Here is a 288,358-nt window from a genome sequence, read left to right on the forward strand (position 1 = left end):
AGGCAAAGGGAGGGAAGACATTTTGTAGAGTATAGGGACTGTGCACCAGCCCTGTTTTGTGCCAAAGAAACACTGCCTAAAACCAGTGTTTAACCAAGAGGCTTGATTTCTTCCGTCCATCTGTCCGTCCATCCATCCATCTACGCATTCATGTATCCATCACCACGTAGGCCTCATGGAGATGAGAAATAAACCAGGTCCTACCATCCAGGGGTGTTCAGTCCGGTAGAGGAGGAAATGGAAGAGGCAGAAGCTGGCGTCCGCATTTACAGGACACCAACTATATGCAGGACACCGAGTCAGGCAGCTGACATGCAAGATCTTTTGGCCTCACAGTCATCTGGTGAAAGAGGTCCTTCCCATCTCATTTTATAGGCAAGAAAACTGAGACTCAGGGAGTGAAGCCACCTGCCCAAGGGCTTACAGAAGGCGCTGGCCCCAGGCAGAAGGGCTTGGAGAGTGATAGAGAGCAGCCAGAGGCACTTCAAGGGTCATTTCCGCCCTCATCTTCAGGCCCTGTGAGGCTCTGAAGTTCCCAGAAAGGATGAGACTCTGGAGGATTGGACCGACGGCCCAGCGCTGCCTCCCCCTCAGCTTGTGATTAATGCTTGACAGTCCTTCTACTCACAGGGAACTCATCAGACTAATATTTCCCGATGTGAATTCCGTGTTGCCCTAGAAGGAGAAATCCCAGCCCCCTCTCATTCTGTGCCCCAGAATGGGCTCCCGTCCTGAGGCCTGTGAGTGATGTGGCCCATATCTGCAGAGGGAGGTCGATAAAGGCTCCATCAGCAGAACTGCACCCTCTCCCGACTGGCCAGCAGGCCTTGGTTCCCCTCGCCATGCTGCTCCCTGGCTGGTCCTGGACTGTCCATTGGAAATGGGGAGGCAAGGTCAATGCCCAGCAGATGAGTGGGGAGGGCCCTGGGAAGGGAGGGCCAGGCCTTCTCCAGCCCTGCTGCAGAACTCAGGGTCCTTGGGGACCAGAAGGAAGGGATAGGGTCTGCTAACATTTCATGTAGCCCCAAGAGGGTATAGGCCTGTAGCCCAAGGCTGTGAGCAAATGTCTGTTTAAGGCAACAGAGGACCTCAAAACCTCTGTGAAGGATGCTGGAACCAAGTGATTCTAGGAATAGAAACACAAGGGTCATTGCCATAGTAAGAGAAACAAAGAAACAATAACCAGTACCATTTATTGAATGCTCACCAGGTGCTAGGCGTGGGTAATGCGTTATTTCAATCCTCAGAGAGTCATGTGGAATAAGGTGGCATTATCTCATTTTAGAGAGGGAAAATGTGAGGCCAAGAGCAGTTAAAGGATAATCTAAATAGAGGTGTCAGGATTCAACTCTAGATACTTATACCTTCAAACCTGTGCTTTTAGCCATTCATCATCAGACCCTTCCACTGATATTTGTAAAGGAGGGTGCTGAGAGTACATGAGCCAGGCACCATCCCTGTGCTCATGGGGCTTGTGGTCTCATGGGGAACCGACATCAAATAAGGTGACTCCAGTGCTTCAGTGAGAGTGCAGGCGGGGATAGGTGCTCAAGAGAGGGCTTGTCAAGGAGAAGGAGAGTGTCTTGTCTCGCCCTAATACAGAGAGAAGAAGCCAGTCCAACACTCCAGTTTGGGTGTTAAGGACATTTCCTCCTTGAAGTGGCCAAAGGTGGAAAGAATCTAGGGTTAAAGGTCAAAGCACTGAAGGCCAAAGCTGAGGCAAAGAGAGCTGTCCTCCTGTGGAGCCATGAGCAGGAGACAGGGGCAGGATGTGGATGTGGATGGAAAGGAAATAACCAAAAGGAAGTGAGGCGTCTCCCGTGTAAAGGAGGCAGCTATTGTGATCTGAGCTCTGTGGTCCCTGACTGTGTGGCATGTTGGATAGGCTTGAAGGTGGAGGTCAAGCAGGACAGTTGTCCATGCCTGAGAGATGTCTTTCAACAACAGGTAGACAGTAGCACCAGGACAATAGGTTCATGGGAGGTTTCCGGCCAGCAGCCAGAAGCTCCCAGAGTAGTTGTGACCTTTGGGGATGGTACCTGAGATGGATTATCCTGGAGGCTCAAGCCCCAGCCAAGCAAGGTGGGTTCAGGGCAGGGTTCAAAGTTCAACAGGAAAAAGGAGGCTGAGGGTGGTGGTAGCCAAATCTGAGCAGACAGAGCCAGAGTGCAGGGCAGTAAGAATAATGCCTGAGGCCACCTGCAGGAGGCACTATCACCACCAATCAACTCTTCACTCAGGATTCTGGGAGGAGGGCCACCCTTGGGAGGGGCAAGGAGGCAGAACCAGCCCACTCTGGGGCTGCCAGGGCCTGGGCTGATGGAGGGGCTATCAGCCCCAGTCCTGGCTGCAAAGAGCTGGTTCTCCCTGGGCCCTTCCTGCTCATAGCTCCACTCTGCTTCTGAACCTGACTCCCCAATTCGCCCTTGACCCTTCTTCTGTCCCTGACCCCCATTCCTGAGCCTTACCCCAATCCCGAGGTTTCTTCCATTTCTGAGCCTGAGCCCCTCCTGGACCCTCCACCCCCACTTCATCCCACCCCAGTGCTGAACCTCACTTAACGCTGTCTCTGACTCCTGCCCCACCCCTGCCATCTTACAAGCATCCCAGATCCTTCCCCCACTGTTCCCCCCACCCCTGCCCTGCCTCTGAATTGGGCTCAGGTTGCCTTACTCATATTCCTGTTAAGTTATTTTCAAGCTGAGAGGTTCTTGTTTTCTTTGGGGGCCAAAAGAAAAAAAAAAAGGGTGGGAATTTCAAAATGTCCTCATCAAAATGCCATGTACAAAATCAGTCCATCGCTTGAGACATCAGAATAGTGGTCTCTGTTTGTGGGAGGAGGGAGGACAGAGGATGGAAGAAGGGCACAGGGGCCCATCTGGGGGTTTCTGTAATGTTTCTTGATATGCTGTTGGGTGCACAGATGTATTCAGTTGGTGAAGATAAATCAAGTGATAGACTTGTGATTTGTGCACTTTTCTGTATCTATGTTATACTTCAATAGGAAGTTCTTTTTAAAAATGCCCTGTAGTCAGAGCAGTTAGGGCCCTCAGGGAAACAAAGATGGCCCGGGTCCCTGGGGCCCCAGCTGAGACACAGCCTGGGAGGCTGGTCAGGCTGGTTCTGCCTTAAACAGGCTCTTGGGAAAGCACTCTTGGGTGCTCGGTGTTCCCAGGACAAGCGTCCACCGCAGCAGGACGCTGACAGCAAGTCCCCTCCACCCGACCATACACCCCGCTGTCCCCTGGGACCCTGCCTTGGTGCCAGCTGCCTTCCTACCCTAACAGCTGTATTTTTCAGGTACAATATGACAGGCTCAATCTATTCCTGTTATATATTTCCCAGTAAATGGACAAGGTGAAAACAGTGTCAGTTCAAATCACTATCATGACACTTAATTCTGATTTACTGTACCTTTTGCTGCAATCTTGAAAGTGCCTGCGTCCGTGCCGAGCCAGATTGCCCAGCCAGGCCCCACGGGGTCGATGTTAAGATCAGCTTCAATAAAAGAATTTAGGGTAAGGCAGCCCCGGGTGGGCAGGGGGCAAGCTGGGGCCCAGACGACGAGCCAGCAGAGACGCTGAAGCCGCAGCTCTCTCACGCCTCCCTCCTACCGACTCTTTGTCCCCAGCCCTGTGTTTGCAGCAGCTGGGAAATTTATGGAGGCTCCATAAACGGGTTTTACAGACAGCTGTTAGAGCGTGTGGAGCAAGGCTTGGCTGTCGGGGGACCTAGTCGCAGGCTTACAGCCAAGACACTTAAATATTATGGCCCTACATATATAAAAAGTGTGCTGTGCACGTCCTCTGCTACCTCCCTCCTCCTGACCCAAGAGCGTGGGGTTGCAGGCTCGCTAGAGACAAAATGCCCACAAGCCCTGGCTCCAGCTTCTGCAACCCTGGCCAGGAGCCTCCAGCTGGGCTGACTGCATGGATGCGGGGAGATTCATCCAAGCAGCGGGGCCAGGCATGTGCTGGCTGCCTCCTCCTCCTCCCTGCCCTCCAGGCTTGCTGTGCCCAGGCTCAGCTAACCAGGCCCTTTTTGCCTCCAGGCCTGGCCCCAGCTGTTTTCTCTGTCTTGAAACCCACCCAGCACCCTGCCTTCATCTTCCCCAGTCCTGGCCAGTTCATACCTACCCTTCCAGAAACTCAGCTGAAATGCTGCTTTCTTAGAGGCATCACCCCCACCCTCTAGAGTCAGGTGTCCCCGGTTATAAATGCTCATACCCTCCCTGGACTTCTTCATAACATTTGTAACAATTGTAATTACATAATTATTGGCGTCATTATCTGCTTAATGTCTATCTTTCCCCCTGGACAATAAACTCTATGAAAGCAGGGACTCTTTGAATGTATCCCTAGTGCCTTGCACAGAGCCTGGCACTCAATAAATATTCAATGAAGAAACAAATGAAAGAACAAATGAAGATGCGGAGACGAAACCCACACAGCCCTGAGATATGGCACAAGGCAAACCACTCAGATCTTAAGAGCAGGAGAAAGGTTTGTTGTGGGTGTTCAGTAAAGAGAAGCCACTTCTGCAAGGGAGAATCCAGGAAGAGATGCTATGTGACCTCTTGGTATGGTAAAGCACTTTAATTCAGAAGCCCCAGCCTTGAAGGTTAAGATGTCTAGATGTCAGAAGTCTAGTCCCTTGGTTTCATTGAGCTTCAGCTTCTCTGTCTTTTAAATGGGACCAGGATGGTGTTTCCATCAGGTAGTTTTTATAAAGGTTAAATGTAGTTAGCATAGTGCCTGTGATCAGAATTGCTTAAGCTGCGTCACTACTGAATGTAGCCAGCACTTGGTGGTTCCAGGCAAAGGCAGCAGCATGTGTGAAGGTGTTTACGAGGGATGAAAATTCCACTTGATTCCCTGCTGCCTTGGAAGCCATGTTTTGTATCTCCTGACCTTAGCCTGACCTACTTGACCTGGGGAGAGGGTCTGACCCAGCAAGAGCCCATCATGGGCTGGCCAGCGACCTGTGACTGACGGCTGGGCCAATCGGATTTCCTCTCTGGGGTGTTTGATTGAAGAGACTTGGCAAGAATTGGCAAGAGAGCTGAGAGAACCATGATGGAAAAATAGTGCACAATGAAGTGGAAATTATAACTGAGCGCAAGGAATCAGAGAGATGCCTTCCTTGGGTGCCGCTGTGCCGAGCCCATCTGTAACCTTGTGATAGAGGTTTTAATTTTTTTTTTTTTTTAGGGAGGGAGTATAGCAATACAAGTACATCTGACTTCTCACTCAAAGATGTGTTAGCTGTGTGGCCTCGGAAGAGAACTTCACCTCTCTGAGCTTCACTTTTCTTGCCTGCAGAATAGAAATCACTAAAGCGTTTATCTCAGAAAGTCATGTAGATTGAATGAGATGTTAGAGTAGATTATATTACTGTTCGCTGATTACTTCCTCATTACGGAAAACGAGCCTCATTTAAAGGTTGTGACTGCTTAAGCCTTAACCTCACTCTTTGGGCATGAAAGGAAAAAAGGCTGAGAAATCTGTTCAACCCCCACACTGGGCATATTCTCCACTGCTCTCATCATGTGAGGAAGAAGATAGGTCGGACATTTGAAGTTGTCAATATTCAATTCAATGTTCTACATTTTGATCCATAAAAGTGTATTTCCTTGTGATCAAATCTTCTAAAAGAAGGATTCCCAAGAGTCACAGAGAGCACTAGACTGGGGCCCCTCTCACCACCACCACCACCACCACCACCACCACCACCACCACGAGATGAAACTGGGGCCTACTCAGAGAACATCCCCCATGCCTTGGAATAGACCCCTTGAAATGTGTGCCCACAGTGACTTCAAAATCTGCAGAGCTGTGACTGCCATGTGTCCCATCTTCTTGTCTTTCCCTCCTCAATGAAGTATTTAACTTCACAGTTAAATACTGAAATGCCCTGTCCCATTTCACCTACAGTGTATGAACCAGTGGGTGGGAGGCAGTTAGAATTTTTGGTTCATAGATCTCTGAACCAAAGTGAGCCAGTTCTCTTCTCTGTTTTGAAGGGTATTCTAGGCATCATGCAGAAATATTGGACTTTGAGTCGCAGCAGTGTTTGGATGGGACTTTGGATTCCTTGCTTAGAGGTGAGCAGGTTCTACATGTAGGTATAGAGGGCATTAAATACATGGTGGCCAAAAGGGCAGACCATGTCTATTATTTTATTGGTCACTAACATCCCAGCCCCTTGAAGTCAGTCTTGGCCATGTAACTTTCTTTGGCCTACGAGATAATGTGTAGAAGTGTCATGTTGCTCTAGGCAGAAACTCTTAAGAGCTTCTTTGTTATTCTCCATGCTCTTTCCTCCTGAAATAACCATAACCAGCCAAGTTCTAGACAGAAGATGCTCTAGCAGCCTACATCCTGGAGGAAAGAAAATGTATGGCCAGGTCACAGCCAGTGTGTCCTGGACAGGTAGTGTGAGTGGGAGACAGACTTTGGCAGTCATGAGACCCAGGAAGCTTAGAGTGGTTTCTTACTGCAACACGGCTGGCTTATTCCCGTCACTAGCATGGTATGCAGATAGCTTAGCACAGAGTCTGACTCCGAATAAGTGCCATTGTTGTCTCCTGTCTCTTAAGAGGCCAGGAGACACAAAGTACAATTGCGGTTTGGTAAATAATTTATTGTAACTGGTGGGAAGGCTACTTTTAACAATAAAAGTGAAAAGGGGGACTGTCTCATGGAGACCTTGAAATAGAAGCCATATGTCTGGCTGAACCAGCCTAGGGGGTACAAAATAAAGTCACCTTTTACTATTCTCTGTGACCCTCAGATCCCATCTCCCCGTAGAGGAAAGATGTCTCTCTTCTCTCTTCACAGCACCTGCCTCCCTCTGCCTTCTCCCCTCATGTGGAGTCTGTTGAAGTTACTGCTCACAGAGAGAATCAGAAAATCTAGTCTGTCCACCAGAGGGAGGGCCTGTGTTCCCGGCTGCTGACTTCTCTGCCTCATGGTGTCACTGCTGAAAACAGAATGGCCAAAAGCAAGCAGCATAAAAGGAACAATTGATAGATCTCACTACACTAAAATGTAAAACTTCTAAGTGACAACAGACACCATAAAACAAGTTAGAAACAAGCTATAGCCTGGGAGAAAATATTTGCAATTTATATAATAGATAAGGGATTAGCATCCAGAATATATAAAGAATTCTAACAAATCAATAAGAAAAAGACAAATGGCCTAATAGAGCACTCAGCAAATGATAAAAGACAGTCGATTTATGGAAAAGGAAATTCAAATGGCCAATAAACTTGAAGAATGTTCGATTTCACTAGTAATCAAGGAAATAAAACATTAAACTACCATGAACTATATTTCATTCATCAGATTGGTGAAAAAAATTAAATTTGATGCTAAATGTTGGTGAGGCTGTGTGGAAATAGGGGCTTTGCCTATTGTTGGTAACAGTGTAAATTGGCACAATTGCTTTGAAAGACAAGTCCGCTCGCTGGTATCACCCCTAGAGGAAATGCTTGTGCGTGTGTGTAAGGAGGTCTGTGGAGAGATGTTTACCGCAGTATTGTTCAGAAGAGTAAAAATTCAGAGAAAACCTAAGTGTCCATCAGCAGAGGACTAGCCAGATAAACCTTAGCACGACTGTGGTATGAAGTACTATACAGCTGTTCACAGGAATGAGATGAATCTATGGCACAACATCAAGAAATATCATTTGGTGAATAAAGAAAGTGGCAGAAAACACATCGAGCCGGACATCTTTTTGTGGAGACAGGAGAACCAGAAACATACACAATAATTTTAAAATTGTTTATAGGGCTAGAGGTATAAAAAACATTTGAAAGGATGACTCAAAGGAGAACAAGAGCAACAGCCTCTGAGACTGAGGGAAGGACCTCGTGTGGTGGCGCTGGCAGGAAGCTGGTAGGTAAGCGGGGGTAGTAGGAAGGAGTCAAAGGCGACTGAACTTTGTTGTATTTCCATACTGTCTTACAGAAGAGAAAAAAGGAGAAGGTATTTATGAATGTTTGTGTGATTGAAAAGGAATTGTTTATGTAAAGAAACAGGCAGTCTTATGTAGAGAAACAGGCAGTCTGGCTTGTGAACCTCTGTCCTCACTGGCAGAAAGATGGTGGGGAGCCAGGAACACCACTGATGGACAGTCATTCCTCAAGTTGTGTGTGTGTATGTGTGTGTAGAAACTAGACTAGTCAGGATCGGGTAGCTGCTATACTGACACCCGCAACATCTCAGTGCCTTAACACAACCAAAGTTTATTTCTCACTCACGTCACAGGTCAGTGTGTGTGGTGAGGAGGGGATGCTCTGCTCCACATAGTCACTCAGGGGCCTGGGCCCCTTCCATGTGATGGGTCTGTCATCTTGTGATACCTTGTCTTCCTCTGCCTCTGCTAAGTGGGACACAAGAGAGAGCATGGAGGACTGCTTAGGAGACTTCTGGTCATTCCAAACCTCGTGTTCCATTGGCCAGGACGTAGTCATATGGCCCCATCTAACTGCAAGGGAGGCTAGGAAATGTAGTCTGAGCATGTGCTCAGAAAGAGGAAACCAGCTCAGAGATCACATAGCAATCTCTGCTTCACTCAGCTGTGGTGCTCCAGCTCCATTTATACGGTGATTGCAGGACACACTGGCCCACCTTCTTGCAACACCTTTCCACACTTCTCTGCACCATGCCACGTTCCCCAAGGCAACCTCACCCTGTCAGCTTTGGAGAAGTTTACAGCTTTGACCATCCTCTGAGCTTAAACCCACCTTCTACCCCCATCTCAGAGCCATCTGTAGAGAGCAGAGGAAATCCTTCTCCACCCACCATTGTCCAATGATCCATCCATTCTATTTTTAGTTCCTGGGGCATTATTTTCCCTGGGTGAATGTTCACCTTGTTACCCAGAGCTCAGGAGTGCAGATTTCACTCAGAAGCAATGGAAAGCTCTGAGAAGTTTCTGAGTAGGGCACTGACGTAATAAAATACATGCTTGAGAAAGACAAGGAGGATAGACTGGGTGAGGGGGTCCTGCCATGGTCCCAGTGATGGGCAATGAGGTTTGTGCCATGGCAGGGCAGTAATGGGGCGTGGGGCAGAGGGGACAGGTCTTATAGAGGTAAACTCTGTAGGATGTGGAGGGTGCTGTTTAGAGCGGTCACAGGATGGCTCCCTGGTATCAGAACAGTAAACCCTAACACTGAGAGATGGGGAACAGGTTTGGGTTAGGAGATGGGTAAGTAACGCCAGGCCTGAGATGTCTGGAAACATTCAGATGGAAGCATCCTGCAGGCAGCTGGGTGCACAGAAGCAAGGCATGGGTTCCTGGTGAAGGTTTGGGGGTTACAAATGGTGCTTGAAGTAATTGGATCATAGTAAGTCGGCATCGTAAGAATAAGAAACACCCAGCTCCCCCTCAAAACAAAGGCAAAGAGCATGTCCTTGTGTTGTTGTTGTTTTTTAAATATTTATTTATCTATTCATGAGAGACCCACAGAGGCAGAGACACAGGCAGAGGGAGAAGCAGGCTCCCTGTGGGGAACCCGATGCGGGACTCAATCCCAAGACCCCAGGATCATACCTGAGCCGAGAGCAGACGTTCAACCACTGAGCCACCCAGGCGTCCCAAGAGCATATCCTTGTAATTCCAGCACCCTGAAATTAGATCAGCCGAAAAGGATAGACTTCCAGACACCGAGTGATTTCTAATAGGGGGCAGAGGAGCTGGACCGGTTTGAGGAAGCACCTGGTGGCAGAGGAAAGCTCTGCATGGGCCACAGTCTTTCTGAGAGGGAGCAGCTAGACCAAGGAAGGAGAAGCTGTGAGCTAAGGCTGTCCTGGCACATGGCCAGGGCAGGCAGAACTGGATGCAGTCGTACCCACGCTCAGGAGAACCCTGTGCTTAGTTTGATGCTCTCCTGTTGTCATTTTGACGTTCTGAATAATTGCATCTTTGTTTTTTGTGTTTTTTAAAATTTTATTTATTTATTCATGAGAGACACAGAGAGGTAGAGACCTAGGCAGAGGGAGAAGCAGGCTCCCTGCGGGGAGCCCGATGTGGGACCCGATCCCAAGACCCCAGGATCACACCTGAGCTGAAGGCACTCAACCACTGAGCCACCTAGGTGCCCCAATAATTGCGTCTTTGAACATGTATTTTGTAAGTGAGGTCCAATGGGACGATGGAGCATGCACATGAGCAGAGGAGACAACACGCACAATGTTTGTGTCCACCACTCCTTGGCTCCCTGTTGGTGTATGGTGTTTGCCGTGCTCCTGGAGCACAGAATTCCAGTGGGCCCACAACACGTGGGAGCCCAGTGAGACTCAGAAAAATTAGAAGGTAAACGTGACCCTTCTCCTACTAAGTGGCCATACTTGCCCTTCAGTTAAGGATTCAATTGGAGCAGTAAAAAGAAGGCAACATGAGCTACCAAGCAGCCCTTTCATACCGTTCCAGATTCATGCCATTTCCCTGTATTAGCCAACCACTTAAGTTGCAAACCGTGACACAGAAGGAAAAGACCAGAGCAACCCTGGTTCCTTTTCTTCTCAAGTCTTCTTACTCATCAGTAAGCTAATGGCAGATGGCATTAGTAGCATGTGCATATATCAAGAAGTGAAATAAAAACAGTTGAGTTCATTTTGTGTGGCATTCCTGCTCTTCTGGTGAGAAGGAATATATATGTTTATATATCTTATGTGAGCTACAAAATAGGTATGTAGTTTTGGTGATTCTTATACTTGCATTTAACACTGATATTGCCTAATATTAAATAAAATTCATGTTAATCATTTAAAATTATTTCTTAGAGTGGCATTAAATCTCAAAAAAAGTTATGATAAGTCAAAAAAAGAAAAACTTGGTATTTTAACATTTTTTATTCTGCCTTTTTTTTCTGCTTTTTGAACAGGGGGCCCATGTTTTCATTTTGCCCTGAACCCTGCCAATTACATTGCCAGCGCTGAATGCAAGGTTTGCCTAGGACATCAAGACCCAAGGAATGTCTGCTCTGGGGAAAATGTTTTGGGTCACTTATTTCTTGACCTAGTCTTTTGAGTTCCTCTGTAACTTGGCTCTGTCTCTGATCCTGGTGGCAAATTGGCCCATGGTTCAGAAATAGGCTTGAGCCCATCTGCCCAAACCCTAGCTCTGTTTTTGCCAGCTATGTGGTGTCAGGCAACTTACCTAAACTCTTTGTGTCCCACTTGAGCCATCTCTTGAATGGGGATTTTGATAACAGCACCTACCTCAAAGTATTGTGAAGGTTAGATGAGATTATACCTGCAGAGTATTTGGAACAGCCCTTGGAACCAGCAGTTGGGACTCACTCAGTATGGGTGAGTGTTTATCATTCTAGCATTTTCTACAATTTCAGTATCTGGTGGAGGAAGTCCCTGGCTGCCCTCCCCTCTTGTGTCTCGGTGATGCTGGAAGGTGGGACCAAACAAAGTCCCTGTGCTGAGGAAGGGGCTGTGGGGAGTGGGGCTCCCCAGCAGGACCTGGGCGTCAGGTTTGTGCATGTGGGGTGTGCTGACCTGGGGGTTCCGTGTGAGGCTGGGAAGGTGGCAGTGGGTCTTGGGGTGGAAGGATGTTGGAGATCTCTTGGTTTCCATGTCTGTATTCATTTTCAAGGGCTGCCAAACAAAATACCACAGACAGGATAGTTTAAGCAACAGAAATTTATTTTGTCACTGTCTGGAGGCTGAAAGTCTGAGATCAAGGTGTTGGCAGGGCTGGTTTCTTCTGAGGCCCCTCCATGGCTTTCAGATGGCCTCCTTCTTCCTGTGTCTTCCCAGGCTCTCCCTTTGTGTGGATCTGTATTCAAGTCTTCTCTTCTTAAAAGATCACCAGTCATTTTGGATTGGGGCCCACACAATGACCTCATGACCTTAATTACCAATTTAAGGTCCCTATCTCCAAATTCAGTCACATGCTAAGGTACTGGGAGTTGGGACTTCAACATGTAAATTTTGGGAGACACAGTTCAGTCCATAACAATGTCTGTGAATGCATGGCTGTTCTGTGGGTTCTGCTGACTGCTGGTTGCACACCTGTGAGTCTGTGTCAGTGACCGTGTGTATGTCCATCCTGGTGTCTGACATTCAAGGCTCCTGGGTCTTGGTGTACCTGTGTTTATGAGGCTTCCACAGTGTTTGGAGTCAGCCTGACCATGCTGTGAGGGTGTCCACAGCATGGTAGGTCCTCTAGGAGAGCAGAGGTCTGGGGGCCTCGGGGCCTGGGGGCGCAGGATCCGCCCGCCACTGGGCCCTATGCACGTGAGTCCCATCTCACATGTATCCGTAAATGTGAAATCTGATCAAGCATGTGGCTGCAAGGCAGGATTTGAAAGGAGAGGGGAAAGATCATATTAATTTGAGATTTGAAAGAAGACAGTATGTTTACAAAAGTGAAAGAACAGCGGGTTAAACATATGTTGGTGATGACGGCAAGCGGACAGCAGCTGAGCTGGGCTGGCTGCAGGGTGGGTGCGGTGGCATGTTGGTGTCTTTAAAACTGTCAGCAGAGGAGATACAGAAGGAAAACAATGGGACTGAATTGGATCCCAGTGGGGGTAGGGAGGAAGAAGCAGCAGTGTCTGGGTGGGGGGGTGTCCTCACGAAGGCCAGGGTCAACACACAGCCAGCACCCCTTCCACCCCCCAGCGTTGACCCTTTCTCACTCTCCACCCACAGTCTGCACCCTAAGCCCCAGAGCAGCAGGGCAGTAGCTAAGCCTCACTTTCTCTACGATACCCATCGGTCCTATGATAAATGGGATTGAGTGCTTTCTTTTTGGAAAATTGGTGGCAGTCCAGAGATGGTGGACGCTGGTGGCTTCTAACCCAGGGAGCAAATTTTGTGTTGGGAAACAAAGGGGAAGGAGATGGTCAGGACAGGGGTTCTTTCACTCTGCCCCCTCTCCTTCCCCAGTACACAGACCTTAAGTGGCAGCATCAGCTCAGCTGAGACCAGGGTTTGAATATCAGCCCTACTGCATGCAAGCCCATTCATTTCCCTTACTCCCCTTGCCTTCCATCCCTCATTCATATCATGGAACAGGCTTCAATGCACATGCTCTCAGGTCGTTCTTTCATCTCCAGGTCCTGAGGCAAGTGTTCCCCTCGGTTGTACCCACCAGACCTTTCTCTCAGGGGCTTGTTTCTTGTGTGCTTTGTAACTGATGTTTGCAAACTCGCACTCAGCAGGGCTTGTTGCCCCCGGGGGCCGGCATGCCCTGGGTTGCATCAACAGAGCAGTTTGAAGCTAGCCTCCGCTGGGGATCCAGTTTTTGTCTGGTCTCAGGTGAGGTTGCTTTATTAACTTCCCGGGCTGAGTGCCCGGGCTCCAGGCTTTATGCTGGAGCTCGGTGTGGCCCTGGGCCCTGCATTTACTTGTCTGTCTGTGCCCAGGTTGATGGCAAAGCCTTTTGTCTCTTTCACGGCTCAGCAGGCAGACATTTTCCCCCGTAATGTTGAAAGGTAGAGTTTCTTTCTTTCTTTCTTTCTTTCTTTCTTTCTTTCTTTCTTTCTTTCTTTCTTTCTTCCTTCCTTCCTTCCTTCCTTTCTTTCTTCTTTTTTCTAAATGAGAGACACAGAGGGACAGAGGCAGAGACACAGGCAGAGGGAGAAGCAGGCTCCACGCAGGGAGCCTGACGCAGGACTCGTCCCCAGGACTCCAGGCCCACGACCTGGGCTGAAGGCAGGCGCCAAAGCACTGAGCCACCCAGGATTCCCCAAAAGGTGGAGTTTCTGTCCTGGTCTGTTTATAAGTATGGCACTATCCCATTTCTGTGACAGTTTCTTCTGGGAGCCACCATAACCCAGAATTGTCTTTGGGACCAGCTGCTTTTCTCCCTTCCAGCCCCCTGCCCATCCTGCCCATCGTCTCACCTAGCGGTGCTCTGCAGCCTCAGCAGTGTTCCTGCGGGAAACTCGCAGCCTGGTGCTACCACCACAGATTTCTGGGAGGCCAAAAGGCCCCTCGTAACTGTGGCCTTGGCTCTATTAGTCTCCACCTTTTGATAACGAGTGTTTTCCAGCTCACGCATTCTAACGGCAATTGCAATTTCGGCTTTGATTTTTCTCGGATTTACGAGTGTTTTGTTTCCTTCCCAAGGTTCCCTTTTTCTTCTTTATCTTTTGTCAGTTCTAACAGACTTTTAGAGTGGATGTTAACTAGAAAGGACAACTAGAGAGGTGGCTGGAGATGGTTTATTAGGTTGAATGTTTAAATAAATTGACAGTGCCTGACGGTCAGCAACACAGGCAAGGAATCAGGTGGCCAGCTGGAACCCCTGCCCCAGGCTGGACTTGGCCAGGCTACTTGGGCACCCCGGCTCCATTAAAGGTCTCGTGGCTGCTCGCAGGAACAGGTGGCAGGAAGATCTGGGCAGCTTTGTCTCGGTGCCTCTTTCTCTTAGCAAGCAACCTCCTTGGGACTCCTGGCTCCCACCTGCCCCATCCCAGAGAGCCCCTCAACCTCAGATCCTGCTCACTGTCCTGACTTTTTTTTTTAAGATTTTTATTTATTTATGAGAGAGAGAGAGAGAGAGAGAGAGAGAGGCAGAGAAACAAGGCAGAGGGAGAAGCAGGCTCCATGCAGGGGGCCTGACGCGGGACTCCATCCCGGATCTCCAGGATCAGGCCCTGGACTGAATGCGGCACTAAACCTCTGAGCCACCAGGACTGCCCCTGTCTTTGTCTGATTCCTGAGGCTCCCTCTTTCTTGGCTTTGTACTCAGCTATACCTTTACATTTTTCGGTTGTATTTTATCTTGCATTTTATTGTATGTAAAGTAGGAGTAGGGATTTCCCATATTGACCCAATGCACTACATTAACTAGAAGTTTCTGGCACAATTAGCTGCATGCCTTTGAGCAAGACATTTAACATCTCTGAACTTCAGCTTCTTCATCTATAAAATAAGTTGGTTTTGTAATAGGAATATCTACAAATAGGTTGTTATAAGGATTCGGGAAAACAGGCATGCAGAGTTTAACATATATGGTGCTTGGAATATAATAGGTGTCAAATAAATAGTAGATGTTATTATCACTTCTCCTCCTATTTTCTATATAAAGATCATGGGCTCAAAGAGATTAAGTAATCTTAAAGTCCCACAGCTGGTCAGCGGAGTAAAACCCCAGATGTTTGAGTCTTCCCAGTCACAGAGCAGGATAAAGAGGTCTTTAAAATGAGCTGGGCCCCAGTCACTATCTGCCTATATCCTCATGAGAGACCCCAGGTGAGAATACCTAGCAGAACCCAGCCACCACCACCACCACCACCCCCCATTCATGAGCAAAGCAAATGATTGCTGTTGGTGTAAGCCACTGTTTTGGGAAGGTTTGTAGCACAGCAGTAGACAACAGGACCACCGTTCAGTTGCTTACTAGGCACAGTGAACTCTTTGAGCAGACACAGGGCAAGAGTATCAGGGGCATTTCTTTGTTCATCCATCTACAAAGCAAATACATGTAGAGCCCCGAATCTGCCCCAGGCTCTTTGCTAGGCACTGAGGAATCAGCTATAAACAAGACAAGAAGAGAAACAGACAAACAATTAAATAAACAAGAAAATAACCAGGGAGTGATAAATGCCAGGGTGAACATAAAATATGGTGACACAGAGTGACAAATGGAATCTCTTCAACTTAGATGATCAAGGAAGGCTTCTCTGCTACCTCGAGGGTGAGGTGAATGTCAAGAGAGAGTAAGAGCTGGCATCAGCATATTCCAAGCCAAAGAATTGCTAGTGAAAATGCTCTGTGGTGGGAATGGCTTGGCATGTTCTGACATCCTTTGAAGGCCGGTGTAGCTAGGGCACAGTGAATGTGGGAGCAGGGGTCAGGAGGGGGACATCAAGAGGTGTGCAGGGCACATGTTGGGCTTTGCAGGCCAAGGAAAAGATGGTGGGATTTTGTCCAAATGGAAGAGGAAGGCACTGGAGGGAATTTTAGCAAGATGGTATGTCAGAGTAGGATAGGTTATACATAAGGAAAAAATAAACTCTAAAATCTCAGTGGCTTTCCACCATGGGAGTTACTTTTCTCTTGAGTTGCAACTGTGTATTTGGAGAATTTCCTCTCCATGGCAGCTCCTCAGGCTGCCTCCATTTTATAGCTCCATCAACTTGTAGCTTCCAGTCACCATACGTCATCTAAGCAGGGACTGGTAGAAGGAGGTGAGAGGAGAGAAGGCACACCAGATCTTATCCACGCTAGCCTGAAGTGATGCAAATGGCTCTGCTCACATCCTATTGGCCAGCACTATTGGGGGCCAAGCTAACCACAGGGAGGCTGGCAACATAGAAGAGCTCACAGATACACCTGAGAGCTCCCAGCAGTCTCTACCACAGGTAGTAATAGACTTTGATTTGTCTTTGATTTCAAGGCTGCACTTCTGGCAACTGTAAGACACATGTGAACCATGAGTAGTGGGAGCCCCAGCTATGATTAGGTTCCAAAATTATAGCCCAGTTCTCCTTTTGGATTTCTCACTTGTGACCCTTAATACTGGGCAAATTTTGCCTCCTGGAACAACAACAATAAAAAAACCCAAAACCAAAAAAAAAAAAAAAAAAAAAAAAAAGAAAAGAAAAAGAAAAAAGAAAAACAAAACCCATGGAAAGTTGCATATTGAAAGGATGCTCTGGTCAAAGCTGGAGCCAAGATTTCAAAACCAAATGTTTAATCGGGGAGGCCCTGATTCCTAGATTTTGGGATCATGGATTTGTAAATTCCAAAACTAATTTGGAAGCCAATAAAAGTTATTTTGTCTCGTAAGTATGTACTGTCACTTTATTTCAGAAAATAAAGGGTATGTTAATATTTATAAGTCAGAAGAAAATAATAGCACAATAAAGAACATTCCTTTCACAGAAAAGACAGATCATACACATGCACACATGCACCATGCATGTGCATTGTCACACGAGCCCAACATGCACAGAAAATGTACATTTGTTGGCTTCCTGGAATTACCCGTGAGGACCTTTTATCATCATTAAATAAGTGAATCTGTGCCATGACCTACTGTGGAACTGTTTCAAGTTGCCTATATGAGAAGCTGCTTGAGGCAAACTACCACTTTTCATTCAAAGAATCACCCTCAAAACTTTCAATTTGCAAGTCAACATTTGAAATCACTATTTGTCTTCTTTTACTGTGATATCTTAGAGTTTACATCATGCCCCTCTCAACTGATAGCCAGACAGGCTTCTTATTGTAAAAACTCTTTACCTGTTGAAGAGCTCTTTCCCTTTCGGCTCCTAAGATGAATTTTGTGCTTACCCTGTAGCCTAAATTTTAAGCATTCTCAGTGTTGCGTTCATTCAGTATGTCCAGCTATTTTCCTGGGATGTCTGTAATTTACAGACAGAAATGCAGGTTTTTTTTTTCAATTTTTAAAAAGATTTATTTGAGAAAGAGAGAATGAGATAGAGAGAGAGAGAGAGAGAGAGAGAGAGAGAGAGCACCAAGCAGGGGAGAGGAGCAGAGGGAGAGGGAGAAACAGGATCCCCACTGAGTAGGGAGCCTAATGTGGGGCTCGATGCCAGGACCTAAGATCATGATCTGACCTGAAGGCGGATGCCTAACTGACTGAGCTACCCAGGTGCCTCCCAGAAATGCAGTTCTGCTTATATAATGCCACATTGTCTTTATTTTTCACATTTCCCTACTTGCATTTCCTGCCTCATTGATAAGCACTGGTCCATGAAGAAGTCTTGGAGGCTGCTAGGCTGAGTAAACAACAGTAGCCAAGGGCCAGAGCCAAACACAGAGGTTTAGGAATCAGGATGCCAAGAGCCAAGGGCCCACACAGGCAAAGGGCAGAAGTTTGGGTGAATGCATAGGGGGTAAGCACGTGTCCTGGTGACTGGGGACAGGGCAAAGGGACACTGACAACTGTACCAACTGGCTGGATCCCACCTGCTTGTCTAGTCTTACTTTACCCAGCCTCCTCCAGTCAGACTGATCCCCCCTTCCCCTGCACAAGACCTCTGTCTCCTCTTATGCCCTTTGTGTATATCCCTTCTGCCTAGAGCACCTCCTTCCTGTGCCCCCTGCTTTTTCTGCCTAGCCAGCTCATATGCACACTTCAAATGGAACATGCTCAGCTTTCTTACACACAGAGAAAAAGAAACTTGGCCTTCCAGTCGACACACCTCCTTTACTGCTCTGAGCCTTGAGGCTGAAATATTGTATGTGAGGTATATAAGAAAGAAAGGAGGCAGAGAGGGCTCCCAGGTTTTTGGCTGAGCACCTGGAAAGATGTAGTTTCTAACAGGTGAGATGGGGCAGATGGAGGGAGGAGCAGGTTTGGAAGGTGCCATCAGGTGCTGGGTTCTAGGGGTAGTGTTACATTGGAGATGCCCACTGGACATTCAGACGTGCATGTCTGGTAGGCTGTTGGAGAAAAAAAACTTCATAGTTCAGGGAAGAGGACCAGGCGAGAGACAGAGTTGGAAGTCTTCAGTACAGGCTGATATTTAAAACTGGTTTTTGGATATGAGATTTTGTGTGATGTATGTCTTTTATTTTTTATTTTTTTTTAAGATTTATTTATTTATGATAGACAGAGAGAGAGAGAGAGAGAGAGGCAGAGACACGGGCAGAGGGAGAAGCAGGCTCCTTGCACCAGGAGCCCGATGCAAGACTCGATCCCGGGTCTCCAGGATCGCGCCCTGGGCCAAAGGCAGGCGTCAAACCGCTAAGCCACCCAGGGATCCCCGATGTATGTCTTTTAACTACTGTCCTGGAGCCCGGTTTGGCTGGTCCTTCCACTTAACCTCACCCTCACCCCTCTGGCCACTTACCCTTCACGACAGCTCCCGTCATCCCTAACCGTCCTCCTTACTCTGCTTGTTGCCACAGCTTTCCTTCTTTGTCTACCTGGTGACTGCTCCTCATTCTTCACAAACCAGTGTCCATCCTTTTTCTCTGGAGCCTCTTCCTGGAAGAATGAGTATTTCTCTTTTCACTGTTACAACAGGACTTCGGCCTTATATATTGATGCCCTTGGGCAGGTTGCTTCATACTATAATATACCTGCATTGTTGATAAATATTTTAGAAGATTACTCGATGAGTTTTCTCCTTTGTAATTCCTTCTAGCACTTCAACCTGAGCCTCTTCCCTCCCTAAAACCTCCTTCCCAAGGCTTAGTTCTTCAGGGAAGAAATGATACAAAGTAAAACCAAAACCAAACAACAAAAATAAAGGTTAACTTCTTGGCTTCCAGTTTTCCAACTTCACTATTAAAAATCCACAGCATTGGGCACCTGAGTGGCTCAGTGGTTGCACATCTTCCCTCAGCTCAGGTCCTGATCATAGGATCCTGGGATAGAGTTCCACAGCAGGCTCCCCAGGGAGTCTGCTTCTCACTCTGCCTGTGTCTCTGCCTCTCTCTGTGTGTTCTTATGAGTAAATAAATAAAATCTGTAAAAAAAAAAAAATCCATAGCATCAAGAGAATAAGAAGACAAGCTACATTGGGAGAAATATTTGCAGACAACAGTGCCAGCACATGGGTAAATAGATGTGATCCTCCCCTGTGTCCAGTATATTTGGTCCAGGGTGGACCTAATCACTAGTGGGCTTTTCAGATTCTCTCCCCCTAAATCTGGAATTAGAATGTAGAGACACTTGTCCATGTCTTGGGTCACTGGAACTACATGATACATAGCCAACTGAGGGTACCATTATGGCAGCCACATTAGACTGTGGACAGGGAGAGGAGAAGAGAAGAGCCATCTGTTAGAAAGGGTGAAGAACAAAGGCAGACACATGAGGAGAAAGTGTAATAGGAGGATGTGTGACCCTGGAAAAGCCTCAGAACTTTCCTGCCTTGTGTCTGCTTCCATGAGAATCCCCATTTGTTCCACGAATTTTCTTTTTTGCCTAAGCTAGAGTGCATTTCTATTGCTGACGAGATAATCATTACCAACAAAATCTGAGTCTCCTCCAGATTGTGCCCATCTTTCTTTAAAAAAGATTTTATTTAATTAATTTGAGATAGAGAGAGAGAGAGAGAACACAAGCAAGCATGAGAGAGAGAGAGAGAGAGAGAGAGAGGAGAGAACACAAGCAAGCATGAGCAGCAGAGGGAGAAGAAGAAGCAGATTTCCTGCTGAGCAGGGAGCCTGATGTGGGACTCGTCCCAGGACCCTACTATCACAACCTGAATTGAAGGCAGATGCTTAACCAACTGAGCCACCATGGTGTCCCCAGATTATGCACATCTTGAGGGCCAAACCAACTTTCTAAATCCAGAAGCGTAGCCAGGACTCTCAGTGAGGGATTGAAGGAACAACCGCTGTCCATGAAAGAGTAGGACTCCATCCAACAGAATGTTCTCCAGGACTCTGGGAATCCTGTTCAAGAGTTTTGCATAGCAAAACTATAAGCATTCAGTGTGGGGTTTGACGCCTCTGGCCCCACTTACCACAATGTGCCTTAGGAAGCCCTGGTCTCCATAGTTGTCATAATCATAATCCCTATATCATGGGATCCATATCAGTATTGAGTGATATGAAAATGATTTATGCAGAGGGGCCGAGCCCAGTGCCTGGCACAGGGGAAATGCCTGTGAATGAAATTATCTGGATTTCTAACTGCCATTGAGAATGACACTATTGGGATCCCTGGGTGGCGCAGTGGTTTGGCACCTGCCTTTGGCCCAGGGCGTGATCCTGGAGACCTGGGATCGAGTCCCACATCGGGCTCCCGGTGCATGGAGCCTGCTTCTCCCTCTGCCTGTGTCTCTGCCTCTCTCTCTCTCTGTGTGTGACTATCATGAATAAATAAGTTTTTAAAAAAATTTAAAAAAACAGAGAATGACACTATTCATCCAAGAAATTTTTGTTGAGTACCTACTATGTCCTGGAGTGGTGAAAAGAGAGACAAGACTCCTGAGGTGCATGCCCTCCTGAAGCCTACAATCTAAATAAAAGAAAGCTGCCTTCTTTGTGCCAGGTCTCTGGAGCAAGCTCCTCCTGACTAGGAAAGGTATTGAAAGAATCACAACTTGGGTCTGTCATTATGTGGTACCTCTGTATAATAAAAGCAGTTCTGCACATGGTTATGATCTCTGAGTTTCAACAGCACTGTTTGTGGTTGTTCTGTATTTATTTTTCACATCCTTCTAGTCACTCTGTGAAAGAAAGCCAGCCACATTTGCACACCTGTCCCACAAGCACGTTTATCCCACCTGCCTACCTTCTACTCCTACAAGCATCTGTGTTCACTCTGAGAGCAGAGACCAGATCAAAAACTGTACAGTTTAGGGCAAAGTTCTGTTTTAGCCAGCAACACTGATAATCGATGAGATTTTACCCTCACTCTCTTAAGGCAGAATCATTCCATTCTAGCTCCCACAGATCAATACCAGAAACTAGCCTGAAGAGTAATGATGTATTTATTAATTGAGAGAGCTTTAAAGGAGGGCCAAAGAAGACAGAAGTGAGTGGTAGTGATCTCAGGTTCAGGAGGCTGACCAAGTTGGTGTTTGGCCTGCATGGGAAAGGCCTTCTAAGCAGCAAGGACCTGCTCTCCAAACTGTTAGCCATACTTCATTCAACACTCTCTGGGATCTCATTATGTCTTACATACATTGACTTTTTTCTTTCCTGATTATATTCATTATTAAAATTTTTAAAAATCTGAATTGCCTTAGTCCCTGATAAGGAAACTGATTGTTTTTTATTTTTATTTTTTATGTTTCCAGATTGAAAAAAAATATTTTATTTATTCATGAGAGACACAGAGAGAGAGGCAGAGACACAGGTAGAGGGAGAAGCAGGCTCCCCATGGGGAACCCAATGCAGAACTCCATCCCAGGACCTGAGCCAAAGGCAGACAGACGCTCAACCACTGAGCCACCCAGGTGTCCCTCTTTTTCCAGATCTGTTGAAATAGAATTGACATATAAGTTGTTTAAGTTTGAAGATATACAACATGATGATTTGATATACATATGTATTGTGAAATGATCGCCATAGGAAGGCTGGTTAACAACATACCCATCACCTCACATAGTAGCTTTTGTATGTTGAGTGAGAACTTTTAAGATCTAGTCTCTTAGCAGCTTTTCAGTATACAATACAGTATAGGTAACTGTAGTCACCATGCTGTATATTAGATCCCCAGGACTTGTTCATCTCATAACTGGAAGTTTGTACCGTTTGACCACTGTCATCTATCTCCCATCCCCGCAGTGATTCTGGCAACCACCAATCTACTCATTCTATCAGGTCCGTTTTTTTAGATTCCTCATATAGATGAGATTATACAATATTTGTCCCTCTCTGTCTTACTTATTTCACTTAGCATATTGTCCTCATGGTTTGCCTATGTTGTCACAAAGACAGGATTTCCTTCCTTTTAATGGCTGAATAATATTCCTCTGTGTGTGTGTGTGTGTGTGTGTGTATCTTGAACTTTCTTCATCCATTCATCCCTCAAAAGACACTTGTGTTGTTTCCATGTCTTCGCTATTTTATTTTCATTTCTTTTGGGTATATACCTAGAAGTGGGATTGCTGGATCACATGGTAGTTCTATTTTTTAATTTTCTGAGGAACTTCCACCCTATTTTCCAAGGAAACAGTGATTTTTAAATGGCATGTCAATATGACCAAACTCAGGAGGTGAGCATGATTACCAAAGCCAATTTCCTAGCTTCCCTTACAGTTAGGAGTGGCCACTTGACCCATTTCTGACCCTTGGGATCTTCAGATCTGCTGGGGAATTCCTGGGAAAGATTTTGCTCCCCACCTGATTTTGTGCTGTGAAAGAGGAAGCCATGACATTTGAAGCTGGAGGAGCCATTCTGTGCCCAGGAGGTCACAAGTAAAACATAAACGACAACCACCTAAGGATGTCAGCAAAGGATAGGACATGTGTTCTTAATGTCTTCATCCTCCTGTAACAGGAAGACTGAAGGTAGATGACTTCTGGCCAGCAAAATAATGCCTGTTGCTCAAGCTACTGTTGGTTGGGTGTTCTGTAATTTGTGTCCATATTCCTAAAATGCTAAAATATAGATACAGATATGCTAAAATAGAAAATGAAAATCTCTATCCTCTCCTACAGATAGCCACTGTTAAACTATTAATGTTTGGTATACATTTTCCAAGTATCTAATGCATTTTAATACATATAAATATGCATAAATACATATAAAATTAATAATTTTATATGTAGAATAAATGCATTCTGTTCTATATCCTGTTTTGGTTTATTTTCTTACTTAACAATATACCATGGTATATTTCTATGTCAATACAGCTTTTTTTAATGGCTCAATCTTCCATTGCTAGGCATTTAGGATATATCCAATATTTTCTCATTATAAGCAATGCTGAAATAATTATCCTTGAACATACATCTGTGTGCACTTGCCTGATTGTTTACTCTGGATAAGTATTAGACATGGACAGAGGGTATGCACATATTAAATGTTGACACATCTATATATTAAACAAATGTTTATTGAGGGGCTAGTACATGGGGCACATTTATGCTTGATGAACAGATACCATGGTGGAGCTTTTAGTCTGGTGGGGAGACTGAGAATTGAGCAGGTAAACAAATAGTAAATAGTTCATAATATGATGAGTGATAAGTGGGAAATGAACAGATGTGGGCAGCCTGGGTGGCTCAGCGGTTTAACCCCACCTTCAGCCCAGGGCATGATCCTGAGGACCTGGGATGGAGTCCCATGTCAGGCTTCCTGCATGGAGCCTGCTTCTCCCTCTGACTGTGTCTCTACCTCTCTCTCTCTGTTTCTCATGAATAAATAAATAAAATCTTTAAAAAAAGGCAAATGAACAGATGTCGTATGAATACAAAAAGAAGCTACTTAGATGACCAGTGAACACCTCCAAAGAGGTGATATTTAGCTGAAAATTTAAGGATGAGAAGGGCTCAGATGCTGTAAATATGGTGAGGAGGCATGCTGTAGGTGAAATCCTCTAGGGAAGAAAGAGCTTTCATATTTAAATATCTAAAAGGAAACCAGTATGGCTAGAGCAGCTAAGAAGATAGAGGGGCAGACAAGGTCCAGAGAGCATGAGATCTAGTCTGGAGCATTTGAGTTTATTTTATTTTTTGGAAAGTCACTGGAGGGCCTTTAGAAAGGAAGTGACTTGCCGTTTTATTGCTATTATTGTTATTTTAATGATCACTCTGGTTGCTGTTTTCCATTGTTTGAATGGAGGCAAAGCCAGGAGACCAGTAAGGATGTTATTGAAGTGATCTGGGCAAGATAATATGGTTTGGAGTGGAGCATTAGGAATATCCAAATGGATCAGTGGATGTAACAAAGCATTTATAAACAGGGAACTCAATATATGATAAAAGTTTATTCCTACACTGGTGGCCCACAATTTTATTTGCTAAAGTTGTATATTTTTTTTAAAGATTTTATTTATTTTTGGAGAGGGGAGCAGGGGGAGAAGGAGAGAGAGAATCTCAAGCAGACTCCCTACTGAGCTCAGAGCCCACCAAGGAACTTGATTCCAGGATCCTGAAATTATGACCTGAGCCAATATCAAGAGTCAGACCCTCAACCAACTGAGTCATTCAGTTCCCTTATGTTACATTTTAATATGTTAGATAACCAGTATTATTACTGCTCTAACAGATATTAAAATATAAGTTACTATATTAATGTATAAAATATATGACATATGAGTTATAATGTTTTGCATTATATTTTATATTCATTATTAATATTCTTATAATAAATTTACTATACTATTATCAGTTTCAAAATTTTCCTGTATATTTTCCCATATTTATCAAAATCAGTTTTAAAATAAATTTTTCAGGGATTCCTGGGTGTCTCAGAGGTTTGGCGCCTGCCTTTAGCCCAGGGCGTGATCCTGGAGTCCTGGGATTGAGTCCCATGTCAGGCTCCCTGCATGGAGCCTGTTTCTCCCTCTGCCTGTGTCTTTGCCTCTCTCTCCCTCTCTCTCTCTCTGTCTTTCATGAATAAATAAATAAAATATTAAAAAATAATAATTTTGTCATGTTCCATTACACCCCATCCCTCAAATCATATTGGTTCTTTAATTTAAATTCCACTAAATTTATAAATTGAGTTAGGGGGATAATGACATATTTGCAATATTGAGACTTCCACCCCAGGGATTTATTATTTTTCCTTTTATTAAGGACCTCTATGTTTTTCAGTAAAGTTTTATAGTTTTCTTTCTGTGGGCCTTGTCATTTCTTGTTAAAGGTAAAGGTTAAACCCAGGTATTTTATAGTATGAATTCCTAATGTGAATATAATGTTCTTAAAAAATATCATACTTTCTAAGTAGAAATCACTGGTTATTTAGTGCTGTACTTAGGGGATCTTATAAGTAATACCTCTCTCCCTCTTCTGAATTGGGAAGAAACTGAGGCATAGATACAGAAAAGAGACATAGGAGACAAGAATCCTGGAAATTGATAGGAAAGTTTAGCTTTTGATCTGTATCCAAGTCAACTTGCTATATTTCCCCCGAATTGGATAGATTTACCTCTATAGTAGCTGGACAATAGCATCTCTCTGCATTAGAAACAGGTGCACTTGCCACATGGAGAGAACACATAAAAATATTTGCTCTCTGCAATCAGCCAGAAGCCAAAAAGAACACAGAAGTTTCCTTCTATGGAAACAAAGTCTTTTTCCTTAATATTTAGGAAAGCCATTGATTTTGGTGTTTATATTATAACTAGCCATTTTGCCAAATTCTTTAAGATTTTTGGCTGATTCTCTTCAACTCTCGTTTTTAGGTACACACTTAAATCATGAACAGGTAATGACAATTTTGTCTCTTCCTTTCCAATATTTGTTTCTTATTTATTTTTCTTATCTTATTGCATTGGAAATAGTTTGTAGCAGCTATAGCAGATCCTTGTTGTGTTTCTGGCTTAAATGAGAATACCTTTAGTGTTTCACCATTAAAGATGTTTGTTGATGGCTTCTGACTTTACTTTATCATATTAAGTTTACATTTTCTTCCTAGATTACTAAGAGGTTTTTAAGAATTAATAAGTAATCAGTGTTGAAGTTTATCAAATACTTTTAAAGCATCCGTCTTGTTGAAGTATCCTGTGATTTATTTTTCTTTAACAATACACTGAATTTACAGGCTCCTTGATGTTGAATTATTCTTGCACTCCTGGAATAAACCTTGCTTAATCATAGTGGATTTTGAGTTGTTTTACAACAAGTTGGATTCAAATTGCTAAAATATTGTTTCATAGCTTTAAAACTATTATATACTTATGTAGGTTGGTCTATAGTAATGATTCACATATTAGAAATAATTGGTGAATTTTCAAAAAGGTTGTGCTGGCTCAGATGAGTTTGAGAAATGCCAGGTTAAATGTGTTTCTTTACTCCTAGGCTTCACAGAGACATTAATGTACAAATACTGTGATTCTCTAAAAAATAGGTTCTAAATAGCATGCAGTACTTTCTCAAATTATTTAACTGTACAGCCTCTTTTTTGAATAACCCATATTAAATTATCCAGAGGCCAGTGTTCTATTCTGATCTGTAGTTCTCCTTATTGGTGTAATCTCTGTCAGATTTTGGTATCAGAGTTATGCTAAATTTGGGAAGTGAAATGGAACATTTCCCCCCTTTTTTTTCTTCTTTTGTGTAACAGTTTAAATAACAGAAGGATTGTGTGTCCCCTAATGGTCTGAAAGAACTTGTCTATAAAACCATCTGAGCCAGTGGCATTTCTGAGTGAGACAGGCACTCAGAATGCATACACTTGCCTGGCTTTCCACAGGACATTTTCCCAACAGCCAATTCTGCTGAGAAAGGCTTAGAATGTGGGGATCCCTGGGTGGCTCAGCGGTTTACCGCCTGCCTTCAGCCCAGGGTGTGATCCTGGGGTCCTGGGATCCAGTCCCACATCAGGCTCCCTGCATGGAGCCTCCTTCTCCCTCTGCCTGTGTCCCTGCCTCTCTCTCTCTCTCTCATGAATAAATAAATATTTTTTTTAAAAAAGCTTAGAATGTGTGAAAATTAGACTTGATGTATTAGCAAATTGATGCCAATCACTCTTGCACGGTCCTCAACTCTAAAGGCTCTAGCCTTCGGACCACAATTCTTCCAAATAGCAGGCCAGCCTCTGTCTGGGGATGCCTTGCTGGGGCTGTGTAGGACATTTTTGGTTAAGGGTTCAGAGTCTTTTCTTGTCATTGGTACCAGCCAGTCTAGCTGAGAGTCAAGCTCTGGACCCCACTTCCCATCCAGCTTTATCTTATCCTCTGGCCTGTACTTTTTCCCAAGTACTGTAAGGCATCACTTCTATTAACCTCTCACTCTAGATGCTTCCCTGAGGGCAGTTCCATAACCGTGGATCTGGGTCTCTGAGGGTGGGTCATTTACCCAGCATAGAGGGGAGGCAGAGAATTGCTGGGAGATTGGGGTCATCCTGAGAGGGGACTGAGGCCTGGCTAAGCTTGTGTTGGGTCATTTGAGACAGTGGGGTCTCCTGAACAGGAGTGAGCGGAGTTGAAGGGATGGCCTGATGTTCACTAAAGCCGAGGAGGGTCTGGTGTCCCTGCAAGAGGCCAACGTGTGTGTGTGTGTGTGTGTGTGTGTGTGTGTGTGTGTGTGTGCGCGCGCGCGCGCGCCCCCGCGTGTGGTGTTCATCTAGGCGCCAAGAGGCCTGGGGGCGTCCGGGGTTCTTAGGCTGTGCTGAGGGGCTGATCCAGTGAGGCCTAGGAGAGCTGGGGGGCTGCGGGCCCTGCCCGAGAACAACGAACTGGTGCCCAGGCGCCAAGAGGCCTGCGGCTCCCGGGCTCCGAGGCCGGGCCGGGGGCCGCCTGCGCGCTCGGGGAGGGCGGGCCGGGGGCTCGCGGGCTCGCGGGCTGAGCCGTGGGGCAGGCCGGGTGGGGGAGGCGGGGTGCCGGTCGGGGCGGCGGCACAGGCGCCGCGGGCTCGGGACGCGGGGCTCCCGCCCCCTCCTCCCCCGGAGCCAGCGCCGGAGCCCGGAGGCCGGAGGCCGGCCCGGCGAGGGAGCCGCCGCCGCCAGGCCGCGCCCCGCCCCTGCCGCCGCCGCCGCCGCCGCCGCCGCCGCCGCTCCCCGGTGAGGCTCGCGCTCGAGCTGCGGCGCCGGCCCCGCCGCCTGGGCCCCGGGCCCGGCCCCTCCCGCGCCGCCCGGGCGATGAGAAGCTGCTTCTGCGTGAGACGGAGCCGGGACCCGCCGCCGCCGCAGCCGCCGCCGCCCCAACGGGGAACAGTTAAGTGAGGCCGGGCGGGCAGGGCGCCGCGGAGGCTCGGCCGAGCCGGCCCTGCTGCCCCGGCGGGCGGGCGGGCGCGGGCCCCGGGCCGAGGGGCGGGCGGGCGGAGCTGGGCCCGCGCCGAGGCCTGCGGGCCCCGTGCCCGGCCCGCCGTGGGGACAGGCCCGGCGGCCTCTGCCCGAGCCCGCCGCGCCGCGGCTCCCGAACACCGGCTTGGCCTCGCCGCGGGCAGGCGGGAGGGAGCTCGGGACCGGAGTGCCGGCAGTACCCTCCCCTCCTCCCTGGGTGCGGGACGGGTGAGGGGAGGCGGCCCACCTGTGCCCAGGCCGCTGCGGGCACCTGCACAGGCTGAGGACAGTCGTTTCGCTGGCCCGGCCTGGGGTCCAGCTCTCTGTGGTCACGTGGATGCAGACCAGCTTGCACCTGAGCCTTGAGCATCATCGGGGGGGCCGGCCTCATCTGTGACCTGGACGCAGCAGAGAGGACACCCAAATGCCAGGGCACCTGTATGAAGGTGTGGTGCCGGGCCTGAGCACCCGAGACCCAGAGTACCCATTCTGCAAGTGTGGTGCGTGTGTTGATGAGCACCCCGCAAGGACTTCAGCCTAATGAGGCTCAGGGGCAGGGGCTGGAACAAGAGCTATGGCTTAGCACCAGGGGACCTCAGATCCCCAGCGACAGGCTCTGGGTGAAGAGGGCAAAGCCATGAGCACCTTTTACCTTTGTTACCAGCAGACAACTTTTCCTAAATTATCAGCCTTTCTCACCACTAAAGATGTGACTCTTCTGTCCCCTGCCTCTCAGCAGCCTCTTCAGCAAGGCACAGAGGAAGGCCTCAGGAAGGCAAAAGACAAATGGCTGTTGCCTCTTCTCTGCTCCCTGCCCCCGACCAAGAACCAGGGCCCACTCAGGTTTCTGCCACAAATGCCACAACAGGCCAGCGACTCTTTAGGGGCCTTTGTCTCTGGTGGTTCCTTCTCAGCATAATCTCATTGTACATTTCTTGACAGCTGGCTGGATCTCATCTCATTTTATCAGCTGCACCAGATAAGCCTAGAAAAGAGGATAAGCTCTGCGGAAACCTAGACAAACCAAAAAGCTCAGGGTACTCTGAAGGTTAGTTACGGGACACAGGTGACACCTTTCTTGCTCACTGGAAATTGTTGTGGTCCTTTGAGATACTGGGCCATGCAGAGAATATTTAAATGGGGCCTCTGAGAGATGGGACCTCTGCTGGGATCTGGGCATCAAGCTCCATGTGAAGCAATTGACTGGTTCATTTGAGCCCAGAATCATCTTTTCTGATCAACATTTCTCCTTCCTTCCCTCTAGCTCTTAGGCCACACTCCTGATTTATGCTGAAGGCATCTTCCCTGCCTGCCTCCATCCCACTGGCAGGCATTCCCTACTTGCAGCTGGAACAGTACACCATGGTTAAATGCAAGGACTTTAGAATTAGACCTCGGCTTAATCCCTGGCTTTTCTACTTACTGTGTATTCTTGGGTAAATTAGTAGACTTTCCTGAGCCTCACTTTCCTCATCGGTAGAGTGAGGCTGATATCTATCTCATAGGATTATGGTGAGCAGTGAATGAAATATTACAAGAGAAGCATTTAGTTTTGTGCCTGCCATAAGGCAAGTGGGTCAGTAGAAGTTAGTGATTATTATTGTTAACTTATTAATCAGAAGAGTAGCTTCATTTTTTTTTTCTTTAGAGGGTCTTTCTGTTTGTGGTTATTATTTAGCTTTCCTTAGGGCAACTAGGAAAGAATGGTAAAGAACACAGGGCTTGGATTTAGGGGTTTGGATTTGAATCTCAGTCTTCTTTCTGTAGTCCTGATGACCCTAGGCAGGTCCTGGAATCTCACAGAACCTTTCTGAATCCTGATTTCCTTCAGTGTAAAAGTGGCTTAAGAATATAACCTACCCCATAAGGCTGAATGAGATGTATGTGAATGCATGTGGCACTACAGAGGGTGTGGGGGAGTCCTCACTAAATTTAGGTGGAATCCAGAGGCAGACCCTGGTTTTCTGGGTTAGACAGTTTGGAGTAGAGAGGGGTTATAAGAAAAGGAATACAAGAATATCTTGCTTTTGTACATCTTACAAAACCACATGACCATGTGAACACATTGCTGGGTCCCCTCTCAGGACCTTGGCAGGGGTAAAGGGGTGGCTGAAGGTTAATTGCTCTTAGTTTTGTGGCAGATCTGCTTTTGGGGGAGTCATAATCCAAAAGTTGTCGGCCCTGCTGCCTTAGCAGGTTACAAGTGCTCCATGCTTCATGCTCAGAGAGCAGCATCCTTGCTACACTAGAAAGTAATGATGGAGTTGGAGCCAAGCATGGGAAATGTCAAAGGTGCTATTATGATGATGAAGATAACAAATGACTACATGGCTGGATGTGGTGGACTGAGAACACTGTATTTAGTAGGTTGTGGTTGAATGAGCAGAGTCTCCTTTGCTATTTGGGTTGTGGGAGGGGAGGCCTGAGGTCCTTGAATGAGCTGCCTCTCTCAGGCTCTTCTTGCTCTCTCTGAGACTCTCCCAGTCCCATGTTTTACTGGCCCCACTCATGGCTATCCTTGGCCTTCTGCTTGCTGGGCTGCCCTTGAGAATTGTGGTTTCCCTGCGTTGTCTGCACTGTGTGCAGCGGGGTTGCCTGTGTTAGCTCTCCTCCGCTCTGCTGCTTGGGAGGTAGAGCCACTGCAGGGTGTACTTGACATTACCTCCCTTGTTGGGAACATCCTGTGGGCACAGGCTTGGTTTACCTGACACACTTCTGGTGAGATGTGGAGCTTGTGCAGGCTGAAATGTGAGAGGCCCATGGGCCTAGAGCCTAGAAGTCACATGCTGAAGCTTGGTAGCTCCGACTTCCCTGAGGACTGGAAGACCATCTTGTTGGGCTGTGGCTAGAATCAATATGAGATCTTTCTATACACACATACACACACAGAGAAGCATAGTGTGTGTGTATGTGTGTTTTAAACATAAACTGATCAACAAAGCAAAATATCCAAAAGAATGTCCCTTGGTCCTTTAGAACCAGAACAGAATAAATGAATTCTTAGTATGCTAAATATCCCTAAGATGTTTAAGAAAATGCAGATTCCAGGGCCTCACACCTACATCGTCTAATCAGAGTATCTGGGGAAGGGGCCCTGGGGACTCGGTGTTTACAGTAAGAACCTTGGGTTGTTGTTGTTGTTGTTGTTGTTCTTCTTCTTCTTTTCTTAAGATTTTACTTATTTATTTGATAGAGAAAGAGGCCCCAAGCAGGGAACAGGCAGAGGGAGAGGGAAAAGCAGGCTCCCCGCTGAACAGGGAGGCTAGCATGGGGCTCGATCCCAGGATCCTGAATCATGACCTGAGCCCAAGGAAGTCACTTAACCGACTGAACCACTCGGGCGCCCGTTGGGTTGTACTTCTGCTTACTGAAACTTGAAGACCACAATTACAAATGCCCTTTTTAAATTGTAAAAAACACAGAAAATAAAATGTACCATCCTAATCATTTTCAGGTATACAAATCAGTGGCGTTCAGTACATTCACATTGTCATGCGGCTAATCTCTGGAACTTTTTCATTTTATGAAACCCTATACTCATTTTTTTTTTTTTGAAACCCTATACTCATTAAACAGTTTCCACATCCCCTCCCCCAGGCTCTGGCAACCACCATTCTACTTTCTGTTTCTATGAATTTGACTAATCCAGGGGCCTTATATATGTGGTATTATATAGTATTTGTCTTTCTATGACTGGCTTATTTCACACTATACAATGTCTTCAAGATTCATTCATGTTGTAGCATGTGCCAGAATTTCTTTGCTTTTTAAGCTGAAATAATATCCTTCTGCATGTATATACCCATTTTGTTTATCCATATTTGTCTGTGGACACTTGGGTTACTTCTACCTTTTGGCTCTGGTGAATAATGCTATTGTGAACATGGATGTACAAGTATCTTTTGGAGACCCTGTTTCCAATTCTTTTGGCTACATACCCAGAAGTGGAATTGCCAGACCCTATAGTAATTTATTTTTCATTTTTTGACGACTCACCATACTGTTTTCTAGAGAGTGGCTACATTTCCGTTTCCACCAGCAGTGCAGCAGGGTTCCAGTTTTCAAATCCTTGTCAACACTAATTTTATGGCTCTTGTTAGTGGCCATCCCAGTGGGTATGAGGTGATAGCTCATGTGATTCTGGTTGGCATTTCCCTAATGATTAGTGATGTTGGACATCTTTTCATATGCTTGTCAGCCGTTTGTATATCATCTTTGGAGAAATGACTACTCAAGTCCTTTGCCCATTTTTTCATCAAGTAGTTGGGTTTTTGTTGTTGTTAAGTTGTAGAAGTTCTGTATAGATCTGGATTTTAACTCCTTATGGGATATGTGATTTGGAAATATTTTCTCCCCTTCCATAGGTTGTTCATTTCACTCTATCACTTGTTTCTTCTGATGCAAGTTCTACAAGTTCTTTATACACTATAACCCTGTAGAGAACAAATTATTATCTACTATTCCAGTTTTAGGGGGGTGAAAACCTGGGCCCAGTTTAGCTAATGTGGCTCTGGTCACACAGCTATATGTAGCATGAGAGTTGGGAGTCAAGCTCAGATCCCTGACTCCAGAGCTTGAGCCCTGTCTATTCTCTGCTTTACTTCCCATTCCCCTATGGAGCTAACAAGAAGGCCCATGGCAGTGTGCAGGAAGTGGCATCAGTTCGAGAAGCATTCAGTTACAGGAGAGGAAATATGAGGCTTGCAAATCCCTTCCTTCCTGAAGCTCTATGTCATTGCTTAGACCTTAGGAATAGCAGAGAAATGCAGACAGGTTTTTAACGGTTTTGTTTATTTGTTTGTTTGTTTAAGCATTTCATAAGCTTGCTTCAGAGCCCATCTGCCACCCACAGTTCCCCCAGTGGCCTGTGTTTGTTCACGCCACTGCTGATATGGCATCTCTTGCCTTCAGTACCTTCATTACTCTATACCCACTGTCTTTCCAGGAGGCCAGCTTCAGCACCTGCTCTTCCCTCACATCTCCCTGACTCACCAGGCCGAAGGAAGTGTCCCCTCACTTGCAGTCCCTTTCTTTTGGGACTCCAGTCTTTGAACTCCACAGGTGGTACCATGTCTTTTGTCGCCGTACTCACCCAGCACAGTAGCACTTCGCCTGGTCTGTGCACTATTCAGTCTTGGCCCAAGCCCAGACCAGTTAAATCACAACCTAGGGGTTGGAATGGGCAGCTGTGGTTTTTATAAATTCCTTACGGGAGTCTTCTATGCAACCAGCCTGGAGACCCCTTGGCCCCTGCCAAGCCCTCATCCAGTCTGCTTGGACCGAGTCATAATCACTTCTGGAGCCACTGGGAGTGCTGCAGTCCTGCCTCCCCTCCTCTGCAGCGCCTATTCCCAGAATTATGGTGATTGTCCTGGGCTCACTGATGCCCAGCCTGGCGCTGTCATTGGAAGGGGCCCATGGTTCTGCTCTGGCCCTTGCTGCTTTGTGTACCCTTCTTAATACAGTGAAAGATGGGCAGTTTTGAAAAGATGATGGTAACTTGATCCTTTCTTCCTTTTTTCTCCCTTCCTTCCATCTACCCACCCACCCACTAATCCCATAATGCATTTGTTGAGCATCCACTGTGAGCTAGGCACAGGGTAGACATAACGCCTTTGAACAACTACTGTTCTGCTAAGGAAAGTGTGCTATGACCTTCTGAGAGGCAAGGCTGTGTGTTTCTCTGTGTATTTACATGTGTACCTGTACACACGTGTGTGCTAAGGCCATGTCCCCATGAAGAGCAGGGTTCTCAGTGACAGCCGCTGTGAGGCTGGGTGGTCAGGGAAGGTTTAGGGAGAATGTGACCGAGATCTTGAATGGTAGGCTGGTGACAACCTGTTTGGGGGAGGGAGAGTCTGAGGGACTCATTCTGAGGCTATTCCCATGGATGATTACATCCAGTTATTTTTTTTTCCCCTGTTCATTCATTCATCAAACATCTAATGAGAACCTGCTGTCTTGTACTCAGAGTTCAGACCTGGAACTTGTTAGAAATGCAGCTTCTCAGAATCCACCCTGTACTTACTTAATCAGTATCTCTGGGAGTGGGTTCAAGAATCTCTTTTAATGGACTCTGCAGGTGACTCATACTGGCTAGAGTTGGAATCTGCTCCAGAATGTTGGATTGTCCATCGTCATCATCGCATACTCTCCCTCACTGCTTACACAAAGGCTCTCCATAAATGTTTGTGGACTTTCTGCTGTGTGCCAGGTCCTGCCAGGTACTGGGAATGTGGGAGATGGTTCAGGGGGAGGATGGCATGGTCAGCCAGGACATGCAGATGGCAAGAGCCAGCAGGAGACTAGATACATACCTCTGAGTCTCAGGAGAAAATTCGGGGTGAGGGAGGTATTTTGGAAGTCATCAGCATACAGGTAGAATGATTAGATGACCACACGTATGAAAAGAATCTCTCAAGATCCCTATGAAAGTCAGAGAGGAGAGTGTTGGTGATGAGACATGTATGGCTGACCTGAAGCCAGGTGTTCTGAGGATTTCCAGCCTTACAGCCCATTTGTGTGGCATTGAGGTGACATATTGGCCAGTGTGTAGACACTGGCCATCAGGGGAAGGATATGACTTACCTTATATCACTGAACATCAGGAGAGCATGTCTCTGTGTCCTCCTAAGATGGCTTCCATTTGGAGAGCATCTGCCTTTTGTTGGGGTTCTCCTCCTTCCTTCTCTCCAGGGGACAACATGGCAGCAAGACTTGATGGGAGTGGGCAGGGCTGACCCTGGTTTGTGGTGTTCGTAGGCAGGTTGGGATGAGGCTCAGAGTGTATTGGAGATTGCTCCTCATTCCCAGCACTAGGTTCCCTGATTTTGCAGTCAGGCCTGTAAGAGGCAGGGCTTTGGCTACAGGAGGGCTATAGAACTTGATCCTGAATTTATTTTTGGAGAGTGAATTCTAGGATCTAGCATGGCACTGTATGAGCTGCAATAACTTGATGCCTATATCACAGTTTATGTAAAATCTGTTTGGTATACAAATGGTTAATAGAAACCTAAGCATAGGTCAGATAGAATGGATGCATTTATACACCAGATTCTTTATTAGAAGTAACAGGCCTTTACTGGGGAAAAAGGAAGTGCTCACCATTGTTAGTTCCCTAGCTGGAAAATTCTTTGTGATCTAGGAGAGCTTAGAAAAATATTTGCTTTAGTTTCCTAATATCTTAGCAGCTCTCCCAGCAGCCTGTGGCCTGTTGCCACCTGACCATACTCAACTGTGTTTGTCAGAGTGATTTGGCTTCTGACTAGGTAAGTGGTCCAGACCAAGTGCAGGAGGCACCAGGCTGCCATTCCGAGGTTCCACGGTGGACGCCTCTCAGCCTGTGTGCTGTCCCCTATGAGTAGCCATTCGCTTGGGTGCTGCATGGACTCAGGCCTCAGCCTGCCATCTCCTGAGGAGGTAGGTCCCTGCACCTTAGCTGCATGGAGGTGGCCTAGTTTGTGTGTCTGTGTGCCTTGTGGTGTGTGTTGGTGAAACCTGGCCATGGGCTCCCTCCAACAGGAATGGGGCCATGTCCTTCTCTACCTGCTAAAGAGTTGTTGGCAAGAAGGTGCCAGTAACCATGGGGCAAAAGGGGGGAGTGGGTTCTTGCAGACCGCCGCTGCCACTGGCAAAGAGCTGCCCTATGACGGGCACAGGGGCAGCTTTCACTGGGGGACAGCCTGCTCTCAGCTCTGGACCCTGCTTTTAGTAAGGTTCCCATGGCAAGTGAAATATTTATCCTCTGCTCTTCCCTAGCCCTGCAAGCTTGGTGGATGTGGGTAGACAGTTTGTGTCTTTTGTGCCCTTGACTTTGCATTTCATACACGCTGATTGCAAGTTCATCCTTCTATAGGGACTTAATTAATCTACTGTTTTTGTCATTTCAATTATAGTAGTCCAATTTAACCTGCCCCCAACCCCATACTTTGAAATTTCTCTCCTCTAAAGTTGTGTGCGAGTCACGCCTTGGGTCCTCGGTGTGCAGCGCTGGTGCTGCTTCTGAGCTGGCCTTCCTCACCCTGCAGGGAGCCCGAGTTGGGGTTCCTGTTGCGCCTCCTTTGATGGCAGCGCCCCCTTCCCACCGCCCCCCTGCAGTTGTTGCATCCACCCCACCCCGCTGCTGGACGGGCCCCAGTGGAGAGAGGTCTGAGCTCTGTTAGTTGGGTTTTGATTTCAGTATAGGAGTTGATAAAACGAGATAAACCCCCGGCTCACAGGGCCGGGGAAATTAAACAGAGATGATATCAAAGTTCCCCTGAGTTTTCAACTGTGATACAGTAGCTTAGTTTTCTCCCAGACTGGGGCCGGGAGGCATGCCTTTGATTCTGAAACAATATTCAGCATCAGTTAAGCCCAGCACCGCTGACTTTTAGGGATTAAGCACAGTGTTGTAGTAATTCTTTGATCAGCTACAAGGGAGCAGTGTGCTGTCTGTATGAGAGGCTTTATAGTTAAAGTTCATTTCTCTGTGAACCTGGGATGACGGCATTGCCAAGGTGCTGCAGAGCTGGGGGCTGGGGCCTTCCCCAGGCACTGTTTGCAGTATTGCAGGCAGAAGCAGGAGACGGGTTTTCTCTGATTCAGCCTTGTTGCATAGCATTCAGCAGGCATGACAGGGAAAAAAATCCTCCTAACTGATCCCATGTAGCCCCAATATGTACATGGAACACACACACACCCCACAGCACATTCACACATATTCTCCTGCCTGGTGGAGAAATCTCTCCGGGCAGACTCAAATACCTGCCCAGAGTAAGGCTGTGTAGCCCCCAGCCTTGGAAATGATGGCCATGTGCCGTGGATGGAGATTGGGATGGAGATTGGGGCCAGGTGACCTATGGGGTTAAATTAGGACCAGCTCAAGGTCCGTGTTGCCACTGTGCTCTCCCCATGCCTGCGAGTAGATGAGACTCCCAGGTGCCATCACCACCTCTGTTCCTCACCTGGCATTTACTGAGAACTGACTGAATTTCAGGTTGGTTCAGTCTTAGAGTTCTGAGAAATCTCTGCCTCTGTTGTCTTATCTAAAATCCTGGGCAACTTTTGGCTTTCCCTGTAAAGACCTTCCCTGCAGCCCCAGCTGGGATGGTAGAAGTTTCCCTAAATTGCCCGCCCCTCCTCCTGGTCGGCCTCTTGACTTCCAGTTGGTAATGGAGCCCCTGTGTGCTGTCGATTGTGCTCACACAGTGCTATACATCAACCTATTCCCTCCTGTGCAGTGCTCGGATCTCCCTCATTAGGCCTAAATTTACCTCCGTCCTACACAAACATGGCCTTAGCTCATTTTTATTGTTGTAAATTATTTATGAGGGAAATGTTGAATCTTGAAACTGAGGTGTGAGGAAAATTAATCCCATGTTACTTTTATCTTTCTGTACTTGTCTCCCCTTTGCTTTACTTATTGGGCTATGGCTGGAGAAAGACGAGCTTTGGCATTTTTAAATATAATTAGTGTTGAAACTGCTTTCTCAGTCGGGTATCAGGTGGGATGTTGGTCTCTCTGCATAGTGTCATGGAAAGCAGATTAGACCTGGGGAGGAGGACGAGAGGTTCCGTTCCGTTCTGGCGGCTGCCAGTTACCTGGCTTCTGATCACCCTGCGCCTCAGTTTTGTCTTCTCTAAAATAGGGGTAATAAGACCCAGCCACCTCCCAGGTTTGGTATGATCATCCGTCAAGAAGGAACCTGGGAAAGCTTTCTGAGAATTGCAAAGCGTTGTACAAATGCAGGGGAGGTGTGTTAGTGTGTTTAGTGTGCAGTGAGGATTTTGAGACAAGGTGGGTCTCTCCCTATCTGCTGCGGAGCTGCTGAGGATGAAACGAGGGGCTGTTGCCAGCTGCCAGACAGGTTAATGTTGGTCTTCAACAGCCCGCTCCCCCCCCGCCCCCGCCCCCCTCGGCAGCTCCGCTCCGCAGGCTTGCGTTAATGGCCTCTTCTCCCCTCGCGGAGGCCTGGCCTGTGGCCCTGGGCGGCTGAGTCCTCGGCGGTGCCATCCCTCTGGCTCGAGGCTCCACGCAGCCCGGAAACGTGGAGTGCTAGTTAATAAATGGCCTTTTGTTAGGAAGGTCAATTGAAGTGACGGTAGAGACGCTGTTAAAAGTAATTTGCAGTCAGAAAATATGTAATTCAGGGCAAGCTGCTTTGAGTGATTGCCTCTGCCATGGATATCTTGGGCGTTTCTCATTAAAAGCTTCCTTCGCTGGTGGTGGGGCCTCCTCCACTGCCGAGCCAGCCGCGGCCCCGCGCCGCGAGGAGTCATTTGTCTGTATTTCACAAAGGCTGCCTTGATCCCCAGGGTACAGCAACTGGGGGGAAAGGGAGGAAGGAGGCGTGCATCCGAGATGCTCTGTGCTCATGCTCTGCTGTCGCGTCCTCCCGTCTGCAGGCTGGCTGGCCACCGTGCACGCTTGGGCGCAGGCCGCCGGCTCCTTTGTCTGCCTCAGCCGCAGGCAGCCCGCAGCCATCTTGGAGCGAGCGGCCCGGCGGCCTCCCCGGTGCATTGTGGGAGCGGGGTCGCCCGGGGGCGAGTCTCCCCAGGGCCGGGGACAGCCGTGGTCACCCGCACCGCGCGGGCGTCGTGACCCGGGGACCGGAGTCTGTCGGCGAATCAACGATTTCCTACTTCCTCCCACACTTGCCTCCTGTCTCCCTCTCACATAGTAGAGGCAGGACCACCATCATCATCATCATCATCATAAAAACTTACCTCGGATGTTCTTTATTAAATTCACAGCGTGATATTTTAGCACTGGCAGAATTTGTACATTCTGTTAATGAGTTGTTAATTGCAAAGCGTTTTGGTAACCAACAGCAGGTACCCATATTTTTCAAACTGCAGCGGTGTTATTTTCATGCTACCGATACTATGGGATTTTCCAAGTGATAATACTGTGATTAGTGTTTGGACTATCACTAGCTTTGGACTGGGCTGATGCAGATATTTAACCCTACGCCTTCTTTTTGGAGGCCGTGCATGCTTATTCATTCAGTAAATGCTTCCTGCCTACTGTGTGCAGGAAGCAGTGAGCCCTGTGCTTTACACAAACCTGCTTGGCAAATAAAATTAGAAAAAAGAGAATGATGCAGTGGTGTGGCATGGTATTATCCTACCCCCTGGCCTGGGCTTCTAGAAGTTCATTTTCAGTAGAATTAAGTAAAGCATCACTTAGTTTGGCTTTTGTCATAAACAGAAGTTGAGAGTGTGGCTGCTGCCAGGCGCTTCGTAGCCTTGATTGGATATTTGGCTCAATTTCATTGCTGAGTCCGTTTCCGGAGCCTTTTGTGGGCTTCAGGGGACATTGATTACATGGGTGACTTGCATATGGCATTCTGATTGTTCCCATGTAGAAGGCCGCAGTCATTTTTAATAGCCTCTGCCTTTTCTGATTCAAGGCTGAGAATTAAGAATATTTCTTCTCCTTGCCTAGTTAGGCATGGTGTTTGGTTTGCTTTAGAAGCAGTAACCAGCTTTGAGAGATCTGGTGGACCTACAGCTGGTGGAATTTAATTCCTGCAGAAGGAGGTGGAATTTAACTTGCTCTTTTTCACTGCTTGTCCTTTTAAAAGTACTAAAAGTCATTTACATAAGGTGTTACCTCTTTTATTTGCTTTCTGGTGCACTGCTACTCCAAGCTGCCCAGACCCAGTGCTCTCTATATTCTCCTTGTCTCCTCTAGTCACATCAAGAGGCAGTCAGCAGCAGAATAATAATTCCATTTCCCCTCCTTTTCTCCCAAAGTGCCCAGCAAGAATTATGGTCATTGTTAGTGTTTAGCTTTGAGTAAGTGCCCACATGACCTGTGGGATTAAACACAACAAAGGCGCCTGCCAGTCCTCCCAGAAAGGGCATGTACCACATTTCTGGCCATTTATGCTGGACCTGTGTGCCCCAAACCTGCCAGTCTCATCTGCATTTTGTTGGGTGCCTACTGTGTGCCAGGGACTGCTCCAGGCCCTTGCTTTATGTGATTCCCTTAGATCTCATGATGGCTCTCTTGACTGTCAGTATCATGACCTCTTGCTTACTCAAAGTCACCAGCCAGTAAGCCGTAGAGCCTGGACCTGAATGCCATCCCTTTGCCTCCATTTCCAGAACACTTTCCTCCATGTGTTTGCAAAGCTTTGCCTACTGAACAGTCCACACTCTGTTGTGCTATATAGAGGCTGTGGATTTGGAGGTCTACACCTCCACAAAGGAATACTGTAAGGGACAGAAGTGAAAAGTGGTATTAGATTTAGGTGTGCCTGATTTACTCTCAGAGAAGCTACTGGTATCTGTTCAGAAGTCAGGCAGCTTGTTGAGAGAGTTAAGAATGGGTTTGAGTCAAAGTTACCTCTCCGAGCAGGGACAGGCCTGCATTAACTACATGAGCCCAGTGTTCAGAGCCAACCTGAGAAGAGCAGGGGTCAGAGATGACTTGAATTCTTGATCTGAGGAAAGGGTCAGGTAAGGTCAGGGTTCCTTTAGCCAGTTCAGTATATGGAGCTTAGCTTAGGATATTTGTCCCAAGATTCTGGTTCTCTTTGAGACTGTATCATTTACTTTAAATGGTCAGTTTGAATTTTCTGCTTTCTTTTTCCTATTTGGAACTAGGACCAGTCCACCATGCCTGAAGTCAAAGACCTTTCAGAAGCTTTGCCAGAGACGTCGATGGATCCCATCACGGGAGTGGGGGTGGTGGCTTCTCGGAACCGAGCCCCAACAGGCTATGATGTAGTAAGTCAAGATCCTTGATTCAACCAGTATTTATCTCCTGTGTTCAAGACCCCCTGAGCCGTGTATATAAATGTGCTCCTTTCCTCTAGGAACTTAAACAGGGAGGGGAAGCATCACCAGTGGGAGGGGGTGGAGAGTGTCCTGGGTTGGGAGTCAGAGGACCTGAGTCCACTTGGGCTGTTTCCTGGCCTTGGCAGAGTCACTTGGCATCTGTGATGGCCATTTTCACCTTCTGTGAAACTAAAGGGTTGGTTCCCTTGATTTCTTTTTTTTTTATTTAATTTTTTAAAAAGATTTTATTTATTTATTCATGAGAGACAGAGAGAGTGCAGAGACGTAGGCAGAGGGAGAAGCAGGCTCCCTGTGGTGAGCCTGTGGTGATCCCAGGACCTTGGGATCACTCCCTGAGCCAAAGGCAGACACCCAACTGCTGAGCCACCCAGGCGTTCCTGGCTCCCTTGATTCTAAACTCACTTCTAGTTATGAAATTTCATGAAAAGGATCCAGGAGTCTGAAAGATCCTTGTCATAGGTTGTCCTGGATGTGTAAGTGTCATCAGCATATTGCCATACATTCTTATAGCTCTTTACAGTTTACAGAGCAGTTTCCTACCTGTGAACTCATTTGGCTCTCACAGTTCCCTGGAACTCTAGAAGGGCAAGTGTCTTTATCTCCACCTGGAACGTGAGAAGGGCAAGTATCTTATCCTCTCAATTTTGCTGATTAAGAGAATCCAAGCTCTGGCAAGTGAAGTGACAGAGTCCCAGTCCTGGGAAGTAGTGACTCAGGAGCAGACCCCCTTCCAAGTCCAGTGCCCTGACTGATCATACCACGACAGGTTAAGTTTAACAGAGAACTTGCTCTGCTTTTCAGCATGTGTCTCTGGTGGTGTTCAGTAGTACTGATGGCTGGCATTGGTTATTTTGTTGTTTCAGTAGATAAATTATGATTTGGATCAGGCTTAAAAAGTGCAGAATAACATTAGGAGGGTTTGATTACCGTTGACTATGGTCTGAGATTCTAAGGTGGTCTTATTTTCACTTTCCTCATTTTGTTTAAGACAGCATTTTATTCCATTTATTGAAAATGTGCACCAAGAATGCATACGAATAAAAGAATACAAGTCTCATTAGGCAGCACTGAAAACCTGCTGCTGTGATTAGATTAACATCTAATGTCCTGGGTGGGGGTGATATGACACCTGGTCCAGAAGAAGCCCTAAGGCATGGTTTCTCAGTCTTGACACTAGTGACATTTTGGACTAGACAATCAGGTAATTCTGTGTTGGGGGGCTATCCATTGCCACATATATAGGGTGCTTAGCAGCATCCCTGGCTTCTACCTACTAGATGCCAGTAGCGCAACTGCAGTTGTAACAGCAAAAAATGTGTCCAGGCATTGCCAGATGTCCCTAGGTGGAGGGAACAGAGGGGCAAAAGCAAACCCTTTCGAGAACACTGTAGTATGTATTGAGTCAGCCAGCGCTGGGTCCTGTGCAGAGAAGGAGAAGCCTGTTAAAATCCTTCACATCACTTTCCCAACTGTTTGAAAGCTTATAAACATTTTAAAAGTGAAAGGACAAGGGAATCTTTTTTGACAAAGATTTGAGTCTTACCTGCTGTCTGACTTCAAAGTGCTGTTTGAATGTATAACTTGCCGTAAAATAGAATCATTAGATATGGCTTTGTGCCATAAAACTCTTGGGGAAGCTAATAAAAATGTTCCTGATTTGAGAAACCAAAGTGTCTTTTGATGAATTAGATATGAAGCAGCAAGTCATGAATCAGGGCAGGGGCTCAATGCTCGTGATCTCTGGGAGGACTGGCTCTGGGGTTGCTCTCCTGGGAGGGCTCATGTGGGGGGCTCACACCCAGGGCATGGGTCTCCACATCTTCTTTCTGTTCTCTTTTGTTGATCTGTGTCTTTAACATTCTGCTTGTACCTTTGGGGTCATCTTGAAAGCTTGGCTAGTGGGTGGCAGATGGCCTTTGATAGTCTGGTTTTCTGAAAGTCTTGGTAAGTCTGACAGGAGCAGAATCTATCCCTATCATTTTCTCCTAACATCTAGCTCAGGGCAGAAGAGCGCAGCGTCAAATGAGTAAAATTAATAAGCACATTTCATGATTATGCTCTACCACGCATTATAGTGAAAGGTGAGCGGGGCAAGAGGCTCCAAGGGTCAGCCCGGCAATTACCCAGCCTCTGCACGCAGAGATAGAGAGTGTCCGAGCTCCCTCTGAAAGCCCTTTCAGGGGAGAGGGGTGCGAGACGTCTCTTGGTACTGACCACTGGATTGTTCTCAGATAGGATCTGGTTCCCTAGAGGTCTGACCCTGAGTTCCAGGGTAGGCTGGGAGGCCAGGGTGAAGAGAGGCACTTCTCATTCCTTTTATCTGGGGTTTCATGGAACGTCAACCTCCAAACCGAAATGTAAGGCGTTTTATAGTGGTGGGCTTCTGAGATGCTTAGACTGAACCGCAGTGGCAAGGAACCTGCTGTGGATTGTGGCGAGGCCCCCTCTGCCTGTCACATCTGCTGCAGGATTAATCCCTCCTGTGTACAGAGTATGTTCAGCACTGTGACCATACAGCCCCAAGAGTTTAGCATGGATGGACTGCTAACCCGGGGTAGCATGACCACAGGCCTTGTTGCTTGCTTGAAGTCAAAGATGTCACATGTGTGTTTATAAAAATTTAATTTTATAGCTTCTCTTCTCTCCAGTTCAGGGGAAGCTTCTTAGGTTGAGGGACTGGGGATTATTTGCTAAACTTCTCAATTTATTGTCTCATTGTCTGCAATCCTCTGTGAAATAGCCTGCCCTTTCTGTTCCACTGCCATACTCTCAGATCTTAGAGTGACTGGCGATGATCCTTCCTTTTGTCAGAGGGCGAGCAGTCGCCTGTGTCCTTGTGACGTCACAGCACCTGCATGCTGACTCTATTGTAGACGCCTGGCATTTGCTGAAGGTAGTACATGCTGTTTTATCATATGTGGATGGTCAGTTTTCAGTGAATCATAATGCCATAGAAGCACTTTATGCTAAAACTCTTCTGTGCAGAATTAATCTTTGATTTCCAAGTCACTCTGAGATACAGCAACATCTGAGGGCATCAGGCTGGCCATAGCTGACGACCACCGTGGGTGTATCTCTATGTATTTGGTGAAATACGTTCTAATACATTCTAACTTTTACATTCTTTTGCCTTTCTAACCAAGTGTTTGCAACTCAGACTAAAGCCTTGATGCTGTATTTATAACATGACTCTCCCCCCAAACGGAAGTAGATCCCTTTGATGTAATGCTTTTTGGTAATATATTTTCATATGATAATATGCTGTTTGGGCAAAAACTAACAAAAAGTCAACAATACAGAGAAAGAAGAATCAAATGCTCTATAGAGTTTTAACTTAAATTGTTTATTTATCCAGCCCCTTTTGTGAGTAAATAGTATGTGCCAACTAGATACTGGGGATTAAGTGGTGAGTGGAAACATCCAGGGTCCTTCCTTCACAAAGCTTACAGTCCAGAGGGAGAGGATGATAATTATATGATCACACAAAGAAATGTAAAATAAAATTGTGGTTAAGTGCTTGGACAGGAAATCCTAACACACTGTTTATCTGTCAGATCCAGCTTTCCAGACCTGTCCACCTTTCTTGCTAAATTCCAGGTTATGACAACATAAACTCACTCCAACTTACCTCTAGAAATCCCTCCCTCCCTTCTCTACCCTCAGACCTGCCAAGTGTCTATCCTGCATTTTCTGCACCTCTCCCAATGCACCACGTCAAGTGTGCTCTGGCTTTCTTCCCTGCTACTGGCTTTCTTCGGCTCTGGCTTTCTCCCCTGCTACTGTCCTGGGCCATTTTTGTTGGTGACATCTATGAGGTTGCCCTAGGCTGGGTGCAGCTCCCTGCTAACCTGGCAGTGGTTGCTCCCACCTTTCTGGCTTGAGTGGGGATCGACATTCCCTGCTACTCCCTTCTTCTGGGACCTGCCATGGTTTCCCATAGAACACCTGAGACAGGAATCACTTTTAATGAGATTATTTGGGAATCCTGAGGATGAGGGGAATGAGAGAATAAAACTCAGAGAATATGACAGTATGCTATTGAGGCCCCATGTCCTTTGACCTCCTACTTGCCCAGACTCTGCCTTCATTCTGCCTATCCCAGAACAGTGTTTAGAGTTGAATCCTGGCCTCAGAGAGAGCAGAAGACTTTTTTTTCCCTCTCTTCAGTCTAAGACCTCTTCCATTCTCTTCCAGAAAAACCTCACCCTCTACACAGGAGTCTTTATGGTGCAGTCACCCCAGAGTGACAAATTATCCCTTAGCTCAGTGACTATTTTCAGATGTCCAGGTGGGGGAATTTTCAAGCATTTTTAGACCTCACTATTCTGGAAGACCCCATACCCCAAATTCGTGCTGCAGTGGGTCTGGGGCAGGGCCTGAGGAGTTCATTCTAACCAGTCCCAGGTGATGTTGATGCTACTGGTCCAGGGGCCACACTTTGAGAACCACTGGTCTAATCAAGTCACTCTTAAATAATCTCTACATGTGGCCGCAGGTCTACCTCAGGGAGGACTGTGCTAGCTTTTTCTGCTATTTTCAGCCTCTCCTGATTTAGACTTCAAAAAGTCTCTGAGGATGTGTACATCTATCAGTTTTTAAAAATATATATATTTTAAAAATATAAATGGAATGGTACTATTCACACTCTCCTAACTTTTAAAATATAACACATTGAGGACATAGATAGCTCTATTATTAATTCATTCATCTCTTTCATTGAGTACACGTGATTTCAATGTATTTTCCGGTCTCACTTCCTTCTACTCACTTCTTCCCTGGCCTTGCTGAACTTCTCACTTTCTCATACCCAGAATAAGCAGAAACTTTGTACCATTGTCCTTCTGAGTCTGCTTTTTTCCAGAATGCCAGAATTCCTGTACCTCGCACCCAACCCCACTCTTTGGGTAAAATTTTACCTCTCCTTTAAAACCCCATTGGAGTAGCTCCTTGGTGACACTTTTTCCTGACATTACTCATTCTTTGACTTATTCATGCCTTGGTTTCACAAATATTTGTCAACCAGCTGCTTATTGTGTGAGGCCTTGGGAATCCGAGGTCTGGGAAGGTTGGGTTCCATCAGGTGGAAGGTTGGAGGTAAGGTTGGAGTTGAGGTCAGAGGTGAGGCTGGGAGAGTGGATGAGGCTGGATCACAGCACAAAGGAGTTTCTGTTATTCTGAGGATGGTGGGGGTGGTCAGAGGACTTTAGGAAGAAGAGATTCTTAGGTCTGTGTTTTTAGAAGTTCACATGGTATATGCAGTGAGGAGAAAAATTGGAAGATGCAAATACTGGAGTTGGGGAGTGGGTTTGGAGGCCCCCTGTGCGACCACTGGGTGTGAGAGTAGTGGCCTGACCAGTAACTGTGGAAACAGGAAGTACATGGATCTGAGGGACATGGGCATCCAAGTACATACTCTTCCACAGGAAAACACAGATTGAGCGTTGGGAGGTGGGCACAGAGGTGAGGAAAGGAAGGGCCCCAATGACACAAGTGTCTTATTGGACAGCTGGTGGATGCCCATGCTCTCTAGCTGAAAGGAATGCAGACAGCCGGGTGGGTTGTGGGTGGAGAAGGGCGATTGGCTCGGTTTGAGGCACCCTGAAGTGCTTGTGTGATGTACAGGTGGAGATGTTGGGTGACCTAGAGCTGAGGGTCCTGAGAGAAGTCTGGGTGTCATCAGCATCCGGCAGAGCCCCTGGTATAACTGAGGCATTCCTGGGAGGTGGTCCTGTCACAGCAGAGTCCCTGTCGGAGGCCCCTGGAGTGTCATGAGTACTGGGTGTAGAGGGAACCTAAAGCGGGGACCAGGGCTGAGCATCCAGAGAAGTGGGTGAAAATTAGTAAGAAACTGAAGGAAAATGAGTCTTTCTAGAAGGGGTGGTTGTTAACTTTCACGGTTGCCTAAAGGTTAAGTAAAATGAAACTGGAAGGTTTCTGTTGAGTTAATGCCAAGGAGGTGGTCATGGACTTGGTAGTGGGCTCAGAAGCAAGACAGGTGTGGCATTGGAGAGCCTCCCTGAAGTGGGAGGGGACCTTGCATGAGGGGAGGGAGAGGAGGTGGCAGCCAGAGGGTGACATGGGGTCAAAAGTCTTTTTTCCTTTGTTTCAACATGGGAGAGTGTTGAACACACTTAGCTGCCGATGGGAAGGAACCAGAGTAATGGAGGTTTGAGGATATGTGAGAGGAGGGGCCATCTGAGGAAGCAAGGTCCACAAGGGGCAGAGGACTTGGCATCCAGGACCCACCAGAGAAGAGCCTGGAAGGGGTGCTTGCGTGGCTCCTGCTCCCTCCTGGCCCCACGTGCTGGGAAGCCGGCAGCCTGGGTCACGGGGCTATGACCAGGGAGTGGGCCCTGTGGGCAGACACTGGCCAGTCATGCCTTAAGTCTGCACTTCCTGTCTCCTTTCTCTTAACACTGCTGCTTATTTCTGAAACTAATTAGACAATAAAACCTTTCTTAAAAACTATTGGACCTGAATAATTTACGTATGCTCTAAATGTGTTTGGGATTTTCTAAATAATTGGACATTTCAAATGCTTGAACTATCAAACATGAGGGGCACTGGGGGGACTACAAGAGACCAGCTCCCCTCTGGGCTAGTGGGCTGCATCTTGGGTACACAGAGGGGAAAGTTAAAAGTCCCAAGCCTGCAGATGAGGTCCTATGTAGCAAAACGGTGGAAAAAGAATAATCTGCTAAATGCTGGAGCAGGTTTCATCGAGCTGGTGTCTTTAGACAGCACTAGAAATTATTAAAAAGTCACAGAAGTATGTGAAGATGGTAACAATATCTTATTAAAAACATTTGGTGGAGGACGTGGAAGACTTCACCATGTGTCCGATCTGGTCCCAGCTGTCAGGTGGCCCTCTGGAAAGCTGAAGTGCTCCTCATGGCCAGAGGACAGCGAGAGCCCCTCCCCAGGCTCTGCCTCCAAGGAGCAAAAGCAGAAGCCAGGGGCCGTGGCTTCTTCCTGCTGCCTCCAGTCCCCTCCCCGCAGCTTCAGCTTCGCTGTCCAGAGCGGAAACCACCTCAGGCAGAGACCCACCCCCAAGTTTGTTTATTTTCATACCCAGAGCTTGTTTTGGAAAAAAAGCACCAGGTGTTCCCCCTTTTTGTTTTGTTAGAAAATACATTAAACTGAAAATTACTGAAAACAGGGACGGTGGTTTTGTGACCAGCCCTCAGGCCTGTGTTTCCTGTGGCCTGGATTAGCAAGCTTGGGGTGGCACTGGCCTCTCCCCACAGGTCCGCCTGTGCCTGCAGAGCCTAGGCCTCAGACATCCAGGAGGTGTATGAGAGGCATGTGTGGCCTGCTGTGAGGACAAGTGTACCAGAAAGAGTGGCTTCAATTGACCCTTCTAGGCTTCTGTCCTGCCAACTCTGCATTTAGCTTTTGACCCAAAGACTTTCTTGTCAGGAATGACTTGCTCCATGTTTGGTTCATCTGGAAAGTGGAGAGGACTTGAGACACAATGCAGTGCTCTGGGGTTCTGGTGCTTCCTCCTGTTTGCTAAACTTCCTGTCTACCCTTAGAAAGGCTTCTGACAAAGCAGCCCCAATGAGTTGGATTCAAGGGACTTGCTTTAATTTTGCTTTTTTCAGTTCAACTTTTTATCTGGAGATCACTGTAGATTCATATGCAGTTACAAGAAGTAATATGGAAAGATCTTGTTTTGACTCATGTTCTCTCAGTGTTAATTTCTTGCAGATTCTAATACATCACAATCAGGATATTAACACTGATACAGTCAAGATACAGAACATTTCTGTTTTAAACTGTCCCTGGGATTTTATTTTTATTCAGATATGATGAGGCCAACAGATCAGGAGACAAGTGCCATTGAAAAGGTAGTTTGTTACACTCCCAGCTCCCAGGAGGAGGGACATGCTGCCATGCCATGCAGGGCCGCACACAGAAATATCAGCATTGGGCAGGAGGCAGAGGGAATGAGGGGGAAGCCTGGCAGGGAACCTTTATTGTGGTTTCTATGGGAAAGGCAAGACAGGTCAGGTGAGCAGACTTAGGACAGTCTAGTTGAAATAATTTCAGCAGGCACTGGGCTCTAAGGGGTAGTCTAGTGGTCAGATACCTGGCCCTCAGGTGATTTAGGGTAGGGAGGACAGAAGGAGCCTGCTAAAAGGAGGTGGGTGGGGATACGGACTCAGGATTGGTTGTTTTGCATATAAACACTGCTTGTAGACAAGCTATTTACTATCTCTAGGAGTTAACTAACCTCTTTAACCACGGACAAGCACTAGTTTGTTCTTTAGTTCTACAATTTTGTCATTTCAGGAATGTTATAAATGGAATATACATTATATTTCAGGAATGTTATAAATGGAATCATACAGCATGTAACCTTTTGGGATTGGGCTTTTTTGCTGTTCTGTTTTTCAAAAACTCAGCGTAGGGCAGCCCCGGTGGCGCAGTGGTTTGGCGCTGCCTGCAGCCTGGGGTGTGATCCTGGAGACCCGGGATCGAGTCCCACGTCGGGCTCCCTGCATGGAGCCTGCTTCTCCCTCTGCCTGTGTCTCTGCCTCTCTCTCTCTCTCTGTGTCTATGAATAAATAAATAAAATCTTAAAAAAAAATAAAACAAAAACAAAAAACTCAGTGTAATTCTCTGGAGTTTTATCTATTGTATATTTTATTGCCAAATAGTATTAACTGGTATGGCTGCACCACAGTGTGCTTAACTGTTTACCTATTGAAAGACATCCTGGTTGTTTTCAATTTGGAGCTATTTTGAATAAAGCTGCTGTAAATACTTGTGTACACGTCTACGTGTGAACGTGTTTTCATCCCTCTGGGATAATTGTCCGAGTGCGGCTGTTGGTCACATAGTAGCTACATGTTTAGTTTTTTAAGAAAATGCCAAATTCTTTTCCTGCGTGGCTGTAACATTTTACATTTCTACTGGTAATATGGATAGGATCCAATTTCTCTACATTCTTTCCAGTATTTATTATTGTCACTGTTGTTGTTGTTGTTGTTTTAGCCATTCTGCTAGGTGTGTGGTGACAAGTTGTTTGGTTTTAATTTGTATTACTCTAGCAGCTAATGACGTCGTCAGATACACGTTTCCTGCTTGTATTTGCTATCTCTGTGTCTCCACTGAAATACCACCTTACCTCTTATTTGTTTTCTTTTTTTTTTTTTTTTTTTAATGGAAGTCTGCTGACTTCTTTTTTTTTTTTTTTTTTTTTAATTTTTATTTATTTATGATAGTCACAGAGAGAGAGAGAGAGAGAGAGGCAGAGACACAGGCGGAGGGAGAAGCAGGCTCCATGCACCGGGAGCCTGATGTGGGATTCGATCCCGGGTCTCCAGGATCGCGCCCTGGGCCAAAGGCAGGCGCCAAACCGCTGCGCCACCCAGGGATCCCTCTTATTTGTTTTCTAATTGGGTTGTTTGGGTTTTTTGTTTTTTTTTTACTGTTTAAAGTGTCCTTGTATACTGAAGGTGGGAGTCTTTTGTTGATTATGTGGTTTGAAAATATTTTCTTCTGGTCTATATTTGTCTTTTTATTGTATCAGGGTCTTATATGAGCAAAAGTTTTAAATTTTGACAAAGTCCAACTTCTCAATTTTTCCATTTTTTGGCATCATGTCTAGGAACTCTTAGCTTAGCCCTAGATCCTGAAGATTTTCTCCTTTTTTTTTTCCCTACAAGACTTATAATTTTGCGTTTAACATTTAAGTCTGTGGTACATTTTGACTTTTGTACAGGGTGTGGACTTAGTTCTCTCTTTTTTATACTACAGATGAACAACTATTCCAGTACCATTTGTTGGAAAGGTAACCTTTTCTTTTGAATTGCTTTTAAGCCTTTAGAAAAAAATCAATTGGGCATATTGGTGTGGCTCTCTCTTAGGTTCCATTTTGTGTGTCTAGCCTTCTGCCAATACCACACAGTATTGATTACTGCAGCTCTGTAGTAAGTCTTGAAATTGAGTAGAAAGATTCCACCCACTTTTTTCTTCTTTTTAAAAACTGTTTCAGCTATTCAAGTCCTTTGTCTTTCCATATAAATTTTAGAATAATATTGTCCATAGCTATAAAAAAATAGCATGCTGGAATTTAGATAGGAACTAACATTTAAAAGGGATTCTGACCCAAGTCCAGTGTGGGGGGTGATTCCTCACACTGGCAACAAGCAATTCTTAGACACCAGCTCTAGAAGTACTATAGTTAAACAATTCTGTCACTGTCTACCTGGAAATAGCATCAGATCCCACAGGTTAAAGTCTCAGTCCCACAAGACTATTCTCTCCCCACCTCAGATGACAATCACAAGGCTGGGTTGTTGCCTGTGCTTCTGACCTACCTTATAGATCAGAGGTTCCAACCACCTCTTCCTTGGGTTCAATCAATTTGCTAGAGTGGGTCACAGAGCTCACAGAAACATTTTACATACTAAATCACTGGTTTATTATAAAAGGATATAACCCAGGAGTAGCCAGATGGAAGAGATGTATAGGCCAAGGTGTGGGGAAAGGTCGTCGGGCTTTTACCATTCTCCCCACATCTCCATGTACTTGTCAACTTAGAAGCTCTCCAAACCCCATCCTTTTGGGATTTTGTGGAGGCACAATTGATTAAATCATAGGCAGTTGCTGATTGATTCAACCTCCACCACCTCTTCCCTTCCCAGAATACAAGGAGTGGAACTAAAAGTTCCAGTGCTTTATTCATGGTTGGTTCCCCTAGAGGCCCCCATCCTTAGGTGCTTTTCAGAAGTCACCTCATTAACATAAACCCAGTTGTGATGGAAAGGAGCTTGTTATGGACAATAAGACACCTCTTTGACCTTTATGGCTCTGAAACAGTTTCAGGAACTGAGGGCAAGAGACCAAATATTATAACAAAGGATGTTTCCATTACTCTTATTGCTCAGGAAATTCCAAGGGCCTTGGGCGGGAGCTGTGAGCCAGGAACCATGGGTGAAAAACAAATATATATTTCTTATTATAAATCACAGTGTCACAATATTAAATCTGTATATCAACTTGAGAAGAATTTACATCTTTACTGTGTTGAGTTTCCCAATTCATGAGCATAATATTCTCTCCATTTATTTAGTATTTTGATTATTTTCACCAGCATTCTGTATGTTTTACAGACAAGCTCCATACATGTTTTGGTATAATTAAACCTAACTGCTTCATTTTTTGAGTAATTGTAAATGAAATTGTAATTATAATTTTGATGTCTGTGTGTTCATTGCTATTATATAGAAATACAATAGATTTTTGTGTGTTTATTGTTGCTGAACTCACTTTTGTATGTTTATCTTTGCTGAACTTTGAGACCTTGCTGAACTCACTTAGTGTATGTTCCTTGGGATGTTCTGTGTAGACTATCACATCATCCTTTCTTCCTTTCTGACCTGTGTATGCCTTTTATTTCCTTTTCTTGCCTTATTTCAATGGCTAGAACTTCTAGTGATGTGTCGTATAAAAGTGGTAAGAGTGGAGATCCTTGCCTTATTCCTGATCATAGGGAGAAAGCATTCAGTCTTTCACCATGAAGTATAATATTAGCTGTAGGTTTCTTTGTAGATGATCTCTATCAAGTTGAAGAAGTTCCTTTCTATTACTGTTTTTCTGAGAATTTTCGTAGTGAATGGGTATCGAATACTGTCAGATGTCTTCTCTGCATTGATTGATGTGATCATGTGGTTCTTTCTTTAGCTTATTAATGTGTGTACTACATTGATTGATTTTTTTTTTTTTTTTTTAGTAATGAACCAGCCTTGCAACCTTAAATAGATTCTACTTGGTTGTAACGTATAATTCTTTTTATTTATTGACAAATTCTCTTTGTTAATATTTTGTTAAAATTTTATATTTGTATCTGTGAGAGATATTGATCTGTGGTTTTCTTTTTGTTTTTTGTTTTTTTTTAAATTTATTTACGATAGGCACACAGTGAGAGAGAGAGAGGCAGAGACATAGGCAGAGGGAGAAGCAGGCTCCATGCACCGGGAGCCTGACGTGGGATTCGATCCCGGGTCTCCAGGATCGCGCCCCGGGCCAAAGGCAGGCGCTAAACCGCTGCGCCACCCAGGGATCCCTGTGGTTTTCTTTTTGATACCATTTTTATCTGGTTTGTTAATACTAGATTCATAAAATTAATTGGAAAGTGTTTGCTCCTCTTCTGTTTTCTGGAAGGAATTGTGTAGAATTGTTATTAATAAAATATTAGGTAGGATTTTAATGTTAGATAGAATTCTTTAGTCTCTAAAGGGATAGACTGGACCTGGACATTTACTATTTTGGGAGTTTTAAAATGATGAATTCAATATCCTTACTAGCTATAGGGCTGTTCAAATAATTCATTTCAAATTGGGTAAGTTGTAGTAGTTTGCATTTTTGAGGAATTGACCCATTTCACCTAAGTTGTCAAATTAGTGGAATTATTCATAGCACTCCATTACCCTTTTGATGTCTGTAGAGTCTGTAATAGTATTCTCCACTTCTGATATTTTGTGTCCTCTTTTTGCCTTTGTTAGTTTTCCTCGAGGTTTACCAATTTTATGAATCTTTTAAAAAACCCAGCTCTTTGTTTCATTGACTTTTTTCTATTTTTCTCTTTTAAATTTCATTGATTTTTGTTTTTATTGTCATTATTTCCTTTGTTTACTTTGGGGTTATTTTGCTCTTTTTCTAGATTCCAGAGGAAGGAACTTAGATTGTTGATTTGAGACTTTTCTTCATTTCTGATGTATGCATTTAGTGCTATGAATTTCCCCCTTGATGTTTTAGCTATGTCCCACAAATTTTTGTATTTTTGAAACTTTTCATTCTGTTCATTGTATTTTTTAATTTCCCTTTAAACTTATTTTACCCATGGATTATTTAGAATTGTGTTGTTTAGTTTACAAGCATTTAGTGATTTTCCTGTAATTGATTTCTATTTTGATTTGATTGTGTTGGAGAACACAATCTATATGATTTCAATTATTTTAGATTTGTTGAGATTTGTTTTTATAGCCCATGAAATGGTCTATTTGGGCATATATTCCATGGTCACTCAAAAAGACTCTGTACTTTGCTGTTACTGAGAGAAATTTCCTTTAAATATTATTTATCCTCATGGCTGAGAGTGTTGTTGTATTCTACTGTGTGCTTGCTGATTTTCTGGTATTCTATCAATTTTTGAGATGGGGATGAAAGTCCTGGCTCCCTACTTGGCCTTCCCTGACATCATCTTGGCAGAGTTATTAGGATGCCCCATTATAACCTGGTGAGGGTGGAAGTCTAGGCTCCCTACTTTGGCTTTGCTGGTCGGAGGGGAGGGGGCAGAGTATTTTATATGGTGTTTGTCTAGAATCGCTCAATTAATGTCTAAAAGTCTCTATCTTGCTAGGATGCCCTTTTGGCTGGAGAAAGCAGCCTTTTGTTGGGGCTTTCTTTGGTTTATGTCTGTTGCTGTTTCTGCGTAGCTGGCTTCTTTAGCTCCAAGACTGGCATGTAGGGCAAAAAGAAATCCACAGAATTTACCACCACCATGGTATTCTTTGGGTCTTAAGGTCCATAGCTGTCTGCCTTCTTCTGTCATCTTTCAGGGATCACTTATTTTTGTTACATATAATGTCCAGGGTTTTTAGTTGTACTTAGCAGGAGGGATAGGGAAAAGTATATCCACCCTATATTCCTGGCTTGCTTTAATTTTATGTTAATTCAGGGTTAGCCACAAAATCTGTTTGTTTCTTTGCCTTTAGAAAGATTTTTCTAAAACGTTTATGTCTCAGCCTTATTATATTTATAGGCAAGAAATATGTTACTACATGCTTGTAAAATACTTGCCAGTTACTCCTTAATGTTTTCAAGACTCAAAATGCTTCAGGGCCACCTTTCTCAATTTTTGTGGTCCACACTTACAGTATTTAGAGACTGTTTGCATGAAGGATGGTACGTATTTGGAAGAGAAGATGTAGCTGGAGTTGAGAATTGTGGGTGGTGAGCTATATTATTGAAAGATTGAGGATCACTGGAACAGAAGAAAGTCCATGAAATGTCTCCAAATAGGGGAGGTGAGAGTAGAAGGCTCTATTATGTTTCCTGAAATAGACAAACATCCAGGGGTTCTAGCATCCAGTTATATTAATTAGTTAGTTATTTGTAAAGTGTTGCTTAGTTTTAATAGCAGGTAAATTGTTAATAGTTTGGTCTCTACCCTTCCAATCCCTTTTCTGTGAATTTGCAAATATAGTTGATCTTTGAACAACATGGGTGTGAACTGTGCACATCCATGAATATGTGGATTTTTCAGCACATACACTGCAGTACACTAAAAGTATTTTCTCATCCTTAATGATTTTCTTAGTAACATTTTCTTTTCTCTAGCTTATTTTATTGCAGGATTACAGTATATGATACATACAACATATAAAATATGTGTAAATCAACCGGTGATTTATCAGTAAGGTTTCTAGTTAATAGCAGACTATTGGTAGTTAAGGGTTTTGGGAAGAGTTGAAAATTATATTGGATTTTCCACTGCACAGAGGGGTATATTGGTGCTCCTAACCCCCACAATGCTCAAGGATCAACTCTTTATAAAGAGAGAGGGTGTATTGCTTAGTGGTTCAAATCTTGGTTCTGGGGGTGCCTAGGTGGCTCAGTCAGTTAAGCATCTGCCTTCAGCTCAGGTCATTATCCCAGGGTCCTGGGATACAGTCCCACATCAGGCTCTCTGCTCAGCAGGGAGACTGCTTCTCCCTCTGCCTCTCCCCACTCTCCCCCTGCTTGTGCTTTCTCTCTCTCTCAAATAAATAAAATCTTAAAAAAAAAGAAATCTTGGTTCTGCCACGTATTAGCTGCATGACCTTGGTCAAGGTACTTTATCTCTCAGTGCCTCGGTTTCCTTGACTCTAAAGTGTGGATAAATCACTTTCCTCATAAAATTGTGTGTGGGGGGGATTAAGTGAGCTAATGTTCATAAACTGATTAAAATAGTAACTTTGCATTATTCTAAGCTATGTAGCTGTTAGTATATTAATATTTATACATAAGCTCTATATACATAATATTCCTTGGCTTTTCTCTTTTCCTTAACAGTATTTGTAGGAAATCATTCCATGTCCTAACCTATATTATATATCAAGCTCATTCTTTTTTCATTGCTCTTTTTCTGCTGTATAGTAATTTATTTTTAGCCAGTGCCCTGCAGATGAAAATTTATTTTTTTTTTGTTTTGTTCTTTGAAAAGCAAAGCTGTGATAAGTACATACGTGCCTGGGTGTGGACTGATGAATCAAAGGATATGTACATTTTAAATTTTAGTAGTTAACTGCCAATAGCTTTTCAAAAATGTTTTACCAGTTTTTGTATACTCCCAGTGAATGACATATAGAAGTTTTATTTATCCTCATCCTTACTGTCACTCTTATGTCTTCTTATTTTTATTTTCCCAAACTAGGAGCTCACCATGTGACTGTATGTGCTGTTATTTATATTTAGATTGAGCATCTTTCCTGTTGATTGGCCACTTCTTTTTTTTCCTATTAATTTCCTGTTTTCGTAGTTGACTCATGTAGTTGGCTTATTCTTGCTGATTTGTAGGAGTCCCTCATTGATTCTGTTTATCAATTCTTTGCCTATTACATATGTCGCAGATATTTTTCTCTCAGACCATCATTGTCTTTTAGGTTTGTTCACAGTATCAAATTTAGTTGTTTGTTCATGTGGTCCATTTTTGGTTTTTATGTAAACACATATCAGGTTTTCAACACATGTCAGGTTTTCTTGTCCTAATGCTTTAAGAGATTTGTCTGGATGCTAAAACTCGTAGGTGAAAGTTTTATGAGAAACAGTACCTTTAAGTAGTCTCAAAGCATGGCTCACAAAATATTTATTAATTACAAAAGAACAAAAGTGAGGAAACCAAGCAGATATCATCTCAAGCAGGTGATTCAAGTTAACATTACCAGTAATGAGACAAACAGAACTCATGTGCCTCTTGATATGATACACTGTGAAAGACATAGCATATAAATAAAGATGGGAATGTATATGTGTTACATACATATATGTGAGAGAGATTGAGGAAGAGAGAGAAGAAACAAAGGTGAAATGTTAACATTTTAGGGAATCTGGGTGAAGGTTATATAGGAATTGCTTGTATTATGTTTGTAACATTCCTAAATCTTAAATTATTTCAAAACCTGGGTGGTTCAGTCAGTTGTCTGCCTTCAGCTCAGGTCATGATCATGGGGTCATGATCCACATGTCCTGGCTCAGCCTGGAGTCTGCTTCTCCTCCTGCCCCTCCTCCCAGCTTGTGTTCTGTCTCACATGCTCACTGTGTCTCTCTCTCAAATAAATAAAATCTTTAAAAAGAATAAAATAAGTTATTTCAAAACAAAGATAAAAAAATTAAAGAGCCACAAAAAAGCCTGCCTACCCCAGGATTATAGAAGTAGTATCCTATATTTTTGGCCAAAACTTCATGTTATTTTGTTTGTTGGGCATTTAGAGCATCCAGATTCTTGTTTTGGATTATAGTACGATATGGACTGTAAACGTGTAACCACTTTTTGAGCACCATCTTCTACCTATCGGTTTGATGCACTGCTCTCGTCATAAACCAGACTCCTGCATATATACAGGTTTGTGTTCTAGACTGGTCGAAGGCTCATTTCCTATCCCAAATGATAGGGGAATTGAACAGCTTCTTTTCCCTTAGGGATAGGGCTCTCATGCAGAGTGGGGGACATGAAGCAAACAAACATAAGCCCCATTGCTGCTGCCCTTCTGACTCCTACTGACTCCCAACCAGCCCCCTGAGATGGGGGGCGTGGGAGAGGAGAAGGGAGAGAGCTGATCCTAGGGATCTGCAAGGAATGCCGGGTAAGCCTTGCCTTCAGGGCTGGGATGCGAGGCCCCTGTGCATTGCCAGCAGATACAACAGCGGCTACGTGACAGCAGGCCCAGGCCCAGGGGTATTAAAAACCCTCCAATTAGGTCAGATTGTACCACTAACATCAAATCATGCCCTTAACATTCAACCTTAGCTTCTGTGAGTAAATCTAAAATTACTGTATTATGACCATGGTGCAGCATCTCACTGTTAATGTAAGGCCTCAGGCATCAGCTGATTTAGGAAGCAGTCTGGTGACCAGAGGTAGAAATCTTATTGCAGGGTGGCATTTGTTTGAGCCCCAAAGACAGGAATTTTCCAGGCTATTTCCAGGTTCTGTTCCTTACCATTTATTTATTTAACCTACTCTTCCACAACAACGCACTGTTTCTATCTTTGTAGTATGTGTGGTTTTTTCGAAGTTAGTAATTGATTTTCTAAAAACTGAGGTGAATAAAATCACTGAGTTTCACAAGTGAACAATTAAGTGACATTTAGTACACTCACAAAGTTGTGCAGCCATTACCTCACTCTAGTTCCAGAGCATTTCCATGACCCCAAAAGGAAACCCAGCTCTCATCAAGAAGTTGCTGGCTGTTCTCCCCAGCCCCTGCCAACCTGTCTGGGTTCTGTTTCTGTGGATTTACCTGTTCTGGATATTTTGTATAAATAGAATCATCTACTCTACGACCTTTTTTGTCTGGCTTCTTTCACTCAGCATGATGTTTTCAAGATTTCACAGCATGCTTTGATATCTGATAGATCCATTTCCTTCCTTTGTGTTCTTTTTTCAAAAAAGTTTTGGTTGTTACCACATCTTATCTTTTCTAAAGAACTTGAAAATCACCTTGTCAAATTCCACAAAATACTATGTTTTGATTCTCAGTACAATTGCACTGAGTTATTAATAAGCTGATTTGAGGGGAATCACCATGTTTACAATATTGAGTTTTCCCATCTAGGAACATGGTATGCATTTCTATGTATTTAGGTCTTATTTTATGTCCTAATGTGAAGTTTTAAGTGTTCTTTATACGTCTTGTCATTTCCCCATGTGCCTTTTTGTTTATTGTGCATAGGTTCCTTTTTTATATAGCTTTATTGAGGCACACTTGACCTATAATATACTGCATATATGTGAAGTATTCAGTTTGATGAGTCTTGACATGTAAATGTCTACACCTTTGAAACCACCACAGTCAACATGATGAGTGTGTCCATTACCCCCAGAAATTTTCTCATGCCCTTTAGTAACATATCCCTCACCATCCCAGCCCCATTCCTAGAAAGCCATTGGTCTACTTTTATTTTTCTTTTTTTAAGATTTTATTTCTTCATTTATTTGAGAGAGAGAGAGAGAGAGAGAGAGCACAGGTGGGAGGGGCAGAGGACAAGGGAGAGAGAATCTCAAGCAGACTCCAAGCTGAGTGTGGAGCCTGACTCAGGGCTTGATCCCAGGACCCTGAGATCATGACCTGAGCCCAAATCAAGAGTCAGATGTTTAACTGGCTAAACCACACAGGCACCCCACCACTGGTCTACTTTCTCTCACTATAGACTAGGTTGTGGTTTTTCTTTTTTTAATTTTACATAAATCTTTTTTTTTTTTTTTTGGTCTGGCTTTCTTTTCTCAGAATAATTATTTCAAGATTAATCCATACTGTTGACTGTAACAAGAGATTTTGTGTGATTGTTTAATGAGTAGTAATGTATTCAACCTCATTGAATACTTCTAGATAATTTACTTGATGATTATTTGGTTTGTTTCCAGTTTGGGCTGTTAATAATAAAGCTGCTATGAATGTTTGATACAAGTCTTTGTGTGAACATATGCTTTCATTTCTCTTGGGTAAACATGTAGGAGTGGACACCGGATTGAATGGTAGATATACGTTTACGTGTTTACATCAATCATTGCATATTCCTACCAGCAGGACCTTAGAGCTCTAGTTGTTCTGTACCTTTGTCAGTACTTGATTTGCTCAGTCTTTTGAATTTTAGCCATTCCAGTAGGTGTGCAGGGGCATTTGATTATAGTTTTAACTTGGATTTCTCTGGTAACTAATGTTTTTGAGTATCTTATCTTGTGCTTTTTTGTTGTTGTTGTTACCATTAGTATATATCTTCATTGGTGAAGTGTCTGTTCAGGTTTTTGCCCATTTTTTTTTTAAAGATTTTATCGATTTATTTGAGAGAGAGAGAGAGAGAGAGAGATTGAGAGGCAGAGACACAGGCAGAGGGAGAAGCAGGCTCCATGCAGGGGGCCCGACATGGGACTCGATCCTGGCTCTCCAGGATCAGACCCTGGGCTGAAGGCAGCACTAAACTGCTGAGCCACCTGGGCTGCCCTTTTGCCCATTTTTAGTGGGTTGTTTGTCTTACTACTCAGTTTGAAGAGTTTTTTTTAGATTTATTTATTTATTTATTTATTTATTTATTTATTTATTTTATTTATTTATTCATGAGAGAGACACACAGAGAAAAAGAGGCACAGACACAGGCAGAAGCAGGCTCCATGCAGGGAGCCCGATGTGGGACCTGATCCTGGGTCTCCAGGATCACACCCTGGGCTGAAGGCGGCACTAAATCGCTGAGCTGATTTATTAATGCTGCCCAGATTTATTTACTTTAGAAAGAGAGAGAGAGCTGGGGGAGGGTCAGGGAAAGAGGTAGAGAGAGTCTGATGCAGACTCTGTGCTGAGTGCAAAGCTTGATGTGGGCCCTGATCTCAAAACCCTTGGTTTCATGACTGAAACCAAGAGTTGAACACTTAACAGACTGTGTGCCACCCAGGTACCCCTAAAGAGTTCTTTGTATATTTTATATACAAGTCCTCTGTTGGATATATGTTTTACAAATATTTTCTCCCAGTTTGTAGCTTGCCTTTTGTTATCTTAACAGTATATTTGAAAAGGTGATGTCTGATGAAGCCAAGCTTATTAATTTTTTATTTTATAGCTGGTGCTTTTGATGTAACATTTAAGAAATCTTTGCCAAACTAAAGGTCAAGATTTTTCTCTATACTCTCTTCTGGTAATTTTATATTTTTAGCTCTTACATTTAGATCAAACTTATTTGAGATTAATTTTTATATATGGTATGATGTAAGGATCAAGGATCACCTTTACATATAGCTGTCAAATTATTCTAACATCTTTTCTTTAAAAGATTATCCTTTCTTCATTGAATTGCTTTGGCTCCTTTGTCAAATATCAAATGATCATATATGTATAGGTATTTTGCTAGACTCTGTATTCTATTCCATTGATCTTTATATCTGTCTGCATGCTAAAACTGCACCCTTTGATTACCTTAGCTTTATATTAATTCTTAAAATACATCAATTCTCTAACTTTATTCTTTTCCAGCTATTTTAAGTTATTCTAGATCCTTTGAATTTTAATGTAAATTTTAGAACCAGCAGATCAGTTTCTGTAGAAAAGGCCTGGTAGGATTTTTGATTGGAATTGTATTAAATGTATGGACCCATTTGCATAAAATGAACATCTTAACAATATTGAACCTTCAGATTTATTAAGCTAATATATCTCTTCATTTATTTAAGTCTTCTTTAGTTTCTCAGTCCTTTTTAGTTTTCTTTTTTTTTTTCCTTTTTAGTTTTCAATGTACAAGTCATACAGATCTTTTGCCAAATTTATCCTTTAATAATTTCATACTTTTGATGCTATTGTAAATGGCATTTATTTTCATTTTAATTCCACTTTAGTTAATAGAAATAAAATTGATTTTTGTATATCAACCTGGTATTCTGCAACTTTGATTAGTTCTGGTAGGTTTTTGAATATTCCTCACAACCTTTCTACATAAACAGTCATGTTGTCTGTGAAGAAAAGCAATTTTACTTCCTCCTGTCCAATCAGTATGTCTTTTTATTTGCTTATTTATTTCTGCCTTACTGAACTGGCCAGAATTTCCAGTACACAACTGAACCGACATGGTGAAGGCAGACATGGTTACCTCCTTCCGGATCTCAGGAGAGTAGCATTTAGCGTCTCATCACTCAACTATAGTGTTAGCTGTTGACTTTTTGTAGATACTGTTTGTAGGCTTAGGAAGTAGCCCTCCAGAAAGTTGTTACCATACATGGATGTTGAATTTTATCAAATGCTTTATCTATATATGTTGAGATGATCATATCATTTTTCCCTTTTTAAATCTTTTAATGTGATGAAATATACTGATTGATTTTTGGATGTTAAACCAAACTTGCATTTTTTGGAATAAACCTCACATGGACATAATATGTTGTCCTTTTAATATATTGTTAGATTCAATTTCCTGAATTGTGTTAGAACATGAGAAATATTGGTTGGTCTATAGTTTTCTTTTCTTAGAATGTCTTTGTCTGGTTTTGGTATTAGGGTAATGCTAGTGTCATATAATAAGTTAAGAAATGTTCCTTCCTCATATATTTTCTGGAATATTTAATGTAGGATTGGTATTATTTCTTCTTTAAGTGTTTATAGAATTTAGCAGTGAAGCTATCTGAGCTTGGTCAGGAGAAGGTTTTATAAGTTTAAGTTTGTTTTTTTTTTTTTAAGTTTAAGTTTTTAAATAGATATTACTGCTATTTAACTTATCTATTCTTGAATGAGCTTTGGTAATTTATGTGAAGAAATTTTTCCATTTAACTTAGATTTCCTGATGCCTAGCCATAAAATGGTTCAAGATCCAGTTTTTGGTTTTATTGATTTTCTCTATTATTTTTCTTTTTATTGTTTTCTCTTTATTATTTTCTTTCTTATGCTTACTTTGGATTTAGTGTTCAATTTTTTTAAGGTGAAAGTTATAGTCATTGATTTGAGACCTTTCATCATTTCTAATATAAGAATTTTAGTGCTACGAATTTCCCTCTAAATTCTCCATTAGCTACATCCCTCAAATTTTGACATTTTGTATTAAGTTTTAATTCTGTTCACGATACAGTCTAATTTACCTTTTGGTTTCTTTTTTGAACCATAGGTTATTTAGATATGTGTCACCTTGCTTCCATGTGTTTGTGAATTCTCTAGCTATATTTCTGTTATTGGTATCTTACTTAATTCTAAGTAATTAGAGAACAAACTCATTTTTTTGGCCTGGAACAGGAGTTGGCAAACTTTTTCTGTAAGTTTCATGGACCAAATATGGTCTCTATCATATATTTATTTATTTATTTTTTTAGCCCTTAAAAATGTAGAACCATTTGTAATTCATAGACTGTACACAAATAGGCTACTGGCTGGATTTGGCTTGTGGGCTGTAGTTCATCAACCCCAGTCAGGACTACAGTCTTGGTAAATGTTCCATGTTTACTTGAGAAGAATGTATATTCTGCTGTTGTTGCAGTTAGAAATTTTGGGGAATTATTCATATAGTTCTTCTTTACCTCTCCCTTTTCTGGGGGCTCTAATTACACATATATTGGACTACTTGGTATTGTCCCAAAGCTCAAGTAGCTGGACAAACACATGGAAGAGTATAACAAAAATAAGATCAGAAATTAGAAGTAAAAGGAGGGAGAGAATTGTTGAGAATTGATTCTTTATAAAACACATAATAAATAAACTTATGGCAAATAAAGTGGTAAACAGAAATAAAAATAAGCGGAATTTAGATTGAGAAAAGGAAAGCAAGAGTATAAAGAGATTTGAAAATTATAAGAGAATGTGGTGCATAGATGTTATATGCAGCTTTATGTGACTAAAATTGAAAATCTCGATGAAGTAGATCATTTCTGCTGTGATTTAAGAAGAAATCCTATAAAAAGTGTGTGTTGAAGGAAGAAATAAGAAAAGTCATTAGAGAATTATTTCTAACAAAAGTACCAGGCCCAGTTGTTTAAGGTAGCATTCCCTAAAATTGTCAAGAAACAAGTAATTCCAACATCCTGAAAACTATCTTAAAGCTATAAAATAGCAAGGGAACCTTTTCAGGTTGTTTATAGAGCTAATTTAATTGATAGCTGATACTGCTTTTGTGCATGGTACTGTTTTTTTTTCCTATCATTTTATTTAAATGATTATTAGGTTTGGTTTGCATATTTTGTATAAAGGAAAACTAGCTTTTAAAAAATACATTTATCTATGTCTAACAACCTCATTGAATTCTTTTGTTTCTGATTTCCTCTTCTGTCCCTTGGCCGTTCCCTTACCCTTTAGGACCATGGTTTAAACAGATGACAGGTTTGTACAGTTTATGCAGTAAAAAGTTACAAGATTGCAAATTCCACGGTGTGTGTGGAGCGGAGCACGTGAGGGAGGCAGAGTTTAAGGAGGGATTGGCCTGCAGACTAAGCAGATACCTACTAAGTGCATCTCCTCTGTCCTTTGCTAAGGCCTATCGAATTGTCTCTCACAAGTCTCCCTAGCTCGATTCTAACCTCCAGTCTTCCCTATGTGATTGCCGATAGAAGCTTTTTAAAAGATCAGATTACATTCCTGCTCAGAATTGTTCTCAGATCCCTGGGTGGCTCAGCGGTTTGGCGCCTGCCTTTGGCCCAGGGCGCAATCCTGGATCGAGTCCCACGACGGGCTCACTCCCGGCATGGAGCCTGCTTCTCTCTCCTCCTGTGTGTCTCTGCCTCTCTTTCTCTATCATAAATAAATAAAATAAATAAATCTTTAAAAAAAATAAAAAAAAAAGAATTGTTTTCCAGCAATCTGTGTCTAGATTCAGAGGCAAATTCATTGTTTTACTTAAATACCCAGGAACTAGTGCAGAGTAGGTGTTCATCCAATGGATGGACTTCACTGGAATCTAAGACCTTTTTTGATTTGTCCCTTCGTTACCTTTCCAGTGCCCCTGTTATCCCCTTCAGCTCTGTGTAGCTCTTCAGATGGGCTGTTTCCATTCTCACCTGTGTGCTCTTGGGTGTGCATGGCATTCCTTTTCTAGGGGAATTATGTTCCGGCTCTTTGTGTTTTGGTAACGCCTTTACTTTCCTCTCTTGCAGCTCCTACCACTCTAATTGCACAGGTCTACTACCACCCCAACCCTGCCTGGTCTGGCCCCTGGAGGCTGTAGAATGATGTCTTTCATGTGGCTGTACCCAAGAACCCCCCATAAAGTGCCTGAGTGTATACATACCCCATCAGGCGTGCAAAGAATAGTTATTGAATTGAATTACCTGGCTCCTTTGTTCTGCCTTTCTGTGCTGCGATATTGGATGCCAACATCCAGCTACATTATGTTTGTGTTAAACATGAATTGAAATGCAATTACAGCTGGCAGTGTGGTTTGAGAACCGAGTAACAGAGTAAATAAGAAGGGTGACTTAGTCACAAGTGCCAGTTCATCTCCTCTGCTTTCCTGCCTCCTGTCACGGAGTATGACACACGAGTGGTGTGAGTTCAAGTGTCCTCCCCTATGCTCCATTGCTTTAACTCTCCCCATCCTCCTGGTCTTGTCTGGTCTCTTCCAAGGGCCCCTTGGAAGACACCAGACTGTCCAGAAGCCCAGGGCCAGGCCTTGCAGTTAGAGGTGGTTGGCTCCAGCAGGAGGCTGTCCTGCCAGCTGCCGGTGGTCTCTGCTGAGAGCCAGGGCAGGGGAGCCTGGGCTAGTGTGCAGGCCAGCCTCCTCCCTCAAGGTCTAGGGAAGCCATGCGGAGCCCAAGGTTGCTAGTGTGTGCTGTTTTCTTTACCATATCCTGCGAGAGCCCTAGCTAAAGCAAAAACAGTGCCATTTATAAAAGACCTTGCCTGCTTATCTTAGACCTATTTTGTTTTTTGTGACTTTATTGAATTGTACTCAGAAATTGTGTCTTGTAGGGATGCCTGGGTGGCTCAGCGGTTAAACGCCTGCCTTCAGCCCACAGGGCATGATCCTGGAGTCCCAGGATCGAGTCCCACATCAGGCTCCCTGCATGGAGCCTGCTTCTCTCTCTGCCTGTGTCTCTGCCTCTCTCTCTGTGTCTCTCATAAATAAATAAATAAAATCTTAAAAAAAGAAATTGTGTCTTGTAACTGGACCTTCCTTGATGTCAGTTCAATTGGTTGAATAGAGAAACTTCTTTCTTGTTTTTAAGAAGGCACTTAGATGTCTTGGAGTCTCAAGGTCCAGAATCTTTCTGGACCTATGCAGTTGCTTGTTAATGAGTATTTTTATGGCTTCCCTAAGTCGACTGACTTGTAAGCCCTTTATGTAAGGGCTTCCTTTATAGGAGCCCATTCAGCTGGATTCAGAGGTTTTCTGAAACTTTAGAGATGGAGCAGAAGAGGATGGGAAGCGTTCACTGACTGGCATATACTAATTGAGTCCTCACCAATTGTAGGTCGTGTGCTGGGTACTGGGAATTGTGCATGTCAGATGTGGTCCCTGTCTGCATGCAATTTAGAGACCCAGGCAGAAGGGAAGAGATGTGCATCCTTGGGTAGCTGCCTCCTTCCCAAGAGTAATCCTCCCAGGGGAGTTCTCATTTCGTCGTCTTGCCTGGGTTCTTGCTTGAATATTCCTCTCCTCTTTCTTTCCTCTCCCCCTTTCCTTTCCACACAGACGTACTGCTGTCTCCTCTGCTCCTAGAAACAGGTGCACCACCCCCCCATTGCCTCCCTTTGCCTTACCAGCCCCTCTGGCTGCTGTCTTAATAGTCCTCACCTGCCCCCGCCCCCACCCGGTTGTTTCTGCTTGCCTCTCTTCTATCATTATCTCCACTCATCCCTTGCTTCCGAATTGTCTAATTCGATGGCTTTTTCCTAATTCTTATTCTTGATCTTGTCTCAACTTTGGATGCTGTTGGCCAGTTCCTTTCTTCTTGAAGATACCCATTTTCTAAATGCAGAACTAACACAAGCTCCCTGTAGATGATTTGAAAGATAGAAAACACAAGGAAGAAAAGAAGTGGCTCATAATTCTACCACTCAGAGAAACAGTGCTGGTAACATTTTGGCCTGTATCCTTTAGTTTTTTTCCTGTGTGGGCAGGCAGGTGTTTCAGCAATAATAGGATTCTGTTGCATATTCTTTTTCTACTGTCTATAATATATACTATGCTTATTACTACATTGTATGTTTTTTTCTATTGCACTATTAGTTCATCAAATATTCTTCCATAGCCCTTCTTTCTTGGAGCTCTCTTATCCCTGAAATGTGATTTCTCCTGCCTTGTCCTTTGATTTCCTCTTCCTGTGTTGCCTCTCCTGCAACCATGACATCCCCCGGTTGCATCACAGCCTCCTTCTCAGTGTGTTCTCCTCCAGCCTGGGTCCCAGCCACCTCAGGCTGGGCCGCATCCTCACACAAACAGCCCGTACTCAGACACACGTTTCCTTATGCCTGCCACACTAGTCCACGTATGACGGTTGTAACACTGACATCAAAGTGAACAGTCCTCCGTTTCCTTCCTACCGCTCACCCAGCCCCCGGACCCACAACCGCCCCTGCTCCCAACTGTTTCTACCAAGCAGAGGCCAGACTGTTCCTGGGTGCCACCTCCCCTCTCGCTGCCCCCTGCTGTCAGGGTCTTGGGATTTTCCCCAGGCGTCATCTTTCACACCATCCTTTTCTGTTTCTTTTTCTTTTTAAGATTTTATTTATTTATTCATGAGAGAGACAGAGAGAAGCAGAGACACAGGCAGAGGGAGAAGCAGGCTCCATGCAGGGAGCCCGAGGTGGGACTCGATCCTGCATCCCGGATCAAGTTGGACACAACCGCTGAGCCACCCAGGCATCCCTCCTTTTCTGTTTCTATTGTTACCAAGGCCTGCCCTCACTATTCATGTTCTGGGTGGCCTCTTCCAAGAAGACTCTGATCCCTTTTTTCTCAGCTCCAGGGTTTTCTCTTTGAAGCATCAGGCAGAGTCCTAACTCCTGTACCTACTCTGCTCCCCCAGATTCTGGCTCCTCCTACCTCCGTTCCTCGTGGCATCCCACCTGAAGCTGCCTTTGCTCTGCTCCTTCCATTTTCTATCTCATCCCCCGTCGCTGCACCCTGAAGTACTTTCTTGTTCTTCTGAACACTTATCTCTATTCTATTACTAAGGTAACTCTCCTTGCACTTCCGGTAACTCCAAGTGTCCCCACTAGGTCTGCACTTCCTGTAGCTCCAAGTAGCCCCACCAGGTGTGCACTTCTGGTAACGCCGAGTATCCCTGCTAGGTCTATCTCTGTGCTAGTTGTTTCCATAGACAGTGTTTATTTCACACAATGACCCTGTGGAGTTACAGTTATAATCTTATTTTACAATAGGAAAACAAAACCTCAGAGAGCTTGGGGGCTTTTCTTGAGATCACACAACATGTGTGGATGAGCAGAGATCACACCCAGGTCTCCTGCGTGCACACACTGCACCTTCACTGCTGATTCCACTCGTCTGTTGGCCCTCCTCTGAGGAAGAGACCATGTTTTACTCATATTTGTCTATGCTGAAGAGCATGGTGTATTGCCTTGTGAATCTAAGCACTTAGTAAATACTTGCTGAAAGAAAAGTAAAGACTTGTCGCCAGAAGAGATGAATTGCACATGGCAGGTAAAGGTCTCTGTTTAAGGTCAGGTCAGCCTGCATACCTGGGTGTGGGAAGGAGTGTTTCTGCTACATAAACATCAATATTTACCACTGATAAGGGATTACTGTGTTCCAGCTGATGGGTAAAGCACTTGGTTTGCATTCTCTTTTAATGATTACTACACCTGTATGAGGTTAAATCTACTGTTTCCATTTGCTGAGGCTCAGAGAAATTGAGGAACTCAGCCAAGGTCACACAGCTACCAAGTGGTGAAGCTAAGATTTGAACCCACATCTCTCTGTGCAGTATCAAAGCCCGTGTTCTAAAATACTGCCTTCTTCTGCTTTCCTGGCCCAGGAGAGTAAGGACTGGGTGGTGTGAAGCATAAGTTGTTATCCCAGAGTCCTGCCAGAAAAGAACTTTGAAATACTTTGCCATGGTTAGCAGAGACAGAGAGGATGGTCTTCAGGAATAGCCTTGTGAGCGTCTCTTCTTTTCTTCTCTCTTATAAACTTTGTTCAGCAGATGCATCCTCCATAATAATTCTCTCTTACTCATCAGATCCTGTGGTAGAGAGGGGATTAGTGAACCCTTTTTTTAAATTAAAAATATCTTCATGATATTTAAAAAATTATAAAGGCTCATTTCAGAAAATCCAAATCATATAGAATTATATGAACTGAAGAGTGAAAATATTACTACCTTTCCTTTCTTCTAATCCTATGCATATTATTAACAGTTTGGAAGTATCCTTCTAGACTTTTTTCTTTTTGCAAAAAAAATTTATTTATTTTTAATTAAATAAAGGATACAAGAATCTTATTTTAAAAAATCAAATAATACAGCCAAGGCTCAAGTAATTCTCTACCACACCCCTAATATCTATTAGCCACTGTCCTCAGTTTGCTCATTTTCTTCCTTTTGCTTCAGCACTTACGTGTTTAAATGACTTACAGAACAATGTCATTATAACTTGACTTTTTAATATAAATTAGATCATGCAGTAAGCTCTTACTTCGTTATTCCCAAACAATGCACATGCTGGTCAGATCTTTCTAGGTTAGTGTGTATAGGACTAACACGTTCTCGTTCCCTGGTATGTGATGTCCGTGTGGCATCCGCAGCATGCTGAATGTGCTACGGGAGCATTCTCCTGATGCTCAGTGTATGATTTTCTTATGGTTTTTCACTGGACAGAACTGCAGAGCATACCCTCTTGTTTGGGTTGCCAGATTTAGCAAATAAGAATAAGATGCCCAATTAAATATGAAAATCTTTAAAATACTTTTCTTTCTTTCTTTCTTTCTTTCTTTCTTTCTTTCTTTCTTTCTTTCTTTCTTTCTTTCTTTCTTTTTTTTGGTACAGTATGCTTTATTGATGGTACATGACAAGGTAGGGCTCCCCAAGCCCCTCCCCTTCCTCAGGGTCTGGGATGTAAATTGGAGGTCAGGAAATTCTCAGTGTGTTGGGGAATTAAGTTGGGGCAGGGACTCCCCAGCAGCTGAGGGCCTCTCTCTCCCTCTTATTCTTGCTGGGGCTGGTGGTCCAGGAGGCTCTTACTCCTTGGGGGCATGTGGACCATGAGGTCCACCACCTGGTTGCTATAGCTGAATTCATTGTCATACCAGGAAATGAGCTTGATGAAGTGGTCATTGAGGGCAATGCCAGCCCCGGCATCGAAGGTGGAAGAGTGGGTGTCACTGTTGAAGTCACAGGAGACAACCTGGTCCTCAGTGTAGCCCAGGATGCCCTTGAGGGGGCCGTCTGATGCCTGCTTCACCACCTTCTTGATGTCATCATATTTGATAGCTTTCTCCAGGTGGCAGGTCAGATCCACAACTGACACGTTGGGGGTGGGGACACGGAAGGCCATGCCAGTGAGCTTCCTGTTCAGTTCAGGGATGACCTTGCCCACAGCCTTGGTGGCGCCAGTGAAAGCGGGGATGATGTTCTGGCAGTCCCTCGGCCGTGATGCCATAGCTTCCCAGAGGGGCCGTCCACGGTCTTCTGGGTGGCAGTGATGTCATGGACGGGGGTCATGAGGCCCTCCACGATGCCGAAGTGGTCGTGGATGACTTTGCAGTTGGTGCTGCAGGAGGCATTGCTGACAATCTTGAGGGAGTTGTCATACTTCTCGTGGTTCACACCCATCACAAACATGGGGGCTTCAGCAGAAGGAGCAGAGATGATAACCCTCTCGGCCCTCCCCTTCAGGTGAGCCCCAGCCTTCTCCATGGTGGTGAAGACCCCAGTGTACTCCACAACATACTCAGCACCAACATCAATCACCCCATTTGATGTTGGCGGGATCTTGCTCCTGGAAGATGGAGATGGACTTCCCCTTGATGACAAGTTTCCCGTTCTCAGCCTTTACTGTGCCGTGAAATTTGCCGTGGGTAGAATCATACTGGAACGTGTACACCACGTAGTTGAGGTCAATGAAGGGGTCATTGATTGCGACAATATCCACTTTGCCAGAGTTAAAAGCAGTCCTGGTGACCAGGCGCCCAATACAGCCAAATGCCATTCACTCCGACCTTCACCATCGTGTCTTGGAGATGTGGCTGGCACTGCACTAGAAGATGAGGCTGTCTGTCGAGCAGGGAGGAGCAGAGAGCTGAAAATTCTTTAAATTTGAAAAAACTATTCACTGTTTCCTCTGCAATTCAAATTTAATCAGGTGTCTGTGTTTTTTTCTCTGGCAACTCTCTTCCTTGTGTACATTTACAAGTGTTTGAAGGCCCCACTCTTTTTCTTTTTCTTTTTAATATTTTTTTAAATTTTATTTATTTTTTCATGATAGTCACACACACAGAGAGAGAGAGAGAGAGAGAGAGAGAGAGAGGCAGAGACATAGACAGAGGGAGAAGCAGGCTCCATATAGGGAGCCTGACGTGGGATTCGATCCCGGGTCTCTCCCGGATCGCTCCCTGGGCCAAAGGCAGGCACTAAACCACTGTGCCACCCAGAGATCCCCTCTTTTGTTTCTTAAGGTATCTAAAATCTGATTTTTTTTATTTAAAAATTGTATTACTAGGGGTGCCAAGGTGGCTCAGTCAGTTAAGAATCTGACTCTTGATTTTTGCTCAGGTCTTGGGCTCCAGGCTTAGCATGGAGTCTACTTGAGATTCTCTCTCTCCTTCTCCCTCTGCCCCTCCCCCTGCTTATTCTCGCTTTCTCTCTCTAACTAAATAAGTAAAATCTTTAAAAAAAATAAATAAAAATTGTATTGCTAAACATTTCACATATGAATTGTCCTTGAATAAGAAGGATGGGGTGCTAAGCCTCCCCCAACTGTCTCAATTGAAAATCCATGTATAACTGTTGACTTCACAAAGATTTAACTACTAAAAGTCTACTATTGACCAGAAGCCTTATTGATACAACATAAACAGTCAACACTTATTTTTTGTTACATGTATTACATACTGTCTTCTTGAAATAAAGTAAGCTTGAGAAAAGAAAATGTTAGTAGGAAAACATAAGAAAAAGAAAATACATTTACAGTACCATACTATATTTATTGCCAAAAAATTCACAAAGAAGTAGACCCACACAAACCTGTGCTGTTCAAGGATCAACTGTATGTAAGAAACGTATAGGGAATAACAGAACAAATACCCACGTAACTACCATGCAGCTTTTTCGGTTATTAATGTCTCACTAAGTTTATATGAAGTTTATTTTCAGTGAGAGAGATAAACTATTACTGGTGCCTGCACACCCTCCAGGCCATGTGTCTTTACCCGGAGTAACTACTGAGTTTGGTGTTTATCATTCCTATATATTCTTCCTGTTTTCAAACTATATATAGATGATATTCATATGCAATCTACTATCATACTGTACTTATTTTTCAACCTGCTCTTTTGGCTGAGCATTGTTTTTGAGATTTATCCTTGGTGATCCTTACAGCTCCAGTTCATGTACTTTCAAGGCTATATCAAAATCTGTCACATGAATATACTATGATGTATTGATTCATCCTCCTGTTGATAAGGATGTGTGTTGTCTAATCATTTGCTATTATAAAAAGTGTTGCTGGGATCCCTGGGTGGCGCAGCGGTTTGGCGCCTGCCTTTGGCCCAGGGCGCGATCCTGGAGATCCGGGATCGAATCCCACGTCAGGCTCCCGGTGCATGGAGCCTGCTTCTCCCTCTGCCTGTGTCTCTGCCTCTCTCTCTCTCTCACTGTGTTCCTATCATAAATAAATAAAAATTAAAAAAATAATAATAATAAAATAAAATAAAATAAAAAATGTTGCAAATAATACCTTCATCTCTTTATGCTAAGAATTTCTCTAGGGAACAATTTAGGGGTGGGATTGCTGGGTCATTTTCACCTTACTGAAATTAGTAAATGTGTTCTCCAAACCAATAGTGCCAGGTTGCGCCCTGCTCATTTTTGTCAGATATTTACAGTTTAGCCCATGATTTGCCTTGCACAATGTAACATTGTCATTTTAAATTTACATTTCCTAGAGAGGTTGAACATTTTCTCCCAAGGCTGCTACATATTGTATATCATTTTTTCTTTTAGATTATTTTTTCTCATTGATATGTAGGAGTTCTTTATTTATTTGGGAAATTAATCCACTGCCGGTTATGCATTGCTCACAGTCGGAGGCTTGTCTTTTTACTGTTTTGAGTGTCCTTTATAGTACCGAAGTTTTAAATTTCAGGGTAGTAAAATTCATCAGTTTTCTCTTTTATGGATTTTTTTTCTACGCCTTTGTCTATTTCTTTAACAATTTCCTCAATTAAAACCATACATATTTTTAATGTTTTTTTCTGAAAAGTTTTCAAGTTTTGCTTTTCACCTTTAATCTTTAATCCATCCAGGATTTGTTTTTATTTAGATTTTTGTTTCACAGTGACCAGCATGTGTCCGAGTAGTATTGATTCAAAGGTTCGTGCTTGACCACTGCTCTGTTATCTACAGCCCTGCCCTAGATTGTCTGTGGTGGAGAGGAACCTGCCTCTGTGCATGGGTGCCAACCAGCCACTGTGTTTATCATTTTGCTACTCTTGGGATCTGTGGAGATCTGGGGCTGTGTCCCCAAGCCATCTTTCCTGATGACCAGGAATGGAAAGGATATTCCCTCTTTGATGTAGCCAAATGCCCTGCCTGCATTTACATCCCATTTTCCCAACTCATGGCCTCACAGTCTCCAGGAACTGATTTCCCTTTGTATCTGCCTTTCCCCATAAGCAGGTGCAGAAGCAGGGTCATTGATTTCTGGGAGTGTCGCCAGGGGCCTTTGTTTTCTTCCACCCTGTCCAGCCTCAGGAATGGGTCCTCTCTATGCCTGCTGGAGCGACAGCAGCTGTGCAGCAGGTAGAGTGAGGAAGGGTGTCTGTGTAACCCCTCGTGTGCCAGCTTTAGTCTTTGAGCATTTTCTCACTGGGTACTCTGTTCCTTATTCATTCAGCCAGTTAGGAAATATCTGATTGTGGACCACCAGTAGGGCCTTGGACAGGGTATTCTGAAAAAGACCCTACTGGATAAAATAGGATCCTATTTTAAGGAGCAGAAATAAAAATAAGGAGCTCAAATTTTTTAAGTGTACACTACATGCCAGATCTTAGGCAAAGAGCTTAAAAAATCATAGCTTTATGGAAATATCATTCACATAGCATAAAATTCATCCTTTAAAAGTGAACAGTTCACTAGTTCTCAGTGTTTTCACAGAGTTGTGCAACCTACACCAACCACTGTCTGGTTCTAGAATATTTACATTACCCCAGAAAGAAATCTTAAACCCATTAGTAGCCACTCCCCAATTCTCCTGCCCACCAGCCCCCGGCAACCACCAATGTGCTTTCTGACTCTGTGGATTTGCCTTTTCTGGATGTTTCATGTAAATGATGTGATACAGTATGTGCCTTTTGTGACCATCTTCTTTCATTTAGCATAATGCTGTCAAGGTTCATCCATGTTGTAGCAGGTGTTAGTATTTCATTTCCTTCTAACAGCTGAAAAATATCCCACTGTCTGGATGTACCACATTCTGTTTGTCAGTTGGTGGGCATTTGGGTTGTCACTTTTTGGCGATTATGAAGAATGCTGTTAGCAGCATTGTGAACAAGTTTTCGTGTAGATTATGTTTTCAGTTCTCTTGGGGTTATACCTAGGATTGGAATTGTCGGATCCTCTGATAACTCTGTGTTTATCATTTAGAGGAATTGCCAAACTGCTTCTAAAACAGCTGCACCCCAATACCATCTGTCCAGCAGTGGACAAGAGTTCAAATTCCACATCTTTGCCTAAATTCATTCTTGTCTGTCTTCTTGATTGTAGTCATCCTAGCAGTTATGAAGTGATATCTCATTATGGCTTAGTACTTTCTGTGCTTTCTCTCCTTTAATCCTCACAAATAATCCCATGAGTTAGGTATTACTATGATTTTCATTTTTTGATGAGGGCCAGAAAAGAAAAATATGACTTCTGGGAAACTGCAGTGTGGAAGTAGCAAAGCCAGGACTTGAACTCCAATCTACCTGACTCCAAAAATCTGAGTTCTTTTCTTTTGTCTATGGTTTTCTCCATCTTAGAGGTTTCATGCAAGAAGCCAAAGGAAGGGGTGCCTGGGTGGCTCAGTCTGTTAAGCATCTGCCTTCATCTCAGGTCAAGGTCTCAGGGTCCTGGGATTGAGCCCATGTCAGGCTCTCTGCTCAGCGTGGAACCTGCTTCTCCTTCTCCCTCTGCCCCCCACTCCCATTGCTCATGCTCTATCTCTCGCTTGTGCTCTATCTGAAATAAATAAATAAAATCTTAAAAAAAAAAAAAAAGAAGCTAAAGGAAAGGGAAGATCCTGGAAGAAGAGCATGTGCTTCTGGCTGGTATCCTCAAGGAGACTTTGCCGTCATAGGTTTCCTTCAGCCAGGCCCAAAGTGATAAGAACATTCCACACAATGAGGTTCCAGAGGGAACTCCATGAGTGAAGACAGGGAGGTAGGAAATCACAGGCTGAGGGAGATAGAGCAGTCTCAGGGACAGGGTTGTACATCCATTTCTTTTGCTAAGAAATATTAGACATTTCAGCCGAAAATCTGTGGTGGACTTGAGCTGTCCATTTAGGATACAGAATGAATAAAATAATGCAAATGAAATCAGAACCAAACAACAACCAAGAATTTCTGGACTCAGTCAGATGGCTCGTTTCCACTTCAGAGTTTTAGATAAAAGCATTTTGGGCACACCTTCTGTTAGGGATTCAGAAGAGAGGTTACTTAGGCTCCCTGTCTCCATGTGGTGCCTAAACTGCTCTGATTAAGAGTTGAAATGGCTTCACGGTTGGCCACTGTTTGACCTGGGCTAAGTGTCTGTGTTTCCACAGTGGATGATCTAACACATCGAGAGCCCTTTGAACTTCATTCTTACAGTGTCAGCCAGATATTTCCTTTGGAATGTCTGCAGAATTTCCTGGCCCCTTTGATTGCTTTGTGTCTGCCAGATACATCTTTGAATTGTGGGTGGGCTCCCTTAAAACACCAGGGTGTGAACGGGTTGACCAATCTGCTAGTTAGTCTGGTGATTAGCTGTGGTGTCTTTCAAGAACCTTTCATTGGGCAAGGAGTACTCAATGCTGACATTGAAGACATACTGCCAGTAGTAAGGATTTACTGCACAGCCCCTCTGGGCAGCTCATATGGGTAGCTGATTTACAAAGTGTTTCTCAGGTTTAAATCTGATAGATTATTTCTCACCCCATCAAATGAAGTCTTCTAGATTGTTGTTTTTCTTATTATAAAAAAAGCTATATAGAGTTAAAAGGAACACACTTCCAGTTATAAAATACAGCAGTCATGGGGAGTGGTGACTTAATTATAAGTGGTGGAATTAATGATACCGTGTTGCATATTTGAGAGTTTAGACCTCAGAAGAAAAAAATTTCTGTAACTCTCTGTGGCAAGAGATGTTAACTATGCTTATGGTGGTGATCATTTCACAGTATAGATAAATATCAAATCACTATATTGTACACCTGAAACTAATACAATGTTGTATGTCGATTATACCTTAATTAAGAAAGACAACACCAAAAAATACCCATAATCTCAACTGTTCAGAACCAAACAGTAGTTAATGCTTTGCTTTACATTTGTCTATATCTGTTTCCATATAGATTATTCCAAAGAAACAAATATAAAATTGTACTATGTAAACCATTTTGTAACTTGGTCTTTCCCCCTAAACTTCCTGTGTTCCTAGCTACATGTCCTCAAAATTGTTTCCTGCTGCTGAGTCTTCCACTGTAAAGGTGTTCTCTGATTGTTAGAAATTTATCACTCCCTGCTTTTGCCTTTAAACACTGTGCCCCAAGGGACATACAGATAACACTCTTCCCATGTGACCAGGCTCTGGTGACGGAGCTCCCCCCTTCCTGTCCCTTTACCTCATCAGCCTGGTTTCCACCCTCGCCCTGCAAGGCTGTGTCTCCAGATCTCACGTGACGGTTTCATCCTCAAAGCAAAACTTTCCAGACCTCCATGCTTCCAGAAGTCATCCACATATCAGACTGAGGCACATCCTCAGAGAGGGCCTCCCTGGTTACCCCACCTGAAGCAACCTCCTCTTCAGTCTCTGTTCCCATGACTCTATTTTATTTTATACAAGGCACTTACTCCTCCTTAAAATTATCTTCATATGTTTATGTGTTTACCGTGTGTCTTCCCCCATCAAGTTTATGACCCTGTGGGGTCAGTGCTGGGTCTAAAGTCTTATTCAGCTGTCTGTCATCTGCAATGTCATCAGAGCTGGGCCCCCAGAAACTCAATATGAATGAACAAATGGTCGCTGCACTCTTGTGTGCACATCCCATCATTTCCTTGGGCTCTCTGCCCAGGAGCAGAATTCCTTGGTCACAGTCTGGCTTTGCGCAGTGGCAGTATCATAGCCAATGAGGTTTATCCAAGGCGCAATTATTGCTAATTGAAAACCTTGGTCACAGTCATGTCTATTTTTTTTAAAGATTTATTTATTTATGTTAGAAAGAGAGATAGCACAAGTGCAGGGGGGTGGGATAGACAGAGGGAGGGAGGGAGGGAGGGAGAGAGGGAGAGAGAGAGACAGAGAGAGAGAGAGAGAGAGAGAGAAAGAGAGAGAGAACCTGAAGTAGACTCCCTGACGAGTTCAGAGCCTGATGGGGGGCTTGATCCCAGCACCCTGAGATCATGACCTGAGCTGAAACTAAGAGTTGGACACTTAACCAACTGAGCCACCCAGGCGCCCCAGGGCATGTCTATTTTTAAGGTATTTGATATGCAGCACCAAATTAATCTAAGTTAAGTTATACTACTTTCTTCTCATTCCAGCAGCAGTCAAGGTGCCTAATTCCCCCATAGCCTCTCTGCACTATTGCCATCTTTCCCCATTAAAATGTGTCTTTCTTTGACAAAGAAAGTGGCATCTTGTTGTTGGCACTTGAATTTAATTATTCAGGTGGAACATATTTTCATGTTCACTGGCCGTTGGTCTTGCTTCTGTGAACTTCTGGTTTGTGCCATTTGTTCTCTCATATGCTTCTTGGTAACATTCCCCCTTTCCACTTAATATCAGGGATATAATTATAAATATACTTCATCCTTTTTAAGAACTGAATAAATATTCTGTGGTATTGGCATACCGTAATTGATTGAGCCAAGACCCTTTCATTCCTCAGTTTCCTCACCTGTAAAATCAGATGGTAACTGATCATTGTTTATCATAACTCTTAGTGTTGCTGTGTAAATGCATTTATTAAACTTACTTGCAATGACTTAGGGCGAATACTTAGGCTCCTGGCATGCAGTGAGTGTTAGCTGTTATTATTACCCACAGTACATGGAAGACACAGTGGAGTGGCTGGACAGGAACTCTGTCTGCGAGGGTGGTGTGGCATTGGGTAAAAGTTCAGCAACCCCGCCCCTGCCCTGCCTCCAGGGAGCCAGCTGTTGACCTTCTAGTGAACCAGAAGCACTCTCTCTCAGGGAGGTCTGCTTGCTCTGCGTTTTTTGGTTTCTGGGCCCCTGTGTCCTATTTCTAGTTCTGTTTCCCCACCCTCCCTCTCACGCAGGTGAGCTCCAGTACTTCTGTGTCTCGCAGGCAGAGAAATGCAGTGAAATCATGGGTCCCTGCCTGGATGCAGAGGACGTTTTAAAAAAATTAGAGTTAATAGCTTAGGCTTAAGTCTCACAAAATGAGGAAGGCATTTCAGCGTTAATTTCACCGTTTTCCATAGTTTCATCCTCAAAGCAAAACTCTCCAGACCTCAATGCTTCCAGAAGTGTCTGCAAGTGTTACCTTTTCCATGGCATATGGCACTGAGATGCTGCGGTATGCTCCCAGTCTCCCTTCACAGTTGTGGTCCTGGTGGGTCTCTGAAGTGGCCCTGAGAGGCTCTGTTTGGGTCTTGTCCTTCTGGTATATTCCAGGTATGCCTGCATGTGGCTTCTCAGCTGCCCCAAAGTCAGGTCCTGGCAGGCCGACCATCCTTTCCTGGGTGGTGAAAGGCGACTGCTTCCTGAATGTTGATGTGGTAGAGGCAGGAGTGCACAGTCGGGGCTAGAGATCCAAGAGGCCCTCTTCTTCACTTAGCACTGAGTGACTTTGCCGAGTTTACCTCCATGCTCTGAGCCTCATTTCCTGATCTGTAATCTGCGGAGCAGATGGAACTTATGTTGTTGGATCATTGGGAGAATTCAATGAGAAATGCACATGACCTTCTTAGACCTATGCCAGGCAGACAGGAGTTCCTCAAAGCAAAGATTCCAGCCCAGCCACCTGCTCTGAAACCAGGAGGACTTCTCACATTTAACATCAGGTTTTCCTTACAGCGTCAATCCTCACAGGCTGGGATCCCTTGGTGGCTCAGCGCTTTGGTGCCTGCCTTTGGCCCAGGGCGTGGTCCCGGAGTCTCAGGATCGAGTCCCACGTCAGGTTCCTTGCATGGAGCCTGCTTCTCCCTCTGCCTGTGTCTCTGCCTCTCTCTTTCTCTCTCTCTCTGTCTCTCATGAATAAATAAATGAATCTTAAAAAAAAAAAATCCTCATAGGCTAGCTGCAGGTAACCAGACCCCTGCATACTAGGCTATTTGGCCTCCTGGGCACACATTTTCTTCTGTGATTGGTGCATAGTAGTCCAGAATAAGACTTCTGAACTTGGGCCAGAGAGGAAAACCAGAGGCCTGGGCTGGGAGACAGAGGCTGAGCCAGGATCCTGGTTAGACAGCTTCCTGAAAGGTCATTTGCAGTTGGTTCTACAGGGCCAGGGGCCACCACTCACAGGACTCTCCCAGGGAGTGACTCTTGGTGGACTCTAACAGTAGAGATGGCTGGAATCTTCTTGCACACAGCTTTGGACATTGTCACACTCTTGGGAACACACCAAGGGGGTAATTGGTATTGAGGTATTGCCCTAAAAGGAATAGAACCTTCCCATACGGTCTTCCATGATCTATTTTCCCAGCTCTCTGATTTTTTTTAAATTAAAATTCACTTTTAACTAAGTGAAAAAATGAGAGTACTTGGGCACCTAGGTGGCTCAATTGGTTAAGCGTCCAACTCTTGACCTCAGCTCAGGTCTTGATTTTAGGGTATGAGTTCAAGCTCCATGCTGGGCATCATTCTGGATGTGGAACCTACTTAAAAAGAAAATCAAAGAGTACCAAATGCAGGTAAGACCATGCAGCAGCCCCCCAGTTCCACTCTTCTTTTTTCACTCCCAGAGGTAGTCACTTTCAGATCTTACATTTCTTCACTTCTGGTGTTTTATCTCCATGTTTCTAAATAGTATGAGTATACTGCTTATTTCTTGATTTACCTATCCTACACATTCAGCTCTCTTATAATCTCCCCCATCAGACAACATCTCAATTTTTGGTAAATTGATTGTCAGTGTTTACATATTATGACAAGGCAAACATGAGGTACCACTCCATCAGGGTCATGTACAGGGGGGTAGCTTTTCTTATACAACTTTTTCATTTTCTTGGAATGTCATTAACTTACTTCTTTCATTTGCTTAATTGTGTAGGTATCTATTGATTTTTATATTTGAATTTTTAATTTTTCTAATTTTTTCCTATCTTTATTTTACTTTATTTTGTTTATTTCCAGTATAACATATACAGTGTTATATTAGTTTCAGGTGTATAATATATATGTCATTTAACACTTCCATACACCACTAGGTGCTCACTGCCAGTGTACTCCTTAATCCCCATCACCTATTTAATGCAAGCCTCTACCCACCTCCCTTCCGTCAGTTTGTTCTCTGTGGTTGAATCTGTTTCTTGGTTTATCTCTCTCTCTCTTTTTTCCTGTGCTCATTTGTTTTGTTTCTAAATTCCACATATGAGTGAAATCATATGGTACTTTTCTCTGACTGACATACTTTGCTTAGCATAATACTCTCTAGCTCCATCCATGTCATTGCAAATGGCAAGATTTCATTCTTTTTATGGCTGAATTATATTCCATTATATATATAATAATTGTTAACATATAATATACATATAATAATATATAATATATCACCTTTTCTTCATTCATCAGCCAGTGGACACTTGGGAAGCTTCTATATCTTGGCTGTTATAAATGTTCTATATCTTGGCTGTTGTATATAGAATATAGTGATACATCTATGCTGCTATAGGCATTGGGGGGCATCTATCCTTTTGAATTAGTGTTTTTATATTTTGGGGGTAACTACCACTGGGTAGTTAATGTGATTACTGGATCATAGGGTAGTTCTATTTCTAACTTTTTGAGGAACCTCCATACTAAGTTGATTGATTTGACCTATTGACCTATTGATTTTTTACATTCAAATTTTTTAATTAAAAAATTAATTTATTTAATAAATATGTTTTTAAAAAGCTTTATTCCTGTGTTTTTAGTTTTCTACATGCTCTAGTACATCGGTTCCACACCCATCCATATTTCTTCCCAGGGCTTAAGTACAGTTCCAAAAACTGTCATGTCCCCTCCTGCAGGTGGCCTGCCACGGCCTTCTCTTCTTTTCCTTGGGTCTAGGTCCGGGCACACTGGTCCAGGTACGCTGCCCCTCTCATCGCCATCCTGTGCAGGATCTGTTTTCTGGGATTCGTGGTTTCTTCTTCATTGATATCATCTCCAGTTTTGCTGATGCATCCTCTGGTAGGTTCCTAAGAAAGGGCTGGTGGGAGATTAACTTCTTAAGTCCCTGCACATCTGCAAAGGTCTTTATTCTGCCCTCACAGTTGGCATAGGTGGAGAATTCTAGAATTCCCCATAATTTTAAAGGCATTTTCTCATCTTATTTAGCGTTCTATGTTGCCATCAAGAAGTCTAATGCATTCTGATTCGCACTCCTTTGTATGTGACCTGTTACTTCCCTCTGGAAGTTTTCAGGATGGTTTATTTCTCCCAAATTTGGTGTGGTTCTCTCCTGTTTTGCTTTGGGTGGGACTTTCTCATTCCCTGTGCTGGAACACCGAGGGCCTCTTTAATATGGATCCTCACCTTCTCTTCCATTTTTTATGTCATTCATTGGATGTTGTCCTGACCCTTCAGCCCTCTTAGTTTTTTCTTCCCCATGGCTTATCTTGTCTTTGCATTTTACTTTCTGAAAGAGCTTCTCAATTTTATCTTCCAGTATTTTTTTTTAATTCTTAATTTTATTTATAACACTTTTATTTCTAAGCTCTTTATATTATTCTTAAATTGATCCTTTAGAATTGTTTTCACAATATTCCATTTTATTTGGTGGATGCAGTTATATAAATTATAGGTTTGATTATTTGCTCCCTAACTTTGTTTTCTCCTACTCTCTGTGCTACCCTCAAATGCCAGTTTTTCTAATTTGGAGCCTGTCTTTCGTATTTGAAACTTACCCCCAGCCCCTGGTGATCTTCTGTGGCCAGTTTCTATTTAAGAGCAAGGCACTGGTGAGTGAGGCTGGAACGCCAAGGGTAGGGGTGGGGCCTGTTGCTGGTGGGCGGCACACAGGGTGATTTAGCAGGGAAGTAGCTTTGTAGCAGGAGACCCCCAGAGTCTGGGTGTGCCAATCCATTCTCTGGCATTCTTTAGTGTCTCCAAAGACAAATTCTTTGACCTCCAGCATTTAGGTGATAAACCTGGCTGCCACAGTGCCAGAAGCAGAAAGGAGGATAAGACTGGTGGTAGCAGGGGAAGGGGCCCACCATTCAGTGTGCATGGTAACCCCCGTTTCCAGTCCGGAGTCTACTTCCTCCTGGTGTTCTGGAGTCCTGAGCCTTACTGATTCCATTTCTGCAGAAAATACATCTGAAATGGGGGTGGGGATCTGGGAGTATAATTGCTGTGTTCATAGACCTTGTTCCAGTCTTCCTCTTTCAGCTCTAAACTCACATGTACCCACCCCCACAACCCCACCTTCACCCCAGTGGAATCTGGTGGCTCTGGGGCCCAGGGCCTGTGGGTGGGGGCAGATCATTTGTCTCTCTAGGTCCTTAGACGTCCACTCCTCCATTCTGCTAAATCCCATCCTTTCACTCTCCACATCTCCAGACAGTTGTTGGCATCTCTCTTGCATCATACCCTTCTCTTGATCTTTATTTTAGTGGGTTCATATGTTCTCTCACATGGTTGTCATTTGAGAGGAATATTGGCAGAGTAGGGAGACAAACCCATGTGTTCAGTCTGTCGCTGCCCACCTACTCCTCCCCAGAGGCAGCTCCTGAACCCAGGGAGACACTGGAAAGACAGGGGAGGTGTGCAAAAGTGAGTGGCTATAAGACAGAAGAATGAGTGTATGTGAGTATGTAATAAGAGTGTGTGAGAGTGTATGTGTGTGGGTGTATGCATGTGAAGCCCCATGTCAGATACTCTGGAGGCATAGCAGCAGCATTGGACATCCTATAGTGATTTGGGAAACAGGACAGGGTACCAGCAAGATGACCAAAAGACTAAGGGACCTCATTGTTGAAATGGGTATGTGGCTTCACAGTGGGGATTCTGAAGGGGTTATACTCAGCTCAAGGGATTACATCCTGGAAACTTCATTTAAAAATGTTTGATTACCAGGGCTCTTGGGTGATTCAGTCGGATAAGTGTCTGACTCTTGGTTTTGGCTCAGGTCATAATCTCAGGGTTATGGGATTGAGCCCCATGTTGGGCTTTGTGCTCAGTGGGGAGTCTGCTTCTCCCTGTCCTCTGCTACTCCCCCCCATAAATTAATTAATTAATTAATTTTAAAAATCTTTAAAAATTTTTTTGAGATGACCTTACTTGGGTAGCTCTTTATGTTTTGCTCCTGATTGAATGGCTGATTCTTTCATTCCTTCCACAAGTTTTAGTTGAGCCCATACATATTGGGTATGCTTACTGCAGCAGGGAGATGAGGATCAGTGTTTTCCTTGTGAAACTTATGGTCCAGTGGCAGGATAGCAGGGTGGGCAGGTAAACATTAATTGCACATGTATATAATTGGTGTTTGGAGACCAAATCTAGTTCCAGAGATGGGGAAGGAATCCCAGAGGACCAGTTCAACCCCAGTGTGGCAATTGAGGACTTTTTGAATCTTGATGTAGCATGACATCACTTTAAAGGTTTGGTCCGATGTCAGACCAGATATCTTCATCTTTAGTTTAGATGTGTTACCCTTGCTTTGTGGGTGTTCCCTGGTGAGCACTGAGGCAGACGTTTTGCATGTATATCATCTCTAATCACAGTGTTCCCAGGAGGAGGTGGCTTGCTTAAGCCATCCGATGTCAAGTTCACGTCTGCCTCTGATTTCATGGGCTGTGCTCCACCTGGAGCACCTATTTCTGCAGCCCTCGGCCCACCTTCCCACAACCTCTCCTGTCCCGGGATTAGAGGCTGGCTGCTGGATCCTCATGGTCAGAGTTGAGACATGAATTTCTGCAGGGGTGCACATGCAGCTACCTGTCTCATACATCACTTATCTTGTAGGTCGTTAGCTCATCTAATTTGGGACGGGAAGAGTTAAGGTTAGTAAACACCTTTATGTGACCAGATTGGAAAGAAGCTTCTGGGTATATCTTATTGTTACGGGGAAGGCAAAGCTGGGAATGCCTGGCTTTGTGATGCCAGGGCCACTTCCCTTGTGCTCCTGATAAGCCAGGACCTCAGACATTCTCACTCCTTGCTCCAGTCCATCCCCTGTGTGGGTCCGAGCTTTGGGCACTTCTGCATTCTGCCCAGAAACACACACATACACACACACACACACACACACACACACACACACTCGTGCTTGTGCTTACTCACACTCTTCCTCTCTCACTATCCTCCTCACCTTCTCTTAGTTGAGGTTGGAAGGCATTGCACATATTTACTTCATTGTAAATGAGTTGTGGCCTCAGGGCAAAGCCTGGCCTTTTATTGTCCATTTTTAACGCTTCTTCAGTGAGGGCTGGAGAACTGCTGCTGCCTGGGCCTCTGAGGAAGGGGCAGGCCTGGCTGTGAGCCTTTGCTCTTTACATGCTTGCCCCGTCCTCTTTATTACAGTGAGGTGTCTTCTCACCCAGAAAAAAGAAAATTTAGACAGTGGGGCAAGCAGAGTGGGGTGAGGGGAGGGAAATCATTTTTAAGCCCTGGAAACAATAGCCTTGATTTAGGGTATACCCGCCCCCACAGTGGAATTCCCAAATATTCAGGAGAGCCCTTCTGAACTCTGTTCCTTTTCTGGTGGAAGGTTAAAGATAGCTCTGTCTTCTGAGGTCCCAGCGTGCGGTTCTGCAGCCTTCAAGTGTTCTGCAGACTATTTTTCTTTATTTATCCAAAATAATGTATTTAATATAGAGAAACCATATAAGTTCCCTTACTTCTTTATTCCTATAGCATCTTTTATTTTCACATCTAAATAGTTCTGAAATTGGAATGCATCTTTAAATAAACCTGTACCTTTTGACATTCTATTCTTTTTTTTTTTCTTAAAGTGTTATTCTTTAAATCCATGGGCGATTCCCAAATGACTACATCCTAGAATTGAGGAAGTACAGTAAAAGTAAAAGGACAGTTGGGGGAAAAAAATCTTTCAAAACATGGAATCCACAGGAGAAAATTGACAAAAGGGATCCTTGGTGGCAGAGAGTTAGTGCTGCTGCCTTAAATCTCATGTTTTCCAAGAAACTTGATGTAAGACCATTACAGGGAAAAGTCCTGATGAGGCCTGATGCCATTCTATTTCATGTCTTTCTATGGGGGTAACGTATTAGGAGCCAAAGATTCCTAAAATTATTCCCATACCATTTGTCCTCCAGGTTTCAGGTCAAATATATTTGCATATGCAGCATAAGGATCTTTCTTTTTCCTGTGTTGTATTTGTTAATTTACGATTGTTCCATTTGGGGGGAAAAAAGGCCTTTTTCTTTTGCCAGTTGGCCTTTGGGTCTTTCTGAGGCAGCCTCAGAGAGCATGGCTGTGGGGGGCCCTGGGGGTGTCCTGGCAGAGGGGGCCTGTGTGCCCCCACCCTGCGCATGTGACAGCCAGAGGCTGTGGGCATGCTCGTGGGATGTGTACTTGGGATGGGGCCCAGTCAAGGCAGTTTTTGTGCAAAGATCTCATTTCAGCAGTTTGTCAGATCAAGGACGGCATCCCAAAGTCTAAACCTCCACAGGACAGCCAGGGAGGTGGCAGAGAGCAGACTGCTCTGGAGCGCATCCCTAAATGAGGTGCTGCTCCCTCTGTCCTCCCAGATGTGCTCCCTCCGGGTGCCAGCCAAAGGCACTGTGCTGGAAATGCTGTCCTGTTGGGCTGCGATGTGAGAAGGCAAAACAAGTCCCGACAGTCGGTGAATGGAGCAGTCTGGAAAGACATGGGGAGCAGTGGGGGGAGGTGCTGTCCTTGTCTGGCCATTTCTCTCCTGCTCTCCAGTCTGGTTGTTGACTCTTTGCCCCAAAGTAGGGGCCTTAAGACCAGTGGCCTCCCCCACCCCCATCCCAGTACACAGGTCCTTTAAGACTCAAATCAAGGCTGGCTTCATGCTTGAGTGCTTCTGCTAGGAACACCTCTATAGCCACACACGGGAAAATGGCTTCTTAGTGAGACCATAAACAGGGAGCTGAATCTTTTTTATTTTTCCATCATGATACAGTTTCTAACCTTGAGTACCACTCGCAGAGCTTGTGCAGAGAAGTCACAGCGAGGAGCGAGTTTCTCTGGCACCTGCCCCCTACTCCCCACTGGGGTCCCACTGACAAGGCACCCTGGCTGGCCCTGGGGTCCTGGAGCAGGTGGCGTTTCACACTCCCCTGGACTTTTCTCTGTACCCTGTCCTGTTCCCCCCGAGTGAGTGATAATGAGCAACTCAATGTGCTGACTTCCCCAATCCCTGGGTCCATTGCGACAAAAGTTGCTCTTTTCTCATTAGAACCGTTTTTGTCAGGGCATCTTTAATCAATGGCTTCCCAGGGGACAGTATTTTTAGAAGTTGTATTTTTCACACTCTCCCTTTCCCCCTTTTGGAAAGCCCCTTCCTGGCACCTAGTGAAATGAACTAATGAGATGCCATGAGAGTTCGGGCCAGTGTTAATTGGCGCAGGTACGGAGAAGCTGCTCACACACACCTTGGGTTCCAGCCTGCCTTACCTGCGCACCTCTCTGTCTCTTTGGTACAGGTTGCACAGACAGCAGATGGTGTGGATGCTGACCTCTGGAAAGACGGCTTATTTAAATCCAAGGTTACCAGATACCTGTGTTTCACGAGATCATTTTCCAAAGAAAATGTAAGTCCAGGAGTGGTGTCCATTTGCTGAGCGAACACAAGGCATTTACGTGCCTGGTTGAAATTTCCTCATTTTCTTTGTTGTTGTTGTTGTGGTGGTGGTGGTGGTGGTTTATTTTCATTGCCATATTAATGTGTGGTTTTAGTGAACTGGGTAGAATCAGCAGCTAGCGCTGTGTTTCATTTATTAACAGTATTATTAACCATGTGCCCAAGGGTACAGTGAATTCCATTATAATGTGTTCTCCAAAGGGAACCAGGAAATTTCTCTCCCAACCCTAATTTGCCTAGCTTTCATGTAAGTCACAAGTCACACAGTGGTATGGATGTGAGTGTTTACGAGTGCGACTGGGCTTAACCAGCCAACACACAGAAGTGTAGCTGGAAAGATGCTCCATGATCATCTCTTTCCCCAGACATGGCCTTATTTCCAGAATGACTGCCTTTCTCCCTAAGTCTCTATAACATTTGACATTTCATTGTTTCTGCCGGTAGGTCTCTACCACATATGCAGATTTCTCTCAGAATGCTATCCTTAACTCTTGGGCCCATAAATCAGGAAATTTTAAAGCTATCTACTAAGGCTTTTCCAGCAGAATGTTCTAATGAGTGGCTTGGGAAAAAAGGGAAGTAGCTTTCACAAGGACCTGCACAAGTCTACCCTGAGCGAGGCATGTCCTAGGCACTCTGCAGATAAATCTCTCCCATCCAAAGACAGTCAGTCTCTTGAAGTATTAGCTCCTTTCCTGAAATGAGAGAGTTTTTGTGCTTGTCCGACAGTGTCCCTTGTCTTCCCTAGCCCCAAAGAGGGAGCAGTCAGATTTTCATTTTCAGAGGTGATGTTTTATTTGGGCCTAAATATTATTGTCTCTTTCTAAGGCACACCAAAAAAAAAAAATGGGGAGAGGAATGTTTTTATTAATTCATTTTCATAAATTTTCTTGTAATAGTAATTTATGCTCATGGTTTAAAAAACATTTTTTTTCAAACATCCTCATTCAGAAGTGTGAAAGGGAAACAATAAGTCTTTCTCCCCATCACATATGATACAGCCTGTGATCCTATCCTAGGGTTCTATGTGTCCCTTTGGTGTTGACTGGATGTAGACAGTCATGTGGTTCACTGGCTTGACACCCTTCCACCAGCCGTTCCTGTTGTTTATTGATAAGTCTTTGTTAGGGAAATCATTCCTAATGTATTTAGGACTAGGGGAGAAGTCATTGCTTTAATCCTCCCCTTCCCCCCCCCAATTATGAGAGTAATATATGCTTGTTGTGAAGTACAGAGTTTCTAATGGGGCGGGGACCACCGTCCCTGCGCTAAACACTAGAAATCCTTCTCATAAAGGCAGGAATGTGGCAGCTGAGCCTGTAATGAGTGTGCGCAGGTCCCTGGGGCTCACTTTGCAGCCCGAGGAGACCTTGAGGGGCCATCTGGAGGATGGGTTGCCTTTCAGGATGTGGCCTCATGTAGTTGAGGGTAGACTGCCTTTTGCCCCCAATGCTCCATTCCTCCATCCCTGTGCTCTCACGCCCCTTTGTCCCTGGAGTTGACCTAAACCTGTTTTTTAAACTTTATACTTTTAGCTTTTGTTACCTCTGTTCTGTGTGCTGCCTGCCCCTTCCTGCAGTGCATTCAGTGCTGCTCAGGGCACTGAGGATGAACTCCCGAGGACTGGAACAGCTAACTCACTGTGCCCAGTGGTCTCTAAGTGTTCATTCCTGACCTCTGCTTAGCTCCCAGCTTCCCTGACTGAAGCTACAGTTTGAAACTATGGCCTCAGAGGACAGCCACCATCGTTTTGATTGTTTTTTATTTCTGGTTGGGGTTTTTTGTGTTTATTAGTTTGTTTATTTTGCATTTCCCCTGAAGGTGGCGGGGTATTAGTAGTCTAGGCCAAAAGAGTCCTGGATCCCTTGGAGTTGGGGATGGTGACAAGTCTTAAAAATGACAGAGCAGTCACCAGTACTTGTGAATTTTGGGTGTCCTGGATAAATGTATCATAGAAACTGTACCAGGCTCATTGGCATTTGTTGAACATGAAAGAGAGATTATGGAGTGCCTGCTTGGTAAGCCTTACTCCATGCAGGCCAAGTGTGGTGGGGCAGGGTGTGAAGAAGGGCTCGGGGAGGAGGATGAGGGGTGGCGGGAAGAAGCACCTGTCTCTCCCTCTGAAGGAATATGGGAAATCGGTGCATCTTGTTTTCAGAAGAACTAAGTCCTTTAGTGAGATCCAAAGGGATCTACTTGGGGACTAGCAGGGATCTACTCACCAGCCCAGGAGCACAGTAGGAATGGGGTGTATTTCAGTCTACTCCAGCCAGTCTATCCTGGCCCTGCTGTCACAGCCAGGACTTTGCACAGTGTATATTTTCACAACTGTAGAGGAGGGATGTGGGATCTCAAGACTGGGCAGATTCTTAATTAGGCGGCTTGAGACTCCCAGGGTAGGAGTTTTGGGACACTCCTTTGGAACCGAAATTCCTTCCCCCCTTAATGCTATTAATAGAGAAACCTGGCTTTGGAATGACATTGCTTCCTGGGGAAGGATCGAGATTAATTGCACTTTTCATGCCCTGTACTTTCTGCATTACCTGTAATAATAATGTACATAGATTAGGTAGGGAGGATATTAAACAGAAGGATTTATGAACATTTGAATATTAAGTTGGTTATCTGTGGCTACCTTAAATGCAAGGTTGTCAAAAATAATTACAGTATACTAGCAAATACTGGCTACCAGAGACAGTATAAATACCCTTAGTCAGTGCATATTGGGCTTTTGGCATGAATCATTTGCTCAACAAGGATTGGGAATATGTTCTTCATATTTATGAGGAGGAAATGAAAGAGAGCACGGGATGGGGGAGGGGAGAGGAACAAGCAAAATTAATGGTGTCGCAGACCTACTGTATTAAACCCTGTACAGCAGCAGCCCTGTGCGCAGAGAGGGACCACACTTGGGCTGCGGGAAGCTTTGACAGTACAGCCTCCCATTTTGTATGCACGGGACGATTCTTGATGCTTTTTTTTTTCTTTTAATGGCCACACCACTGACGTTCTGGTTTTATGATCAGCGACATTTGTAGAGTGTGGAGGGTGAGGTCGCTAAGTGGTTTGCAGTTGACTTGTGTAAAACCCAACTTGTCAAGTAGAAGACATTTGAGAAGGATATTGATGAATGCCCATCCATCTCTGGGGCAGGAAAACATACCCAGTTGTTAATTTCGCAATGCAGAGAGCAGTGATGACACGGAAAAGCAACTGCCAGGAAAAAAGAAATTATGATAGATTAGATCAGGCAATTCTGAAAGCAGCTGATGTTTTCAAGTTAGGTTAACGGTTCAAACCTTTTCTACACAATCAGAGATTTATTCTGCATTAGTAACGTTCCAGTTTCCACATGCTGAGCCGGACTGCACTGTGCATTGTTTCCTCGAGACCCAGCTACCTGAAATTTAATAATAAAAAATAGTTGGCAAACACAATGGTTCTGAGAGAAAGAAATGGTTTTGTGACAATAGCGCCATAAAAGCCCTGGTCATAGTTGATACTTGACACATTGACCTTCATAGTGAAGTTTGAAGAATTTATTTCATTTGTGTGCTTTTGGTTTAGAATGTTTTTATTTAGTATACTTTTGTTTTTACTGATACAGCTTAGATTGTTTCATCCAAGCAAATCCAACTTGATTTCTGACTCTGGCTCACCCAGGTTAAAACGTACCCCAAAACATTATGTTATTCAGTAGGTAATAATTGAGCACCTATTATGTGCCAAGAAGTATGCTAAGCTTGGATATATAGCAGTAACAGATAGTTTTGGTCCTCGTGGCTCTGGAACTCTTGTGGTGAGACAGATGTTGAAGAAAGAACCTCCCAAAGTGCCATTATACACCAATAGGAAGGAAAATGGGGTGGCCACAAGAGATTATAGTGCAGAATTTGGATGATAAGAATTCCCTGATTGGCTCTGTGAGCTAGTGCTGGCACTGAGCATTTCAAAACCAGAGATGTGGGCTAAAAGTGCTGGAGTGTTTTCAAAGGATGCTCTCTTGCAATTACAGAATGGCGTGTGCTGTCTTCAGAAGATATTTTTGCACTGGTTACAGAAACTGCGCACTCTGGACCCCCTATGCTACCACTAAATAGAAACTTTAAGAGGCCCTTCTGCATGTCATTTTAACAGATGTGTAATATTGAGGCAGCAGCACTTTTTCAGTCTGTATCAGTTTATAATTCTTGGGATTTTACAGAACGTCTGGCAACCGAGATGTATGTCGATATGCAGACAGGCAATCTCAAGAGTGTGATTGGTTTCTCTGGTAGGTTTAGACGCAGCTCTCTCCTGCTGCAGTGACTGCCCCAGGAATGTGCTTTGTCTAAAGCCAGCTGGCCCCAGAGCCAAAGCTCCTGGCTGAGTGGCAGCCTGGTCCCAGGACGAGCGCACACAGCTGCCCTCTGCTGGGTGATGTCTTGAGCGTCTCCTGGGTCTCAGTCTTGCTAACCAAAGCAGGATCTGAGTGAATGGCTTTGAGGTGCCACAGAGAAGCTCCTTCCCGGGGGCCACCTAAGTCCCTGTGTTGCCACTGGGAAACATAGAGTGGTACCTACTCTAATTAACCTGCTGCCGTAAAGCTGCACGAGTCATTGTGTTAAATATGCATCTCAAAGCCAAAATGGCAAACCCACCACAGGGGTGTTCAGATTAATAGTCTGTATCTCTTTTCTTTCTTCCCAAGAGTCATTTAGGGAACGTGCTAGTGGATATGAAGCTCATTGACATCAAGGACACTCTGCCTGTAGGCTTCATCCCAATTCAGGAGACAGTGGACACACGTGAGTCTCCTTTTAGTACCACTCATCACAATGGGATTTTTTTCTTCCTCCAGGTGTATTTTTAGATGTTTTGTATGTGCATTTTTCTTTGGGAACATTTTAGGAGGTCTTGCTGCATGCCCATGAATAAACCCTGCTGCTTTTGATGCGTGTCTGACTTGGTTCTCCAAGGAGTTTGTGGTGTTCTGGGAAGCAGCATGAAAATGAGCAGAATGTCCTTTTCTCTTAGAATGGGCTCCCTGCTGAATCGGCTCGCCCAAGAACAGAACGGTGAAACTGGGTATAGTTTCTACTTAGTCCATCCTCTGGTGTCGTTGAAGCCAAGCTTGGCACAAAACCCAGAAGCAAAAGGAAAAAAAAATCAAAGACGCCAAAGGAATATAAGTGCAATAATGTCCTTATTTTTGGCTTTTGGAACACACAAGAAAAGCCAGAATCAGAAAGACTGCATGTTAGAGGACACAGGATCGAATTTCAGTAAATACTCTGACCCCGAGCCACACCCAGCAGAAGTAAGTCACTGACACACCGAAGCTTCTTCAGGATCCTGGAGGGTTTGAAGCTCTTGTCACACCTGTCAATTATTAAATTATGCTGGAAAATCCCTGGATAGTTGAACCTCCTCATTTTGATATAACTTAACTTGTTTTATTTTTAGTTACTGTCACCAACTTTAGGATATCACCAACAGTGAAGCAGTAAATGGAAAAATACAGAGCATCCTTTCCTTATTACACTTGATTCATTTATGAAATCCTATATCTCAGTCTTGGTCATCATGCACGCTTTAGTTTTCCATAGTTAGCCCCATTTTGTGTCCATAATCTTTTGCTATTTTCTCATTAGCATTTCATATAGACTAGACTTTGCATTTCTACATAGATGCCACACAGCCATTATTTTCATGAAACAACATGAAAACATATTGCATATTTCTAGTGCTCTCACTTTGGGACATTTTGCTTTTACTTGTTATTATATGGATTAGCTAATAATCATGATAGCTGATATGTAGTACAATACTTACCACATGCTAACTGCCAAGGTAAATGCTTTAAGTACCTGACATCACTGGATCTCTAGAAAACCCCTGTTTGAAGATGGGTATTGTTATACCTGTCCCATATGAGGAAAATGGGACACGGCAACTACTGAGTGTTTGAAGAACTAATCCACGATCACACTTCTGGAAGTGGGGAAGTAACTAGAAGACACGCCTAAGTCTGACTCCAGCCATACTGTTAATCACAGTGCCACCCTGTCCATCACATGTGGTTAAGTGCCTTTTACAGATAGATTTTATATATTTATGCATCAGATGTTGTTGATAACAGTTCTATTGAGATATAACTCATATACCATTAATTTATCCACTTGAAGTGCACAATTCAGTGGTTTTTAGGGTATTCACAGAATTGTGTGACTACTACCACAATTAATTTTAGAACATTTCTTCATACACACACCCCCAAAAAACTTGTACCCATTAGCAGTCACTCCCCATTTCTCTCTGACCCTCACCTGTCCACCAACAGTGCACAAGGCTTCCAGTGTCTCCACATGTCCACCAACACATGTTGTTATTACTCTGGCCAATTCAGAGGACATGAAGTCTCTCATGGTTTTGATCTGCATTTCCTGATGGTTAATGGTGTTGAGCATATTTTTGTGTGCTTGTTGGCCATTTTTATATCTCCTCTGGAGAAATGTCTTTTCTGATCCTTTGGCATTTTAAATTAGATTGTCTTTTTATTATTGAGTTATAAATATTTTAACATATTCTAGATAAAAGCCCTGTATCAATTATTCACAAAATTTTCTTTCTTTCTGTGGGTTTTCTTTTCCCTTTCTTGATGTCCTTTGAAATACATAAGGTTTTTATTTCGTTGGAGTTCCATTCATTTACTTTTTTCCTTTTGTTGCTTATGTTTTTGGTATCATACCTAAGAAAGCATTGCTTTATCCAAGGTCACTAAGATGTATACCTGCGTTTTTTTTCTGAGGATTTTATATTTTTCACTCTTACACTTATGCCTTTGATCCATTTTGAGTTAACATCTATGTATAGTATAAGATAGGGGTCTACCTTTATTCTTTTGCATGTTAATGTCATGTTGTTCCAGCACTATTTGTCGAAAAGGCTATTCTTTCCCCCATGGAATTGTTTCAGCATCCTTGTTGAAAATCAGTTGACCATAAATGTGAGTTTGTTTCTGGACTCTGAGCTCTCTTACATTGATCTGTATATGTCTTTCCTCATGCCAATACCACACAGTCTTTTTTTTTTAAATAATAAATTTATTTTTTATTGGTGTTCAATTTGCCAACATACAGAATAACACCCAGTGCTCATCCCGTCAGGTGCCCCCCTCAGTGCCCGTCACCCATTTATCCCCACCCCCCCACCCTCCCCCCCTTCCACTACCCCTGGTTCATTTCCCAGAGTTAGGAGTCTTCATGTTCTGTCTCCCTTTCTGATATTTCTTACCCATTTCTTCTCCCTTTTCTTCTATTCCCTTTCACTATTATTTATATTCCCCAAATGAATGAGACCATATGTTTGCCCTTCTCCGATTGACTTATTTCACTCAGCATAATACCCTCCAGTTCCACGTTGAAGCAAATGGTGGAATACCACACAGTCTTGATGACAGTGGCTTTGTGGCAAGTTTTGAAACCAGGAAGTATGACTCTTTCACCCTCGTTCTTCCTTTTCAAGATTATTCTGGCTATTCTGGCTATTTTGGCTATTCCTTTGAATTCCCATATGAATTTTTAGACTTAGTCTGTTTCTCCAAAGAAGCTACCTAGGATTTTGATAGAAGTGGTGTTGAATCTATAGCTCAGTTTGGGTACACATAGGTTCTGAATGATTTTCTTGTGATGAGTTTCCAAGTACTGGAGGCTCCTGGGTCTTGGGGACTCTACGATCTCCTCCCGCCTTTTTCCGCCTTCTTCTACAAGCGTTTTCCTCATCTTCAAGCACCCTATACTTTACGCAAACCAAGGCACACACTGTGCGCTCTTCACACTTGTTTCTTTCCTGATGCTACTTATTTGCTTGATCGAAATGCTTGAAGGAAAGCTTCCACTCTGAGTGTCCACACCCCAAATCTTTCAAGGGTGAGCTTTCATTCTGCACCCCCTGTGTGAAACTATCTCTGATCCCTAGATGCCAGTTTCAAGCAAGCTCTTCTGCACAGTCAGTGAAGATTGATAAATGCCTTATGTAAACACCACAGGCTTTGCAAGAGACATGGTGGCTGACTCACATACTGGCCTTTCCCTCCAGGCACTTAGTTTGGTGGGTGACCTGAAAACAGGAAGTTGCATTACAATGTAATCAGATGGAGCTCTCCTCAGAGATCAGGGACCCTCTGCCTTCTTTGCTGCTTTTCATCACACCTGGCACAGCACACATTCAGTAAAGGGAGGGAGGGAAGTAAGCACTGCAGGTTAGAGTGCCCAGAAGCCAAAGGAAGTCATAGATTCTGTTTCTCGCCTCATACTTCGACTTTGTCAGGACACACTGCGGCTCAGCAGAGGGTGAGTAGCACTTGGGCCCTGGAGTCAGACTCCCCTAATTCTGAGTCTGGCTTTGCCACTCACAGCTTTAGCACCCCAAGCAACTGACTTCATCTTTCTGGGTCTCAGTTTCCTTATCTGTAAAATGGGGGATTACCCATTTTAATGGTAATTTTAATTACCCTACCTTATAATGTTGCTTTTAGCTTGCATTATAGCATTTTACGTGTTTTCCACATATCTTCACTACTTAACCTTTTTCTTTGAGGGTGAGATCTGCATTTAATTCATTTTTGAGGCACCAGAGACACCTACTGTATGTAGTGCCTTGCTCAGAGGATGGGCTCCATAAAGATAAGCTTTATTAATCTCTGTTGCCAAATTAACTTCCAGAAGTACCAGTTCACAGTGCCACTAATGATACAGGCTTGTGCCTGTTTTCCACAGGCCTGCCAGCATAGGTTTTAAATTTTTATTCAGTTTTATTGTTCTAATTTTATTTAATTTTCATGTCATTTATTAGCAAGACTGAACATTTTCAAAAGTGTTTGCTTGCTGCTTTTGCTTATTCTTGTATGACTTGCCTGCTTAGGAACTAAAATTGCCTTGTAGACTTCTGTTAATTTCCCACTTCTCCTTCATGCTTTTCTTAGTTTCAAAATTTGCATTGGTGTTCATTTTTGACAACTAATTGACTTATAATGTCTTTATATTGATATACTCTAGAGCCACAAGGGATTTCCCATTCTGCATTTCCTCTTAATTTGTTGAACCAGTTAAGTGAGGAGGCCAGGGCTGCATCCTGCCTGGGCCTGTGGTCTAGTTGTGATGGGGCCCCAGTGATCCTAGGTAGGAAGCCTCTTCCCCATGACAGTTGCTGCTGGTGGACATTCTCAGGGCAGGACCTGGCATCATCAAGAAGTGTCTCATTAACAAGGAGAGTGGGTTTAGGGGAGCCTGTTTATTTGGGTTTTATGGTCATTTCCTGGAGCCTTTCCCCAGGGCACAGGTGAGCCCAGGCTGACCAGATTAACCTGTGGTCAGCTCTGTGCAGTTTCAGTGCATTTAAGGCCCTGATTTCATAAAGTCAGCCAAAGAGATGAGACTCCTGTAATGAATTTAAAATAGTTTGTGGCTATCCACACAGTACTTAAAAACTGGAAGACTGTTTGTTTTAGTAAAGTGCTGTATCCTTTCTCTGTGTTCATTAGCATGACTGAACACATTTCTATTGACTCTGTATAATATGTTTACTTAAAATTAGGCCTTGTTTAAGCATGTGTAATTAGTGGCTCCATCTCTTACCCCACATTGCTGTAGATGGAGGAATAGAGCAAAGAGCAGCATGGCAAAAGCAAGTAATATACCTGCATTTTCTCACCTTCACACTTTCCAAAGTCTGGAAAGTCTATTAGCTGGTCTTACCAGCTAATAGTTTTTGAAGGTGCAATGTTGGTCTGGGTGTTTTCCCCCGAATGCAATCCATGTCTCGTAGGGTTCAATGTCTGGGGTCTGGCTTCAGGACATTATTACTCATAGCTCATAGATCTGATCCCCTAGCCCTCAGTTTCCTTGCCTGGTTTGAAAAGAACCCACCAAGTTTCTGAGTTTCTGCCTGGCTCTTTAAAAAGCACCCTCCCCCCAGTCAACAATAAGATAACACCACAGATGGTCATCTCTCTTTGGTCAAGCCAAGACCAATGGCATGCCTGTCCTTCCCTGCCCCTTTGTTATCTGATTTGAGTGAACTTACTTCCTGCTCCAGAAGTGAAAGGTCTTGAAAGTCAGTGCCAAACACTGCCATTAATTGTGTACCGGAGGCTTACTGGTAATAATGATGATGAGAGCATTCATGGCTATGCTTTATTGAGCACTTACTATGTGCCAGGCACTGGTCTAAGTGAAGCATGTAATGTGTTATCACATTTCATCCGCCCAACATCCCTTTGGAATGGGGTTTCACTAACTTCCTTTTATAGATAATGAAACCTAGACTCAGAGAAATTAAGTCACTTGCCTTAGATCATAGAGCTGATGGCAGAGTTGGAATTTCAACCAGGCACATCTGACTCATGTATCTAGTGGCTGCAGTTGATTGAAATTCATACTTAAAAACCACAAATGAACAAACAAAAAACACCTGGTTGGTCACCATTGGAGATTGCTAGGTCACCATTGGAGATTGCTAGGGCCTTAAATGCACTTCTCTCATTGCTCTAAAACTTAATAAGAGCAAAGAATCACATATTTCTCTTTCCTATACCAAAGCTTTTTCAAGGAGACCAAGTAGTTGAAGAAGACAAGTTATTTTTTATGTAGAATTCCAGCTAATGAATACAGAAGGAATCCAGAACTAGAAATCACCATTTTGAAAACTTTGATGAGATTATGGATCTAGGCAACAGTCATCGGGATAAAAACACTGCTCAAAGAATGGTTGTTGGGGACTTTAATCCAAGTACTCGACCAACACCACCGAACCCATGCAGGGTGGCACAGCTGGACTCCATGCCTCGTGACAGGATGCCATTGGACACATATGCATCACTTGTGAAGAATTCCTACCTAACCAAAAAATAATCTAACCTGAATCTAATCAAGCCTTTTGCTCTAACTGCTACTTCACAGGAAATATAGGAGGATGACCCAATTTCACCAACTTAGCAGCAACCTAAAGGAAAGAGGAGGGTGGGGGAGCTTGTAACAATAAAAGGAGCTTAAGAGACCTAACAACCAGATCCAGTGCATAGACATCATTTGGATCTTGATCCAGGCAAAGCAATAGTTAAATGGTAATTTTGAGACAATGGAGAAAGCTTGAATATAGACTATCTACTGAGTGATACTAAGGAATCATTGTTCATTTTGTTAGATATGATAATAGCCTGCTGGTCATATTAAAACAAATTGTTTGCTATGGATGCCTACTGAGATATTGAGGGGTGACATGACATGGTGTTGGGATTTGTTTTAAATCCTCCAGCAAAACTACAAGGAAGTGGGGGAAGGTGACAAAAGCAGCTTGTCTATTGTTGACAGTGTTGAAACTGGTTGACGGGAACAAGTGGATTCCCTCTGTTGTCCTCCCCACTTTGGGGAATGTTTGAAAATTTCTATAATAAAAAGTAAAAAAGAAGAAAAGTCCACATGGCAAAAAGTGTTAATACTCAGGGGTCTGTGTGTATGTCCCTGATGGCCTTAGCAGCAAGCAGATGGTGGCTATGGCATTTAAAAACCAGCCCTATGGGTTTATTCCAAGCTGCTTCTCCTTACAGAGATGTGTGTACCCCTGGGAGCCCTTCCTGGCAGGGGTGCCTGGAGGTCAGGTCCCGGATGCAGGGCAGGGTGACTGGTGTCCACTCTGCAGTCATGGCCTCTGCACTCTGTGGAGAGCAGGAGGGGTACAGCCCAGCGACTCAGATGGCCAGTCGCTTCTGCCGCTAGGAAGGGAACGTGACAGGAGACACAGCATTCAGAATAGAGATGTTGGCATCTGTGGAAGATTCATACCTTTTCTTGTCCTTTTCTTCAGAGGAAGTGGCTTTTAGAAAAAAGAGGCTGTGCATTAAATTTATCCCACGGGATTCAACTGAAGCTGCAATTTGTGACATTCGGATCATGGGGCGGACCAAACAGGCCCCTCCTCAGTACACGTTTATTGGGTAAGTCTTAGTAACACAGATGTCATCTCTTCTCTCTGCTGAGAGAGCTCAGGTCGCTCCTGGGGATGAAGTCTTTAGACTGGGTGACCTACAAGGCTCTTGGCCACCTGCCTCTCATTGCTGCCCTTCTGCTATGGTGCTGCCAGTCCAGACACGGAGCTCTTGACCTCTCCATGCCTTTGTTCATGCTGCTTGCTCCACCTAACAATCTTTCCTTCCTTTGTCCTTTTCCGTGTTCATCCTTAGGCTCCTCGGGGGCCTTTCCACATACCCAAAGGCCTAGGTGTTCTCTCCTTTTTGACCACTCAGCCTCAACTCTCTGTATTGTTTATTCACCCCACTAGAATTTGAGGAGCACCCATTTGTACCTCTGGGCCAGAGACTCAGAATATGGTGGTGAATGAGCAAGCAAAGACTGGCTCTTGTGGAGTTAGATTCTAACAGGGGAGACAAGCAACAAACAAGAAACAAATGAGTGAGACCATTTCAGTCAGTGGCAAAAATGAAACAGCAATGAATGGAGGCTACTTCAGTAAGGGTGTCAGTGGAGGCAGGTGACATGTGGCAGAGATACAAATGTCAAGAAGAAACCAGCCATGTAGAGATTTGAAGGCAGAGCCTTCTAAGCTCAGGAGAAGAGCAAGTGTAAAGGTGGGATTGAGTGTGGTGTGTTCAGGAGCAGAAAGAAACTCAGTGTGGCTGACATGGGTGATCGAGGATGAGTTGGGCTTTGGAGTGAGCAGTTAGCAGGACTTCATACAACATGGCGGCAGTTTGGATTTTATTCCAAGCACACTGGAGAGCCACTGGAGGGTCTGAGTCAGGAAGAAACATGAATATCACATGACTAGATGATAATTCCTTGTGCATTTCATTGGTCTGAAATTCATCTTCCATAAGTAGAGGACAGCTGAGGGCTAGGCCCGCTGTGTCTTGTTCACAGAGGCCCAACTCTGTAGCTGTCTTATAAATACGAAGTACAGGGAATGTCAGGATTTCACTCTGGATTCTTGCTTGCAAGTGGCAGGAAATCCAAACCCAGGCTGGCTCAAACAAAAGGAAGAATTTGTTGGGTGGCATAACAGCAGAGTTCAGGGGCAAGATGGCTTCAGGTGTGGCTCAAAGTAAGTGCTCAGGAGACATCACTAGGTTCTAGTTTCCCCGTTTACCTCCTTGCTCTAATTCTATGTGGTGGATCCCATTCTTCCACATGTTCTCCCCTAGTGGACTAATGGTGGTGAAATTGCTCCACCTACTTTTCCTCCAAGTTCAATTTCTGAGGCAAAGAGCAAGTCTATGTTCTTCACAATTCAAACAGGTTCTAGAATTCAGTCTCACTGTTCTTGATTGATCTCACTGGGATCCTGTGGACCCTGAACCCATCACTGCTCCTTGGAAAGGTGTCATTACCTGAGAAACCAGGCCTGAGCTTGGAAATAGGATTGGCTCCATTGGAACCAAGGGGCTAAGACTGAGGCACTGATTGCCCCCCAAATATGGAAGGAAGGCAGAGAGTCAGAAAGAGAGCTAAATGATGCTGGATATCCAGAAGATAAAAGATATTCATTATATTCAGTCAACTGAAATTCAGATCTCTCAAGCTCATGAATCCCCTAGATGGTTTTCAGCATCCCTCTCTCTTTGGCCAGCCCTGCAGATATCCTGCTCCTCCTCATGGGTCCCCATGGGTGTGTTCTCCTGCTTGGCTTTTGCAGTGGCCTCTGGATCTGGGTTGTGCTGTTTTGTTTCTTGTTCACCTGATCCCAGGTCTTCACTCTACAAACTGAGCCTTTCTCCTTGGGTCTCTCCCCGTGGGTGATGGCCCAGAGGTGTGTTTGCATGAAGCACCTGGGGAGCAGGTGTCACATAAACAGATGATTTGCATCCTGGTGCTTGATAGTTTGTTTAGACTCTTTGGCTGTGAAATCTGAATGTCTCAGGATTCTGGGATCATCCCCTTCCTACACACTCCAAAGTCTTGCAACATGGTTTAAACTAATTATATAAACAGGATTACAGGAAGAGGAAATAGTTAAGAGAATGACTGTACTTCAGGTACCTAGAAGCAGCCATTTACATAGAAATAGTAGAAACCAACAATTTATTAATGAATTTTTAAAGTCTAATTTCAGTTACTATATGTATTTTTAATTACAAGCTATTGTGCTTTAAGACACTCCATTTTTAACAATTAACAATTCTGAAGAATAGATGGTTACCACATATGTCTTGATAGTCAATACTAGAATATTTTTTTTTATATCTTTTAAAAAGATTGCTAAATAAAGCACATTTTGCATCATCTTAGGGCAAAAATTCCTTTCCAGAAGAAGACGATTCCAGTGTTATTTTTAAGGAAGGAAAAAAGAACAGTCTCCAGAACTCTGAGTCACCTTTTTCTTAAGAATGAGCACATATAGGGACACCTTGGTGGCTCAGTGGTTGAGCATCTGTCTTTGGCTCAGGTTGTGATCCCAGGGTCCTGGAATCGAGTCTCGCATCAGGCTCCCTGCATGGAGTCTGCTTCTCCCTCTGCCTGAGTCTCTGCCTCTCTGTGTGTGTCTCATGAAAAAATAAATTTAAAAAATTGTTTTTAAATGAGCACATACATTACTCTGCAAGAGTTCAGGGTTGTCCACTGAAAGAGCCAAATCTGAGTCTGAGAGCAGCCTCTCCCAGGTTGAGACCCTGTGGCCATGCTGAGGTGTGATGGAACAGAGAGTGAGGGGAATCAGCCCTCTGATGAGACATGATCATGGTTTAGGATAGTTCCTGAGAAGCTACCAAAAGTCTCCACTGAATAAATATGTCCTCATCATTTGATGAGATGCAGTTCTATGGGGCAGTTGAGACATTTCAAGTTGGATGTGGCTACAATAATCCCATTCCAGTTCCTAAGACCAAACCTGTCTCATAAACACTCCTAATAGGGTGAGGTAAGTGTGCACATCAGGGAACAGGAGACCTGATGTGACATCTGTTAAGCCCTTTTGTGACCACTCTTGGTTTTAGTGGCCTGTGGGGCACATGCCTCAGGCTTTGTGGTTCAAAGAGGTCTCCTCAGCTTCCCCCAAGAATGAAGCCAACTGCAGTTGACATCCAGGCAGTAGGAGCTTTATCCAGAAGTTGGGACATGTCCTTGAGCAGGGTGCAGCTAATTCCCCAACAGGTAAAACAAAACAAAAACAAAAACAAAAACAGGCACATGGGGGTGCCTGGGGGGCTCAGTCAGTTAAGCATCTGCCTTCTGCTCAGGTCATGATCCTGGGGTCCTCGGATCAGCCCTGAGTTGGGCTCCCTGCTCAGCGAGGAGCCTTCTTCTCTTTCTCCCCCTGCCCCTTCCCTTCCCCACTCATGGGCTCTCATTCTCTCTCTCTCTCTCTCTCTCTCTCTCTCTCTCTCTCTCTCTCTCTCTCTCTCTCAAATCAATAAAATCTTAAAAAACAAAAACAAAAACAATACAGACACATGCATCCATTCACCCATTGTTTCCCTACCTGTCTCACCCTAAACATATAAAGTACTTGAAGTGGATTACTACATAATTACCTATAATGAAGTGGCAAAATAAAAAGAATTTTGAAGACTGAGTACCAAGGAAAATGTCCATAGTATACAGGAAGGCAGGCGCCAGGGTAGGTAAAGTGGCATATCAGAGAGCCTGCCTTGTTGGGGCAGCTGACTTCCCTTCAGGCTCTGAACCCTGATACCCAGAGCACCAAGGGAGGTGATGTAACTGATCTTGGTGGGCAAGAGTCGACTCCTTAGTGTTTGAGGCTCTGATTCTTTTGAATGAGTTGGTTTGCTTTATTGCTCAGGTAAATGCTTTGTGTTGAACCGCACCGTGAATATTTCTCTTTTCTCCTATAGGGAACTGAACAGCATGGGGATCTGGTATCGAATGGGCAAAGTACCAAGGAATCATGACTCATCTCAACCCACAACACCTTCCCAGTCATCAGCTGCTTCCACCCCAGCCCCCAACCTCCCCAGGTGAGGCCTCGTCAGTGGTGTCTTGTGCTGCTATGCATGTCACAGTGATGTGGTTTTGAGTCACACTGCAGAACATTTTAAAACACCCTCACCTCCTATCTACTGTAAACTGCAGAAGCAATACACCACTAGAGGAGATTTTTTAAAAATCCAATTAGAAATATTTGCATTACATGAATGTGAAGGCCATTCTGTATTCTGTCTTGTACGTATTCTGCAGGCTCCAAAGACAGCAGAATATGCAACTTTAAATTGGCTTGCAATTTATTCTAAAGAGTTCATAGCTGCACACAAATACATGATTTGTAGCCATGTGGTTGGGAACTCTGGCCATAAGAAGGTAGAGTTCCTTCTCTGCCTTGGTCAGCAGCTCATTGGAGGTCTGGTAAGTAATTTTGTTCATTTTCATATCAGTTTTTTTTTTCCCAGGGAGCCACAGACCAAGAAATGGGTAATTTGGGTTTGAGAGAATTGTGAGAAGGTTTTCAGGAGATGTTGGTTTCAGTAATTCCACAAAGAAATTGGGTGAGCAAACTGGTCACTCTGCATCTGATTTCAGTTTTAATAGAGGTAGTAATGGTCTCTGCAAAAAAGCAGGTATAAAAAGAATCTTTTCAAATAAAAAAGACCTCTTACCTCTCAGTACTTATCATGGTGAGCATTGCATAATGTCGGGAATTGTTGATTTCTTATGTTGTGCACCTGAAACTAATACAACATTATATGTCAACTATAGTTCAATAATAAAAAATATCCACTGCCTTACTAGTACTGAATTATTTGAGGGCAAGAAACAAACAACAATGAGGGATTAAATTTGAAAAATGGATTACAAAAGTAAATAAAACAAGAATTGGTAAGGCAGTGCTGTTTGGGGGCTGATACCACATACATGAGAATGAGTCTGAAAGCTTCCACGTGGATAAAGAAAGATGAACAGTGTCTGTCAGGAATAGACTGTGGAGCTCCTCCCGGGCACCAGGAAGTGTAGAGGAGAGGGTGGGAAAGCCACAGATTCTCTTCAGGCTGCTCCTCTAATTGAGGGTATGTCCCTCAATTAGAAGAGTGCCACTGTCGTGAGCCAGCAACTCAGAGGACTCTGTCCTTTGGGACATACCCCATAAAGACAGTCTGGTCTTTCTCGTGACAGTTTCCACCAACCCAGAATGATACTTCAACTTGACTACCCTGAGTCTCCTGAAACTTGACAAGTAGTTGTTAGTCTCACTTTGGTAGGAAGAGCCACTGAGCTCCCCAGAGTCAGACTGAGCAGTGGAGTGTCTCCAGTTTCAGAGTACAAGGCTTACCACTGCTCAACTCAGCATTTTCATGTTCCTTTCTCAATACCCAGGGCACCAGCACAGCTGCTGTCACTGTTAGCTGTGCTAGGGGTCAGCTCAGGCCTGTCACCTGTGCTTGGGCCAGCTCAAACCATAGCCCCAGAGTGGTCACAGCTGCTTCCCATTGACATCACATGGCCTGGAAGGGCCTAGATGTGGGCTCCACCTCCAGGCAGGTTATAACTTTGTGTTGGATAAAGAGCACTGATTCTCCCTGTTAAAGCAGGAAGAGCAACTTCCTCAGAAGCTTGCCAGTCAGCCAGAGGGCCCTAGAACACAAGCCACAGGGAGCTGAGCAGAATGGAAGGTAGTGTGTCAGAACAAGGGGTTTATAAGGTTTATATATTTTATGCAAAACTTATACAGTTTGTGGTTTACAATGGCTCCAAGGGAATTGGATCAGTTTTGCTTTACTTGCCAAATGAAACACATGTTAAAATTGTCCATATAAAATGTATTCCCACGTGACTGAGTTAAGTCCAACAGTATGCAGTAGGATCATCAAATGTCACACTAATGCTTCCCAGTAAACACCACTTGTCTGCCCCAAGCTCTCCTCTCCCATTACTGGGCAATAATTTCCAGGTGGCATGCACATCTCTGTGAGCCCTCCTAATGCCTTGGGGGAGGTTTGACGTCTTTGCTTTTTGTATTGTTTTCCTACTCAGTACCTTTGACTTTTAAAAATGAAGTGCTGATGTTTCACTCAATTTACACTGAAGGTTTATGAAATGATGAGCATCTTACTTCTTGAAGCTTGAGGTCTGCCTTCTTTCCAGCAGAAGAATCGGAGCGCTTTCTCTCTGGTGGTGAGCTGCTTGTTATCCTGTGTGGGGGTCTGCAGTGAGCCCATAGGGTATAGGCTTCCAAATCCAGCCCCCAAGACCTCTTCTCTCCCCCATTCCTAAGTTTCAGATTTTAAGCTCAACTGGTTGTCTCTTCTGCCCTTCCTTTTTCATGTTTCTGTGCCTTTGCTCATGTGGACACCTGTGGAACAGTGTGTCAAATCACCTGCCTTAGATGTCAGCTCAAATGCCTCCTCTTCCAGGAAGCCTTCCCTGAACACCTTGGGGCTGGGTTTTCCTCTCTGAGTGCTTCTTCCCAGCCATCATGCCTTCACCTTGGGTTTTGGTCACATCATGAACTCCTTGAGGTCAGGAACCGTGTCCAGTTCCTGTTACCTCCTAAGCGCTCCATCCAGATCCAGGCATGCATTCAGTCTTGCAGCAAATGCTTCTCCAACAGCCTAGGACCCTCTGCTGCAGCCTCCCTGCCCCTGATGACTCGTGAATCCCTAAGCACTCCTTGGGTCCTTCTCTGATTAGAGCATAAGCATTAGAAATACTTCCAAGTGTGGTCTTTTGTGTGGATGTAAGGATCCGGTGGCAAAGCAGGGGTTGGAGAGAGTGTGGTGATGCAGTGCCCTCTACTGACCAGATTTGGAGGTGGCCAGGAGGACTGGCCTGCTTGTTCCGAGCAAGGGACTACAGGCCCCTTTCCCAGCATATCCCTCTGCAGATTGCAAGGGACTAACAGAAGGGCCAGCAGCAGACCTTGTTGCCTGCTTGAACTCAAGCTTTTGTCTCAAAAGTTAAAAACGTGTTCTGCCTCCATTTCTCACGTTGTCACTCATATTTCAAAGAATTCCATGCCATTTTTTGGAGAGCTGTTATCCCCAGCTTATTTCAGGCAAAAGGCTCAGTAGGTGGACTTTTTCAGAGTAGATGAGTCCTAGCAGAACTGCCCTCTCCTTTCAGAGGCAAGTGTCAGCCCTGGGAACAAGTGCTTTCTGCCTGTTTCCTTCCTCTCTTGCTGTAGAGAATGCCAGCTCTGGGGTTGTCCTTTCAGAATGGCCGGGCCCCTAGAGAGGTGAGGGAGCCCCTTTGGCTGTATCCAGGAAATCAAACGAAATGTTTGATAAAGTTCATGGCAAAAGGCAGGATGACCCATCTCGGCAGAGCTCTTCCTCATTCAATGATTCTTCACCTCACCTGCATACATCTCTGCACAACTTTCCTGACCACTTCCCAGTGAGAAGGGCATGCCACCTTTCTCCCTGGGTATCAGTGCTGCTCCACCCTCTACCTGTCTGCTTCATGCACCCTGATCAGCAAGGAGTGGCCTTGGGGCTGAGGCATGGTCCCATCTCCCCATCTGTCTGATGAGCTGGCCTCAACTTGCAAGTCAGCCTGTTACATACAAGTGGTCAGTTGGTCGGCAGATCCAGGCTTTTCTGCTTCTCTTCCATGCTGCTGCCTTGGGGCAGAGTGTAGGTACAAGAAACATCTTCCCGCTTCAACCAGAGCAGCCCCGCTCCTCTCTCACACACCAGCTCTTAAAGGTGCTTCTGCTGCTACTAGTTCCAAGGTTTGGAAAATCTCTGGGAGGAAGGTGGATTCACAATTGATAGAGCACGGGTTGCCCCGGAGTGTGGATAAATGAATGGCTTCATGTCATCCCAGGAGGGGGCCCCTAGTGGACTGCTGCCCCCTGGCTTGCTGAACAGTGGAACCAGTGCCTTGATAAAGACATCAGAGGTACACTTATCAAATTTGCAGATGACAAAGAGCCATTAGGGAGAGCTGATGTGCTGAATGACAGAATCAATACCCTGCATCTCCTCTACAGCTAGAACATCCTACTGGAACCAGGAGATGAAAGGTGATGGGTGGAAACAGACAGCACACCCCACCCCACCCCAGGTTAAAAAAAAAAAATCAATTGCACAAGAACCGCAATGAGGAGACCTGCTAAGGCGGTGATTTGTGTGCAGTGACCAGGCTGGGCATGAACTGGGGTTGCGTGGAACTCAGCCCAGTTTGCCCAGCATGTCCAGGAGGTAGTGTCCCACACCTGTCAGGTTCATTGGGAGGGTCACATCCACTGCCATGCACCACCTTGTAAAAGTTACCCAAATTAAGTACTGAATTTGGGTATGAGGAATTGCTGTTTTGACCTGAGGAGAGATAGGGCAGCTGGCTTCAGGTGTTTATATAGTCAAGCTGTAGAAGAGAAAGAAGTGTTTCCAGGTGGGGATGGGTCATTAGGCAGCCCCAGAAGACAAAAAAATTAGATCAAATGGACAGCAGTTTTAAGATGGTAGATTTAGGCTTAACATGTTCCAAAAATTAAGAAAGAATTTCCCAAAGGCAAAAATCCCATGGCACTGAAGAAGCACACTCCAGAGGTTGTGTGCTCCCAACCTCCAGCAGCTTTCAAACAGTTGGATTTTTAGACCTGCAGGGGTTCTTTATAAGCCTTATTTAGATTTGTCTTGTCCCCACCCTCAAAAATTCAGACTCCTGGGGTGCCTGGGTGGCTCAGTCGGTTAAATGTCTGAAACTTGACCTCAACTCAGGTCTTGATGTCAGGGTCATGGGTTCAAGCGCTGCTTGGGGCTCCACGCTGGGTGTGGAGCCTACTTGAGGAAAAAAAAAATTCAGACTCCACAGACTTGCATGGTAGGTCCTGCAGACATCTTGCCAAGGGTGACTCCAGAAGCTCCAGCCGGTGAGGAGGGTGCAGAGTTGGTGGGGGCTTGTCACCAGGGTCTGTGTGTGCAGCTTTCAGCACTTCCTCATCATCTGACTTGTGGCCGTTGTCCCCTTCTGCTCATCAATGCTTGGTGTCTGGGAAGAGGCTCAGAGAGCTGCAGAGGGCAGTGTGGCCCCCTCCCTGGGGTGGGGTGCACAGAGGGCCCCCGGCTGTGCTGACCCCATGTCTGGCATGTATTTTGTCCCTTTCAGAGTCCATGCAAAATAGGTAGTCTGGACTCCAGAGTTCTGGCATTTCTACCTTATGTGGACCCAGGGCTTGGGCTATCCTAGAAAAGATGGGAGTGTGTGGTTCTAGTAGCTCCACTAGTAGTTCAGGCCTGCACGTTGGCATGAGTCTTGCACTCTGCACTTCTGAAGGAGAAGCTGCCACCTCAGGCTACTGGTACGTCTTATGATCCTGCTGGATACATTGTCCCTCCCCCAGGAGAAAGTGTCCCACCCCCTCCTCCCCAAAGTCGCATAGCACTCACCACTTTGCCAGCTCTTGAGTCCTGCCCCACAGCTTCCACCTGAGAAGTGCAGCCTCGGGGGAGCCTCTCCCAGGTGCCAGGCGGGGCTGAGCCTCCTTTACAAGGCACATGGCGCTGCCCTGAGTTGTTCCGGTAATCTTCTGGTGATTTGTCAGCTCCCAGTGAGTTGTCAGTCACAGGTTCCAAAGTATGTTTCTTAGTGACAGACATAATTGTTCTTAACTTTTTGCGTGGATGTTATCAATCTGTGACAGATACTCTGGGAAATGGGGCATTTTGATTGCAGAAGATCTGTCACATGCATTTAGTCTTTCTCTCAGGGACACCAGGATTCAGTCACAACTTTTGCATGTCGATGTCAGGTTTTGAGAACATAGATCCTTGCTGACCTCAAAAACCGTTCCGTCACTCCAATCCTGGGGCTGTCATCTGAAAGGTTAATGGCTCTTCCTAAAGGAGAGAGACAATCACACTGCGAGGATCTGGAATTCAGGCTGTGCATGCCCAGGCTCGCCAGCCCCCCCCACCCCCATCACAGCCATTGTCATCAGAAACCCATGAGCCGCTATACTATGTGTCCCTGCTAGCCTCCCTGACCCCACCTTCCTGGGGACATGGGATCAACTCCGCCACTTGATCAACCCACAGAATAAGCCAGCAACTGGGACAGAGCCTCCGAGCACTGACTGGCATCCTGTTGGCTAAGCCCCTATCAGCGTTCAGTGAAAAGATGGGCTTTGTGCTGCAGAGGACATGTGTCACCTGCCCTGTTGTTGCAGGACTTGAATCGGAGGCCCGGGATGGCACCCACCAGGGAGGCCAGGTTTTTCCCTGTTGAGGAGAGGTGGAAAGCTTGGCACTGGAGACCTTGCCGATTAGGAGGCTCGGCCGGTTTTCCTGTCTTACAGGTTTCATGGAGGAGGAGAAGCCTTAGCCTAGGGGAGTGAAGGGGATTCCAGAGTTGAAAGCTCTTCTCTTTAAAGTTTCTCATTTATGAGAAGGATTGTTTGTCCTGCAACAAGGTGAGATTAGAAGCCAAGAGCCGATTCCAGGGATTTCATTTCCTCCCCCATAGTAGTAAACACTGTGTGACCTGGATTCCGAGCTCACTCCCATATGAATGAGAGACAGTTTGGGGGTATGGGAGCTTCAGGGGAACCCTCTGCTGTGGCCCACTGACGGAGGGCTTGGGGCTGGCTCTTCCTGCAAGGGCCTTCAGACCCTTGCCCCTCCACACGACATGCCCAGGCCCAACTGTGGGTCTGGCTTCCCTTGGGATCATTAGACTTTCTTTTCCTTCACACGAAAACCACACATATTTTTTGTTTATTTAGCTTTGAAGATGGGATACACATTTTCATATCCTTCCTTGCTGTGTCACCCCTTTGAAGATGAAGACTTAATGCAGATGTTTTTCACACAGCCCAAGCACCAACACTGTACACTTGAGTTCCCTTCTCTTTTCCATTGGCACTTTCAATCCAGTGCATTCACAAGTGCCAGCAGCCAGGGGTGTCTCTGAGAAGGGCTGTCCATGGGGTCAGACCTGAACACTGATTTAAGTCAAAGTTAGACTCGAGGTTGAACTTCCTGGGGCTGAGGCTTTATTTCAGTAGCTCACCTTTACATTCTTTGCCAAGAACATTAAAGCCCTAGGTTGCCTGCTGTCCTGTTGGGGTTTCCAGATTTGCACATGTTCTTTTTTCTTTCTGGAACCTTTGCTGGCTTCCTATTATCTGACTTACCTCCCACATCATCTTGCATTAATCAGATGATTCTCCTCTTGACTCCTGAGGACAGGATCCATCTCTGCTGTGGCCATTGCTATGTATCTCGGCCCGTGCCTGCCCCTGTCCTCCAGGAAGGGGCAAACCAGACTCCAGAAATCAGAGTTTTGGTCCCGTCCACCTTCCGGCCAGGGGGTAGCCTTCACCCCTTCTAGAAAGCCCGGCCCAGGCTGTTTTCTCCCTTCCCCTCCTCCAGCTGCTCCCATCAGACAATTTGGCATTTCACATTTTTCTGTCATTGCTACGTGTATTTATGTTTGGTCTTACGAATAGGTTTGCTGGCTTATTGATGACAGGGATTCTCCTTTTCCTTTCTGTCCTTTAAAGTTTCAGAAAAAGGCTAGTCACACAGAAATACAGATGATAACATCGTGCTCCCGTGTATGGAAACTTAGTATGAAACTTACTTTCAACTGTGTCCTCTCTCTTAATTCTGCAAGTGTTCAGTGCAGTGACCTTTGAACACCAGGTGCCTGGCACATGGGAAGTACTTGGAATATCTGTTGAATATATAAAGTGAACTGCTTTAGAGACAAAGAACCAGATATTCATATACTTGTCAATCCCTATGTCCATCTATTCTGCCAGAAAGATAGCCAGCCAGTAGAGACTTACATTATACCTGCTAAGTGTCCAGCACTTTCCAGTGATTTACAAATAAGAGCTCATTTAATCCTCATAATAGCTCTGTAAGTAGGCCACTATCATCACATCCACTTTAAAATGAGGAAACTGAGACCAAGGAGGTTAAATCCTTTCCCAAGGTCACACAGCTACTGAGTGAGGATTTGAACCCCCCCCCCCCCCCCGCCCCCAGCTGCCTGTGGCTTACAGACTGGGCCCTGATGCTCCTGGCCACAGGGTCCCTGGCTGTGAAGCAGCCACCCAGGTGTCCCAGCTGTCTTCACACTCAGCCTCTCCAGGCTCCTGAGCAGCAGCTGGGAGCCAAGGACTTCCCGGAGTGTGCAGGTGTGGGTGGAGGAGCCCATAGTCTTCTCTAGCCTCCTCTGGTTGGAAGCTGCCCATGCTGTCTGCATTGACACCCTTTTAGGAGACGTGTGAACGCTGGCCAGGGCCCAGCCCACCAGGGCAATAGAGAGTAGCTGAAGAGAACTTGTGGAGGCCATACACGACAGGGTCCTGGTGGCACAGCTCCCTCGAATGGTTTCAGAGCCCTCAATGAAGCAGGGTTACAAGCAGTTTGATCCTGGTGATCATGGGAGTGGTGTGAAGGAGACCTCCTGGGGAGGATTCTCAGAATATCTTTAAAATGCTTGTGTCACAGAGCTGTGACTGCGTTTGCAACAGGATCCCACCTCGCTTGTGGTGTCAGAATAATTTTGAAGGGGAAATTTCATTAGAATGCAGTTTGGTGTTGTTGGATATGAATGATGAGTTTAGGCTGAGCAATACACTTTTTGATATTAATTTTTAATATGGCTTCTTGGGAAGTCAGAGCTTCTATTTAATGAAGAATTGACTACTAGTCAATACAGCTTCCACCTCAGAGCTGGCCTTCCTGGCTTTCACTTTTACACATCAGGTTTTGATGAGGTATTTGCTGCTCGTAAACGTGGTATCTTTGTAATTTCTGCGACTCTGTGTCTTATTTTTCTGTGGTTATGATGGTGATGTGTGCTTTTGTTGTTGTCCTGGAAGCAGGGTTGTAAATGTGAAATGATCTCCCGTGCCTGGTCCGCGAGCACGCGCGGGCTCTTTATACAGGTTTAAGCTCCAGGGTTTGGAGAAAGGCCTTTTTTCAGTATTATGAAAATAGTTTTCCATGTGTCAGAACAGATTTATCAGTTCACTTTAGGGTCAGTTTTGTGAACCAGGCCATTTAGAGGAGGATATTTTACCTTTTATCAGAGTGGAAGCTGACAGTCTATTTGCAGGTAGCTCCGTGGAATATTTCACCTGAATCTCTCAGTGTAAATCTAGCCACTGAACAAAGTAAAAATAGGTGTTAAGTGAAATTTCCCATTTTACCCACCCACTCCCATCCCAGTGCTATTCTATTTCAAGGCAGGGTTTCAATTATTAATTTGGATATTTAATAAAAATCCTTTGCTTGCAGTAACTTTTAAAAGGCCCCTAGAATTTTATTTGGGTCGGGTTTTTGCCTGTGGGTAGGGTAACATTCAACTTGAATATCTTTCTTGAGCAGATGTTTTGTTTCCAGTTGAATAATAATGTTAATAATTATTAGAATAAATAAAATTATTATCATCATTTCAGCTACAGTTTTTTTTAGTGTCTTGTGCCAGGCATTGTACAAACACTTTATAGATATCATTTTCATCTTTATAATCATGCAATGAGGTGCATAATGGGAATGAGCAAAGCCTTTAAGAAATGGGCAAGCTGCATCGGGAAGAGGTGGCGGCTGACCCAAGGGCAGAGCATCAGGACTCAGAGGAGCCAGGGCTGGAGCCTGGTCCCACCATCCATCCCTGCCTGAATTTTAGGTCTTCACCTCAGTGTCCCCTGCAGCCTCACCAGGCACCAAACGTTAGCCATAAGCCATTCCAGACCATGGTCTGCATTGCACCTCCTTATTAGTCATTGCTTTATTTTGCTAAACAAATTGTTTTCCACAGCTTCTGAGATTGAGCAAGAAGAAGAATGCGCCTTTGATTCTTTGTTAGAGTTTGTTGTTTTCTGCTCGGACTGTTCCCTGCCCACCCTGCACTCTCACGCACGTAGCCTTTTATGGATCTGAGTTTGGCAGTCTCCCTGCTCTTGAATTTTGGAAAAGCAGATATTTTAGTAGGCTGGAAGAAGATGAAAAGCTAGAAGTGCCCATATGTTCCTCGTTTTTAAAAGTAGGGTCAGTGAGGTTTAGAGACTCTTTAAATATTTCAGTTTATAAGATTAGACTAGATCAACTGGAATGGAAGTGCAGTGCCCTGGGTCCCAGACTTCACTTTTTTCTTCATTTCTTTTATATGGGAGGTAGGTGTTTTGGCATTGCAGGGTTCAAGTGTAATAAAACTTAAGTGTAGTGAATAAATACCATGATTTGGAGTGTTGCTGCAGCTATGAAGCTAGTCTCCTTTCTTTTTCTTTCTTTCTTTCCTTTTCTTTTTTTAAAGTAATCCATGACTTGAAAAATAACCGATTGGTTAACTGAAAACTCCAAAGCTTTAAAGTATAGTCTTTGGCATTTTTCTACAGAAGCATTTTCTTCATTCAGTTAAATCTTCACGGGTTGAGATTAAGCATCCATCCTCAAATGTCTGTTTGAGTACTTTGAAATTGTACATAATCGTACATTTTGTTAAAACGATGCCAACCTTTGCACTCATTTTCTCTTGGATTAGGATTGGGAAATGGTGCTGGTTTGTCTCCATCCCACAATATTTGCAGAAGCTGGGAATCTGAGCAACTGCCTATCCCAACCCCAAGTTTCCAGTGAGGAGCCCTTGGAGGTGACTCAATGCCATGCACATGGAGAGAGGCAGGGCTGACCAGGTGTCACCTCCAGCTATGGTGCACCTAGCATCTTACACTTCTGCCATGTGTGGGACAGACAACCTTTTGCTGCCCTTGCTTACCCCACATGAGGTCCTGGGAGACTCCTGGCAGAGGGAGGGCTGTGGTCGCCAGCATACCTAAATAGGAGGGACCTGGACCTTCATTGTTTTCTGCAGCCCCGCCCTCCTCCACATAGAGTAAGTGGGAACTCTGTGTTCCCCAGCATTTCCTGTCATGTTCATTCACTCTTCATACCTCTTCGATTCTAAATTTCAGGAGTAATTTGTCACTTTAGAGGAGGGAGTCATTAATAACCATTATTTAGAACTGTCGAGCCTTCCTCTCTGTGAGTGTCTGAGTTAAGCATCCAAAAAATTGGCCTTGTTGGTGGCAAACAGGGCCTCCGTATTGACAGATCCTGGGCCGCCCCACCCCCACTGGCCTTTCTCACATTCTAGTTATTCCAAGTCTGTCTTTAATCACCGAGAGGGTGGCGGCCGAATGGTTAAAGCACGTCCTCCTGGAATTCATTAATATTATTACCAAAGGCCATGTTGTAAATTGTTGATTTTTTTTAACTGCTTGGAAAAAATTTCTCCTTAACTGTTTCATTTTCATGTGCTTTTAAAGAAGAAAAAAAAGGAAGAAAAGATTTTTCTCATCAAATATTTGAAACAAAATAGTTGAGAAACCCTGACTTCGTATCTCACTGGGTGTGGGCTCTGAGTGGTTGTCCTAAAAGAAACTTCAGTAGCATCTCAATCCCCCTCAGGCTGTGGGATGGGGGCTGAGAAGAACCCCTAAACCTGCTGAAGGTGGTTGAAAGGATTGGCATTCAATGTATGTTAATGCACATTGTTATTCTTTAACATTAAAATTCCACTAAAGTAGTAATAATTACTGTTAATATCTTTCAGTGGAAACTTACAGTAAAGGAGCAATAGTAGAAACAGTATTTAAGGGAGAGCTGCCGGCGTGATAAGAATGCAAATAAGTGTTATTAGCCTAATGATTTTGCCGTCGCCATGGTTGTGCGGCAGCCAGTGTTGTGAATATGTCATCCGGCACCCGTGAATTTGGAAAGTGTGTCAAAACACAACTTCAATTAGTTTGCTCTAATTATGGCTCTGGAGAGTTTGTAACTACATCACTCCTCATTAAAAGAGATTTTCTTATATGGATTAATGTAATATACAAAGGAAAGTTTCAAAGTTCCCGACGCCGTTTGCTCCCGCAGTGAGCAGCCTCGGAGCGGGGCTGATGGATTCTGGGTCTGCTGCCGCAGGCCTGAAGGAGGCAGGGGGCCAAGTGGGGGACGGAGCGAGGGGCTGAGGCCAAAGGGGGCCGTGCTGGCGCTGCCCGGAGCCCATCATCCCTCCATCCGGTAATCGGCCTCCTGCTAAAGCGGCCATCGCAGATGGAGTGCTGACAATTTCCACAAGAGGGTAAATGAACCCATCTCAAGCCTTTAACAGAAAACTGCTAATCTGACCTTATGGGGATGTCCCTCATCCAAAGCACCTGTTGAGTCTGGAAGCAGAAAGAGCTCAGGACCTACCATGGCCACGCGCAATGTGGGAAGCCAGCTTTTGGTCCTGTCCTAGGGGCCTTGGGGGAGATTTCATGAAAAAAAACTTATTTTGGGTCCTGCAGGATCACATGACATCTGTGAAATGTCAAAAGTTTTGTCATACAGTGAAAGTGAGTACTTTAAGGGAATGCTATCTCTTGTCTAAACCGATAGGTAGTTACAAATGCTGCTGTTGAGGGGCACCTGGGCAGCTCAGTTGGTTAAGCGTTCAACTCTTGATTTCGGCTGAGGTTGTGATTTCGGGATCGTGAGATGGAGCTCCCCAGTCAGGCGCCAGTCTGGATGTGGAGTCTGCTGGAGAGTCTCCATCCCGCCCCTCCCACCCCTGCTCATATTCTCTCTCTCTCAAATAATAAAATTTTTTAAAAATGCAATTGTCGAGCTGTTGTCATTTTGAAAGAAGAAAAATCCACATTTTCTAATGCTGTTACTGACTTCCCTCCCCTTGAACCAGTAGGGCTCTGCAGTGCCCACCTCTACGAGGCTCCCCTAAGGCCTCAAGTCCACTGTACCAGGCTGAAAGTTTCCTTGAGCTTTGCTGCCCCTCATCACGCCCTCTTCTCCTGAGCAGCTGGCCACAGTATCCTTGGTATTCCCCAGTTTGAGGAGCTCAATGGCACATTTTAAATCCAAGAGTTAAATTTTACAGTGCTTGTTGAGTGTACCTGGAGTTTGGGTTCAACCCTCCCCCCACCCCTAATTCATATATACAATACAGGATATCCAAAATACAGCTTTGAATTTTTTTTCAGTATAATGAGTAACTTAGCCTTTTTAATTTTTTAAAGATTTTATTATTTATTCATGAGAGAGACAGAAGCAGAGACACAGGCAGAAAGGAGAAGCAGGGTCCCTGTGGGGAGCCTCATGTGGGACTTGATCCCAGGATGCTGGGATCACGACCTGAGTCAAAGGCAGACTCTCATCCACTGAGCCACCCAGATGTCCCTAACTTGGCCTTCTTTACACCATTCACAAGCCGTGTTCTCTTGAGTGTGTTATATCACTACTCTGAGTCCCAGTTTCCTCTTCAGTAAAGGGGAGATAAACATATCTCCCTTGCAGATTATTTTGAGAAATAAACAGGGGATACTTGAAAGTGCCACAACAGACACACCGTGGACACTCGTGTGTGGATTCTTTGTCCAGGATTTAGTTGAGTCCAGTCTGAGCCCAAGCAGTACATTCCAATAGAGACCTCTCTATTGCCACCACTTGGCTCCTTCCTGCCCCAGCTGTAGCTTCAATCACAACCCACCCCCCCTACCCCAGCCCACTAGTTCTCACAGAGCCAGACAGTGGGCGCAGGGGCCCCGCAGAGCTGGGGCGGGATTGTTGTTCTCACAGGTGAGCAGCTGGTGAGGGGTTAAGATAGTAATTGTGTAAGTCTTCCAGGCTTTCTCCCAGTTCTGCGATAATTTGATGAAGAACTTCACCCTAATTAAATATTCAAATTAGGAATAAGTGTCAATATGGCTTCCCATTGCCTGGAATGATGATTAATTGTATTCAAAACTCTAGTGGCCCACTGTAATCTAAACTGAACTGTTGTTCTTGATTATTTCTGTACCACACTTGCCATGTTTTTGTTTTAAGATTTAAACTAGTAATTGATTTGCCATATGCTGTTGAGCTGCACATACTTTAAAGCTGTGCGTTTAGGAACTTGGGGAGTTTGGAATTTTGATTTCCTTAGTCTTCCAGTGGCAGTTTTCTTGTCCAGTGCAGAGTGATTTGGTTGGGAGGGGGTGGTGTCTATTTTGCCCAGGAGGAAAACTCATTATGTAGTCAAGTTGGTACGCTGAAACTGTATTGATCACGGTAAATGGGTTGCTTGAATGGAAAATGAACAAGTCTGCATTTACATTTAGCTTGTGCTTTGCATTATCTTGGCAATGCAACATGTTCTAGTGGAAAAAGCATCAACTCAAATCCTAGCTTGGACAGTTTCTTTAGCTGTATGACCTTGGGCAAATCCTCTAACCTCTCTGAACCTCCTTTCCCCTGATCAATAGAATAACACTTACCTTGCTGGGCTGGGCTGCTTAGAGATGAGTATGAATCATGAGGAATAGTTCAGGTGCTCAGTAAGTGGTAATTGTCATAGTAATAGATGATTATGGGAACAGGGCCTTCAGTGCTAGCTACATGCCCCACCCCATCCCCCACCTCCTGACCGTCTGAGTCAGAAAAGATCTCCCACTTCTCTGACTGTGGGAGCCTCCCTTGCTGTCTCTTACTCTGTAATCTCTCCTAGCTCAAATTATTATTTCATTGCTTGGGCCTCTTCTGCACCCCCTGCAGTCTTTCCTCTTGGCAGATGGAACCACAGCTTCCATGGCCCTGGACTGGCCACTTTCTAGGGTTTGATGAAGCACCTGGTGCATGGTAGGCACTCAACAGATGTTTGTTGTTTTCTTTTGTTTTTTGTCATTGGTTTAAAATGGAAACCTATAACCTTATTTATATAACTTATATTTAGAGCTTTTTACTTTATGATCTAGGTAATATATGTGTTTCAGTTTACTTGTAGATAAATCCCTAAAGAGGACAGATAGAAGTCTCCTTTGGCTCTTTTTTTGTTTTCTTTTTTTGTTGTTTTTTTGTTTTGTTTTCATTTTTTAAAAAACTTTCTTCTCTTAAAGCAGTTTTCAGTTCACTATAAAATTGAGAGGGAGGTACAGAGATTTTCCATATATCCTCTACCCTCCCATAAGCATAGCCTCCCTGTTCTCAAGATGACTCACCAGAGTGGTACTTTTTTTTTTTTTTTTTTTGTAATCAGGAATGAAACTACATTGACACTCATAATCACTCAAGTCCATAGTTTACCTCGGAGCTCACTCTTGATGTTGTACATTGTGTGAGTTTGGACAAATGTATGATGACATACGTCCATCATTATAAAAATCACACAGAATATTTACACGGCCCTAAAAATCCTCTGTGTCCTGCCCATTTGCCTCTCCCCCAGCCCCTGGCAACCACTGGTCTTTTTATTGTCTTCACAGTTTTGCATTTTCCAGAATGTCCTACAGTTGGAATCCTACAGTATGGAGCCTTTTCAGATTAGCATCTTTCACTTGGTAATATGCATTTATCATTTGGGTTTTTAAATGATCTCAGTGCCAAATCCTGTACTTGGCATGTGGTGGGAACTCAGTTAAAAACGGTGGACTGAATCAGTCACAACATAGGGTTATCATAGCCTTGTGTGCCTGCTGATACCACAATCCATCTGCCCTTGGATGGCATCAATTCATTGGGTATATTTGAAATTGAGTTTCAAGTCTGGGCATAGAAAGTTTATGAAATAGTGAATATCACTGTAAAGGAAATGGGTCTGTTTCAGGTTTTTCAAAACCTTACTTGACTTCGCTGGTATCAATCACAAAACAAAACAAAAATGTCTCATCAGACCAGGAAGAATGGTAGTAAACTTTGCACATGGTAATTTCTTTCCAAGATTTGCTTATTTAAAATTAATGAGAAAAGAAAAATCCCTATGCCAAAAATTATTTGATTTTTAGGGCCTAGGGTCTTTAAAATAACTGACAGGTTTTAGTAGAATGCAGTTACAAGAAAAATTTGCAACATTATCTCACATTATCTCTGAGTCTTCACAGATCTGAATCATAACTCAGAACTCAGTTTGGAAGTGCAGGGGACCTGGAGCTGGAATCCTTTCTGTAAAGTCTTTGAGGACGATGATGGTGCTGGTCAGGCCTTCCAGCTGAAAATGATTCATTTTAATTACCATCCAGGGCAATCCAATACCTGAGCATATGGTCCTTAAGAAATAAGCTTGCCCAAACTGTCAGCAAGTGTGGGCAATGGTCAGGGACCTCATTCTGACACTGTTGACCAGCCTTGGAGAGCGGATGCTCTAGAAGTGCTTATTAAAATGCCAGCAGGTGCGGCAAGGGTCCCCTTTCCTGTGACTCCCTCACCCTGCTTGTGCCAGGTGTTTTATAAGAGCCTTTTTCTTCATTAAATGGCATTCATTAAGCACGTCCTTACACCTGGCACAGAAGCTGTGTGTCACAGATGACTTCTTCCCAATGGTGTTTTGAGGAATAAAGTGGAGTTTCACGTAGCCATTGGCTGTGTTCTTTCCCCCACCTGACCACCTTCACTCAGTGATGGTGGCTTTTGCATATTTTATTCCTCCACCACCACCACCGCTGCTTCCCATTTCTGTTACTTTTTTTTTGCATGTTACCTCTGGTCCTTGTCCACCAGCAGACAGATTGTCTAGAAAACAAGATACTCCTGTAGCACCAAGTGCTGTGCTGTTTGCTTTCATATGCATTTGCCCTGCTAACACTCGCAGCAACTTCTGTTTTCTGCCATCTTCTTCTTACTGATAAAAAGAAAAATAACATCTCATCAGAAAAAATTAACACATAAAAATATATGGAGGGGGGAGGGGTGTTGACACTCTCGCCTCAGACGTCTGTGGTCCACATCATGATCCCAGTCCCACCGCCTGCCCAGGGCCATCTCTGCTGTGAGCTGGTGTATCCTCCCAAGCCCCTTTTATTCTTCAGTGTGGACATATATGCTTACCCTGGAAATATATTGTTTGTATGGTTATTTCTGTACTCAGGTTTTGTTTTGTCGCATTTTGTTTTGACCAAATAGCTGAATCTTGCAGGTTTGGCTGTGGTGACATAAAAATAAACAAAAAACTGTCTGACTCGTTCCTTCTTGTTCCATCCCAGTTTATCCCATGAACATTTTCCCAGTTTGCTGCTTCTACGGACACTGCTGAAAAGACCCAGCTCACGCCTCTTCTGTGACTGAGTGCACTCTCCCTGCACCATATGATCAACACACACCCCCAATCCCACCTAGAAAACCTGTAAACATATTATGTCTGTATGGTATTCTGAATCAGACACTTTATAATATAATATGTAAACTATATCATGTTTATAACATTTTATAATGCTCCAGTTTTTGAGTCAAGCATCATGCTTCCAAGATGAATTTTGTGACTCTCCCCATCAGGGTTCAGATCCAAGCTGTATCCCCTCCGGCAAGCTGCAGAGCTTTTCTGAAGCCATCTGTCAAATAGAGATGATCTCAGCACCTAGTTGTAGGATTCTGGGTGGGGGTTACGTGATGCATGAGAAGGATAAGCCCTGTGAAAATGTCAGCTAATGTTACTTGCTTGTTTTTATCTTAAATAAGTCCTTTCCCACATTTCCAGTTATTTCCTCAGGCAACGTTTCTAGAGGGAAAGCAAAAATGCTGGTCCTTTTGTCTGCTTCCTTCCCCTTTCTAAAGTCTTAATTTCAAATCCTCTGGAACATGTTTGAATGTATTTCTCTCAGAGGAAGGGATGGGAATGATCTTTTTTTTGTCAGTGTCTTCACATATAAAAGACAACCTGAAGGAATAAGTTTCTGAAAAGCCTCCCTCTCTCTCTTAAACTTCTGTGGCTCCATTGTCTTCAGGCAGGTAGTATGATAGAGGAAAAGTCTGAAGTCACCGGCAGTATCTTCCAGGATTCATCAAGTGCTGGGTCTCCTTTCATTGCCATTTCTGGAGTATTGTCATCCTTCTTGGCTTCCTTCTTTAGGCCTTTTTTTTTTTTTTAATGCTTTTTAGATGAGGGAAATATTTTCAGGCTTACTAAAGTATATCAATATACAATAAACTGCACATTTTCAAAGTAGAATTTGATGAGCTTTGACATAAATATATATGTCATGTCATATATATATGTATATATGATACCGTCACCAAAATCAAGGTCATGAATGTATCTGCCACCCCCAGAACTTCTTTGTGCTCCTTTGTAGTACACTCTCCCTCCTCAGGCCAACCACTGATCTGCTTTCTATCCCTGTGGGTTAGTTTGCATTTCCTAGAATTTTACATAATAAAATGGAATGATACCATATGTACTTTTTACCTTGCACATTTTATTTTGCATAATTATCTTGAGATTTACCTACCTCGGGTGTATCAGTAGTTTCTGTTTTATTGTTGAGTAGTATCCATTGTGTGGATATACTTTGATATATTTATCAAATCACCTTTTACTGGGCATTTGGCTTGTTTTTCATTACAACTAAAGCTGCTCGGTACATTTGTGTACAGATCTTCATACAGATCTGTGCTTTCATCCTTCTCGGGTAAAAACCTAAAAGTGTAATGGCTAGCTCATATGATAGGATATGTTTAACTTTCTAAGAAATTGCTAACTCTTTACTGCAGTGGGTCTGCCATTTCCCACCAACAATGCAGAAGAGTTCCCACTGCTCCTCAACCTTACCAATAGTTGATATTTGGAGCCTGCTTAATCTTTGCCATTTCTAGAAGATCTGTAGTAGTATTGTACTGTGGCTTCATTGAGTACTTCCCTGCTGATCGACCAGTGGTGTTGATCATCTTTTCAGGTGCTGCTTTTACCATTGGTACATTTTCTTTAGTATAGTGTCTGTTCTGATCTTTTGGCCATTTTTTTTTTTTTAAATTGGGCTGTTTGTCTTCTATTAAGTTGTACGAGTTCTATATAAATGCTAGCTATAAATTGGATATAAGTTTTACAGATAGCTTCTTCAGGTCTGTGGGTTATCTTTTCATTTATGTAACAAATTTTTTAAAGAACAAGAGTTTTGGGATGCCTGGGTGGCTCAGCAGTTGAGCATCTGATGGCCTTTGGCTCAGGGTGTGATCCTGGGATCCTGGGATTGAGTCCCACATCGGGCTCCTTATGGGAAGACTGCTTCTCCCTCTGCCTGTCTCTGCCTCTCTCTCTGTGTCTCTCATGGATAAATAAAATCCTTAAAAAAAGAAAAAAAGAAATATTTGCCAAACCTAAGGTGACAAAGATTTTCCGCTTTGTTTTCTTCTAGAAGAGGCGGTGCTATGCCTGTGAACTCAAGATACATTGAAATAAAAAAGTATGAAATCCTAGGATCTCCAGAATTTTTTTTTACCTAATAATTTACTCCTTCTCTTTCCTCTTTTCTAAAACTAGTTCTGTGAACCTCTTTGGTCATTTTATGTGTGGTGTGAGGTAAGCATCAAATGGTTCATTTATTTGCATGCGGCTGTCCAGTTGTTCCAACACCATTTGCTGAAAAGATTACCCTTTTTCCATTGAATTGTCTTGGCCCTTTTGTTGAAAATTGATTGATCATATATGTGTGGGTCTATTTCTGGATGCTCCATTCTGTTGCATTGATTTATATGTCTATCTTTATGCCCTAATACCACACCATATTGATTATTGTAGCTTTACACTAAGTCTTGAAATTGGGAGTCTGGAAATCAAGATTTATTTAGCTGTGAGTCTCTTTATTGATTTTGCTTGGAATATTGGAAGTCTTATTGACTTCTGTATTTAGTTGTTTTAATTAGACAAGCTTTAAACTTCTTTTTTTCTGGTTCTTCTCTTTCAATTGTGATTTCTTTCCAACACTTAATATATTCGGGTTGGTTCTCTGTGTTTATCATAATTTTTCCTCTTTTGTGTTCTTTTTCTCTCTACATTCTGGAAAATGTTGGGCTTTTCGATTTTTTTTTTAATTTCATTTCTGTATTATTTCTAATGCAGATAACTTTCTCTGTTTCCTATAGTAAATTATTTTTTAGAGCTAATGTTCTTATATTGTTGTGTGATACTTTTTATAGACCTGTGTGAGGATGTATATTTCTAGACTGGGTGTTGGTCAAAAGGCAGGATGTGTGAATTATCCCCTCATCTCACTTAGGTGCTCATAATTTGGTAGATAATCTTCTGAATCTTCATTACCTTTCTCTGTTCTTGTTAGTTTTTGTAGAGTCCCAGTGACAGGAGGCTGGCCAGGGCCATTACCCGCCCCACAAATCCTACAGCCTTGATTTTTCCAGGGCGTATATTACTTCCTCCTCCTGATTTGATTTTTTTCAACTATTGATTCTTTGTACCAGTGAGAGTGAATAAACAAATGTTATTGCTCATTATTTTGGGGATAGACTGTTCTTTCTAGAGCGGTCTGCCACTCGTTTGGTGTTTGCCAAACCCAAGTTTATATTCTCTAAGGGATTGGTCATGCCATTCAGAAAAGAGCAGGCTCTGCAGGGAGCTGTGAGGTGGCTTTCCCATGAGGAACATCACGATCCAGTGAGGATAGCCAGACACTTGATGACTCTTTCCTGGCTGGCTATCTGGGCACTGTCACCTTCCCGCCATGCTGTTTCTATTAAATCAAGATTCATTTAAACAGAAAGTATCAAACCCTAGGCCTTCTGGACTTAATAATTTTGTCTCTTCCTTTCATCTTGTCCAGAACAGTTAACATGAATCTCTTGGGTCATCTCATATTTTTATTCCTGCCACATATATATTTTAAATATATAAATATATATATTTACATATATATATTTTAAAATCTATTTATTAGACACAGAGAGAGAGAGAGAGAGAGAGAGAGGCAGAAACATAGGCAGAGGGAGAAGCAGGCTCCATGCAGGGAGCCTGACTTGGGACTCGATCCCGGGTCTCCAGGATCAAGCCCTGGACTGAAGGCGGCACTTAACCACTGAGCCACCAGGGCTGCCCTCCTTTATATATATTGACAAACACTTTATACCTCTGCCATTAGCCCTGCAAGGTGAATATCTTAGCCTATTTTGTTCTCAAACTTTAATATCTTCAAATATCTTAGACTATTTTATTCCTGATCTAAATTCTTGGTAATAGTTATTTGCCTGGCCTTTGCAAGTAAGTCTCGTCTTTCTTTTTTTTCCCACTTGTGAAACTTTATTAACTTTCTCCAGGAGCACCTTTTTCTTTAATGGAGCATACCATTGAGACCAAGCCTTTGTTCTTTTTCTTACTGTTCCTCTTAGGGCAACCTCACCAACTTCAGACGTCAGGCTTTTGCAAAGTTAGGTTCAACATGTTGCCCTATAATAGTGGTTTTCAAACTTTTCGGTCTAGGACTTTTGTTATCTTTAAAAATTGAGGATTCCAAAGAGCTTTTGTTTACATGGCTTGTGTTCATCTAGAAGTACCTTATTAGAAATTAAAATTGAGAAAAATGTGAAGCATACAAGTATGCAAGACCTCAGAGTGATGATCTCATAAGTCACGCAGCTTCTGAAAACTTTCTGGGGCACCTGAGGGCTCAGTTGGTGAAGCATTCAGCTCTTGGTTTTGACTCAGGTCCTGATCTCAGGGTCATGGGATCTAGCCCAGCATTGGGCTCCCTGTTCAGCAAGGAGTTGACTTGAGATTCTCTCCCTCTGCCCCCTCCCACTCATGCTGTCTCTCCAAAATAATTAAATAAACTTAAAAAAATTCTTTCTGCTTGTGAGAGGAGAGCAAAAAAGATGAGCGATATCTTAGGTTTTATTATGAAAACAATCATCACCTTATGACTCCCTGAAAGTATCTTGGGAAACCCCACCCCCCACCTCCTGAAGTCCTTGGAGCATACTCTGAAAACTGCTGCCACCAAGGTGATTTTAATATAACTGTCAGCCCCAGAAAAACAGAATGAAAATTGTAGTTTCACCACAAAGCTTGCTTTGTAAACGTGCATGCATGTATGTTCACATGTGTGTGTATAAGAGGTGAAAGGTTAGGGGTGCAGTTGGTTAGGCGCCTGCCTTTGGCTCAGGTCATGATTTCTGGGTCCTGAGATCGAGTCCTGCGTTGGGCTCCCTGCTCAGCAGGGAGTCTGCTTCCCCCTCTCCTTCTGTCCCTCTCTCCTGCCTCCCACTTATGTGCTCGCTCTCTCGCTATCTCTCCCTCCCTCCCTCCCTCCTTCCTTCCCTCCCTCCCTCTCTCTCAAATTAATTTTTTAAAAAAGAGATGAGATATAAAAGTGACATCCATCTCTAACCATGAGTCTGCCTCTGCCTTACCAGCCACCCTTCCCTTCATGCTGCCCTCTGACAGTTTGAGAGGACAGCAGGCATCACTGCTGCCTGGGCAGAGCCATCTTCATTATATGTGGCCACTGGGTCCAGAAGATTAATGGTAACATTTTAAAAATTCACACAGACCTGGAGTCAGCACTAGAAAATACAGATTTAAATTAACAAGGAAAAAGCAGAATCCCATCAAAGGAAATAAATCGTGCTGGCAACTATTGTCACCTAATAAAATGTATCCTATAACTGAAGGGCTTTTATACAGAGCTGTCTGCAGCTTAGTGGCCATGTTAATTGAATAAGGTGCCTAAAACTGACTTGGGGGAAAAAATGAAATTTCCCTCAGCATCTATTTAGCCAGAGCTGTTGTCAGGAGCATGTGTGATGCTGACCTGTTTGTTATACAATAGCCAGTCCCTCCTGCAGAGAGAAGTGATCACCCTGCAGGGTGTGCCTCTGTCCTCTGCCCTATTCCCTGGGTAGAGAATGGGGAGGGGAGCTTGGTTCAGCCCCCACCCCCGCAAGATTTAGGGGCTCTTGTAATTCTCTGGTTACCAGACAGATTTTGTAATAGTAAGCCATCATTTGAGTCAAGTGGCAGAAAACTTTGGCCTCTGGTGGTCAATTTGTTCCAGTGGACCAAGGCCTACTGGAGATGGTACTAGAAAGTCTTCATCTCTAAATACCTCCCTAGGTAGAGATGGTTTCCGGAGTCTTTGGGTCTATCTCTTGGCATGCTAGCAATCTTCATGAACTCTCTTAAAATTTGAAACACATTGCTCTGCTTATGGAGTAATCAACAACTTTGGGGCCCATTGACATGATTTCGCTGAACTTACTGTCCACAGGGCACCAGCAACCACCACACTCTTAGACTGCTCAGTTTGGCTGGAAGCCATGGAGTACCTACTCGTTTTATAGCCCCTCTGGATTGGGTACTTCAGAAGAGCTGAGCATCTCGTGTCCATGGTCTGCTGCAGTACCTGGCTTCTTTCTTCTTTCCTTTGCCATTAGCACCCAGCATCATTAATGGTGTGTTCCTTTAATCTCTTTAGATGATTAGGCTATGGGAAAGAAGCCAAGGTGTTGGGTTAACCAATCAGAGCTTCAAGTGTGAAAAATGAGGATATTATATCTCTTCTTGCTAGATGCTACAGTAACAGGCATGGGCTCTGGCTATTAGTCCTCATATTTGAAATGACTTAAAATACTTAGACAGCTGTATTCTAATTTTTTAACCAATTCCCTGTTGTTTGATATTTGATTCCAGTTTTTGGCATTATAAGCACTGCCATGATGAATATATTTACCCTTTTAGTAAAAATATTCATGAATCAGGGATGCCTGGGTGGCTCAGCAGTTTGGCGCCTGCCTTCAGCCCAGGGCGTGATCCTGGAGACCTGGGATCAAGTCCCATGTCAGGCTCCCTGCATGGAGCCTGCATCTCTCTCTCTCTCTCTCTCTGCCTGTGTCTCTGCCTCTCTCTCTGTATCTCTCATTAATAAATAAATAAAATCTTTAAAAAAATATTCATGAATCAGAAATAGCCGCATTTTCCAATTATCCAATCCTGTCCTGGGAATGAAAAAGAGACAAGTGGGAGTTTTTTGTGTAGGTTTCCTCAGATGATCTCAAAGTACAAGACCGAGTTGGATTCACTCATTCAGGTATTAGGCAATCTTATATGGCTCTCATTTTCTCAAGTACCCACTGTGTGCAAGGCACTGTTCTAGGCACTGGGGTATGTTGAAAAGTGTAGTAGAGATCATGTTCTGGTGACTTGTGAACAAATTGATAGTACTGTAGAGTGGGAGGGGTCTACAGAGAGGAAAGTGGGGTGTCATAAGAGCAACTGGAGGCAAGGTACCCCAGAAGGCATCTAGGGGGTACCCTGCCTGGGGGAGGAGCCAGCCAGGAGAGCTGGGGGAAGAGTGTTTAAGGCAGAGGAAATAAGTACAAAGGCCCTGAGGCAGGAATGAAAGTATAGAGAGCTGATAAGGTTAGAGGATGTGAGTACAGGGACCATGAACAAGACAAATTCAAAGAGGAGGGATGGGCTGCTCTACATGGTAGCTAGGTGTGCACTTGGAGGCAACATGCTGTCACTTGAAGGGCACCCGGCTCCTGGGGGTGGTGCTGGGATTTGAACCTATGCCAGGCTGACTCTAGGGTTGGTACTATTAACTGCCACCACTGCTCTACCTCCTGGGTATGTGGTTGAGCCACAGGTCATCCAAATCTGTTGCTTTTCCCTTTATGACATGATATCAGAGGGACTGTGGCCTGCATGCCAGGGTCATCAAGCTAGTAGGTGGCTGAGATGTTGAGTCCTTGGCATCATCCCTTTCAAAAGAGTCTTGAGATGGACTCTGCAGTCCTCACTCTGTATACCTGACAGTCAAGATGATACAACAGGTAACTTTCAGATAATAGTAACAACCCCCAGAGGACACATGGACGAACCTTTTCACTAATTCCCTGCTTTCTGTTGGTCAGCTTTACCTCTGAGGGCCCCGTTCCCTGCTCTATTGAGTGGAGTTAACTATTCCTATCTGAAAAGGTTGCCAAGAGGATGAGGCGAGGAGTGTCTGTGAAGGAACCCAGTGCAGTGCCTGGCATGGGGTTCCCCCACTCCGGGGAACTAGAATCTCCTTTTGCTCTGAGACTCTGCTGATTGCAGAGCCTCCCTGGTTCCCATTGTCTGTCACTTTCAGGCTAATCTGACACTGAAGTGCCTCTGGGCCACTTCTCCTTCAGCAGGTGACCCTCTCTTCCTCTTTAACCACAGGTTATCTGTCCCCTCAGCTCCAACTGTCCTTTCTCATTAAGGGAGGCTTTGCTGTGCTTTTTCATCCTCCCGTCTCTGTGTCCCCTCCTTCCTGTGTCCAAACAACACAAGTGAAAAGCAGATGTTTGCAGCATAGCAACTCTTCTCTCTAATGCTGTCCCTAGTCCAGGGCCTCTCTCCTCTCTGGATGCGGCATCATAGTCCCACTAAAGCTGGAGTTTGAGTTGACTTCATTTTAGCCCACCACATTCCTCTTGAGCTGTTACTCCATAAAAGATACAGTCAGGTCTGCAACTCAAATCTCTTTTAATTTCACATGTACTCTGTCAACCACACGTTGTCTATAGGAGATCAGAAACTTGCTCTCTATGCCCCACCACCACCATTCCCCATTGCCACCACTGATTTCTTCTTACATCATACCTGTTTTCTTCCAGTGCAGAGAGGAATGGGGTGCATGGTATAATACAGAGACCTCTTGAGTCTGATTGGCAAACACATATGTGCAAAAATGGAATAATAGATGCTATAGTAGTTTATATCAAAAAGATACAGAGGTTTTAATGGAGTAGATTCAACACTTGATTTGGTCAACACATGTTCAATAGTTGTCTGCTCTAGGTCAAAAATTGTCCTAGAAAATGGGGTACAAAATTGAAGAGCTTTGTCCCTGCCCTTGAGGAGGTCACAGTCATGTTAGGAAGACAGGCTTGTATCAAATGCTCAAGTATCTTGTGCAAACTGGAGAGAAGGGGGACGTGCAGGCACCCAGTGAGCCTGGAACAAGCCCGGGGAAATTTGTACTAAAGAAGGCATGTTTAGGTGGAGTCTTGAGGGATGAATGGGAGTTTGAAAAGCAGGCAAGGAAGAAAAGGAGAGGGACACCTGGGTGGCTCAGTGGTTGAGCACCTGCCTTTGGCTCAGGTCATGATCCTGGGATGGAATCCTGCATCAGGCTCTCCACTGGGAGCCTGCCTCTCCCTCTGCCTGTGTCTCTGCCTCTGTGTATGTGTGTCTCATGAGTAAACAAATAAAATCTTTAAAAAAAAAAAAAAGGAAGAAATGGAGAGTCTAGGAAGGGGAGCAGCCTGGATAAAAAGGCAAATGCATGAACAACATGCAGCATAATCAGAGATTTACAGGACTTTCCCTCTTCTGGGTTGAGGGAGAAGTAGACAGTGACAAGAGGCAGAGTCAGGAGAGACAGGCTGTTGTGTGAGGACAGCTAAAGTCAGAGGATGGCTAGGGATGAGGGTGCCAAGGGAAGGCATGTGGAATGAGGAGAAAGCTCAGCCAGAACCCTTATAAACTGCAATGTCTAAAAATTTGAAGGAGCCAGAAAGGACCATCTGCAAGGAAGAGAGGCTGGTCAAAGGGAGGGAGGGTTGCAGAGCACATCAGCCAGGCTCAGTCAAATGCCCCAGAGAAGCAGGAAAGTTGAGACCAGGGACTGCACATCGGGTGGGGCAGCTAAGGGGCCAGACACCTTGATTTCTCTGGTATAGCCTTCGTTTTTAAGTCCTGTATACCATAGAATTTTCCCCCAGACTGTTTGTTCGGAATGTTGTAGTTGAACACTTCGACAGGAACTGTGAAGGGTCTACATACAGTAAGTGCTCAATAATTGCAGTTTCATGAGAATCCCTACTGTAAGTTGCTGCTCCATTCCTGCCTACCATGGCATCTCAGTTTTATTTCCTCACTTGGCCACAGGCAGACAATCTTTTATTTTTATTTTTTAAAGATTTTATTTATTTATTCATGATAGACACATACACAGAGAGAGAGGCAGAGACACAGGCAGAGGGAGAAGCAGGCTCCATGCAGGGAGCCCAATGCAGGACTCGATCCTGGGTCCCCAGGACCATGCCCTGGGCCCAAGGCAGGTGCTAAACCGCTGAGCCACCCAGGGATCCCCTTTTAAAATTGCAAATTGGATCTTGTCACATGTCTACTTAAAAATCCTTCTGGATCAAGTCAGAGCTCATGCAGGGCCCCACTGTGCTGTGGCCTCGCAGCCATCTTCAGCCTGGTCCCATTCCTTCTGGCCTTCAGGCTCCGGCTACTCCACCTCCTGCCAGGTTTTCCCTCCACCAGACTTCCTACCACTTAGGAGGCTCCTTGCGGAGCCTGGAGCTCCCTGCTCCCATTCCCCCCTTCGCCCCCAGCCTGGCCATACTCAGTTCTCCCCCAGCACAGCACTTCCTGTTGTCCATGCATGATCCCATTTGTAAGCAGGTGTTCCTGTAACTCTGTGGGCACTTTCATGCCCCACTTGCCCTACTGCAGGGCCAGCTCTGTGCACACAGGGGGCCCTGCCTGTCCTGCCAGTCTAAGGTCCCATCTGCATTTTCTCCTGCCACACTCTCGGCCCATCTTTAACTGCTGAACAGCTGGGCTGACCCTGTTTTCTAGCTTCTGGGTGGCTTCTTTGCCATCATTCAGGTCTGCCTGTCTTCCAAAGTTCTGCTAACACCCACCTGCTCCACCCACCTTCCTTAATGCCTCCAGCCACTGGAGGAGCCACTGCACTGGATAGATGTGTGATGCCCTTAGTTTGGTTGGATGCACCTTTTGAAATTGGTTTAGAGATTTTAAGGTATGGCAGCCAGCCCTGGAGTGTAGCTCTTCCATGGCTTCTGCAAGTCCCCTCACTGTGGTACACTGGGTGTCATAACAGCATCCATCCACCTCAGCCAGCTTCATGGATGTGCAGCTAGCACCATCCCACCAGGCTCCAGGCTCAGAAGGGCCCTAAGTTTGGCGTACTGCTCTGCTGTCACCATTTTGAATATTTGAACCAGGACCTCACATTCTCATTTAGCACTGGGCCCTGCACGTCATGCAGCCAGCCCTGCACTCATCTGTAAGGCAGCACGAGGAGCCAGAAGAGACTGTGTGAGTTCTGCATCCTTGGAGGCCTGGCACATGGTGGGCACCCTCTGCAGGGTCACCTGTCATCATTTTAGCTCTGCTCAACCACAACCACAGTCAATAATTCATTCTTCTGTTTGCTTGGCTTCATTGACTAAGTGCTGTGGTCAGAGGCGTTGATCAACTGTGTAAAACCCTCTGCAGCTGCTCCTTATCCTCTCAGGGTCCCAAACCTGGCCAACCTTCAGAGTCACTGCTGGAGCTTGTTAAAAATAGATTTCTGGCTGCACCCCCAGCCCACTGAACCGGACTCCCCAGGGCTGTGGCTGTGAATCTGGATTGTTAGCAAGTTCCCAGGCAGCTCTAATGCCTTCGTTTGTGCTGTGATGGGCAGAACAGAGTTAGGAACCCTTATCCTAGGGGATGAAGTCTTACAGCATGGCCTTGGTGGGTATCTTTTCCAACTGGGCCCCAGTCTGCCTTTCCAGTCTCACTTCCACATGTACCCTGACCCTGCACCAGAGTGTTGGCTTTCCCTGACTCCCCAGTGAGTCCCTTTTACTCCATTAGTACCCATGTCCTCCTCTGAGAAGGTGTCACTAGAAACCCAGGCCCTTCATTGGAACCCATGTGCTCACTCAGCACCCAGGTGTATGTCCTGTTGGATATGGTGATTTATTTCTGCACCTTGGTCCCCTATAGCCTGGAAGCTCCTTCAGGGAACTCACCTCCACATTCTTAGCTAGCATCAGTAATGAGCAGACACTCAGATTTGCTCCACACATGTCAGAGTGTCCCTATCCTTAGGTCTGCTAGCTCTGCTATAGCCCTGAGTACTACCAGTGCTCGGCAGAGCTCCCTGCCCCTGCCTGGTTGAGCCAGGCTGTTCTGTGGCACAGATGTTTGTTTTTGCTGCTCACCCTGCAGCATGGGAAACCATGTGCCTTTACAGTCTCTGGTGCTCATCTTGTCTCCGAGAGGCTTCTGCTCACTCCTGGCTCTGTGGGACCAGAGCTTGCCTAAAGAACCTTCCCTCCCAGGAGCCTGTATGTACAAGAGTCATTCCTAGAGTTCATGTATTGGCTGTATGTAAAACAACACGTACAATATAAAACTTTCTTTATATAATAAATGCTCCCTTCCTCGGACCTTTCCCTTCTGGAAATGACTGAGTGTGGCCAAAACTCAGGCTACCAAGCTAGTTCAAGCCAATCCCCAGTCCCACCAGTGCGAGGCTTTATTGTTGTTTGTCGCCCAGACCTGTTGTTGTTGTTTTTTTTTTCAAGATACTAGGTTTAGGGGATCCCTGGGTGGCGCAGTGGTTTAGCGCCTGCCTTTGGCCCAGGGCGTGACCCTGGAGACCCAGGATCGAATCCCACATCGGGTTCCTGGTGCATGGAGCCTGCTTCTCCCTCTGCCTGTGTCTCTGCCCCTCTCTCTCTCTCTCTCTCTCTGTGACTATCATAAATTAATTAATTAATTAATTTAAAAAAATATACTAGGGTTTTTTTTTTAAGATTTTATTTATTCATGAGAATACAGAGAAAGAGAGAGAGAGGCAGAGACATAGGCAGAGGGAGAAACAAGCTCCATGCAGGAAGCCCGACGTGGGTCTCGATCCCAGGTCTCCAGGATCATGCCCTGGGCTGAAGGCGGCACTAAACCGCTGAGCCACCTGGGCTGCCTGAGACCTGATAGGTTTGAAATCTGTTCCCTATCATTTTCATCTTTTTTGCATTTGCTAATGGCAGCTGATGACCACACCAAATGTATTCTTTACTTTGACTGAATACCCACTCACGCTCTGTGGGTGCCTCGAGCTTTCATGGCCAACACCTGCACCATAAAAGGCAGTGCTGGATCAGTCCAAGGTGATTTCCTGAACACCTACTGTGCGCTCCTGCCGGAGGGCAAACATACACACATAGCAGTACGGAAAAGCCTGCCATTCTGAGTCTCAGCAGCAGTGGTTTTCGTAGACTTGCATGGTAACAATAACATTCATTCGCAAAGTACTTCTCATGCCTCCTCCTCAGTGGCCCTGCAGGACAGGAATGAGAGCCATTGGATGGATAATGAAAGCAAGACATCAGAATACACCAGGGCTCCTGTTCCGAGCCCAAGTGTTCTGCTCCTGTTGGTGTGTTTTGCCCAGTGGGCAGAGATCTAGACGAGGTCGCCAGGCTCCTTCAAGAGCCTGGCACATGCCATAAGGCTTAGGAAGCCTTTTCCTCCACTTGGATGTTCTTAGAATTGAAAAAGGCAGCTGCTGATGTCTGGAAACTTCTGAATTCCCTGGGGGGATTCGAACTTTTGGGGTTGGGGGGGACCACCTCCTGCTCTGTGCTGCTGTGGGCTGTTGGTGGCACGGGTGCTTTCTGAACCTTTGGGGAATGCTCTGTGCGCCCTGTAACTTCCTTTCTCCTCTCTTTCTTAGGCACATCTCACTAACGCTCCCTGCTACCTTCCGAGGCAGAAACAGCACTCGGGCTGACTATGAGTACCAGCACTCCAATCTGTATGCCATATCAGGTATGTGGGGCCTCTGCTAACGGCCAGCTACTGTGTCTATGTCTCGGGCACCACCTCCCTCCGCTTGTCTCCTGGCATTGAGTGGCATCTCTCTTACTTCTCTTTTTCACCCTGCAAGGAGCCTGTTTCCTGTGGAGATCAGCCCTTTCCTTTCCCTTGTGTCACCTCAGCACTTAACAAAGGGCCAGATACTCTGTGTTTTGAAACTAATGATGAAAAACTGTGTGGATTTCACAAGCTTGAAGGGAAATTTCCAGAGAATAGCCGCTGCATCGTTCACTTGCCAGAGCCAGGGAAGGTTTCCCAAAGGATCTCGGGAGCAGCACAGAGCTGAGGCCCAGTCCGCCCACCCAACCTGTGTCCAGGTCTGTCCTTACCACTCATTTCCCAAAGCGAGGTTTGCAGCTAGCAGGGATGGTGGTGGTCTCCCCTTCTGACCCCCATTGTAGGGGTTTGTGATTTCTTTTTTTTTTTTTTTTTTTTATGATAGTCACAGGGAGAGAAAGAGAGAGAGGCAGAGACATAGGCAGAGGGAGAAGCAGGCTCCATGCACCAGGAGCCCGAAGTGGGATTCGATCCCGGGTCTCCAGGATCGCGCCCTGGGCCAAAGGCAGGCACCAAACCACTGCACCACCCAGGGATCCCGGGGTTTGTGATTTCTGAACTCAGCCTTGAAATTAATGGCATTACCTTGGCAGGGACCTCAGCAGTACAAGTTTGCCCTCCCACCTTCACCCAGGGAGGGGAACACCTACGGGCCCAATTGCAGGGGGGAGATTCATTAGATGCCTGGCAGCACAGGTGACCCGCTAAGAGCCAAGAAAACCCACCAGCTCACCTCTGATTATCCTTGGCCTCTAGTCAGGGGCATTCGTATCTAAGGGGGAAGTGGCAAATCGGTGCCACTTACCAGTGCACATCCTTAATGGTGAGTGACGTTTTGAACACGGGAACATGGCATTCATTCATGTACCATAATGAATCCGTTATTTAAAAGATAATCTTTTTTCTAAAAATTGCAACTTGGGGTTACTAAATAGATGAAATAGAACAATGGTATAATTCATGTCAGTATCAGTTTCTCTTGTTATGATCACTCCCTAATAGATTTGGAAGTATAAGCAAAAGCCAGTTGTTCCCTTTCTGGGTGGGGAAAAGGAAGACCTGGGATGTTCTCAAAGAACTTGGTACCCAGCCCCGCTCCAGGAGCATGTTGTCTCAGAAAAGCACCTCTAGGGAGAATTTCTTCTGTGCTGTGGCTATTTCAGCAAAGTTGACAAGGAGCATAACAAGTATGGAAAGATGACCTAGAAAAGCTGAATATTTCCCCAGATGCTTTGTGACATAGTGGTGCAAAACAGGTCTGTGAAATCCAGCAGGGCAACCCCGTTCCGAATGCACATAAGGAAAGCTCAATCAAAACAGATGATTTTTTTCCCTCCAGCTTGCAAATTCTTTTCCAGCCACAGTGTTCAGCTATCCCCGCCTTACCTGGGTTCTCTGATGGCTTTCCCAGCTGTTGGCATTTCTGCAGTAAAGGGCCTACAGAGTGAAATCTCCTCTGGTTTGGCAGGAATGTTCCTGTCTGCCTCTGGACCATGGCCTCCTCGTCCCGCAGCTTTGATGAGGTGTTGTCTGCATTCATTTCAGCTGTTAGTTTAGCAATACCAGGGTAACAGCCTCAAGACACAGGGGAAGCCATTCAGAAACTTCCTGTTACATTTATGTAAGTGGCAGTCAGTTGGATTTTTATCTTCCAAGCAGAAGTAGTTGAGGCTGCCTCACATCAGCAGGCAGCCCCTGGCTCCTCAGCGGCTGTAGGCACCAAATTGCTCCACCAGGGCTCGAGACTGCTTTGTTGTCATGCTGCCAGAAAGAACCCGCAGGACCTGCCGGCTCCATAAGGCTGCAAGCTCAGCACTGGGCAATCCTGGTATAGCTGGGAAGCCTGCCCACCCACCACCGGCTGCCTGCCTGCGAGCCGTTCTGCTCGAAGAGAACAGAGACCACCTCTCCCCCCCACCCCAAGCAGTATTTGGCATTGAGTGGCACGTCTCAGTTTGGTACTGCAAAGTTAAGGTTTCAGTGGTTTATTCCAAAAGCAGTCAAGGCAAAAGTGTGCCCCAGGCCCTAGCCCTTGCCCAGTGCCTGATGCGTGGTAGCTGGAGCTCTGCTGGTATTAAATTGAATCATCAAACTGTTCTCCTTATGAACCAGCTCTGGCACACATTTGCCACAGGCTTCAAGGGCTAAGCCTTTGGTACATGCTCCCAGTACACTCTGGATCATTCCTGAAAACATTTATTTAGGGCTCCCTTCATTTGCAGGCCCTTCCTAAGTTAAGTAGATTTCCAAACTGTCATTTTGGAAAGTGAGCAGCCCACATTTAACTTGTATGTGTGGTTATTTAAATATTTATATTTCAGTGCTTTCTCAAAGGCATACTTGTTAATCTGGTCCTTCTCCTATATCTTCCACTGAGACTGTTCACATCTGTCAGGCCTACAGAAGGAGGGACAGTGCTCAGAGGTGCTGGATTAAGGGGAGGAGACATGACAGTGTTCAGGCCCTAGCACGCAGAGGTGCTCGTGAACTGTTGATGGGAAGGAAGAGAGTCTTTAGCTCAGTGTCTGCCCTGCCCAGGAATACCCTCTCTGACCTCTGGGGCAGGTGATCATCCTGATGTGCTGTTGCTTGCATGCCTTCAGTGTCTGGGACCATCACCTCCGACCAGCCTGTTCCATCTCTGCAAGGCCCTCTCTGGTTCAGCTGGGCTTTCTGCATGTTCGTATCCATCCAGCCATTTGGGGTATAGATGCGTTCCATCAGCCAAAATGTGCCATCCGTTGGGCCAACAGTTCTCTGTTGCCCACAGAAGTGGTGTGAGGGGCTTCTGCTAACTCAGTGCTCAAATCCAGAGAAGCTTATGTCCCTTATACCCTCATCAAAGCCTGCCTTTGCCTCACACTTCCACCAGTAAAAATTCCTTCTGAAAAATACTTAGAGGTGTACGAAAAGGTTTATCCACAGGATGAGCACTGTTCCTTCTTAAAAATAATACTTAGAAAAAAGGGTTAAGGGATGGAACCCTTTTTTTTTTTTAAGATTTTATTTATTCATGAGAGATAGTCAGAGACGGAGGCAGAAACAGAGGCAGAGGGAGAAGCAGGCTCCATGCAGGGAGCCTGATGTGGGACTCCATTCCAGGACTCCAGATCACTCCCTGAGCCAAAGGCAGATGCCTAACCACTGAGCCACCCAGGCGTCCTGGGTATGGAACACTTAAATGTCCAAAACAAAAGCAAAGCGTTAAATTATGAAACGTCCTTCTAATGGCCTTAACTCTTCAGGCATCAGAAAATGATGATTTGGTTAAAAAAGTGTGGGTGAATGTTAGTAAGTGACAACCAGAATGTGCAATGTGATCGCATTTTTAAAAATATCCAGGAATGCCTGGGCAGCTCAGTTGGTTGAACATCTGACTCTTGATTTCCATTTAGGTCATGATCTCAGGGTTGTGGGATTGAGCCCCATGTCAGGCTCTGTGTTCAGCATGAAGTCTGCTTGAGATACTCTCTCCCTCTGCCCCTCTCCTACTTGCACATGGTCTCTCTCTCTCTGTCTCTCCAAAAAAAAAAACAAAAAAACAATCCAAACATCTGGAAATGTACCCACCCAAAGTGTTTACAGTGGTTTTCACCAGCCTTTCCTGCTCTTTTCTTCTTTTTTCCTTCTTTGCAGTTTCTCATTTCTCTTTGTTGGCAAGTGTTACTTTTATAATAAGAACAAGTTTGGGGGCACTTGGGTGGTGCAGTCGTAAGTGGCTGACTTTTGATTTCGGCTCAGGTCATGATCTCAGGGTCCTGGGATCAAGCCCCACAGCAGGCTCCCCACTTAGTGCAGAGTCTACTCCTGGACTCTCTCTCTCCTCTGCCCCTCCCCCTCCTCACATGCTTTCTCTCAAATAAATCTTAAAAATAAATAAATAAATAAATAAATAAATAAATAAATAAATAAATAGATAGATAGAAAGAAAGAAAGAAAGAAAGAAAGAAAGAAAGAAAGAAAGAAAGAAAGAAAGAAAATTGTTTAGACCCTGAGTCCATTTGGCATGCTCTCTTGGCAAGCCCTGATGGGCCCCATGATCACCTTGTCTTTTTCTGTGTGCTCCCAAGCCCCCTGACTCAGTAGGTTTCTGAATTCTGCTAAAAATCACTTCCAGGCTACAGATCAATAATTTTATTATGGTCCCTTTTTGAGAAGATAGGTTTGGTTTTTTTTTCCCCTCTTGTCCAGTTGCTAGAACCTCCTGTCCATTGATGTCCCCCAAAGACCACTGACCGCCAGCCTAACACCATCTGGCCTGTTCTGCCAGTGTTAGAGACACAGATTGCGACAGCCCAGCTGCTCAAGCCATCTCCTCACCTGTCTTGTTCCCCAAACCCCACATCACCCTGTCGCTCTACTTGTTGGGGCTTAAGGACTGTTTTCCTTGAAAGAGGAGATAGAAATCAAGTGATGGGTGCCTGGTTTGGCTCACTCTGGTATCTATGTATGTTAGAGTTGGCAAACCACTTTTTTTAAGTTTAATTCTTACATTTGACAAATGGCAGCTTACCGGCTCATACTTCCCCAGCAACATTCTAACGAGTGTGTCCCTCTTAAGACCTTACCTCCTGGGAGGTCTTTCCTCGGGGCCTAGTTGATTTTCTAGATTCTACCCCAAAGCCCTATTCCTCAGTGTCCTTGTCAGGCCTCTTGGGGGGCTATTAGTTTTCTTTTTTAAGAATATCTTCTCTCTTCTTGGGGTGCCTGGGTGGCCCAGTTAAGCAGCCAACTCTTAATTTTAGCTCAGTGTCATGGGATCGAGTCCTGTCTCTCCTTCTGCCATCCACCCCATAAATAAAATAAATCTTTAAAAAAGAGAGGAAGAAAACCATATCTTCTCTGTCCTGGAAAGTCTTTGCTTTAGTCCTGAATGATAGTCTCCTACGCTTTTCCTTCCTTTAAAATTATTTTAGATGTCTAGATGACCATTTATTTCTAGTCCACCTACTCCAGAAAGATATGAGGCAGCTCGAAAAATGCATGTAATCAAATGAAAATGGAAGTGAAAAAATAAAAGCAAATAAAAATATAGGGTGGAAAAGGCAGGTGTGGGCTGTGGGCAAGCTTTTGCACGAAGGAGGTCTGGATTTGGTTCTAAATCAGGACAATCTGTATAGATAAGTGTAAAACCAAGCTGATTGCTTTGGAAGAACCTAACTATTCCTTTTATGAAATTTGTCCTCATAAACAGGACCCTGTACAAGGCTGTGGACCACAGAACAACCACTTTTCAGTGAGTTTGAGGAAGACAGCCCAGGTGCCCATGTATTGGGGGATCTGGTTTTCTTTGAACCCCTAAGATGCTTGGTGGCTAAGTGAAATGTTTCTTAAATGTTCTTGTGTTGAGTGTCACATGTCTTAAGGATTAGAGACCTGGGGGATATCAGGAATGAGGAGCTTCCTGGCTTCCTGGCTTCCTGTCCAACCTAGAGGACACACCTGTGCCAGAGGTTCCCCAATGGAGCAGCTCAGCCAGCCATGAACAAGGTGCCCAGGATTGCTTTTTCTTTCTTTCTTTCTTTCTTTCTTTCTTTCTTTCTTTCTTTCTTTCTTTCTTTCTTTCTTTCTTTTTTAAGATTTTGTTTATTCATGAGAGACACACACAGAGAGAGAGAGAGAGGCAGAGACATGAGGCAGAGGGAAAAGCAGGCTCCACACAAGGAGCCAGATGTGGGACTCGATCCCGGGTCTCCAGGACCACACCCTGGGCCAAAGGCAGCACTAAACCACTGAGCCACCCAGGCTGCCCAGGTTTGCTTTTTCTAAGCAAGGAATGTCTGCCATCTGTCTTAGGGCAGTTTTACTTAATGAACAGGAAGCGATAGGTATGGGAAACCACACTGTGCTATTCTTTTGTTGTTGTTATCAACTAATTTATATCTCCATGTGAAGATTTTTTCCAAAGAAAAATATTATTTTTCTCCCTTTTGAAAAAATTGGCATAGTAGTGTAAAATAGTAAAATTAAGCCAAATCCATATTGGAACTGGCATGTAATAAAACCAAAAATCTCCAAACAGCCCATAAACTCAGGTTGAGCCACAATGCTGAAACAGTGCAGGGAGCCGAGGGGTCCAGCTTCTCTTCACTTTAGTACGTAGGCAGATTGCCTTGCTGACATCTTCATTTATCCATCAGTATTAGGCTGACCATATAATTGATTGCCCACACTGTCCCTTCTGAGAGTAAAAGAGGCACCTACTTGTGCCCAGACAAAAGCTGTAACTTGGAACCATCCCAGCAGACGGGGGATGCTGGGGTTGGGGTGGGGGAGGGAAGCTATGGTCACTTTGCCTTTAGCTTTCTTGATCTTTTCATTTTTTCCAGTGTTCTTTCTCATGGCTGGAAAAACCCTTTTATTGCCCTTCACAGATGTTCCCTCTTTTTTTTTTTTTTTTTTTTTCAGATGTTCCCTCTTAAAAACCAGTCCCCTTTCAAGATGTTGGGCCAGGACTGTGAGCATGGACAAGCCTGAGTCCGTTGGCTTGTCGTGTCGGCTCACAACACTTGTACAGGGAGGAGGAGGGCTTCCTCTGAAACAGAACTGTGTATGAGCTGTGTGTAACTCTGACATCAGACCAGGAAAGCACAAAGCAATTAAAAATAATTAATGATTTCTGAATATCAGCCTTCTCCATGCAGTTTTAATCTAGTCCTCATTTAAATTGGAAGATGGACATTTAATTATCAGTATTATGAAATTCATGATTTATATGTTTCATCCAATTGGATAAAATTTCTGCCATCAGCTCTTCATCTTACTACAAAAAAAGAAGAAATCTGTATATTTTATAGTGCGATCATTTAAAAACTCTTCTGCAGTACACCAAACAATTATAAACATATTTTCCTTTCATTTGTAGTGATTACATTATTTCTCTCTTTTAATTAGGAAAAAAAAAAATCTCACCTGAAAAATTGAAAGTAAACTTAATACTTTCATGATCATAAAGCATGGCCAGGCTAGAAAATGAAGGCTAAAAGAGCAAAACAATAGGGTGCTCAAGAAAGACTGGTTGTTTTTTTGTGGGGTTTTTTCTGTGTAAGGTGTTCTAACCAGCAGCTGCTCCACACACTACGTTTATGGTATTCTGGCAGAATTTGCGTCTGCATTTTCTGTGTGCATGTCCATGGTTCTCCTTTTCCCCTGTGTTTGGGTGAGTGTCAGCCGTGTGTGGGTTGAGTGACGATGTTACTGATAACCACAAATGAGGGAACGCCACTGTCTTGCAGTGGAAGTCCCACACGTGAAAATGCCAGGCAACCTCTGCATTCCCAGACACCCCTTCCACCCCCACCCACACTATGGCCTTTGTCTTTCATGGACGTGTTCACGTGGCTTACGTGTCCTCACGTCCAGACCCCTGCCTGCCAAGGAGGATTTTTCAGAACCACCAAAGACTGGTTGGAGACTCAGTGGGGGAGCGCGGGGGGCGGGTGGCAGGGATCTGAGAAAAAAGCATCCGTTTGATGCAGCCATAGATAATAGCAGATGGAGGAAATTCCTGAATGAAGCGAAAAAATATTTATAATAATGGTGCTCAAATCAGGGAGGAAATAAGTCATTTTAGAGGCATATAAATTTTTATCATCACCTCCAACAGCCATGCGTCCCTTGTCTATCCATCTATTCTCACCCTGACTGACAACAAAATCGAGTGCAAAGAAAAATATAATAAGAAAAAGAAGAAATGAATGGGAGCGGATGGGGAATTGATCACAGAGTGTATTTGTAGATCCTGATGTAAAAGGTGCAGTTGACAGGTGGCCAGGTTCGCTCTGTACACAACCATGTGTGTGCTGTCAGGCGCGCGCACGCTGCCTTGTTTCGATTGATGAATTGCCTGCTTTCTTGATTAAACCTTCCGTCACTTAAGAAACAAAAAGCCTGTGTTTAGATGGCAGAGTGGGACATGTCAAAAAAATCTGCCTCCTTTACCTTTGTGCAGATGTTGGGCACAGACTGTAACATGTATTATTAAAATGAATGTGGCATTTACTGTGCATTATTCCTTTCCTGGGAGAAAGGACTATAAATTATATGCTAATAATAAGCTTTAACCCTTTCGAAATGCAAAAGATTTAAGAGTGCAAATATTCATGTAGGCCTGGCTAATTGGATGTGCTTTTATACATCCGCTGTGATGGCTGTGTCACTGAAGTTAATGAACAGCGTGTGCGGGCAAACACACAGGGCGCTTGGGGAACTCTCGCCTCCTGGAGGTGTTCCACTCTGCAAGTGCCTCCTCACAGATTTCACAGAAAGAGAGAGACCTCCCAAAACCCCTTAGCTGGGCTCTGGATCATCTTACTTCAGAGTAAATACGGATCCACAGCCATTGCTAGTGGCCCCAGTGAGTCTTTGGGAGCTGAACATCAAAGGGGTCCTCTCTTGGCTTTCCTACATCCCTTCTTACGGAGCTGGCTGGGCTCAGGCCTGGCGGTACCAGGCTTTGATGCCTCGTACTTAACTTGTCTGTATTCATTGACATGGCTCACCTATCCTCAGTCTAGTTGCCCAGGTAGCAGACTCATCTCCCCAAAGTAGTCTGCTCTACAGAGCAAACTCTTCATCAGCCTGCCCAGTCTATGGCCAGCTGCATTAATCCACACCTCATTTGCCCATCACTGAAACTGTCTGGTGGCCAGTCTCTACTTTTCCAGGGTCTTCTCTCCATTTCTCTTCACCTGTGCTCCCTAACCTGGGTCACTCTTGTGTCCTCACCTTTGTCTCTTTGTGACTTTGCCCCTGCCTAAAGTCACATGGCCCAGATTGCCAGATTGACCTAACGTCTCTTCTCTGTGGATCCATCTTTGAAGGTCTGTCCCTAGACTGCCTCTTCCAGGCAGTCCCCCCACCACCCCAATCTGGGACTGCTTGCTCCCTGCCTGGTGTACACCCACACTGCTTCATGGTGAAGACATTTCACCTGTGAGACTTGGAGATGGCAAAGGTTCATGTATAGTGAGGAAGGAGACTGCCTTCAATCCTTTTTGAACCACAGAGGTTGTAATTAAACTAAGGTAAAGAGAAATATTGCTTACTCCTGCATTCCCTTAGAAGACACTGAGAGCTTCCATGTGCCTAGCCCCACATTCCCTCCCGAGGGCAATAGGAAGCCCATGGAAGACAGATCAGCACGTGGACTGATGGTACACTTGGTATCAGAAGCATGTGTGGCCATCACACCAGAGCCACCGTGAATGACCACACAGGTTGTGCACCACACAACACATGTGAACAGGTCCCTGTCAGAGCCATGCCACAGTCCAGTGTTACATTGCCTATGAAATGATTCTGTAGTTACTGCTGCCTTCCTGCCATTGGAGTGAGGATCTAGGGTGTGTAAGAACATTTTGTAAGCCAGGAAGCATTGCAGGAGTACCCCCTTCTCTCCACACTCACCTCCCCTTCGGGGCTATGATCAGAGCAGGAGCCCAAAGATTTGTTGAGAATTATCACTTGGGACATGCTGGCTCTTTCCTGCATGGCCCTCACCTTCTTAACCCTCTCTTCTATACTTTTTATATATAAGATTACTTCTCTCTAATTAGTGTGCTCTGAGAAAATCTCTTCCTCAGTCCAAACAAACTTGCAGTAAAGGCTCTGTGGCCTGGCTTAGCTCGGCACCCCCTGGAAACAGACATTCTGTCACACATGGTCACTTAGAAGTGGGCTATTTTCTGTGGCTGGCAGCCCATGAGCCCTTTCTCAGGAGGGTGACAGAATGATGGCTTGGGCAGGAAGGAGAGGAGCCAAGGGGCAGCAGGAAGAACTAGGGCAGAAGCCAGGAACACCAGATTCAGGCCCCGTTTCCCCACTGACCAGCCCCATGATGGCTTCCTGGATCTAAATGCCCAAATCTCCCAGTGTCCGTAATTGCAACAAGAACATCAATAATTTAAACAGAACAATGTTTCCCAGAATCTTCCAGATGTGGTCTGGACATGGTCCAGTATCTAAGGTGGCAGCAATCCTACCCACCTCCCTGGGTTGAGGGTGCTGTGGGAAGGAGCCTCACAGGTTTGCTAATTGGTTGCTCAGGATGTCACCAACCAATGTGTGGCTGTAGTCCCAGACTTCACAGGCATCCCATCCCAACACCACCTTGATGGTGAAGACCCTGAATAGAGAAACAACTTGAGAAAAACCAGCCTCCTGACCCCTTTCTCCCTGTGTGTTTATCTTCCTTGTCCAGTTGTCAAGCAGAAATATGCCTGCATTTGCCTGTCCCACTTCCCTTTCTGGCAGGCTGCATGCCCCGGGAGCCAGCAACAGGGTCTTTTCTGGGGGCCGAGTCAGAGAAATGCTGACAATGAAGGGGGCACACTTAATCCCCGCTCTTCATCTGCTCTTAGTGTCTCTTCAGAGTCTCTCTTTGGGGTAAATGAAGTAGCCTGGGTGGCCAAACACACAGTCCTGCCTCAGGGCAGCTGACATCACATCAGCCTTTCCTCTCTTTTTCTAGCTCTTTCTCTTTCACACTAATAGACTGTCGGCCGGGAGAGGGAGATGCTATAATTAAGGCAACTTCTTTAATTTAAACACAGTTAGGGAGCTGAAGTTGTTTTTGCTTTTATTAAAATGGATTATATTAATTTATTTTAATAATACCTAACCTTCCTCCAGCACTTAGCATGTACAAGACTCTGTAGTAAGCAGTCTGCATGCATTTTGTCATTTAATTGCGACAAATCCTTACCAAGAAAACCCTACAAAAAAGCCTTAGGATTTGTACCATTACTATTATTATCTTTAGTTCTTAGGTATGGCACAGCTGCCACTGGCACTGAGCTTCCATACTCAAACCTTATAAAACAAATCTCTCATATATAAATCCTTATTTTATCTTTAGAAATATTTTTATTTTACAGAGAAATAAAATGAGATTTTGGGAGATTTTGATCTCTCCACAGTTCTGCTAGTAAGGAGGAGGCCTGAGATTCGAACCCAAGTCTCTCTGACCTAGCTGCTAAGCTCCAAATCCCCATGCCAAAGATGCAGCTCCAGGTTGCACATGACCATTTCCCTCCCCTCGTCAAATTGAAGTTGAAAATGGCACCTAGAGTGAATCACATGGGGACTAACTTGGAATATTAGGTCTCAGCGTTGCTTAAATCTCAGACGATTCCCTGGATCACCCTGTCTGGAACCCCATCAGAGTAAGGCCCTTGATGCTGGGCTGATGACAAGGCCTGAGGCCACAGAGCATCTGGATCCCATTGGCTGTTTCTGGGCAGAACTGTGAAGGGATGAGCATGGAGCACCTATACTTAAGCTGAGCGGCCTTAGGTGAGAGGCTTAATCTTTCTGTGCCTTTGCTTTCTTATATCTTAAATGGGGATGACAGTGGTTTGTTGGTAAGGCTTGGAATCATGCCTGGTACATGGAAAGTGCCATAGAAGTGTTGCTGTGATTGTAACGGTTTCAGAGCTCCTTCTTCCCATCTTCTTAGAGCTTTCTCAACCAGGAAAGGGAATATTCCAGGAGCTTCAAGGAACCTCCTTCCCATTAGTAAATGGAGCTACCACTGCTCTTGCTGTTGGAGATCTTTGTCTAGGGAGCTCTGGGCATCTGGATATTCCCATGTCATGGTCTCCTCTTAGCCCTGTGGTGAGAGAAGGTGACCCAAACCCACCACTTCCCTTACTGGAACTGAATCTTAGCTCCTCTCCCTCTTCTGCCCCAGCTGTCCTGGCTGTGCCCACAATGGGACATTTGTTTCAACCGACAGTCACTTTAGAGCCTCCCCTACTTTGAAGTATCATTCTCTGGATTGGGCCTCCTAGGATGCATCCGAGCCTGAGGTTACCAAGCCATTGCAGACTCTGAGAGTTCCTGTCAGCACCCAGGCCACATCCCTCTCCTGCTTCATTCCAGCTCCCCAGGTTCTGCCATTGCCACCAGTGCTAAGCACCCATCAGCCTTGCTGACCTACAATGATAGGCATGGGGTCACGTTCCAGGAGAGTGTTGAACGCATTTAAACTCCTGATGGCTTAGTGAGTAAAGATGTGGGCATTGGCAGAACCTGGGGAAGTTGGACAACCACATAGGGTTTAGGGATGAGATCAGAAGTTGTCTTTTGTCACATGATCTAAGTGTCCTCACTTGTGGCAGAACAAATGCATTATTTTGCTAACACTGGGACAAAAGAAATTCTGATCTGTTTTAGAACAACAAAGCCACCTTTCCTGTGGATGGAATACCCACATCTGTCCATTGTCGTGCATTTGGTGTTGGTGTGCTGAATACCCAGTGCATTTTTCCCCTCTTTTTATTAATGGCCAAGGGTGGCCCTCACCTGTTTATGTTTTTTAAAAAATCTCAGTGCTACAGCCTAGAATTTGGATGGGATGTATTTATCACTTATCCCAGAGAAGGAGGCTCCTTCTTCCTCAGATTTGTCTTTCGATTGTCTCTAAGACAATGAACGATGTGGAACTCTCATTCAAGGCTGAGATCCTTTGTCAGGGAGCGGTTTCTCACGCCTGACTTGTTTTATAGCATGAACGATCTCATGATCCACTGGCGAGACAACATCCATAATTTTGAATGAGAGAGTAAAGCTTGCCTCGTTGGCCCTAAGCATCGCTTCTGGTGACACACTTAGAGGTAGTTAATCGCTTGCTACCTAGAGGCAATAAACGCACCCATCCTTAGGTTCCATTGCCTTGCGTGTTTACCGTAAGTGAGCCTTGTGCTGATAAAATGCCAGTGTCACTCCCATCGGAAGGTCCTTTGGCTCATGAATTACAGAGTCCTCTTATTCTGCCAAAGAGGGTTGTGCCTTCTGTAGGCCCAGATGGGTGGCTTCTTTGGCCACAAGCCTCTTGGCTATTTATGCTTCTTGTGAAACTCTGGCCATCCGATTGGTTTCCCAGTTCTAAGAAAGTAGATTCATTTTTGGTTGTAACAACTTGTTCGGTGCTGGGTTCTCTGCTGGAGTTCAGGATCCCTTCTGGGATGCTAGCACAACGATGCCTCTCATGCTCTAGTATGTACCTAAGGCCCAACTTGGGGCGAGTGGGGGGTGGGGGGTTGGGCAGGAGGCATTCAGTGCTATCTGCTGTTTGATCAGTTGAGATCCACCCTTTCTAGATATGTGACAGTTTATGTGACATTTCAGTTAATTTTCTCTTCTGTAATTTTGAGGATCAGAGATCATGTTTGTGCAGTACTTAATACTGAATGGGCACCCCAGAAGTTGTAGCAAGTATGACTGTCATAAATACTGTTATTCCAGCATAGTGCTACTTAATATTCTGGAAGCACTGGTCTTATTCACCCTACAGTTAGATACACAACCCCAGCCACCCCACCTAAAAATGCAATTGGACAAGGGAGCAGCTGCTTCACTAGGGAAGAACCAGAAGGGAACTCACAGTGGCAGGAACCCTGCCCGGTACAGGGGACTTTCTGGTATAAACATAAGGCAAACCCTCCATCCCAGTTCAGAAATCAGTAATTGCTTGAGGTGTTAGTTTGCTTACTGGGTAAAATAATTTTAAAACAAACTCCTCGGGCAGCCCAGGTGGCTCAGCGGTTTAGTACCTGCCTTCGACCCAGGGCGTGATCCTGGAGACCCGGGATCGAGTCCCACGTCGGGCTCCCTGTGTGGAGCCTGCTTCTCCCTCTGCCTGTGTCTTTGCCTTTCTCTGTGTGTCTCTTATGAATAAATAAATAGAATCTTTTAAAAAAAAAAACTCAACATTTAAATCAGCCTCTGATTTATCCCTTCACATCAAATTAGCTCTGATTGACAAAGAATCAATATCTGTGTTCCACCCTTGAAATGGTTTGATGTTTATCTTTGCCTTTTGGTTTGTGGCTCGCTCTTTCTTGCCCCTCTTATCCCAGGACACTTTAGAGAAAAGAAAAAAAATAAAATAAGGAAAGAAAAAACCCAACCCTTTCCTTGCCCCAGAATCCTTACATATCTGTGAGCCAGGGCTTAGCTTAAGGGTACATCAGAATCCTACCACCCACTGAGCACATCACCAAGTGCCCTGCTCCAAAGCTGGCTGTCAGGCCAGGGTTCTAAGGCCTGTACTGAAGACAGCCGCAACCAAGGCATCCTTTCTCTGCGTTTTGAGAGTGGATTGAACAACTTTCCTAGATGTCCCCATCTTCTTGGAGGACACCAGACTATCTATCAATGGTGAGGAACTGTTCCTTTCTTCAGGCTACATTTTTTTTTTAAGATATTGTACATTTTATTTGGCTTTAATGAGGACAGACATTTTAATCAGAGGTTAGTCATTTATTTTTGCAAACTATTGTTTTGATTCATCATTTTTGCAGATAATTAAATGGTTCAGTTGGCACAGTGTGTCTACTTTATTAAAACAGGTAATTTTGAAAAAAAAAAGAGATGCTATTTTTCGGATCACTGCACAAGAATTGCTTTTATCTTCATCTTTGAGCACAGTTTCTCATTGCTTTGCCAGAAGGCTCTCGCGTTCAAGCATTTGGTGTCCTCTCTGGCCTGGAGGGGCTTGCCCTGGATGATTGGGGTGTTAGCCACTGTGCCTTTTGAAATGGGAGATGAAGAGTACATTCTATGCTGTTACCTTTTAGAAAAACTCTTAGGTTTTAATTGGATTGGGGAAAAGAGCCTACAAGTTATGAACTTTGCAGAGCAGCAGCTCTGGTGCTGAAAACAGATTAATTGTAGCCCTCACAGTGGGTGGAGTTTAAAAGTCAATTACTGCTTGTCCTATTATAATTTACACACCTAAGATTTGAAAAAGTCTGTCACTTAGTATGAAAATGAAAAGGTTACGTTACTAGTTGGAGAATACCTATGACTTTTCATTTGTAAATGCTTTAGCTACACGTATTTGTATGTATGCAACTTGTAGCAGCAGAGCTATAATCTAACTACATCTGTGAGCAAATTCCTTATGAAGAGTAACCTTTAAGATTCAGTGCCTTAAAATCTATAGAATGGCTTAGAACACAGTCCTTTGTCTTGCGGTGCAACCCACTTGTAGGCACTGTGGCCAGCCCCCCCGCGGAGCCTAGGGAACGCTCCATTCCGGGGTCGAGAACCAGTAAGGAAATGGCCCTTCGGGGGGTCAATTTTTTCAAAACAAATTGCTCATGACATTTGCTTTCTTTGATTTTTCCATGTTTGTGTCCTGAATCAGTTAATTCACTCATTAAAAGGATTTATTTTAGGTGGACCAATTAAAACTTTGGAAGCTAATTTTTCACTGAGCAGCACAGACCTCTGAAAACGCAATTTATAGCATGGCTTCTGCCCTTTTCCAATGAGAGCTGCCTGGTAGCGCTGTAACCTCTGGCGCTCGTGGCAGTACCGAGCCGCCGTTCTTTGTCCTCCTCTCGGGCGAAACTGGCGCGTGGGTGGGTTTCTCCCAGCCTCCATTGTTTTAAGGTGCACAGGCAAGTCTGAAAAGTCCAGCCCACGAGTGGCACGCCACATTTGTTTGCTTGCATAAACCCCATAGTTTAATTTTTTTTTTAATAGGAAGCTGCTGTGTAGTTTGGATATTTAAACAGTTATTAACCGAATGACAATTAACAGATTGCATAGACAGATTTTCTTTTGAAAACCTCTGAAATTGAGTACAGTTTGCAAAACTATCACGGCATAGTAATGACAATGAATTTTGATTTCCCGGAACTGATATTAGACTCCTTATTAAACTATGTGCATCTGCTTTTAATTTACTCCAAATAATTGGAAAATGCAATGAAGCTTTCCAATTAAAGCACGGCTTTATGCTGTTTAATAATACCCCCATAATATTATAGCTTATGAAGTGACAGGTGAGTTGGTGTATGAATAAAACATAAAGGCAGCAATAAGGGACAGAAAACCAGAGACAGTTGTGGGGATTTTAAATGCTGGATGTAATTTGCATATATTAATCTCTTCTTTTCAGCCTTATCAGGCGTTCTTCAGTATTTGAAGTTAAAATAGCGTTGACAGGCGGGAGTACGCTTAGTTTTTTCAAGGATTTATTACTTGTATAATTTCTGATCTTTAATAAGCAGATATGACTGATCCTCATAGTTCTATAGAAATCGGTTAATTGTTCCAGATGGCGTGTACTGATTATGCAAAATTACTTTTCACACCATTTTTTTTGTGATGGAGTTTGGAGTAAAATTAAATTTTTTATAGCCTTCTTATCATGCTGTTTTACAGTGGTTTTTCCACAGAAGTTGAATTTAATCTACTATATTACATTGACCAGCACAGTTATTCTAATGTAGCATTTTGTGATTTGACAAAGAATAATAGAACACATTGCTCATTGTTCATTACTGTGTCCCTAATAAAAAGGAGCTCCTGTGTATAGAACATAGCTGTTATTTATGAAGAATGCCTAATTCATACAGTTAAAAATGCAAAATTGTACCATGAAGTAGTTCCTTTTGGGGAGGGAGTATCTGAGAGAAGCAAATGGCAATAGGCATATTGCTGCAGATTTTACATGCTGAAGGAGGGATTGTCTTTAATGAGCAGACTGTTTAAATTGTGCTACTTTCTTCTTCTTTGAAGGGGGGAAAAAAAAAGCCCAGATAATCTCATTCTATTAAGAGAGGTGTCATCAGTTGACTTGTCTTGATTTACATAATCCCAGAAGCCTTTCATAATTGAATAGCATTTATAAAAGGTGGTTACACTTTGGTGTGAAGTATCAAAAAAAAAGTCTAAAAAGCCTCAATGATAATTCGTCTCTAACATTTCCCAAAGTGTTGATTTTTGCAATGTCCCGTGCCAATGTCAGGTCGAAGTCCAGGTTGTGTGTGCTACCAGGTGACATTAATCTAGGCTTATCCTTGTCCAGACTCTCAGATAACATTCTCCCTATACCTCAGCTGGTAGTAGGATATGAAGGACTCAGCAGGTTCACCCCAGAATGGGATCAGAGGGCTGTGATCTTGGTGTGAGGATGGTTGCAGTTTCCAAAGGGGCAGGAGGAGGTAGATTTTTCTGTTACACCACAATTCCCAGCCGGATGTGCAGTATTTTAAATACAGCAGATAAAGAAAAATATTTCTATGTATATAATCTGAAGTTTGATTTGTTTTCAAAAAAGACCTCTGTGTATTAAATCTTATCAGGACTTTTATAGATTCAAGATACATAATTCTATTTGAGTTGAATCTCATATATGGAAACACACAGATCTTTATGTGGCTGGCCCAACCCATTGCTCCAGATAGCCCAGTCCTGCACATCAGCACTTTCCCACCCATATCAGTCGTCCACAGGCCTTGATAACTCTTCGTTGCTTAAATGGACTCGAGATAGATTTGGATCTGTTTAAAGGATTCAGTTCCCTTAGCTCCCAGGGGAGTCAGACTTCTTTCTCTTTTCTTTTCTTTTCTTTTTTTTTTTTTTTTAAGATTTTATTTATTTATTCGTGAGAGACAGAGAGAGAGAGGGGCGGGGAGAGAGAGGGAGAGAAGCAGAAACAGGCAGAGGGAGAAGCAGGCTCCATGCAGGGAGCCTGACATGGGACTCGATCTCAGGTCTCCAGGATCACACCCTGGGCTGAAAGTGGCGCTAAACCGCTGAGCCACCCGGGCTGCCCTTTTTTTTTTTCTTAAATCCACCAGCAACATTGTTCTTCACAGAGTGGTCCCAGAGTGGAAATTGACACCTCCATGGCACACCCTTAGGGAAACAAGCAGGAGGTCACAAACCTTGGAACTCAGAGGACAGCTTCTGCCTGTGTCTTCTAGGGTTGGGGCTTCGGGGTGCAGGGCAACCGGTGCTCTATTGGGAGTGTGGCGTCTCCATAGAGTCCAGAAAAACAGATTCAGTCAGATGCCCAGATATTACCACCACCAGTGTTTTATAGATTGTACTGTGTATACTCTACTATATTCTTGCCTTCAAAATATCTTTGGTTAAATTCTGTGTTGTATCTAGTCCAGCATTGAAGGAGGTTTATTGTAAGGTAGATATATTTAGCTACCCATAGTACTAGAATGACTGGTTAAACCAAACATAAAGAAGTGTGATTCAGAGCCCAGAGCACTTCCAAAAGGCAATACTAGTGAAATTCTGTATTCGTTCTATCTCTAGAGTACTTCAAAAACTTGAACCTTTCACATACCCTCTTTTGTAATCTCAAACTGTATTTTTGCAAAAATGAAAATTATGTGAAAAAGAGAATGCATAAATCAGACATGATTAAAAATATTTGTTCTAATGCAGTAATAATTTGGTAGTAATGCTTTCATCAGTACAGCTTAAGGCTACATTAAGTGGACAGACTTTATATGGATTCTCTAATTTTAATCTTCAAAATGCTATCTAATGTCTCATTAAGACTTGCATATAATGTATCTTAAGTACAGTCATTAAATATAGTTTAGGGAGATTTATGTTCAGATATTGCTTAAAGATGTTTTAATAGGCCCATTTACTCTGATGATATTAATGAGCTCTTAATACAGACTAAGCTTCTATAACTAGTGGTAAAGACTCCAGCCTAAACAACAACTTGGAATTAGTGCCTAGTTTGGACAAGAGCCCACAGGTTAGTCGTGCTGACATTCCAGGGGCCAGTGCAAGCCTCTCTGATGAGCCCTGAGCTCTGGAAGAGGGTCTCCCCTTCCTGCTTTGGTCTGTGCATTGACCCCAGAGGACTCCCATTTTTCTACACGCAGTCCTTTCTTTCCCCTGAAACCAGGCACAAGACATGTGCTAATTTGGCCAAATTGTACCTCTCCAAGGTCATTTGAGTGGCGTTGACACTCTTAGCAGTGTCGCTGGGGCACGGGAGGGTTAAAGGAGTCTGTCACTGTGCTTCCTGTGTAAGCATCTGCCAGGTAAGGTGTGCACAGTCTGGCATCGTTATGTGAACAGCTTCGATCTGCCATAAGTGAACTGTAAAAGGTCACATGGGTGTGCTTTCATCTTTCAGGCATTCGTAGTGACTGAAATGTACATAATAAAGTGGTCCTGCTAATTTAAAATTAGAAAGTAAAATCCCAGCCCAACAGGAATCTCTTTGTGCCCCATGCTCACACGTGGTCACATCCCTGGTCCCCACTTTTCAGACAGGTCACCAAAAAAATCTGTGTTGGTATTTCCTGGTCTTTCGGAGAAATATTGAGAAGCACAAGTTTTTTGTTGTGGGAAGAAAAACAACCTATGAGTTCAGAGACTTTTCTAATTACTAAATTGGTTTGTTATAAAAAGATAATAGCAAATTTCTTCTTTTCATAATTGGACATTTCTTCCCTGTAGGCTAATGCATGCACAGCCCGTGCATGCACAATAAGTTGTGCTTTTGAAAAGCCATAACTAGCTAATAACAGCTACAGTGTCATCAGAGAGTAATGGTGTGCTGATTAGCATAATTAATGACAAATGGTGGTACCGAATTGGTGGATTGGTTTAGCGGATGATGAATGCTGCACGGCCCAGGCTGGGGCCTGCCAACTAGGCCTTGCTGGCTGTCAGCCCTTCTGTTCTCGCCGAGGCAGCCCTCATTAGTCACGATGGGAGGTGCCAGTTTGTATTGTGTTTGGAGCACAGAAAACTTAATAATCCAAGCAAATGTGGCTTTCCCTTTTTCCTCTATTTACTCACAAAAATCTCTGCTCACTCATTCCCGTCATGGCTTAACCATGAAGACACAGCTATTTCAAGATGCTTCCATGATACTTGAAAGGGAAACAAAAGGTAGTGTAATTGACACTCCTATCACAACTCTTTCCTCTGACCATAGATGGATTACTCCCGTTAGGAAGACTTCTGCTTTGTGGACTGTTTATCTGAGTATTTATAAGGGGAAAAGAGATGAACTCAGGAAGCTATACGTTCTGTCCTGAAATAAGACTAGCACATTTATCTTTGACTTGATTAATCAGGCCTAATTTGCATTCTCAAATGAGACTGATAAAAATGGATTTACCTTTTAACCTTTCTAAAGGGAAAAGTATTTCTCTGCAAGATTTCTGGGGCTATCTTTCCTTAACCGATAAGAAGCAATTCCTCTATCAATAAAGATGAAAATCCTTAATTTGCATTAGTGAATGAGACTAATTATTATATAGTTAATTAGCATCTGGAAATGAGGATTATCTTAATTACAAAGCACAATTTCCCTAATAGCTACAAAACTGTAAGTTTGATCCGTGTGGAAATTGGTAACTATTATTATGTAATTAGTGATAACATTAATAGTACAGAGTATTTAGGCATAATTTGCATATGCAAATGTAATTTACCTGAACCAAGCAAGTGGACCATTAGTGATTGGAGTGTGATAGAGCTGACTGGAAGTTCTAGAAAGCTGAATGGTACCCATTATGCCAAGTATCTAAATTATTAAGTGGTAAAGCAGGTATGGACATTTTTATTCTTAGGTGGTCAGAGTGGATTTTAAGTAGAATTAGAACCAGGATGCCTGGATGGCTCAGTGGTTGAGTGTCTGCCTTTGGCTCAGGGCATGATCCTGGAGACCTGGGATCGAGTCCCACATCAGGCTCCCGCATGGAGCCTGCTTCTCCTCCTGTGTCTCTGCCTTTCTCTCTGTGTCTCTCTGTGTCCTCTTCTTCTCCTGTGTCTCTGCCTTTCTCTCTGTGTCTCTCATGAATAAATAAATAAAATCTTAAAAAAAAAAAAAAAAAGGAAGAATTAGTACCTGGAGGGCTAAGTAATGAAGCTAACTGCTTCGGGAAAGAGTTGGCCACATGGTCCTCTCCTTGACTATGATTTCTCCATGCTTCCCAGTTTGCCTTGAATCTTAGCTGTACTTTCCCTACATATTTTGACATTTCTGAATATTGGATTTGTCTTACAATTGATGTGTATTTTTAAAGTAGTTATATACACATATGAGCACAGCAAATTATGAAATTGATGGTGCAGCTTACAGTTCTTGGGAGCAAATTCAGAAAGCTCTGAAATTTATCTGTGTGGCCCTGGAATCAGAGCTGCTTCTTTATCTATATCTCCTCTGGTACCCATCTGTTATACCTCCTTCAGGCCGTACTAGTGTTTCCTGCAAGATGGGGCATGTGCCCACGAGGGAGTATAAGATCTGAAAGGCCTTTTTAACTTTTTATTTCGCCATAACAGCATATCAGTGGATAGCATTGTTTAGAGTAAGATTAAAGTAGGTATGTTAATTAGTCTTTGGATTATGCTGCAGTAACAAACAATCCCCCAAATCTCAGTAGAGTACAATGACACCATTTTGTATGCTACTCAGGTTCTCAGGCGGTGACTGCAGGTTGGTGGGGTCCTGCTCTGTAGGTCTTTGTGTTCTGGGACACAGACTAAAGGTAACCCCGATCTGCAATATATGGATGTCAGAATAGAGGGAAAGAGCAAGAGCCCCAGAAGTAACACCCAGTGGCTCTAAAAGTTTCTGGTCAGACATGGCAAGGCATCTAGCCCAGCCAACATCAGAACGCAGGGGTGTGTTCTCTTCCCCAGGAGACATTGACCTGCCCATGGCAGTGGGGGCAATGAATGGTCAGACTCTCACAGGGAAGTGGGAGCATTTACACAGGAATGGTGGTTTTGAGTTTTAAAAAGTGAGTTTCGGGGATCCCTGGGTGGCGCAGCGGCTTAGCGCCTGCCTTTGGCCCAGGGCGCAATCCCAGAGACCCAGGATCGAATCCCACATTGGGCTCCCGGTGCATGGAGCCTGCTTCTCCCTCTGCCTATGTCTCTGCCTCTCTCTCTCTGTGTGACTATCATAAATAAATAAAAAATTAAAAAAAAAAAAAAGACTTGCAGTCGTCTTTTAAAAAAAAAAAAAGTGAGTTTCAGAGGATCCCTGGGTGGCTCAGCAGTTTAGCGCCCGCCTTTGGCCCAGGGCGCAATCCTGGAGTCCCGGGATCGAGTCCCACGTCGGGCTCCCAGCATGGAGCCTGCTTATCCCTCTGCCTGTGTCTCTGCCTCTCTCTCTCTCTCTCTCTCTCTCTCATAAATAAATAAATAAATAAATAAATAAATAAATAAATAAATAAGCTTTTAAAAAATAATAAAATTTTTTTAAAAAGTGAGTTTCAGCAAAATGATCAGAAAACAGTAACAAGATAGCAGTAAGTACATACCTGTCAGCAAGTACTTTGGGGCATTCAGTCCATTTACATTTAATCAAAAGATACAGGGTGACTGAAAAGATACAGAAATAAGAAGATCCATCTATATACTGCCTACAAGAAGCTCATTTCAGATCTAAAGACCCACACATACTGAAAGTGAAGGAGTGGAAAAAGATGTGCCATGCAAATGGAAATGAAAAGAAAGCTGGAGTATGATACTCCTATCAGACAAAATAGACTTTAAAACAAAGACTGAACAAAAGACAAAGAAAGGCATTATATAATGATAAAGGGTCAATCCAAGAGGAGGATATAGTATTCATAAATATTTATGCACCCAATGTAGGAACACCTAAATATATAAAGCAAATATTAACAGACATAGAGGAGAAAATTGACAATACTAGAATAATAAGGGACTTTAATATTCCCACTTACATCAGTGGACAGATAATCCAGACAGAAAATCAATAAGGAAACATTGGCCATAAACAACAAATTAGAACAGATGGGTGAAATAGAGGTACACAGAGCAGTCCATCCAAAAAAAATACAGAATGCACATTCTTTTTGAGTGCACGTGGAACATTCTCCAGGCTAGGTCATATGTTAGGCCACCAAACAAGTCTCATAAATTAAAGTTCATGAAATTATATCAAGCATCTTTTCTGACCACAATGTATGAAACTAGAAATCAGTTACAAGAAGAACACTGGGAAAAACACAAATACATGGAAACTAAACATCCAACAGGTCAACAGAGAAATAAAAGTGGAAAAGGAAATCAAAATATATCCTGATACAAATGGAAATACAACTGTCCAAAATCTATATCTATGGAATAGGGATCCCAGTTTAGCGCCTGCCTTTGGCCCAGGGCATGATCCTGGAGTCCCAGAGTCAAGTCCCACATCAGGCTCCCTGCATGGAGCCTGCTTCTCCCTCTGCCTGTGTCTCTGCCTCTCTCTCTCTCTCTCATGAATAAATAATCTTTAAAAAAAAAATCTACGGAACACAGCAAAAGCATTTCTAAGAGAGAAGTTCATTGTGATTCAGGGCCTACCTCAAGAAATGAGAAAAATCTCAAACTATCTAACTTTACACCTAAAGGAATTATAAAAGAAAGAATAAACAAAGCCCAAAGTTAGAGGGAAGAACATAATGAAGATTAGAATGAAAATAAATGAAGACAAAAAAATAAAAAGTACCAATGAAACTAAAAGCTGATTCTTTGAAAAGATAAACAAAATTAATAAGCTTCTAGCCAGACTCATCAAGAAAAAGGCCCAAATCAGACATGAAAGAGCAGTTACCACTGACACCACAGAAACACAAGAGATAAGAGACTATTACAAACAATTATATACCAAGAAATTAAAACGCCTAGGAAAAAAATGGAATACCCAGCTTTCCAACACTGAATCATGAAGAAATGGAAAATCTGAATAGACTGATTACAAGTAATAAGTTGAGTCAGTAATTTTAAAACTTCTGAAAAGCAGAAGTCTGAGTCAGAAGGTTTCCCAGGTGAATTATAGCAAACATTTGAAGTCAGTACCTACCATTCTCAAATAATTCCAAAACATTGAAGAGGGAAAAACACTTTCAAACTCATTTTATGAGTTTGGTATTAGCATTACCCTGATACCAAAATCAGACCAAGACACCACACACAAAATTACATGGCAATATAGATGCAAAGTTTTTAAATGAAATATTGGCAAACTTAACTCAGCAATACATTAAAAGGATCATACATCATTCATCAACTGGAGTTTATTCCAGGAATGCAAGGATGGCTCAACATCCATAAATCAGTGTGATTCACCCCATTAACAAAATGAAGAATAAAAATCATATAATTTTCTCAGTAGATGCAGAAAAAACATTTGACAAAATACAACATCGATTTATGATAAAAACTCTGAGGAAAGTAAACATAGAAGGAAATTATCTCAACATAGTAAAGACCATATATGACAAAGCCACAGCTGACATCCTACTCAGTAGTGAAAAGACTAAAAGCTTTTCCTTTAAAATCAGAAACAAGACAAGGATGCCCACTTTCACCACTTTTATTCAACATAGTATTGAAAACCCTAGCCACATCAGTTGGGCAATAGAAAGAAATAAAGGGAATTCAAATTTGAAAGTAAGAAGTAAAATGGTCACTATGTGTAAATGACATTATTTATATACATAAAGCCCTAGGCTTTACACACACACAAAATTAGAGCTAGTAAATAATTCAATAAAGTCACAGGATACCAACTTAATATATAGAACTTGTGTTTCTACAAACTAATAATGAGCTATAAGAGAAAATCTCATTTGTAATTGCATCAAAAAGAATAAAGTATCTAGGAATAAATTTAACCAAGGTGAAAGACCTGTACACTGAAAACTATAGGACACTGGTGAAAGAGATTGAAGAAGACACAGAAGAAGAATGGAAAGATAATTCATGTTCATGGGTTGGAAGAATTAAAATTCACCCGAAGCAATCTGCAGATTCAATCAAAATTCTTTTTTTTTTAAGATTTTATTTATTTATTCATGAGAGACAGAGAAAGAGGCAGAGACACAGGCAGAGGGAGAAGCAGACTCCCTGCGTGGAGCCCGACGTGGGATTTGATCCCGGTCTCCAGGATCAGGCCCTGGGCCAAAGGCGGTGCTAAACTGCCGAGCCACCCAGGCTGCCCTCAATCAAAAGTCTAATGGCATTTTTCACAGAATTAGAACAGAGTCCTGAAATTTGCCTTCAGTCAGAAGACTCCTAATAGCCAAAGGAATACTGAAAAAGAACAAAGTAAAAGTATCATACTTCCTGATTTCAAAGTATACTGCAAATCTGTAGTAGTTAAACAGTATGATACTAGCATGAAAATAGACACACGTCAGTGGAATAAAATAGAAAGCCTGGAAGTAAAACCATACATAGAAAGTCAACTAATCTGTGATAAAGTAGGCAAGAATATACAGTGGGGGAAAAGACAGTCTCCTTAATAAATGATGTTGAGAAAACTGAACAGCTACATATAGAAGATAAACCTGGACCACCATCTTACATAATCTACAAAAAACACATTTAAAATGGATTAAAACCTTTGAATTTAAGACCTGAACCCACAGAACTCCTAGAAGAAAACATAATCAGTAAGTAAGCTCTTTGACATTGGTTTTAGCAATATTAGGGGGAGGGAGGCAGTCTCCTCAGGCAAGGGCAAGAAAAACTAAAACACCCAATGAAAAAGCTTTAAAAAAAAAAAAAGATTTTATTTATTTATTTATTCATGAGAGACACACACACAGAGAGAGAGAGAGAGAGAGACGCAGAAACATAGGCAGAGGGAGAAGCAGGCTCTCCTGCAAGGAGCCCAATATGGGACTCGATTCCAGACCCTGGGATCATGCCTTGAGCTGAAGGCAGACACTCAACTGCTGAGCCACCCAGGGGTCCCTGAAAAAGCTTTTATACAGAAAGAAAAAAACTTTTATACATCAACAAAATGAAAAGGCAACCTACTAAATAGGAGAAGATGTTCACAAATCATACATCTGATAAGGGGTTAATATCCAAAATATATAAAGAAGGTATACAGCTTAGTATCAAAAACACAACCCAGTTTAAAAAACAGGCAAAAATATTAATAAACATTTTTCATGGAAGACTTAAACATGGCCCACAGGCACATAAAAGGATGTTCAACTGATCTTCAGGGAAATGCAAATCAAAACCACAGTGTGGTATCACTGTCAAAATGACTATTATCAAAAAGACACAAAATAATGAATGTTGGCAAGAATATGGAGAAAGGGAACTCTTGTACAATGTTGATGGGAATGTAAATTGAGGCAGCTACTATGGAAAATATGGAAGTCCTTCAGAAAATTAAAAATAGAACTACCATAGGATTCTGCAGTTCCACTTCTGGGTATTTAAAGAAAATGAAAACACCAATTTGAAGAGATATATGTACTCTTACATTTATTGCAGCATTATTTACAATAACCAAGATATGGATGCAGCCCAAGTGTCCCTTGATGGATGAATGAATAAAAAACGTGTGGTATATACATACAATATAGTATTATCCGGCCATAAGAAAATACTAAAAATCTTACCAATTGCAACAACATGGGTGGACCTTGAGGGTATTGTGTTAAGTGAAATAAGTCAAACAGAGAGAGACAAGTATCATGATTTCACTTATACGTGGAATTAAAAAAACAAAACAAAAAAAGGTCAAACCAGAAAAAGACTCGTAAATACAGGAGGCAAACTTCTGGTTACCGAGGGAATGGTGGTTGGGTGGGAGTTGGTAAGTGAAATAGATGGGATTAAGAGGTAGAAACTTGCAGTTATAAAATAAGTCATGTGGATGTAATGTACAGCATAGGGAATATAGTTCCTAATATTATAAAAACTTCTATGGTGACAGATGGTAACTAGACGTATGGGGATCATTTCTATAATGTATAAAAATTTCAAATCACTATGACATACACCTGACACTAATAAAATACTGTATGTCACTTATACTGCAATTTTTAAAAAGTGAGCTTCAACTTCAACAAAAAAGAGTTTCAGAAAAAAAATTAAAAATAATACAAAATAAAAGTAAAATATTTTTTAAAATTTTAAAGTAGGTTTTCAGATATACAGAAAAATATAAAGTCAATCATTATACTGGAAAAAAAATGAGTGACGCTGGGATGTGAGATGTTTCCTAAAGTTCAGAAAACATTGGCCTATAGTTCCTTTTTTTTTAAAATTTTTTTTATTTATGATAGTCACAGAGAGAGAGAGAGAGAGGCAGAGACACAGGCAGAGGGAGAAGCAGGCTCCAAGCACCAGGAGCCCAATGTGGAATTCGATCCCAGGTCTCCAGGATCGCGCCCTGGGCCAAAGGCAGGCGCCAAACCGCTGCGCCACCCAGGGATCCGTTCCTTTAGTTTCTGTAGCTTATTTCAACTCATCAGGAGCTTGATTCTCCTGGCATAGTTAGGTATTAGCACCAGGATTTTCACAGGTGTTCCAGTCTGGTGGAAATAGTGCTGTTCCCTGGGGTTTAGGGCTCATTTTGACCTCTTCCAAACTTGAGAAAGTCATTCCTTTTCTCTGGATTCAGTTTTCCCAGTTGTAAAATGAAGCTATTGGACTAGGTGGTGGTTCTTGCTGCTCTGCCCTCCCACCACTCCTTCTGAGCACCTGTTGAGAGCCAGGCATTTTGCAGGGGTGAAACAGAGGTGTTCTAGAAAATTTTGCCTCAGGGCTTATGGGACTCAGCAGTTCCTATAAGAACCTTAAAAGTTTGTTGCTATACAGAACAGTTCATTGATAAATATTTTTCATCAAAAACAGACACAAACTTTTCTGATTATAAATTCAGACAATATTTTAGGATATATCTCAAACCTTTTTTTCTAATAATATTTTACTGTACATTTCTACCTAATTGTCCATTCTGGCTTTTTGTCAGATTTATTGAGGTATAATTTACATACAATAAAATTCACCCCTTTAATGTGTATAGTTCAGTGAGTTTTGACAAATGTAAATGTCACATTGCCATGAAAATATCATGTAACCACCACCAGAAGTGAGATACAGAATTTTTCCATCATTCCAAAAAGGTCTCCAATTCCTGTTGCTGGTCATTTCCCATCCCATGCCCAGTCCATGATAATCACCCATGTGTTTCATGTGTCATAAATGGAGTCTTACATGATGTAGCTTTGTGTGTTGCTCGGCATCATGTTTTTGAGATTCATCCTTGCTGCATATCTTGATACCTTGCACTTTTTTTTGTAATATTTATTTTAAGTCATCTCTACACCCAACATGGGGCTCGAACCCACAACGCTGAGATTAATAGTCACATGTTCCACCAACTGAGCCAGCCAGGCACCCTAGTAGCTTGTTCCTTTTTATTGCTGAGAGTTTCCATTCCATTCTGAGACCTGGTCACAGGCTTCCTCTGTGCCATTCCGTCACCTTCCCCAAGGCAAAGGTTAACGGTTGTGTAATCTTCTTCCTGTATGCAGTGCACTTTATCTAACAGGTCCTCTAAGGCTGGATATTTACGTTGTCCTCACTGCTAAAATACTTTCCTTCAGATACATCTTTGTTCACTTAGGGTAAGTGTGCATTTCTAGGCCTCTCCATATGTAATGACAAATTACCCACCAAAATGGTTGAATCCATTTACACTTAGGCAAATGTGAGAGAGGTTAGCCTTACTTTCCAAAATCCTGATCCATTTGAAAGAGGTCATGGTACCTCACCACATGGGCACATTTCCGTGTGCTGCATGGTGGCCATTGGTTCCCCCTGGACCTTTCCTGTTCATGCCCTTGCTGCTTTTTCTCTTAAAGTCATCTGGCTTTTGTTGTTCAAGCTGAATGTAGCAGCTCCTAATGGAGCAGTCTTTTTCTGCTCTCATGTCACCACTACTTTTTTTCCCCCAGTTTTTGGTTTCTCCTTTTATTTTGCTTTTTTTCCCCTTTATGTTTTGCACCTTCACATTTTAGGAAGGCCTTCTCTAGCTCACAGTACTTCTGTTACTTTTTTTTTTTTTAATCTAAAATCCATCTGTGATTTGTTTTGATATATAACCTGAGGTAAGGGTCTGTTTTTCCAAATCATCTTTGTCCTAGCACAACTTATTAAATCTTTTTTTTAACCAACTCATTTGAAAACAATCTTACATAAATCGAATATATATTATATTTTGTGGCTTGTGTCCCTATTGACTTGAGTACATATTCTGATGGGAGGGTCATATTTTTAGCTATTAGTTTATTATATTTATTATTTCAACACATTTTAACAATTATAAACGTATATATTTTGGTATCCTGTCTTATTACCCTTTGTAGTAGTTTTCAAAATGTAATTCTAGCTCAAATTTTTACCCAGTTGAAATTTAAAAATCACTTTAAGTTCCAAAGAAAATACTTTTAAGATTATGTTTGAGAAAATATCAAAGCTGTAAATTAATTTAAGAATAGTCATCTTTAAAATACTTGATCTTTTCTCCTAGAAGTGTAACATGACTCTCCATTTATTCAAATGTTCTTTTATATCATTTAGTAAAATATTATCATTTACTTTCTATTTATCGAATTCCTAGGTTTCAAATTTTTGTTGTGGTTGTCTTGCTCACTTTATTTTATCCAGGAGTTGCTTATACATATGTTTTAAAGTATTCTTGGTTCTTTCATTTTATAACTGGTTCCCTGTCTTCTATGCATGTTATTTCTAGTAGCTTCCAACTGCTTTACTTGGGTTTTCTCAGTAGACGACATTATCATCTGCAAATACAATTTTGTCTCTTTGATAACATTTATACATTTCTTTTTCTTGCTTTATTTATATTGTTGGCCAGAAATTCCAAAGCAACAAATGATAGTAGCAGTAGTTTGCATTCTTACCTGGTTCCTGCCTTTAGTAGGGATGAATGTTTCTAGCGTTTTGTGGTCAACACTGAGGTAGGGTGTTAATGTAGGAGAGAGTTTGATCATGTTAAAGGAACAATTCTATTCCCACTTTCCTGGGAGTTTGTGGGTTGTTTTTTTTTTTAATTCAGGCACTAATTTCAATTTCAAATAAAAATCACTTCAAAATCTATCCATACAATATTGCATTTTTTCTCATTTGACTTATTGGTACGAATCATTTTATTTTGATGATTTCACATTGAGAAAATTGCTTTATTTCCAAAATAAATCCTTCTTTACTGTGGTGCATTATTATTTAAGTACTAGATCTGAGCTGCTGTTATTTAAGTTAGGATTTTGGTATTTATACAAGATTGGGCTTAATGCTTATTAAGGTATTATTTTTGAGTGATCTAAGAATCAGAATTTTTATTTCAAATATGAGAATATTCTTAAATTTTATAATTTCTATTCCTTGGAGTGTTGGAGTGGGTGAAAAAAAATTTCCCTGTAAAAACTAAATGGACCTAGGGAGCTAGCAAGTACTTTGGGAGGAGGAACATTGTTTTTTTAAAGATTTTATTTATTTATTCATGATGGTGGTGTTCCTGTTATCCCCATTTTATAAAGGAGGTTCGGAGACACAGAGAGGCAGAGACACAGGCAGAGGGAGAAGCAGGCTTCTGGCGGGGAGCCCAACATGGACTCGATCCTGGATCCCAGGATCACGACCTGAGCCAAAGACAGAGGCTCAACCACTGAGCCACCCAGGCATCCCGGGAGGAGGACCAATTTATTTCACTTTCTTTCACAATGATTTTTTTTCAGGCTTTCTGCTTTTTCTTGACTTAGTTTCATCATTTGTATTTTCTTTGAAAGAAAAACCTGTCCTTTCACCTAAATTTTAGAGTTTAGTAGTGTAGGGGTGCCTGAGTGGCTCAGTTGGTTAGGGGTCCAACTCTTGGTTTTGGCTCAGGTCATGATTTCAGGGCCATGAGACCCACATTGGGCCCCACACTGGGCATGGAGCCTGCTTAAGATTCTCCCTCTCTCCCTCTGTTCCTCACCCCCTCTTAAAAAAGATGAAGTAAAAAAATAATAATAAAATAAACTTCAGTGGTATAAAGTTCTACCTAAAAGTTTGTCTTGATTTTAAAATTAATATACCTGCAGTCATATATATTCCTAATTTTTTCCTTTTGTCTTGCTAAGGATTTATTTGCTATATTTATCTTTTTAAATAACCAGTTTTTAATCTATTTACAAAAGCATTAGTCTTTCTGTTTCATTATCTTTATTCCTTTTTCTACTTTCTTTTGGCTTCTTTATATATATATTTGAGTTGGATCATCACCTCATTTATTCATTATTTTTTTTATTTTTTTTAAAGATTTTATTTATTGGAGAGAGAGAGTACCTGGAAGCTGGAAGAAAGCAGTGAGGGAGGGAGAGTGAAAGAATTTCAAGCAGATTCCTTGCTGAGCCTGGTGTTGAGCTCATAACCCAGAGATCATTATCTGAGCCAAAACCAAAAGTCAGATGCGTAACCAACTGAGCCACCCAGGTGCCTCTGATTTGTTTATGATTTTTAACAAAAGTATTCAAAGCTATAGAAGTATGTCTATGTGTCACTTTGGTGAAATCTGATATATAGTCTGATATATAGTCATCATGTTTATAAATACACAATAATTTTACTTTTGATTTCCTCTCTGACTCAGGTACTTTTTCTGAGTGAGATTTTAATTTGTTTCTAACTTTCTTGCACACTGGTCAGAGAACATGATCTCTGTAATGTTTTATTTTTTCAAATCAGTGGAGCTTGTCATCTAATGTATTACCGGTTTCAGTAAGTATTCAATTGACACTTGGAAATACGTCTTCTTTCTATAAGGCACTGTGTTTGAGATACACACGCAACAGTTCTTTGATCAGGTAGGATGGATGGATATATCCACATCCATATCTCCATCCCCTACTTGGCCAAAGAATGCTAGCTTTTACTGTTTTATAATTTCTTCTGATGTCCTAATCATTTTTGAGCGTTTTATTTTGTATGTTTCAATGTAGTGTTATTCAGACCATGAAGGTTTGTGACTGTGTATTTTACCTTCCATCAAAATAATATCTGCCCCTTTTTGTTCCATTTGTGTTTGGGGCCTTATGCTCTAGAAGGCTCTTGTCCCATTTGGCTATCAGGTGCTTTGCAGGGGCCTCATAGCATGGCTGTGAGCTCTCTCACTCCTCCATCTACTCTGGCCACCTGAGGTTCCTCCTAGGGTGCTGCCCACATAGGCCTTTGCTTGGTTTTCCTTGCATTGCAGAAGGTCTTCCTGTTCCCCGCCCACATCCTCCCCAGCCTCCAGCCTACACTGTAGTCCTGCTCTTCCTGGAAGTCATCCCTGGTGATGCCTGTACTCCTCTGTGCCTTCCACAAGTGGCTCCAGCCCGCCCTCGTACCCAAGATGAACACATACCTCTCAAGTGCCCTCGTATGCAGCCAGCCACCCACATCCACCCCTTGTGGGCAGAAGCTCTGCTTTCAGAGTTCCCCCAGCCCAGCATATGGTACCAAGTCTAGGCCTGCTCAGTCTTTCTCTGCCACCTAGTCACTTTGTTGTAAAGGGATCAATCGCTGCTACTAGACTACTCTGTTTTTAAGAGTTCATCATGAAACACCAAGTAATTCATTAAAAACAAAAAATTCAACAACCTTACTCCAACATTTTGATCACTAGAAGTCCTATTGTAAAGCTTTCCCATGTTCCCTGGTGATTCTCCAGGGACAGACACAGAACACTGGACGGCATAGTATAGAAGAAGCAGCAGGGGTATTGGAAGCACCTGCCTTCCAGGCCAGACACCATTCCTGGCACTTGCAGCTGCTCTCACCCAGGCTTGCCATCCTTCCGTCCGTGGCAGGGCTCCCCACTCCTCCCACACATGGGGCTGTGAGGTTCAACAGCACATTCAGTCGGCCATTACTGAGCACCTCCTGTGTGCCAGCACAGGGCCAAGTGTGGTTGATTATGTGCACAGTGCCAGCAGGGAGCCTGGGGACAATGGTTGGGGGCTCAGAAAGCATGAGGCCCCTTGCACACCAGTTTGCTGTGACCTGCCACCAAAAGCATGTGGTACAAATTTTAGAAATCATGTTGCCCTTCAGTGTGTTGAGGTGGGTCACTGGAGAAGGCCCGTTGGCCATGGGCACATACGGTACCAGCATCCACAGGGTGATCCTGGGCCACAGAGGTCTGCAGGCCCTTTTCTCTTGGGCTGTCTGCCTGATAGCACAGCCTCCCTGGTTTCCTGTCATTAGCATGGTTTCAGATGAGAGTGAATATACCCACAGCCCCTCTTGCTAAGGCTCATTTCCAGAGGAAGACAGAAAGTCATTCTTCATGGTTAAAAGTAAGGACAGCCTATAATTTGGGCAAATTTAGCCACTTCCTACCTTTCCTGCCCAGAGACTGAGGAGTATTTCTGAACCTGGAAGGGCTGGCCAAGGCCCAGGAGGCCCTACATCCTAGGGGCTGCTGGACTCATTCCCTGCAGTGAGGAGGACTGGCTTCTGTCCTCTCCTGACCAGCCTTGCCTTGAAAGAGCAAGTGATAGGTGTGTCTGTCTGGTTTCGGGCATAAAGGTCTCTGTTGAGCTAAATCGCCTTCGTGTGTGAACTTACCTAATATGTATAACCACCCTGGGAAGCAGGTGGTGTTCCTGTTATCCCCATTTTTATAAAGGAGGTTAGAGAGGTGAGTGGATTTCCCAAGATCACGCAGGTAAATCTCAACAGTGCCTGCACTCTGGCTTCCACAGAATCCCATCCTAGCCTTTCACGCCCTGCTCTCAGCTTTACGTTTCCTTATTTCCTAGATGGTCTCCTCCATGAGGGAGGTGCTTGGCCTCATCAGTCTTCACAACCCCAGCCTCCTGATACAAGCGTCAGAGTTGACTGCAGGCTCTGCAGTCAAGTTCATATCACTCTCTGGTCTCCCCTCTGGCCAGCAGCCTGGGCCAGGCCGGAGCAGCAGCAGCAGCTGCAAAGCAGCACAGGCGGGAAGCCTCATTAGGTGCTGAGCACTGCTGGTTACCTACGCTGTGCAGGGCACAGACCCGGGCCTGCCCTGGGAAGGAAGGCCTGGCTCCTAGGAAGGCAGTGGGCAAATTCCATTTTCTCTCATTAGGCAGCCTAACGGATGGCCAGCTGAGCTTGCAGATCTGTCCAGGGACTGGTGGACTCTCCCACTTGCTCCCAGAGCAGCCTGGGAAGCCAGCCCCCTCTGGGGTGGCACAGATGGCAAGCCCAAATGACAAAGTAAACTCCAATATGTCTTGGAGACACTGTCAGCCTGCAGCTTATTTGTCATGTCACGGCAGCCTCGTGGATTCAGGGGCACCTGCCCTGCTTCCTCTCCCATATGAGGATTATTTACAGGAAACGGATTTTTGTAGGGTTGGGGTGGAGGGCCCAGTGATGGAGTGTTTCCAGAATGGACATTGCTCACATTTGGAAAGTGAATGATGATAATAGCACTTACCTAGCATTTATAGCATCAGTCCCTGTTCTGAGTGCTTTCCCCAAACTGTCTCTTCTGCCCTGACAACCTTAAGAGGTGGAGGCTTCCTTAATCCGAGTGCACAGCTCCAGAAACAAAGGCACAGACAACTTAGTTCACTTACCACTTACACAGGTTAGCCCTCCTCTCAACTGCCACACTCTCTTTCCTCTCCTGTAGAAGCAGAAATACAGGCGTGAAAAGCTTTCTCCAAGAACACAGCGAAGATTCTGTGAGATAGAACTTGCAAGACACCTGGTCCACAGCAGGTGCTCATCCTCAGAGTGAGCTGGGGAAGCAGGGAGAGGGGAATGGTTGAAGGGGGTCTGCCCTTTGGGGCACCTTGTAGGTGGAGGAGTGGTCAGGACAGGCTGTGATCACTTGTTGAGGGGAAGGTCCTGAGAGCTGCACCCAGTGGACCCCTATGCTCAGAGGAGACCAGACCACGGCTCAGAGAGGAGCGGATGTGGTCAAGCCCTGCAAGCAGCAGGAGTTCAAATGAGGGAGCAGAAGGAGGGGGAGGGGGCACAAGGGAACTCAGGGGTGGAACTGCCCTCGTCCCCTGCCTTCCAGAGGTAGGAAGAGAGAATGCTGGAGGGCCTGGCCTGGGTGCCCAGGACACATATCCTTGGAAAGCATTTATTTATCTTAACGATTTAGCTTTAAAGATGCCCCAGAACTCACAGCCTCGGGGCACAGGTAAGCAATGACAAGCCAGGCAGAATAAAAAACAGATTAGGCAATTCGTGCGACTGATCCTGCACTGTTGGCAGAGTCCGTGTAAATTCCTTGTGGGCTGGTTGAGGATACCTGGAATGTCAAGAGCTGGGTGGTTATGAAAGTCACAGTGTTTCATTCCTCAGCCCCCTTCACTCGTTGTTGGGAAACTCCTTTCCCAGCAGCCCCTGTATGTGTGGGAAGCAAGGGGTCCACCAGCCCAAGCCTCGTTCAGACTTTTGAGGTGTCAGCAGCAGAGGTGCCTTCTTTTGCTCAGGCAGGTTAAAAAAGGAAAGTCAGGGATCCCTGGGTGGTGCAGTGGTTTGGCGCCTGCCTTTGGCCCAGGGCACGATCCTGGAGACCCGGGATCGAGTCCCACATCGGGCTCCCGGTGCATGGAGCCTGCTTCTCCCTCTGCCTATGTCTCTGCCTCTCTCTCTCTCTCTCTCTGTGACTATCATAAATAAAATAAAAAAAAAAAAAGGAAAGTCATTCCCAAGCGCCCAGGAGGATCTTTGTTTTGTGGGTGCACCCGCCTGTAGGCGTGCATACACACGTGCAAATGCACGCACACCCATTTGGCCGTGCGTGCAAGACTTCCAAGCAGAATTTGCAGTGTAAAAAACAGACCAAGCATGGTTCCCAGAGTGGGATGTAGGCCCTTCAGCCAGCCATTTATTAAACCCTGAGGCCTGCCTCCTGCCAGTCACTCTGCTTTATTTTGAGCCATAAAGGCACAGAAGAGGGGATCCCTGGGTGGCGCAGCGGTTTGGCGCCTGCCTTTGGCCCGGGGCGCGATCCTGGAGACCCGGGATCGAATCCCACATCAGGCTCCCGGTGCATGGAGCCTGCTTCTCCCTCCGCCTGTGTCTCTGCCTCTCTCTCTCTCTCTGTGACTATCATAAATAAATAAAAAATTAAAAAAATAAAAATAAAAAAAATAAAATAAAAAGGCACAGAAGACAGGCCCTTGCCATTAGCCTAGGGCACTCTACAAAGCCAGCACTCAGCTGTTAGGTGCATGTAGGCCTACTTGTCCTCGGAGTTGGTAGGGGAGCCAGGGAATGGTATTCCCCAGTGAGGCAGATCTGTTTGGTGACTTGGGGGCCTCCAGCTTTTTGGTACTGGATACTGATTCTGTTCTGAATATTGCTGGGAATAACCTGGCGGCTGTTCAGCCAGCCTCCTCTCTGTGCTGGGTTAAGAGGTAGAAAGTGCCCCACCCGGCAGAGGAAGGAAAGAGTTGTCCGAGCCCGTTTGCCAGTGCCTTTGCTTTCAGATGTGTGTTGTTTGGGAGTGTGATTTGGGTTGGGGTAAGTGTGTTGGCTGAAATGATTGGAAGAATAATTGGAATCTCTTAGAAGGGAGGAAAGGAGGGGATGTTCAGGGATAATTGCTAACCGACACGGAATATAAAAGAGCTGTGGAATGCTCAGCAACTTCCAGTTCTTTCTCTGGGACAAGTGGCCTGTGATGGGGTGTGGGATGGCAACTCTAGCAGCAGATAGTTTCATTTTAAAGCCCTGGGACCCAAGTAGCAGCTCTGCCCTTAAGACAAGCCCCTTCACTGCCTTTGAGCTTCAGGTCAGTCTTTGTTAAGTAGGGATTATAGGAAAGTCTGATTAAGGCACTTCTAGTGTGTCTTTTCTTATCAGCTGTGAGATTCATAACAATGAAAAATAAGACCCCTGTTTCTTCGATGCAAGAAGTTTTTATTGAGCATCTTATTTTGCTGGTGTTGGTGTCATGTACACAAACCCCACAAGGATGCCACCTCCCTGTGAGCTCTCCCTGAACAGCTGGCGCTCGGCATCCCTGCCCATGAGGCGGCTGGTCCCTGGTGAATGAGGGAAGCCAGCTGAAGGGGGGGTGGGCCAGGGTCCTGGTGGGGCAGGACAGGGATCCAAGGGCTCAGAGGTAGAACGGCAGAGTCACCATTTGTCCATGTGATGCTCTCAAATTAGGAGTTTTATTTTTAACTCTAAGGTTGGACATTTCAGTGACCGTTTCCTCTCTGCTCATGGGCTGTGGAGGAACCCTATTTCCAACAGCGCTAGCCCTGTGTGTGCCTCATGGAGGAGGTAGTTAGGCACACGGGTTTGGTGTCTGCTCAGCTATAAAGCTCATGTAGTTTCTTTCTACACACGCGCACACACGCACACAGCCTCTGCTTCTCTCTGGATCATCATTATCAACCCGGGTACCATCCAGGCCTGGGGTGCAGGATCACCAGGCCCTGATAGGAAAGAGAGAGAGAGAGAGAGAGAGAGAGAACAAACCAATCTGAGAAAGAAACACAGTAACAGAGGAAAAGCTTCCAGAGACAAACAAACGCACAGAGCACATCCCCTGGAGTCAGTATGACTTACACCCATTAGCACCTTCCTTTGGGCCCTTCAGTTTGAAACCATTCTTTCTGGACTGAAAAATAGCCTCTCTGCTTTTATTTCCAAACTTCAAAGTTACCTCTGAAATAAAGTTTTCCAGTGAAATTCCAAAGGTTTTACACATGTGTAAAGGGAGGAGTCTGGCTGTTAAAATGTGTTTGCTCTGCCCCCTTGATCCCCTTAACCACAAAAGCTCTGCAGCTGCCTCTAGTTTGTCCTCCTAAATATTCTCCCAGCTTACTTCAAGGCCACGCAAGGGCGCACAGCTCCAGCCTCTTCATCGCCTTCCCAGTCTTGGTCAGTGGGGGCGGGGCGCCAAATTGGCCTTTCTGTTCTTCTGGAGGAAAACCTTCCCTGGTGGGGCACTGTTCACAGCTCTTCAGCCACTCCTGCAAACCACAGTCTGTGCAACTGGGAGCACCCGTGGCCTCAGGCTGGGCTGATGAGACCGCGGTCCTGGTCAGAACCAAAGGAATTTCCCAGCTGCAAGCAAGGATAACCTTGCAAAGGCTGGCAGTGTGGCCATGGTCGGTTTTTAACGGCTGCATGTGTTTAGCCCCAAGAAGACCCCACTGAATAATTGGGGTATAGAGCATTTTTGAGACTCTAATGCATTCTGTTATGGTTTTGCTGTCATGGGTGATTCTAGAACAATAAACTTTGATAGGTCATCTTGAATGTCTCTTCCTAACACAATAATTAGACCATAAATGTTTTCACAGGATGATTCCCCAAGATGTTCCCAAGTGCCGAAATTTAGAAACAGCTCTTTAGCGCATAATTCCCTGCACAAAATGTAGGAACATAAAAGTGAACCATTTGGGTGAACCTTTAGAACTAATGATTCTATAAATAAAAACTGATGTCACTTATAAAGTTATTTAAATAAATTTTGTCACTAAAATAAATTCTTCCATATATTACATCACTGTTAATAATTTTTAACTGGGAGTTCTGTTTATGTCAAAAAGATTTGAGCCAAGACCCAAGTTTTTTCTAATCAGGCTATAAAGTGTGCTTGGCTGAGGTTCCCATTTTTACCCCTGCCTGTGCTACCCCCCGCCCCACCTCAGGATGTTCAGAACGTTGGCAAGAACCTGGCTGAAAGTGAAGACAGCTTCAGAACTAGGGAGGAAGGAGATCAGGCCCTCTGTTGGGGCCGCCTTGCCTCCATCTGAGAAGGCTGTTGCTTCTAGCGGAGGCCAGGTTCACCAACACGGATGGCCAGTGCCGTCCAGCCACCAGGTCCAGAAGCCAGACCATCCCGGGTCCCCGCCCCTCCTTCCATACTGCCAGCGCACGGCTTGCAGTCAGCAGTCCACACGCTGCTCACACCCCTTCATTTTCTTCTACCTCTCTCAATCTCCCCTTCTTCCTTGGTGATATCAGTCTTACAAAATAAGAAATAGTCGTTTCAAGAAAGTTAATGCTTTTGCAGGAGAGAAGTGGTGGGTAGCCCAGTTGGGCTGAATTCAGGTGCCAGGCATGTGTTGGGCTGACTTACTGGCCAGACTCCCCACACGTGGAATTGCAGTTTTTGCTTTAGCAAAATGACAAATTATTACATGTCGTGACCTTCAGGATTTCCACCAACAGTAGACACTACAAATGTGTCCTCAGGTACCAGCAGGGAGAGCCCACTTCAGGAGTAAGGACATGGCTCCCCATACTTTGCCTTCTCCATATTTTATCCAACCTTAGGTAGCCCTGGGTGGTGGGGACTTCATGGAGATTACAGGAGTGTCGCATCTCATCCTACAGATGGGAAAAAGGCGTGCTGGAGCAGCACCCCTACTCCCAGCCACGTGGGATTTTACAGGCGCAGCATTGAAAGCCACCTCATGTTTTCTCAACCTCAGGTGAAAATGAAGTCACAGTCTGGTGTTTGTCCAACAGCCTGGACGGAATGGAGCCGAGAGTACCACCGATTGGGGCCCCCTCTCCACCAAAACCAAAACAATAAAAAGCCAAAAAAGAGGTGTGGTTTCAGGGGGTGTCTGTTGAAGACCACTTGCAAACTTGTTCTTAATAAAGACTGAGCAAACTATTAATACCCCCTTGCCCTCTGAAGCCCCCAGAGCCCCCAGACCAGCAGCCTTGAATATTCTCTCATGGAGAGGCAGCCTTTGACTTTGGGATCTGGGGTCCTTTCCAGACCTCTGCCCAAGTGGTTTTTCCACTGACCCAATAAATGATTACACTGCAGTCAGGAGGCCCATATCCAACACCCAGTTCCATTACGGGCCCACTGAGCCACATTGAGCAAGCCCATATACCTCTCTGAGCTCTGGTGTCGTCATGGTGACACTGGAACAGTGCCCTCACTGGCAGAGGGTAGAAACTAGGATAAAAGGAGTTAATGGGTGTGCAGTCAATCCCAAAAGGAAGTCAAAAGGCGCTGAATGTGGTCACCGGGTAAGTCTTACAACTCTGAGAGTCTGAATTCCCTCTTCTCTTGGCTACTCCTCCCCTGGGCTGAGGCCCTCACTCCATGCAGACCCCTAGCTTTGCCAACCCTCATGGTTTCTGTTTCCCCTCCTGGTTTTTGGTTTTTAAATTCACGTAACATTTCCGCTTTCCTGGGGCTTTACAGAAAGTATTTTTAAGGACAGGCCCCTGCTTTCCTGTTAGGCATCCCCAATTCCTGCCTATAGTTCCTCCTCCCCAGGGCTGCAGCTCCTAAACTGTCATAGTGGAGAAATTACTGACGTGTGTCTTTTTAAGAAGCTGTTAGGTTCCACTGAAATGTATCTTCTCATACTTTGTTCTGACCAAAGGGTCCCTTTGAAAAATTCAGGGCAGATTTTCAAGTGGCTGGAAGTCATTACTCGGGGACGCCCAGAAAGGTTTAAGAAGGAAACTCAAGAATCAAGCCCACATTAGAAATATGTTCCTTAGCTTCAAAATATGAAGAGCTCAATTTGAGTTAGGTATAGAGAGAGAGGGAAAAAGAAAGCCTTCTGTCTGGATTCCAGAAAAGACAGTCTCAAGCTATCTGAATGTTACCTTTTTTTTCCTACAATTGAAGGTAAAAGCCATAGAAACCCTGAGTGCTCAGGAAATTCACTGCAGATGCAGAGACAGACCAAGGACCTCCCTGGGTTCCTAACATCTTATGAGTTTTAGAGGTTCAGTCTGCAAAATATCAAAATATATAAACAAAGAGAAACCCGTGGTCAGGTCTCCTAACAAGTGATAAATAATTACTTAGTGGAGTACCTGGTTGTGCTTTGGCCCTGCTACTTCTTGATATCTTGTCTTAAATTACCTTGGAGTGTATAAGAACCTGGCCTTCTAAGTGGAACACTGCTGGCCTCCCTTTGACCTGGAAGCATGACTCCCTTGCCTCTCATGGCCACGAGACAGTGACCCCATTTGCCTCTCTGGGTTGTGATGTGGTCTAGCACAGTGTCTAGCACTAAGTCCAAGCCTTTCACCAAGTGACAGCTGTGACCGGTACTACGGTACTGCCTGCCCATGCCACAGTTGATCCTTACAGGCAACAAAGAGTCGTGTGTGTGGATAAAAGCTTCACAGAACTGTGCCCACAAGACCTCACTGAAGCACCCTCTGGCTCCAGGCACAGAGTTGAGCTTCTCATGGTGTCCCAGAGTTCCTGAGTCAAAGTCTGGAGGTTTGAAGCTAGGGATTTGCATTTTTTTAAAAGATTTTTTTAAATTTATTCATGAGAATGTATAGGGAGGAGAGAGAGAGAGGCAGAGACAGAAGCAGGCTTTCATGCTGGGAGCCTGACGTGGGACTCCATCCTGGGTCTCCAGGATCACTCCCTGGGCTGCAGGCGGCGCTAAACCGCTGCGCCACCGGGGCTGCCCGGGACTTGCATTTTTAATGAGCATCCCAGACCATTCTGACACACTTGGAAGTTTAAGGACCTGTGGTTTGGAGAGAAAGGATGTGTCTCTAGAGTGGGGGCACCAGCTTTGAAGACACCCATCTCTAAAGTACTAACAGAAGCCAAGCTTACCAGCGCCTGCCTTATCTCCCTCACTTGTCTGGACTAGCACCTCTCCCACAGAGATGCCACTTGTCATCTCTAGGGATGTGACTGCTCTCCAGACAGAGGCTTCCTATGGTCAGAGCTTCTTTTCCATGGGCTGGCTTCACAGTGGAGTTTCTCTGGCTGAGAAGCAGTGTCTCCTGCAGTTTGGGTTATCTGCCTGGACTTTACATTTGGGGCTCCTACTTAAAACCACTGTTCTTCCTGCCTGTGGCATCTGTTGTCTCCTATACCTGTCTCAGCTGCTCTGGAAGATTTCTGTCTCTTTGAGAGGCCCCTTAGCAGTCTCCCACATGAATCTGTGACCCCTAGTCTCTGAACTTGCAGATCCCCACCTAGCTACATTTGCTTGCTCTGCTCGGACTCTGCTGATGGGGCAAAATGAGGCTGTGCTCCCATGCGGGGACCAGTGCTTACTGCATAAGATGGCAGGTCCTGGGTGGAGGCAGCCTGGAGTCTCAGGCAACCAGGGCTTGAGTTCCCACTTTGCTGCTGCCTTGTTGGACATGTCTGTGTGGAAGTCATGAGCACCCAGACCCAAGTATCTCCACCTGGAAAAGGAAAGCATTCCACAGAACTGAACTAAACTAAGCATTTCCATGAAACTAAATTGCTGGCTTGGACCTTCTCAGATCCTTTGATTTGTTTATCCTCAGAATTCTGACACCCCATCTCAGCTCACACCAGATAGATAGATGTGCCGGTCTTATGCCCCAAACTATTTTTGTACTTCTATCTACTGTGGAAGCAGCTGCTTTGCCCCATTCCTTTCCAAATCCCCTTCTGTAGGAGAATAGAGTTATGGAGCAGCTGATGTCAGAGCCATAGGGGTGGGCATCCCACAAGTGCAGAGCTGTGGAGAGAATGCTACAGAGAGAATTAAGAGGCTCGGTAGTGTTGTGGGGAAGGGGCAGCTCCCTGGGTTCAGATCCACCTCTGCATCTTGCTGGCCGTGAGCTCCTGGGCAGGTTGCTTAACTGCTCTTAGCCTGAATGTTCTCTGTGAAATTGAGAGGTGGGGGGTTTGATGACAATAATGAATAACAATACGTAACCCAGCATTGTCCTGAGAAATCTGTCAGTAGACAGAAAGCACCTAGACCAGGGCTTGGCACAGAGTAGGAGTTTAATTAACTGTGAGCTGCCACCGCCACCATCACCACCCTCTTCGGGATTTAAAGGACTGATGGCAGGTGCAAGGGATGGAAACAAGCCCCTGTTGTCCCAGGCCCCAGGATTAGACATCCAGGTGGGTGGCAGAGCTATTCTTTGGGATCAGAAACAGAAGCAGGAAGCTTGTGAGGGAAGAGAGATCCATCCACCCTTTCTTCTCTCTCAGCAAAGGGCGGGAACAATGTGTTGCCGCCTCTTCTGTTGTGTACCCAGCGGAGCGAGCACGTGGCCGGCAGAGAGCCCCCTCTGCCCGCTGGCTGGCTCCGTGGCCCTTCAGGGATTGCTGTCTATTGTCTTTGAATCACACTGCTGGGAAGTAGTTTGCATAGATTCCCAAGTTTGTAATTAAAACAATTGAGAAACAATTTTCGCTATAAAAAAAAAAAGAATAGCTGAAAAGGAAGTGTCTTTGAAGCAGATGTTGTGCTGTGAGCCATGTAGAAATATTATTTTATCATCAACCCAAAACGGTTATCTCAAGACTTGAAAGGAAAACTAAGGGAACATCTTTTCTACCAACCCAGCGTTTTTTTAGCGCCTAATATCATTTCACATTTAAAGGTGACAGCAATATCTTTAACGTTTTTCTATTGGATTAATAACGTTTAATGTTCAAAGCAATAAAGTGAAATGTTTTCGTGAGAGTGCTTTATATCACTAGTGGAAAATTCAAGTGAAGGAAAAAAAAAAGACCACACACACAAAGTAATAGATGTTGAGAGCCATAAACTGGAAAGGAAGCCGGGCACGGAGGTGGTTTCGCGGAGCCTGTGGGTGCATGAGGCTGGGTCCCGCCGGCCCGGCGCCTGGAGGGGCTTCGTGCTCTTGGCAGTGAGCGCTGGGAGCCCCCGCCCGGTCCCCCAGCCATCCGTCTCCGCCCAGCAGCGGAATATGACAATGTTAGCATTTTTCATTTCCCTGACGTTACCATTAATAAAGCAATGATCCAAAAGGGGCTTTGCTGAGTCTGTTCTTTATGCTCCCATCACTCACGACTAGATAATTTCACACAGGATCGTTTTAAAATTAAATGGCGATAAAAACGCTCTGCTGTTCTGTGTTCACCAGTTCATAGAAGTCTATCAAGTCATTAATGTGTCATGACAAACTGCTCGATGGATACAAGAGTAATTAATTATTTGAATAAATAACAAGTTGAACGTGGGGCTTTGAACCACAATGACATACGCATCCCATTAAGGGTGTCTTAGGAACCTCTGCAGAGCCCTGGTACGAAGAGTTAAAATGCAGGCCAGGGTCTTGGAAATGATGAAAACCAACTTCGTAAACACAGGGTAATATTTTACAGGGAGAAAGCCAAAATGTCACATTTCTGTGCCCACATGTTGTTCGGTGTTGAAAGTTCTCTGGCAGCGGCCATCTCAAGATACCACTTGATCAGGCGACAATTTCAGAGAACAATTATACAGATTTTCATAATCACCGTTAATCTCTGCATATTTTTCACGATAATTACAGCAATTATTATTTAGATTCCTCTTGTACATGCCCATTGTCAGGAAGGAACAAGTGCTTATTAGACCGGATAGTTCAAAGAACCTCGGATTCAAGTTCTTTGTCATGTGTGTGCTTGTTATTTGAACTCGCGTTGCCTCTGAAAGTTCATCAGCTCTAGAAATTAGAGTAATATTCGCAGGCTCTATTATTAAATCTTGAGGCTGAGCTCGTTGGGCTGTGGTTCGCGTGGATGGCTGAATTGTTCGTTCGTGGGGCTGCTGAGTTCAGTTGGAATTACTGTCAGGTGGCAGGAGGTGCCCGTGACAGGTGCAGTCAGAGAAGGGTGGCAGCCTCACACCTCTTCTCCACGACAGTCTTACAAAGTGAACTAACAACCAATATTTAGAGAATACATTTTTGTGACATGCCCTTTAAAGGTTAATATTAAATCTGAGATCTGGGTAATTTATGACATTGTGCTTCACAGACTCAGCAAGTGAGACCACGTGCTCTCCAGGATTTCCAAATCAAGGTGGGTGTCCATTCAGGCATCAGTTCTGTCTCGGAACTTTCTCTTCGCATCACTGTGGTCCAGAGAGCTTGTCCACTGGAGCTGTGTCCACTCTCACAAGGTGATAGGCTGCTTGTGAGAGAAGCTATTTCCCAGAGCAGAGTTTCTTGAAAACAATGCAGTTTGGAAACGCCCTGCTGTCCAGTGTGTGTGCTCCTCTGCCCTGCCCCAACTCCAGGCCTGAGGCATTCTATGCCCAGCCATGGGGATCGGCAGCACCTGCCCACCTCAACCAGATCTTAGGTGGATCTTACAGGTCCAGCTTCATGAGGGGAACAATGGCTAGGCCTTTGGCTTTGAACCAGGAAGTTCAGTATTTCAGCTTTCTGTAAAATCAAGAAAAATACAAGACATAAAAATGCCTTTTTTTCCTCTTCAAATTAAGTTGAATTGTTAAGTTATGACCTCGTTTGAATGCACACGAGCAATGCAGTCTTACACAAACATAAGTTGGGTTTAGATTGCTGTCAGACTTCTCTTGGAGGTCCCGTTTTATTTGGTTTTTACCTGCCTATCACTGTACCTGGTCTCTTGGAACCGCTTGGCAGCACAGAGAGGCTGAAGCCTGGGGCCGGCTCAGGCAGCCTCTTGTGGCCGCCCCCCCTCCTTAGCTCCAAGACTCTTGTCTAAGCTTCTCTTATGCACTGGGGGGATGACCAGGTCCAGGTCCTGGGGAATTTTTTTTTTTTTTAAAGATTTTATTTATTCATTCATGAGAGACGGAGAGAGAGAGAGAGAGAGAGGCAGAGGGAGAAGCAGGCTCCATGCAGGGAGCCTGATGTGGGACTTGATCCTGGGTCTCCAGGATCACGCCCTGGGCTGAAGGCAGTGCTAAACCGCTGAGCCACCCTGGGGGTCCTGGGGAATTTGATCCCACTGGTCAAGGTCAGAAGAACTCTGTGCTGTTATGTTTTGTACCATTTTTCTTTTTTTTTTTTTTTTGTACCATTTTTCTTTAGCTGGTAAGCAGTCTGTCTTCAAATCTTAAATAAAATGTATAATGAGGTTCTGCTGTTCCCGTTTGGGTGATACTCAAGGCTACCATCCTATTGATAAAGTACTTGAGCAGTTAGACAGAAGCTTATTTGCTGGTTATGGAATTATGACATTTGAAAATGAACTGCCGGGTGTCTGGGTGGCTCAGTCAATGAAGTGTCTGCCTTCAGCTCAGGTCGTGATCCCAGGGTCCTGGGATTGAACCCTGCATTGGGCTCCCTGCTCAGGGGGGAGTATGCTTTTCCCTCTGCCCCTCCCCTTACTTGTTCTCTCTCTGTCTCAAATAAAATCTTGAATGAAAGAAAGGAAGGAAGGAAGAAAAGGAAATAAGAAAATGAATTGCCGAGACCTCTGAAGCGGGTGTATTTGTCCTGGCCATGAGCATGTTCCTGGGAGAGTGCCCAGAAACGCTGCAGGTGGTGGCTCCCAGACACCTTCCCTCTCCACACACCTTCCATCCGCTTTCTCACTCTTCTCAGTTAGGCTTTTCTGCTGCCATCTGTAGAGGACCTTTTCATTCCTTGGAGGAAGGCATCGCCACCTCATCCTCCACACAGTGGGAAGGCAGTGGACCTGGAATATCTCCCTCTCTACACCAGCTCTGTCACTTGCCAGCATTGTGGCCCCAACAGGTCCCTTCCCTTCTGCACTTCATAGTGGCTGTGGCAACACCTCACAGGGCCATTCGGAGGTTTACACACCCTGGCATGCCCCTCTTCCCCCAGACACACCCCGCTGCGGCCCTCTCCAGGAGGTGGTGGGTCAGGACTGGCTTCAGACATACAGAAGCCTGGGACCCCTTCTCTCCCTGCTCCTTGACGCCAAGACAGGGAGGCATCTGACCAGAACCTACTATTACCCTTTGTGATTGTTGCTTCTCAGAAGGTTTTATGAGTAGAACCCATAGGAGGGCTAGAGAAGTCAGCTAGAAACCAGCTGTTACCTACGATGGGTTTGGAAATTGCATCTCTGGGGCTTCACAAAGGTGTCAGATCACCAGTACATTTTTAAGATTTTATTTATTTATTCATGCGAGACACAGAGGCAGAAACACAGGCAGATAGAGAAGCAGGTTTCCCGAGGGAAGCCCGATGTGGGACTCGATCCCAGAACCTGGGATCACACCCTGAGCCGAAGGCAGACGCTCAACCACTGAGCCACCTGTGTGCCCCACCAGCACATACTTAATACGAGGGTTCTGAGACAGAAAAATGTCCAGCTAGGAGGGATTTTAGACCTCACCTAGCCCAGGGCTACTCTAACCTAATCACACCTGAGAATCCTCTGGGAGCCTTGAAAAGCTACTGATGCCTGGGGCCATGGCTCAGACCAAGGAAATCAGAACCTCCTGGGGGAGGAACAGCAGGCAGCAGCAGGCAGTTTTTGAAAGTCATAGATCAGGGGGTTCCTGGGTGGCTCAGTCGGTTAAGCATCTGACTCTTGACTTGGGCTCTGGTCATAATCTGTGGTCCTGGGATCAACCCCCGTGTTGTGTTGGGCTCCTCACTCAGCAGGCAGTCTGCTGGAGATTCTCTGCCTTCCGCTCTGCCCTAACCCCTGCTTAAGCTCTCTCTCTCTTTCTTCTAAAATAAATAAATCTTTAAGAAAAGAAAGTCACCAATCAGCACCAGCTGAGTCTAGCCCAGCCCCTCACCCTCACATGAAGACACCGAGCTGCAAGTGCTGACAGGCCCATGAGCCTCAAGGCCAGCTCTCTTCCTCGTCACGGTCACTGTGTCAGCTGTTAACTGTGTCCTACACACATCCTATCTGGAAGTTTGTGCTGTTGGCATGACCCAGCTGGGGTCACCTGCTTACTGTGCTGCTTGCCAGGTTTCCTTACCATAAAGTTACTATTTCTTTTTTTGTAATTAATAAGGTCTTTAGTGGGAAACGCTTCGGGACTATGGAAATAGTTCATTCCTCATCAAATTACCCATTGATTTTTATAAGTCCATCATTCCTTCAATATGTATTGGCATTTTATTTTAAGGAAGAGCTTCCCCTTATCCCAGGTGTATGCATGTTGGTGTGGACTGGGAGGGGAGGGGAGGCTGATTCTAATTCATTATTGTCATTATTTATTTGGACACTCAATTTGTTCCATATTAGCTAGTGGGTGCCCCTTCGAGTTGGCTCCTGGGTACTTCTGCTGAGTTCCCAGTATTCTTTGAGGATTCTTTGAGGATGTCTTACTTTATGGTGCAACAACATGTCCCAGGCTTGTTCCTTCCCTGCCTGCCCCCCCCCATCAGCCATTTCTGTAAAAAGCCCTTGTTTCTTTCAGAGGAGAATACTAGAACCCACAAATTTGGACACTAGGTGTGCTCATGGCTTCTGGGCCATCAGCAGATAGATAGAAATCTATGACCATTTGTATATGTGGGTGTACACATGCATATAAGTGTGTGTGTGTGTGAACACATACATACCTGTGTGTTCATGTATCTATATCTGCTTGTTAAAACCAAGCTTATACCAACACCTCCAGTATTGATCCAGCATCACAGAGCATGCTTGAATCTTCTTCCCGTCGTTTGGCTGACTTCTCTTCCTCAGCACGAGCATCAGATGTTAACATTCCTCACCACCCTGTCCTGGGCCTGCTCTCTTCTCATCACGTGTTCTTCCCAGAGCTGCTCACCTTCTCTCATGCCTCCATCACTAGCAGGCTGGAAGCCCCAAATCCTCCCAGGCCACCTCACTTCTGTATTTCCATCCGGGTGGTCCTTACCAACTAATTGTGCATTTTGCTAAAAATGTCCCAACCATGTTAACTAGTATCTGTCTCCTCTGGGATGTCTCACAAGCCCCTCAAACCCAACATAGCCAAGGGACCCCACCGGCTTACCCCACACTTCTCCCCCAGCCTCCGTTCTCTCGATGGTTAAGCCAGAATCTCACACTCACCCTTGCCTCTTCCCTCTGCTCCTCCCCCTTCCACTACCGCAACCACTTGCCACGTACATCTAAATACCCCTCAATCTGTCCCCTCTTCTCCATTCTTACTGTCACAGTCCTCAACACCACCACCAGCATCCCTCACCTGATTGACTACCAGAACCTCCTCGCTGGTGGTCTTGCCTCCAGCCTCACTCCCTCTAATCCATGCTTCTCTCCACAGCCAGGGAGCCATTCCTAAAATATAAACATGAACATGTCTCTCTCCAGCTCAAAAACCATGGCTCACAGGCTACTTAAAATGGCAGACAGGGCTCCTTATCAGCTGGCCATTGGTTGTCTCTCTACTCTTACTTCTGTTCAGCTGTTAAAAATATTGAGATACATCTATAGCTACCAACAGGGAACTCTCTGATAGTTACTGGAAAAAAAAAAAAAGCAAATTGCAGAACAGTTATGCTGTGATACTATTTTTGTGAAAAGGACAGACACATACAAAGCAAAATTCTATATTTCTTCCGTATATGCAAACACATCTGTACATGCATAGCAACAGGCTGGGGACTGTCCCCAGGAACTGTGCATAGACCACATCCAGGGCTAGCCCTGAGCAGAGTCTGGGATCAGGACTCTGGATTCACTTTAACTTAGCTGTACTGTTGGAACTGTTTGTTTAGGAAGTGTATTCCTTTGTTGAGGGGGGTAAAAAATACAACTTAAAAATATACTGATCTTCCTCCTTTCACTATGGGTGTATGTCCCAACAAACCCATCATAGGTTGAAAATGCGTCTACTGCACCTACCCTACCAAGCATCATAGCCTAGCCTAGCCTAGCCTACCTTAGACGTACCCAGAACCAGTCACAGTTGAGCAAAATCACCTAACAAAAGCTGTTTTATGCTAACATATTGAATGTCTCTTGTAATCTACTGAATACTGTACTGAAAATGAAAAACCCCGTATGTCCCCCGGATGGCTATCCGGGGACAGAATGGCTGTCACTGGATGTGCTGTCGACCCTCGTGGTCACTTGGCTGCCTAGGAGCTGCCACTGCCCTGTGCCAAGAGAAAGGATCATACAGTGGCTCATCGGTAGCTCAGGGAAAGATCAAAATTCAAAATTTGAAGTACGGCTTCTACTGAGTGTGTATCACTTTTGCACCATCCTAAAGTTGAAAACTCGTCCGTCAGACCCTGCCTGCATGTTAGTCTTGAGGAGACCATGAAGGGCCTCTAAGAGGAGGCAGACCCTCGTGCCCATGCAGCCAGGCCCCGCCAGCAGGTGATGGTACCTGATGTTCCACCAGCCACACAGACCCTTGAGCAGCTAGAGGCCAGGCCTGTCCTGTCCTATATCAAGACTTTTCCTCCATCCAGGACTGGCTGTGGATTAAACTGCTTGTTTAGGCCACAGCTGTGTTCCAGAGGCATGTGGTTGCTCCTAATAGCAGCAAACCTTCATTGGCTCTCCACCTGCTGTTTATTCTAGTTAAAACTAGAAAGGGTCTACTTCCTTGGAAGGGCATGATTATGGTGAGAGTGAGCAGGGAGTGACCAGGGGCTTTATGTTCTTACCCCCCTTTAAACATCACAGCAATCCAGGTAGGATTATTTCCTTCCTTCTACAGTTGAGGAAAGAGAGGCACAGAGGGATTAAACACTTGTCCCAAGTCAAGGGTGGATCCAGCCTGAATCACACCTCTGAGGAGCAGTGCCTGCTTGGTGTCTGCCAATCGCCTGTAACTACCACTTGCTGAGTGCCTGCCGCAGGTTCAGCTGTGCTCAGCCCTCACTCCTCTGCAGGCTCATCCCCTCGGCCCGCTCGTGCCACGGAGTGGCCATGGATATCCCTTGACAGGTGCAATTCCCAGCCCAGGTGAGTGACTTGCCCGAAGCCCCAGGGCCAGCAAGTGGCTGAGCCAGGCCGGGGCTCATGTGTGTCTGACTCTGGTGCCCACTCCCTCCTCCCCACAGTACTGACAGCCTTGGGAGGTTACTGTGGCTGCTAAGTCTATTTTCTGGCCTTTGAATAACTGGCAGAACAAATTACTTTGGGGATCCAGAAGAAAGTTGTTGGCCTGGTGTGGACTCAATTGGAATGTCACCGAGCAGACAGTCTTGGAGATATCTACAAATATCTTCCAAGGAATATCCCCAAAGTGAAATCTCTGAGAAAGCAAATCAGGCTTGGTGTTTTGGTTTGCAAATGAGTTTTGAGCAATGGCCTTGAGGTCTTGAGGCCTTGAGATCTTAAGATTGTTAGCATCTTTCCCGTCACAAATTGTAAAGGCCTTTTGAAGCCACGGGACAGGAGAGAAGAGAGGTTCAGGTTGCTGATTATTTACAAGCAGGTAGCCAGGGTTAAAGGCTTCCCTCCATTCCAGCTGCATTTAACTTTATTCTGAAAGTGACTACCTGCCAATAAAGCCACATCATTCACCACCATCTATCTCTGTGAGTACTTTCGAGGTGCCATGACTCCAGTTCACATAACACCACATGACAGCTATAAGCAGATGACAGTTGAGATGCTGGTAATGGAGACTTTTTGTTTTAGTATCACATGTTTTTGCCACATGATTTTAAGACTCTTTATCAAGCATGTGGAAATTAATACATGTGTTGATTGGAGTGCTTCCTCGTTGAGATGTCCGTGAGGGAAGGGGTTGGCAGCTTGGAGCAACTGTGGGTATCCGGAGGCAGTGGGGTGGCCCGGGGTCTGGAGCCCGTGGGGATTAGTCAGTGGTGGGTTTGAGCAGAGCCCGGAGAAGTCTGAAAAATAAGGCGGGGCTCTGAGGGGACCGCCTTGGCAAGTAAAATGATAGTTCCCACACGAAGGAAAGATGCAGGAACTATAACCCTATCCCATTGCCAGCAGAATTCCTACAGATTTGTGGCAGGGCTGTCTCTGCCAGCAGGAGTCCAATTTTATGTCCAAACAAATACAGCATGCAAATTGAACTACTTCCCCAAGAACAGCAAAGTCAGGTATTCGGGTCAGTTGGGGAAAAAAAAGAAATCCACCCCCCTCTTCTCTTTCTTTAAAATCAGGGGTGGTATTAATACAGTAGCAGATTAGAGCTTTATTTGTTTAAACCTTGCAGATTCTGTAAGCATTCACAATCCTCTTGACTTGTAGTGCCTGATTGTAAAAAGAACAGTTGAATGAGCTCATTGTTTCCTGGGTTTTTTCTTTAATGTATTTTACAAACACTCTGGTGACAGGCCTGACACACTGATTTCTATGTACTCGCACTTCAGTTTGGGATTACAGCATTAATAACAGAGCTCCATGCATCATGCCATTTTTAAGCATGATCGTTATGATAAAGGGCATATACTTAATTACAGGCCTGCTTAATTACAGCTCTGTTGAAGCTCGTTTGTTTAGGAGAATGCTAATTGCACTACGGAGCCCACAGCACATCCTTGCTCTCATCTGCTGTACGCTGCTCTGTGCCGTGGATCAGCGTTTTGTTAAAACTGCCACCAAAAAGAAAATTTTTTAAAAAGAGGAAAAAGTGTCCTAGTACTAAAAGGAAGTGTGCCTGGACATGGCTTTAGGTCCGAAAGGACACCACCATTTGTGGGCCAGGGGCCTCCTCTCTCTTGTCAGCAATTGCTGTCACCCTCACACCAGCCTCCTGGGAGCTCCATCTTCTCTCCATTTCACAGAAGGGGTAGCTGAGGCTCAGGGTGGTGGGGCAGCCTGCCGGGCCACATGCCCATGCCCGCTGAGTGGGAGGTAAGGCCCAGGCTGTTGAGCTGCCAGGCCTCCCAGGCCCTCCCACCACACCTACTGCAGCGCCCCCTCCCCCACTATCTGGACTCCTGGCTCCATCAAGCTACTTGACTGCTCTAAGCCTCGGCTTCCTTGAGTATAACCTGCAAGTGATCACGTTGAGGCTTAAGTGACTTGACACATGTCCATTATCTAGCACGCAACCAGCAAATGTGGGTTTTCTGTCCTCTCTCTTTTGTAGAACTGGGCCTCGGGAACAGCTCTGTTACCTCCCAGATTTGGGGGTGGCCTTTGTCATGTCACACTGGGAGCTGAAGGACTTGGAGAGCAGACTGATGCGTGCCCCAGGAATGCCACCTTTGGTGCCAGTGAGGAAAGGACAGGCACTGTCTCTGCTTCTGGGTTATGACCATGGACTAGTCTGGCGGTGTCCATCTGGGATCCCCCATGTGAACCCCAGGGGGAGGGTAGGTAGGGAGATGAAAGTCACTCTGTGATAGCAAGGACCCCTCACTCATGGCTCTTCCTCTGGCTCTCCCGCACACGTCCCTCTGAGTAGAATCAGCAATATACTGAAGGCTAGAGCGAGTGTCACAGTCTTGGAGCGCTAAAGAATAGTGAAGACAAAATACTGGCTTCAACCAGGGGAGAGAGAGAGGAAGGAAGTAAACGTGGCTCCCCCCATGAGAAGCCAGGATGGAGATGATTTATGAACACTCCTGCAGAACACGTGAAAAATGTGTGCCATTGATTTTAAGAATTATGTTTGGCAAATCTCTAGATATTTTAAAATATAGAATGGCTTCCCAGATAAAGAGAGTAGAAAAGGATGTTTTGAAATTAGAAGGGGATTCAGCAGTCCCACGGATCACTTTCCACCTAACACACCAGATCCCTCCCTAGCACCCCAACACATGGCCTCTGCTGGGACCCTGCTTGGCCAGCTCTTCTCATCCTCCCTTTCGTCTTCCCCAGAGAAAGGAACCGTGCATCTAGCCCTCACCCTGTGGCAGCTATGAGAATATGGGCAGACATGTGATTACGCTTACCTTCGAGTCTTATTTGGACCAGGGCCCCCAGCTTACTGCACTTCTCCATGTGCTGGTACGGTGCTGGGTTCTAGTGTGCCAGGCAGGGGGTGATGGTGAACAAAAATGGACAGGATGACCCCTTCCTGGAGCATCAGGCCTGATGGCTTCCTCCCATCTCCTGGGGACTTTAGATCCTCCACCATCCTGGGACTCCCCGTAGGCCACATGGGAGGACCCTCGAGAACTGGTCCCTGCACTGAACTGATACTCAAGCCCAGAGCAGACCAAGATGGCAGCTCCCTCATCTCACACCGGGATTGTAACACAGTCACGTACCGTGGCACTCCTCCCACTTCACGTAGGTCCGAATGGACACCACCATTTGTGGGCCAGGGGCCTCCCCTCTTTTGTGACAGCAGTCGCTGTCACCCTCACACAGCCTCCTGTGTCTCTTTTCTGAGAGAACATGAAAAGGATCAGACTGTGTTCATCTTTCCATCATGAACCCTAAGAGAAAGCAGAAATTTATCCCAAAGTTCCCATCTCCCTCCCTTTACCAGGCAGCATCCTTTGAGGGTCAGACTGGATCTGAGTGGTCTTGCCCCCATTGCCTCTGCTGCTGAGCCCCATCAGCTGAGCCAGGCCAGCATAGCCCCAAAGGCCACCCTGAGGCCACTGCTGCCTCTCCTCACAGTCTTGAGGGTACTTTCTTCCCTCCCAAAGGGCTGCCTTTGGTGTGGGCCGGTGAGGATGTCGCTTCTGGTCTTCTATCTTCAGCCTCCTCAAGAAGTTGCTCTGTGAAGAAATTGCCTTTGACCCTACCCAAGGGCCAGAAGGCATGCCTTTGCCAAATACCTTGCTTGTTCATATGGGGGTTGGCCCTTGGCCCCCAACACACCTCCACCATTCTCCAGGTCTGGGAGTGAGGACTTCACCTGAGGAATGAGGTAGTGGAGGAAGGAACTGGAGGTGAGAGCAGCCAGATGTCAGCATCCAGGGTAGGAGGGGAAAGGGCATTCGGTGAAGCGGTTGCAAGCCCTTACATGCCAGGGAGGACCCCCATCTTGGGAATCCCTCTGTGTGGGGTTCTGGTGTGGCTGCCGGCCTTGGACTGAACAGGAGCCACCTCTGCCTCACTCCTGCTCTCACTGCTCCCCACGCCTCTCATTCCCAGGGGGTGGTTAGGCTGTGGAAGGTCACCCTACTTCCCCTTCAGGATACAAGTTCTCCGAACATCCGCTGACATTCAGATGGAAGCACTGTCAGCAGCGAGGGGGAGTTCTTGACCTATTGTCTTTAACGCAGAAAGCCTAGTGAATGAGTGATCAGGGGTGCTCAGGTTGGGGATGCATGCTGAAGATGCACTAGCTGAAAGCTACTCACCAAGCATTTGGTCAGGTGCTTCCTGAGTACAATACAGGGGTGTGCAAAGGGAGCTCTGCTGGGGGCTCTGCCATCTGTCTAGCAGGCAGAGAGACGTGGGAAAGGTGTGTGTGTGTGCAGATGTGTGTACGGAGAACAAAGAGTGACATGGCCCTGGCAGGTGACGGCGGTGGACTTGGGGGATTTAAAGGAGAGGCAAAGTAGGCATGGCTTCCAGCTCTTGACTCGGGATGGCCAGGAGCAGGGTGGCGCCTGACCAGTGAGTGAGAAGGCCCGGGGAAGAGCGGGTTTGGGGAGACGGTTATGGCAGTTCTGACTGGACTGTTCCAGTACACACCCACCTCCTGGCCTGTAGTTCTGATCAGAAGGAGCTCGTAGAAGGGACACCTGGAGGCTTCAGGAGGACGTGATAATGCTCATCGAAACCTCATAAGGTCCTGGTCTGGAAGAGGCAGATTTGTTCTCAGAAATTCCATTTTATACCCAATAGAAGGGCCAAGGGATTTGGAGTTCTGGCTTACTACCTGTGTGCCCTCAGCAGGCCCTGATCTGTGAAATGATGGCAGGTGCTGAGTGGTCTCCATGGTCTCCACATGTCTCCATGGCACAGGAAGGGTCATGGGATCAGGGGTCAGACCTCAGAGTGCCATGGCTATAGGCCTTGGCTCACACCCTGAGTTGGGCAGATGGTGGCAATTGCTGAGAAGGGAGCATGGCCTCTTCTTGGATCTCGGGTAGGACCCCATCCTGTCCCTATCTAGAAAGCTTGTGGTCTTTAAAGGGTCGTCTGTTCACGGATGGGTTTTCCCAGCCATCCATGAGGACACAGGTACACATGCCCCAGTGTCACTCATATGTCTGAACGTGTGACATACTGTAAAAGATCACCATGTCCTCCCCTACTCTGTCCTTTCTGGAAAGGTGTCACACTTCCTGGCCCTGGGGGCCCGAAGATGGGAGAAGGCCCCCGGCCAAGGGTGTCTCTGTCCGAGCCCAGGGCCAGGCCTTGGGCAGCAGCCTTCCAAAGAAAGGAGACTTCCAGGGCAGCAGCTGGGGCCGCTGTGCTATTTCCTTTACTTCAGACTTACCAGAGGCGGCTTCATTTTCCCTTCCCTGAAATACATTATGAACAGTTCTTAAAATGAGCCATTTGGCTCATCTTGCTGATCAGAGTGGATTTGTCCCAAACATCTTCTCTTTGTCTTATTTTTCTCCTGCTTTTCTTTCTGTTTCTGCGATGCTTCTTTCTTAGGACTGAAAGAAACTGTCTGCCATTTGTATACCAGAGAAGCTCCCATCTTAGATGTTGGGGGAAGCAGAGAACATCCCCTTCCAGGGAACCGTATCACCAGGCCTACCCCCGGTCCTCCTAAGGCAGGACCCAGGATGGGCCAGAAGACTACCTCCCTCAGGGCTGTGGGAATGGAACTGCACCCTCTGCCCTGGTGTTTTCGTTCTCCAAGGACCCATTCCCATCTTCTTCCAGTGTCCTGTTAAAATGAGCAGACTGGCGCCTTGAGTTAGCTGCAAAACCTAGGACTAGGAGATGGAGAGTGAACCGTGGTGGCTGTGCTGCTGCCCCACCCACTTCTGGCTCACGCACACCCCTTCTTACCAGCCCTGTCATCCTCCTCTTTTTGTTCCATCCCAGGACCCGGGGATCATGACCTGAGCCACCCAGGTGCCCCCCTACCATCCTCCTTTTAAACGTAACTTAAACTCACCAACACCCAGCCAGGATTCAAACCTAGTTTTTCTGACTCCAAAGTCACTCTCTTTTCCAACCTAGACCTTTCCTGTGGGGCCAGCAGCCTGGGATACAGTGTCATTCCCAGCCAAGAGAATATCTCTGACCGTGCTCCCTGCCCACCTCCCAGAGCACAGCTCTGTCCCATCCCACCTCCCCACCTGCATGCACGTCTGTCCTGCTGCCAGCTCCGATAGCTCCCACCCCTTACAGGTCAGAGGCCAGACTCCAGGGGGAGGCTCTAGACGCTTCTCTGACCCCATGGCTCTGTGTGCACTTCTGTGTGGTGCTCAGAGGACATGCTAGGCATTGGCCTCCACCAGCAGGTGCATGTCCTGGGTGCAAGGGTGGTGCCTCTGCTCATGTCAACTTGTTACTGTCACCGTCCCCAGTCACTGAACATCACTGGTGTCTCAATGCCGTTTTCTCTCCTGTTCTTTTACAGCAATGGATGGTGTACCTTTTATGATTTCAGAGAAGTTTTCTTGCGTTCCAGAAAGTGTAAGTGTTATGCATGATGGCCCTCTCTGCCACCGCCAGCCTGCACTCCCTCTGCTCAGCACACAGGGCTCTTCTGGCGGCCCTCACACCCCTGCCCTTGTGTTGTCCCTGTGACAGGGCTTCTTCTCTGGTCCCTTCCAGCTAACGCTGCACACAGTAGGTGCTCAAGGAGCAACAGAAGAGCAGGGATAGGGACGGGGAGGGAGAGAGACACACTAGCAGACTCAGATTTGGCCATCCCAGAGCTGTTTTGTTTCCAATGTGACAGTAAATTGGGCTGAACTTCACTGGTTGTGAATGTTCTTGGCTTCCAAGTTCAACTTATGAATTTTGTTGTTTTTAACCATGACAACATCTCGCAGAAAGAAGGCTGCTTCATTTTTTTTTCATTGTATTTGCTGGATTCTGTGATAACCACACTCTCTGCTCTGGAGGAGGGCCTCCGAAAGGCAGGGCTGGCTTGCTAGTGAGCATGCCCACAGCGGTGGTTGCCCAGTCGCCTCAGGCCCACAGGGACCCCAGGACACGCACCAGCCAGCCAGGGCCCCTGAGCTACCTGTGATGACACAGGGACTTGATGAGCTGGCTGGGCCTAAAGGCTAGAACCAGACCATGAGGGGTGCCCACCATCACAGCCTTGGGGGCTGTGGGCTGGTGCTGCAGACCCCACCTAGCACTCCAGGGACCCTCTCTCAGATGGCACCTGCCCCCACCTCCCCAGCGATTGAGGCCTGGTCCATGCTGGCTCGAAAGACTTGTTTCTGAGTGTTTTTTGTCCTTTTTGCAGAAGTTTGCTTTGAGTAGCTAATACCCCGTGAGGGCCCCAGTTTGGGCACCAGCTAAAGAATCTTTTAGTGTATTTCTTGGATCCGGCTTAAAACCACCCGGCTTGCAATTTGACCTGCTCTGTAGTTTCCATTTCCATGAAATATAATAGGCCTCCTCTGAACCCTTCTGGTAAGCAGCTTAATCTTGAAAAATGCTCGTGACGTGACACGCGGAGCATGAGTAACTTCAGCGGATGCCACTTGGCCATGTTGCCATGGTGACGCTGGCGCCTTTCCCGCCCTGCTCCCTCCGCTCCCCACCCCCCCAGAGGCTGTTCTGTCCTGCGCACCAGCTCCAATCGGGAAAGTTTAGTGGGGCAGTTAGAGCCTAATGATGCAACAGCTGGACCTCTGCTGGATCACGGGCAAGCAGCCCCATTCTCGCCACTCGGGCTGGCAGCAGGAGAGCCAAACTGTTTTGTGGCTACTGGCAGAGCAGCCCTGAGAGCTGAGTGCCTAATTTGGTGGCCCTGTCCCAAGATCGCCCTCGCAAATGTGCTGCTTGCTGCCCACCAGTGCCGACTCAGCAAGTGCTGGAGGCGGGCAGCTCAGGCCAAGTCTGGTGCTGGGTACCTCCACACGCTTCTACCGTTCGACCTTCCCGGCAGCCAGGCCAGGAGAGAGAGCCCAGCCACACTGCTCTGAGCAAGAGAGGAAATGATGAGGTGATTTAACTCACAGCTGCCCTCTTTTGAATCCAGGCCCATGGACTGGGGAGCTGGCCTTTCTACCACACCTTGCAGGAAACCCCTGCTGGCTCAGCTCGGGCTGTAGCTCTGCCCCGACCTCTGGGCTGCGGTTCAGAACCACGAGCACCTGCGGGTTTTCCAGGACCCAGTTTCACCTGTTTATCCACAGCTGCCAGTTGCTGGCCTCTCTCAGGAATATAGAATGCTGAGGTGCCCAGAGAGGGCTCAGAGCAAGGGCCGGAAGAACAGGGTGCCCACTGCCCTCTTAACGTCTCACTGTGCATCCAGCCCAGGCCTCTCTTGGCCTCCAGCTGACTTATTACCATGGGTATTTCATTTCTCCTGCTGTCTGTGGAAAAGCCAGCATTTGCAGAGTAGGCTCCCATCGTCATGAAATCATAGAAACACCCATTAAAATGCAGTGATACCATTTTTCACCACCATTGAGTTCTCAAATGATAATTGATGGGCAGTTTTTTCATTCACCTTGCATTTTCGAAGACCTAGAATTCCCTCCTAGAATTCCTTAGACCCATTCTACCATACAGATGCAGCAGTCAGGATGGCTTGTGGCAAAGTCTTGTGCTCTTCTGTCCCTGCAGCTGCAGAAAGAGCAAGGCAGGGAGAAAGGAAAGACAGAAGTTATCAGTAGTGACTGTCACTGTCTCTCAGGAGGGCTGTGACCCTCCTGGGTGCTGCCACTGACAGATGACTCAGCAGGCGTCCCCAACAGAAGGGACCAGCCCTGCTATCAGCCAGGTTCTCTGGAATGTATGCTCATGTTGCTTGTAATCACTACAGACTTGCACTGGTGGGTTTCCGTTGAAAGAGGGCAGAGAAAATGCTAGATCACATAGGGTGGTTTGAGGTGTCACAATTGTTTTGCATAAAAGCAAATGTGAAATAGCATTTTCCAGCCCTTTAAAAGAATGACTTGATCCGTATTTGCAGATGCAGCCCTTTGATCTCTTGGGAATCACCATCAAATCTCTGGCAGAAATTGAAAAAGAGGTAAGCAAGCTGCCCAGAGTTGGGGCAGGTGGGGCCTGGGCCTGCTTGCTCACCATGAGGTCTCCGGTCCCCCCTGTACGGCTCTGTCCCAGGAATGGGGAGGACCTAGCTGTGGGGTGCCCCTCTGAGGAAAACACTTCCATGTCACTCAAATTTATGCCTGAGAAAAAGAAACTCACTTTTAATGTGTCTATTGCTTCAAGATAGTTATGACCAACACCTCCTTGTGTTATCTGAAAACCAGGTTTTAACATGCCCCTATTTTTAAAAGGTGGTAATTGGGGGCTGGGTATGAAATCTCCTTTCCCTCCCTTCTCTGCTTTATTATTTGCCACCAGTAGGGGTTTGGGGACACGTCCGAGGAACCTCTTCACAATTTAGAGCCAGGATCAGGATTCGTTCCGTTGTACCCGATAAGCCAGACCCCATTTGGCAGCCTGGTTCAACATAGTTGGGATGTTTTCCTAATAAAACAGAAAGAAACCCAAGACTGGAGTACATGTGACAACTCTGAGGAACAAGAGCTGAGAGATTGGGACAAAACTGGAGGTCAGACCCATCCATGTCTTGCGTGTTTCATAAGACAGCATTACATCTGTGTGCTGTCTTTCATGTATAGACGGCTGTTAAGCAGTCACATGCTTGCAACTGGCTCTCCTCTGAGAGGAACATTTGTCTCAAAGATGGAAATGGTAGAACCATTTCAATATTCTCAGTTCCTCTGGGTTTTCTCCTTTATACCCAGCCAGCAAAAGCAGGTTGCATTATTGAAAGATGGCTGAAATCAAGGAAAATTGAATCAATGTAGTACAACAAATTTCTAAACCTGTCATAGCAAAAAACAAGACAAAAAAGTCCCCCTTTGTCTTTGATTTCAGTAAATCATAAAAACCAACCTGATTGTCATCTGTAGGTTTCAGGGGTGGGGGATGTGGGGGAAAGAGTGGCCAGCTCCTACATTAGAGATCTTTGTGCCCATGGAGCTCTGTGTCAGCCCTTCTCCAAAGCAAGGTAGCCATAGATGGTTCTACAGACAGCCTTCACGTGGGGTCCTAAGTGGGGTGGCGTATGTGTGGAAGGCCTTTGAGAGTGGCGTATTGCGGCTGCAGGGGTAAAGCCAGGGGCATAGCCTATGGCCCCTTTAGGATGGACAAGGTCATATGAACTGATGTCCAACTCAGCTCCATGCTGACTAGGGGCAAATCGTCCTCTCTCTGTTTAAAGCTAGGATAATAGGAGAATGTATCTCCTAGGTTTTCAGGAACAGTATGTGAATATATGTAACCACAGGTGCCCAGCATCGCGGGTTGAAGATTGTGAGGTAGCGTGTGCTGGACCAAGCAGACAGCTGTCTGGATGTTGTGCTTTCTCTTATCTGCCATCTATCCATGTTTTATTTTAGCACCTGCTATGTGCTCACCTTCAGCTGGGGGCTCTCCCTACATTTCCACAGGTTCCCACTGGCCGAGTGGGTACCATTCCTCCCCATCTCATGGGGCAGAAATTGAGACTCTAGAGGTGAAAGGTCTTGCCCAAGACAAGATTGAGAACCGTGGTCACACTCCAAACCCTGCCCCTTATGCCTGGAAGCCCGTGGTTCCGTATCCCTCCAAGGGGCTGATGGAGACAATCGTGCTGGGAAGGCTGGTCCAACTGACACAGGCTGGGCCTTTGAGTTCCTGGGATGGGGCAAAGTAGGTGAGGCCTGTGTCAGGCTCAGCGCTGGCTGCAGAAGCCACTAGAAACTGACATTCTCATGCTGAGATCTGAAATGCCATTCAAACGTGCAATTCTTTAGAATGTGTTGTCTTGATATCCGGCACTCTGAGAGAGCCTGGCAGGGTACAGATGGATTCTGGACTTGGCCACCCATGCTTGGGTCTCAGCAGAACCACTTAACTGCTCTGAACCTCTGTTTTCCCTTCTGTAAATCAGGGGAGTAATGAAAATACTGCCCGCACGGCACTTAGGAAGTTTGACTGAGATGGTCGTGTAGAGGGCCCGGGACAGGGTCTGCCGTGCTGCTGCTCAGGGACTGCCAGCCAGGGCCACCGCCTCGGTCGTGATCACCATTATTACTGTCCTGCAGGAAGGGGGGCAAGTGAGTGCACATCTGACCTAGGTCAGCCTGGCTGGCCACTCAGCCACTGGAGGCCAAGCAGTGACATCCCTGATGACCATGCCTCACTTTACTTCTTGTTTCAATGATGGCTAAAAACACAGGTCTTGTTCTCTGTTGAAGGAAATTAAAGTGGAGTTAAAAAGGGAACAGAGAAGGTTAGAAATGTTAACTAGGCTGTAAAACCATCACAGATACCACCACAGTCAAGGATGCCGCGGTTCCTCATTTAATCTGAGGATTTAGAAGTTACTGGCCCCGGCCATCGGCGTGCATTTCATGGTGATTAGTATGTTGATATCACGCTCTGGTGAACGGACTGCTGCTTCGGCAACAATGGCAGAGAATTTTCTCCATAAATAAACATGAAGTTCCTCCTTTTCGCTGCTGATCTCTACATTGCTCATGAGCCGGAGGCCAAGGAGAAGCCGGACCCACCATCCCCCAGGCCCCGGCTCTCAGCTCCAAGGGTTGGGCCTGAGTAGCTGGATGTCCCTTGGGTCAGGATGATTTTGCTCCTTTCCATCTCCGGCAAGTCTGGTTGCCCTGGGGGGCGGGGGGCTGAAGGGGATCTAGGCAAAGGACTTTCCTTTGCTCTCTATGTATTATTTTGTCATATTTTACACTATTAAACCAAACCCCTTCCCCACAAAAAGGCAGAAGACTGCCTCTGGGTTCAGGGGCAGACATATGACCAGAACCACATCTCTCTGCCCATCCTGAACACCTCCTGGGTCTCTGAGATTCCTGAGCAGCAGGGAGAGGCCAGCGTCCACGGAGGCTGCGTTGTGCTAGGCAGGTGCTTCCCTCCCCCCACACACCCTGCATGCACCCTGTGTGGAGAAGTGATACTGCCCTGGTTTACGGCAGAGACCTGGGCTCAGGTGGTCCCATCCATGAAGGAAGTTGAAGTGCATGCTGCTGATGCCAGCACGTTCCTCTGTCTGCCCAGAACTGGGTAGTTTTGCTTTCCTGCCAACTTTACTGACCATGCTCTGCCTGGGGAATGATTCTGAATTTAAGCCTGTGCCCCATCACCCAGTGTACTCCATGAACGAACCCCATGCCCCTGCCAGCCTTGAGTTTGGTGGTTAGGGATCAAAGGGAACATGCCAGTTTAAGAAGGGGCCACCCCACAGCAGGGCCCCACAGTGCACCTCAGCCTGCCACACCCAAGAATTGCCCAAGTAAAGATGGAGAGAAACAAAGTATCACCCTAGGTGTGGGTGGGCAGTACACCTCCAGGCCCCCCAAAACCAGGCAAGCTTCAGAAAAAGCATGACCCTGGGCCCTGCCAGTAGGAAGACGGGACGAGGCCGCTGGCAGTGTAGACCAGAGCCACCTGCCACATTGATGGGCACATACCGGGTGCTCACAAGGATGTTTACGGACCATGTGGATGATGGAGGCAGCAGGGTAGGTAGAGGATACACCTTGAGTCTGGGTGCCTGAAGTAGCACACCAAATCTGCCGCATAAGTTCAACTCCAGGCAGGTGCCCTGGCCTCCTGCTCCACAGGCCTGATGGCCCCAACCCCTCGTGGAGCACTCGTCCTGGCAGCTGCTGCTCCTGCCTTCATGGCAACCCCCGCAGAAGCTATGGCATGTGGCACTTGGTTAAGTTTCTTGAAAGACCCCCAAGGAAGGTCCTGTTTTAAGGTTGTGATTAACATCTCTCTGCCTGCCATTGAGCAGATTGCAGAGGGAATAGATTCTTGACAAACGTGAAACCTCTCGCAACTAAGAAATACTCTCGGGTGTGGGTGTTGAAAATAAGCAAAGCTGTGGCTAATAAAGAAATTCCCCCCCTTGAATGCTGTCACTCTCGTGGCGATGGCAGCCTCCTTCCGGCCCGGCCTGTCCTCCCGCAGCCCTTGTCCATGCCACCTGCGTCCGTCCGGGCTCGGAGCAGGGCCTCTGCCGCAAAAATGTGCCCGAGGTGTGAGAAAGTGAGTTTCCTCACCTCCCCTGGGCCTCGGGAGTGATGGGGAGGCTCTCTGGCCCCTGCCCTTCCCCCATAGCGTGGTGGTGACCCCGGGGACCGTGTCCCGGTGAAACCCTCATTGTCCTCCCCGCTGCCCAAACAAAAGGTTCTCTCTATCCAAGAGTCAGGAAAAGTGTAATTTTGCAGCCGACCCCTGTGATGAAGCGTCTTCTCTCGGAGTGAGAAGATGGGCATATAAATATTCTCCGTCTCTGCTGCTCTTTATTTCCCTTGTAAGCAGTTGCCCCGTTTCTCCATCTGATGAATCCCCCGTCACAGCCAGGGTGGGAGCGCCCCCCACTCCACAGCCCAGGCTGCAGCTTCTAAAATCATTCCGGTGTCTCTGTGCCCTTTGCCACGACTGTTTCTCCCTCCTCCCCGCCCAGCGCCCCACCCGCCCTGTGGCCGGGCCACCCCCGTCTCACGTCCCTGTCCCTCATCTCAAGGAATAATGGCCAAGAGACGGCGGCCTTGATTGTGGATTTCACGCCGCGTGCATATAGCACCCTGCAAGCCTTTTAAAACCAGGAGCCAACAATGCCTGTGATGAAGCGGCACCCAGCCTCCTAGCGCCTTCCATCTCGGGACAAAGCCACCTCCCCCCTGCGCCGGCCTCCCACAGGAAACCACGGTGCTCGCCCTGCCTTCTGTGGGTGCCACGCTGAGAATTCAGCCTGGCAGGGGAAGCGTCATTAGCCCACCATGCTTCCTGGTAGGACACGCAGCCTCCATTTTCACTCGACTTTAAAGCTGAAAGACACGGGAGAGTCTAATTAGTAAAGGGACGATCTAATATTAATCACTCCCTTAAAATTGACAAGGGAGGCAGTTCATTTAACCACTTAATTGCTACAGGTTTTTATGGGCTGCTGTTTGCAGACATATTTAATGAAGAAGTTATAAATCTAAGAGAGCTTAAAATTTTAATTTTATACCTAAATATTTTCCTTGTTCTCATGTTTGTAGTCAATCCTCAAGAGTGTAGTCACGTGGAATGTTCTTTAAATGAACATATTTGCTAACTGGCGTGATTTCAGTTTTTAAAACATTGGTTCCAGCAATTAGGCATTTTTCTCAGTTCCCAAATGACTAGAGAAATTCGTCTTGATTATAATTGCTCTTAGCCACGCATATCTAATTTGTGTCTTTTTAAGTGTTAATTAGTAAACAGTTTGAGCTGACATCTTTATGTGTTTGTGTGTTGAAAAATGGGGCTTATTGCTTATTTAGCTTGGGGCTGATTCCACTAGCATTTACGTCACGACATTGAGGTGAAATTAATGGAAACACATTTGGCAGTGCAAGGTAAAAAAAAAAAATTCAAATTCAACTTTTGGACAAGCACTTTGCAGGGGCTTCTGGGCCCCTTCAGATGCAGGAGATGAGAGTAGACTTGGGACCTGCATATGCGGGAATAAAGTGAAGCGGAAGATTTTTGTATCAGTAATGAAGTGGCAGAGTCCCAATCTTATAAAAGCAGAATGTTCATGTCCCAGCACAATTGTTCATTCTTTCTACTTTTGGAAAGCTTTCATTGTGCTTATTAACGTTAAAGAATTTTGTGGAGGGAGAGGTCGCAAAATTCGTGGTCCCTTTGCACCATCTAGTGGTCAGGCCTCCCACTGCAACGGGAAATCAGCAGCCTTCTCTCCGCCGAGGTTGACCGTTTTCACCACCTAGAATCGTTTGTATTTTTCAGTCAGGAAGCGGATACGTCTGGGGAAAGACACTTGCCTAATTTATCTATTAAATAAACGTTGGCTAAAATATCGATGTTAACCTATCATGCGCCCCTTTTTTATATTGCTCAGAGGCACCGAGCTGCCACCCCAATCCTTACACACTGGGTTGAGATCATCCCTGCCCAAAACAAAGAAACCTAATGACTTAGTCTCAGGGATGCCCTTTCTGAAGGCCCAGGAGGAGTGTAAGGCTTCTCTTGAAATATGGGCTATGGCCTGGGGACCAGCACAGGACTCGTCAGGAGTATGACCACAGACTAGATTAGTTCCCTCCCCTGTAAATCGTGGCGGGTCTCTCGGGCGGTTTTATCATCTGAACCAGCTGCCCTGCCGATCAGAATCAGCTATTTAAAATTTAGTGTTTTCCCCTTGAGTTCAAAGGTTGCACGTGTTTATAAGACTTCAAATGTCGTCGAAACATGTAAAGAGTGGACACCTGCACACGTGTAGGTGTTAGCTGGCTCTTGCCGTGCTGTTCACTTCCACAACCTTCTGTGTCATGTCACACGGACCTGCCTCATTCTTTTTAATGACTACACATACTTCCCTTTTATGATTATGCCATAATTTATACAAGCAGTCCACTATTGATTGACTTTTGAGTTGTTTCCAATGATTTGCTATTACACAGCCACAGTAGATTTCCTTGAACATGTGTCTTTGCTCCCCGGGGTCTGTCTTTAGTAGAATATATATGACCCATTTTGGGTTCTGCCTTCCAAAAAGGGCGCGGACACTGAGACCTCCCTGCTGCGCCCCATAGTGTACGAGGGGCCCTTGCTTCCCACGTTCTCGCTGTGGCCCGAGCATCACCAGCATCTGAAGGGGAACATTCTTTCATATGGTTATCAACCACTTGTATTTATTTTGTAAATCTCTTCTGTTTGGGCCCTTTGCCATGTTTTTTTCCATTGGCATAGTTCATGATTTTTTTTCATGTGTTTTTAAGAATGCTTTATGGTCTTTATAACAACGTTCTCCCTGTCGCAGGCTAAAGAACACTTTAACCAGTGGCTTTTATTCCTGTTAATAATGTGTCCTGCTATACAATTGTTTTCATTTTTTCATGGACTCCTTTGTCTTTACGTTTTAACATTTTATTTATTTGGGGCTTTGTGTCAGAAGTTTGTACAAATAATCAGTCCTGTTTTCTTACATTCTTTCATAGTTTAATATATTAATATTCTTTTCAACTACTTAATCCATCTGAAATTAGAAGCCTTATTTTCTCCTAGAGTAATGCTCTAGGAGATGCTAATTTTAATGCTAATTTTCTTAACACTGATTACTTTCTTCAGTGAACTTCAAGTGCTGTCTTTACCATATTGTTCTCTTATGTAAGTGGATCTGTGGACATTTCTCTTGACTCTGTTCTTCTCTGCTCTTTTTATATTATTGCCACACTGTTTGGAATCCTATAGCCTTATAATAAGCTTTAATATACAACAGAGTTCTTTCTTTATAACCCCCAGTTTTTCTAATTATATTCACATGATTATTCTTCCAGCTTCACTTTAGAACCTTTTCTGGAAGAGGGTTCCAAAAGCTCTGTTCTAGGTGGGTTCTTTTTTTTAAAGATTTTATTTATTTATTTGAAAGTGAGCGAGCAAGAGAGCACAAGCAGGGGGCATGAAGAGGGAGAAGCAGACTCCCCACTGAGCAGGGAGCCTGACACAGGTTCAATCCCAGGACTCTGGGATCATGACCTGAGCCGAAGGCAGATGCTTAACTGACTGAGCCACCCAGGCGTCCCCACTAGGTGTTTACTGTAACTGCAGTGACTACATAGGTTAACAGAGGAGCTATTGTGTCATTTAGGTGAAGAGTCTCCATCTGGAGGTTTGTTCTGTCACCAAGCAGAGTAGACTGAGTAATTATATATCAAGTGATTATATATATTATATATCAAGCTCCTCACCTATTTCTGTTACTGTTTTTCTGGTGTTTTTCTCAGTTGCTTTGCTTTGGTGTCCCTGGCAGGCAGTTATGTCATCTGCAAACCCTGACGGGGCCTCCTATCTGGAATCTGTCCCTTCTCCCAATGCCTTTGCCCGCCACCTTGCCTGGCGCTTTCCAGCCACAGAGCCTCCTTGTCTTACCTGTGCATTACTAGAAGTTTCTAATTTCAACATTAACCCATAATACTGTGTCTTGGGTTGTTATATATAGACCTCTCTCTTTATCCTGCTAAAGAATTAGCCATCCATTTCTATTTTTCTAAATGTTTTTTTTTTATCAGGAATGAATGGTGGCTTTTGATAAATGCCTTTTAATCATCTATTGAGATGATCATATATTTTCTCCACGGGCATATTAATGTGCTAGATTATATTAAGAGTTCCTAATTCTGAGAGTCTCCAAGCCCCCCAATGCCCCTTTGGTTCTGCAGACAGCAGTGTCCCCCCAGCAGCATCACCCCAGTGGCGGCCACCCCCCAGCCTGCTCCCACAGCAGCCCAGGGCATTCATAATAGAAATGAGAGAAGCAGGCTGAGCAGGTGGAAATGAAGCTGAGGCAGAGGTGATGTTTGGCAGCAGAAACACCTGCCCTGGTTGCCATCATGAGTCATACACTCACTCCCACAGACCGAAGTCAAGATAAATAAATATGTGGTCCTCCACAAGTTCTTCACGAAAGGATTTTTCCCTCCTCATGTTTTGGGAACTATCACCCCAAGTTTTAAAGTAATACCTCCCCAAGCTAAACTCTTAGAAGGCTGCCTCTCACATAGGGAAAAAGCATAAGGATGAAAAAGAATAAGGAAGCACACTTTCCCAGAGCGACCACGCTCCTCGTTCTCCAGCACCAGAAAGTGGTGGTGGTTCCCATATTTCCTACAGAGAGCCTCAGAGAGGGAAAATACACATATCCATTTTTTTGGGGGGGGGATAATATTCAGGTGAGCTCTAAAATGCTGACCCAATGAAGGGGAAGCCCCCACGGCTGCTTGGAGACATGGGGATGGCAGCCATGCCCACAGCAGAGCAGGCAAGCTGGGGGCACAGTGAGGGAGAGGCCAAGGACAACAGTACACCCCTGTCCTCAGCAGCCACCCAGCCATCTTCAGTTCCACCACAAAATGTGCTGTTCCCCATTTTCCTTAAAATTGCACGACCTTCTCAATCTGTTTTCCTACTTTTGATAGTCATGGGTACAGGAATATTTCACTTTCTTGCTTACACAGTTCCCACTGCCCCACACACTCACAAAATACAGTTGTGGTGATAACATGGCAGTTGGTGCTGCCTGGTTGGACAGTTTCTAGGGAACGGTGGGGAGTGTGGCAAATGGGAAAGCACATGTTCTCTAAAGGAAGTAGTCTCCAGACGCAGGAATGAACATCCAGAATTGCCATAGCCTCCTATTTTTTTTCTGGAAAAGCTGGAAAATGTTGGCATTTTATGCAATCTCTCAACTTTTCGGTGTTTATTTTTAAACACCCCACAGGTCAAGGTGTGAACACCCAGCCTGCACATAATATGTGTCTGGAGATACACAGTGCACTCAGACTCATAATCTTGCATTCACAGGGGTGATGTGGACACGCACTGGGCTCAGGACTGTGAGTTAACTCATGCTGAGTTAAATACCACACGATAGGACTCATCCCACCGTCATGCCTCAAAGGCTGTGAGATGTCAGAAAACAGGGCTGAACTGAATGTCAGAATCACCTACCACCTGCTCCAGAATGTAGCCCTTAAACTGGCTGCCCTCTCTCCTTTGTGCTGAGCTGTGCCCAGAGTTTTATCTCTCCTGCACTGTCCGTCCACCCATCCATCCGTCCATCCACCCACTCATACACCCACCCATCTGTCCAGCCAGCCACCCACCCATCTGTCCATCCCTCCATCTATCCATCCACCCACTTGTCCATCTGTCTGTCCACCCATCATCCATCCATCCATTCTAGGCCACAGCCTCCACCAGGCTCTGGAGCTACAGAAGTGGCCACAGCCTGTCCTGACCACGCACTTAGGATATGTGAAGTGTTGTGGAGGGGGTTGTGATGAATTCTCCCCAGGGGAGGAGGGAACATATCCCAGAAAAAGTGCCCCTTTAACTGGGCCTTTAAGGACAGTAAGGTTTTATCCATCCAAGGGAGAAAGTGTTCTAGGGAGAACAGCATCTGGAAAGGCACAAAGATTTGGCCCAGGCCCATTTAGGACTCGGTGCTGGGCAGGGAGGGAGGAAAGATCCACGAGCCATGGCATGGGGAAAGGTCTTTGCAGAACCCATTCAAACCTCAGTCCAGAGGAGCGGGGGGGGGGGGGGGTTGCCTGGGGCTCTGCCACGGGGTGGAGCAGGGATGCAGGAGTCACTCCACCATCCCAGAAGCTCTTGGATGCTCTTCAGTCCGGGTCCTAGCTGGAAGGTGCTTTGTGAGCTGAGGGTGCCCTGACAGGGGGCTCTCCTGGCACTGAGCCCAGGAGGCAGGCCATACAGAGCAGCTAGTAGGGGTCGCCATCTCGTCCTGGGAATTCCAGGCTTAGAGCTGGGTGCTGAGGATCCCCGAAAGGGCCTGGATGCCCCTGGGAGTGGAAGGATGCAGGGGCTGAGCCAGCAGAAGGCTATGAATGTCATGAACTGAGCAGTTGCTTTCGAAGCCAGGTACGGTGCCCAGACAGACATGGTTCCTGCTGGAGCAGGTGGGTCTTCAGGAAAAGGCCCAGCAGTGGACCTGGGTGGGGCTCAGGGCCCCGACTCGGGGTTACTTCTCTCAGATTCAACCCCAGGAATCCAGTGGGAAAGCCAGAACGGAAACCAACGTGGCTTCCCTGAGGGCTTGCAAGAGCCATGCCAACTGCTCTGTGCAGTTGTGTGAAATGAGAGCATCCCTATCTGACTGTGGCATTAAAGACGTGTTCCTGCTGTCCCCTGACCCCTGGTGGCATCAGAAAGCTGCTGAGCCTCTCACAGCCCTGGTGTGCTCACCTGTAGTGGAAAGACAGCAACACCAGCTTCACGGGGTGTACAGATTTGGTCCTAGGAGGAGCCGCCTCACCTTACTAGGGACCACTGGGGTCATGGGCTTTAGAGCTCCAGGCCTGTACTCCCCAGCTATGGGGTGTTCTAGAACCTCCTGTGGAATGGGAAGGGCACCCCTGGCATTCACCGTCACTCCCCTGTGCCCCCATGTGCATGTGGACAGACCTCCTCCGGGTAAAGCACTTCTACATGCTCGTCTGGACCCCAGCACTTCCTCCATTCACCCAATTTTTCAGATATCTTTGTGGAACCACAATCCAAGTATGAAACAAGGACTCCCCAGGGGTGGGGGGAGTAAGAAGCCTCAGATCACAAAGTGTCACCAGTCTTAGCTTGTCCAATGAGGCGTTAGTCTTCAGTCTCCCCTTCGGGAGCTTAAAGGGAGGGGGATGTATTCAAATCAGCAGACAGGCCTCTCCAGGTGCATAGATGAGGCTGCCCTCTGGGGAGGTGAGGCTCTTCCTGTGGCCGCTTCTTGCAGTGGCACTGGCTCTTCTTCCCCAGGGGCCGAGTTCCAGCAGCCAGGCTTCTGCACACCGAGAGGGAGGACGTGGAGCCCTCCAGGGAGGAGTGGAGGCTTCCCACAGCTGAAATTCCGGAACAGGTTAAAGCACAGCTGATAAGCAGAGCCCAGGCCACAGCTGGGGCTGTGGGGAACTAGAGCCAGGGCAGGCTTGAGGGGGCAGGCTCTGGGGAAGGCAGGACCATTAGGAACCTCACCCACCCTCCTAACTGTATGGGGCCAGGCCCATCTGTCTGCCTGGAGGACCCTCCATGATGGCCAAAGCCCACCCTTCAGTGTCAGTACACCCCTGAACCAGACTTGTGGACCTAAACCTTGGCCCCTTTACTTCTCCATCTATTCTCACCCAGCCTGGCCCCTGTAGGCCTGCTCTTGACAGCTTTCCAGGTTCTTCATGATCCACCCCAGGGCCAACTTAGGTCGACTCATTGGCTCACATCTGTCTGCCCCCACCTCTGAGCTGCACCTGCATGAGAGGTGGGTGCAGACTCTCTCCTGACACTGACTGCCCCCCACCCCTGGGACCACAGTGGGCCTAGTCCAGCTTTGCCCTAGCTCCCTCCAGACCTTTGGGACGTCTGATCCTGCCCCAGGGCTCAGCTTCCATGTCTGTAAAACTTGGGTGCTGAAAATAATCCCTTACCGCCCTTTCTCCTCTGGAGTCCCTGATCTGATCATTACCAGATCCAGGGAGGGAGGGTATATGCTTGGCCTTTTTCCCCCCTCTGCAGACCTTCCTCAACCTACAGTGGGGTTACTTCCCACCATGAGTTGAAAACACTGTAAATTAAAAATGCATTTAATATACACCTAACTTACCGAACACATAGCCTAGCCTGGCCTGCCTTAAACTCCCAGAACACGTACAGTAGCCCGCGGATGGGCAGGAGCATCTAAGACAAAGCCTATTTTATAATAAAATGCTGACTATCTCATGTAATGTATTGAATACTGTACTGAAAGGGAAAAACAGGGTGGTCGGATGGGGCCAGTAGGGCTGTCAGCATATCGGTTGTTGGTGCTCACAGTCACATGGCTGCCTGGAGGCTGCGGCTGCTGAGCCTCACAAGACAGTATCAAATGCAAAATCTGAGGTGTGGTTTCTACTGAACGTTTGTCGCTTTTGCACTGTTTTAAAGTCGAAATGTGGTAAATCTGGGACCATCTGTGTTCTGTTTGGTTAAAGTTTTCAGACAGTGCTTCTCACTCGCCAAACCAATAAGATCTCCTGGGCGTTTTGAAAACTGTTGCCCCGCCAGGTGAGCCAGAACCACCCCACCCCAGCCAGGGCCCCAGGCACCAGTGGCTTGGTTAAAAACCTTGATTCTGGTGCATAAGGAGGACTGGGTCTTTCATGCAAATTGTCTCAGGTCTCTGTGAGTGGAGGAGGGTTTGATTGCCCCCTTTTAACCAGTCAGGCAGAGTCCAAGCGACCACAGTGCAGCTGGAAGCTAAGGTCCACATGTCCCCCTTACCAGGACAACAGTTGTGTGGGAGCTCATACCCCAGAGCTAGAGAGGCCCGATGTGTCAGTTGCAGGGTCTCTGGGGTGGAGGGACAGCCCCAGATATAACCCCTGACGGTGACATCTCCTGGAGAGACCTCCAGGCGCAGCTGTTGTGAAGGCTAGTGTCCACCAGAGGGCGCCATGGCCCAGCACCGCTCCGCTGGGCTAGGCTCTGCGAACCCAAATGCTTTTTAATTGAAAATTTTTTTAATTCAAAAAGGATTTGCTGTTTGTACGCGAGTGCAGGTTTTCCTTATGCAGGAGACTAATGTCTTGAGTAAACAGATCCGGGCCCAAATCCACCTTCAAAGGTACTCGCTGTTTGCCCAAGGGAGTGAAAGGCCTTCCAGAAGCGGCCCTAGTCTCTTGGGCAAACACTTTGGGGCCGGCAATCCCGGGCAGAAGACAGTGTCTGTGGGAAGGGTTATCCGCAGCCTAAGGGGGATTATGTCTGGGGACATATGTTGAAATTTCATTTGGGGAGTTAGAGAAAACAAGAGGTGGGGGGGGGGGGGAGTAGTGCTTTTCTGCAGCCAAGATAACCTAAAAAGGGAAAGCTCCCAGGGGGGGGGGGGGTACTGCAATCTGTGCCCCACGCCAAGAGTCCTGGCCATGGGGGGGGGGGGACGGTGCGGGGGGGGGGGGGGGCAGGCAGAGGGAGGACTGGGCTCAGGCTGTGTGTCCGGAAGAGGCAGTGTGTGCACTCGGGACTTCTTGCAGCTCCATTGGAGGTGCCTTTTGTCTGCTGCCCTAGGCAGGATCTCTCAGGCCTGGCCTGAGAGCAGCCAGGGTAAAGCCCCCCAGCCTCCTCCAATGCACAGCTGCCCCCAGCCCTCATGCCTCTAGCCCTCTGCCCACTCCCACCCACATCCCACCGGTTGGGCCACAGAATGGTCTGAATTGGCCTTCTGAACAGCAGCAGCAATTTGCCCAGGAGGTGCTTGAAAATGCAAACTCTTGAGCCCCATCCCACCTTCTGAGTCCAAATCTGCATCTTACCACGACTTCCAGGGACTCTGTGCGTTAGGGGTGGGTCCGCCTGCTACATCTCTTTCCCTTGTGCCTCCTCTCCCCACCCCTGAGGGGCGGCCGCACCACCCCACTCCATTCTCCTAGAACGGTCCCCGCTGAGGCCACGAGGTGGTTCCGCCGACCACAGCCCCAGCCTGTGCCACTCCAGCATGCTGTCCTCCCTGGCTCACATCTCCAGGTCCTCCACTCTCTGACCCTGCGTGCTCCTCCTGAAACTTCTCTCCATCCATCACTCCAGCTAGCCTTCCCCCAGATGCTTCCAGTTCCCAACCTTTTACCCCTGGTTCCCTATCGCCTCAGCCAGGCAGCTGCCCCTGAGCCACCAGCAGAAATGCACTCATGTTCCACCCCCCAGCCTACCCTTGCCTCCTGTGTTGCTCGTTTGGATTAATGGTGGCGGCATGCCCCTGCCCTGCCGCCCTCTGCCCCTCTGCGCTGCCCAGGGTCCAGCACGGGTGAGCATGGCGGGTGCTGATGGAGCGGAGGAACCTTTCCTGCCGTGATGCACCCGAGCAGCCACCAGGTGGCGGTATTGTCTCAGATTTTTGCCTGAAGGCCGCCGCCTCTAGGGATGCTCCCCTGGACCAGCCTCCCAGAGCTGGGGTCCAGCCATGGCCCCTGGGAGCCGCTTTGATAGATTTTCCCAAGTAGACAAGAAAAGTGCAGCGAGTGCTCGCCTGGTGCTGGCGATGTGCAGGCCCTTCATGTGCTGTCGCTCACCCCACCCTCACAGCCAGCCCTGGGAGTAGAGACTGTGACCCCACGTTTCACTGAAGTATAATTGACATATAACATTAGTTTCAGGTGTACAGCATAATGAATTCATATTTGTCCGTATCGCAAAATGATCACGATGTCTAGTTAACATCTGTCACCATGGTTACAAAATTTTTAACCTTTAAGATTTACTCTTAGCAACTTCCAAACATGCAACGTAGCGTTAACTGTGGTCACCTGCTGTACATTACATCCCCACGACTCTACAACTGGAATTTTTACCTTTCGACCCCCTTCACCCATCCAGATCCCCTCCCCTGGCAACCCCCAGTCTGTTCTCTTTAACTATAGGGGTTTTTTAGATTCCACATATAAGTGAGGTCACGTGGGTGTTTGTCTTTCTCTGACTTATTTCACTTCACAAAATTCCTTCACCATCCATCCATGCTGTTGCAAATGGTGAGATTTTGATTTTTCAATGGCTGGATAAGATCGCACTGTATCTCTATGCCACGTCTTCCTTATCCCTTCACCGGTCATCAGACACCTAATGGACTCCCAGGTCTTGGCTGTTGGAGACAACACTGCAGTGAACATGGGGGTGGCAGGTAGCTTTTTGAGTTAGCGTTCTTGTTTTCTTCAGATAAATACCCAGAAGAGGAATTGCTGAGTCCTAGGAGAGTTCTAGTTTTAATTTTTGGAGGATCCTCCATACCACATTCCACGGCAGCTACGTTCCCAACAGGGCACAAGGGTTCCCTTTTCCCCACATCCTCACTGACACTTGTTATCTCTTAACATAGCCCCACTTCCGAGAGGAGCTCAGGAGGATCAAGGAGGAGTTCACAGAGGATCAGGGAAGGGCAAAGACCTGCCTGAGGTCACCCTCCAAAGTCAAGTCCTTCCCTCCTGCCCCTTCTGGTGGCAGTGTCTGTACGGACCACAGTCATATCTGCGTTGCCGGGCCCTTTGGCTCTGGGCTCAGGGGTCACTTGAGGCTATTTGCTCCTTTTGTTCACACAGCCATGGGACGGGGCTGGCCCAGATCTGTGTCTGCCTGTCCTGCGTCAGCGCTGTGGGGCCCTCGGGCAGGGGTGACTGAGGACACATGCTGGGCAGTGGTGGTCTGTTGGCTGCCTCTTCACCATTTCTGATCAAGGGGAAAAAAACTCTCCATGGTCTGCTGCTGCCCCTCATTCCTGGCTGACCCCTGAAGCCCTCCACTCTTAGCTGTTCTCCTGCTGCAGGCAGCTCACTTCTGGGTTGCGGGGAGCAGGCAGGCCGGGCTTCCTATCAGCCTCCTCCACCACCACCACATCCCTGAGGAAATAGCTTCAGCTGGTGGCCAAGTTTAACCAGGGCAGTTCCACGTGGTTCTACTTTACATGGAGGAGCCCTTTTTTTTTTTTTTTTTAGGATTTTTTTTAAATAAGTTCATTTTTTATTGGTGTTCAATTTGCTAACATACAGAGTAACACCCAGTGTTCATCCCATCGAGTGCCCCCCTAAGTGCCCACCACCCAGTCACCTCCACCCCCCGCCCACCTCCCCTTCCACCACCCCTAGTTCATTTCCCAGAGTTAGGAGTCTTCCATGTTCTTCTGTCTCCCTTTGATATTTCCCACTTAGTTTTCCTCCTTTCCCCTTTATTCCCTTTCACTATTATTTATATTCCCCGAATGAATGAGACCATATAATGTTTGTCCTTCTCCGATCGACTTACTTCGCTCAGCATAATACCCTCCAGTTCCATCCACGTCAAAGCAAATGGTGGGTATTTGTCGTTTCTAATGGCTGAGTAATATTCCATTGTATACATAGACCACATCTTCTTTATCCATTCCTCTTTCGATGGACACCGAGGCTCCTTCCACAGTTTGGCTATTGTGGCCATTGCTGCTAGAAACATCGGGGTGCAGGTGTCCCGGCATTTCACTGCATCTGTGTCTTTGGGGTAAATCCCCAGCAGTGCAACTGCTGGGCTGTAGGGCAGGCCTATTTTTAACTCTTTGAGGAACCTCCACACAGTTTTCCAGAGTGGCTGCACCAGTTCACATTCCCACCAACAGTGTAAGAGGCTTCCCTTTTCTCCGCATCCTCTCCAACATTTGTTGTTTCCTGCCTTGTTAATTTTCCCCATTCTCACTGGTGTGAGGTGGGATCTCATTGTGCTTTTGATTTGTATTTCCCTGATGGCAAGTGATGCAGAGCGTTTTCTCATGTGCATGTTGGCCATGTGTATGTCTTCCTCTGTGAGGTTTCTCTTCATGTCTTTTGCCCATTTCATGATTGGATTGTTTGTTTCTTTGGTGTTGAGTTTAATAAGTTCTTTACAGATCTTGGAAACTAGCCCTTTATCTGATACACCATTTGCAAATATCTTCTCCCATTCTGTAGGTTGTCTTTTAGTTTTGTTGACTGTATCCTTTGCTGTGCAAAAGCTTATCTTGATGAAGTCCCGATAGTTCATTTTTGCTTTTGTTTCTTTTGCCTTCGTGGATGTATCTTACAAGAAGTTACTGTGGCCGAGTTCAAAAAGGGTGTTGCCTGTGTTCTCCTCTAGGATTTTGATGGAATCTTGTCTCACATTTAGATCTTTCATCCATTTTGAGTTTATCTTTGTGTATGGTGCAAGAGAGTGGTCTAGTTTCATTCTTCTGCATTTTGACAAGTGGATGTCCAATCTTCCCAGCACCATTTATAGAAGAGACTGGCTTTCTTCCCATGGATAGTCTTTCCTCCTTTATCGAGTGTTAGTTGACCATAGAGTTGAGGGCCCATTTCTGGATTCTCTATTCTGTTCCATTGATCTATGTGTCTGTTTTTGTGCCAGTACCACACTGTCTTGATGACCACAGCTTTGTAGTGCAACCTGAAATCTGACATTGTGAGGCCCCCAGCTATGGTTTTCTTTTTTAAACTTCCCTTGGCTATTAGGGCCATTCTACTGCTAAAAGTCCTGAGATTTTTTTTTTTTTTTTTTTTTTTTTTTAATGTTAACCCACCCCTGACCTCATCTAAGCTCCTCATTCCTAAACCCCTAGGACCACCTGGCAGCTCTGGCATATGCTGGACCAGGCTGCTCTCCCCCCCCCACCCGGGCGGTGCCATCGCACCGGCCTTCTGAGAGGGAGGTGCACTCCCCCTTCCCCAACAGAGGTACCCCCCTCTCTGAATTTCCATCAGACTCCAAACCTACCTTTACACAGTGACCTAGGGTCAGGTAAGCTTCAGTCTTACTGAAGGTGGGACAGGGGACAGGCATGCCCCTCCAGGTACCTCCCTGGCCCAGGTAAGGTGGGCTTGTGGGGTGCTGCCTCCTGAAGCCTGGGGCCATTGTCAGTTAAGGAAGACTGTCACACCCACTTCAGGGAGCGTCTCTGGGAACTCAGAGGAAGGTGTACGCATGCGCAGGGTACAGCAGGAAACACGGAGTCAAAGGGTCCCCTGGGCCTGGTGGCTGTGGCTGGCCTCAGGTCAGGTGTGGGATGGAAGTCCAGAGCTGTCCTTCACCATGTACATGACCCTACTCCTGGCAGGCAGCTTGGCCCATGGTCAGCCGGTGGCTTTGGGCACTGCAGTCCCCCTCAAGGAAAACAAGCAAGGACGGTACATAGCATCCATCATTACAAACTGGCCTGCCGCCTGCAGCAGCAGAGGTACACCTGTACACACCCCCCGCACCGCACGTGTGTGCCCAGAGGGCACCGTGTCTGCGTGCGCACGCTCAGTGAGGTGGCACAGGGGCCGCTGCGGGCTGGGCCTGAGGCCTTGGGATGGTTTTCTCTGCTGTCCTCATGCACTGACCATGCTTCTCTGTCCCCTCCCTCCTACAGTATGAGTACAGCTTCCGCACGGAGCAGAGCGCTGCGGCCCGGCTCCCACCCAGCCCCACTCGGTGTCAGCAGATCCCCCAGTCCTGAGGGGCCAGCCACCACCCTGTTCCTGTGGGGAGAAGACGCAGCTGCCCAGACTACTGAGCGCCCCTCCCTTGCCCGGTCCCTCCTGCCCACCCTTTCTTACTGCCCCACGGTGGGGTTCATCTGGGAGACTCTGGGCAGCTGAGCTGTTACCTCTTCGGCCATCGGCTTGCCTGACGTGACACCCCGGCCTCCCCGGGGATACTGTTCATAATCTCGACTAATCTGTGTTTGCTGTAGTGACCAGCAGCTCCTAACGTGTCTGTGTGATGACCAGCCCTCCTACAGACAACCCTACCCAGCACGGGAGTCACCCCTGAGGGCCCTGCACAATTGTTGGAGCTGCCCAGCAATGCTACGGGCTCCCTTCCCTCCTGACTGTGGCCTGCCTCTAGCTATCTGGTTCCTCCTGGAGGACCCAAGGCGGGTGACCGCTTTGCACAGCACCCTCCAGACTCACTGAGTGCCCCATACAGGGGCTGCTGTGAAGCAAGTCCCCCACACCAACAGCAGCAAGCGCCCTGAGCATTTCACGGCGACCCAGAGGACACACGGGAGGAAGAAGCCTGTGGTCCCCCAGGAGCCCTGAGCCTGGGTCCCCGCCTGACTGGTGGCCATCTCTCAGACTTCTCCCCCGATTCACACACTGGACATGCTGAGGTCGGGGAGCAGCCGCCCGGCTGCCCACACAGAGGACTTGCCTTCTGAGCAAGAAGGCGGAGGGACCTGGTGCTTGCTTGGAGGGGAGTTGTGCTGCCCGGGACATTGTGCTCAGCCACCACACATCCCCATCCCTCCCAAAGGGCTCATCTCTGCCATGCCCACGTGCCAACTGCCACCCCAGCTGCCTCGGCCCGGTGCCCTGACCCAGGGATGGGCCCTCTCCGGGCCACAGGTGAAGACTCTTGGCCAGTGCCCAGCCCCAGAGGGACATGGGCATGTGGTCGTCGGCTTCTCAGAGCCAGGCTGTGTCTCACTGGGTTCTGCTAACAGCACAGTTGTTTTAAAAGTCCATCTGAGCCAGGTCACCAAACTGCGGCCAGCATGGACATTTGTGCCACGACCAGCCAGTGGACGTACTGGTACTTCTCACGATGCTGGCTGCCAGGTTCAGCTCCAGGCGTGTTTGCCACAAGAACAGGGCTGCAGCCCTCCCTGGGGGCCCAGGCCCTCACCCAGGGGCCTGCCTGGTCTAGCTTTCGAGAGTGGTCTTAATTCCACAGAATGTTGGCAACTCCCCTCTTCGGGGTCCCCAGATGGTGGGAGCTTTGGACTTGAGGCTTGACTGTGTCTGGAGGGTGGGGGGGGAGGCATGGAGAGAAGCGAGGGTCCCCCACCACAAAGGGAGCCCAAGAGAGCCACAGCCAGGCACGGACCCTGCCTCCCCATGGTGCCTGGGGCAGATCGGGCCAATGCCACGAGGAGGGTGGGGCCAGCTAAGCGGCCAGCTAAGCGGTGGGGCGGGCAAAAATACCTCATGTACCCTCACGAGCCCCGCCATCTCCAGCAGCTCCACTCTCCCTCCTTGTTTGCCCCACGATCTTCACTCGATAGCTCCTGATGTCTGCACATTAGGGAAGCAGTCACCTCTCCCTACCTTTGCCCAGACAGGACATTTTGGGGGGGGGGGGGGCTGGCCTTCCTAGGCCTTCCACACAGCAAAGGGGTAGGAAAAGGCAGGTAGTTGGTGGAATCCCTGGGGCCCGGGGGTCATGGGCTGGAGCCAGCAGTCCGTCTGAGGACCTTGGGGACTGGTGCTTCACCAGGAGAGGAGACAGCTGTTGGACGGGTCTCACCTGTACCACTCACAAGCTAGTTGTGTCTCTGGGGAATTGGAGCCCTGTGGGGCCCAGAGAACCTGTGTCTACTGCTGCTTTTTGAATGGGTGGCTGGTCCAAAACCAAGTGACCTGTGTGACCTGAAGCCCAACAGAGAGGGGCAACTCTGAGTACTTCTGTTCACTTGGTTTGGGCACTTTGCTCATGGCCTGAGAGATTATCATCTGGCAGGTAGCACCCGATGGCCCTTGTCCCTTGACTGAGAACCATACATCTTAGGAGAGAGCACTTGCGACCCGAGTCAGGGTGCACGGGCAGGGAGGTGGGGGGCAGGGATAGGAAGGGAGGCTGTCCACAGAGGAGGAGCTGTATGCCCTCCCGAGCCCCCCCCCCCCGGGGGGCTGTCCTGTCCCACAGTTAGGGGAAGACCCAGAGCAAGGCGGGGCCACCAGGAAGAAGACAGGCCAGCAGGGGCTAGGGCAGGCTGCGGCCACCTCCACTGTATCGTGTGATGGTGACTGATTGCCTAATTGCGGATCAGGGGACAGTGACCGTGGTGGGGAAAGGCTGGTGTCTGTGGTAGATTGGAGGCTGCTCCTCGCCCTCCTTCCTTGTGACCATAGGCAAGGGGGTGCATGTGGGGGCTCATGCAGACCCCAGGACAGCCCGGACCCCTAGCTCGTGCCTGGGAGAGGTGTTTGTTCAACCCCGGGACCACATGGGGAGGGGAGGTGGCGGCCTGGCCTTCATTCCCGCCCCCCCCCCCCCCAAAAAAAAAGACTAACCAGAGCACAGCTTCCCTGTTGTCCTTTCCCTCTGGAAATGCAGGGTGTCTCCAAAGCCCCTGGAACGGCACAGTGGTAATCAGGAGTAAGCCGTTGACGCGGTTCACTCGCAACTTTGCATCAAGGCTTTTTCCTACCCCAAGTCCAGGATGTGATACGGGCCACAACTGGCCTCCACTTGGAGAGCTAGGAAGCCTGGTAAGGGGGGTGGGGAGCAGCTGAAGACCCCCTCCCAGCCTGCCCTGGCCCCCCTCTCTTGCTGGGTGTCCTGCTGCACGGCTGGCAGCAGAGAGCCCCTGACACGGGCATCCCCCTGCCCTGAGTCATGCAGGAAGACAGCAGGGGCAGGTGACAAGAAGGACAGCTGTGTCCCAAATCAGGCACTAGGCCGGCACTCAAAGCACATTTTCTCCCGTTATTCCCCCTTAAAATGCAAATAACCCAGAAGTGGGTATTAGACGCTCCTCGTTACAAATGAAGTGGCAGAGGCTCGTCCACGGGCACAGAGCTGCCAAGCGGCAGAGAAGATTGGGACGCGCGTCTCGGCGGCCCCGGAGCCCCGTGCCAGCTGGCCCGTCGTAAGCACACGCCTCACCCTGACCTTTATCGTGCCCAGTCCAGTCACGGACTCGCCAGTGTCCCGGGCCATGCGGTTCTAGCATGCTCGATTGTGCGGCCACTGCGTGGTGCCATGGTGCTCAGCGGGGGTGACAGTCCAGCCGCCCCACCCCGACCCGGGTCCCCTGACAGCTGGGGAGCCCGAGGGCAAGGGGGGCAGCCGCAGAGCTCGGCCCCCTTCTGCCATGCCCCCACCACCCCGGGGCGGACTTGGAGGCCCCTCGTTCTTGCCTGTTCTGAACGCGGCCCAGTAGTGCCTGCCGCCACCACGAGACAGGGCTCTGTTCCCCCAGCCACGGGCACGTGAGCCGCCGTGTGACCACCCGGGCCCGGTCAGGCTGCTGCGTCCTCGCCCTAGGAACCACGTCCTGACCGTATTTATTTGAGGTGACTCCTGTATGTGGCCAAGGGAAGTTTCACTGTGTGATTGTCTGTCTTAATATAATTTGTTAAATAAACGTTTGTTTTAACCTTTCCCTGGCTGGCTGCCGCGCCACTGCCTGAGCGCGTCGCACCCCTCAGGGGACTGTCTAGCCTCCAGCCTCCTCTCCAGCGCCTCGGGGCAGAGAGCCACCGCCAGGCCTCCCGCCTCTAGAAAGCGCCTCTAGAAAGCGAGACAGCACTGGCCTTCTGGGTGGAAAGCTGCCCCTGGTTAGTACAGAGGCCTGGCTTACAAAGGCAAGGAGAGCCCTGCCATTCCCTGGGAACAACCTTCTGGAATGGCCCTGGAAGGCGAGAACCCCAGTTGCCACGAAAGCACGGGAACCACGTGCACTGCTCCGGGGCTCCGGCGAGGAATGCAGGGGTGCGCTTTCATGTGCGGCTGCGGGGGCAGGGTTCAGAGCCCTGGGCTGCTCTGCTCGGGAGGGCATGCTGCCCCTCTGGGTTCAGTCCTGTCCCGACTGTTCACCTGCTTGCAAGACACCACTCTGAATGCCGGGGAAGAGACCAAAGGGCCGCAGGACACGGCCCAGGGCTCCTTGCAGGGCCCATCAGTCAGGTTTCATTATCAAAGCACTTGGCCTCCTTTAGAGGTGACCTTCGCATTTTTGGGCTAGACGTCACAGTCTGAGCTGTCACTGCTAAGAGCGCTGTTTACGCCAGACTCCGAAGGGGGCCACCTTTAGCTCAGCTCTCATTAGGACCATGAGAATCCCCAAAGCATCCGTGTCTCCAGCCCAGGACCCCCAATCTCTGGCTTCTCTCAGGAGGAAGGAAAAGCAGCCCAGAGAATTCCATGAGAAACCCACAAAGAACAGAACATGGAGTTTGAAGAGCTCGATTCAGGTTCTGGCTCTGCCACTTCCTGACCACTGGCCTTCAGCTGGTTACCTGACACCTGTAGAATGGGGACACTACCAGTGGCCTGCCCTGGGAAGATGGGATGAGGATGTTCGCAGAGCACTTAGCATAAGCAGAAACCGAGTGATGTGCCGGGTCTTTCCTCAGGGCCAGGGCTCTGTGTTGCCATCCACCTCATGCACGGAGTCCCTCCTAGTGCTGGGTCACCAGGGAAGTACAGATGGTGGCCTTTACACATCCAGGACACAGAGTCTGTTTGCAGGAGGACTCACGTACTACTCGGGAAGGCAGACAAACGGATTCCCCAGGGCCACAGGGGCAGGCACCTCACAGGCCTTTGGGCAGCAAGAAACCAAAATCTACTCACAACAGCTTAGGCCAGGGCGGGGTTAGTGGCCAGACCACACACCTGTTTCTCCTGTTCTCGCCTGCACCGCCTCATCTGCTGTACCTGCCATCTGCTCCCAGTCCTCTCACACTCCAGTCCTCCCTCTCGTGCGCACTCTCTACACCAGCACACATGGCACACGCACTCATGTGTACTCACAGCCACTCAAGTTCAGGTCTCCATTCAAAAGATCCAGAGGTGAGAGTCCCAGGATAGACTGATTGGCCAGCCTGGGCCGGGTGACTCCTGTGCCAGCTGCTCAGGCCTGGGGGACGGGGGATTGTCTGGAGCAGGTCCAGATTCATTCAGACCCTCGACGGGCATCTCCCTCTTGATAGGGGAGTGCAAGCCTGTTAGGAGAGGGTGACAGCCCTTCCTGGGGAGACAGAGAAGCACTCCATCGGCAGCTGTGCCGTGGGGAGAAGACAGTGAGCGGAATGGAACATCATTCATCCTCCCTTCCATCTCTCCGTCCATCTGTCCCTTCCAACCTTGCTATCAGAGCACCTTCCACACATAGGGCCTGAACCCAGCTTAGGAATTCAGTTGTGACCCAACACCACCAACATCCCTTTGTGGAGCTGAGAGGCTAGCCTGTCCCACTCTACCCCCCACATCCCCTCCACCATGTCTCTCCCACTTCTCCCCCTGCTTCTGCCTATTTTTTCCTAGCCATCTTGGCTCATCCCTAAGACTGGGCTCCCTGAGCCCTTACCCTGACCTTTCCCTCCCTTTCTGCATCCTCCCCACTGCTTTAACTGTACCTAGCTTGGTCACAGGCCAATCTCCCTGGGCTCCACCAGCCACCTGGGAGGAGTAGAGGAACTACCCTGGGGGAGGGAGGTGCCACCCAGATGTCACACTTTGACCTCAGTACACCCCCAAGCCCAGATTGCTCCCCTTCTCCTGACTCCCTGTCCTGAAACAAGCCCACCACCTCCTACAGGGTTGCCCCTGCCACCACCTGGAGCCGTCTGTGATCACACCATTTCCAGCTGGATAGTTCTCCCATCTAAATTTGCGCTCAAACTCAGCCACTCCTTTTCTTGCTGCTCCTTTAGCAATTCTGCCCCTTGACACTTTTCCCCTGGATTACAGCAGCAGCCCCTTGACCATTGCAACCACCTCAAGGGTCTTCCCCTCCCATCCACCCTCCTTACAGCCACCTAACGGTGCTCCTCCACTTACAGTGCTTCACCCCTCACCCTAAGAACGAGATCAGGGTCCCTCAGGTTTCCTAACACCACTGTTCTCAGTCTGACCCTGCCTCCTGTCCCAGCCTCACCTCTTCCAAATCTCCCTGATGGATTCTTTGTGATTCTGCATACTTCAAACTCTGTACTTCCTTGCCTTTGCATATGCTATTCCCTCTACCTAGAATGCTTCTCCCTCATTTTTCTGCTGGGTTAAGTCCTGCTCGTTCTCTAAGAGTCTGCTTATACACCACCTGTGTGATGTCCCATCTGATCCCTTGGAGGCAAAGCTAACGTTCCCTCCCCCAAGCCAACAAGGGGCCCCAGTGGCACTTGTTTCGAGGCTTGTGACACCCCCCCTCCCAGGGCCTGTGATGACCAGCAGCAGCCCTTTCTGGACAAGTCCTGACACTGGCCTCAAAGAGGCCAGAGACCAGAGTGATAACTGGACCCTGACCCTCACCTGGGCAACCTCTGAAGCCACAGCACCCAAGAAGATCCATGATGAATGTGTGGCAGGAAGATGAACAGCCGTAGGCTGCTGGTTCTCCCCCCTCATGCCCAATTTATAGGGCTGCCAGAAAAAGAAAGAAGATGATCAATGGATCATAGGAGCTAACACTAAAGCTAAGAGGGGCTTGGCTTTGGGAAATAGACTGGAGGGAAAGATAGCCAATGCCACAGATGAGAGATGGCGTGGGGGGAGCAACCTGCTGGCTATACTCATTCATCTCTCTCTCTCTCTCTCTCTCTCTCTCTCTCTCTCTCTCTCACACACACACACACACACACACACACACACACACACACACACACAACTTCCCTGGGTGGGTCATTTCATCCTTTCACCACCAAAACAGCAGCTCAGCTGACCCCTGAACTCCTTTCCTCCCCTCTCCCCATACCTTGGGCCAGGTAGAGGCAACCAAAGACATGAGTCTTAAGAAAAATGGTGCCGAGAAGAGGTCTTGGCCATTTCCATGAGGGTCTGGATCTCCTGAAGGGGGAGAGCACATAGGTAGACGTTGGCATGGCTGAACACCCAAGGCACATCCAACCCCCCTGCCCTCCTTGTCCTTCTCTGGAAGGGGCATGAGGGTTCATAACCTTAACTGCATGATAGAACCACCTAGAAAGTTTTTAAAACTTCCTGGGGCCAGACCACACCTAAGTCCATGAAATCAGAGTCTCTGGAGGAGGATCCATGAGCCAGTCTTCTTTAGTCTCCCAGGGTGATGCCAGTGTACATCGGAGATTAGGAACCACCAAGCTGACTTCTGGGCTTTCACCACATCCCCCAGTTATGTGTTACCAGCAATCAAGCTTAGAGTCCCCAGGAATAAACCCACAGGAGAAAAACAGACCGCAGAAGATCTGGTCCACCAAAAAGAAGACAAAACACTGACCAACACCAAAGGAAGAACTGATGGGCCATTCAGAACATGAGTTTAATATAATGAAAAACTAGCCCCTCAAGAGAAAGGATGACACTGGAAATATTAGGGTCTTATTCAAAACAGCCTTCCCCTGTCCATCAGCCTTGAATACTAACAGGCCAGAGAGGAAAAGAAACTTGCACTTGAAGATTTTACTATAACCTCTCCTAGAAACTAACCAAATTGATAAAACATGAGCAAATGAGGCCAGCATGACCTTGATACCAAAACCAGACAAAGACACCACAAGAAAATTACAGACCACTATCCCAGGTCAACATAGATGCAAAAATCCTTAACAAAATATTAGCAAACCAATTTCAGTAATGCACTACTAGGATCACATACCCTGTCAAGTGGGATTTATTCTAGGAATGCAAAGATGGTTCAACATCCACAAATCAATGCTACACCACACTAACAAAGGATAAAATAGATGCAGAAAAAGCATTTGACAAAATTCAACATCCACTTATGATAAAAAAGAAAAAACACTTTACAAAGTGGATATAAAGGGAATGTACCTATATGTTCCTACACATTCTCTATAACATAATAAAGGTTTTATAGGACAAGCCCAGGGCTCACATACTCAATGGTGAAGAGCTTTCAGGGTCAGGAGCCTAACAAGGATGCCCACTCTCACCACTTTTATTCAACATAGTATCAGAAGTCCTAGCCAGAGCAATTAGGCAATAAAAAGAAACAAAATACATCCAAATTGGGAAAGAAGAAGTTGTCATTATTTGCAGACAACATGATGTGATAGAGAACCCAAAAGACTCCATCAAAAAACTGTTATAGCTAATAAATTCAGTAAAGTTGAAGAATACAAAATCAATATACAAAAAATCAGTTGCATTTCTATACATTAATAATGAGCTATCATAAAGAGAAATTAAGAAAGAAATCCCATTTGCAAATTGCATCAAAAAGAATAAAATACCTAGGAATAAATTTAAACAGAGAAGTGAGAGACAAGTACTCTGAAAATTCTATGACACTGATGAAAGAAATCGAAGACAACACAAATAAATGGAAAGATATTCCATGTTCATGGATCGGAAGAATTAATATTGTTAAAATGTCTGTACTTCTCAAAGCAATCTCCAGATTCAATGCAATCCCTATCAAAATTCCACTGACATTTTTCACAGAACTAGAAAAAGTCTTCTAAAATGTGTATGGAGCCACAAAAGACCCAAATAGCCAAAGCAATCTTGGGGGGGAAAAAAGAACAAAGTTGGAGGTATCATGCTTCCCAGTTTCAAACCATATTACAAAGCTATAGTAATCAGAACAATATGATGTTGGCATAAAACAAATACATAGATTAACAGATCACAATACAGAGCTCAGAAATAAACCCATGCATATATGGTCAATTAGGTCAAATGACCAATAATATACAATGGGGAATGTACAGTCTCTTCAATAGTGTTGGGAAAACTGGACAGCCAAATGCAAAAGAATGAAACTAGACTTTCTTCATACCACACACAAAATTGTTCTTTACACTTTCTTACACCATACACAAAAATTAACTCAAAATGAATTAAAGACTTAAAAATGTAGGTCCTGAAACTATGAAACTCCTGGGAGAAAGCATAGGCAGGGGATGCCTGGGTGGCTCAGTGGTTTAGCGCCTGCCTTTGGCCCAGGGCATGATCCTAGAGTCCCGGGATTGAGTCCCACATCGGGCTCCCTGTGAGGAGCCTGCTTCTCCCTCTGCATGTGTCTCTGCCTCTCTCTTTCTGTGTGTCTCTCATGAATAAATAAATAAAATCTTGAAGGAGGGAAGGGAAGGGAAGGGAAGGGAAGGGAAGGGAAGGGAAGGAGGGAAGGGAAGGGAAGGGAAGGGAAGGGAAGGGAAGGGAAGGGAAGGGAAGGGAAGGGAAGGGAAGGGAAGGGAAGGGAAGGGAAGGGAAGGGAAGGGAAGGGAAGGGAAGGGAAGGGAAGGGAAGGGAAGGGAAGGGAAGGGAAGGGAAGGGAAGGAAGGGAAAGGAAGGGAAAGGAAGGGAAAGGAAAGGAAAGGAAAGGAAAGGAAAGGAAAGGAAAGGAAAGGAAAGGAAAGGAAAGGAAAGGAAAGGAAAGGAAAAAGGAAAGGAAAGGAAAGGAGAAAGGAAAGGAAAGGGAAGGAAGAAAGAAAAGGCAGTAAGCACCCATGATAGCCATTTTTGCGTTTGAATGCAGATCAGAAGACGCCTCACCAAGGTAACAATAATATACAAGTGGACTATGTACATGAAGAAGCTCCTGCACAGTGGAAGAAATCAACAAAACAAAAAGGCAACCTGCTGAATGGGAGAAAATGTTTGCTAGTCATGTATCTGATAAGGTGTTAATATCCCAAATATATAAGGAACTCATACCTCATACAACTCAATAGCAATAAGATAAAATAAATCTGATTTAAAAATAGAGGAGCTGAATAGACATTTTCCTAAAGAAGACATCCAGATGGCCAACAGACATGTGAAAAGATGCTCAACATCACTCATCAGGGGAAGGCAAATCAAAACTACAAGGAGATAAAAAAAAAAAAAAACTACAAGGAGATATCACCTCACACCTGTTAGAATGGCTAGTATCAAAAAAGACAAAAAATACCAAGTACAAGAGGGCATGTAAAAAAACCCTCATGTACTATTGGTGAGAATGTAAATTGGTGCAGCCACTGTGGAAAATAGTATGGAAGTTCCCTAAAAATTAATTATAGAACTACTGTATGGGCCCATCAATTGCACTTGGAGTATTTATCTGAAGAAACAAAACACTCAAAAAGATATCTGCACCTCCTTTGTTTATTGCAGCATTATTTACAATAGGCAAGACATGGAAACCACCTAAGCGTCCATCAGTAGATGAATGGATAAACCAGATGTGCAACGTGGTGAATATATATATATATATATATATATACACACACACACACACAAAATTATATATGTATATATATACAAGATTATATATGTATAATACACACACACACAACTTAGTATTATTCCACTACAAAAATAAAATCTTGCCATTTGTGATAGCACAATGCTCTTGAGTTCCATTTGTGTTAAGTGAAAGAAGTCAGAGAAAGACAAATACTGTATGATTTCATTTATATGTAGAATCCTTAAAAAAAAAAAAAAAAGCTCACAGATACGGGGTATAAGTCGGCAGTTGCTAGAGGCAGTGGTAGGAGGCAATGGGTGAAAGAAGTCAAAAAGTACAAACTTGCAGCTGTAAGATAGTTAAGTCATCGGGATATAACATATACCATGGTGACTATAGCTAATGATACTGCATTTTGCTAATGATGCTAATGATACTGTATTGCATATTTGAAAGTTACTAAGAAGATAGATCTTAAAAGTCCTCAACACAAGAAAAAATATTTTTGTTACTATGTATGGGTGACAGATGTTCTCTATATTTATTGTGGTGACCATTTCCCAAGACATACAGATATCAAATCATGTTGTACACCTGAAACTACTATGTTATATGGCAACTGTACCTCAATTTAAAAATATACATGAGCAGACAGATTAAAGATTTGAGTAATTTGCCTAATTAAGAAGCACAGCATTTTTGACCCAACATAGCTCTCATATCCTTTTAAAATTTATTATGTGCTAAGCCACTGGGGAAGTCTCAGTAAATTCCAAAGCATCAGCAGCACACCTAAAATCATCTCTGATTGGGGTGCCTACATGGCTCAGTTAAGCATCCGACCCTTGATTTCAACTCAGGTCATGATCTCAGGGTCGTGAGATCCCTCGTGGGGCTCCGCACTCAGCGCAGAGTCAGCTTGAGATTCTCTCTCCCTCTGCCCTTCCCCCACTTGAACTATAAATAAAATAAATAAATAAATAAGATCTTTAAAATTAAAAAGAATCACTGATCATATGGTGGTAGGATTAGAAATTTATAACAAAATGATAGCACTTTAAAAATCACAAAATACATCCAAATTGGAAAAGACAAAACATAAAACTGAATAAGCAGATTGTAGTCCACCGTGTGAATATAAGGGTTTATTTATCCACCCTACTGCCTGTGGACTTTTGAGTTGTTTCTAGTTTGGAGCTACTGTGAGCAGTGCTGTAGACATTGAGCACGTATGTCTTTTGGCAGATGCACACACACACACACATCGCTGTTAGATCAGAACTATAAGGAGCAGAATTTCTGGATCACAGAGGAGGCATATATATTCAGTTTAGGTAACATTTCCAAATAGTCTTTTAAAATGGTTGTAGCAAGGGGTGCCTGGGTGGCTCAGTTAGTTAAGCGTCCAATTCTTAGTTTCAGCTCCAGCCATGATCTCATGGGTGGTGGGATGAAGCCCCTGCATCGGGCTCCTCACCCAGTGGGGAGTCTGCTTGAGATTCTCTCCTTCTGCCCCTCTCCCTAGTCATGTGCTCTAAAATAAATAAATCTTTTTTAAAAAAATAAAATGGTCATAGCAATTTACTCTCACACCACTAATGCACAAAAGTTCCAGTTGCTCCATATCCTTAACAAAACTTAAGACTTTGAACAATTTGCCATTTTAGTTGATGTGAAGTAGTATCTAACTGCATTTGAAATTTGCATTTCCCTGTTGACTAACAGGATTGAGCATATGTTCATATGTTTATTGGATATTTGAGCATCTAACTTTGTGAAACCCCAGTAAGTCTCTTGCCCATTTTTCTATTATATGGTCTGTGTTTTCCCTATTTCTTAAATTCTGTAATATATTCTCAAAGTGAGTTCTTTAACATATACATGTGCAAATATGTCCTTGTACTCTATGGCTTGGCTTTCCTCCCTTTTAATGGTGTCTTTTGATGATCTGAACTTATACTCCCTCCACTCAATAGCAAAAAAAAAACAAAAAACAAAAAAAAACAAACAAAAAAAAAAACACCAAACCTCTGATTTAAAAATTGGCAGAGAGGGACACCTGGGTGGCTCAGTGGTTGAGCATCTGCCTTCAGCTCTGGGCATGATCTAGGGTCCTGGGATCGAGTCCTGCATCGGGTTCCCCTTGGGGAGCCTGCTTCTCCCTCTGTCTGTGTCTCTGCCTCTCTCTCTCTGTGTCTCGTGAATAAATAAAATCTTTAAGGAGATCCCTGGGTGGCGCAGTGGTTTAGCGCCTGCCTTTGGCCCAGGGTGCGATCCTGGAGACCCGGGATCGAATCCCACGTTGGGCTCCCGGTGGATGGAGCCTGCTTCTCCCTCTGCCTGTGTCTCTGCCTCTCTCTCTATCATAAATAAAATTAAAAAATTAAAAAAAAAACAAATAGCCAATGCATACATGAAAGGATGCTCAACATCACTCATCATCAGGAAAATGCAAATCAAAACCACTAGGAGAGATCACCTCACCTGTTAAAATGGCTACTACCAAAAAAACAAGAAATGGCAAGTGTTAGCAAGGACATAAAGCAAACACTATTGTTGGGAATGAAAATTGGTGCAGCCACCATGGAAAATAGTATATAGAGGTTCCTCAAAAATATTAAAAATAGAACTACCATGTGACCCATCATTACCACTTCTAGGTATTTATCTGAAGAAATGGAAGCATTAACTCGAGAAGATATCTGCATTCTCATGTTCACTGCTGCATTATTTATAATATCCAATACATGAAAACAACCCAAGTGCCCAGTGATGGATGAATGCAGAAAGAAGATGTGGTGTGTATATGTACATACAACAGAATACTATTCAGCCATGAAAGGAATGAAATCTTGCCATTTGTGACAACCAGGATGGATCTTAAGGGTATTATAAATATCTGAAATAAATCAGATAAAGAGAAGTACCATATGATCTCACATATGAAGTACCATATGATCCACATTCTCTATGTGGAATCATAAAAAACAAACACATAAAAACCCAACTCATACAGATGCCTGGGTGGCTCAATGGTTGAGTGTCTGCCTTCGGCTCAGGACATGATCTTGGGGTCCTTGGATCAAGTCTCTCATCCGGTTCCCCGCGGGGAGCCTGCTTCTCCCTCTGCCTATGTCTCTGCCTCTGTGTGTCTCTCATGAGTAATTAAAGTCCTTAAAAAACAAAACCCAACTCATAGATACAGAAATTGTTACCAGAGGCAGTAGGGGTGAGGGGTGGGGGGGTCAGGTCAAAAGGTACAAACCTCCAGTTGTAAAACAAATAAGTTGTGGGGATATATCATACAATACAGTGGCTACAGTTAATGATATTGCGTTGCATATTTGAAAGTTGCTAAAAATAAATCTTAGAAGTTTTCATCACAAGAAAAAATTTTGTAACTATGTATGGTGATATGTTCACTAGCCTTATCATGGTGATCATTTCACAATAAATACAAATTCAGAACTGCTGTGTTGTACACCTGAAACTAATCTTATACCTCAATTTTAAAAATAATTTTTAAGGCATTATTAATAAAGTCGATCTTTTCCCTTTATGGTTAGTGCTATGTCTTGCTTTAAGAATCTGACTACTTCCCCTCCCCCTCACCAAACAAGTTCAAAGACAGCTCTTCTTTCCTGTCAGTACCTTCCCTTAGTAGAGCCCTGGAAGATAGGAGAGAAGAAGCCCCAGGGGGGTGGGGGAGGCAAGGTGCACACGGAGTCTATACAAGGTCCACCAGGATGTAGGATGCTCCTGGTGAGGGGTAAACAGGTGGGCGGTGGGGGCCCTCACACCCATCCACACAGTATCCACAAACACTGCCAGGGAGGCACGCTTCACCTGTGTTACCACCACACCCTGGCACTCAGGGATTCCTGGGTAAGGAGAAAGAAGCTCCAGAGAGTGCTGAGGAGCACACAGCCAACCAAACCAGAGCCAGCGTGGGGTGCGCTATCCAAGAATGCCCAACTCCAATGCTGTGCCTGACCGTCGCCTGGATGGAGTCCACCCAGATGGAGGCGTCCTGTCATGTGGTGGTTACAGCCGGGAGAACCCCCAGCTTGTCGCCACCCCGTCAGATGGGCCCTGCTCAGTGCCCAGCCCTGCCTCCTCTCCTGAATGTGACCCTGGGGCTCTGGGATGACAGCAACCAGCCACCCAATGCCTTCCTGAAGAACTGAACTCAGACCCATAACTTGCTTCCCCCCGGGGCAGGGCTCAGTGCTGGGGAGGGGGATGACCCAGAGGCATTGGCCATGGGGAGGCCCCAGAAGGCAAGAAAGGGGACTGAGTTTCTATAGTGACCATGGCCCACTCCAGACCTGTCCACTAGGGTGGGAAGCTCCCGCCTAGCACATAGTAGCACCCCATCCGTGCTCCCTGGCTGATCTTGCCAGAAGGCCAAGCGCTCCGGGTTTGGAATCCGCTTCCAGGCTCAGCACTGGCCTTGCTGTATGAATCTGAGCTTCCTGCTGGGGTAATGAGCTACTGTGGGCTTGGCAAGAGCTGCCGAGCTGGAGTCCTAGCACCCCAGCCTGCTGGCTGGACAGGCTCCCCAGGGGCTGGGACAAACTCTTGCAGCGGCTCCCAGGAAGGCCACGCTTTGCAGGGAGGCAAACCCCTCTGTGAGTTCCATTTCCCAGCGGGGGAACCCGGGCAGTCTCTTGCACTTTGCTCTGCTCTGCAGAACTAGGGCCGTCCTGGCAGCAACGTCTCAAGGCTGTGGGCCGGGCCCCCGGGGATGGCGAAGGGCCTGCCGCCGAGCCCCCAAGCCAAGGCCCCTCTGCTCGCAGCAGCCGGCGAGGCCCGGCTGCCGGGGCGCACGCCCGAGTCCGGCCGCGCGGGGGCGCTCCGCCGCGCCCAGCAGGGCCCCTTCCAGAAAGGACGCGCTGCTCCAGGAGCTCGCCTGACTGCTTCAAATCAATCCAACAGCTTTGCGCCGCGGGCCTTTGGTGGGGTGGCCGCCAGCCCGCAGCGCCAGTCACCTCCGCGTCCCTCTGGGATCCCACCCTGCCCTCGGGGGGACGGGCAGCGCTTGCCCTGCTCTGGAATCCGGAGGAGCTGAGGGCCTGAGCCCCAGCCCAGGCTGCCGGACGGGAAGCCTCCGGCGCCACCCTCCCTCGCGCATGGGCTTGGACAAGTCCCATCACCGGGCCTCTACGGCCACATGCCTAACATAGGGACGTCAGCAATCCCTACTTGGGAAAGCTGCGGAGACGGCTAAGGAGGAATTGTATCACCGTCCTCCAGCTTCCCAGCCCCATGCAAGCCACCTGCACCCACCTCCCTGAGCCTCAGTCTCCCTAGCCATAAAATAGGGATGAGAGAAGTCCTTACAAGGCTCCCCACAGGAGATCTCTCCACGGAGGAGATGGCAGCAGCTGCCTGGCACCCCTCAGCTCTCAGGAAAAGCAGCTCCTGGGGTTGCCATGAAAGCTCAGCAGAGCGAGCGCCCCAGAGCCTGGCCCCATGCCTGTGTTCCAGAAGCCCACAGCTTGTCGCCACCCAGTTGGGGAGCTGCTGGCCTACAGCTCAGCTGGAGCTCCCTGTCACCCCTGCCTCCAATGGGGCACTCCCATGCAGCTCCCGGGTGACTACCAGACAGTGCCTACCTCCCACCCCCCACACCAGCCTCCGCGCCCTCTCTGCTTGAGTCACTGGGCAAAAGCATTCAGCTTTCTGACCCCATCCAAAAAAATGAAAATGTCCCAGGCGTCTAATCCTTCCCTTCCTTTTGGCAACTGATACCGCCCTGAAACATAACCAAGGTACTGAAAATGCAGCATGGGGGTTCCACCCGGGGGGTAGTGGCCTCCTGCAAAGCCGGCCCTGGGACTTGGGGAGCAAAGCAACACCTCGGGTCAGACTCAGCCGTGCCAGGTACGAGATGGCCCCTGACTCCCACCAGCCCACATCAAAGCATGTTCCCCAACAGGCCACAATCTGAGGGGCACACCAAGAACCCTGACGTACTTCCCAACCAGGGCTGCTGCCTGCCCCCAGAGCCGCCCCCCAAAAAAGATTTGGAATGGTCTTTGAAATGAGATTAATCCTCAGTTCTCTGACAGTGTCTTTGGGCATGTGTTTTTATAACCTCTCTTTCAAATGAGAACCATTTGTCGCCGGGAAGCTGGGGAGGCCCAGCCTCAACCACTGGCCCAGACATCACTGGCACCTGATTGAATGTCAAGGACAGTGCAGGGGGCGGGGCTAAAGTGAGAGCAGGATGGAAGCAGCAGCCGTAACCTGTCCTCTGCTGATCTCTGCCCCATCCCCAACCCTGCCTGTCCCCCACACCAGCTGCATAGACTTGAGCTAGTGACTCGGCCTCTCTCGACCTTACTTTCCTCCTCTGTAAAATGGGAGGGGTGGTGGCACTTATCTTCCAGGTCATGTGCCCAGCTCTGTGCCTGGAAGACAGCAGATCCTCCACGTTGAAGGAGGCTTCTGAGCACAGGCTTGCCCCCCACCCCCAGCCCTGCCCTGGGGACTCCTGGTTGGAAGGCAAGTGCTCCTGACTGGGGCCTTCCAGAGGGCTGCACAACTCCACCCTCAGTGTGGCTCCAGCCTCCTCCACCTCCCAGGCTCAGCCCCAGGTGAGAGGGCATCCCCATCCCCGCACCAAGCTCAAGCTGCTGGTGCTTTAATATGGAGAGGGCTGAGTTTATAGGAACCCACAATGCAGCCTCTTTAATTAACTTGCAGCCCTCTGTCGGTGGCCTCCCCCCTCAGCAGCCTCTCCCCCAAGCCCAGGTCCTGTTTGAAGTTTGCAGCCACCACCACCCACCCACCCGCAGCCCCCCTTCCTGCCATCCCTGCTTTGCCGAACCAACTACAGGCCCTCCGGGCTCAGCTGGGAGGGATTTACTGGAGAATTTCAATCATGGGTTCTTGGCTCAAACATGTTGCTTCCCCCAAAATCTCCCCACAGGAGCTTGATGCTTGTGGAACCAGGGCTCAAAGGAGAGACTCCGATGAGCTCAGAACTCAGAATTCCACCTGGGCCTGTCAGATTCCGCAGCCCCGCGCTGGCAGGAAGGGAGCAGGGGACAGCAAGCCGCAGGTTCCCGAGACAATGCCTGCTGCCTGCCGGCCCCGAATCCGTTCACTCCCAAGGAGCTGCTTAGAAACGATGCCACCTTCACCAGCACCCCCTCCCCCAGCAGGGCACGCTCGTCCAGGTGCCTGGAGCTCTGCGGTGTAAGTCCGCATCAGTCTTGGAGCTGGGGGAAGTCCAGGAAGGACTCGGAGAGCCGGATCGGTGGAATGGGACGCGAAAGCCACGGAGACTTGCCCATTTTTCTTAAGCTGAGTGGCTTGCCGCCCCCAAGGCGTTCCCTCGGCAGTTTTCAGATGAAGGAGCCCACGCCCTTGCACGGGAGCCGAGCCAAGAAGGTCCCGGGACAGTGGGCCCCAGGGCCGCTCCTCTTGCTGCGCACCCCTCCCCCCGCCCCCCAGGCAGGGCCATCTCGGCAGTGATGGGTAAGCCACGGGCCCCAACTGCTATGGCCCTGGGGAGACAAACACATCTTTTGCAGTTTCGACTAAAGCCTCCCGCTTCTCACTTAGTAAGTGGTGAAAGCGGCACAAACAGAAAGAGCCGCGGCCTTCCATGACCAACCAGATGAGCGCATCGCGCGGCGGTGCGGGGGAGCAGAACCAGGCGGCCGCGCGGCCCTGCAGCGAGGTGTCCGGTTCCCTCCCGGCCGCTCCGCCAACTGCGCTTTGAAGCCCGGGCTGAGCCGGCCGAGCTGGGCGCTGGCGGAGCGGAGGGGGCCGGGGCCGGGGGCTCCCTCCTGCACGATGGGCACAGATCGCCCCAGATAAAGGAACCGCAGCTTCATCCAACTTGTGCTGATTCGCTCTTTTCAAAAGCCCTTTCAGATGGTTTCACTTCTCTGCGCGCTTTGTTGAAAGATGTAAAAATTTCAAACCACCACAAAGTAAACATTTCGAAACTCACCCTTTTCCAAAATCAGTCACATTTTCAAAAATCCCCCGAATTCCATCTCTCCGCACCCCCCCCCCCCCACCAACCCATACACACTTCTTTTGCTCTCTTCGGATTCGAGTGTTTTTCATTAATTTAGGAGCGGTCCAGGTAAAGCCGGTGCTTGCGAGCCGTGTTTTACGGGCGGGAAGTAGCTTTGTTATTTAGGAGATGTATTAGATAAGTCGGTGTCTTGTCAAAATCAAGCAGGTTTTCTTTATTAGGGTGAAATCGTAATGAACTCATCTGCTTCTAATATTTATAAAGAGAAGAGAGGCCATTAATTCTACTGCTTGTGAATAAAACCATCTGTGATTTCTTTCCATTTGATGGGTTTTGGTTTTAATATACATTTTTCACAAATAAGCGCAGGGATTTTTTGGTGAAAATGTCACATTCAGGATCTCATAAAGAAAGAATGCAAAGAGAGGAAAACGAAATGTTTTGTTAGCTAAGTAATTTCTCACCTTGCAGAGTGGGGAACATTTGAGCCAACTTTAGCACATGAGGTGATAGAGTCGCCCGTTCAACGCTAATGCAATCCATGACATGTTACAAGGCAAACCGCGTCCGTTTTGAAGTTTGTTTTCCTTCGGGAATTACACAGTTCATTTAACCTAATCTGTCCTGACACTTGAATTATAATATTATGAGCTTCTTCAGGGAAGTAAAACAGTAGTTGCCTGCTTAAAAGCAAAGCAGAAGTTAATAAAGTGGGCAAAATGTCAAGGAAAGGGGGCTAATCGAATCATGGTGTCATTCTCTAGAGAAAATACAGTCAAGTTGTATTTTTTTTTTCCAGTGGAAATCTTGGACGCCTAATGACATATTTCTGTCCAGGAAGAAATCTGAACTCTGAAACCGAACTTGATTAAACCCCAAACTGCGAGACCTTGCCCGATGGGACCACTCGGGGACTTTGACTTCTGGGTGTCAGAGCTTAATTAAAATATTCATCCAGCTGCTCTCCCCTCACCAAGGGGGCCCAGAGGAATTAAACCAATAAGCTTAATTCTATTATTCACCTGCCTGTGTACACAGAGATGCAGAAGACCATTTACTGGTTCAGAAAAAATTATCAGACGCACCCTGCAAATGCAGCGTGGGCCGTTCCTGAATCACGAAATGGTCCCCTAAACAGAGGTCTACACAGCACTCTGGAGTCTCAGCCCCTGACTCCACACGCACACACAGCTAGTTTTAATCTCCCTTCCAAGAAAACAAAAATGCCAAGCAAGTCACTGTAAGGACTTCTGTGCGTATTATGATTTATGTATCATTTATAACAACATGTAACATTTACTGAATTGTCTGTGCCACTGTGCCAAGCCTTCCCCATTTGGCTCTCACGGAAATCTTCATTTCCAGTCCACAAAGTGAACACCACTATTACCCCCACTTGGCAGATAAGAAAACCAAGGCTCCGTGAGATAAAGGGACTTGCAGCCCTGAACTCCCAGGCCACAAAGTCTGAGTTCCTAACTCCTGGAAATGAGGGCTTCACTGACATTTTGATCTTTCTGCGTTACATTTCAATTAACTTATCTTCTATCTGCTGTACACACACACAGGATACAATGCAGAAGGTACAGAGGCCGGGAAGGCCAAAGTCATTCTCAGGCTCTCCCTTCCTCAGCCCCCTGGTTCCCTCCTCAAAGCAGCCGCTGGGGACAAATCCCCGTGTCTCCTTCCAGAGCTGAGGCTTATTCCAGCAAATACAGGTCTATTGCTTTTTTTTTTTTTTTTTTTTTTAACACATGTAGAGCATAACAGGTACGCTATTTTGCAACTCGCTTTTTTCGTTTCATAAAATATCTTGGAGAGTCCTCCACCTCGTCCCTGACGGCATGCCATTCCATTCAATAGACATAATAGATTGAACCGTGAGATGGTCAATATCCAGCCAGGTTTGACCAGCAAAACCAGTTTGCCAGTTTTGCAGGTCAAAACTGGCCACTTAACATGGTTCTGCTTTATATAGATATTTTTAACCTAGTTTCCTGTGATCCATGCTTAGATGGTTTCCTGCCTTTTGCACCTAAAACGGCGCTGTGTTAAATATCCTCTCACACACAGGTATTCTCTGTAGGACAGGTTCCTACAAATACCACTACCTGTGATGTGGGGACGGCAAGTCCCCGCTCTTGGCCTGAAGTCTTCGAAATGCAGCGGCCACACTGGATCATCTCTCAAGCCCTGGCAGGCTCCATTGTTCTGCCAGACGGTAACCCCCACGTCTGTAACGCTGCATCGGAGCGGTCACCCGCCACCATCCCATGGAACACAACCACGGCTTCGGCTCAGGGTCCCCCAAATCACTGTGAAAACAAATGTTTTCCAGCAAACACGAACTCCCTCCCTGCTGACTGTATTTGTCAGCCAGGGAATGAGACATTTCCCCGTGATCAATACAAATGGAATAGAAATCTATCCCAGGCAGCAGCAGCAACTCTTGGTTTTTTTTAATAAGGGGACCTCCAGAGGATATTGCATTCCTATGACAACAGCCGACAGACCTTGACTTTTAGTGTCAGAACCTGTTTAATGCAGAGGTCTGCGGCTGGGGCCCAGCCGAGCCGTGGGTGGGGGTCTCAGGCTCAAAAAGGACTGGTTCCTGAAGGCTGCTGCAGAAACCAGCCCACTGCCCCGGCCCGGTGCCTGGCCTCGGCCCCAGGGCCACCTGTTCACAAAGGCAGCCGGATTTGCCAGCTGGGCTGTGGCGGAGCTGCTGAGGCTGCTGGGCTGGGCTGGCCAGAGGTGAGCTGCAGCCATAGAGCCGGTTATTTACGGCTCGCCAGTGGTCCCCGACGACTAGGCATCTCTGGGATGACGGCAATTCGCCTTAAACAAGACCAGGTACCTGGCCAAAGGTGGCAGCGAGCATGAGCAACTGTACTGACCTTGTTGTAAATTAATCTGGTAATAGAGCGACTCAAAGAGACACCCTGAGTTGGTTACTGTGTGAAAAGACTTCGAGACGGGCCAGCTATGAACTGTCCAGGACAAAGTAGAGGTTCTGTAAACACATGCTTGCCCAAACAGCCTAGGTGCCTCTGAGTTGGGTCTCCTGATTCTTCTGCCTCTTTTAAAATTATCTGCTGATAGAGACCAGGCAGAAACAGGAAAACAGCTGGCATGTAAGGGAGATGGGATCGGCAGTGATTTATTTCCAAGGATCTGATATTTTAAGTTATTGTTGTTATGTGCATGCAATAAATCATATTTTAAAGTATCCACTAATAGTGTTTTCCTAAAAAAAAAAAAAAAAAAAGAATTTAAAAAAATTCTTTCAAGCGGATGGGTTGTTTCTGGAGGCCAAATCCTTGGGTTTTATTAAAAGATGTGACAATAAGAAGGCGTCAATAAATTTTTCCTCTGGGAAATTTTGCCACCCGATCTTATCATCTAGAAAAGGTCTTGTCCTTTAAAAACTTAGGGGAAAAAAGGAAACCTCAGATGGTATTGCTTCAAACACTTTGAATATATGTAAATGTATTTAGTCCTTTGGCTTTTTAACCAGTGAATTCATGTTCAGGAATTTTAAACACCATGATGGGCGCTGAGTTTCAAAAAGCAACTCTCAAAATTACATCTACCAAAGCCCTTAAAAATCAGCCAGAGGTCCCCCAAGGAAGGACTTGGGGGATGATTACAACATTCCTTTGTGTGACACAGTAACACCCTGCTTGTGGGCACACTCAGACCCTCCGTTGAAAGTAACTAGCTGGGCTGCAGCTTAAAACTAATCTTGTCCACGGCTCCCTGGCAAGAGGTCAGGAGGCGACTCTTTCAGAATATGATCTCCGACGAGATCTGAGGGGCTCCAAGAATATAACAAGTTGTAAAAGGGCGGGGGGGAATGGAGGGGGAGGGGGAGAGAAAGCAAAGAATAAAAGCAAAATTAAATTTTTACAATTAAGTGTATATTTTTTTCATTTAGTTAATTTCCAGCCGCTCACGTTTATTGCACATTAATTATGCATACAGCTTTTGTGCGGCTTAAAAAGTGAAGAATGAGATCCTTATCCTTTTATGGAGGATCAGGCTGCCTTGCTGGAGGCCCCACCAGCCAGCGGCTGGAGAAGCTTCGGGTCAGAAGGGGTGGGAGCTGCCTCCCTCCCCTGCCAACAGCCAGCGGCCAGGGCCAAGACACTTCACTCCCGGTCCAGTGCTGATCCCTCCGACCCTGCCTTTCTCAAAAGTGTTTTCTACAGCAGGGCTGGCAACCAAGGGCCCTAGAGGGTGGCTGGACGTGTTTCTGGGCCAAATCTAGGGAGAGGACCCCAAACTAGCCCCTGGCTGGCCCCCTCAGCTTGTCCTAACCAATATCTGTGTTCAAAGCCACTGGCTCAGGCCCAAGAACAAAAACAGAATGTTGACAAAGCCTTGGTGGGGAGGGCGGTGGGGGAGGGCACACTTCCTCCTTCCAACCCCTCTCCCCGGAACATGCCAAGGGGGAAGCAGAGGACACAGCTGCCCTGTGTGGGAGCATTAACTGTCCCGAGCCTCTGTGGCCCTACCGGTGGTCTCAGGAAGGGCTGGGCAGGTGGACCTCTGTCAGAATGCCATGCAACAATAGACAGGGCCGCCCTGGCTCTGGACCTACACGAGAACTCCTCTGGATGACAGCAGGTCCTATGCTGCTCTTCCTGGGAGGGCTCCCTAAACCTGCTGCCCCCACTTTGGCTTCCCAGCCCCGGGCCCACCAGAGGGCCCCACCACCCAAGCAGATGTGGAGATCCATCCATGTTGTGGGGCCCAGGCCATCCTCTCACCAGTGGACCAGACCTGGCTGAGAATACAGACCCAGGAGCCCGAGGCCCCGAGATCCAGCAAGGGAGAAACCCTCAAGGGCTCAGGTTGCCCACTGTTAGGCCAGGACCCTTAGGCTCTGCAGGAGCTGGGCTCCCTGTGTCTGTAGAAGCCTGCCCTTCCTCCTCGGCCTGAGACCAAGTGCCAGGTCACCACACGGACACCAAGTGCCCACCCTAAGACAGCCAGGGCACAGCAGGCACCCTATTTCCTGCACAGATTTGAGCAGACAGACTCAGAACCTGGCCCAGCCCCACCCTCGCTATTGGACAATCGGGATAACAGGTCTCCCTCTCTGAGCCCTAATTCTCCATCTGAAAATGGGGATCAGAACTGGACACACAGTTGTCCTGGGGTGTGAGTGGAATATTCCCTCCGAAGCACCCAGCCCAGGGTGCACACCTTTGAAATGGGAGCTCCTGGCCCCCAGGGGTGGGTATAGAGACCCCATTTCACAGATGAGGAAACAGGCTTTTGGAGGGAAGGTAGTAGGAAGGGCCAGCTGGACGACCTTGGTATCCTCTTGGGTCCCCTTGCCCTCAGCTCCAGAGGGGCTGGAACCTGACCCCTTCTCCAGCCACTGACGGTAAAGACTGGGGTGGGGGGGCGAGGGTAGTAAAGGAGACTCCAGCAAAGGGAACATCTCCCCACCAGGATGGCTGGTCTGCCCGACCGTCCACGCCCCACAGGAGGAGAGGCTGGCAGAGGCTGTTGGCCCCAGCACCCCCCACTTCCAACCACAGCAAGAGCCCCGACACGGGGAGATAGCCAAAAGAACAAAGACCCAGGAGCGGCAAGGGGCAAGGCTGAGGGGCTCTACAAGCTGGGGCCTGCACGAGCTCATGGTGACCCCCAGAGTCCAGCGCCGGGAGCCCACTAACCAGGGCCCGAGCACAGGCACCAGCACACCCGCTAACCCCCGAGTGGGCCTGGGCCACCTCCTTTCTATTAATAAGTGCTCTCTCGATAGTCCTGCAGGGATACCCTGTAAAGTGTCCCTCGGCCCTTCTATTCTAGATTTCCGCAGCAGTCCTGCAGCACCTCTAGGACGAACTTTAAAATAAAATTGTCATCATAAAGAAATCAACCATGCATAATAATAAACAACATGTTTAACATTTATTGGTCTGCCTTCTGACAAAATGAAATGTGAAAACATGCCAAAATTCGGGTTTCATAAAACAATTTTTCATCAAGTTCTTGCCTTTGACAAAATGCCTCTGTTTCATTCCTGGCTGGTGAGATTCGCTTCAAATGCGGCACCATTTCCACAAACAGGTCTTGAGTCTGATATTCCCAAGTATCTTTGGCTCCATTAGACTTCGTCTGAGTGACAGCACTCTGGCTTTCTCGGTGAACAACAGCGAGCAGCCGTGCTCCCCGGGGGAGGGGCAGCTGAGTGGGGAGCATCATCATCCTAAAACAGAACCTCACCATGCAGCCGATCACAGGCGCCAAAACCCCACTTTCCTTTCTTGTGGTAAAGTACGCATAACATAGAATGCACCACCTTAACCACTTTTAAGTGTGCAGTTCACTGGCATTAAATCCATTCACATGGTTGTGCAATCCCAGACCTGTGAAATATCTCCCCACCTCTCCCTCCCCCCAGAAACCACTCATCTACTTGGATCTGTGATTTTGAGTCCTCTAGCTGCCACCTGTATGGGACAGCGTACCATCTGTCTTTTTGCAACTGGCTTATTTCACTTGCTGTCCCTTGCGTTAAAGTTACAGCATGCATCAGAGTGTCCTTCCTTTTTAAAGCTGAATGCTATTTCACGGTGGCAAAGCTCTTCTTCTAACTTTCCACAGGGACACGGTCACAGTCAGAGATACACATTAAAATGCTCTCCCTGGGGATGCTTGGGTGGCTCAATGGTTGAGGGTCTGCCTTTGGCTCAGGTTGTGATCCCCAGGTCCTGGGATCGAGTCCCACATCAGGCTCCCCTCAGACAGTCTGCTTCTCCCTCTGCCTGTGTCTCTGCCTCTCCCTCTCTGGGTCTCTCATGAATAAATAAAATCTCAAAAAAAAAAAAAAAAAGCTCCGCCTCAGCAGGGTAAAAAGAGGGGGCCGCATAGCACCCAGGAAGATGCCACATCTCACTCTCAGCCAGCTTTGATGGCTTGGAGGGGAGCTGGGGACTTAGGGTCACCCCAGTCAGCCCAGGCCTCACAGAGATTAAAACCCAGCACCAGTCTGCCTGCCAAGCCCCGACTCTTTCTCCACACGCCCCTGTCCTCTGAGCATGGAGGGAGCTAGAACAACAGGCTCCTCACACTCCAGAACTTGAGGGACACCCAGGGGTGGGCCCTGGCCTGGCACGTGGTCAATCAGCGGATCACTCCCCGACCACCTACTGTGTGCCAGCACCCTGCGCTCTCAGAACTCACAGACTTTGTCCCCAGCTGTCACTACATCCTCCTGGCTGCCCCGTATGGAGACTGAAACCAAAGGAAGCTTTTAAAATGATCACAGTCTGCTGTGCCTTTTGTTTTTCTGAGGTACCAGTACTTCTGTCTAACTACGAAAAATCTCACCTCTCAAATTACTCTTATTTTTCTTCAAATGGTCATGTTGTTATAGTTATGGAGGAGACTATTCTTATGCTCAGAAAATGCACACTTGAAATATTTAGGGATGACATAGGAAACGGTCAACCTTACAGAAAAAAAAAAAAACATACTCTTAGATAGATGTATACATAGATAAAGCAAGTATGGTAAAATGCTTACATGGGTCAAATCTAGGAGGTGGGTATACGGGCATCTGTGTACTCTTCTTTCAACTTTTCTAGTATTTTCACCACAAATGTGACCCAGAGGTACAAGGGAACACATCCATGATGAGACATGGAAAGAACAGTCGGCCAGGTACACAAGCAGGCATGCTCAACTCTCCATCTCATAATGGAGGGTCATGTGGCTCTGCCACAAGCTGCCAGAAGAGTTGGTTCAGATGGGAGCACAAAGCTGCGGAAGTGTGACTGTCCCATCATACACCACCCCCAAGGCCCCAAAAGGACCATGGCCGGGACTGTCATCAGACACCAAGTATGCAGTAATGTCCATAGTTTTCTCTCCTCGTGGCGCAGCCTAGTCTGGGGGTCCCAATCATCCATGAAGTGCATAGCACAGAATCCACAGCTCATCAGAATCAGAAACCCCTCCGTGGGCGCAGGAAACCACATGCACCTCACTCTCTGCTGGCTCCTGGCGCCAGCCCAGAGCCAAGCCACCAAGTAGGTGCTTGATGGAATGAACTAAGTGAACGATCGAGGTTCTCTTTTCACAACTTAGACTAAGTTAAGGTCCTTCCTCCCAACCCAGCTGACCAGAGGTCAGGGTGAATGGCTGGCGGTGTGTGGGAACTGCACACACCTGCTGCCTGCCTTTCTGGGCAGCTGCAGTGGAGGGTAAGCAGGCGGCAGGCCTGAGGAGTCTGGAGGTCCGGATGGGAAAGCCAGAAGAGCGGGCAGCTGGGGCCAGAACATGGGGTGGTGGCAGAGAGGCTGCTAGACTGGAGACAAATCTGACCTGGCCAGAACCAGGTGTCCAGGTGAGCTTCCCCAGAGCTGCCTTAGAAACCAGGCCCTCTCCCATGTGAAGGCTCTGGGAGGGGACAGCCTTTCTCTGGCTGCTCAACGTCTGGCGTCCCTCTCTGATAAGGAGGAACCACTTGAGAGGGTATACGGTTATAACCGCTAGAGATCACAGACAAGTCCCACTGGGCTGGGTGGGGGGGGTTCTCCTGGGGTCCTGGGTGGCCAGCAGGCAGCCAAGAAGGGCCTAAGCAGCCTTTTCTTCTCCTCCCACCCAGTGTGCCTGGTTCAATGCCCCCTTCCTGCCAGGGCATTCAGGCTCCTCTGGACCCCTGGAGGAGACAGGGACCTCAGAACTGAGGTCTTGCAGACTCTATGGCTGTGGCCTCAGAAAGCCCATCACCAGAGGAGGAACTATGCAGCCCGAGGGCCAGCTGAGGCTCCCGCCCCTTGGGCAAGGCTAGTGCTTCAAAGCCAGACTGTGGGATGACAGATTCGGTCCCATGCTGCCTCTGACCTGCAAGCCACCTAGCTCCTGGAGCCTCCCTTTGCTCTTCTGTGAAAGGGGCACAACAGTGCTACTGCAATAAATGATTCTCGTCAAACCCTTGGCACCGTGCCTGGCACAGACTGAGCGCTCAGTGAGCAGCGAATGTTATGAACGCGGCCGTGGCTGTTCCTGTTGGCCTGTGTGCGCTCCCCACGCCTGCGAGCCCGTGGCTGCCAGGATTTGCGGAGACGCGTCGAGGGCAATGCTCACCCCAAGGGCCAGCGCGATGGCCAGTGGGTCTGAACAGCAAGTCTAGAGCCCCTTCCCCGCCCACTGCCTGGGCCAGCATCCCCCATCCAGGGACTGCCATCTCCCTGCGCCCCGAGCCAGGAGGTGGGATGGCCTACGTCCCCCGAGGACAGAGGCCAGGGACTTTGGCCCTGCTCTATTGCCATGAAAGAGCAAAACCGCAGCAGGGTTCAAAAGGAAGAGGGGGAAACCTGGTAACTCATCCCAGACGGGTCCAACTGCTTTATCAAAGCTGATTCCAAGGATCAGGGTCCCCACTGAGAAAGGCCACAGACAGTGGCCTTATTAGAGTTCTGGGAACCATGAAACGGCCCGGCCCACCACGCGGCCCCTGGACAATCAGGCGGGGCCCTCGGCCTCCAAAGGCAATCTCCATGTGCATGAGCGTGTGTGCACGAGCAAGCCTGGATGCAGGGGTCATCTTCCCTCTATCCTTTTGTCTTGTGGGGCTGTTTTTCCTCCTGTTTTCACCCCTCTGGGCAACAGCTACCGTGTGTGTCCCTAAAGCTCCATCTTTGGCCCCCAGGGCACCCCCAGATGTCCCAGACCAGACCAAACTTGTCGGGGAGGGTGTGCCTGCCTGCCTGCCCTTGGAATGGGCCCCAGGACACCACCCTGAGAACACCCAGCTCGGCCAAAAGATGGGAATGGTGCCATCACTCCAGCCAGTTCCTTCTGAACTCCAGCTCCCCCATCATGAGTACAGAATGCAAACTATTCCCCCAGAGCAAACTCCCGGCTCTGGTTTCCGGATGCCTCCCTCCGATGCAGCAGCCTTAGCCGAGATTCTTCTCCAAATCCCGAGGAGCACCTCCCCCGCCCCTTCCCTGTGGAATGTTTCTTACCCACGTCAGGAGTCTTAAGCAGGGACTGTAACACATTCCTCCGCACCCCTGGATGCTGCCGGGGCCTTAGTTTGAGAGGCGTCGCGCAGGCCGGAGACACGGGCTCGTTTCAGGAATGCCCCCCAAAAATGGATCCAGGCCCCATGCGCGACACGGGCCTGCCCAGTCCTGCCAACGCTGCCGCCCACAGCCCAGGCCCCTGGCACCATGAAAGTTTCCTGTAACTGACGACACCGCTTGTGAGATGCAGGTTCTGACATCAGGCAATTATTTGAGGGGACCGGCATGTTGCTTTAAGTGAGAAGGCAAATTCTAGATACTTGTTTTTGTCATAACACCAGAGGAAGCAGGCACAATATTTGCAAAATTAGAAACAGCCTTGGGTCTCAGCCCCTCGCTGATGGCACTCAGGTATTAATCCATTAAGGCAATCAAAAGAGCTTAAATAAAAGTCTGAAGCCTGCAATATACATGTCCATGAACAAGCGGTAAAACTTCCTGAAAAGGTGATTTCAAAGCCATATTGCCCACGCTTGGCAAATTGCATATTTAATTATTTTGTCAGTCCCTCTTTCTCCTCTAATCTTTGAGGAAAATGCCCGGAGACATACGAAACCAGTTAGGATAATTAAGGTACGATGGAATTAGGTGTCGGCTGATTTCTCCGAAAGATGCCATCCTCTAAACTGGTATGAGATGTGTGCAGGCCCCAAAAGGCAGTAACGTCTGTAAGGTCTGCCTTTCTATAGAAAGATCAAAGGTCTTTTGCCCCTTTCAGGATGTTTGTAGAATTTGTTTCCCAATTATCCCACATTTGCGCACTGGGACATCCTAGTTAACTCTTTGATGGCACCTCTGGAATTGGCCCATAATTGACATCAAGCTGCACCTCCAGGCTCCAGACTGGGGACCACGGTTCTGATTTGGAATCTATGCTCCCAGAGGGAAGAGGGTGGATGGGAGATAGAAAGGGGATAAAGGCTGAGGTTTGGGTCCCTTAGAGCCTTCCTGCAACCTTCACTCCATGATGAAGGACTCTCCCCATTATTCAGGCTTGGCTGAACGTTGGTAAACACTCCCCTGCTCCCATTCTGGTGTGAACTGGAGCTAGGATTTTTGTCTTTGCACAATTCTGCCATCTAAGACCAGGGCCCGAGTGCCTGCCTTTAAATACCATTCTAGAAAGGAAATACACCAAATACATTATTTTCCCGCATGGGGTATTTCTTCTGGTCCAGGAAGAAGTTTAAAAAAAAAAAAGAAAGAAAAGAAAGAAAGCCAAATATTTTGAAAAAGTGAGCAAAACTCATCAAGACTTGAAATTTTAGTTTTGGCGCTCCAAATAATATGATTAAGGTACTATGCAAAGATATAAAGTCAAATATTAAAAATTTTTAAAGAAAACCTTTAGCATGTCTTTTATTTCCTTTTTATCTATTTCTTCTTTCCACATCTGTCAGTCTTGACTCTGCAAAATTTTTTCCCCTGATTGCTAAGTCCAAACAATTTGTCTTTAACATTTTGTCTTAGCTTAAGGGAAAAAGAACGAGACTTAAATCTATTCGTTGGCAAATACAATGGCCCTTTTGTAAATAATTTTTTTTTAAAACAAGCCCTCAATAATTTGAAAAATGAAATACCACTGATCCAAGGAATTGCATTCCAAGAGCTGCCCCCGAGAACTTGTGCCGGTACTTTGCCTTTTTCTTTCCTTCCATTTTACCTCTCAAAAAATCCACCTGTGTCCTAGCAAGTTTTAAAATCGAGGAGATAAGCTCCCAGAGCATCAGAGGGAAAAGTTTCCCGTACAGCGGCTGTTTTCCATATTCTCGCAGAGAAACCAGAAAGCACAGAGGCAGCCCGCCGCCGGCACTGCTGTATTCTCTGCAAACAACGAACTCAAAAATGCTTCATTTCAGGGACAAATCATTCTCATTGTGAGGGAGCTCCCCAAAACCTCCCTTGCAAAAATATACATTGCAAGAAAAGGAACACAAGGAAATGCATTTTCTACTCTTTGCAACAGTAAAGGGGTGATTACGGTCTCTGGCGTTTCTAAATGTTAAGAGCAACTGCTTTCAACCCGGGTTCCTGTTGCCAGAGAAGGCCCTGGAAGGTTCTCACGTAGGAGGAAACAGGCACCCAAATGGAGGGGGAGTCCTGGGTAGAATTTTAGATTTAGAAAGATGCGAGTACAATACAAAAAAAAATTATATATGTGTGTGTGTGTAGGTATATGTATATATATACACACACACAATGCATCATCCAGTTGAAATTTCAAATAAGGAATAATTGTTTTAGTATGTGTCCCAAATATTGCATTGGATGTATTATACTGAAAAATTATTCCTCGTTATTTGAAATTCCATTTGAAAGGAGCGCCCTGTATCTTATGTGATAGCCCTAGCCAGCCCTGAGTTCCAAATCAGGGTAGAGGAAGCTGAGCAGGGACATCCGAGTTTTCCCATCCAGAAACAGCATCAAGTCCATCAAGAAAACACTGCCTCAGGTTGCACCGGGAACGATGCCTGGCTGCCATCATCCCGCTGGGTGACCCCCAGGGGCCTCTCCTACCCTCTCTCAGTACCCTGCCTTTCCCATCCAGGAGTTGGGAGTTGGGGTGAGGTCTGAGGTCTGCAGGAGGGAAGCGATCATCTCTCCAGCAGCCCTCGGCAAGACTTCAAGGGTCTCACCCAATCCTCCCTACACCAGCACCCCCAGGCCAGTGACCCTGTTCCTGATCAGAGGTAGGAAGCGCCAGGCTGGATCACCAGTAAGCAGTTGGAGCCTTTGCTTAGGGCACCAGCTAAATGGAGACACTTGGAAATTTTAGCCAAATTGTTTTAAAGCACCAATGTATTCACTGCGGGAAGAACTGAGACACTGTGGATCTTCCTAACACTTTATTTTATTAAAATAAATGGCACTAAACTGTAAACAATGTGGGGGTGGGGGCATCATGACAGTTTAGGGGCTTTGACAGCTGAAGATCTTGACTTCTGGGTCTGGCTGTCTCTGACCTGTGTGGGTCCAGGCCCCCAACACAGGGTTCCCCAGAACCCCTGACTGCTCACTGAACCTCGGGAAATGGCCTCAGAGGCTCCTGAGGCCTGAGATCTCAGAATGCCAACACTGCTGGGGGATTAACTCAAATCCTGTCCGTAGAGGAAGAGGGTGCAGCTCCTCAAGGCTAAATTTCCACGTTCTCTCCACTTGTTCTCTGGCCATCCAGTTTTCTTCTTAGAGCTCCTCAGAGGACTGCCTGCCGCCTTCAGCCCAACCATCCCCTGGCCAGTTCTTTCTCCTATCCCCCCTAATTCCCTCCTGCTGTATAAGCCCTTCTGGTCCTGCTGGGCCTCCAAGGAGACAGAGCACAGCTGGTCAGCATCTGGTGCTCTCCATTAGCCAGGGCCCCTGCCCCCTGGGCCTTCCGCTCCCCAGGCGGAATAATCCCGCTTCCTCTAACCTTTCGGCTGGGTCCCGCGCTCCAGGGCTTTCATCATGTCCAGTGTGGCCTCTGATGCCCCCTCCAGGTTCCTTAGCCCTCCTATGGCTTCTGCTGGGCCAGGGCAGGCTGACCGGCAAGGGGAGGGTCAGGGGGTGAATGACCCCACTCTCTTCCCAGCCCAGAGGAGTGGTAGGGGCAGCCATGTCCAGGGGAAGGAGGCAGATGTCAGGGCTATGCCAGGTTCCCCCACCACCAGGTGAGCCACATTTTTTCATCTAGAAATTGGGGACTCTAGGACCTCCCCTGAAGGTTTGGTGGGAGGACTTCAGGAGGGGATATGGGTAGAGCCCTCCACTTCTGTTCCAGGCCTTCCTGAACTCCTCCTCTTCCTCTGTTGGGGGACTTTGAGCCACTAACCTCACCTCTTACACCTGAGCTTCCTCACCCATAAAGGAGCAGTTAGGAAGATGCCCCTAACGTGCCTGGTCCTGGCCCACCTCCGGAGTTCAGGAGTGTTAGGACGGGTATCGTCGGTGGGCACTGTGGGCAACGACAGCATCGTTATTATTTGTCATCCCAGACCAAGAACGTGCACATCCCAAAGGCCTGGCTCTGCCTCACCTCCCAGTCCTGGGTCCCGGGCCTGAGGGATTCTGCTGTCGTCCCCTGGCTGGGAAGGAGGGGGTCTACACACAGTGGAGTTAGGCTTTCCACCTCAGCGCTTCCAGAAAGATTCAAAGAATCTCCCCTTTCCTAAAGCCTCTATGGCCCCAGTGAGGTGCTTCTACAGGCGTGAGGGGTCACAGGAGGGCTGAATCTGGTGGTCCTCTTCCTGCCCTCCCTCGCTTGGGCAGCTTCCCTGGGGCGAAGTGTGTGCCCCAAGCCAGCAAGTCCAGTGCAGCTGAACACCAACGCTCAGCATTTACAAACTTGAACAAAATACAAGCTCACAAAAGTTTCGGGACACCATACAGATGTTGGGTCATATACTTCAGAGACCCACCACATGTCCCACAAATGCCAGTTGTTCAGTGTCCAGAAGCAGCATAAACTGTCAGATTTAGAGACAAGCCCTCTGGTCCTCAGAGGTGGTTCGTCCTGGACAGGACTGCAGAGCCATGCCCTACCCCTCTGTCTCCCCCTACACCCCGTGGGCCTCTGTGGACCCCCGGGAGCCTGGGGCTTGCTCTCCAGCTCACACCAAGGTTGGAAAAGAGCCACTGGCAGCGTCCCCAGCTACCCTGCCACATGTCATCATATCTGCAGGCACAGATCCGTACCTAGCACATACCTCACGATTAATTTGGTGATCACAACTTGGAAAGAATCCCAGAGACTAGAGTGATATTTATTAAATGCAAACTTCTAATTACTTCGCGGAATGCTCCTTAAGTAATCTTTTTTTCTAGCAACTGAGCTGCAACGTATTTTTCTAGCAATTATTTTTAACACCCCCCCCCAAATTGCCCTGAAGATATGCAAAACACATTTCGTATGAATCGCACTTAAGAGAGACAAGTTCTCTTTTCCCTCCAGCTCCGTTATTAAGAAAATGGGAAGTCAAATTTGTCGATCATCACATTACCCGCAACAGATCCTGTTGGGGGTGACGCCCCCACAGCCACCAAGAAAAGGAAACCAAGGAACATGCCTTCGCTGTCTCTGGGTGTTTGCCATTCCCGCCAAGGTGTGTCAGTTCCAGGGCAGAATTTTCCTGGTGCCACATGGCAGCGAGTCCCCGGCTCCCTCTCCCCGGTCCTACCCACCCCCAGACTCTGCAAGCTGGTGGGGTTGGATGGAGTTCAGAGCCCTAGGAACCTACCTGCAGGCGTCCCGAGGGGCAGGCTCGTCTCCGAAGCTGGCCGTGCCAGGGCTGGGCGACCGAAGGTGGAGGTGCGGCGTGCGGAGGCCCTTCGCGGACAGGTGCACGGGCCCATCCCTCTCCGAGGCGCTACCTGCGGTTTACTGGACGTTTATTAGAAGCCCACGCAATATCATGAAGCACCTGCAGGCAGTAAAACCCCTTACATGTGTGAGGCCTTGAGGAAATTAACGGCTCCTCCCTGGGGATGCATATTTTGTGAAGATGTTTATTACAGATGAAGTGCTCCCGGGGTGGAACATTAACAAGTTGTACAGTGATAAAAGGATTTTTATCCTTTCTCGGTGACAGAAGTAGGAAGAAGGCTTTAACGGAATCTATAAAAGGCCCACTTCCTAATGAATTTTCTTAACTCTTTATTAATAGGGTCAGCTGAGTGGAGTCAGAGTCCTTGGACTGCTGGACCACTGGACAAGGGGGATGGAGCCGAATTGGGGGGGGCACGCCTGGATGCTGGACAGAACTCGCGGGAAGGGTCTGGGTTCAAATTCCAGGCACCAAAGACCATCTGAGAGGCGGGTGCATGAGGAATGAATTCTACCCCAGGAAACTCATTTGAAAGGCCCCTCCAGGTGATGGGGTGAGTCAGGCCAAAAGGCAGGTTCCAAGCCCCTCTTTTTAACCCCCTGTTTCCCACTCCGGCCTGCAGGCCATTACCGAGATGAAAGCCCAGAGAATGCCTTTGGACCATGACTGTGGAATCTAATTGAATTATATGAACGCAGTTAAACGTCTGCTTCAGAGAGGCAGGGCTTGCTTTCAAGACTGGATGCTTCAGGAGTTAATGGGCTATTTGAACAATATAGGCCAAGAGCCGAACACAGGTGGGCTGCGTTAATAACTTTATTTAGACCCGCTTTTTTTTTCCCTTTGAGGCGCACAAGTCTTCCATTAATGCATTCATTAGAGTTTATGGCCGGGCTCTGGTTTTCTCCTAATGACACTGTCCAGACCCAGCTCCCCAGCTAATTGAGGCCAGCTGCCCAGCTGCCCCGCCCCGGCCTTGGGACCCAGTGTGACCAGGATTAGCTGCTGGAGCTGGACCTGGGCCTGGGCAGGGCTGGGGATGATAGTGGTTGAGGGAGGGAACCCTGCTGCTAACTTCCAGGAGCTATGGGAGAGGAGGGGTCAAGTGAGCCTGTGTCTTTGGACCCCCCCCCTCCCAAGCCCCACCCAGGTACAGAGAAGGAGCCCAGATGGGTGAGCTTCCATTCCCACCACCCTATCCCACCCATGGTCAATGCCACCTTCCTTCCTGCCCCCTCCCGGCCCTCCTCCCCACTGCAGTCACACTGATATTCCAAGAGGCCAATCAGATTCCCTCAGGCCCTGCTGAAGAGCCACTGGGGCTCCCCACTGCCCTCAGGGGAAAGTTCAGACTTTGTCTTGGCATATATGTTCCTTTTGTCACCCCCAGCCTCATCTGGCACTCTCCCTGCATCCTGGGTCCATCCTCTGCTTGTGGTGAATCATCAATCAGGAATGCCTCCCCTTCTGAACCCAATCTGCCAGACTCCGTTCAAATGCAGCCTCCTCCAGGAAGACTTCCTTTTCTGCCTGAATTAGAATCCTATGAACAAGTGTAGGTCTTATCATTGGCCCCCTCCTTCCACTAAACCATAAATATCTTAAGGGTAGGATCCATGTTGATTATTATCAAAATAACTATAACGTCTGGTGATTTCTACTTGTCCGCTGTTTACCAAGTGCCAGGTGCTTTACAAGCATTATTAGTTACATTGAGACTCCATAGTTTCTTAGGAGACACATTACTTGTCCCCATTTTACAGGTTAAGAAACCAAAGAAGCTCTAGGACAAGAAGTTACTTGCCCACGGATACTCAGCTCTCTCCTTTACCAGACCTCACTTCGTCTCCCTGATCCATCATGAGACTGTAGCAGCAATGTGCTGGCATTGATTGATACTTGCCTGAAAGCACTGCTTGTTAATTTTCAGGAATCCATTTTGTGAGCCGGTTGTTAAAAACAGCCACTATTAGAAATTAAATTATATAAACTTACAATTCAATAAGTGATATTAAAATCAAAGGTAATAAATACTCCAAAGTCATCGATTTCTATAAATTTATTTCATTTTACTCTCACCAATGCTCTTGAGGTTGTCTCTGTGTTGTAAAAATACTGTATGATGGTGAGCCACTGCACATCCCTTCCCAACTCCCTGTCTGGTGACATCATGTTGGTAGCTTGAAATCAGCCATGGTGGGAGCGTTTATACCACGAAAACTGGTGGACCCTACAAATCAGGGTTGGTTGGTTTGTTCTCCAGAGAGCTGGTGGAAAGACCTGTGCCAGCATACCACCAGATTCTAGGGGAAAATCAACAAAGAATCTACCTAGATCCCTGAGCACAGGGTCTGGTACATACTAGGCACCCAATTAGAAGTTGCTTTGAAGAGTGTAAGTGGTGGTGATGGCAGCCAGGCCAGTGACATCATGCTCCCCATGCTCCAATCCCCAAACCTCTCTCAGTCCAGGCTACTCTGTGAGCTCTAGACCCACCTGACCCCAGTTTCCTGAATACCCCCACTAGCATGCCCAGGAACCCCTTGGATGTGACACACCAAGAATGGAATCTCTGCCCCACCCCTGGGACTCCCCAGCTCAGCAAGTGGCATCTCCACCCCCACCCCCAGCAGCCAGGCCATCCATTTCTCCTGCCCCCTCCCTGTCTGCCATCCTCACCGCCAGCCCTTTAGCACTACCTCTTGCCTACACTGGGATAACCAGCCCTCAGTGTCTGCCAATTCACTCCCTCCAGTCCCTCCCTTCCAATGGGCACATGCCTCATCCTGTTACCCTTTCCTAGTTCCCAGTTACCTCCAGGAGAAGGTCAAAGCTCCTCACTATCATTTGAGGCTTGCCTCAGCCTCCTGCTGCTAGCTACTGGTCCTCACCTTCCACTTCCTCCCTCATTGCTCCCAGCAATGCCAAACTGCTTATGTTTACTGAGAACATTCTTCTAGATGGTGTTCTGGGTACTGGGGCTAGAAGACTGAGCAAAGAAAATCCCTGTTCAACTGAAACTCTCATTCTAGCAGGCAAAAAAAGTTAAAAACTATATACATATCAGGGACACCTGGGTGGCTCAGTGGTTGAGAGTCTGCCTTTGGCTCAGGTCGTGATCCTGAGGTCCTGGGATCGAGTCCCACAGTGGGTTCCCCATGGGGAGCCTGATTCTCCCTCTGCCTGTGTCTCTGCCTCTCTCCATGTGTCTCTCATGAATAAATAAAATATTTTTTAAAAAATTATATACATATCACAGGTTATGATATATACATACATATAGGTGTGTGTATATGTGTGTGCATATGTAAACATATGTATGTGTATGTGTAATATCAGGTGGCTCTGCTAGTATGGAGGAAAATAAAGCAGGATAAGGACAGAGAGTAATTGAGGGGTTGTTTTCCATAGGGTTAGAGGACAGCCTCACCAGTTGGTGACATTTGGGCAGAGACCTGGACAAAGTGAAGGTGTGAGTCATTAGGCAGATGGCACAAACACACAAAGGGCTAGGACTGTTGGGGCTATGCAAGGAACAGGAGTGGTTAGAATAGAATGATCTGGTAAATTCGGAGAAGCATGGGGGCCTTGTTTGTGCCAAGGACTTAGAATTCATCTGGAGTAAGCTAAGAAGGCATTAGCAGATTTTCAGCAGGGGGAAAGATAGGATATCCTAGCAGACAAGTGCTATTGTCACAAGGAGATGATGTGGGCTGTGCTGGCTCTTCCTTCTCATCCTTGGCTCATGGTATCCTATTGACCTGTAACAGCCTGTCTCTGCTTCTCCTTATCAGGTAACTCTAAATCCAAAGCTACCTCCTCCAGAAAGCCTCTTTGATTTCTCTCCCCAGGCTGGGTCAGGTAGCCCTTCCCAATTCTCCCTTGATGCCCATTCACGTCCCCCTCACTGCAGTTACCTCACTGTGTGTAAGGTCTTTCTACTCACCTGTTTCCCCAACAGCCAAATGGGAACTTGAGTACAGCGACTGGGATTCTTTCTTCTCAGGGCCAACATATAAACCCGGCACAAGGTTGATGCTTAGTAGACACGTATTGACATAAACTAAAAGATACAGCAATATTAAGAGAGTGAATGCCACTCAGTAAGACCTCAAAGAATATTTTTTAAAAGGAAGCTTCTACAGGGTGTCAGAGATCTTGCATTGAACCAAACAAACATGTTCCTACCCTCTTGAATCTCCCACCGTAGGGTCTGGGGAATTTCCAGAAGTTAGTTGTACCGGAGTATAAGAGAGGGAGGAGAAATGATAAGAGCCAATGCAGAGTTAAATCATACTGCATCTTGAATGTCAGGCTGAAGAATTTGCACTTTATCCTGTGATCAATGAGAAGCTGTTGAAAACATGTGCCCTAGCCAAATTTCAGTTTTGGAAAGATGACCCTAAAATGGCATCAGTCCCACATGGCTTTACGAGCTCTCACAAAGAATAGATTATTCACATGCAATTAATATTTTCCAGAGAATAAGAAAGGATGGAAAGTTTCATTTATAATCCTGTGAAACTAGTATAAATCTCATGCCACAATCCAACAAAGACAGTGCCCTAAGCTCTGTAGATCAGTCTCTTCTGAAATATTGATGGGGAGATATGAAATCAAACACTATCAAAGAGAATCTAGTAGAACATTAAGAGTATAATACACCATGATTAAATGGCACTCATTAGGGCAGCCCGGGTGGCTCGGCAGTTTGGCACTGCCTTCGGCCCAGGGCGTGATCCTGGAGACCCGGGGTCGAGTCCCTTGTCGGGCTCCCTGCATGGAGCCTGCTTCTCCCTCTGCTTGTGTCTCTGCCTCTGTGTGTGTGTGTGTGTGTGTGTGTGTGTGTGTGTGTGTGTGTGTCTCATGAATAGATAAATAAAATCTTTTTTAAAAAGGGCACTCATTCTAGGAATGCAGGTCCCAGAATGCATGGTCAACATGAGGAAAAGCTACTTATATTGTCCATTGCATTCAACGCCCATTCTCAATTTAAATATTGTGCACACTACATACCTAAAAATGAAATGCCAGCAGCACACAATGCAAGCAGCACAGGTTGCTGACAAGGACAGCTGTGATGGCAACATGTTGCCACATCATCCCGGCTTTCCTGGCTCAGGTGTCCTCATTTTGTCTTCACTACACAGACATACGCTCACATACCCTTCTCTTCTTGGCCACCCGCAGGTGTTAAAAGTGGTGCTCAGCTTACGAAGCCACACCTGAGGTTATTCATGATTCTCAGTCCACAGATGTAAACCACCCCTTCAAATAATCACGACATATCAGGAAGCTGATGGGAAGTAGAAAAACACTGGGAAAGAATGTAACCCTGCTTTGTGCCCGCCAAAACTGTGCGCCATTCTGACCAAAGTAATAGGGCAGCTCAAATGGATACTATAGGGTAAGGTGTAATTCAATTGGCCACCTGCGTGTGGACCGACATGACTGTGCAACTTTCTGCGTATTCCCATGGGCCACTGGCCCCTATAAAGCTGCTACGCCTCTTAGTCTCGGGGTCCAAGTCCCTGCTCCTCTGTGTCGGGTACACTTGGACCCAAGCTCGAGCTTGTAAATAAACCCTCGTGTGGTTGCATCGGTGTCGGCTCCTTGGTGGTTTCTCGGCTCCTTGGTGGTTTCTCGGATTCACAATCTTGGGCACAACATCTGGGGGCTCCGGAAGAACAACAAACCAAACTAAGTGACCGGCAGACCCGAAACCTGGCCAAGATCCTACTGGCCACAACCATGGATGACCCACAGGAAAGACAGAGGTATCTCAAGAAGCTGGCTTCAGGGACCGGTAAGGAGGATGGCCCTGGTCCCCCTTGGGAGTGCCCTAAGATGAACAAAAACCAATGTGCCTATTGCAAAGAGGAGGGCCATTGGGTAAAAAGCTGCCCTAACAAAAGATCTAAGGTCCCTTCCAAGATCTTGGAAATGGAGGACCTGGACAATTAGGGGAGTCAGGGTTCGGCACCCCTCCCCGAGCCCAGGGTAACTCTTAAAGTGGAGGGGCAACCTGTTGAATTCCTAGTGGACACTGGGGCACAACATTCGGTTTTATTACAACCCCAAGGGAAATTGGCAAACAAAACTTCATGGGTGCAAGGGGCCACGGGCACCAAACAATACTCATGAACTACCCGAAGAACTGTGGATCTCGGCATGGGCTGGGTATCCCACTCCTTCATGGTCATCTCTGAGTGTCCCAACCCGTTGTTAGGTCGGGATTTGCTCACCAAGATGGGGGCACAAATTTGCTTCCACCCTGAAGGGGCAAAAGTCCTAAACAAGAAGGGGCACCCAATTCAGGTACTTGTCCTGAGTTTAGAAGACGAATATCATCTCCACCAAATGCCCTCAGCCCCAATGACTGACATTGACGTTGGCTGCGGGAATTCCCCCAAGCGTGGGCAGAAACTGGGGGAGTCGGGCTGGCCCAGCATCGATTGGCCATATACATAGAACTAAAGCCAGGGCAGACCCTGTCAGGGTCCGCCAATACCCCATGCCTCTAGTAGCACGAGAGGGAATCACACCCCACATATGGCGACTACTGGACTCGGGCATACTAAGGCCCTGCCAATCGGCATGGAACACTCCCTTGCTGCTGGTTCAGAAACTGCACTCTAACGATTACAGGCCAGTCCAGGACTTGAGGGAAGTCAACCGGCGAGTAGAGGATATGCACCCTATGGTCCCAAACCCATACACCCTCCTCTCCACCCTGCCTCCAGACAAAACTTGGTATACGGTATTAGATTTAAAAGATGCCTTTTTCAGCCTGCCTTTAGCACCCAAGAGCCAAGACCTCTTCGCCTTTGAATGGATGGACCCTGAGAAAGGCATCAATGGCCAGCTCACCTGGACTCGACTACCACAAGGATTAAAAAAATTCACTGACCATCTTCGATGAGGCCTCACACGAAGACTCGGACTTCCATTCCGAGCACCCTCATTTGACTTTATTACAATATGTAGATGATATCCTATTGGCAGCGGAGGACCAGGCCACATGCCTGTGAGGCACCAGGGACTTGCTCCAGACCATAGCGGCCCTAGGATACCGGGCCTCAGCTAAAAAAGCCCAGATCTGCAGAGCAGAGGTGAGCTACCTTGGGTACAAATTAAAAGATGGACAAAGATGGTTGACAGATGCACGGAAGGAAACTGTCTTAAGAATCCCCACAGCCACAAACCGTCCACCAGGTACGTGAATTCTTGGGGTCAGCAGGGTTCTGTCGCTTATGGATTCCGAGTTTTGCTGAGATGGCCAGACCCTTCTATGAGACCACCAGGCATCAGCAAAATTTTGAATGGACAGAGGCCATGAACAGAGCCTTTAATGACCTTAAACAGGCCTTACTGTCTGCCCTGGCTCTTGGGTTGCCCGATCTAGCCAAGCCCTTCTACCTGTATGTGGACGAGAAAGACGGGGTGGCAAAAGGGGTCCTTGTCTAGTACTTAGGTCTCCGGAAGAGACCCATAGCTTATCTCTCCAAAAAGTTGGACCCGGTGGCTGCTGGATGGCCCCCATGCTTAAAAATTATTGCTGCGGTGGCCACTATGGTCAAGGATGCAGACAAACTGGCCATGGGGCGAGAACTGCATGTTACCACCCCACATGCTATTGAAGGGGTACTCAAACAGCCCCCAGACCGCTGGATCAGCAATGCCCGTCTGACCCATTATCAGGGCCTGCTGCTAAACCCCACCAGAGTTTTATTTAAGCCACCAACATCCCTGAATCTGGCAACTCTACTCCCTAACCCAGACCGGGACCCCCCTCTGCATGACTGTCAAGAAATTTTGGCACAGGTGCACGGAATCAGAGCTGATCTCCAGGACCAGCCACTGCCGAATCCGGATGCCACCTGGTACACGGACGGCAGCAGTTTTGTCCGAGGAGTCAGATATGCGGGGGCAGCTGTAACCACGGAGACAGAGACCGTCTGGGCGGAGCCCCTGGCAGCCGGAACGTCTGCTCAACGGGCAGAACTGCAGAACTGATCGCACTGGCCAAGGCGCTGACCATGGGGGAAGGTAAACCAATAAACATCTACACCGACAGCGGGTCCGCCTTCGCCACTGCTCACATCCACAGAGCCCTTTACAGGGAGAAAGGGCTCCTGACAGCAGAGGGAAAGACTGTTAAAAACAAAACGGAGATTCTTGAACGCCTGAGGGCCCTCTGGCTGCCCAAGGCCCTAGCCATCATCCACTGTCCGGGGCACCAAAAGGCAGACACGCCGGTAGCCAGGGGAAACCAGCTAGCCGATTTAAAAGCAAAGGAGGCAGCCCTTTTGGTGACCCAGGTCTTAGCAACCACGCGACCTACTCCAGGGGCACCGACCCTGCCTGACACCCCCAACTATACTGATGCTGACTTACACTGGATCAAATACTTGCCTATGACCCAGTGCTTGCGTGGCTGGTGGAGGGCCGCAGACTCCAGCATCATCTTGCCAGAGGAACTAGGATGGCGAGTCCTATCCAAAATACATCGGAGTACTCACATGGGGACAAGGAAGATGGAAGACCTCATACGACATGCAAAGATCACTATTAAAGACTCTGGAGCAAAGATCGAGCAGATTGTGGCAAGCTGCCACGCATGCCAGTTAACTAATGCCACCGCCCATGGATCTAACCCAGGTACCCGGCTCCGAGGGAACCGCCCAGGAGCCTACTGGGAAGTGGATTTCACTGAGGTGAAACCTGGAAAATACGGATACAGGTTTTTCTTAGTGTTTGTAGATACTTTTTCAGGATGGACAGAGGCATTTCCCACCAAACATGAAACGGCACAGACCGTGACCAAGAAACTGCTGGAAGACATCTCACCAAGGTATGGTTTTCCTGTTAGGATTGGATCAGACTTAAAAAAAAAAAAAAAAGGATTGGATCAGACAACGGCCCAGGATTCGTCTCTAAGGTAACACAGGGAGTGGCACTAGTACTTGGGGCAGATTGGAAATTACATTGTGCATATAGGCCCTAGAGCTCAGGACAGGTAGAGAGGATGAACAGAACATTAAAGGAGACCTTAACTAAATTAGCCCTGGAGACTGGCGGGGACTGGGTGACTCTCCTCCCCTTCACCCTATATGGGACTGACTCCCTACGAGATCATGTTCAGTCTTCCTCCACCTGTTATCCCCAATTTAAAACCTGAGGTGCTTGCTGAATTTGATGATCACCAACTTCTTTTCTCCCTCCAAATGTTACAATGAACCCATGAGCAGGTGTGGCCTAAGCTGAGGGCCCTCTACGAGACTGGGCCACCCACGGACCCCCATCGATATCGGCCAGGTGACTGGGTGTACGTGCGGAGATACCAACACCAGACACTTCAACCTCGCTGGAAGGGACCCTACCTCATGATCCTGACCACTCCCACCGCTCTCAAGGTCGACGGGATTACTCCCTGGGCCCACTACACCCACGTCCGGCCAGCGGACCCACATGCCGTTCTCACGGACTTTGTTCCAGAATGGAAAAGCCAACCGGACAAGGACAATCCCCTAAAGCTAAGACTGCGCCGTTCTCACTTATTTCCCACCTCCAAGACTCCCTAGTCCGAGGTTGTCCTTCAAAATAGTAGATTAGAATTAGTCTTCTTACAGCAAAGGGGGGGGGGGGGGGTTATGTGCTGCCTTTAATGTAAATAAGAGAGAGAACAGCAACAAGGTTGGTGAGAATCCTGGTTTAATCATTCCCCGGGCTCACTCTGAGAGCAACCTGGACCCATGATTGGGTCCTGCATAGGATCCTCTGAAAAAGGAGGGAATGTGGGACCCAGGAAATTGAACAAAATCCCCTACCCCTGGACAAGCAGAGCAGGACTTACTCTATTTTGGGCTGCACCTGCCTCCTGCTGACCTAGGGCACTGCCCCGCCCTAGTCAATGACCAGGACACACCCTAACCGGAAATCCGGCTCAGCGGACCAGCATGACTGTGCAACTTTCCGCGCATCCCATTGGCCAGTTAAGAATCTGCCTTGGGGGGATCCCTGGGTGGCGCAGGGGTTGGGCGCCTGCCTTTGGCCTGGGGCGCGATCCTGGAGACCCGGGATCAAGTCCCACGTCCGGCTCCCCATGCATGGAGCCTGCTTTTGCCGGTGTCTCTGCCTCTCTCTGTGTGTGTGACTATCATAAAAAAAAAAAAAAATCTGCCTTGGGGTGAGGGTGGGGGCAGCCCCAGTGGCTCAGCAGTTTAGCGCCGCCTTCAGCCCAGGGTTTGAACCTGGGGACCTGGGATCGAGTCCCACCTCGGGCTCCCTGCATGGAGCCTACTTCTCCAGAGCTCTGTCTGTGTCTCTCATGAATAAATGAATAAAATCTTTAAAAAAAAAAAAAAAAAAAAAAAGAATCTGCTTTCAGCTCAGGTCCTGATGATCCCATGGTCCTGGGATTGAGTCCTGCATCAGGTTCCCTGCTCAGCAGGGAGTCTGGTTCTCCCTCTCCCCTCGCTTTTGCGCTCTCTCTCTCCCTCTCTCTTTCTCTCCTCTCTCAAATAAAATCTTTTAAGATTTTATTTATTCATGAGAGACACAAAGAGAGAGAGAGAGGCAGAGACACAGGCAGAGGAAAAAGCAGGCTCCATGCAGGGAGCCCGATGCAGGACTCGATCCTGGGACTCCAGGATCTCGCCCTGAGCCACCCAGGTGTCCCATAAAAATCTTTAAAAAAAAAAAAAAAAAAGGATACAGTACTAAACAAATTCCACACACAAGAGTATTCAGTGAAGCACTGTTTGTAAATATGTGTAAAATTGGATACAAACTAAATGTTTAGAGAAAAGGTTAAAAAAATTGTTACACCCCCATCCTAAGCAGCAAAAATGAGAGGGAAAAAAAAAAAAAGAATGAGGGAGACCTCTGTGTGCTAATGTGGAACCACCTGCAAGACTGTGGTTAAATATGAAAGGCAAATGCCAAACAGTATGTATAGGATATTTGTAGTTGTGGAAAAATATGTATATTTACATGCATAGGCACAAAAATTCTAAAAAGATGCTTCCCCCTAAATTGTTAACAGTGGATGGTGACGGGGGATGGAATATAAGCCATTTAGACTTCCAAATTTTTTATCTTGTGATGTTTTAATATAAAAAATAAAACAAAGTTATGCCAAATATGTGTGTATATTTCCACACGGGAAAGCTGTCAAAAATTATCAGTTTACTGAATAGCACAAATAGCATGATCCCATCTTAAAAATAAAAAAAAAAAAAAAAGAATGTGTGTGTGTGTGTTGTATTATCTTGCTTATTCATTACTTCATCTCACTTGTTGGACACAAAATTGGGGCTTAACAAACATTTGCTGAGGGGCACCTGGGTGGCTCAGTTGGTTAAGAAACTGTTTCTTGATTTCAGCTCAGGTCATGATCCCAGGGTCGGGAGATTGAGTCCTCAGTTGGGCTCCACACACACACACACAGCATGGAACCTGCTTAAGATTCTCTCTCCCCCTCTGTCCCTGTCCCTCACCCCCCTCATGTGCACTCTCCCTCACTCTCTCTCAAAAAAACAACAAAATGAGACATAAACATTTGCTGAATAAATTAAGATGTATATTCCTGGAAGATATATGTTAATATCTTAAATGGTGCTGGTTTCTAGGTGATAGGACTACAAATAGTTTTTATTTTCTTCTATTTGTCATTTTCCCCTGAACTTTAACAGGTATTGTGTGCATTACTTTCAAAACTTTGATTAAAAAATTAGGGCAGCTCGGGTGGCTCAGTGGTTTAGCGCGACCTCTGGCCCAAGGCCTGATCCTGTTAGACCCGGGATTGAGTCCCACGTCTGGCTCCCTGCATGGAGCCTGCTTCTCCCTCTGCCTGTGTCTCTGCCTCTCTCTGTCTCTCTCATGAATAAATAAATAAAATCTTTAAAAAAATAACATAAACGAACTTAATCATTTCTCTAGAAAATTGGTGACTAACAGGCTGGTTAATGGGCCAAGTGGTTGAGGTCTGGGGACATGGTGGAAGAGGGGGGTGGAAAGGCCAGACATGCAGGCATAATCTGTCCAGGGCACACTCCCAGTAAAGATCCTTTCCCCACCGTCCTGATGTCCATCCCAAACAAGCATCGCACTCACCTGGAAGTTTATAAAATCAGCCACATTGCCAAGCTCCGGCCCAGAGGTGGCTAAGGACACTGTGGTCTGGAGCCTCCAGAGCCTGGTGTAGTACCAGGGTAGCCCGCCAACCAGGGCTGGCTGCTACTGCTTCCTTGACATCCCAAAACATCCAAGGCCTGTTTACCACTCCAAAGTCATACTCCCCATTTTTCTTGAACCACATTCCCCTTCACCACCACTAAACTTGTCATTCTTCTTGAAATACACCTCGCCCTTCACACCTTCACCTGTACAACTTCCCAATCTGGGATGTGGTGCCCACTTTGCCTCTTGGCACACTGTTTCCCATGGGAGCCAATCCTGAATGCATATTCAGAGTCACCCCCACCAACAAATAGGGTCTGGAAACAGCCAGCAGCCACCCTGTACCCGGAGTCCCAGGGTCTTCAGAACAACTCACCTTCCCTGGACTCTGATCATCCCGCCCAACCCCATTCTGGGCAGATGGCCTGCAGCCCTGAAACTGTGGCTGGCATGCCACATCCACCCTGGAGACAGGATGCTCAAGCAGAATGCTCTAGAAACTTCCTCTCTTACAGATGCCCAGGGAGGCTGGTAGTATCCTGACCATCCCCTCATCTGCTGGCTCATAAACAATTCTTAATCATCAATAAACAGTCCAACACCCCATTAGAAAATGCTAATCTTCCAATCAGCACATAGAGTAAGGGCTTCCCTACTGGCACAGAATCACCAATGGCTCAGGAATCTCATCTTGGAACTGAGAGGGGGAGCTTCTGGCTCTCCTCCCTGGCCCCTCACCCAACCCAACACCAACCCAAGCTTCTCCAGCTGGGCTCAGTACCTGGCACCTCTGCCAGGCCTCATAACCCCGCAAGATTCCTTGTGTCCTCTTCCCCACACCTCACTCCCAGCAGGTGGGGGCTGAGCCCTGGATGTCCTGGTACAGGAGGACTGGAGTAAAGTGTGACATTTGTTGGGAGAGGAGACTGAAGGCCCCTAGAGTCTGCGTGGGCTCATCCCAGGCACACACATTTGCACACCCCATTTCTCATAGCGCCCTTCATTCCCTGTCTTTATCAAACTCCCCACTCCCACATTACGATGGGCCTCTGGATGCTGAGGATGGGGTGAGGTAAACCAGGTGACACAGGTCCTGTCCCTGGAGCTCCAGCTCTGCTCACCGTCCCTCTGGTTTGGATGTCAGTGAGTCCGTGGCCCCAGGTGAGGGGTGGAAGAGCATCCCAGAGCACTTGGCATGCTAGAAACCAGACCTCAGCATCCGGCAGGGCCAGAGTGGGCAGGGAAGCCAGGCTGGCATCCCCTATGATGCACTCCACATCAGAGGAGCACAATGAGCCCCTGGGTGAGCCTGGGTCTGATCCCCTCTGCACCTCCAGTGTCCGCCCCCACTGAACACAGACTAAGAGAGAGCAGAAGGCTGAGAGAGCAGGTGCCAAGGCCCATGCAGAGCAGTAGGGTCCTCCAGGACTCTGTCGTGGGTGAAAGGGACCCTGTCCACAACCTGGCCTCTGGACATCAAATCCCACCACTACCTGTGGCTGGCTCCTCAGCTGTGTGGCTTCGGGCAAACTCCCATCCTCTCTAACCTCAGATTCCTCCTCTGGTAAATGGGCATCATGGTCATGCCTCATCACTGGGTTGCCACATGGATGAAACGAGAATGTCCATGTAAATGCCCTCAGCTCAGCACAGGCTCCGAGTGAGCACTCACCTGGTGATGGGGAGATGTCGCAGGGGCCATCTGGTCCTCTCCTTGGGCCCCCCCACCAGGCCCTGACCTGCCAGCCAGCCCCCCAAAAGCTCCTCTTCCTAAGGCAGTTGGGGATCCAGGTGGGATGTACTCTTGACTTCTTAGGGCTTCAAACAGAAGATCCCCCACCACAGGGCCCACTTAGCCTGGGGCCAGCCTCTCCTGCTGGGCTCTGCCTCCAGCCTCTTTATCGGAAGCTCCTTATCTTTCCTATTCCTGTGGCCCTAACACTGCCCTGGTCTCCATGCTTAAAGGAAAAATCCTTGGACTCTCCCTACCAGCATCTGGGCCCTCTCATTACTGACCCCTGTGCAGGCAAACTCCTTAGCACCCCTGCTCCTCACCTCCACCCAGCTCCCCTTACTCACCAAAGCGACCCCCCATTTCCAGGTGTGTCTCTGTCCTGCCCCAGCTTCTTGACCCAGCCTTCCTTTGAGACTCTTCCTTCTCTCTTGGCCAATCTCTCCCTCCACACCCTGCACCCCCACCACTCTCAGGTCATCGGGCGCAACATCCATGTTGTTCCTCTTAGAGTGTGCCTGGCACAACTGAATAAATAAACAGAGAGAAGCCAGAGCCCAGCAGAAGGGAAAGGGATTGAGAGGGCCGCAAAGGCCATTGTGGTATAGGAAAGGAAAGGCCATTGTGGCAGGCAGAGGGGGCATCCCTATGCAGATAGGGACCTGCAGGTGGCTGAAGAGGCTGATGACGGATGGAAGGTAAGGATCACAGATCCCAACACTCTGGACTCCAAACCAGACCCTGCCTCCACTTGCTCATCTGCAAAGTGAGTGGGGCCAATAGCCCACCCTAGAAGGTATTTGGGGGGATTAAGCAGCTTATGATGCCAGCCTGCTCCTGTTTGGTGCTTGCTATAGTGGCCTAAGATCACCTCCTTCTCACCACGAGCCTGGAAGCAGGTCAGATTACTGTCCCCATTTTTCAGATGAGGAAGCCAAGGCCAGAAAGCTTAGATGGTTTGCCCAGGGCCACAGGGTTCAAAGGTGATGGGATGGGCTTTGAACCCAAATGGTCTGACCCCAGAGCCAGGGCTCCCAAACACAGCCCAGCTGCCCAGCACACCACAGGTGTTCCAGTAGTAAAGGTACCCACCCAGCTTGGGGCTTATTCTCTGGGGTTGCCTAGAGGTGAAGTCAGTAAGGAAGCTTTGGTGAAGGCTTTGGCTGGAAAAATAAGGACACAACAGGCCAGATGAGAAAGGACAGAGAACCTCGCACTTTGGTCTGGGAATCTGAATGTGAGCCAATAGCCATAGGGAGCCAAAGCAGGTTCTTGAGTGAGAGGAGCCCTCCAGCATCAGTGGGCAGGGTGGGTGGAGGGCACCATGTCCATAGAGCAGAAGTTTATACTCTAAGAGGACAAAGATCAGACCTGGCTCATTCAACCATTCAGCCCTCTGCACCTGGCTCAGTGCCTGGCACATAGTAGGCACACTATTGATGGATAAATGAGTAACAGACTGCCTGAGTTGCCGCATTGAAATGGATTACACCTTCAACCCAACAGGTTCCATTCTGAGACTTGCTCTACAGACAACCCAATGATGAGTGTACAAGGTTCTCCCACACAGCAGTTATTATTTTGTTAATAATAACAAAAGATAGACCACAATCAAAATGTCTGTCACAGCAGGCTGGTTAAATACATCAAGGCCATCTGCTCAGCAGAATGCTATGCAGCTGCAAAAAGATGACCACCCTTCCACAGCGACATGGAAAGATCTCTAGGACCCAAAAAGTGAAAAGAGTAAGGCAGAGACCACAGCACAGAGCTTTGTTCTGTTTGCATCTTATGATCCCATCGACTGTCTGTGTGCCTGAAGAAGCCTGAGAAGGGCACCCAAGAAGCTGACAGCAGTAGCTCTCTGTGGCAGGTGGAGGCAGGAAGTAGGGGCTTCACCCTGCTGTCTACAAATAACTTTGAGCTGCGTGGATTGTTGCACATCAAAATAATTAAATTTAAAATATTTTGTAATGGATTCCAGGGTGAGGCGGGGTCCAGGCAAGAGATGGTGAAGAGAAAGATTTGGCTCAGCCCTGCTATCTGGCCTAGGGGAGGCAAGGCTGGGACTATGTGTTGCTGGATGTGTCACAAGAACACCCCTCAGGCCCCCACTGAGGGGTGACTGGGGCAGCAGCAGGAGGTAGTGAACTGGCAGGGATCACACATCTTCCTCCCACAGGGCAGCCTACCTTTCTGATGGGTGCCCCTGATGTGCAAGGGAGGCAAGTCATTTGCCTGCCAGGTCGCTGGCCTGGTAATGAGAAGTTGGTATAAGAACTCCTGTACCAAGCTCAGACTTGCTCATATGCTTCACTCCATTCATTCATTCATTCATTCATTCACTTATCAGACAACTCTTGAGCCTCTGCTCTCTGCCAGGCTCTGCATTGGATTCTGGGGGCTTGCATGTAAATCAGAGGAGGGCTAGGAGAGACACCGAGGACTGGGATTCGAAGGACTAGTCAGGATCCGTGAATGGGAAACCAGGCAGAGGGCAGAGTACAAGCAAAGCCTGGTAGGTGAGAGGGGAACAATACCACCAGGATGCAGACGTGGGTGCCCAGCCTCACCTTTCCACTGTTGGCCCAGCCTCCAAGTAGAGCTGGACACCTGCCCATTCCATTAACACCCAAAACTGGACACCCCAGGCTCAATGTTGGAGCACGAGGGGAGGAGCAGGAGAAAAACGACCTCAGCAGCTGGACTGGGGGAGTAGGTGTGAAGGCTGGGCAGAGGGCTCAGACCCACAAACGGAGCAGCCCAGCAATGTGCACTGCAGGGGTGAGGGGTGGGTGGGGGTGGAGGGGGCTGCAGCTGCTGTCCCTCTCTGGCTGGGCGATGGGCAGGGCTGATAGCAACAACATTGGGCCAGCTGGGGGGCTCACTGTGGCCTCCCCACAAAGTTCTTTATCAGCAGGATGCGCCGTTGCCAGGGAGCCTGCCTCAGACCCTGCTCCAGCCGTTGCTGGGAGGATTATCAGAAAGATTTGAGTCTTTTTAATTAAATCTGAGCCAAATGCAATCCTGTACCCGCCACTCAGAGAAGCCCATTCAGTATCCTGTTGACGTCTCCGATAGCTTTGTCTCACAGACTCCGCTATCAGGCCACCTATCTGGTCGCAAAGCAGGCACCCCCCTCCATCCCCAGCCTGACAGTGGCGGGCACCTGGAGAGTAAATGTGGAAGGGTCCTCTCTGCCTATGAGCTACTTGGACTCCAGAGAAACTGTTCTGAGCCAGGCAAGAAACCAGGCATCTCTGACCCCTCCTCTCGGCCTTCAAAGTCACCTCCCTGGGACACAGTGCCCAAGCTCACATCTCTTGAGCTTTTACTCGGTGCTAGGTATGGTACCCAGTTTGTGGATTCCTCAGGCTGCAACCCAAAAGGAAGATTCTGTTATCATTTCCATTTTACAGAAAAGAAAACAGAGCCCCAGAAGGGGAAGTCACTCACCCAGGTCCACACAGCCAGAAAGTGGCAGAACCAGGATTCAAACCTGGATCCTTCAGACGCAAAAGGCTCCACTCATTGGCTACATCTACAACTTTGAGTGCCCAGCCTGGGCCTCCTCGACTATCCCAGCCTCCCCCTTGCCAAGGCCTCCTGGTCTCCTTCCAGAAGCTCTTTCCACCAGTGGTCATGATACCAACAATACTAAGAACTCACACTTTCCGAGTGTCCACTGTGTGCTCATTTGGGCCTCACCCAACCTCAGGAGGCCGACTCTATTTCTTGATGGAAGAGTGAGTCACTTGCCCGGTATCACAAAGCCAGGGAGAGTCCCACCGGGGACTTCCTCCTTTAAAGCTAGCCATCTCAGCCTGACTCCTCCCCAAAGAAGGCAAGGCCTGGCCTGGCACAGACAAGGAACGGGAGGCAAGTCAGGGTCGGGGCTCAGAGTTGGTTCACCCTGTGGCCACAGAACAAAATTAACTCGATAAATAATGTGGGCATGTGGGGGTGGGGTGTTCTTTTTAGAAAACACGGCAGCTCCAGGCACCCATGCCTATGCGCTGACTTTATAGAGCTAAGTTTTAATTGCGAGCCCCACACCCTGGCTGTAGCTGCCCTGCAGAGGAGGATGTGTGTTCTTTTTAATTAAATCTGTCTGTTATCTCAGTGTATTGTTATATGAAGGGAGGCCCATTTGTGGCGCGTGGGTTGCTGGGAAACCGCTTGCTGCACTGGACACACAGTCCCTGCAAAATCCCCCACAGGGCCACAATCGCTGACCCCTCCCCTGTCCATAATGTATCTCCAGGAAGAAGCTCTGGACAGAGCCCTCTCACATTCAGCCCTCGTACGCTCCACACAGACACCTGCCACCCAGAGCTCTTGCCAAGCAGGGGAGCTCCTCACACCAGGAACTGGACAGAGCTGGGCTCTGGGGTCAGAGAAATCTGGGCTAAATCCTTGCTTGGCCACTTGTTTGCTGTGTGACTCTAGGACGGTAACTTCACTGCTTTTGGTAATAGTGATGATGGGCAGCTTGTATTTGTTGGACCATCCTGGTAGGTAGTCTACAAGCTTTATGTGCCCAATGCTGTTGACCTCACACAACACCCCAAGAAGGTGGGACTATTATCCCATTATACATATAGGGAAACAAAAACTCGGAAACTAACTACTGGGGATCACATGGCTTATATTATGGCTGAGCTAGGATTTGAATGGACCACTGACTCAGTTTCCCCACCTGGAAAATAAAGATAATAATCCTTGACTGGAAATGGGGGCATTAAATAGGACAGTGAAAGGACATGGAAGATGTTTCAATAAATGATGGCTATTTTCATTTGACCTTTGCAATTTAAGTACAGGAGTGACTATTAACCCCATTTTCCAAAGGGGAAACTGAGGCTCTGGTCCCATAGTCCCTTGTTGTACACACTCCCCTAACATCACCCCACACTTGGACATCCCAGCAGCTTCCTTATTAGGCTTCCTGTCCTGATCTCATGCCTTTCAATCATGTCTCCTCTGGGCACCCAGAACTGTCTCTCATTCTGCCATTAAAATAATGTATATTTAACTTTTACTTGATTATATAATAAATTCCGGATAAATACATATAAAAGAAAAGTATAAAAGAAAAAAAAATTTTTAAGATTTTATTTATTTATTCATGAGAGACAGAGAGAGAGAGAGGCAGAGTCACAGGCAAAGGGAGAAGCAGGCTCCATGCAGGGAGCCCGACGTGGGACTCGATCCTGGGTCTCCAGGATCATGCCCTGGGCCTAAGGCAGGTGCTAAACCGCTGAGCCATCCAGGGATCCCTAAAAAGAAAATTTAACTCACATGTAATCCCATACCATTATCTATTTGGGTTAACTTCTGTCATTTTACGATTTGCTCATTCATTCATTAATTCACTCATTCTTTAGAGAGCCCCTACTCTGCGCTAAGCCTTATGCGTGACGCTGCGGAAAAAGTGGTGAACAAGACTGACCTGGTCCCTGCAGGGGACCCCACAATGAGTTCAACATAATGGAAAGAGATTGATATCCAACAGATAAGCACATCTATAATGTTGAATCTCAAGCATAAAATGTGCTGCACCACATATTTAAAGGATTATACACCATGACCAAGTGGAATTTTTTCCTGGAATGCAAGGGTGGTTTGATTAAGAATCAAATGTGTCACATTAACATAATGAAGAGGGAAAAAACACACATAATCATCTCTTAGTTGACACAGAAACAGCATTCGACAAATTCAACACCCTTTCAGATTATAAAACAACACTCAAACAACTAGGAATAGAAAGAAACTACCTCAATATAATAGAAGCCAAAAATATATATATATAATAGAAGCCATATATGAAAAACCCACAGGAAACATCATACTCAATGGTGCAAGATTGAAACCTTTCCCCTAAGATCAAGAACAAGGCTAGGAAGCTTGCTTTTGCCATTTCTATTCAAGATAGTACCAGGCATGCTAGCCAGAGCAATTAGACAAGAGAGAGAACTAAAAGATATCCAAACTAGAAAAGAAGTAAAATTATCTCTGCTTACAGGTGATATGATCTTATACATTGAAAACCCTGAAATTACACATATACACAGGCAAAAACATGGCTAGAATTAATAAATACAGCAAAGTAGTAGGATACAAAGTCAACACACAAAAATCAGTTGCATTTCTGAACATCAACAATGAACAATCTAAAAAGGAAACTAAGGGGATCCCTGAGTGGCGCCGCGGTTTGGCGCCTGCCTTTGGCCCAGGGCGCGATCCTGGAGACCCAGGATCGAATCCCACGTCGGGCTCCCGGTGCATGGAGCCTGCTTCTCCCTCTGCCTGTGTCTCTGCCTCTCTCTCTCTCTCTCTGTGACTATCATAAATAAATAAAAATTAAAAAATAAAATAAAAATAAATAAATAAATAAAAATAAAAAGGAAACTAAGAAAACCATTCCATTTACAAAGGCTTTCATAAAATAATAAGATATTAGGAATTAACTGAGAAGATAAAATTTTGTACAATAAAAATTACCAAAACAATTCTGAAAAGTAATTAAAGATGACAAATAAATGGAAAGATATCCCATGTTCATGGATAAGAATGGTTAATATTTCTAAGATAGCAATACTACCCAAGACAATCTACAAACTTGGTGCAATCTCAACAACCTTTTTTAGACATAGGAAAAGTTGTCCCTCAAAACTAAAATTCATATAGAATTTCAAGAGACCTCAAATAGCCAAAACAATTCTGAAAAAGAAGAACAAAGTTGGATTCACACTTCTGGACCTCAAAATTTACTATAGGTCTACACTAATCAAAACAGTGTGGTACTGACACAAAGATAGACATATAGGCCAATGGGATAGAATAGAGGGTCCAGAAATAAACCTTCATGTGTAATGGTCAAATGATTTTCAACACAAATGCCAAGACTAGTCAATGGGGAAAAGACAGTCTTTTCAACAAATGGTTTGGAGAAAACTGGGTATCTGCATGCAGAAGAATGAAGTTGGACCATATGATCCAGCAATTCCACGTCTGGGAATATAATCAAAATAATGAAAAACTGAAAGGCAAAGTGCAATAGGAGAAGGGAAAAGAAGACATAAACTTTAATGTCATTTTATACCACTTTTGAATTTTGTTCCACATGCCTTTTATAACTTTGGATTTCTTTAAAGAAATAGATCACTGTCAAGAAATAAGTCATGTGTTTTTCAAATATTATGGTTTAAAAATTTCTCTTTGGGACAAAGGTTAGCTATCTCTTCACCTGGATTAAAATCCTAAAAGTCATCACTTCCAGCTATGTGAATTTAGCAAGTGGCCTCAGGTTCTCTGAGCCTCACATTCTTCATCTACGCTATTCAGGTGGGAACAACCCCGTGAGAAATTAAAACAATATGTATTTACTGCCCAGCATGCAATGGGTGCTCAGCTTTTCCCATCTGAACTTGACCAGGGCCCTCACGCTCAGCTCAGCCTGAGCATCCTCACTCTCTGACCACATCAGAACCACCTCTAGCCCTGGCATCAGCTGAGACTTCTCCCTCTGGGGATGACCCTGAACAGATCTGACCCCAGGTGTGGCTAGGAAGTCCCCTCCACAGGGGACAGGAGACTGAAAATGGTGGCCCAAGGGAAGATGTCCCTCTTTGGGGCTCGAGTCCTGCAGCCCCCATCCATCCCCTGCCAGCCAGCCAATGCATCTGACGCCCATGTGTGTGCTTCTCCAGCCAGAGGTTTGGGTTCCTTGTTTTATGGCTTTTTAATCCTTACTTGGCAGAAAGGAAGTGGTGGGTCCACCCGGCCACGCAGAGAGTGGCCAGAAGATCTGCAAACGAAAGATTCATGGACCATCAAATGGGACCTGTGCCTCTGAGGCTGCCCTAGCCCTTCACATGGAAATAAATCACCACCAGGGAAGAAAGATAAAAGGTGCCGGGATTCAGGATCCGTCTTATGAGAAGCAATGTGCATAGGGGGACTTTTTCCCTGAACTCCTGCAGAGCTGGGCTGACGATGTCCCAGAGGCTCCTGAGACCTGATCCTCATACACCTTGCCCAGACCCAAAAGGCATGCAACCTGTGCAGTCACACACAGCCTCATACCTAGAAGGTTCCCATGCTTGGCCTAAAGCTCTGCTGTTGCCACCTTGAAATTTGTACTAACTTTGAGCAGAGGGCCCCACATTTTCGCTTTGTGCTGGGTTCTGAAAATTATGTATCCAGCTGTACCAGGCCAGGAGTGGCTTTGGGCACTCACTGGCGGGTGCTTATCTGGCACAGCTTACACCTCCAGAGACAAGGGTGGCCCTCCTCCTCCTGGGGTAGCCTCTGAGTCTGCTAATAGGCAAGTAAAGCTCAGAGATCTTATCTCATGTTGTTTGACAGAATAACTGGGGTCTAACTGTCCTGGCTCCCCACTAGCTGTGTGACCTGGGGACTATTATTGCACTTCACTTTCCTTGTCTGCAGAATGAGGGTAGTAGAAGTAGGGCTAATGTGAGGGTCTGATGAGATGATGCATACATGGTGCCTGGCACATACTGCTTCTGTACCTAATCAACAATACCTGTTATTATACATGATTGGGAAAAGCTTCTTTCTATTGGGTTGGGATCTGCAGGCTTGAAGATTGGTTAAGGAGAGGAGATAGAAGATGATACATGCAACACACACACACACTGTAAAGTCAAACCTGCAAACTTCACCTGGGCTCCACCCATCATGTACCTTGTTCTCTGCTGCCATCTGCTGTCATGAATCGGGCATTGCATCACCACTGGGGCTGCAGGACAACAAGTTTCATTTGTTCTTCTAATAATTAGAAGACAATCTAATCATCTGACAGTTCACTGAAGGCCTGCTGTGCCAGGCATGGGGACTTTGCAGTGAACAAAAGACAAAGCCCCTGCTTCTTGGAACTGGCATTTTTGTGGGAGAAATGGATAATAAGTAAGAAAACCAATACTTTGATGTCAGCTGGTGATAAGCACACTGGAAAGAGGGCGGGGAGGCAGAAGGTGGGGAACAGAGCCAGTGGGCTCTCAGTGGAGCCAGAAGGACAAAGTCCACCATCCTGGGGCAGGGGCAGGAGGGTGACAGGCTGAAAGGCAGTCAGGGAAGGGGACTTGGGGTAGGCTCTGTGGCTTGTCAGGTCCCATCGGCCTGGCTCCTCAGCCCTGCCCCATTTCCCGCACAGCTCAGGGCAACTTCCTCCCTGACCAAAGCCTTAGTCTCCACATCTGGAAAATGGGGAGAATAGCCGCCACTTCTCAAACTAGTGCTGTTGTGAGGATTCCATGGGACACTGGAGGGAGAAACATGTTGTAAATTATACTATTCTTATCCATTATAATCTTCTCCTTGTTAGCTAACACTGCTATGTACCTACTAAGGAATCTGCTAAACTCTTGCATAAATTACCTCAATGAATCCTAAAAAAACAAAAACAAAAAAAAAAAAAAAAAAAAAAAACAAGAGACGCCTGGGTGGCTCAGTTGCTCAGGTCATGATCCCAGGATCCTGGGATTGAGTCTCGCATTGGGTACCCACAGGGAGCCTGCTTCTCCCTCTGCCTATGTCTCTGCTTCTTTGTGCATCTCTAATGAATAAATAAATCAATAAAATCTTAAAAAAAAAAAAAACAACCCTGCTATGTAGGTACTGTGATTACGGACCCCTTACAACAGAGAAAATTGAAGTCCAAGAACGCCCAGCACAGTGGCAACAGAGGGGTTTGGGGAGTGTGTTTGGAAACAAGGCCTGTCAGCAGGAGGCTGAGTGTCTGGCCCTCCAGAGTGGCACCTGAACCACCCTCTGGTCTTCACCACCCTGACAAGAGACAGCAGGGGGAGAAGGAAGGGCGTCCCTCACGGCCAGCAGACCCTAGGCTCCCACCTCCACTATTCAGGGAAACGCCATCTGTGGAGCATGACTCACAACAGTGCTACCCTCCAGATGCAGGAGTGACTTCCTGGACCTGTACAATTAAGTCATTCACTCTAAGCCACCCCGTCTGACCCTGGATAAGCTGCCTGTTCTCTCCAGCCTCAGTTTTCTCATCTGTAAAGTGGGGCGGTGGGGGGGGGAATAAGCAGGATCACTGGCAAGCTTGGGAAACGACAGTTAGGTGATGGAAAGGGAGAAGTGCGGTGCACACAGGCCCCAGCCATCACTGCTCTTTTCTAAGCAGCAACGCGAGGACTTTTCATCCTCACAATACTCAACTCAACCTGGTATGTTTGGAAGTTTCCAGGTTTTAGCGCTGAAGGTCCAGCATCACAGGAAATCCCTCAGTTCTGGGCAAACCTGTAAGGTAAAGAATGTTTTCTACAAGTTCTGGGTGAGGAAACGGAGGCTCAGTGTAGATATGTGCTTGTTCAGCATCCCACAGCCAGGAGGGGGCCTGGGTCTGTGCACTTCAGAGCTTTCCTCTGGCTAAGGCACCTGGCTGGTCCCTGTGGAAAATGGAACCCATGGAAGGTTCAAGCTGTGGCAGGCTCATGCCCAGGAGCTCACTGGCCACCCAGGCAGGCCTGTACTGTGCAGCCACAGAGGAGTCAGCCAGTGATACACTTCAGAGAAGGACAATCTGAATGAACAGCAAAACACCCTGTTACACTCCCTTTCTTGTTTAGGTTTCAACTTTGAAAACACAAATGCCTCAAATAAGTTCAACATGGGCTGGAGGCCCAAGAGACTCAGGCCCCAATTGCTTCCAAATGGAGCAGTAGACCTCACCTCCCAGAACCTGTGATCGATGTACATATGGCTTCAGATGTCTGAGTGTCCCTAGCAGAGCAGGATGGGCCGGGCCATGAGGTGGGAAGGGTAGGCTCAGACTCACAGTTGACAGACCAGGGGCAAACCCCAGCCCTGACCTTCTACTATCAGCTACCACTCACTGAGTGATCACCGAGTAAGCCCACAGACATCACTGGATTCTCACTGTGGCTTGGTGAGGTAAGACCAAGTATCCCCATTCTACATATGGATAAACTATGGCTGAGAGTCCACACGACTGGTCCCAGGTCACACCCAGTGGTAAGTTCCTGAGCCAGGGTCCTACAGCCTGGAAGCCCCACTGTTGGCCTGCATATCCTACCTCGTGCATACCCGAGGAGTGACCTGAGTGGGTCTCTGCCCAAAGTATCTTGGTTGCTCATCTGGAAGGTGGGAGCAAGAGCCCACACCGCCAAGTTTGTTGACAAGACTCAAAGAGACTGAGGTTGGAAAGCACTCAGGGATGGGGTCAAGGTGAAGGCATCACTGGTATCCGGGGACAGTTACCTGCACATTCAAGTACACGATTTGCTCCCACATTTTTGCTGCCACTGTGGCATGTGAGAGCAAGGAGGGCTATTTACTGAGCACATACTACATGCTGGGTCCTGCTGCATCATGTTTTGTGCACATTAACTCATGTAATTCTCACAACACTCCCAAGATAGGCACCCTCATCACCCTCCTCAGCAATTTACAGGTGCAGGAATTGAGGCCCGAAGAAAAGGAACTTACGAGCCAGCAATCACTCAGTGACTACGTGGCGGACCTGGGATCTGAATTCAGGCAGGCTGGGCTGTTTGATTTCATAGGATAGAGGCTTCTGGAGGCAGCAGGGGCCCCCGGGGACAGGGGCAGGATGCTGGAAGCCTCTGCCGGGGCATCTGGGGCACAGTGGACACTCAGGTCGGCCCCCATGAGGGTGAGGCTATCCCCCTTCTGTTTTCCCTGTAAAGTGGATGGTGAGGCCCCAGAGGAAAAGACACTAGGGTGCAGGGATGGAGGGTGCGGGGGCACCCAGAGTGGGAAGGAGCCGAGCTACGTCAAGCTGTCAGGACAACCTCACTGAGGGGCGGCCTAGACTAAGGAAGTACTGGGGATGGGGTGCCTGCTTACCAAGCCTCAGTTTCGCCATCTGTAAAGAATGCGGGTGGAGTCCCTGACCTAGAGGAGGTCACAGACTGGACCTCTAGGTGAAGGTCCACCTCTAGGTAGAGGTCTTCACCTCTAGGTGAAGGCTAGGCTGGGCAAGTTCAAGGACGGAGGGTGGCCTGTGCTATGAGGGACAGAGGGGGCCCTGGGGACCCAGCCCTCAGGGAGCTGGAGCAGTTGACCTGGGAGTGTGAGGGCCTGAGGGCTGGGTGGGGGCCAGGGGAGAGAAGGAGGGCCCAGAAAGGGGCCTGGGGCTGAGGTTCAGGGCGTGCAGGAGGCAGCAGGCAGGGTCCTCACTCACAACTCTGAAATCTCCCCTGGACAGGCAGGGAAGGGCTGGATCCGGAGCCGGGAGGACAGGACAGGACAGGCCAGCACGGAGGCAGTGGCCAGCGGGCAGGGGAGGGGGAGGGGCCACAGATGGGAAGCAGGTGGGGGGTGGGGGAGGCAGGAGACAGATGAGGCCTGGACAAGGAGGAAACAGAGAACAAGATGAGAGATAAGATTTCAAAGGCACGTCAGACGGTGGCAGCCACAGAGGAGCAGCTCCTGGACAGGGTAAGGCAGGGGTGGGGGGGTTAGGGCTGAGAGACCTGAGGAGGGGAGGGTGCAGGGGGCCCGGGGAACAGCTCTAGACTAGATGTCCCCTGGGACTGCCCCACTACATCTCCAGTCCTGCCTTGCCGTCCCCAGCCATAGTCTACTGTGTCCCTGATTCTGTCCGGTTGAGAATTGTGCCCACTGTTCAGGGGTATGCCTGGTTACCGCCTCCTGCATTCTCACCCACCGTGTGATCTCAGCCTCTCCCCGGCTGTGCCCCTGTGGCACCGCCCTAGTCTGCCCATGCCCGGGGACAGCACTCTTGCTCTGAGCAGTCAGTATCCCCATGCAGCCGGAGGGGAAGCCCAGGCCCCAGCCTCACGGGGCAGGCCACATGGTGGGAGGTTTATCCTCGCTCCTGTGACCCCTACACTTCAGAAGCAGATGGAACCCAAAAGGAGGTGCAGTGGTTAAACCCGTGCAAAGCTGAGTCCCTGGGAGGACCTGGAAGGGCCTGAATGTACCTTCGCCCCCACCCTAGCCTGTTATTCACATCTCATCCTAGGTGGCCTGTGGATGGCTATGGGGACATGGGGCATGCAGATCCTGCAGTAGCTCCTGACCTGCAGACATCAGCCCAAAGCCCCTGCTTCCCCCTCCACCCCTCTGCACCACAGGTGTTAGCACCATGTGTCCCAGGTTGACACCCAGCTCTACCTCATACTTGCTGGGAGCCCTTGGACAAGTTGTCCAGTTCATAGGAACTCAAGTGCGGAGAGATTGATGGCACTACCTGCATCCCAGGGTTGGTGTTAGGAGCCAATGAAGAAATGGCACATGGTAGGGCTTTGTTGAATTGCAATATGATCCCCTCCTCACAACCCTACAATCTCTGTGGCCCTACTGGAAGTAATGGGGTACAAAGAACCCAACTGGAGGGTAAGACCCTGGGGTATCCAGTGGCATCAGGCAGTTGGAACCCAGAGTGGTTGGCCTGGGTTGAATGACAAGTGTAACTGTCCCACTGGTGCCAATTTTTTAGCCAACCAGTGCCAAATCCCTGAATGGGTACCAGCTGGAGAGAGACCCACATCAAGGGCCACTCTGGACTCTTGGTAACCATGACAATGATGCAGGGAGTGAGCCCAGTGTATGGAGCAGGTGAGGACCTAAATCTTAGCCAATGAATCCAATGTGGGTCAGGAGTTTCACTTGTGTGTTATGACAAGCAAATCCAGCTTGTGCCCCAACAAGCACAGCCCAAGCCGTGCATGCCGAGGGATGCAGGCCTTCAGGAAGCATGTACCTGGCCCTGTAATGCAGCAGGCATTATTCTAGGGATGCAGCAGGGAGCAATTCTGACCCATATCCCTGTCCTCGTGGCACTCAGGTTCTAATAAGGCGAAGACAGGCACTAGACAAAATTAATAAGCAAAGAATACAGTAGGTTAGATGGTGCTGAGTGCTCCAGGAGAAACAGAGCAGGGAAGGAGGTGAGGAGTGCTGGGGTGGGGAGCAGGGTGCATTACAAAGAGGTCACAAGCATGGAGGCCAGTTAGGAGGCCACTGCTGTCATTTGAGCAGATGGTGATAGTGCCCTGGACCAGATACATGTGAAGGGGTCAGGGCGTGGGAGATATGCTCAGAGTCAGGATATACTTGAGATTGCTGAGAACGTTTCCCAATGGAGTAGAGTGTGGAGTGAGAGAAAAAAGCAAGGTCTTTGGCCTGAGCAAGTAGCTGGAAGGACTGCCCTTTACAGAGATGGGACCCGGTGGGGTGGGGGTTCCATGTTGATCTTGAACTTCTGCACAGAGGAGCAGGTACCGGGTGAGGTGGACGGCAGGCCTGTGCGGTGGGTGGCAGTTTGCAGTGTTTGCAGAAATACCACTCTGTGTGGGTGGGCAGCTTGGGCAGTGCATCACAGCAGAGGGGATGGAGCACAGGTGGATGGAGCACAGGTGGATGGAGAGCAGCTCCTGGCACAGCAGGGTTAGGATGTGACCACCCAGAGGGGCAAGAGAGAAGAGTGCAGAGGAGTGCAGAGCAGGTGCTGAGCTGGGTGGGTAGAGCCAACAGGGCAGGTGTGAGGGTGGGGAAGGTGGCCTCAGCATGCTCCTTTGAGGGTCCTAGGACCCATCAGGCCAGCAAGGATGGTCTTCCACAGCCTCTGACATCAGGGCAAATGGAGCAATGTGCAGAACCTAGAGTCAGGCCAAATTTGAACCCAGCCCCTCTATTTCCCAGCAGGCAACCCTGGGCAACTCGGTCTGAGACCTCTACAGGATAGTGAGACCTCAGGGATAGCGCACTGGGAGCTCTCAAGCCTCTGCTTTCTGTGCGTTAGAGTAAACCCCAATTCACTTTTGTAAATAACTTTATCTTGGTTAGTGTTTAGCAGATTACTTGCCAGGTATTCTGCTAAACACTCTATGAATTATCTTGTTTAATCTTTATCCTAATCTTAACCATAACCCTCTGTCATTTAAATGCTAATCACTAAAAAAAAAATAATAATAAAAAAAAAATAAATGCTAATCACTGAATAGCAGTCAGGGCCTGCCTGGCTATAAGCCATGGGACTTCTATTCAACCATCTGAGGTAGAATGGCCATGAAAAGGGCACACTGTGGACACAGGTACAGCCCCTGGCTGCATGAGGTTAGGAGCTATATCACAGGATGTGGAAAACTACTCAGCAATGAAGAGTAAGGAGCTACAGATAAGGACAATTATTTGGATGAGTCTCCAGGGAATTGTGTGGAGTGAAAAAAGCTAGTCCCACAAAGTCACATATCGATTCCATTTATATATTTGAAATGACAACATTTTAGAAATGAAAAATAGATTAGTGGTTGCCGGGGGTTAAAATGGGAGGGGTAGGTGGGAGAGGACATGGTTATAAAAGGACAAATACCAGGAGGGTCCTGTCACAAGGAACTGTCCAGCAAGTTAACTATGGTAGTAGGTGTATGTGTATGTGATAAAATTGCACAAAACTAGATACACACACACACACACATACACACAAATGAGCACAAGTAAAATAGGGGAATCCCATCAATATCAATTTCCTGTTGGGGATATGTTACCATTGGAATAAAACTGGATACAGGGCATAGATAAATTATTATTTCTTACAACTGTATCTGAACCTACATTTATCTCATTTAAAATGTTTAATTAAAAAAATAAAAACAAATGCCTGGGGTGCCTGGGTGGCTCAGTCAGTTAAGTGTCTGCCTTTGGTCCTGGGATCAAAACCTGCATGGGGCTCCTTGCTCAGTAGGGAGTCTGCTTCTTCCTCTTGCTATGCCCCTCCCCCTGCTTGTGTGAACTCGTGTGCTCACACTCTCTCAAATAAATAAAATCTTTAAATAAAAATTTTAAAAAACCCAGATGTCCACCAAAGACATAGCGCCCTGGCCATTTATTCCTAGGCCAGTCATTGCCAATGGGCCAGTGCCCATGAAGACTCTTCAAGCTTATGATAATAGAAACAGATTATCTGAATACACAGAATAAAGTATACTTCTAATGTCTAGAGTTAGGCTGTCCAACAGGAGCCACTAGCCACATGTAGCCACTGAGCACTTGAAATATGGCCAGTACCTATTGACATGTCCTGCTAGACACATCAGATTACATACCAGATTTCGAGCACATAATATGAATGAAAGAATACAAATTGTCTCATTAATATTTTATATTGACTACATATTGAAGTGGCATTTTTATATACTAAATTAAGTAATATATTTTATTAAAATGACTTTCATCTGTTTCTTTTTTAAGGGACTCCTAGAAAACTCTAAAGCACATGTGTTTTATGCATTTCTATTGGACAGCACTGCTGGAGAGCAACCAGAATTATCTGCATGTATCATCAAATCATGAAGATTCTGACCGGAGCTCACTCCCTGGCTTATGTCATTGGATGTTTTTTCTGACTTCCCCAAGAAGCACTTCTTATTGGCTGTACCTCTGCAGGACCCAAAATTGGTTCTGCGTGGTATCAGAAACCAGAGAGCCTCACAAGGCTTGGCCCCGGGTCTCCACAAAGGTCAAGACGCAACCAGTAGGAGCCACAGACTCATGTTCTGTCTGATGTAACACACTTCCAATGGTGACCACTGCATAGTGTAGAGAATCACTATGTTATATGCCCAAAAATAATCTAACATTGTGTGTCACCTGTACTCCAATAATTAAAAAATAAAAGTTAAAATATTCTACCTTTCTGAAACTTATGGCTAATAAAAAAAAAGAACACTTTTATTTCTTTCTGTACTAAAAGAAAAAAAACCCTATAAGCATATGTTCTTTCTAGGTTTCGTCACAGGGGACGTAGGGGGTCAGGCACAAAGGTCATTCTCACCTTGGGTCCCAGGACAAATGTCACCTCCTCAGAGAGGAGGGTGTCTGTATGGACACACACACACACACACACACACACACACACACACACATACACACAAATGAGCACAAGTAAAATAGGGGAATCACATCAATGTCAATTTCCTGATGGGGATATGTTACCATTGGAGTAAAACTGGGTGTCTGTATGGACACCCTTAAGCACTCTGCTGCCTTGATTCCAGCCAGACACAGGGGTGATGGGACAATGCCTCCCTTGGGCTGGACCATGATTAGCTCGTTTCCAGCATTAGGGTTTCTCCCTACATACTACACAGTGGAAACCCCCTTGGAACTCATGCATTTGCAACCCAAATGTGCAGGAAGAGATAACCACTGAGTGGGATAACCACTGAGTAGTGAGTGGAATAAGCCTTTGACCACAAGAGGACTAATCCAGGGGGCAGACACCTGTCCTACAAGACTGAGCACACACTGTCCCTTGATGGCAGTGGCCAACTTGATGACACATCTTCATGCTGGCTCTCTCTCCTCCCTGATTCACTCTGCGTCCCTTATTCCCATAAAGTACTTATGCTACAGCTTTGTCTCAGGCCCTACTGGGCCTCTTGTCCAGGCCCAGGCCAGGACAGAGACCCCATCCCGATCCTGGCTGCTTGGTCCAGAGTGGCCCTCCCAGCCCCAGCCCCCGAGTTCCACCAACTCAGCACTTGCATCCTCTTTTTACAGCATCTTCTATGCTTCTATGATCATGCTCAGGTTCCATGCGCATTCCATCCCCAACACCTAAAACTGGGCCTAGTACATACTTGGTGCTCAGAAAATGTTTGTCACTCAAGGCCTTGCCCAAGCCTGACTGTTCCTCTCAGAGCAGGAGTCTGGGAAATTCAGACTCTCTGTCAGCTGGCACCAGGTACACTTAGCATAGAACATTGAGTAAGCTGTTAGGCCTTTATTCTGGGGAGAAAAGATGCTACCCTTCTTAAAAATAAGATTTTACTGGGTGCCTGGGTGGTTCCATCGTTTAAGTGTCTGCCTTCGGCTCAGGTTATGATCCCAGGGTCCTGGGATGGAGACCATGTCGGGCTCCCTGCTCAGCGGAGATCTGCTGCTCCCTCTCCCTCTACAGCTCCCCCTGCTTGTGCTCCCTCTCTCTCTTTTTCTCCCTCTCTCTCATCAAATAAATAAAATATTAAGAACAAATAAAAGGTTTTACTTTTTGGATCCACCCAGACAGGTGCCTTGCTCTTGAAGGTCAACAAAGAAGCAAGTATTAAAATCCATCGGTCAGCACTCAGACCAATTCTGGGTACAGTTAATCCCCCCTGGAGCCTTGATTGTCAGGAGCTTCTGAACCCCGGGGGTCATTAGGAAGGATCACCAGGCCTCCGGGAGCAGCCTGGGGGAGTTGACAACAGGGGCTTTCTTTTGCAAAGCGCCAACGGTAAGCGTCCCAGGTGCTGAGCCGCTGTGATCTCCTTCACCAGCCTCACAACATGGGTTCCTCAGGGGTTGGAGAGGGAAACAAATAAGATGCCACAGGCAGGGGCACCTGTCGCATCCTTTGTCATCACCATCATCTCCACTGTCCTTTCCCCTTATGATCCTGAACCTATCACACCTAAGGGGCAAGCCTTGTCCTCTCACACAGACCACATCTGCCCCAAAAGGAGTAAATCCATAGCAGTGTCTCTCTACAGAGGGCAATGTCACACCCCCACCCAGGGTGCAGGTGGCATTGTCCAGAGGAATTTTTGGTGATTGCAACTGCGGGAGGTTCTATGGGCTTCTAATGCTAGAGGCCAAGGATGCTTCATCCTTCAATGCATAGGACAGCTCCTCACAATAAAGAATTAATCAGAACAGTACTAGATGAATGGATAAAGAAGATGTGGTGCATATATGCAATGGAATATTACTCAGCCATCAAAAATGAAATCTTGCCATTTATAATGTCATAGATGGAACTAGAGGGGATTATGATAAGTGAAATAAGTCAATCAGAGAAATACAATTATATTATGTCACTACATGTGGAATTTAAGAAACAAAACAAAGGAGCATAGGGGAGGGAGGGAAATATAAAACAAGACAAAATCAGAGAGGGAGACACACCATAAGAGACTCTTAATCATAGGAAACAAACTGAGGGTTGCTGGAAGGGAGGGGGCGGGGAGGGGGTAACTGGGTGATACATTAAGGAGAGTACATGAGGTCATGAGCACTGGGTGTTTTGTTTTTTTTTTTTTTTAATTTTTTTTTTTTTTTTTTTAATTTAATGATAGTCACAGAGAGAGAGAGAGAGTCAGAGACACAGGCGGAGGGAGAAGCAGGCTCCATGCACCGGGAGCCCGATGTGGGATTCGATCCCGGGTCTCCAGGATCGCGCCCTGGGCCAAAGGCAGGCGCCAAACCGCTGCGCCACCCAGGGATCCCCGAGCACTGGGTGTTTATATAAGACTGATGTGGGACGCCTGGGTGGCTTAGCAGTTGGGTGCCTGCCTTCAGCCCAGGGCATGATCCTGGAGTCCCGGGATCGAGTCCCACGTTGGGCTCCCCACATGGAGCCTGCTTCTCCCTCTGCCTGTGTCTCGGCCTCTTTCTCTGTGTGTGTGTCTCTCATGAATAAATAAATAAAATCTTTAAAAAAAAACAGACTAATGAATCACTGACATCTACCTCTGAAACCAATAATATGCTACATGTTAATTAATTGATTTTAAATTAAAAAATAAATTAATTTAAAAAACATTTTTAAAGAATTAATCAGTCCCAAATGTCAATGAAGCCACAGTTGAGAAGCCCTGAGTTAGAGGATGTGGAGTATGTGTGGAATGTGTCCTCAGCTCCCTGCTGCACAGGACATAATGGTGGCAGGACTCCAGTAGTCCTGGGTTTGAAGCTCGGACCCCCTTAGAGTGGCTGTGTACCCCGGGGCAAGTGAGGCGCCCCCTCTGAGCCTCAGCTGTCTCAACCAAAAATGAAGAGGACACCGACCACTTAAGTGCTCTTGGGAGAACTAAATGAGGTAATGTACAAAAAGGGCATAACGGGGCGCCTGGCTGGCTCAGTGGTTGAGCATCAGCCTTTGGCTCAGGTCATGATCCCAGGGTCCTGGGATGGAGCCCCACATCAGGCTCCCCACATGGAGCCTGCTTCTCCCTCTGCTTGTATCTGTGCCTCTCTTTCTGTGTCTCTCATGAATAAATAAATAAAATCTCTATTTTTAAAAAAAGGTTTAACTGTGTTCTTCACAAAGAGAGCTCAAGGAGTAGGGGCTGTACTACTGGGTTAGATAGTACTCCCGAATTCATGTTCAGCAGGAATCTCAGCCTGTGACTTTATTTGGAACTAGTCTCTGCAGATGTAATTAGTTAAGCTAAGATGAGGATGCACTGGATTATGGTGGGCCCTGAATCCAATGACTGGAGTCTTTGTAAGAAAGGAGAGGGACACAGACCCAAACGAGACACACAGAGGGAGAAGGCCATGTGCAGACAGGGGCAAAGATCAGAGTGGCGCAGCTACAAGCCCACAAGCACCCAGAACTGCTGGCAGAACCAACAAGAGAGGCAGGAAGCAGTTCCCTGGCGGCCTTAGGAGAAACCAATCCTGGGGCACCTGGCTGGCCCAGGTGGAGGGATGTGTGACCCTTGATCTTGGGGTTGTGGGTTTGAGCCCCATGTTGGGCCTAGAGATTACTTAAAAATACATAAATAAATTTAAAAAAATAAATAAATAAATAGAAGAAGAAGGAACCAGCCTTGGCAACATCTTGATTTCAGACCCTTGGTTTCCAAGTACTGTGAGAGAATAAATCTCTGCTCTTTTAAGCCACCTAGTCGGTGGTAGTGTCCCACGGCAGCTGTGGCATGCTAACCTGGAGTGGTGGCCACACTGTGGCTGTCATCTGTAGCACACTGAGGAGATGTACCCAGAGAACGAGGTCTCCAGGATGCTAAGAGTCCCTGCACGCATTTGCCCTCCAGCACGCTGCACACAGCTCAAAGACCCAGGACGCGTCTGGAGCTCAGGGGCTTTCTTCACGCATCGGGAAGAATGTCTATGTCTCCAGGTGCCCAGTTAAAGTGCACAGACTGTGAAGCCCAAAGAGGATCTCTTGAGCCTCTGGGATTTACCTACGGTATGCTGCATGCACCATCACCGTTATCGGTGTGCACCACCCCCAGGGCGTGTCCAGGGTGGCATGGTGAGTGTACCACCCAGGTCCCCACCACATGTATCTGAAAAAAGGCAAACAAATGTGGAAGGACCCAGCCACGGCACACGGAAGCCTCTACCACATGCGTATATGGTGAGAACGGCAGGTGTGACCCACCAACTGCATCCCTGGATGGAGTTTACAGCATGAGGCGAATCTACGCCACCCTGGTGCATCCACAGCAGGCCGGGGAGGATGCTTCCCCACAGAGATGGCTCCGACGACATGGAGCAGCTATGGCACATGGAAAGCAGAGAAGGAGGAAAATCCATTTGGGGCCAAGAGCTCTGTCTGAACTTTGTCCTTTTCTCAAGCAAAAGAAAATATTATTTCACCCTCTAAAGAACCACACATAATAACAGGCGAAATGTCAAGACCAATGTTGATATAAACCCCCAAGGAAAACAAACATCTCCGTACCTTCTCTGCGGCCTCCCCACCTCACCCTGCTCAGCTAGTTTAAACAGATCTAGCAGTGGGCAGAGGGGAGGCGGGGGGAGTGGGCAAAGTCTGCCTGGCTGGGAGAACTATGAAGGAAGCTGAGCCTCACCAGGACCAGGAGCAGAGCCTGGCCTGCTTTCAAATCCCAGCATCCATCACTGCCTGTGTGACCTTGGGCAAGCAGCCTGACCTCTCTGAACCCGAGCTTCCTCATTGACAAAGGAAAGGACAGCAGTATGGAATAATTCAGGTAGACCACTTGAGTACAGTCCTGGGACATGTAGGAAGTCAAAGTAGCTACCGTTGCTGATCACTACCCTCTGTCAAGCCCGGTCTCCCCGGGAGAGGAATGGGGGCCCCAAGACTGCACGACTGTGTGAAAGAACATCTCCTGAGCATCCACTAGGTGTTGGCACTAGTCTAGCTAGCTACCTTATTAGAATCAGTGCAGTCTGGAGGCAATTACAATCCACCAGCTGCAAGAGAGTAAACAGGTTTAGAGAGATAAAGAGACTTGCCCAAGGTCATAAAGCTGGGAAGAGGAGCTGAAATTTAAAACCAGGTCTGTCTGACTCCAAGAGGGATGACCCCTGAACTCACCCACGAAACTGGGGCCCCATTTCCAGTCCAAGACTCTGTGGCACTCTCTGGACCCCAGATTATATCACCAAAGAGACCCGAGTTTGGTTCCAGCTTGAAGCCCCCAGTACTGGCCCTCCCAGCTGGTCCTCCAAACTTCCAGTCCAGCTTCTTTTTTTTTTTTTTTTTCTGAATTGAGGAGAACCCAGCAAATACTGTCAAGCTCCTTCTCTGTGCCAGACCATCAGCTGAGCCCTAGAGACTCAGAATTAAATCCTCCCTGAATCCAGCACTCAAGTCATTCCCAAATCCAGCAGAAGCGTGGGGTTGGGGGAGATAAACAGATACAACAAGACTCTTAAGATATAAATACTCACTTTCATTGGTGCCTGTATAGGCTCCAGTAGGACTGAGAGAAGGGCACCTGCATGTCCTCCGGGGGAATCCAAGGGAGGTAGCACTCGGCATAGGAAAGAAAGACTCAGCTATGAAGAGTAGTTTGCCTGGAAGACCAGAGAGGAAATGTGTTTGAATTAGAAGGAACAGGTATTACAAGGGCATGGAGGCAGGAGAGCCTCAAGTGATGGGGGTCTCCATGTAGTTCCTGTGGATATCAAGCGTGTGAGATTGGCAAGAGAGGGTAGTGAACTGATCTGAGATTCCCTGGTGATAATGTAGGATGGAGAGGCTGGCAGGGGCCACATCATAATGGGTTCTATTGAGGTAAATTTTACTGTGAGAGCAATAGGGAGCCACTGAAGGCATATAACCAGATCACATTTGCATTTGGGAAAGATCCTCCGTGTGCAGTGGGGAGAAGAGTTCAGAGGGGAAGGCTGGAGACGGGAGGAGGCAAGAGACTATGGCAGCTGAACAGGGGCAGTGCTTGGGGGATGCTGAGGAGAGGGGATGTGCGTAAGGTAGACCCACAGGACTGGGTGCCCAATATGGAACCTGAGGAGTAGAAAATAAAGGAGAAGAGGGAGAAGTCTACAAAATGTCCCACTTCCACCTTCTGATAAGCAGACAAACAGCCTGAGAGGAGGGCTCATGAGGAGTTCCAATGGGGACGCACCCAGTCTGAGGGGCAAAGGGGGTGTCCCAGTGAGGCCACCAGGACACCAGCAGGCAGTCGGCTATGGCCTTCTGGAGGGAAGCCAGGGCTGGGGTGCAGGTCACCGGGGCTGACACTTCCCAGGGAGGATGGGGCAGTGCAGGGAATGTTGTGGGCCTGATGTGGAACACTAGAGCATGCCAGTATTTAAGACACAGAGCAAAGGAAGAAGTGTCAAAAAGTAGCTAGAGAAGGAGCAGCTGGAAGGTGGTGAGCCAGAGAAGAGATGTGAGGTGAAGGCCTGACAAACGGGACCAATGAGCCTATGTGGAGGCCATCCATGTGTCACTGCAGAGGAGAGGTGGGACAGGGGACAGAAGGCCAAGAGCTGAAGGCTGAGTGTGTGTGGGTGAGGAGGCCAGCAAGGACGGGGCTACAGGCTGGCTTTTTATTATTTAAGATTTTATTGATTGATTGATGGAAGACAGAGAGAGGCAGAGACATTGACAGAGGGAGAAGCAGGCTCCCTGCAGGGAGCCCAATGCAGGACTCAAGCGGAAGACCCTGGAGATCATGACCTGAGCAGAAAGCAGATGCTCAACCCCTGAGCCACCCAGGTGTCCCCATGCTGGTCTTTTAAAAGCTTGGCAGGAAATGGGAATAGAGAAAGAAGTTGGTGTCTAGCAGGAGGCTTAAGGTCAAGGAGGGTTTTTATTTCAAAACGGGACACTTCAGGCCCTGCTTGCTGAGGCAAGGAGGTCCCTCAGAGGACGCTGTGGAGTGAGCAAGCAGAGGTCTGGGCCCAGGGGTGGGGTGGGGCTTCTGCCCTGAGACAGGGACAGAAGTGATGAGCGGGGAGGGTCAGCCCAGGGAGGGCGGGGGCGGGGGGTGAGAAGCAGCGTGGCAGGAGGTGGCAGGAGGTGGGGCGATGTCAGCCGGGCCGGGGGCTCTTCCAGGGTAGGCTGAGGAATCCAGTGGATCCAGTGGTGCCGTGCGGAGGTGGAGGGGAAGAGGCTCCGATTCAGACTGACCCAGGTTTGCATCCCAGCCCCAGCACTCGCCAGCTGTGTGACCCTGCAGTCCCCCACGTGGCTGTGCCCTGGGCCGGAGACCCTGACAGCAGCGGTCCCTGCCCCTCGGGAACACATGCACGAAAGGCATTCGGCCGGGCCGGCAGCAGAGGACCGCGATCAATGCTAGTGAAGAAGAATAATAAATAATGAGGAGCTATCGAGGGGGTTTGAAGCCGGGAAGTGACAGGGTCAAATCTGTATTTTAGAAAGACCCCGCTGGAGGAGGAGGTAGCCTTGGGGAGAAACTAAGAGGTCGTGCACTTCTGGAGGTATTTCTCTGAAGTCTGTGGGAAGTTTGTAGTGTCAGGTTAAAGATTTTATTGGTTCCATGTTTGGTTTTTGATTCGCCTGTTTCCTCGGGTCCTCTCGCGTCCAATGCCGGGCTTACTGGCAGGCTCGACACCAGCCCGGTGAATTGGATCTATCTGTGCCTTCAAGATGTATTTCGGAAGTGAAATAAACTAAAGGAGAAAGTAAATGTGGAAAAATAAATAAATAACGTGGAGGGAGGATGTGAGGGCAGACCTGGGCCTGGGACTGGCAGGGGAACCGCTAGTCGGGTGGTGGCCCGTGGCCCTGTGAGGAGGATGCAGGGGGGTAAGGGGTGATGCCCAACTGGGAGGGGCTGGGGGTGAGTCCCCGTGCAATCCGGTCTGTTCCTCAGGGAGGACCAGCAGCAGGCTTTCAGACACGGCTCAGCCCTTCTCTCACATCCCCTGCAGCCTGAGCAGTAAAGCCTCCATCTGGGAAGAGCACTGACAGGTCTTCTAGGAGACTCCTGGAGCCCCTGGTGAGCCTGATGGTTTAGGACTGGCTAAGATGCAAGAGTAGCAGTAATAATAATATTAACAATACTTATGAGTGAGTTCTTTGTCCTAACGGGTATGCACAGCCCTCTGATGAGACAGACACTGTAATCAACCCCACTATGCAGAGGAGAAGACTGAGGCTCAGAGCATGCTGCTTGCCCAAGGCCTCAGCTTGGATAGGAGCCCCTCAAAGGGACACCCCACTCTTACCTACCCTGTTTCTCAGACCCTGGCCTGTGTGAAGCCCTACGCAGTACTTCCTCCAGGAAGCCCCAGGGAGACTGAGATCCTTGGCCTCTAACTCAGGCATAAGGTAGAAAGAAAGCCCAAGGGAGCAGTGGCCTCCTCTTCCAGTTCTCTACTAACCTGCTGTGTGACCTTGGCCAAGTGGCTCCCCCCTTTGTACCATGGCTGCCTCCTCCTCAGTCAAGTGTGGTTCTGTGTCTAATCCCTGGGGCTGCTTTGTGGATTCCACTGGCCCCTGCCTACTGGGTCTAGCACGTAGTAGGCACTCCACAGAGGCCTGAGCCCTCTACCAGGGCTTCCCTGTCAGGGCCGATTATCTCCATGGAATCCACGCTGTGAAAATAAACATGAACTCAAGTGGCCCCAGTCTCCGTGGCAGCCAAGGGGAAGCTAGGTCCCCAGCCTGTGTCTGTTCTGGGCAAGAACAAAAGTTTCCCTGTGAAGTTGCCCCCACCCCCGCTTCCCTCTGGAGCCAGCTGGGATGGGGGGGGGGGCGGGTAAAGGAGGTGGGCCAGGCCTGCAGCCCAGTGAGCCCAGCTGCCTGTCAAACCCCAGCCTCCCTCCCATCCAACCCCATCCCCACACTACCCAGGGCTGAGGCAGGTGAAGAGCCTCCAAACTCAGGAGCCCCAGGGCAGAAAGCTGGGTCTGGCAGTAGGACTTAAAGGAGAGAAGCTTCTCCTAGATGGGCCCTGGGGACAGAGTGTACAGGGACTTGAATCTAGGCAGGTGAATGGGAAAGCTTAGGTCTTTCTTCCAGAGCTCCATGCCATTCACTCACCAGACACCCTTCACCCCCAGCCTCCCTGCTCAGAGCTTCTCAGACTATGGGTTTTAGAAACTGGCAACAAGGGGCACCTGGGTGGCTCAGTGATTGAGCATCTACCTTGGGGCGTGATCCCGGGGTCCTGGGATCAAGTCCTGCATTGGACTCCCTGCATGGAGCCTGCTTCTCCCTCTCCCTGTGTCTCTCATGAACTAATAAATAAAGTCTTTAAAAAGAAAGAAACAAACAAACAAACTGGTGGGAAATGGTTGGTCCTGAAAGACGCAGCAGAACCAGCATAAAACTCTGTGTCAGAGAGAAATGGCACCAATTCTGCCTCCATCATAACTTGCCATTAGGTGCAGGTTAGGTGCTCTCTGAACCTCCAGCTCTGCATCTGTGTCACAGAGTGGACCACCTGACTGGGGCTAAGGGGTCACCACATCCAAGTTCAGCAGCCATTTGTGCCCACTGAGGACCAGGCAGCATCCTGGGGTGGATGCAAGGGACACCCATGGCAGGTTCAAACATGTGACAACCTGAGGGAACAAGGGAGTCGGGCAACAGGAGCATGAGGTCAGAGAGGAGCAGTGACACCTGCGGGCCCCTGAGAGAGAAAAGGAGCCAGAGCCAGACTCTGCCCGGAGTTTGAGGAGTAGAGGTGGGCGTAGTCAGGATGTGGCTGCTCTGGACGGCAGTGTGGCAGTCCACGAGTGTGAACACAGCTCTCCTGCCAATGTGCAATGTGACTGCTCCCCAAGGAGGCTGGGGGCTGTGTGGAAGAAAGCCCCTCTTGACTAAACCCTAGCCTTTCCTGTGCCCAAGCAGCCCTAACTAAGCAAAAGCCAGAGGAGTGACCTCTCCTTCCCCTCCAGGGTCATCAGAGAGGGCTCAGGGAAACCCCAAGGAGAGTGGACAGTGGGCCATGGTAGAGTCCTGACATGGCCAGGGGTTACAGTAGTTTGTTCAACAGGACAGTGGCATAGATGAGGGATGATAGAGGCGTTGTCAAATGATGACTGGGACTTATGTGAATTACAGCTCAATTACAGTTTTAAAAACTTAATTTGTGGAGCAGCCCGGGTGGTTCAGCGGTTTAGCGCCACCTTCAGCCCAGGGTGTGATCCTGGAGACCCGGGATTGAGTCCCACGTCAGGCTCCCTGCATGGAGCCTGCTTCTCCCTCTGCCTGTGTCTCTGCCTCTCTCTCTCTCTCTCCCTTTCTCTCTGTGTCTCTCATGAATAAATAAAATCTTTTTTAAAAATTTAATTTGTGATTGTTCATTGCTACTTTGTAGAAATACAATTGATTTTTGTCTTTTGACCTTATATCTTGAAATCTTACTAAACTCACTTATTAGTTTTAGCAGTTTTTTTGTAAATTACCTTGGATTTTCTGCATAGATGATCATATCATTTGCAAACAAATGCAATCCTAGTTTTTCCTTTTGAAATAAAATGACAGCCAGGACTTAACCTGTGGGTACATGTTACACATCCCTTGGGTCTCCCTGAAATACCTACAAAAATGGGGTTCTGCAAGGCTCTAGGTCTCCTGAGTGAAGAGGCTGGTGCTCAGAACTAGCAAGATCCAGCTTATTGTCATCACAGGCTGATTAATTCAGTTATGGAGATCACAGTCCCTTTCCTACAGGAGGATCATGATAATTCATGATCTGTAATCTATCTGCTACAGAGCAGTATTTGGAGCCCACAGAACTGCACTCCCTATTGTCTGTAACAGGCATTTAAATGTTTGATCCTGGGGGCACCTGGGTGGCTCAGATGGTTGGGTGTCTGCGTTTGGTCAGGTCATGGTCTCCAGGTCCTGGGATGAGCCCCACATTGGGCTCCCTGCTCGGTGGGGAGTCTGCTTCTCCCTCTCCCTCTGCCTTCCAATCCTACTTGTGCTCTCTCTGTCTCTCTCCAGTGAATAAATAAAATCTTTTAAAAAATGTTTGATATTGTATTGCTATGGACTGAATGTGCCCTCCCTCAATATTCATATGCTGAAAGTTAATCCCCAATGTGATGATATTTGAAGATGGGGCTTATTGAAGGTGATCAGGCCATGAGGTGGAGCCCATGTATAGATTAGTGTCCTTATAAGAGAGACCTAGAGAGTTTCCTACTCCTTCTACCTTTGGAGGATAAGGGGTTTATGAACCAGGAAGCATGTCCTCACCAGACACCAAATCTGCTGGTGCCTTGATCTTGGACTTTTCTGCCTCCACAACTGTGGGAAATAAATTTATATTGTTTATAAGACACTCGGTCTCTGATATGCTGTTTTGGCAGCCTAAAATTACTAAATGAGACATGTATTTTATTCAAAACAAGCATTTCAATAAAACTTACAAATGTAGTTTTTTCAATCTGTAAAAGTGATTTTGCAATCCTAGTCTTAGAAACTGATCATTAGAGGTACACCTGGGTGGCTCAGTGGTTGAGCATCTGCCATTGGCTCAGGCATGATCCCGGAGTCCTGGGATGGAGTCCCACACCAGGCTCCCCATAGACAGCCTGCTTCTCCTTCTGCCTGTGTCTCTGCCTCTTTCTGTGTCTCTCATGAAAAAATAAAATCTTTTTTTAAAAAATAAAAGAAAAAAAAATTAAAAAAAATAAAATAAAATAAAAAAAATAAAATAAAAAATAAAAGAAACTGATCATTAGAAAATTACAAAATGCACAAAGGTACAGACCAATTGATGGACAGATAATGGAGAATGCCTTCACAGCATCATTTATTCAAAAATAACTCAGGGAAAAAAAAAATAACTCAGGGATAATCTGAGTACTCAGCAAAACCGTGAAATGCCATGCAGCCACCACGAATGACAGCATTGTGCAGAGATATCTTCATGATGTGTTTGATTTGTATCTGAGTGAAATAAGGTATGATACAGTATTAGAGGAGAATCTCATTGTGGATTTTTTAAATACATACATATAGGAAAATTTTCTGGAAGAAAATGTCAAAATATTTGCTTGATTATCCCTAAGGGGTGAAATAAAGAATAGTGTGCACGTTTCCCTCTTGATTTTCCTTTTTGTTTTATCTGCATTTTCTTGCAACTATATAAACAACTACCATTTATTTAGCACATACTTGGTGCCAAGGACTGTATCAAGGGCTTTCTATACATATCCTCATCTAATCCTCATAACAACTTTGGGACACAGATACAGTAGCTTTGTAGGCAGGATTCTGTCCTTTGAAAGGGACAAAATACCCAACTCAAGCTGATTTAAGCAAAGAGAATTCATTACCTTGACATGACTAGCATCATGAAGGGCCCAAAAGTTGTCCAGCACAACTGGTTTCTCTTGGCTCTACTCCTCTGGAGCACATCCTCATGAAGATGCAAAAAGGCTTTGCAGCAGGGACCAGCCCACCCTCACAACCAGAGGGCTATGGAAAT

At 46.6% G+C, this 288,358-nt stretch overlaps 1 protein-coding gene and 1 pseudogene across 13 annotated transcripts; both read left to right on the plus strand.

The window, feature by feature from the left end:
• The first annotated feature begins 27,651 nt into the window (after positions 1-27,651).
• On the plus strand, positions 27,652-214,911 carry MVB12B (multivesicular body subunit 12B). Of its 13 annotated transcripts, XM_041724476.1 has the most exons (11): positions 28,124-28,239; positions 29,251-29,356; positions 40,903-41,025; positions 86,988-87,095; positions 91,836-91,932; positions 98,990-99,119; positions 102,990-103,112; positions 133,313-133,407; positions 190,143-190,198; positions 192,666-192,725; positions 194,128-197,266. In XM_041724476.1, the coding sequence occupies exons 3-11, from the start codon at positions 40,915-40,917 to the stop codon at positions 194,239-194,241; spliced, it is 894 nt and encodes a 297-aa protein (XP_041580410.1). In that variant the 5' UTR covers positions 28,124-28,239; positions 29,251-29,356; positions 40,903-40,914; the 3' UTR covers positions 194,242-197,266. The 13 variants fall into 13 exon arrangements, 11 of the variants coding, with proteins under 11 accessions (XP_041580406.1, XP_041580408.1, XP_041580407.1 ...); XR_005983026.1 differs by lacking the exons at positions 29,251-29,356; positions 190,143-190,198; positions 192,666-192,725; positions 194,128-197,266 and adding exons at positions 138,707-138,748; positions 138,863-139,002; positions 139,921-147,026 and having other exon boundaries at positions 27,652-28,239; XM_041724472.1 differs by lacking the exons at positions 29,251-29,356; positions 190,143-190,198; positions 192,666-192,725; positions 194,128-197,266 and adding exons at positions 138,707-138,748; positions 138,879-139,002; positions 139,921-147,026 and having other exon boundaries at positions 27,652-28,239.
• On the plus strand, positions 77,278-77,389 carry LOC121474399 (annotated as a pseudogene).
• Positions 214,912-288,358: the final 73,447 nt, after the last annotated feature.

Source organism: Vulpes lagopus, chromosome 12, assembly GCF_018345385.1.
Source record: "Vulpes lagopus strain Blue_001 chromosome 12, ASM1834538v1, whole genome shotgun sequence".
Lineage (NCBI taxonomy): Eukaryota > Metazoa > Chordata > Mammalia > Carnivora > Canidae > Vulpes > Vulpes lagopus.

Excerpts from the sequence above, each read along its gene's own strand:
- MVB12B (XM_041724469.1), top strand. The coding sequence starts at position 35,665 with ATGAGTAGCCATTCGCTTGGGTGCTGCATGGACTCAGGCCTCAGCCTG. Across the intron at positions 99,120-102,989 it reads CCTCAGTACACGTTTATTGG|GGAACTGAACAGCATGGGGA; the intron begins GTAAGTCTTAGT and ends TTTCTCCTATAG. Across the intron at positions 133,408-190,142 it reads CAATCTGTATGCCATATCAG|CAATGGATGGTGTACCTTTT; the intron begins GTATGTGGGGCC and ends GTTCTTTTACAG.